This window comes from Microtus pennsylvanicus, chromosome 14 (genome assembly GCF_037038515.1).
Source record: "Microtus pennsylvanicus isolate mMicPen1 chromosome 14, mMicPen1.hap1, whole genome shotgun sequence".
NCBI lineage: Eukaryota > Metazoa > Chordata > Mammalia > Rodentia > Cricetidae > Microtus > Microtus pennsylvanicus.
The window spans coordinates 18,018,454-18,306,811 of record NC_134592.1 but is presented as its reverse complement, the minus strand read 5'-3'; the positions used below and the strand labels follow the sequence as shown (position 1 = coordinate 18,306,811).

The 288,358-nt window shown below is 43.8% G+C and overlaps 2 protein-coding genes across 7 annotated transcripts; one reads left to right on the top strand and one right to left on the bottom strand.

Moving 5' to 3' along the window:
* Nucleotides 1-48,419: 48,419 nt before the first annotated feature.
* On the bottom strand, nucleotides 48,420-212,092 carry Efcab11 (EF-hand calcium binding domain 11). Of its 2 annotated transcripts, none has more exons than XM_075947607.1 (6): nucleotides 211,958-212,092; nucleotides 211,411-211,506; nucleotides 207,162-207,207; nucleotides 186,283-186,384; nucleotides 185,375-185,465; nucleotides 48,420-49,725 (listed from the first exon to the last, which is right to left on the bottom strand). In XM_075947607.1, exons 1-6 carry the CDS (start codon nucleotides 212,030-212,032, stop codon nucleotides 49,647-49,649), a joined length of 489 nt encoding a protein of 162 aa, XP_075803722.1. In that variant the 5' UTR covers nucleotides 212,033-212,092; the 3' UTR covers nucleotides 48,420-49,646. The 2 variants fall into 2 exon arrangements, with proteins under 2 accessions (XP_075803722.1, XP_075803723.1); XM_075947608.1 differs by lacking the exon at nucleotides 48,420-49,725 and adding an exon at nucleotides 149,810-149,915.
* Nucleotides 212,093-213,252: 1,160 nt separating this feature from the next.
* On the top strand, nucleotides 213,253-285,036 carry Tdp1 (tyrosyl-DNA phosphodiesterase 1). 5 transcript variants are annotated; one of them, XM_075948706.1, is made up of 16 exons: nucleotides 213,253-213,287; nucleotides 220,330-220,895; nucleotides 223,090-223,133; nucleotides 224,194-224,249; nucleotides 227,350-227,446; nucleotides 232,036-232,070; nucleotides 235,379-235,471; nucleotides 238,828-238,995; nucleotides 239,379-239,457; nucleotides 241,146-241,331; nucleotides 241,865-241,913; nucleotides 243,680-243,746; nucleotides 245,135-245,242; nucleotides 266,009-266,111; nucleotides 275,669-275,777; nucleotides 284,727-285,036. In XM_075948706.1, the coding sequence occupies exons 2-16, from the start codon at nucleotides 220,337-220,339 to the stop codon at nucleotides 284,798-284,800; spliced, it is 1,827 nt and encodes a 608-aa protein (XP_075804821.1). In that variant the 5' UTR covers nucleotides 213,253-213,287; nucleotides 220,330-220,336; the 3' UTR covers nucleotides 284,801-285,036. The 5 variants fall into 5 exon arrangements, with proteins under 5 accessions (XP_075804821.1, XP_075804825.1, XP_075804820.1 ...); XM_075948710.1 differs by lacking the exons at nucleotides 213,253-213,287; nucleotides 284,727-285,036 and adding exons at nucleotides 215,232-215,777; nucleotides 284,580-284,702; XM_075948705.1 differs by lacking the exon at nucleotides 213,253-213,287 and adding an exon at nucleotides 215,234-215,777.
* Nucleotides 285,037-288,358: the final 3,322 nt, after the last annotated feature.

The following is a 288,358-nucleotide window of genomic DNA, read 5'->3' as shown; positions in this document are numbered from 1 at the left end:
CTTATACATTATCTCTGTGTATTTTAATTAATTTGGATAAGAACTTGTCAATCTTACTGTTTTTTCTCAAGAACCAAATCTGTTTGATTTCTATATCGTTTGTTTGTATTTTATTGACTTCAGCCCTCATTTTGACTTTTTCCTGCCATCTTCTCCTCTTGGGTGTGATTTCTTCTTTTTGTTCTAGAGCTTTCAGATGTGCTGTTAAGTTGCTAGTATTTGATTTCTCTAGTTTTTTGTGTGTGTGTGTGGGGGGGCACTTAGTACTGTGAACTTGCCTCTTAGCACAGCTTTCATTGTGCCCCCTAAGTTTGGATACGATGTGTATTCATTTTCATTCAATTCTAGAAAGTCTTTCTTTCCTGACCCAGTTTATATTCAGTAGTGAATTGTTCAGTTTCCATGATTTGTAAGCTTTCTTTTGTTTCTGATATCCAATTTTAATCCATGGTGGCCAGATAGAATGCAGGGTAATTTTTCAATTTCTTTGTGTCTGTTGAGACTTGCTTTGTGTCTAAATATATGGTCAATTTTGGAGAGAGTTCCATGAGGTGCTGGAAAGAAGGTATATTCTGGTTTTGGGTAAAATGTTCTGTAAATATCTGTTAGGTTCATTCAGTTTTTAATGTCAGTTAGCTCCAGCATTCCTCTGTTTGACTTTTTTCTAGATGACTTGTCTGTTGAAGAGAGTTGAGTATTAAAGTCATTTCGTGAGGGTCAACATGTAATCTGAGCTGCTGTAGTGTTTCTTTTATAAACTTGGGTGCTCTTGGATTTGGTGCATAGATGTTAAGAACTGCAGAGTGATGGATCTTTTCCTTTGGAGGGTATATAGTGTACTCTATCTCTTCTGATTCATTTTGGTTTGAAGTCTATTTTGTCAGATCTTAAAATGTCTTGTTTCTTAGGTCTATTTTCTTGGAGTATATTTCCCATCCTTTTATCCTTAGGTGATGTCTGTCCTTAATGTTAAGGTGTCTTTCTTGGGTGCAACAGAAGGATGGACCCTGTTTTTGCATTCATTCTGCTCATCTGTGTCTTTTTGTTGAGGAATTGAGATTGTTGATATTGAGAGATATCGATGAGCTGTGTTTGTTGATCCCTGTTATTTAGTAGTAGTAGGAGTAGTTGTTGTTGTTGTTGGTGGTGGTGGTGTGTGTGTATGTTTTCTTTTATTCTGAATTGCTGGTCTAGGATTATTTGTTCCTACTATTTTCTTGTGTGGGGGTAATTTCTTTGGGTTGGAGTTTTCCTTCCCAAACCTTCTGTAGGTTGGATTTGGTGATTGATGCTGCTTACATTTTATTTTAGTATGGAATGCCTTATTTTCTCCATCTATTGTGATTGAATTTTAGTATGGAATGCCTTATTTTCTCCATCTATTGTGATTGAATTTTTGTCTGTTATAGTAGTCTGGAATGGCATCTGCAGTCTTGTAGATTCTGTAGAACATCCAGGTCCTCTAGCATTTAAGGTCTCCTTGATGGATGACCCTAATAATAATAGTTTTGCTTTTTATGTTGCTTTTCCCCTGGAAGATTTTAATCTAAATTTGTTCTGTATGTTTGGTGTTTTCACTATTATGATCTGGATGGAATTTCTTTTTTGGTACATCCCATATGGTGTTCTGTAAGCTTTTTGTACCTTCATAGGCATCTCCTTCTTTAGGTTAGGGAAATTTTCTTTTATGAATTTTTTGAAAATATTTTCTGCGCCTTTGACTTAGGTTTCTCCTACCTCCTATATTTCTATTATTCTTAGATTTGATCTTTTCAGAGCGGTCCAGATTTTCTGGATGTTATGTGCTATGATTTTTAAAAAATTAACATTTCACTGATTGAGATATCCATGTCGTCTATCATGTCTTCAATGCCTGAGATTCTCTCTTACATCTCTCATATTCTGTTAGTGAGGGTTGCTACTAAAGTTTCTGTTCTAATTTTTAATTTTTTCATTTCCAGATTTACATCACTTTGGGTTTTCTTTATTGATTCTATTTCTACGTTCAGGTCTCGAACTGTTTCATTCATTTCCTTCCATTGTTTATTAATGTTTCCATAGTTTTTTAAGGGGATTTATTAATTTCTTTCTTAGGGATATGTATCATATTCACAGAGGCTATTTTAAGGTCTTTGTCTTGTGTGTCAGCCATGATACAATTCCCAGGGCCTGCTGCGGTAGCTTTGCTGGGCTCTAGTGAACACATATTGTCCTGGCTGTTGTTTATCTTGTTTCTGTGCTGGTGTTTAAGCATCTGGGTTTGTGAATACTGTAGTTCTAGATGGTGATGTCCAGTCTTCTCTTTGTTGACTGTCTGCTTTGTTGCTTGGTTTCTGCTGCCCTGTCCAGTTCTTAGGAGGGTGTAGTGGTTGTATGTTGCCTGGTAGGGAATTCTTTGGGGAACTTGCTTGGTATGGTCACTGGGGTTCTAGGTAAAATATGTTTCTAAGTACTGGGAGATACTTATATATATATATATATATATATATATATATATATTAAGAGCAGGGAAAGGCTGGGAGTGATGCCGAAGGGGTCCACAGGTTGGAAGAAAGTGTTTGCTTAGTTCCCTGGGAGAGGGAGCAGAGAGTGAGGAGAGGCCACAACTGGTGGTCTGCGGCAGAGCTGTGATGAGCCTGGGGATTCTGTTTGGCAAGGGAGAGGGAAAGGTCTACAGTTTGCCTTCCTGCTTCCCCGGCTGGAGTGTCTGCGGGTTACCAGGGAATGTCTGATGGGCTTGAGAGCTGCGGTACAGCGATGCATGAGGGGAAGGAAGATTGGAGGGGAGATCTGAGTGATGCACTAGAGGGAGGGGCAGAGAGGGATGGTCCACCACAGTGCTGGAGAAGAGACTGGGGCACTGAATCTGGAGGAGAGGAGGTGGGGAGAGGTGGGGAGAGGTGGGGAGAGGTGGGGAGAGGTGGGGAGAGGTGGAGCTCTGCAGTCAGCTTCTCTGATCCCCTGGTCAGAGTCTCTCTCTCTCTCTCTCTCTCTCTCTCTCTCTCTCTCTCTCTCTCTCTCTCTCTCAACAACTCAATCCTTTCATCATTGGGAATTGACCCTCACCATCCCTGCTGCTAGTCTTGGTTAAAAAGTCCCCTTTGGTATAAACCAGCCTCTTCAATTTTCTTGTCATTATTAATATTGGGACACTCCTTCTCCCATTTCCTCATTTTAACCTGCTCATTATATTGAATTTCTTGTCAACAAGATCTAGTTGAATCTTGCTTTTTTATGCAGACAATCTCTCTGGCGCTTAATGAAAGTGTTTTTACAGCGTGTGGTTACTGCCGTGGTGGCATGGTGGGACTGGGGTCTACCATCTTGCTCTTCTGTTTTCTACTCGGTCGTCCGTTATTACCTTCCTTCACTTTTCTTTTTTTTCTGGTGTGTATGTGTGTATGTATGCACACATGTGCATGTATGTGCGTGTGCATGCACATATGTAGAGATCATAGGACATCTCCTGCGTCCTTCTTTTTTTTTTTTTTGAAGCAGAGTCTCGTGCAGCCCAGGCTGGCCTCAAACTCACCGTGTATCCAATAATGCACCTGGTTTCTGTGGTGCTGGGATCGAGCCTAGGGTTGTTGTGGTGCTGGGATCGAGCCTAGGGTTGTTGTGGTGCTGGGATCAAGGCTAGGGCTGCTGTGGTGCTGGGATCGAGCCTAGGGCTGTTGTGGTGCTGGGATCGAGCCTAGGGCTGCTGTGGTGCTGGGATCGAGCCTAGGGCTGCTGTGGTGCTGGGATCAAGGCTAGGGCTGTTGCAGTGCTGGGATCAAGGCTAGGGCTGCTGTGGTGCTGGGATCGAGCCTAGGGCTGTTGTGGTGCTGGGATCGAGCCTAGGGTTGTTGTGGTGCTGGGATCGAGCCTAGGGCTGCTGTGGTGCTGGGATCAAGGCTAGGGTTGTTGTGGTGCTGGGATCAAGGCTAGGGCTGTTGTGGTGCTGGGATCGAGCCTAGGGTTGTTGTGGTGCTGGGATCGAGCCTAGGGCTGTTGTGGTGCTGGGATCAAGGCTAGGGCTGTTGTGGTGCTGGGATCAAGCCTAGGGCTGCTGTGGTGCTGGGATCGAGCCTAGGGCTGTTGTGGTGCTGGGATCAAGGCTAGGGCTGCTGTGGTGCTGGGATCGAGCCTAGGGCTGTTGTGGTGCTGGGATCGAGCCTAGGGCTGCTGTGGTGCTGGGATCAAGGCTAGGGCTGTTGTGGTGCTGGGATCAAGGCTAGGGCTGCTGTGGTGCTGGGATCAAGGCTAGGGCTGTTGTGGTGCTGGGATCGAGCCTAGGGCTGCTGTGGTGCTGGGATCGAGCCTAGGGCTGCTGTGGTGCTGGGATCGAGCCTAGGGCTGCTGTGGTGCTGGGATCGAGCCTAGGGCTGCTGTGGTGCTGGGATCGAGCCTAGGGCTGTTGTGGTGCTGGGATCGAGCCTAGGGCTGTTGTGGTGCTGGGATCGAGCCTAGGGCTGTTGTGGTGCTGGGATCGAGCCTAGGGCTGCTGTGGTGCTGGGATCGAGCCTAGGGCTGTTGTGGTGCTGGGATTGAGCCTAGGGCTGTTGTGGTGCTGGGATCGAGCCTAGGGCCAATGTGTGTTGGGCAAGCACTCCACCGACTGAGCTGTATCTCTAGTCATAACTTAATTTTATAATAGTGTCTTTTCCTTGCTCCTCATGAGCCCTTTATGCAATTGTCATACTTTTTATTTCTTCATATATAACACACTCATACTACACGATCATCTTTTCTATAAATAATCAATGATTCATTAAATAGTTTTGCTTGTCTGTTTTCTTGAGATGGGGTATCATGTAGCCCAAGATGTCCTCTGATCTGCTATGTAGCCAAGGATGGCTTTGACTTTCTGATCCTCCTGTCTCCACCTTACTAAATAAAAAGTTTAGTTTAGTAAGTATTTTAATATTTTTATATTTTAACTCATCGTTTCCAGTGTTATCCTTCCTTTGTGTAGATCCAGGTTTCAACCTGCTGTCATTTCTCTTTAAGAAAACATTCTTCCAGCAGAAATTTCTGAATGAATGTGGCGTTGTTGTCCATTTTTGAAGGTTCCTTTTTGCTGTCTACGTATTAGTCCATTTTTCATTACTATGATGAAAACCCAAGATGGCTGAACTTGAGATAGAAAGGAGCTTTATTTAGTTCAAGGATTTTGAGCCTGATGTCCCCCACACACTAAGTGGCCTCTCGTGAGGATCTAATGAAAAGAGGGGTCATGGGGAGACAGAGACCACATAGGAGACTAGAGAGTAATCAGAGGTCACAACCAATGCTATATAACAAATGCTCACCCAAAACTTACTTTGAGTCACAGAAGCTTCTGAGGGAATGTGCCCCAGAGCTTAAGGTTCTCGCGACTAGGTCAGGCCTATTACACATCCAAACCACCTCTCAACACTCCCACACTAAAGACTAAGTATTCAGTATGTGAACTTGAGGGACACTCTCTAATGTATCCAAACCATAGCAATAGAAATCAAATTCAACAAACTTTGTTTTAATGTGTATGTATATATGTATGTAAGTTTGCCATGCGTATATAGGTGCTTATATATACCCAGAAACATGTTGGGATTCCTTGGAACTGGCGTGTCTTAGTTAGGGTTTCTATTGCTATGAAGAGACACCATGATTTTGTCAACTTTTATAAAGGAAAACATTTAATTGGGGTGGCTTAGAGGTTCAGTCCATTATCATCATGACGGGACACAGCAACATGCAGGCAGATGTGGTGCTGAGAATTTTACATCTTTAATATGCAGGGAACTGGAAGTGAACTGAGACATTGGGTGTGTCTTGATCATATGAGACCTCAAAGCCTGCCTCCAAAAAGGCCATACCTATTCCAACAAGCCACACCTTCAAATAGTGCCACGCCTAATGAGTTTATTGGGGCAATTACATTCAAGCTACCACATGAAATTACAGGCTTCTATCAAAGCTGTTAATCCATAGCTCTTCAATTTAGCCTCGAGCAGAATTTTTGGACAAGGGTGAAAAACAGCTACATTCTTTGCCAAAATATCGCAAGAACAAGATCTCTAGGCCACATATTAATGTTCTCCTGTGAAACCTTTTGAGCCAGGCACCCACAATTTAAAACTTCCTCAACAGCACTGTCTGTCATGCTTCTACATACCTGAACACACACACACACCTGAACACATAATCATACACACACAACAGAACACATAACACCTGAACACATACACAAAACTGAGCCTATAGATATAATATATATGGTATATATATATATATATACATGAAAACATCACACACGCTTATATATATATGAACCTCTGAAAACATACATATATACATACATACATACATATACACACATCTGAATACACAGACACACATCTGAATGCATACACACACAGAAAAGCAAAGCAAAGCAAAACAAGACTGAATGAAAATTCCAGTAATAAAATATCAAATGGAAATAAGGATAATTCCATGAGAAAAGGACATTGAAGACAAGATGCATACTCCTGTATAGAAATTATGTTAAAAAAGAATGAAACAAAACTAAAGATTGTCCCCAAATAAACTGTAATTTCTATTCTGTTATGCTGGTGTTGTGGGAACTCAAGACAAAAGTCAATAAAGAAATGAACTTCTTGCCCCTCAAAAATCAATACTCATGGGGGATTGTCTTGACTGCGTAGTAATGCATGAGGGCTCAACTCACCGTGGGTGGTACCACTCCCTAGGCAAGTGGTCCTGAACTACATAAAGGCATGAGTTGAGTATAAGCCAGCTGTGGACCAAGTAGCAAGCAGCCAACCTCAATGGTGTCTGCTGTTCTTCTTTGGCTGTGAGGTGAGTTCCTTCATTAGAAGTGGTGCTATGGGGGCGAGCATGCAGGCCTGCCTTCTGCCTTGAGTTCCTGCCTCGGTGATGAGTGCCATCTCTCAAGGATGGGCTGCCATACGGAACAGTGAGTTGAAATTAACCATTTCCTTCCTTTAGCTGCTTTTGGTCAGAACATTTTTATCATAGCCACAGAAACAAAACCGGAACAGCAATTTTGCAGCTCCCTCCTCAGCCATGTGTCCCACTTTACAGATCCACTGACTTCTTGCCCTCTTTTTCTTCTCAGATGGCCCACATCTTGCAAGTCTGTGTTTGGGCTTGGTTTTCTTTGCATAATCCAAAGCCATGCCAAATCCAGTTGTCCTGCTACCACCAAAGACAGTTCTGAAACCAAATACAAGGTGGTATCTGGTGTGGTCTTATACAACACCCCCTCCACACACACACCAAATTCCTGTCTTAGGCGCTGTTGTCTTTCTCTGGTGAAAGGCATTGCCAACCATCTGTTTCTTCTGAAGTAAGCAGTTGTGTGTGAACTCTCTGGTCCAGGTTGTTACTGTGTCATTCATGATGGTAGCAGATGCTCAAGCAGCTAAGGAGCTGGCCAGGTTCTTAATCACTCGACTCTACGTCAGCCGCTTGATTTATGCTGAGGTTATATTCCCGAGAAGTGCCAGTTAATTCAAAAACATGTACAGCGAAATGATTTTTATCACGAGGAATGGAGAGAAAGCAAAGCAAAAGAAATGCTCTCGTCGGTTGCAGAGGACTCCAGTCATGTAAATGGTTTTGCCATATCGTATTAATGTGAGCAGTAAATAAACAGTTTATGGGGAAAATGGAATATATTAAAATTTATTCACGGAATAACAAGGCAAAAATAGCCACAAACTGATGGAGTGTTGGCCAGCGTGGTCTGCAAGCACTGGTACATGGGTCTCCATTTGCTGCATTTAGAATTCTAATGTATGAGGTTTTACATCAGATTAGTGGCATTCCAAACCAAACAGCCATTATTCCTCGTGGTCCTGATTGAACTTGTCCATAGCACTTTCACAAGGGCCAAACATAGAGCCAATCCTGCGATAATAATAATAAAGAACAAATACTGGCAGTTATGTGCTGACTTTGCCCTACACACATGAACTTATCCGCTCGACATGTTCTCGTATTTTCTCCATCTTTAAGGGTCAGGACCAACGTGCTAGGGGACGGAATAACTTCATGTGATGGGCACTGACATCATGTGATGTCAGCTGGGTTGGCCCAACTCTCAGATATTTCCGAGGATGTTTTTGAACATTTGGATGTTCCTGCAAAGGGGTGTGTGTGTGTGTGTGTGTGTGTGTGTGTGTGTGTGTGTGTGTGTGTGTGATTGTTCACATTGACATACATGTGCAGAGGCCTGAGGAGAATTCCAAGTTCCCTGCTTTATCCCTTCAGCTTAAAATCTTGTAGAGTGGTGCAGGAATTCATACTTCTGATGTGTGCCATCCTGGTCTTTATGAGGGTAGTAGGTTGTGTCCAGTCGGAGACCGGCAGCTTTTCCCAGTTCTTTATAGCAGCTGACCGTATTGGCTAAGGTAGACAGTATAATGGATCTAAAGACTCAGTTTCTCTAGCAAGCGAATCCCAAAGGTCAAAGCCTAACTGCGTGGGAAATTTAGTGACGGAACAATCCTGTTTACCAGGCAACAACATCCTCCATACCATTCAGGAACTGAGGCTGCTGGAGTCCCTGCCGTCACACACAGCTTCCGACCGCCCAGGGACTTGACCACAGTGTAGCCAGCCAGAAGGCAAAGGGGCGTTGTGTATCGCGCACAAGACACTGTGGTACAATTCTGTGTGTATGTATCTATGCTGGTGTGGGTGACGGCTGCACACGCACTGTAGGTGCATGCCAGAGGAAGCCAAGGGATGTTGGTGCCTTCCTCAACGTTCTCCACTTTACACTTTTTGAGGTGGGGTCGCTTACTGTACTTGGAGCCTGCTGAGTCAGCGAGACTAGACAATGAGCCCGGGCCTGTGCCCTGTGACCTGCTTTTTATATAGCTGCTGGGGATAAACTCAACTCGTTGCAAGTACTCTCCCAACCAAGCCATGCCCCCGGCCCTACTGGAAGCCTTTGTACTCAGCTGAGGGACTGGTTCAGGAGCGGGGGCCTGGGAGGAATACTCTGAAATTACTCATGGGTGTTTATGTGAAAAGTTTCCCATTTTTCTTTCATTTTCTTTCAAATTTCTTAAGTTAACTAGGTCTAAACTGAGAAAGAAGCAGGTGGCTTTGTTGTTGTTGGCTGAGCTGTTCCCACCGTAGCTACCAAGAGAGGAGTTTGGAGACAAACCTGGAGTCAGATTGTAGAAGGCCTTGGATGTTAGGACAGAGCTTGGACCTGCGAGATATCTCATCTTCTTCCTCTTTCTTTAACCTAACATGGAGATTCTGCAGCCTGCCCTTAAGTCCACCTGGCACGCCGTTAAATCAGGGGGCTCACTGTTGTGGGCATGATGCCCGGTGGTCTGCCTCCAGACCCCTCTTCAGTTACTACAGGGCCCTTCCGTGTGAATTAGTTATTAAATAGTTATAACTAGTTAAAGGAGCTCATTCTCCTCCCTGTCCACGGGGTTTTGATCCTACTTTATGTTCTGGCTTTGTGGGAGCCTAGCCAGTTTGGATGTTCACCTTCCTAGACATGAACGGAGTGGGGAGGACCTTGGACTTTCCACAGGGCAGGGAACCCTGACTGCTCTTTGGACTGGAGAGGGAGGGGGAGAGGAGTGGGGGGAGGGGAAGAAGTGTGGGAGGAGGCTGAAACTTTTTTTCCCTTTTCTCAATAAAATAAAAAAAATAAAAATTAAAAAAAAAAAGACACCAAGACACGCCCCTCTCCTGACCCTGCTGGGATCCAGCTTCTGAGTGCACAGGGCTGCAGGGCAGACCCTGATGCTGGGTGATGTGAGCAGGTCTTGCGGTTCCTAAGAACTCAGAGCTCACACCTTCAAGTCACGATAAGAAAGGTGCCGTGGTGCTTCTCGGAACACCACCCTGCGGGAAATACAAGGCTAGGACCAATGGGCGGGGCTCGGCGGAAAATAACTGGAAGAAAGCTCCCGAGACTTCGACTTGGAAAGGACCCCGCGGCAGCCGATTTTCTCCACCATAATGGGCTGAAAAACTACATCTCTGTAAAAATCAAGAAAAGCCTAACTGAGCGCAGCTGCCGTCCCCCCATAATTAGATCTGGAGGATTACGACCGAGATGGATGGAAGATATCAGATGGCCACGGCTAGACACACTCGCCGTCCTTGTCTGACTACACCACTAGATACTGGAGTTCTTAGCAGACCCACATATGTTTGTTTTTAATTAAAATGTGCTGAATGAACCGTTAGCTGCTCGGAAATAATGAAGAAAAGCAACACAAGACAAATCGGCTAATTGACAGCTCCAAACACTCCATTTTATACCCCTCAGTTATGTTAATGGAGCTTTCCAATATGTTCTGCTTGAAATAATAATTACACAAACACAGTTACATAATAATCTGAGAGGTAGATAAAAAAATATATAAATAACAACAGCAGCAAAACCCACAAGTGGGTCAAAGGATTACAAATTCATTCTCTCAGGCTTTAGCCCAGTGAGTATTTGTGGAGGGCTTGTTGCTTATTAAGGCCCAGGCTGTCGTGGACTAACGCCTGGGATGAGGTCACCCCAGGGTTTTCAGATACACGTTGTTGCGCAAGGTCACATGTTCTGTCTGTGTGGAGGAGCCACGCGGAACACATCTCCGACCGAGCGGTGGCACAGACTAGCAACGGCCTCTTCAGAGGGAGACAATGTCGTTCTAAGCCATTTGAAAAGCGAGCTTATGTGAAGGCAGAGAACCCGGCCAAGCATTCAACACACCACATTTCAGTGCAGAGAAAACTAGCACAGTTGCCTGAAGGATGATGTGTCCTGGCACTGTGGACACGACGCAAGGTCACGCAAGGTCAAAGGGCAGTCATACTCCGAGTGCACCGTAAACACGGGGCTTACTGGGAGTCTGCCGAGGACCATGGCAGAGTTTCAGCCACGAGATATACAGAATTCTGGCCAAAAATGGGAATGATGGTCACTGTCAAATGTCTTTGGATGTTTTGTGGAGATTAATTCCTTGGCTGAGTGGAATGGTGGGGGATAATTCAGTCATTGAGCAGCCCTGCCCTTCGCTGGCGGCCCAGGCTATATCAATGGGGTAAATGAACTCCCATGCTTTCGGGGTTTATTTACAACCAAACGGCAAAGCCTCCATCTCATCCATATTCAATCAGCGAAAACTGTGGCTCATCCAAGACAAGACGGGAGCCAAATTTGGGGTAAGGCAAGGGGTGACATCATCTGAAAGGGCTGGAAATGTGTAAATTTGAATATCATCTGTATATAAGTGATAATTAAAGCCATGAGACTCAATACGTGCCAAGAGAGAAAGTCAATAAAAACGCAGAACAGCAGTGTCCCTGGCCACATGTTACTTCTGAAAGAGAATTTTTTTTTTTAAGTTGTGGAGGCAAGATTTTTTTCCCTCTGCTGAATGATTTCAAAACCGTCTAGACCATAAACCATTTTCAAGGAGCTTCAAACCCTCCGCAGACACTCCGAATTGTCAGAATGTTGAGCAAGATAGATGGCTTCTCAGTAAGATTTGTATCCCAAGGATGTGGGAAGCCAATCCTTTTAGTTTGGAGAAGACCTCTTCCCTGCAGAGAGATCGCTGCAGCAAATAATTTTAAGAGAATCACCACTTCAAGCTGACACTGGCTTCTCCTTTCCAAGGCTGGAGTCAAATTTGGGAGGAAGCCCAGGAGGCTCTCACCTGGATACCGCGAGCCTCCAATGGCGCCATAAAGAAACCAGCTGGATTCTAAGCTCTGAGTGAAGGCATTCTCAGTGGGATAAAACAAGGTGAAACCCGAGTCCCCTGAAATGAAGACTAGCTTATGAAGAATTCTTCACGGTGGAAAGGTAGTTTTCTCCTTCTCCCTCCTCTAGAGCCGAGGTCACAACGTCTTCGGGGTCACATATCAGATATTCTGTATATCAGATGTCTGCGTTATGATTCATAACAGAAGGAAAATTGCAGCTATAAATAATGGTATGGGTCACCACCACACACGAACATCGTTAGGAAGCTTGAGAACCATAGCTAGGGACCGATTTGGGATTCGTTTGGGGTTTGACCTTTCTTGTCCATAGAAGACTCATAAAAACAGGCAAGGTCCTCAGGAGCAGGCTGAGCACAGAGGATCTTACCCATGATGGTTATATTATAAACCTAACCTTCCCATGCCTTAGAATGTAGCTGATTTTGGAAATGGGATGTTTGAAGAGGTGAGAATGGGGTCTCTAGGATGGGCTCTAAATGCAGATAGGGCTCTTATTGGAAGAGAAAACTGAGACACAGCTACAGGTAGAGAAAGGCCACATGAAAGACACAAGAGAAAGTGGTCATCTACAAGCAGAGGGCAAGAGGCTCCAGAGGAATCAATCCTGTTGGCTACAGACACACATGTTTAATTCTCCTGGGCTTTGCTCTCCATATTTCTAAACTGAAATTTAGAAACCATGACATTGCTGCACTGAAAGTGGATTCTGAGCTAAATCCCTATAACTTTGCTCTTTCCTTCTCTGCATAGTTATAAAAGCCAATGGCTTCCCAAGTATTTTCTTCCTCCAATGTTTTATGCTAGCTTGAAGTTAGTTCAGCTTGATCTATATAACTTTGAAAGAGTAACTTAGATTCTATATAACCTGTCTTCTGAGAATTAAAACTCAAGTGGCAGCTGTGTTGACCCTGACAGAGGACCCACACACTAGTGGTCACAACAAGTTGTTTTTAGCCTTCTAACATAGGGTCCTGCTACATGCTTGCAGAAAAACGTTGATTTCGTTGGGTGCTATGTCCCTTCATGTATTTATACTTCCTCTTCTTCTAAAAGGATTCTAGAAAGCTCATAAAAATATCCCCAGAAGAAACTAGTGCTGGCATGGAAGAAAGGGTATGAGTAGTAGAAACAGACACCAACTGCTTATTTACAACAAATGCAAAAGTGTTCCCAGGTCAAGGCACTGGGAAGCAGCGGCAGCTGGATCTCTGGTAGTCTACAGCCAGCTGATCTAAATATTGATTCTAGGCCAGCCATGGCTACATGGTAAGATCTCATCTCAAAAAATGCTCATAGGGTTGATCCCAATGAGCATCCTATAGCTGCACAAACCCAAAGTTCAGCCAGAAGTGGTATCATTCTAGCAAGGTCAAGATGAAATGAGATCCTCTGCAGTTCTTTTATGCTTTAACTTCACTGCAACAAAAATGTAAAGTTTCCTTACATATGGATGAGTTGTCCGTCCTTTAAACTCTTTAAACTTCTTTCAAAATCAGAGACATATAGAAAATACAAAGACTATTACTGTTACTGAGAAACCATTTATATCTCACTATACTTGTTTCAAGTATTTTTTCCTTTTATTGAAAATAGATTTTTTTCTCCCATAATATATTCTGCTTATGGTTTCCTCTCCTTCTATTCCTCTATTTCTTCCCTTAGGCTTCTCAGAGTTGATGATAAGATATAATAAAACATAATAAGCCAAAACAAAAACTAACAAATTGGAATAGGACAAACCAAACAAACAGAAGGAAAAGAACCCAAGAGAAGGCACAAGAAACAGAGATCTACTTGTTCGCACACACACTCAGGAACCCAATACAAACAGTAAACTGGAAGCCATAATATACACAAAAGACCTATAGGGTAAAGGAAAGAAGAAAAATATAGATACATAAAATAAAAATAAACTATAGTAAGATAATTATTTTCTTAAAAAGGGAAAAGATCTGACATAACATTATGAGACAAGGAACCTTTACAGAGGCATTGAGTTTATTTTCTGTGGACCATCTACTGCTGGGCAAGCAACATATCCTTAAAAGTAGTTTGTTTCCCCGGTGACATTCCCTTGGAGAAAATTAATTTTTCATTTACAAGTGGTTATCAATTGGAGATAGTGTCTGTGTTAGAGATGGGGGCATGTGTTCACCTCTTTCAGCTCTAGGACCCCATCTGGTGCATGCATGCATCTGTGAGTTCACATGTGCATCGACCATGTTGATTTAAAAAGCCTTGTTTTCTTGGTGTTCTCCATCTCCTCTGGCTCTTACACTCTCTCTGCCTCTCTTCTGTGTAGTTTCCCGGGCTGAGGGGAGGGATTTGATAGAGACGTCCTAGTTAGGGTTGGGTGTTCCAAGTTCTCTCTTTTACTCTTTGCACATTTGTAGTAAAATCCAGAGAAAGACATTGGGGTTCAAGCTGAAGATCAGAAAAGCAAAGCAGCCAGTCACCAGCTTTTACCTCTACCCCAGACTAAAACAGGCAAGATCTTGTCTCCACAAATCCTTAGACTGAAGACTGAGTCTGAGACCTGTCTCCTCCTATCTTACATTTCTCTCTAGTGCTGGGATTAAAGGTGTGCACCACCCTGACCAACCTCTATGGCTAACTAGTGTAGCTGCTGGGATTAAAGGGTGTGTGCCACTGCTGCCCAGCCTGCATGACTGACTAGTGTGGCTACTTTGTCCTCATCTTTAGGTAAGCTTTATTTATTAAAATACAGATGATATACCACTATACATAGTGTCTGGGTCTCTATATTTGTTTGCATCTGCTGCAGGAGGAATCTTCTCTGGTGATGGCTGAGCAAGGCACTGATCTTTGAGTATTGCAGAATGTCACCAGGAGTCATTTTAGTGCTATGTTTTTGTTGTTGTTTTAGATATTAGTATTTAGTTTTACCCCAGGTCCCTGAACTATCTAGTCTCAGGTTCTTGGCCACCCAAGAAGTGTTAGGTATTTGTTCCATCCTATGGAGTGGGCCTTAAGTCAAATCAGGTGTTGGTTGGTTACACCCACGCACTCTGTGCCACTATTGCACCAGTATGTCTTGCAGACAGGACAAATCAAAGGGTTTGTGGCTGGATTAGGATTATTCTTCTCCCTTAATGTCCACATATAAGTGAATACTAGTAACATTTGTCTTTCTGGGTCTGGGTTACCTCACTCAGGATGATTTTTTTCCTAGTTCCATTTATTTACCTGGGAATTTTTATGGTCTCATTATTTTTAACAGCAGAGTAACACTCCATTGTGTAGATGTGCCTCATTTCTTTATCCACTCTACTGTTGTTGAGGAACATCTAGGTCATTTCCCGCTTCTGGTTATTATGAATGGAGCAGCAATGAACATGGCTGAATAAGTGTCTCTGTGGTAGGATGAAGCATCCTTTGGGAATATGCCCTATGGTGGTGTAGCTGGATCTGAAGGTAGATCAATTCCCATCTTTCTGGTGAACCACTACATTATTTCCGAAGTGACTATAGAAGCTTGCACTTCTACCAGCAATGGGGGGGGGCATTCCCCTTGCTCCACATCCTTGGCAACAGGAGCTGTCACTTGTTTTATTGATCTTAGCCATTCTGATAGGTGTAAGATAAAATCTCAAAGCAGTTTGATTTTCATTTCCCTGATGACTAAGGATGTAGAACATTTCTTTAAGCGTTTCTCAGTCATTTGAATTTCCTCTATGGAGAATTCTTTGTTTAGATCTGAACCCTATTTTTTAAATTGGGTTCTCTTGAAGTCTACTTTTTTGAGTTATGTATTTTGGATATTAGACCTCTATTGGATGTATAGTTGGTAAAAATCCTTTCCCATTCTATAGGCTGCTGCTTTTTCAGAACAATGATGTCCCTTGCTCTACAGAAGCTTTTCAGTTTCATGAGGTCCTATTAAGTCATTCTTAGTGCTAATGGTGTCCTGTTCAGAAAGTCTTTTCCTGTGCCAACAATTTCAAAGCTATCCCCCACTTTCTCCTCTATCAGGTTCAGCATATCTAGTTATGTTGAGGTCGTTGATCCATTTGAAGTTGAGTTTTTTTTTGCAGGATGACAAGTATGGATCAATTTGCATTCTTCATGCAGTGATCCAGTTTGACCTGCACCTTTTGTTGAAGAGTGTCTGTTTTCCAGGGTGTATTTCTGGCATCTTTATAAAAAGTGGGGTGTCTATAGGTGTGTGAATTTGATTCTGGCTCTTCAGTTTTATTCTACTGGTCAACATGTCTGTTTTTGTGCCAATATCATGCTGGTTTTTATTACTATAACTCTGTGGTACAATGTGAAGTCAAGGATGTGGACACCTACAGCAGTTCTTTTCTTATTCAGGATTGGTTTCTTTTTCTTTTCTTTTTTTTGCCATCCTATTTTTTTATATGAAACTGAAAATTGTCCTTTCAAGATCTGTAAAGAATTATGTTGGCATTTCGATGGGGATGGCATTGCATATGTAGAGTGCTTTTAGGAGAATAACCATTTTTACTGTATTAATCCTACTGATCCCATCAGCATGGGAAAACCTTCCCTCTTCTGATCTCTTCTTTCTTCAACATCTTAAAGATTTTATCAGACAAGTCTTTCACTTGCTTGGTTACAACTAAACCAAGATATTTTATATTATTTGAGGCTATTGTGAAAGGTGTTTTTCCCCCTGATTTCTTTCTCAGCCCATTTGTCATTTATATATAGGAGGACTACTGATTTTTGAGATTTAATTTTGTATCCAGCTACTTTGATGAAAGTGTTTGTCAGCTTTAGGAGTTTCTCCATGACATTTTTAGGGTCACTTACGCATACTTATCATATCATCTGCAAATAAAGACACTTTGACGTCTTCGTTTCCAATTTTATCCCCTTGATCTCCTTGATCTTATTGATCTAGCAAAGATTTCAAGGGCTACATTGACTAGGCATGGAGAAAATGGACAGTCTTGTCTTGTTCCTGATTTTAGTGGAATAGCTTTAAGTTTCTCTCCATGAAGCTGGTGTTGGCTATGGTCTTGCTGTAAACTACCTGCATTGAGTTGAGGCATGTCCCTTGTATTCCTATTCTCTCCAGGACTTTTAACATAAATGGGTGTTGGATTTCATCAACAGCCTTTTCAGCATCCAATGAGACTCTCACATGGTGTTAGTCTTTTAGTTTGCTTATATAGTAGATTGCACTGACTGATTTGATTAGGTTGAACCATCCCTGCATCTCTGGGAAGAACCCTACTTGATCATGATAGATGATATTTTTGATGTGTTCTTAGGTTTAGACTGAAAATTTTTTATTGAGAACTTTTGCATATATGCTCATATGGGAAACTGGTCCATAATTCTCTTTCTTTGTTGGGTCTTTATGGTTTGGGTATTAAGGTTTCAGAACCAAGTTGGTAAGTATTGAATCCCTGGTTATTGGGTTCCTCTGCTGGAACAATAAGCCAAATCAAACAGAATTAATAAATCTAGATTTAATAAACAGAGCAGACTGAAGCAACTCCCAGAGGACTCAGCAGGAAGGCAGGAGGGAGAGTATGAGGCAGGTCTGGCGACCAGGTCTTAAAAAGCCTGTAGGTAGTCTTGAGCAGCTCCCTTGGAGGAGCTGACGATGGGAGGCTTTCTGAGGGGCGGGGTCTGGAATGGGAGGGGAAACTGGAGTAGAACTTTCCAACACATTATCAAGAAAATTATCTGTGTCGTTTAGATTTTCTAATTTTGTGGAGACAGGTTTTTAAACTATGCCTTTGTGATTCTTTGCAATTCCTTGGTGTTTGTTTCTAATGTCCTTCTTTTCAGTTTTAATTTTGTTAATTTGGATATTCTTCTCTGCCTTTTAGTTAATTTGAACAAGGGTTTGTCAATCTTATTAATTTTTCTCAAAGAATCAAATCTGTTTCTTTGTTTCTTTGTATGTTTTTTTAAATTGTTGTTTCTATTTTATTGATTTCAGCCCCAAGTGTGATTATTTTTTCACATCTTCTCTATTTGGGTGTGATTTCCTTTTTGTTCTAGAGCTTTTAGGTATGCTGTTAAGTTACTAGTGTGAAATCTCTCCAATTTTTTAAGAATATACTTAGTGCTATGAATTCGCTTTTAGAACGGCCTTCATTGTGTCCCAGAAGTTTGGGTATGCTGTGTGTTCATTTTTATTCAAGTCTAGGAATTTTTTCCATTCTTTCATAATTTCTGTCTTAACATGCTTTCATCCAGTAGTGAGTCGTTCAATTTTCATGAATTTGTAAGATTTCTGTTTTGTTTGTATCCTATTTTAATCCATGGCAGTCAGATAGAATGCAGGGTGATTTTTCATTTTTTTTCGTACATATTGAGACTCGCTTTGTATCCAAGTATGTGGTCAGTTTTGGAGAAAGTTCCAGGAGGTGCCATTTCCAATATTTTAATATTGAGTACTGAGGATGGAACCTTGGGCTTCAGACATTCTAGTCAAGTAAAACCACTCATATATACAATGCTAGATCTTCAATATTTTTAAAAATAAATAAAACTAAGTTAGTCATGTTGACCTAGCTTACAAAGAGGCATGTGCTAACCAGTTTTAACTGATCCTTCTAGAACATTTATGTTTTCATACATATATAAAATATCCATGTGGGTCTGAATGTGTGCTTCATGACCATTCGCAGTAAGTGATATCACATGGCAGGAAGGTTTTTCACTTACAGTCCCTTTTTGTATAAGAAAATTGTGTGGGACCCCTGGCACACCAAGATGAGACATAGGTGTGCAACCAAACATTTACTGCATATGAATCATAGAGAAATTTATTTTAAAATTTATCTCTAAAATAAATCCCCTGGGGAGCTGAAGAGATAGCTCAGAGGTTCCAAATGCCTGCTGTTCTTTCAGAGGACCCAAGTTTGGTCCCCAACACTCACTTTGGGTGGCTCACATCTGCTTGTACCTCCAGTTCCACAGGACCCAAGTTCCCCTTCTTACCTCTGCAGGCACCTCATATCACATACACACAGAGATAAAAATAATAAAATATTAGGAAATAATAGTTCATATATGTATGATTTTTACCATTTACTAATGGTAAAATCAAATTTGTACACTAATGAGATAGACATTTCCATTTATTTTCACACAAAGAATTTAAATCTTGGCTGAATATCTGATACTACATGTCAAAGAGCACTTTCAGGATTTTTCAGGGAGAAGTGATATTTTGATTTTATAATCATCATGCTGAAAATGCTATTTTTCATAAACATCCAGCTCAAAATGGCAGAACTCTAACTAGTACCATTGCAAAGTGACTAGAGATTCTGGTCTCATTCAAACACAAGCCCATCCAACGACTTAGTGAAACTCAAGTCAGTAACTCATTTAGAGATTTTTAAAAATCAAACATTCTAATGCAATCCAAAAAAATCTATCAATTTGATACTTATGCTCTATGGCATGATGTCTTTGTTTTAAATGTCTTTGTTTTTCATGATTAAACCATTATGTTTCAATAAGAGTAGAAACCTTTGTCTTACAGTATAAATGTTACAATTTATCACACACAGTAGCCTCAAGTCTGAGCTAAAGTGTTTCCGGCAGTGTTGGCTGGTGTGTGGCAGGATGGTATTCACAATACAAAGTGTGCACACTTGTACATCCGGAACAGAAGCTGCAATGATATCCCGTGATCCCATATAAGCAAACACTTCAGACTCTTCAGATTCACTATGTTCTATTTTAAATTAATTTTTAGTCATTTTACACTCACACACTTTTTACCATTTTTTTCTGACCCTGTCTCCACCTTTAGTGGCACGATGCCATATGGGGTTATAACCAGGTTGAGAAGCTGGGTATAAACCTTTGTGTGTCATGCCCACCCAACACGGCTTTGCTTTCCAAGATGGAGACCATGGTTTCTCATGGAGTCTACTCACTTGAAGAGGAGTGTTAGGAGATAAGTGGCCCCTACCAAATTTGCATATTTAAGCCTTGACCCCAGTACAATGGTTCTCAACCTCCCCAATGCTGTGACCCTTCAATACAGTTCCTCATCTTGTGGTGATGCCCAACTATAAAATTATTTTCATTGCTACTTCACAACTGTAACTTTGCTACTCTTATGAATTGTAATGTAAATAATTTTGGAGATAGAGGTTTACCAAAGGCTTTGGGTCCCACAGGTTGAAAACTACTGCCCTAATACCTCACAATTTGGAGATAGGGTTTTGTTGTTGTTGTTGTTTTAGGAGGTGGTTTGGTTCAAAGGTTACCAGGAAAGGCCCTAAGCTAGCTGGCATATATATAAGAATGAGACATTAGGACACAGCAGGCACAGAGAAAGACTCGTGAACGCACAGGGTGGCTATTGACAAGCCCCCATGGCCTCAGAAGAATCTACCCTGCTAACCCTTGGCCTAGGATTCTAGACTCTAGAATGGTGAGGAAAGTGACTCTTGTTCTTTAAACCTCTTGGGTCATGGCAACTTGTTACAGCGAACCCCAGAAAACTACCATAGGCAGCTATTCATTCCACAGACGTCAAATACCAGAGTGTTAGTGAGCATTTAGACGAGAACCAGGCATACAAATGCATCTGTACACGTGTAGATGAGCCCTGGGGTAATACTCACACAAGAAACTGCTGTGTCATTGGGACGCTGTGCAGTGTGGGAGACGAGCCCTGGGGTAATGCACACACAAGAAACTGCTGTGTCATTGGGACGCTGTGCAGTGTGGGAGACGAGCCCTGGGGTAATACTCACATAAGAAATTGCTGTGTCATTGGGACGCTGTGCAGTGTGAGAGACGAGCCCTGGAGTAATACACACACAAGAAACTGCTGTGTCATTGGGATGCACATTTTCAAATTTACAAGATGCTGCCAAATGTTTCCAAACATCTCCATACTGAGTCCCATCCTCAAAAGCAGGGAATGAAGTAGCAGTTTCCTCATAACCTTGCCAACATTGGATATTTTCAAACTTAAAAATTTCTGCCGGTATGATTGGAAACAAAAAGCCCTTATTGTTTTAACTGCACTTCCCTAATTATGTATGAAGTCAAATATTTGAATACATTTGTCTATTCATATTTGCTTTCTATAAATTTTTGGTTCATAGCCTTTGCCTATTTTTCTTTTGTGTTGAAGAGCTTTTTCCTACCTGATCTGTAGCGATTCCATACTTGCTTGGTAATAATCCTGCCTGCTAGACATTCTGTGAATACCTTTGCCCGGGCTACAGCTTGTCTCTTAATCTTGTTCATTTAACAAAGGGTTTTAATTAGGTATAATCAGACACGGCTCTATTAATAGTTTGCTTTTTTTAATGCTGTCTTAAAGCAAATGTTTTTTTTTTCTCCCCCAAAAATTCACAAAGGTGTTGTCTTATCATTTCCTCTAATAGCTTTAGAATATTTTTTTTTCTCATAATAGATCTTCATTTCTATGATGGAAAACGGTAGTTGTTTTCTTTCTTCTCTTTTCTGTGTGAAGGCAAATTGGCCCAATATTTACTGAAATATTGAATATTCACTTCAGTCATTAAAAGAAAAATTCAGTGTCCCCCTTCCCCTCCCAAGACCATCTCATTTTAAGTAATGTGTTTTCTGAGGTGAAATTAGGAGAGAAATATACTGCCAGTAAGTAAGCAAGTTGACCTTAATGGATATTTAGAAAGGAGCCAGAAAATTCTGGGGGTGTCTGCCAAGACCTGGTTTTGATATTGGAAGAGTTGTCCTTAAGACATTTTCCCTGACAGTCACTAGATAGCAGAGTCTGGAGTCTTCTGAGGTCTCTGCACTGACTTCTTCTTTGTCTCCAGAGCAGTAGTCCCTATATAAAAATGTCTGGAATCACGTGCTAAAGCCAGCTGCTGAGTCATTCCCTACAGGATGGGGACAGGGTGCTCGCGGAGAGGCCACAGTCAGCCTTCTCTAGAGGATGGGGACAGGTGTTTGTGGAGAGGGGACAGGGTGCTCATGGAGAGGTCACAGAATCATTCTCATCTAGAGGATGAGGACAGGGTGCTCACGGAGAGGCCACAGCCAGCCTTCTCTAGAGGATGGGACTCGGGCTCATGGATAGGCTATATGATCAATTTCCTCAGCATCTCTTAACTTCTTCTTACCCTGGGTTTTATTACTCACCCGAAGTAATAATTTCTTAAAAGAAAAATGCAGGCAAGTGGGGTGGGGAACAAGCAAGTAAAAACCCCAAACTAACAAACAAGCTTGCTGTTTGGATAAAAAAATCGGTGGTGGTGGAGGGGAGGTCCCCTAATTTGTCCAAGAGAAGACAAATGGAGACTTGCGTTGTTCTGGGAGGTCTGTTCAGGTATGTACTTACCTTAGTCATTTGAACACTTTAGATAATTAGTTCTCAAATATTTCCTAGCCACAAAACACCCTACTTAAACAAGATCTTCAGGACAGCATCACATACAGGTGAAATAAGAACACTCTGTTTGAAATAGATAAGAGGCCTCCGTGCAACTCCCCAGGGGAAGCCTCCCCTTAAAGTGCACGCATTTGAGAGCTAGAAATGAGTTGAAATTCTCTTTTGCACTTTCTTCCCATGGCAGTGGTAAACCCTGCTCCACACTTCGTGGCACTATTGATTCACGCACGCCACGGACGCTCGTTGTTTTTTAGGTTCCGGAGTAGGCACTGAGGAGGCGCAGGGGGACTGGCGAGGGTAAACTCTGAGCATGAGTTTGAATTGTGAATGGCAGGCAGGCAGTCGACAGGAAGGCAGGAGGATGCAGGCTGGTGGGGGCAATGTGGAGAGACTCACAGGACATCTGTTGGCTGTAGCAGGTGCTGAAACTGGAGAGGCAGGGAAGGCTGAGTTATGGCCTGGTGAACCTTTCTAAGTTTAGACGTGGGAGTCCATGGGAAGGGCGTGAGGGTTGGAAGCAGTAGGTTGATGTGGTCATATCTGTGCATCAAAATGATCCCTTTGGTCAAAGCATGTATTGAAACAGGACATGGTTAAGCCAGGAAGACTGCAGGAGACCGTTACAGCGATCCTGGGGGAGATGATTGAGGACCTCTGACAATAAGTTGTCAGAGAGTGGCCTGACTGTGACGGAGTGGCTGTTGGAGGAAGGAGGGAAATGGAAGTGACAGATTCCTGGCCTTCTAAACTGTGTGACTGAGTGACTGAGCAGGAATGTGTAACTATTGCCATTCAATAAAGCGAGGGAGATGGGATAAAGGGCCGGGGCAAGAGAAGACTCCCTCTACTTGGGTAACAGGGCGGAACTGTCCAGTCATCAATGGGATATTGGGCTTTGGGGCTCAGAAGAGGGATGTGAGATGGAGCTACAGACATGGAAGCCAGCCTCAGTGAAGAGGGTTGTGACCAAGAAGCCCTCAGGAGAACAGAGAGAAGGCAGAGAAAGGGTTCCACGGAACAGGCCGAGATGGCTCAGTGAAGAGGAGGGCATAGAGTGTGGGAAGTGGGGGGTGGGGTGACACACAAGCAAAGGAGGGGGTGTGTGAAAAGGAGGAATTATCAAGAGGAACACGTGCAGTGCAGACCACAGAAGGGCAAGGCCCGTAAGGTCCACAGGACACACGCCCAGGGCTCACCGGGATGGATCAACAGGGCTGACGGTGCTGCATGCCACGACTGAGCACAAGAATGAGCAGTGATGGCCTGGCCACTCCCTAAGGCCTGTGACAGTGGAGGAGGTGTGGGCACCTAGAGAAAAACCCGCTTCCATGCTGTAAGGAATGACAGACATGGGGCAGCAAGGCCCGCAACTGCCAGTCCCACTGTCCCATAAACACTTCTAGAGATTTTTCCTTTTAATAGCAAAACCTGAACTACAGATTCAACAGATACATGGCAGAGTACAGGCAAGGATACATATTTAAAACTCCACAAAAGAACCTAACATATATCCATGGTAAAGCGTGCATTATCCCCCTTATCCTCTCGCCCACTTTGTGTTTGCTTGTTTTTGGTGATGCCCCACACTGAATTATACCCTTAACCAAGTTATTCCCTATACTGAGCAAGAAAAGACGGAGGTAGGTGGCTATGGTGGTTTAAATAAGAAATGTCTTCCATTGGCTCATGTATTTAAAAACTAGATCCCCAGTGGGTGATGCTGTTTGGGGAGACTGTGGAGGCTCTAGGATGTGCAGCCTTGCTGGAAGAAGTTCATCAAGGTGGGCTTTGGGAGTTTATAGCCTTGCATCACTTCCTGTTCCCTCTCTCTGCGTCTCCTGTGTGCATAAAATGTGACCAGCTAACTTCCTTCTCTGACTGCCTAGTGGCAAGCTTTCTAGCCATTATGGCTCTCCCTTTGGAGCTGAGGCCAGAATAACCTGTTTCTTCCATAGCTGATTTTGGTTATGATGTTTATCATAACAGCAGAAAAGTGAGCAATCCGTGGGTTTGGGGTCAGATGAGTCCCACCCTGGTCCAGCTTGTTGAGATATAAAGAAAATCTTAGCAAAGGGAACAGAGGCCAGGAAATTCTCATGTGTCTCTGCAGATCCCATTCTTTAGGGAGCTACCTTGACCTTGAAATTGAGGAAAGGACAAAACTGTTCTCCATTGACAGATAAGAAAATAACATTGAGTCTCTGTCTGCTTTCATCGCCCGATGAAAGTTAATCTCCAGGAGAATGACTATATGTCTTTCTTTGGGTTCACCTTCTTATTTAGCTTCTCTAGGATCACAAATTATAGGCTCAATGTCCTTTATTTATGGCTAGAAACGGGGGGACTTGATTGGGGGAGGGATATGGGAGGCGGTGGAGGGGAGGAGGCAGAAATCTTTAATAAATAAATAAAAGAAAATAATATTGAGCTTTCCAAGAACTTTTTATTTGTTTGTTTGTTTGTTTTTTGAGACAGCGTTTCTCTGTGTATCTCTGGCTGTTGTGAAACTCACTCTGTAGACCAGGCTGGCCTTGAACTCACAGAGATCTGCTTGCCTCTGCCTCCCTAAGTACTGGGATTATAGGCATACACCACCGCTGCCTGACTGCTTTCCCAGAATATTAGGACACTGTCCCCAAGTCATTCTGAGGGGCTGCTACTTGGAAACCTGTGTCTCCATGCTAGGAGCTGGACATCTAACTCAGTCTCCCCTCAACATACCCTATCATGATGTCTCAGACTGCTTAGGTCTCCTCTCAGAAGTCTTCTCCCCTCCCTTCCCACGCCCCTCATTCTGCTCCTGCACCCCTCCAGCCATAATTCCCTCAATCTCTCAGACACTGCCAGGAGATGAGTCATGATGCCAGACCTAAGGGCTTTTAGGATTACTTCCTGACTGCTTTTGCAGTAGTTCTCCCTGCCTGCCCCTAAATGCGCTCAAACTACATCTGAATTTGACATGTTTATCAGTGTCCCACCAACGAGGAAGGTGAGCAAAATCTTTTCTTCCCTCCCCACAAGGACTAATTCCCAAATACCAAGTAGTAGGTGCTATCTTTTTTTGATTTATTTGAAACAAAAACTTGAATCCTATTTGAAAATGTGTTCTTTCCTAGTGTAGACCACTAGTTTTGAGAAGTGTTTAAGCTCCCAAGTCAGTGTGGACCCTGGGCTTAGTTCTCTTTTTTAAGCAAGTGTTTGTGGTTGAGAAGAAAATGTTCCCAGAACGCTCCCATGTTAGAACCATGGTCTGAAGCTGGTAGCGCCCTTGAGAAGTGACTGGACCGCAAAGAAGCTGCTGAATTCATGGGCGGGTTGACCAGTCATAGCCGAACCATCATTTAGAAAGTACACTCTAGTGTGAGGGAGTCGAAGTCCGTCTGTCTTGCTCTCTCTCCTTCCCAACAAGCATGGGGTGAGAAATTTAGCCTCCCCACCATAATGCTCTGCCATCCCACAGTCTGAGAGGAATAGAGTTTTCCTACCTAGGACTGAGTACCTTCAAACCGTGAGCCAAATAGCCTTTGCTCCTGTGGGTCGTTTTCTTAGGTATTTTGTCACAACATTGAAGAGTGGACCGATACAGCACATAGCTCACAATTCCTCATCCTGGGCTCCCACAGCTACAAAACTGTCCCTCACATGCTGCTTACCTTTCAGAAACTGTGCAGGGTTAAATCATACAACGCCCCCAGCATACTGACCAGCACATGATAAGGACAGGCCAGTGATACTTACAAAAATAATTATTTATCATTAATATGACTATATTGATAATTATGCATTGTATGTAATTATATGTTGAATATAATTATAACATACTATTATTGTTGCTATTATTGCTTCTTAATTGCTAGAATCCTTTGTGGGCTTTTGTGTGAAGTTGTGTGAAGACAATTTTCACCTTGTTTGCTTTGAAATTTTGTGTCACTCCTTGTTCCCTCATTTCTTCTACCCACTGAAGGTGTGTCAGTCCCAAAAGATCCTACCACATGGGTAGAAGGACTTATGGGTAAACCAAAAATGAATGAAAAAAGGGGCCACGGATTTTAAAGAGAGCAATGAAGGGCATATGGAGGAGTTTAGGGGAAGTAAAGGGGAGGGGAAGGATGTAATTGTAGTATAATCTTAAAAATAAAAGAAATCTTTTAAAGTCTCTTGCTTTTGATGAGTACTGAAGCAATACTAGGCATGAGCCTGTCTATTACAGAACAGCAGATGCAAGGTTCCAAACCCATTCACTCTGAGAGTTTAACCACCCACCAATAGTATCTTCTTGTGACACACCATCATGGGTGACACGGGCTTTGAACAAGTGTACTTGTCCCTGGGCAGCTGTCTTCTTCTGTCTTCTGTTATCTCTGTTTATCTCTGTCCATTGACTTTTTTCCTTACATGATTCTTTGTGTGAAAATAAATGATTAATATGTAACATGTACTTAATCCAGAAAAATGTAGAAAAATAAAGACATGGCAAAAAGAACATGCTATCCTCAATCTTAGTATTCTTCCTTCCAGAATATTTTTCCGTTCTCCCCTCCCTCCCTCCCTCCCTCCCTCCCTCCCTCCCTCTGCTTTTTATGGAAGTAAAATTATATAAGCTAATAGCAATGGTTATCAGTCAGAGCAGTTGTGTTCCCAGGAGGGCATTTAACAATGTCTGCAGATATTGTGGCGTACCAAAGCGGTAATCATCCTACTACGTGCAGGTTAGTCCCACCCCCACTCTGCAACCCTACCCCCACCCCTGTAACATGTTCCATTTATCTACAGACTGTGGTTGGTTGTCTTTGCCTTACAAAGCCATTGAGTAATTGTCAGAGATCCTATGTTGCCACAAAGTCCAAAATAAATTAGTGCCATAGATGAAATTTTAATTATTCACTTATCCACATTTTTAAAAGCATAAAGGAGCAGGGGACATTCATTTTTAACATGTCTAAAGTATCATTTCTACCTTGCAATCAATGAAGATTATTAATGAGGCACTTCACATTCCTTTGTCTTTGCTAAGTTAGGCTGTCATTTAGGCACATCTCAATTTGGCCTAACCATATGTTGAGTTCTCCTGTGGCTAGTGGTTGTAGTAGTGGACAAAGATATGTTGTGAGTTCTCTCTCTCTCTCTCTCTCTCTCTCTCTCTATATATATATATATATATATATATATATATATATATATATATATATATAATTATATCTTTATTATTGAAAACAACTTAAATTTATTTTATCATATTCTTCCCCTCCCCAAGTCCTTCCAGATCCCTTCACCCTCCCTACATACCCAACTTTGTTCTTTCTCAGAAAACAAAAACCCATTACAACAACAAAACTTCCCACACCAAGAAAAAAGTAAAACAACAGCCCCCCCCCAAAAAAATCCCAGAAACACTAATAATGACAACAAAACCAAACTGTAACCAAATAGAAGCACACCAAAATCTGTGGAGTTCATTATATGTTGACCAACTACTCCTGGACATGAGGCCTCCCCTGGAGCTGATATACCCAGTGCTACTCCATTGGAGAAAACTGATTTTCCCTCTCCCAACAAGTACAAATGACAGTTCAGTTGTTAATGTAAGCTGTTTTTCACCTAATGTGACTAAATCTCTTCATGTCCACTGTATATTTGTATATCACATTTAAATGGCTTTATTTATTTAAAAGATCCTTACTTTCTGGACATTTCCATTGCTTCTGAGTTCTTCAATTATGAGTCATACTGCTATAAACAACCTTAGATAAAACTTCATACCTTATTGTTTATGTGGCTGTGATAAACACTGTAGCCAACATGGCCAACAGCAACTTGAGAAGGAGCAGATGCATTCTTCTTATAGCTATGGTCCATCATCCAGAGAAGTCAGGGCAGAAAATCAAGGCAGGAACCTAGAGACAGGAGCTGATGCAGAGGCCATGGAGGAGTGATACATAGTGGTTTTCTCCATGGCTTGCTTAACTGATGGTCTTATAGCTTCCAAGACCATCAGTCCAGGGGTAGCACTGACCATAGTGACCTAGGTTTCCTTACATCAATCATCAAACAAAAACCAAAAAAAAAAAAAAAAGAAAATCGACTACAAGTTTGCCCACAGGTCAATCTGGTAGGGACATTTCCTAATTCAAACTGGGGTTTTATTACTGTTGGTACAATCAGACTGAAGAACATAATTTTCTTATATATAGGATTAGTTTCTGTTTTTACTTTTTAATTTTGAAATTAAAATATAAATACATCATTTCCTGCCTCCTTTTCCTCCTTCCAACCCTCCCCTAATACCCCCATCTTAATTTCATACCAACTCAATCAACATCCACATATGCTAGAGTTGGGCCATTTTTCACCTGTTCATGACAATTAGCAACCATTTGTATCAGTCAGTGGTAACAGATGAGCCGAACTTCTCAGTGGCAAACAAAGCAGTACATATTTCTCACACCCAGGTGACAGCCGAAGGTGAGAGCCTTCGGGAAATGGCATTCTTGTAGCAGATAGAAAGGAATGAGCAAGAGTAAGGGAGGCTTTCTGTAGCCTCCACTCAGCTACGTCTCTTCAGCTCACATCTCATTGGCCAGGTTATGTTGCCAGGTCCAGTAGTGGCGGGGTCAATGGATATTCTTCCCAGAAGAGAGCCTGTAGGTCACAAGTCCTACCTACTGATGGACAGGAATTGGAACGGAAATGGATCATGCACCACGTGAGCTTCTCTGCCAGGTTAAGTCAGCCCAGTTGAGAAGAGCAGGCTGTGCATATCCAGCCAGCAGAAGTCAGGATCCCCGCAGCATGATTCTGTGGTCATAGAGGGATGTGATCTCTCCCGATTCCCCAGAGAACCGGCGACACAGGGTGGACTGAATGTCGTCCCATGTGCCCTAAGAACCACGGAGGGCAGACACTCTGCTTAAAGCAAACGTGGGTTGATCTCACCCCACTTGCTTCGATGGGCTGCTTGCAGGTTAAGAAAAAGCTCTGTGCTCCAAATAGACAACGAGAAAAAAAAGGAAGTCCCAAATGCTCTTCCAGTAATCAAGCAACACACACACACACACACACACACTCACTCATGCACACTACACACACACACACACACACTCACTCATGCACACTACACACACACACATACACTCCCGTACACTACACACACACACACACACTACACACACATACACACACGCACACTACACACACACATACACACACACTCACGCACACTACACACTGGTTTGGGGGGAGGGCTAGGGTTTGAATCCCGGGCTACATGCATTATAGGCAAGTGCTCTATTGCTAAATCACAGCCCATAAGTCCAAACCTTAAGTCTTTTGGTAAGTGTATTGACTCCTTAGAACAAGGTGTGTTTTCTGTCTCATCTATGTTGCCTGTGAGACGAGTAGGTGCTATGATCATTGTAGTCATCATTGTCATCATCATCATCACCATCTTCATCATCATCATCATCATCATCATCATCATCAGCAGCAGCAGCAGCAGCAGCAGAAACAGCATGGTTTCCACCGTTACCTCCACCACTTCCAAAGGCCAAGGCAGCAGCCATCCTCCTAGGCCTGGCCAATAGCCCCCTGGCTGGCCAAAGGGACACTGTCCTACAGAAAGTCTCTGTCCTGGATTGTGAGCTTCAGGCTCTAGGAGTCTGACTGGCTGCAAAATCATGAGACATTTTGAATGCTCATAAAAAATGCAGTCCTAAAATTCAACACTAGACAACTTCAGGATTAATGGAAACATATTAAAATTACAAGCCACCCTACCCCCACCGTGAAAGAAACAATTCCAGGAACATAAAAATGAAAAGGAGTATCGCACGCTTGCTAAGGTATGTCGCTTCCTATTTGAATCATTTACTTACATAACAGGCCTTTCTGGACTGATTAGAGGAACTGCCATTCACTCTCGCCAGCCTTTCAGGTAGGGGAGAAATGCCATGGGTCTTTCTTGCCCAGTTGGAGATTTTGGTCCTCTTGGTCACATCTCTCTGCATCTGTCATTCTCATGAAAGATTTGGTGCCCAGAGAAACACTTGTCATCCTGGAGCAATGGCACCGGGAAGAAAAACTGCATGATCTTTACATCCCCTGGGCTGCTGAGCCTGCTGCAGCCTCCGAAAGAATGAAACTCGAATGTTTTCTTCTTTAGTTGTTCTTATACTCTGCTTCCTACATTGCCTGAGCTCAAATCCCACCTCCATGCGAAATGTTTCCGTAGTTTTCCCAGTTGAGAGCTGTTTTCCTACCTCTGAACCCCGATTCAACCTTCCTGGCTTCTCCATCTTTTTTAATGTCCTCCCGTAGAGTTGGTTACTTCCTAGATAGATCAGAATGGCCACCGATGGTCCAGGTACCTTCCCATTTGGTCCTGGGTTAAGCCTACGGTCCCACCGGGACCATGGGGAATCAGAAGCTATTGTCTGCCTGTGGCCCGAGAGATAGAGAAGCCACTGACACATCCCTCAGTTCAGCTACACCTGCAGTTCTTACCCCAGTCCTCTCAATTGTGTTAGCGAATCCATTCTGTTTTCTGATGATTGGTTTTCATCATCTCAGCCTCAGGGATCACTAAGCTCCCATGGGAAATCCTTAAGAAAAAAGTGCACCCCGGGAAGGTTTCTTATGGAAACACCGCTAAGATCTTTCAGGCTTGGGACTCCGCTGTTGTCATTGTGTGTCAAAGCTTGGATGCCTCGTGTTTGGGTTTCGGTTGGTAGAAGCTGAGGAGTGGGCATGAGGAGCTGCCATCCTGGCTCGTACTCGTGTGTGGGGGAGACAGTCAGTGACACAGCATATCTAACGCACAGCACGCCAGGCCTTGTATGCGGTCTATCCGGGCAGCTGTACACCCTGGATGCACACTAGGTAGCCTGAGTCACACTAGGTGTTTCTAGCTTGAAATATTAAAATATTGTATTAGCCACCATTCCATCATTGCGAGACAATACCTGGCCTAGTCAAGTTGTAAAGGGGGAAGGACATTTTGGTTTACGATTTCAGAATCTCAGTCCATAGCTGCTTGCCCTGTTGCCTCTAGATCTGTGGTGAGGAAGAACATCATGCTGGAAGCATGTGACAGAAGCTGCTCTCTTGTGGCTGTCAGGAGAGAGAAGGGGTCCGATATCTCCTTTAAGGACATGATACCTCCAACGACCTAACTTCCGTAGGCTCCACATACTAAAGGCTCCATGATCTCCCACCTATGCTACAGGCTGGTGACATCTGGGCCTTTTGGGGTCACTTATCCAAACTAGTAAAGGCCAGATACAATTGAAATACATGCAAGGCTGTAAGGGAGGTGAAGAAAATTCTACTTCATGGGTAGAAAACCTGTACGAAGCAGAGCAACACACAGCCCAGAGAGATAGCCTACTCCAAAGTCACCTCGCCAAGGTGAAATTGTGATTTTTTTTTTAGAATCCCTTTCTCTGCTAGGTTCTCAGGTAGGATTGATCACAGGAGAAATTAGCTTGAGATAGAAGACAGAAATGAAGAAGTGGCCTTAACTCTCTGCACAGGGTGTGAACTGCACGTTACTGCCCTTGGGCACTGCAGCCAATCCACTGGCTCCCCTGATTGCATGGGTAGCACCCAGGCCTACCGCTCCTTGGCATCTGCCCCGTACCCTCTCTCAGATCTTCCCAGGAGCAGGTGTAGCTCCATAGCAAAGGGCGCCAGTTCTTCTTTAGATCACCTCCATCCCAGATGATGGAGATGTTGGGGGACAGGTGTGGCCTCCCAGATGGCCTCACAGTCTACAGCTATTTACCACATGAGCATTTCTTTGTTTTTTTTTTTCAGTTCGCATTCTAACCCTAGGTTCGTTCAACAGTCATTTCATTCTACACAAGTGCAAACACAACCTTATCTAAAATGCTACGAAGTTATAAAGCTCAAAACAAATTTTATAGTTCTAACTGAACAATAAAAGCAAAAAGAGGCACTGTTTACATGGCCAAGGTTAACCTGCAGCATCCCTATGAATGGCAGGGGATAATGGGGGTAGGGATAGGTTCCATGAGCACCCTGGTTCATTGAGGGTTTCTTATTTTCAGCACTATTGGTACTTTGGGCCGGATGAATCTGCGTGTGTCGTGGGTTTTCCTGTGCAAGACAGGATACTCAGCAGTATCTGTGAATCATCAACTCATCAACTCATGAGACACGAGGAGCAGCCTCATCCAAATCTCCATGAACCCAAATCCAATCCAATAGGGCTCCAGGTCGACAAGATGGCTCCAAGAATCGACACTCTTGGAAGGGAACAAAACTGCTTGTGGTTCAGACAGTGTTTTTCCTCTGCTTCCTTGCTGTCTGGCTTTCTGCAGCTTCACATGGCTGGGCAGAGCAGCCTTGTGGAGGCTTTTCTTCAGCTTCCATGACCGCAGCAGTCTAATCCAACCTTACTCCACGTGACCCACAGTAGATCAGCTCAGGAGGAATTATGACTTCTGTGGGCCAAGATACTTTACCTTCATGGACTTTCCTAACACTAAAAATTTTTAAATTGCAATTTATAACTGTTGGTATCAAAATAAATATTATCTAAGTTGGATTATTGTGTCCATTATTGCACTCACTGAAGCCTCTGGGAGCTTGAATACCATGAATATTGTGTGCCTTGTGCATAAAATGGCCTTTTACCAAAACCAAATGACAGGCGTATCCATATCATATCATTTGTGTTGGTTTTTGTTTTGTTTTTATCATGTTTGTCCTGAGTTTTTGCTTTTGTTTCTGGTTTTGGTATTTTTTGAAATACGAGTGGTCTCATTATGTAGCCTTGGCTGGCCTGGACTGTGACATCCTCCTGCCTCTGCTTCTTGAAGTGTGTACCACCATGCTGGACAATTACTTTCTTTATAAGCAGAATAAATGTAAACAGTCATTCTTGGCTCTTTAAGATTGCATTTCTAGGAAGCACACCAAGAGTTTGGTGTGATGCGCAGCCGCTGCAGAGCCAAGCTGAGTGACGACTTCCCTTGAGTGGAGCCCTCCCTTGTGAGAGTCTGCTCTCAGCCTAGCAGCTGGGAATGAAGGCTGCTGCCATGACTTGACTGCCCCTTCCAAAATCCACACTGAAGTTTAATTGCATGACAATAGAGAGACACCTTTAATAGGTAGTTAGGTCATGAGTGTTCTGCCCTTGTGAATAAATCAACGCTGTTATCGTGGTAGATTATTATCAGAGGAGTGGGCTCTGATCAAAGGGTATTTGTTTCCCCCTCCCCCTCCCTTCCCAGCCATGCCATAATTCAGCAAGAAGGCCTACACCAGATGCAGTCTCCTCGATCTTGTACTTCTCAAGAGAGCCAAATAAACTGCTGTAGTTTATGACTCTCCCCGTCTGGGCTATTCTGTCACAGTGATAGAAAATGAACAAAGACAGTTGCTGTATAGAGAATCCAGAGGAAAAGGTGAGTGTGGAAGAAAACTCCCCCTGAAAAACACATCAAAGAAAAAGCGCGTCCCTAAATGAAATTGTAGCCATGTGGTTTCTATGTATTTTCCATTAGATTGTTGATGATGGGATGTAAATCACCTGTGGAATCAGACGGATCCAGTCCAGGCACCAGTGCCTACTGGCGCCAGCTGTTTCAGATTAGCCAGGAGTCTGGTGTCCTGAAGAACAACCTCCACTTCTTGGGGTGTGTGAGGGACAGGAAATTAGCCATCGGCCATCTTGCCTTCATTTCTGCACTTTCCTCAAGCTGTACGTCCAACAGAGATGTGTGAGACAAACGGGTCAAAATAGAGGGGGAGTCAGATACGGGGCTTCCTGCACATGACCCCAGCAAGTCTCGCCATGGGCAGAGTCTATTCTCTCCAGAACTACAACGTCTGTTCTAGCTGAGCCATCTGACAGGTATCATCGTGGATGGTCAAAAGTGTGCAGAAAAGCAAAAATTAGCCCTTAGGCAAGGACTGTGCTTTTTTTTTAAAAAAAAAAAAAAACAAAGAAACATCAGGAACGCATTTTGCAGCTGAACAACCCAACCAAAGGCAGTGGAGTTTAAGACAAATGTTATGAAAATTGCATAAAACATCATATCAAAAACCCCTGGCAGTGTCAAAAAGCAAGATTCCTGAATCCAGTGTGTAGCCAAAGAAGAAAATTCAATTTCAGTTTTTCACTTTGTCTGCCAATTTTTATAGCACTTCATTTAAAACGAAATCTCTGAAGGATCAATTCAAATTAGCTTTACTGTTTCCCCCAAAGAATCCACTTTAAAATAAATTGAATCGGAGCATGTGACATAAGTGAGCATAAAATTCACGTTAACTAGTCTGAAGGAAAAACTTCTCATCGTCGGGAAACAATCTCACATGACCAAGCTAAAAATAGTTGTCCGACTGTCAGTCTCCAAACTGAACGAAGACATGGGGACTTGTTAGAACAATGACACGGAGCATTCCCTCCAATGGAATGGCCTGGAATTCTGTAATAATTTACAGGGGGAAAAAATCCTTTGGGCAAAATGGAAATGCCAACGCGAGTTGCTTTCATAAGCAGAGTGGCAGCCATGCAGATATCTCTAGCAGAACTGGCAGCTTCTGTCTGCCATTGACAGTAGGCAGGGCCAGGGGTGGAATGGAGACGTAGATGGTGGCCTAGACTTAGCCTCTCTGTTTTGTGTTGATGACGCAGACCTATCATAAGTATTCATCGGATTTAGATTCTTAAGGTCCTTGATGACAGTGACGGTATTTTAGTTGGCTTTGTAACCACCCACTGTCCATCCCTCACACAGGAGAAGTTTCATGTGTTTTGGTGGGGAGGGGCACACAGAATGATTGAATGAACTTATTGTTTAAATTGGATCAAACTTATTGTTTTTGATTGCATCTTTCTTCCCAGGAGCTGGGCTGGAGGGTGTCTTGTCCGTGTGATTGAGGAGGGGACGCTGGGTGGTTGTGAGCTTACGGTTTTCTCTATTGAAGTTGAGAAACAAGTAACTTGGATAATCATTGAAGTCTTTCTGAATATTTTCACATGTTCTGCCTGAAAGAAACCATACAGATGTTAATTTTAAAGGGACTCATTGACACGAACTATATGGTCCAAGCCTTTTTTTTTCATACTCCTATTTGGGTGGGTTTGCTTTCCAGTCCACCGTATTCACTCTGGAAAGCTGCATGGAGATTCCATTTCGTTTTCCATTACTTTTACTTCTGCTCCTGTTTCTTCAATCCATTCATTCATCGTGAATCTGTTCATGTGATCATCTTCTCTCAAGTAGTCATCAGAGGCACAGTGATAAACAGAAATCATAGCTACTGTGAGCCTTACACGTATTATATGCCTTACACTGTTTTATGTTATGCTAATTCAATAGTCTCCAAAGTCTATGAAACATTGCTATAATTCAAGTGTTATATGCAAGGCAATTGAGGTATAGAAAGACTAAACACATGTCCAAAATGACAGCTCTTTCAAGTCGGGAAATCAAGGTTTGAATCCAGCAAGTCTGGCTCCAGAGCCACAGGTATATTATACTGTAGTCTGCTGTAGTCTTAACTTAACTTTCATCACTTTTATATTCTAGTTGAAAGGATGGAATTTCAACAATTATATCATAACTTATGTATTTTATACTGATTTATTTTTATTTTCTCTCTACAGATGTTTGCCTATGTGTAAGCCTGTGTACCATGTGTGTAGTGCCCATGAAGGCCAGAGGAGGACATTGGATTCCCTGGAACTGGAGTTAGAAGATTGCAAGCTACTATATAGGTACTGGGATTGAACCTGGATCCTCTGGAAGAGTAGTCAGTGGTCTTCACTGCTGATCCATCTCTCTAGCCCCCAAATCATGTCATTTTAACCATAACAGGGTAGCGACTTTAGTAACTTCCAATGTGATCAAGTCACACACGAGTCAGTGCTGCTGTGGTTGGCTCACTGACTAGGCCTTCATTTGCTCAGTTACAGAAGCCAAAAATCCAAATAATTTGTCATTTCCTTCCTCAACCAGTGCCCAACACACATTAAATACATCCCTAGCTCTCATAGCCAATCCATCTCTAACTCTTGTGTCTCAGTGCCGGGCTCTAGTTCGATCAGTTGCTGGCACAGATCTTGCAAGCCTGCTCTTTTCTCTCCCGCCCTCAGGCTCTCTGCAGCACGCTCCAGCGCCACCACATTGTAGATGCGCACTCGCCTGCTGACACTTTGGGAAGAGGACCCCCTGCAAGTCAACAGAAGAGCTCCAGAGGAAGAGAAGACCGCTGCCCTTCTAACATGGGTTTCCTGCTTCCCAGGACTGTAGGAAATACATCTTAACTGTGTGAGGCAGTGCCAGTGCCTCACCTAAGACTCTCCTCCACAGAAGCCCATGGCCATCACAGTCTCCTCCATTCTAGCGGCTAGATCCGTGAGAGGGCAGCAGCTGTCTGGAACCGCTTTCACCCAGCCAGGTGTCCCCAGAGTGTGGTATGAGTGCCTAATACCAAGGAAGTTGGCGCTCTGTAAATATCCCTCCAGTGGATATGCAGACAGGTAAAACCATTTGAGGAAACGGATGAGCACTTACGGGTTTTTCCCTCTGAGCAGACTCACTGTAGGCCTGAGTTGCATCCAGAAGCTAGGGCACTCTGTACCGGCTGGTGCAGGCATCCGTGGGAATTTGTGTCATTCACTAAATACTACAAATGTCTAGAAGTCCAAGTTTCTAGTTCCTCAGAGAAATGCTATTCGCTGAAATTTAATCTCACAGATTTTATTTTTAAAGAGTCAAGTATGTATCTCTAGGGCTAAGAAAAAAAGTTATTCCTAGACCTATAAATCCAACATTACTGCAGTTGGAAGAGAACACAAGCAGGAGAACTGTCTTCATCTGATTAACCGCGTTCTTGATGTCAGGCTGGAAGACGTCCTTGCTGGTTACCGTGGGTGCAGACATATCGAGAGCGCTGGAGACATGCGTCCCGGAAGGGAGCCGGAGGACCTGGGAGGGTTCCTGCCGCAGTCTTCAGAGGACGCCTCCTTTCCGAGGAGCTCATTGTTCACTTAATTATTCATTCTGTGTATTTACTGTATAGTTATTACACATAAATATGGTGTAACTCCCCAGAATCCTCAAACACCAGATGCCAGGTCCCTCCGCATTCCCCAAAGACAGAGTGGAGCCATCGCCGTGAGAATTCAGACAGCAACTAAAACCCAATTAAAGCCGTGCCAGCATGTTCATTTCCAAAAGAAAAACCCTGGAATGAATCAGCTTTGAGTCACCCTCTTGACTGCTGCTGCAGAGACAAACAAACAAAGAATCCCTGAAAACTAAGGCTGGAGATAACGTTGGCATTTGAATCACGGCTCTGTTGAACTCTGGCTTAGGTTAAGGCTACATTGTATCGTTTCTGGCTAATTCAACTCAGTATCATTTCTTCCATTTTCTGAATGAAAAGAGATGAGAAAATGGTGTTGCACTTTTTAAGTTTCTCACGTGTCTGGCTCCTGGAGCCCAGGTGACATATCCGTGTTGGAGCTGGGTACCCCTGGGTTGCAAGACTCTTCTTCCTGGACCTCTTGCCTATCCTACAGGTTGGACTGGCACCCCGAGGGGGTAAACATGACACCCAGGCTCTTTGAAAGGACAATGGCTGAGGACAGAGGCGGCCAGCTTCCTATGGCAGTTCAGAGAGACACTCTGTCACTGAGGGTAGTACAAGCTGGCCACTGGGTTGGGGGACGCATGTCAGAGGGTGGATAGGAAAGGGACTTGACTGTTCACAGGCCCCATTTCCCTGGTGGCACTTACCTTATGAAGAACAAAGTGACCTTTTAGATCAATGTGTGACTATAGCCAACTCTGCTTGAGAGGCTTGGTGTCACAGAGAGGCATGTCCACACCATTATTCCCATGTCCCATCTGTCATGACCGACATCTTCCTAGGAAACCAGCACCCCAGAGAGGTCCCTATCTTCAATACAAGAAGTAGTCAAAGCTCTCCAGGATCAGCCAGAGACTTTAGTGTTTCCCCAAGCCCAGTCCGGGAAAGGCCAGGGGTCTCCACTAGTGGGGTGGGCTCAGGGTCAGCCTGCTTCTTGCCAGTAACAGCCCTATTCCTTCTCCAGAGACATTGTTTGTGCATCTTCTTCCCGAGGCCCCCAGAGTAAAATGCAACAGAGTCTGGGAAGGGCTGGGACTTTAACATCAATGCTAGTGGCTTCAATGCATGTGCTAATTCACAGCATCCCAGAAGTCAGCCGGGAAGGATGCTGGGACCTCTTCCTTTTTTTATTCCAAAGCAGCAACTAGCAAGATTGGTTTTTCTCTTTATAGCGAGAACATTGCTATTCCTGGTACTTCAGATTAAAATATGTTTACCGCCTCTTCCCTCACAAGGCCTCACGGCTGTTTTTGTTACCTGTTGCAAATATTTTCTCCTCACGCACCCTGATCTGGAGGCTTTCTGCTGAGAAGGCAAAAGCATTTTCCAATCTCTTCGGCAACTGCATCGCAGCGTCAGACCCACCAAAACACAATAGGCCTTCATTAATAATGTATGGAATAAGAACTCTGTGTAACATCTCATGATTGGTTCCTTATTAACATAGCATTAATAATCTGCTGCCGCTTTAAGAATCCTTGTGTGTAAAAGCCTGGTACATTGTTATGGCTCCAGTGAGCTATATTAAACAACGACGACACCCGTGATATCATGAAAGAAACATAGAAGAGCTGGAAAAAAAATCAATTTCGAATTAAAGTAAAAAGAATTCTTTTGTACGTTTTGATTTTCAAAGCAGCGGCTCTTTAGATTGGCAGTGATGTAACTTCATTATTGGAGGGCAAAGGTAAATGCGCCTGGACCCTGTCCCTGTGAGCAGCATTTTAAGCAGAATTGTTCCAGGTTTCTTCTTGTGGGTAGGGCGGGAGTAGAAGAAAGTGAGGGAGTGTCAAGTGTGTGGTTCTGCGAGCTCAGTTACGCCATAGCCCATGTCAGGAATACTGCATCCAAATCATTAAAACATGGACTGGACGATCCTGTAGGCAGCGGACTGGCCAGTGCTCAAGGTTGAGTCGTCATCCCGTCCCCCCCATTCCTGGGTCCTGGCGCTTCAGGTAAGTCCTACAAGCTCTGTATATTTTACTCCCGTTTTCGGAGTGCCATAATAGATTTGATCATTTTAAAATTCTATGAATTCCTAAGTTAAAATGCCATTTATTATCTTTGGCCAATGTCTTGGTCACTGTTCTATTGCTATGAAGAGACACCATGACCAAGGCAACTCCTAAAAGAAAGCATTTAATTTGGAGTTTGCTTACAGTTTCAGAGGCTTAGTCCATTATGATATCTAATGTTTACCATTTGGTGGTGCTGAGATTACTGGCGTGGAGCCCTCACAAATGGGGCTGGCTAGTCCCCATGCAGACCCATGAGCTAGCTCTCTTGCCCCTTCTACAAAGACATAGTTAGAAATTCACCTATGAGCTGAAGAGCAGGAACACTGATTTTACACTCTCTAGTCTCCCGTAACTTTAAGAAATGGATGCTATTTAAACCCACAGTACAGCCATTTTGTTATAGCAGTTTGAGGGGAGTCAGACAAAAAGCCAAGAGCCAGTCTTCTTCCTTGAATTGATGAAGAAGAGGAAACTGAGGCACAAGGAAAGGGGTGGTCTTGCTGAAGAACACAAGAAATTGGGACCAGTTCTGAGCTCCAAATGACATGGCCCACCAACAGTTTCCCTCCGCGTCATCTGTACCCCAAGGCTCGAGCCTAGATCAGCTGTGGTGCAGGTGTATACTTCCCGGCCTTCAGCTGACAGACAGGCAGTGTACCAATCACACAAGACAAAGAGAATGCTGAAGTTCTGAGGCAGTGACTGCCCTCTAAAGCAGTTAGGAAGTTGTCTTATGAAAGGAGGTGTGGTCATGGGGCCTGGAAGGGAGCTATGACTTTAACGCCTGTTACCTGCAGAATTAATGTTGAAATTTAAGTGCCACTGTGACACCCTTTAAGAGTCACCTTTAAGAGGTGAGCGGTCCATGATGGCTCTGTTCTCACAAGCGGACTAATGGAAAGGAAAGTGGGCTCGTGAGCAGACTTGATCATTTGCTCTCCTCCTCTTGCCCACTCAGATGAAACAACACAGCAATAAAGCCAGTCTCTGACCTTGGACTCCACACCTTTAGATCTATTGCAAGTAAGTCTCCATTCTGTGTGAAAGAGCCAGGCTCAGGGGTCTGTTGTAGCAGAATGAGAGGAAGAAGAGCGACCAGGAAGTCTGCTGCAGGTGGTCACCCCTCTCTGTCCCCTTCTAAGGAGTTCACACAGTGTCTTGGGATGGGGTAACATTTGCATGGTTCATCATACTGGGGAAAGAGCTGTGGGGGATGACTGAACCAGGATGGGCAGAGGATCCCAGAGCAGCCAGATGAAAGATTAGCTGTCCGCACGCTATGGAACTGTCCAGGATAGGGTGGTGGACAAAGCTTGCAGCAACAATGATGATGTTCTGTTCTACACGGTTCCATATGGAAGCTACGAGCCACAGCGGCTCCAACTGGACACTTGAAATGATAGTCATGGTATATAGCTATACAATAAGGAACTGATATTTATGTTTTGAATATATTTTATTATTTCTTTGAGAATTTCATACATACATACAATATGTGTTTTGATCATATCGACCCCAACTCTTCCACCCAACTCCCCTCAGATCCCGTCTTCATCTCCTACCCCTTCCCAAGTTCACATCTTTTTAAACAAAGATATAACCCATTGAGTCTAGTATACTCTACCCATATACTCATAGGGGTGGAGTCACCCACTGGAGTATGGTGGACACAAAAGGGGCTTTCTCTAAAGTCATCAAATGTCAATAGCTCCTCAGCTATGAATGGGTGCTGTAAGCCCCTCCATGTGGAAATGCTGGCTGGAGGGTGTAGGAGCAGGGCTGGTGCTCTGGGTTTATGAGCAAGGCTAGGCCTAGCAAGTCCAGAAGCCACTATTCCATTCACGTCCTCCTGTATCCCCGCCCTTACCGTCTTTCTGCCCCTTGCTCTATGATGGTCCCTGAGCCTCTGGGGATGGGCTGTGAGACAGATGCCCCGTTTGTGGCTGAGCAATCTGCCAATACTGATTACTTTGCTTGCAGTACAAGGACATAAGCTCCATCCCCAGCATCCATGAACAAGCTGGACTGGTGCATGCTTGCGATCCCAGTGCTCAGAAGGAAGAGACGAAAGGCCTGGGGCTCACTGGCAGTCAGTCTAGCTGAACAGGCAAGCTTCAGGAGCAGCTAGAGCCCTGACTCAAAAACTAAGGTGAAGAGAGACAGGGGAAGACACCCAACTGATCTCTGACTTGCAAACACACACAAGTGCATGTATGCCTGCACAGGAAAAAAAAAACAACACATTTATACCACACACCCATAACCCCCATCTCACCCCCCACTTTCCATGAAAGACAAATTAGCTCTGTGAGACAACTTGTTCTATAGCTATCTTCCATGGCTATGCTGGGTTTCGAGGCTGTAACTCTGGCACAAGCTAAGGTGTTACTAGGTGCGCAGGCAGAACAGTGGTAAGCTGGGGTGGTCTATTGTGAACGTGCCTTTCTGACCTGCCCCCAAGGCTATCTAGGAATTATGTCATATGGGTGTCTTGCTCCTTATGGCTTTCTCAACACTGTCCTTGAAATGTATGTTGGAAGTATAAGATAGAGTGGCGGGGACTTTCTGTTTCTTCAGTAATCTGCAACTGTAATCCGAAGTAGGTACTTTAAAATACACACAGTCTCTTCTTTGTCAGAGACCAATCGAAATCACACAACAGGCTGAGAACATACTTCTCTACACCAAAGATCTGAGCCCACAAGTTTGGCCTTAGCAAGTCCCACACAGAGGCCTATAAAATTGCCATGGTGGTTGTCTAACGTTTTTATTATTATTATCACGTATGTGTATGATGTAGGGTGTAGGGGTGTGTGTGCGCGTGTGCATATGTGCATGTGTGTTATGGTACTCATGTAGAGGTCAGAAGACAACTTTTGGAGACTCAGTTCTTTCCTTCCATTTTGTATGGCAAGTGCTTTTGCCTACTGAGCCATCTCATCAGCCCCTGCCAATTTTGATTGGTTTTGCTAATATATCCTTTAATGTTATTTTAAGTTGTTATATACCATCTTTACATACTTTATTAATATTCTTAGTGTAAAGTTAAATAGTAGCAAGGGATCTGATGCCTACCACATATCAAGATCTGAGCTGTTAACAAATTTACTTACTTTGAGAACAGCTTTATACTTACAGAAAAACTACGAAGACAGTATGGGCAGTTCCTGTGTCCCTGACACTGTGCTTCTGGCTTTGGAACAGGTGCTTGCTGCAATCAGTGAACCCTGACAGGTACATTCTGACTAACTAAAGCCCATACTTTGTTCAGCTTCCCTGTGTTTTCATCTCATGGCCCCTTTCTGTCCCAGAATTCCATTCATCCTGTCATATTTGGTCACCACGGCTTCTTATGCAGCTCTAGGGGTTTCTTAGACAACGCTGGAGTTTTCGCAGGCTTCCTTACTTTGGATGACCTTGACAGTTTTGAAGAGATTGGTACAGGTACTTACAGACTACCCACTCAGTTCTTAGAAGGCCCATCTTGGTTATTTCTGTTTTTTTTTAAAGAATTATGAATAAAGCTGCTATAAATATTCTGTATGGGCATGCGTTCTCAAATCAGCTGGTAAACTATCTGGGAGCTTGATCTCTGGGTCATGTGATAAGCCCATGTTCAGCTTTCTGAGACTGTCTTCCAAAAGGGCTATAACATTTTGCATTCACTCTTGGCATTGAATGGACTAGATAGTAATCAACTAAAATAAAGAGAGAAGGGGGGAAAGAACATGCACAAGAAGAGGAGAGAATAGAGAACAAGAGACATGTTAGATAAGCCACTCACATAGAGCTTGTGCAACTGGAGCCTGATAGGACACTGTCTTTAAGACTGGGCAGTGAAAGAAACTTTTGCAGAGATAATGGTCAAGAGGTTTCCATGTGATGAAAAGCATAAAGAGTCCCGTTTTCTGTTGGTACAAAGAAGAAATTCTGCTGATATATGTCTGGGTATTAGCTAAGACATGGTCAGGCTGAATCTTAAGTGGCCCAATGAATGCAATTCTATTTATGGCTGTGATAGAACAGGAAGGAAGAGAAAGGGAGGGAGGGAAGGAGGGAGGGAGGGAGGGAAAGAAATAGAGAGAGGAAGGGAGGAGTCCAATACCAGTCAGTGGCAATAGGGAAAGCTTGTTAAAAAAATTGACTCAAGTACCATCTCTAAGACATCTGACCTTAGAAAAGTCATTTGAAATCAAGCTTGCCTTTCTTATTCAAAATAAGAAAGATGCCCAGACCCAACTTCTGCCTCTCAATGACTGTTGCTATGACAATATGTTTAATATATTTCCAGTCTCTTGGTCATTTTTTTCTATAAATTCAATATTATTGGAATGGCTTCTTTTGAAGTGATATATTTTAGAAAGCTTAACTGTTTTGCTCTCAGTTGAGTCTTTAAGAATTGGTAAATCATAAAGTAGGAGCTATATTTCAATTTTAGCCCATGTTTTCATACAGACTAATCTGTACTTTTCTCCGAAGTTAGAACAATGTTCTCTTTTATTCATGTTTCTAACTACTTTATCAATTTAACAAGAGAATTCAGATTAGATACTATATTTTATTGTGTTAGATTGTTTATGGGCTATTTTCAATCCTCATAGCCAACCCAAGCTAAATTTGTTTTACAAAAGAAAAGTCACTATGAGCTACTTAATGACAATGGATTTCTTTTTAAAGAAATTATCATTTTTCCTTATTTATTTTGTGCATGTGTTCATGTCCATATGTGTGGTTACATGTATGTGCAGGGTGTGTGTGTGTGTGTGTGTGTGTGTGTGTGTGTGTGTGTGTGTGTGTGTAGAGGCCAGAGGTAGACATCAGGTGCTTTCTCAATTGCTCCGCACCTTATTTTTTGAGGCAGTATCTCTTACTGAACCCAGTGCTCACAACCGACCTTGCTGGAGTAGCTGGCCAGCAAGCCCTGGGATGTTCTTGACTCCCTCTCCACAGTGTTGAGGTTACAGGTACACATCACCACACTGGCTTTTCACACAGGTCCTAGGGACTGAACTCAGGGCTTCATGCTTTCATGGAAAGCATTCTACTCACTGATCACTTTCACTAAGCTCTGAATTTCAATCTGCGTGTGTGCATTAAGAGATTGTCTAATTCCATATTGTCAAATTTTTCAAAAGTTAGAAGTCAAGAAAAGTAACAAAGCTCATTTTTATTAATCTTAGATGTATGGATTATACTATGAATACCAAGTACAATGACTGGGGATATGTATTATTTATACTTTACACGCCAGAGAAGTGTTGCTTAGTGGGAATGCATACCCATGCGAAAATGCTTCTGTTGTACAGAGCATTTCTAGAACTTTCCTTTTTGAATAATGGCTCCAGGGTCTAGAGTACCTTCCATCTTTGGTCTCTATAGCTGAGTTTGGTTATTAATCGATTGTAACTCTGGCTACTTCTTTGGTGGTACATAAGATGGGAACTGATTCTGAACACCTTCCATGTGAAACCCTTGAATGGACTGAATGAACCTGGGTCACCTCATTTGGGTTGCAAACGAAGTGTTTCTATAGACTATGGGCTTCTGTTACGGCCAAGTGAGATAGTTTGTCTGTTGTAAGCTGATCAGCTGGAATACTTACCTTACCTTTACTCTCTCCACATACCCCTATAACTTGGTCTGAGCTGCTTCCTGAGACTGCTTCCTCATTTACTAAAGGGAGCAGCCGGGAGGAGGGCTGTTATTTATTTCAACAATTTTAGTAATAAAATAAAATACCCAGCATTAGTCTCTTATAAAAAGACAACTAAAGAAAAAAATGTTTGTTAGGATGTAGGTGAACCAATAGTTAGTGTTTATTTTTCCTTTTTTTTTTTAAACAGGATCTCATATAGCCTTGTTTAGCTTTAGCTCAGCTATGTAACTGGTCTTGAACCCGTGGTCCTCCTGACTGTACCTCTCAAGTGTTGAGATTACAAGTATGGACCACCACACTCAACTTTTCAATGTTTTTTAAAAATAAAATTTATTTATTTATTCATTTATTTATTGAGACAGAATCTCCCTAAGTAACCCAGACTGGCCTGGAATTTAGTATGCTGACTAAAGCAATTCTGCTTTTCTTCCCAAATGTTGCATTAAAGACTTGTGCCACCATACCTGGGCTGTTTTCTTTTCTTTCTTACTTTTTGGGGGGTACATATAAGTGCATTTGTGAGCGTGTGTTCATATAGGTATGTGTGGGGGCCATAGAAGCCAGAGGTCAACCTCTAGTCTTGTTCCTCAGGAAACATCCATTGTTTTCTGAGACAGGCTCTATCTTTCCTTGAGTTCAGTGGTTAGGCTAGATTGGCTGGCCAGTAAGCTCTGGAGATCATCCTGTCTCTTTGGTGCTGGGATTATATACCAGCACACTTGGTTTTCTAGGGTACGTTCCGGGGATTGAACTTGGGTCCTCATGCTTGTGGGCACACACCGAGCTATCTTCCAAGACCCTAAGTTTTTTTTTTTCATTGTTTCACTTTCTTATTATCTCATCAGTTATTAATCCTGAGATTATTACTTTTCTACTTTGAGTAAAGATTTGCTGCAATTTTTGTATTTTTAGGTGACGGGACTGTGCTTGTGTCTCTGTGATTGCTGGGTGACATGGCAGGGGGACTCATGGACAGCAATACTGAAAACATAAAGTGCTACCCAATATAGAAGGCTTTGAGTGGGCATTTTCAAAGGGGTTAGGCACTGTCCAACAGAACAGAGAGCCTGAATAGACGAAAGTCATTTTGTTTGTGCTTTAGGAATGTCCCTGACATGCCAGACGAAAATTCCTTGACAGCAGTATTTGTGTACCTTGCGCTCATCTTTATATGAAGAAACAAAAGAACATGTCATTGGATGGAAGAACTGGCCAGGATTAAGGACCTGGGCAGAAAGATCAGGATGGAATGGAAAAAAAAATCAGGAAGAATTTACAAGGACATGCTCCAAAGGATCTGGTGACTGACTGTCAGAGCCAAGCAAGATGGGGAGAAGGGGAGACTCGGAGGCAGCTGGCTTGGATGACAGCTTGAGTGGGGGATGGGCAGGGAGGCTGTCATCAACAGAAATAGAAAACACAGGCTAGGAGAACAATTTTGAAAATTGGGGGAACAATGCATCTGATTTTAGTTCAGCGAGTCTGCACCGAGATGGGGAACGTCTGACAAGGGAGGGAAACCAGGCTTGGAGTTGAGCAGAGGTCACGATCAAAGATAAAGCCTTGTTTATGGAGTCGTATCAATCAAGGCGATAACTGGGCTCCTGGCAGTGGATGAAATCATCCTCGGGGAATGTTGATGAAGAACGATTGGCCAGCTAAGGACTTGGGAAAATCCTCTCCCTTATAGACTGGTTCTGGGACAGGCAACTGGAAAAAACAGTACAGAAATACCACAATGAACCTGTCCAAAGGCTGTGCCACCACCTCAGACCCAAGAGAAGGGACCTGAGCTGAGGTCTGAGAGGAACTGGTGCTGTCATGGTTCCTGGGCAACTGCTCTGAAAGCCGCAGTAGCAGGGAAACCTGGCACTGGGCCAGTGAGGGGCTCAAAGGAAAGCTGGGATGGGAATGACGGGACTATCCATCCCACCTTCAATTGCTGCTTTTTGTTTTTGCTGCCCTACAAATGCTAATGTCACTCAGGACTCTGTCCTTGGCTGGAAGCTCACAAAAGTGAAGGCTCACTGGGTTTCAAATAACAGAAAGTCACTCCAGCTGGCTTGAGCGGAAAGATTTATTGGAAGGATGCAGTTACCTCACAGGACCCAAGGGCTGTGACTGAGTCTTGCACATAAGCGCTAACCAGAAACCAAGCACCGCAGGGCTGCTCCTCTCTTACTGCTCCCTCTGCTGTCTATTTTTAAGCCCCTCTCTGCTCATTGCAAACCAGCTGCTTGGATTTTCCAGGCCACGTGACTGAACACATGGCTGCTCCCCGCTCTTGAGTCATGTCCCTTGCTCAGGCACACAGAGGAACATAACTGCAGTTTTAGTCTCGATGTCCTCCGAGAGCTGAGACTGAGTTTGTCAGCTTGAACAGATGCCTACGTTAGGTCACCCAGCTGGAATCAGACCAGCAAGGTCACACTGCACAGGCAGTAGTGTCGGGGCTGGGATCTGGAAGTGAGAGGATGGGGAAAGCTCCTCCCAAACAAGGAAGAGGATGAATCCTAAAAGCGAAGGGTAAGGGCAGCTTGTCTGTCACCCTTTCTTTGTTCTTTCCTCAGAGAGCCTCGATGCTCCCGAGTAGCAAACTCAGGGATGTGGATCGTCTTAGAAGAGGTCCCGACCAGAAAGGCTGCCTAGGTCGTTATCTTCCTCAATGGCCAGCCCTGGCCACATGCACTTGAGTACCCACAGGGGACTTGCCCATACCCTCTGGACAAACCAGAGTTGAGTGTGGCCAACCAGAGCCTATCTGTAGATGCTCTGAGCTTGGATCTGGATGGATCATGGACCAGTTCTTTGTGAGGATGGTGAAATGCTGTTGGTAACTACAGGAAGAAGGGGGGAATCTGGAGGTGCTAGTGTAGGTCCTGAGGCCTAGCCGCACCCCTACCTCCTTCTCTTAGGTCTCAGAAAGTTAATTCAGTGATTTCTTTTCTTTTTCCTTTTTCAAAGTAAATTCTCATTGGGTAGTTTTCTGTCATTGAGATAAAATGTCTTGGCTAATCTAGAGTCATGGGAGTTGCTGAGTAGACATTCCCACATTCATGGAAGTGACTCCTTCTTTTCCCTTGTCATCTTTCTCAGGACAGACAGATGACAGATAGGAGTGCCAAACAGAAGTTTTGGGACTCTGGCCATTACTGAAAGAATGGCTCTGTCAATAAATACTATTAGTGGGTTTTTTTGTTTGTTTATTTTATAGTTAAGAAATCTAAAATCTCTCTTTTATGCTTTGAGACCAGGATCAATGACTCAGTCTGTCTACTGTGATGGGAACACTTGCTGAGCAAAGTCAAACTGGAACACTGTGAACAAAATCATACACACATCTCAATGATACCAGCAACCATTTCCGTCTTTGAAGTAATATTTCATTCGTGTTGAGAAATGATTTTCATTGCTTCTTCATTTAGTTTATGAATGTTTGAACAAGCCTTTAATTTTTAACAAACTCGATTTTGGGATCATTTTAGATTTACAGAAGAATCATGGAAACGGTGGTGCTCCTGTTTGCCCCTCACCTAGGTGGTGCTCCTGTTTGCCCCTCACCTAGGTGGTGCTCCTGTTTGCCCCTCACCTAGTCTCCACACTGTTAGAAGCAGCAGAGAAAGCCCGAGCTCTGCTTAGCTCTACTGTATGTTCCTAGGAGCCCATCTAGGGGAATAAACCACATTTAGTCATCCCATATTTTTAGATTTCTCTGGTTTATCACAGCTAAATCTTTATTTCTCTTAAGGCTATCTGCTAATAATTTATATGAACATGAAGCTTGTTTAATGCTTGCTACACAAATTTATAATTTTACTTTATCTTTTAATGTTTAGCACTTTAAAAACAAATTACATTAATTTCTTTTACAAATGTTAATGTTGTGAAATCTGAACACTTACAATGGCAAGATCAGTATTTAAGAATTATTTTTAATAGATGCTATGCTATATGCTCAGTGTCTCAATTTGCTCCAGGAAAGTAGTCACTGGATCCCAGGGATGTGGTAGGGTATGGAGACTCCTAACTTTGGGATGGTTGAACTTCAAGTGCACAGCCAAACTTCCTTGAACCAGAATGCAGCAGAGGGCTGTTGGCCAGCTCAGGCGAGTGTCTCCAAAGCAGGAAGCCCAGGTTCAGGTTATTCAAAGGAACACCCAAATCACACCCCTTTGTCCATTAAGACCCCAAATGCATTCTGGTTTTCCTGTATAAAGAATGGCTGGCTGCCTGGTCTGAGCCGATTCCTGTGTTCTGTACACCCAGTGAGTGCTCCGCCACTGATTTGTGCTCCAGGGACTTTATATAAGAGAAGCCTTTGTTTTCCTAGTGTCTGCGCATTGCTTGGATGGCAGTAAGCTTGACATTCAACCAAAGTTGAGCAAATGAAGAACAATGACAGCACTAGCAAATCAAAGCTAACCCTCCCCAGAACTGATAAGAGCTAGGGACCCAAGTAGGCAAGGAGTGGAATTCACAGAATGAAGAATGGAGAGCTCACAGGAGTGGAAAGGATAAAAACCACTGGGTGGATGGCCAGCCTGACTCAGGGCTCTTAGACACATGGAAAGAGATTCCTACCTCTAGGTCCAATATCAGCATTCAAAAACTGCGATGAAGAGTTTACTCATAAGCAGACCGCACGGCAAAAGAGTGAGGTCTGTGTGGCCTTCACCTAGATTACAATTCACTGGTCTGTCCAGCATTGCCCAAGGTAGTCCACAAGTGTCCGGCTTCATTTTGCCTGCCCATAGTTCATGGCATACTCAAAGTCTCGGAAGCTGACGTGACCGTCTGAGTCTTGATCTGCTTCCCTGGAAAATGAGATGGAAAGTAATTCACACATTATTCCTGTCAGCACCTCTGTATCAAGAGCATTCTGGAACCTTCCCTTCTCTACATGTCAGCATGAGGAAGGAGCCAACGCTATCAGAAGACCCAGGCTGATGCCTGTGCTTCCCTTTCCTGCACTGCTAACACCTAAAGGATGGAGGAAAGATGGTGTATTTATGAAAATCCACAGAAGCACAATGGAATGCTTCTGGGGGATGGATCTAAATGCATAAGTTACTCAAGAGAGGGAGGGATAAGCTACAGCTGGGGCGACAGAGTTTGAAGAGCACGTGCAGAGCTCTGAGTTTCACCCTTGCTCTGCAGAAAACTGGGAACAGAAGTGCAACACCTATAATCCCATCACTAGGGAGGTGGAGGCAGGAGGATCAAAGGATCAGGGTCTTCTTCATCTACATAGTGAGTTTGAGGCTAGCGTGGGCTATATGAGAACCTGTCTCAAACAAAAGTAGGAAAAAATGATTGTTCTAGTGATCTCTTACATATGAAATTTATATACATAATATATACACATACATATACACTGTAACAAAAATGTGACATGAATAAATAAGAGAAAACTGTTATAGCAGCAAACGGTGATGGTGACAAAGTTTGATGTCTTGCCCACCTCTATTTTTATACCCCAAGACTGCAGAATCTTAACACCAATTCTGGGGTTACATACACAGCTACTGAGCCTTAAGGAGGCTGAAAGTTTTCTACAGATCACACTGATAGACAGCAGCTAAAATCCAACTCAAACGAGGCCCGTGAAACTCTGAAGGCAGGACTCCACCATCTCCTGCCAATGCCACCCTATATAACCAACACCACACAGGCAGTTCCTGCATGGCTAAGCACAATTCCGTGGTTCCTTCCTGGCTTCACTCGCATTTGTGGGATCCCTGTTAAATCCCCACAACACGCATATTAAGCTTTGCAAATTCCTATGAGGAGTGATGGAGATGTGAGCCTTTGATTAAGGGTGTGGGAAGCCTCTGAGGGGGTGTCCTCTGTCCTCAGAACCTCTGAGATGTGGTTCTGTTCCCTGAACGGCAGCAGAGAGGGACACACTTTCTAGATGGTTAAGGTAAGGCACACAACCCAAAACCCAGCCAGCAGGAAAAGAGGAGTCTACTGAAGAGCACATCTGCATGAGCGTGGTCCCAGGTCCCCTTGGGGACCTCCTGAAACAAGGGGAACGCATGAGCGTGGTCCCAGGTCCCCTTGGGGACATCCTGAAACAAGGGGAACGCATGAGCGTGGTCCCAGGTCCCCTTGGGGACCTCCTGAAACAAGGGGAACGCATGAGCGTGGTCCCAGGTCCCCTTGGGGACCTCCTGAAACAAGGGGAACGCATGAGCGTGGTCCCAGGTCCCCTTGGGGACATCCTGAAACAAGGGGAACGCATGAGCGTGGTCCCAGGTCCCCTTGGGGACCTCCTGAAACAAGGCAGGGTACGGCTTCTTCGGAGCATGAGCGGTTGATGCAAATGACATTCTACAGAAAACAATGGTATCAACCACAACACAGGGCTTTTAAAAGCAAAGACTGGCCTAAGCAAGAAAGCCACTAATCACTGTAATAGTTTTAAAGCAGGCTTTTAAAATATTGAATTCTAAAATAAACTTTCTGAATATTTCATGCCAAAGTCTCTGAAGTCTATAATGGTCTGGATAGAGTGATGATAATTTTTCTTTCTTTTGAAGTAGAGAAAAAAAAATCCTACTTCTCTGCCCCAGAGCAAAAACCATGTTGCAGCGTATTGGGATAAAATGACTGCGTACCGCGGAGGCTATTCTTCTTGTTATATCTCTTGGTGAAATATACATGGTGATTTCATGCTGTACAGCATGCAGAGCATAATGTCAGATCTCTTCTAAGGGATTTAAAACAATCACAGGATTGCACATCACTGGCTACGGGATATAAACCATCCCTTCAATAAAATTAGATAATTGAAGATTCTTCACATTGCCTAAGTATTTGATTAGAGAAACAGCCTTCTTTCCCTTTCTATTCTGAGCTGGTATGTCTGAACTAAAATCTCATAGGGCGAATAACGCAGGAGAGAACTAGCAGGATCAACTGCTTCTGGTGATATTTTGAGTGTGTTTTCACTCATTTATTGGGACACTAGAAGGCTGTAGAAAGCAAATCTCTCTGCCCATTTTTCTCCTGTAAACAACCTGTTGTTATTATATTAACGTTGAATTATTCTTGTCTTTGCCACACAGGGGGTGGGTCCACTGTCACCACAGATGTGGAAGGGGAAAGTCCATCCACATGGCTTAGAGAGGGACATCTGATATCTCCTGTTTATGTTTAGAACGAGGCACAGTACACTAGCTGATACTTGCTCACGTTTCAAACACATGAACGGGCTGGTCCTTTCAACTTGAGCAAAGAGGAAACCGAAGTTTAAGGGTTCAAAGTTTAAAAGCCATGGCATACAGTTTTTTAGTACCAACACAAGCATTCTGTGGAAGACTGGAATACCCACACTCAATCACAGTGTGGCAGGAACAGGCGGGCTGGTGGGGAGAGCTGGAGATGTGGAGAGGGGAGGACTTGCATTAGGTAAAAAGAAACCTTATTTCTGTTTGCGGGAAAGAAAGCCTTCAACCCTGGTTCTGAAACTGGAACACACTGCTTTAGTGTCACCTGAAAATGCTCAGCCCCAAAATATCTCAGTACCTCTCACTCCTACTAGAAACAATCTCCAGGAGCGCAAGAACCTTTGCCCACAGCTGTCCCCACCTCTTAGCTCATAGCAGGCAATGACTCTGTACTGAATAGATGAATTTGTGGAGGAAATGGAGCCGAGGAAACCGGTGACAATATTATGGACAATGTATTACCTCCCAGGAGGTGTTGGGATCGAATAAAGAGACTGTCTTATTCCTGTCAACAGATGCAAGAGCAGCCAGTGAAATAAAACATGGGGGGAAAGCCACCTCCAAATACCACCCAGAGATTCACAAGTGAGTCCATTATGGTCTCTGTGCTCAGCCGCATTCGGCAAACACGGGGTGAGCATGGGAAGAAACACAGGGGAGATGGGCTTCGGAAAACGAGGCTGCTGAGCATGGTGATGGATAAAGGAATCCCTGGAACACCGGGCAGGACAGGTAGATGTATCCAACCCAAGGCTCACATGCAGCCAAGGGCAGCTGTGAATGTGGCTCAACATAAAATCATAAGACTTGCTTAGAGAGAGAGAGACAGACAAACAGACGGACAGATTTTGTGTGTGTGTGTGTGTGTATGTGTGTGTGTGTGTGTGTGAGAGAGAGAGAGAGAGAGAGAGAGAGAGAGAGAGAGAGAGAGAGAGAGAGAGAGAGACTTGATTATGTTGGCCTCAAGGATGACCTTCGTAAATGACAATGCTATCACAGTATCAAAAGGTTGGGCACTGTACCAAAGCTGAACCCTGGACATGCGCAAGTCTACTTTGCCATGGTGAAGCCAGTGAGGAAACTGCTCTCTGGTTTGACACACAGACAGAGATGTTGTCACCTATCTAAGCTCGAGGCTTAGAATGGACTGTTGAAAGGAATTGAGCTTACAGAGATGCATGAGAGGAAAATAAGTTGCTATTAACAATAACAAGTGTTTTCTAAAAATGTAAGTCCAATGACATTAAAGGTCCTTTTGATTTGTTTTTAAGATGCATAATAGAGACCTGCCTGGAATTGCTTTTGGCAGCAGGGACTCCAGAGAGCTGGCTGCTCTGTATGGCTTCTGATGAACAATTGAGGACCTTTTGGGAGAGAAAAATGAGAAGCAAGAAAAGAGAGGTACAGAAAGAGAGGAACAGGAAGATGGGTGCAGGGAGAGAGGAACAGGAAAAGGGGTGCAGGGAGAGAGGTGCAGAAAGAGAGATGCAGGAAGAGGGGTGCAGGAAGAGGGGTGCAGGAAGAGAGGTGCAGGAAGAGGGGTGCAGGAAGAGGGGTGCAGAAAAAGAGGTGCAGGAAGAGAGGAGCAGGAAGAGGGGTGCAGGAAGAGAGGTACAGAAAGAGAGGAACAGGAAGATGGGTGCAGGGAGAGAGGAACAGGAAGAGGGGTGCAGGGAGAGAGGTGCAGAAAGAGAGGTGCAGGAAGAGGGGTGCAGGAAGAGGGGTGCATGAAGAGGGGTGCAGGAAGAGGAGTGCAGGAAGAGGGGTGCAGAAAAAGGGGTGCAGGAAGAGAGGAGCAGGAAGAGGGGTGCAGAAAGGTGCAGTAAGAGAGGTGCAGGAAGAGAGGAACAGGGAGAGGGTTGCAGCAAGAAGGTTACAGGAAGAGGGGTTCAGGAAGAGGGATGCAGGAAGAGGGGTGTAGGAAGATAGTTGCAGGAATAGAGGTGCAGGAAGAAGCACGGAAGAGGGGTGCAGGAAGAGGGGTGCTGGAAGAGAGGTACAAGAAGAGGGGTGCAGGAAGAGGGGTGCTGGAAGAGATTGCAGGAATAGAGGTGCAGGAAGAGAGGTACAGGAAGAGGGGTGCAGGAAGAGGGGTGCAGGAAGAGAGGTACAGGAAGAGGGGTGCAGGAAGGGGGGTGCAGGAAGAGATTGCAGGAATAGAGGTGCAGGAAGAGAGGTACAGGAAGAGAGGTACAGGAAGAGGGGTGCAGGAAGAGATTGCAGGACAAAGGGTGCAGACCACACAAGGGTATGGAGCAGTGTTTAAAAGCGCTCCAGTGAGCTGCTTTGCTCACAAGGAGCATCTATGGTGTTTAGTATAACCTCTTCCATATCACCATCCAAGGCTGTGATAGAGGCACACACTATGAGGAGCTTGAGTCTGGAGCCAGGGGCTGAGAGGACCAAGGAGAGAGCTGTCTGAGCAGAAGCAGAAGGGAGGAGGAAGGCAAATGGGCTGTGGTAATGTGGTCCATCAACTCAACTAATTCCCAGATGGGAGAGCTGAGGGCCAGATGCTCTCTGGAAATTTGCAGGAATCCTGAGAAGTGTTTAGGTTCCTACAGGGTATGGGATGGGGTTCTGTGCAGCCTTCTCTAGAGTCAGGAGTGCAGGAAGACCTTCAGGAGGACTGGACAGACCACCCGCTGAACTCCAAGGTTTTCACTTTTCTAAAGCAAACATTCTTCCATACACTGTATTACAGTAGGAAGTGCTGTGCAGTTACTTTCATGAACACAAGACTCACTCTTTTTTCCCGTGCACATCCTAATTGGTTAATCAAAGCTGTCTCGTGGTGATGCTCTGTGGACTTTGGTAACCAGAACTGGTACTTTCCTACTTCCTCATAACCAGAGGCTATGAGGTCTGAGCCTTGGGGAGCCAGGGTTTCCCACTGTGATCTCTCACAAGACAGGCCACAGTTTTGCCTACTGATTTCTGAGGGGACACATAAGGTTGTTTGTTTGTGTGTGTGTGTGTGTGTGTATTCACATATGTGTGAGTGTACATGTGTGTGCAGGTGCATGTGGAGTCCAGCGGATAGCCTTGGGTGTTGTTTCTCAGGTGCCGCCCACCTTTCTCTTTGAGGCAGAGGGGCTCACTGACCTGGAAACTGACACTTGAGCTAGGCTAGCTGACTATCCAGGCAGCATGGACCCACCTGTCTCCTTCTCCCCGGTGCCTGCATTACAAACGTGTGTCATCATACCCAGTTAGGTTTTGTTTTGAAATTTTTTATGTGGGTTCCGGGGATCGAACTCAGGTCCTCGTGCTTGTAAGGTTAGCACCCAATTAACTGAGCTGTCTACCAAACCCCAAGAGTTCTTACTTTACTAAAAAAAATGTAAATAGTGGGTATTTCTCTAAAGTAGTAGCTGTTTCTTATACAAAACATTTCTAACACAACTTCTTAGAATGCCCTGAAAACACTTGTTTCTTGAAAAGTTGTTTTTGTTGTAAAATCATTTCAGAGTAGCTCTTGGCAGGTTTCCAAAGGCAGATTTCAGACGGGAATACTGGTGTTTCCAAAGCTACTTAAGGGAAAAAGAAAAATGAAACCAAGACAGAAAGGCTTATAGATGGTACTACATTAAAATAATGCAATGTTCTTTATTAAAAATGACATAAAGACTATGAAAATGACATTTCAAAGGGTGAACAAGAGTGCAAGCTAGTATCTTTGTTACAATTGCAACTCTATAAATATCTATATTCATTTGAGTGGAAGCTAGAGGGTAACGATGATGGAGTGATGACCAATTCCACCTTAAAGTATTATTTAAGGGAGTTGAGGAGATGGTTCAGTGGGGAACCACCTGCTGTGCAAGCATGAAGGCCAGAGTTCAGATTCCCAGGACCCGCATGACGCCAGACACAGCAGCACACATCTGTAACCACAGTGTTCTTACAGGAGAGCCACAGGGATCTCGTGGGTCGGCAGCAAATGACAAAAAGATCCTGTCTCAAACAAGGTAGAAGGTGAGGACTGACACCTAAGACTTCCAGCTTCCATGCGCATGCCTGCATACACTAAAAGGGAAAGAACTAAAGTGTTCCTTAGTATTACATATTCTCTCTTTAGTCTGAGTGTCCTAGTGTGCAAATCCTTAGCAGCTAGAGCGGGGTTTTTCGACCTCAGCAGACAAAGTTTTATTACAGCAGAGCATGACTATACAGTGTGGGTGCTTAGCAGGATCCACAGTTAAAAATGACCCCCCAAACTGCAAGTGTTCCTGGGTGACCAAGTCCTCCTTGACTGAGAACTACTGAGCTAAAGGAACCATAGTTTTGAGGCAACCACTGGGAATAGTCTTGCTAAATCAACATGTACTAAAATAATGGCTTTGGTTGGGGGACGGCCCAGTGGATAAAACCCTTGACACAGGAGCACAGGGACCTGAGTTTGAATCCCCAGAACCCATGTATAGCCAGCTAAGAGAATCCCTGGAAACTTGCAGGCCAGCTCGCCTGGTACGTGCACTGATGAACAGCAACAGAAAGGAAAGCCTCTCTCAAACAAGGTGAAGTGAAGACACACACTGGACGCGGTCCTCTGACCTACACGTGTGTACTACAGCATACATGTGCTCACAGGCACACACATACTACATACACACATACACATACAATATACATCATACATACAGGCACACACACACATACACACAGAGGTTAAAAAAGCAAGTGTCTTAAAGACCTTTCTTCAACAAGTACTCTGAGTGTCACCTGAGGCACTTGCTTTCTGAGTGGAGGAGGCAGACAATGGCCCGATTCTGTGTCTGGCCACTGCTAGGCTTCAGAGGAAAAGCAGCCCAGTGCAGACCCGCACTGAGGGGCTCCTGCTGGTGAAGCAGGGCTGCCAGACATCCCTGTGTTCCCAGCAAACACTGACAGTCGGTAATTATGGGAGTCACTGCCACCATCAAGCACGGCCTTTGAAAGCTGACACCGTATTTGATTTCCTTGAAACATGAATGAGAAATTCAGCGTGGAAGCAAAAATTTAAATGAGAAAAGTTTTTTTTATGGAGGGCACTTTTGGAAAAGAGGAAATGGGGGAGAGAGAGCGCATTTCTTTCTTTTTGGTTCTATATGGAATAATTTCAATGAAAGTCAAAACTGCCATTCTATTAGGGACAAAACTGTCATATTGACAGAATAGGAAGAGTAAAAATTATCCACCAAGCAAGGAGCCCCCGCTGGGGAAGAGAGGACCCGCCAATTGAGGATGCAGTAATGACAGCTTCCCCCACAGCAGCCTTCTCTTGTGAGGACCCTGCCGCTTCTCTCCACTGGCGAGCTCGACTCTTTGTTGATGAGAGTCCTGCAGGGCTCTGCAGCAATTGCGCTGGTAATGTGTTGATTAATTTTACCTTTTAAAGACACACGTTAAGGAAAGTCACTCAGATGCGCAGGGAAGATGAAGGAGAAATGGGGTGATTTCTGGTCTTTCCTGGGCTTCTCTGTGACTGGCGACCTCTTCACCCACTTTACTCACACTGTTGGGGGACACTGCCTCGGTCATGCCCTGTCAGTATTTAGCCGTTTGCCTGGGACTGCGCAGACAGCTGACATGTGTGCACATGTGCACACACAAGCATAAGACACAGGAAGAGAAGGCTTTATGGCCCTACGGTAGATAAAGTGCTTTAACTCTGAGGTCTTTCCTTCGGTTTGTGTCGCTCACTGTGGTACTGAACTCAATAACAGACCCTGGTGTCGGTTCCCTTCTCATTCTGTTTCACACTAATGGGCACTTGAATCTTCCTGGCAGGCTATGTTTTCAGCAGGAATCCAGGCTCAGACAGCAGAAGGTTTCTTGTGGGAGATGCAGTCCATTTGAACGGCGCATTTAAATTGCCGTCAGCCAGAGCATGTCACTTCAGTCTCATTTAGTTGAAAGGGATCTCAGGGCTCGCAACAGATCCATCTTCAGCTATTTTCAAAATGCTTTTTAGACCAGATTAAATATGCCTTACAAAGACAGATGAAGTCTGAAGTTGTGGACAATTGAAATGACAGTTCTAGGAAACCGTACAGCAGACTGCTCGCCACTCTTGCATGCATATCTGTTCAATAATATTTAGTCTGTCAACAACAAGTAGCGATATTAAGCCTTTAAGTAGCCCTTCATTGTACAGACAACACACATCTGAATACAAGGTCCTTACCGGATGACTGGGAAGGTAGAGGCGCAGGTGAGCGTGACTGAACGGGCTTACACAGGTCTGTTAGATGAGCTATGAATGATAAAAGGTGCCCAGACTAGGCCAAGAATAAAGACTTTCAGAAGCCATGGAGCCCTGGGCCTCGGTAGCACCAAGTACAGTTAGGAATAATAACAACGTGGTTGCCATTAGTTGCCCATATCCGAGCTACCCACTCTGCTAGATAACAGCTATTACCTAAGAGGGACAGATCCCAAACGCAAGTTCTTGACATAGGATGCACTGGCCTAAGTCAATCATAGTAATCTTACCTCCCCCTTAGCACGGTGCTTGTCAAGAATTGATTGGCTTAGGTCAGCTGATATCTGGCATTCCTTCCCTGTCACCAGTGATTGATAAAGAGTTGATCCACATGTGATAACATCTGGAGAGTCTGCAAGCTGAAGAGGTTCTTCCAGATTGGACATCTGGGATGTGAAAGGGTGCTCCCGTCTTAGGACAGCATTTTCCTTCCATACGGGTGCGCGTCTCCACACAGCCCTGGCATCCGGTGGCACACAGATCTGATGGTTTGTGCACAGGCACCCAGTGGTGATTAACAGCCGGAAAGAGAGCTATCTACACGGATGGGAGAGCTCAGAAGAGCTAAGGGTGCTAGAGTTTTATCAAAACCTACCTGAAGCTTGTCCTGTGTGAAGATTCTTAGTCACTGACTGAATAAATCCCCTGGTATTTCGGGCCTTTTGTAAAAGGCTCCTTGCCATTTGCAAGAGAACCCCCGCTAATGTGCCCACTATCCTGCTTTCAATCCTTTCTAAACCCAGGTAGACGAGACAAGAAATACACAGTAGCCTCCCCTTTGTTTGGAGTGGATATTTTCTCAGGTTCCCAGTGGATGCCTGAAACCATGGACAGCATCTAGCCCTCTGTCTACCATGTTTTTGCTACATATGAGTATCTGTGGCCACGTCTAATTAGACACTGTAAGAGAATTAACAACAGCAATATACAGCACAATAGCACATTGATAACCATACATCATGATGAATCTGCTACCACTATGACTACCACACGATGGGGCCACTGTTAATTTGCTCCACAAATTCATATATTCAACACAGTTACTGCCTTCTATGAGCTAAGAGGTGGAGACAGGTGTGAACGAAAGCAAAGAAGGCCCCACAAACGAGAAGGATAGTGAGCAACTACAGGCAGCTAGAGAAGAAAGCAACTCCGTGCCACGGGTGAGTAAGATGCCACGTTGGTAGAGGCATGTGCCATATAAAGCCTGTGAAGTATTTATTTCTCGAGTTTCCACTTAATATTTCTGGGCTGAGGTTCTGAATAATTGTATCTAAGGAAAGTAAAACCAAGGATAAGAGGACTACCATAATTTGTGGGGAAACTAGTTTCTCATTCTAATTTCTCCTCAGATGTTGTCACAAGATTCTTGACTATTTCCTTTAGTTCTATAATTTAAAGAACCAACTTTCTGGTTGCCCCTATTATAATTTCTGTTTATGAATCTATTTAGAGACAGAGTCTTATATAGTCCAGGCTGGCCTTCAATTCAGTGTGCAGCCAAGGACAACCTTGAACCTCTTAGTTTCCTGTATCTGCTTCCCAAGTTCTGGAACTATAGTCATGGGCTACCAGGCCTGGACTTCTTCATGGTGCTGATGGCCATGGAACTCAGGGCATTGTGCATACTAAATAGGCAGTCTACTAACTAGACTATCTACTCAGCTGTATGCAGACTTTATCTTCTGTGGTGTCTGTCTGCAATATGTGTGTGTGTGTGTGTGTGTGTGTGTGTGTAGTATGCACACACATGTGCGTGTCTGGGCACAGAGATGAGAGGGGGACATTGGATCTATTTTGTTCTATCACTCTCTACTTTATTCTCTTGAGTACTGAGTCTCTTGATGAACCTGGAACTAGGCTGGCAGACAGCAAGCCCCACTGGTTCTTTTTCCTCTGCATCTCCACCCTCAACAGTGCTGAGATTATCCCTGGCTTTTTACGTAGGTTCTGGGGACTTGAACTCAGGACCTCATGATTGCCCAAGTATTCTTACTTAATGAGCCATTTCCCCAGACCCTAAGTATTGTTCTTAATATGCAGCTCTGCCTCCTAGAGAATGACAGAGTAGACCAGGCCAAGCAAAGAGAAAAGGGAAATACAAGCACGGTTGGGAGAGTGATTTATCCTAAAAGACTCACTTTCTCCCCGTTACGATGTTTTGAGAATAAGGAATCAGAAAGTTAGACATTTTAAAAGGAGAAAAGAATGTAAGTTTAGATGTCTAATTATTGACCACTTGTAGGCTGGGGGATAAATGCAATCAATCTGTGGCCCCAACTCCCACGTCTGGCAGTCTGATATTTCTTCTGTAGCAACTGTTTTAGCAGAGTCACTAACAAACATTGATGCTATCTTGTTCTTTCAGTTCCGTTCTCTGGAAGAGAAACAGTGATGGAAAAAACCAGCAGAGACCAGGCAGCCCTAAGGATGGGGGGAAGAGTAGACACAACATCTTGAACTAATCATTAAAAAAAAAAAAGGCGTCTTGTACTTATGGGTCACTAGCTCTCTCTGTTCTCAGTGCTGCAGTAGAAACTGCCCAGACAGGAGCTTCAGTCTCAGCTGGGCTGCCCCAGGACTTTGTAACTGTGGGGAAGGCTTTGTGTCCATTGGAAAATCTCTTAGCAGTTCAAATTCCTAGCTGTTCACTTGTCAATCTGAACAACTGCACTAGACGAGAAAGTCTGAGTTAGCTCTAAAATGTGAGGAGCTCTGTTGTACAACGAGTGTCTTTGAATACAGAAAATTTAAAAAGCAGCCTGACTTCAGTTAGTCATTTAAAAACAGGAGCTAGAGTCTTTGACCCTGGCCATGGCCCCAAGGTACCAAACACAAACAAAAATGCAAATGAAAAGAGAAAAGACCGGCATTCAACAGCAGGAAGTACGAAGGGGATAGAGCCATTGCTATTTCAAATAATCACTTCGGCTGAGATATCCAGTGTCATCTTGAACTTGATTATGAGATAAAAGAAATGGGACAGAGATGGCAATCATTTAATCTCTTAAGAACAGCTATTCTGGAGAGCTTTTCACTCCACGTTCAATAGATTTCTAGCAGGTTGTGATCTGGCTAGGAAGAAAGCATAATGATGAGGAAAATTATGTTTTCAATAACACATGCTCTTACAGTACAAGTCTGTCCACAAAGGAGGCAATCAAATGAACTCTGACCACTTTAACAGATGGCGTAATGGCTCAGTGCACAGATGCGGCCTCCCTGAAAGCAACAAGTTCACATCCTTGACTGGAGGTTTCGGAATGAGCTGAACTTTCAAGTGTAATGCAGGAAAGATTACACAGTGCCAGACGAGAGTGCCAAGTGTGAGTGGGTTCAGGGGCTCGCAGAGACGGGCTCAGAGAATGCGGCTTAATGAGCTTGATTCTGCTAATGCAACCCATAGAGCTGAAGTTGAAATGTGAACTGTAAACACTGAGCCATTTGTAGGTGCCCTGCTAATAACACTGTTGGCTGCTGTTTGGTGGTAGGCTTGCCTTGGAGTCAAAAAAAAACCTAATTGTCAAACAATGCTTATTTTCCCTGATACGGATGTTTTGGAGTAGAATATATTTTTAATAAGATGCAACAGAAGAATAGTAGAAATTTGTTTACTTGTTCTTTTTAAAAGAAATTCAATGAATCAAATCTAAAATTCATCTAAAAAATGATGTTGGACCAAAAATATGAGTCCTCAGTAATTAAAACAGTCTAATCATTCTGAATCAGCAAGCACTAAGCAAATTCTGAAATATGATACATAGATTTAGCAAAGATCACATGAGACACTTGGAGGCAGCAGGATGAAAATGGCTGTAAGGGCAGAAGCTTCGGGAACCGGCTGCATAGTGGGAGGCTCACACCAGCCTCCTTGCCAGCAAAATCCTCCTTTCCTCTCTACAGAATGGCAGTGGGGCTGCATTTCCAGCCCCCAGAATCCCAGCAACCAGCAGACCCGGCAATGGGACATGACTAGAATAGCATGTTTCAAAGGGTCTAGGACATCGTCAACCCCAGGGACTGTGGCCTGGCCAGATTCTGAAAGGCACTCTGATCCAGGGTCAGCAAAGACTCGCCAGGAGTCCAAGTGATTTGCTCCATATAGCTTGATGATAGATTTATTGTAAAACTATGAGAAATTAGGTTTTATCTGCTCCCCCCCCCCCCACTAAGTAAAGGAGAATATAAAAATCTTTAGTTTTAAATAATCCACTTGGGAAAGTAGATTTTCCACTTCGGCCCATTTCTCAAGGATGTGCATCAGTGGGCTGGTAGGAGGTCTGGCTTTAGTTTCGCATAATTATAATGCATTATTTATGTTTCATTTATAGCATGCTCCTAGCACTTAGAAATCCTGGGCCTGCCGACAATAATAAACAACATGAAATGGAATCATATTTCATAATGAAATAATTCCCTCAAATTATCACAAGTATTCTATTAATGAAGGCTCCCGGTCACCAAGAAGTCACATCAAATGGGGGGACCACAGGTTTGAACATGACTTCGATCCAGAGAGGCAAGAGTTCAGAAGGCATGACAGGCATTTAGAAAATTATGACACACATAGGGAATGTGATATGGTCCAACACATTCCATGACAAAATCGAGGGGGCCTGGTCAAAGCGCAAGAGGGGACATTCAAAGACTGGTCCCTGGACATGCTTCTGTACTGAATAGCTAGAGAAGCTCTTCCTCCCCTCCGGCTGAACTAGGGCCAGGAACTGCTAAGCTAGTGCCCCCCCCCCAAGCCGTGGCACAAGCCCTCTGTTTATCTTGACACCAGGTTGGTCTTGAACGCAGGCTCTTTTCCCTGTAACCTCCTAAATGCTGAGATCCCAGGCACAGGCGTGTTTTCTACTCCTGCAGTAATTCTCAGTCAGTGTTGTGGGGGAGAGAAGGAACTACAGGGAGGGCAGTCCCACAGATGCAGATGACTTCCACGCACCCCATCTAGACAGGCCTCTCCCCTGCAGCCTAGCACTGAGCTTCCTGCTGAGGCTGGCAGAGCACTTGCCTTAGAGAGAGAGGAGGAGATGGCTCTCTGAGGCTTTGGGCTGAGAACAGACACCGGCTCACCAGGGGTTTCAATAATGTGTAAATCACGAAGGGACATTAGAGATGTTGGGGGGCTCTTCCTAGCCTTGGGAAGAAACTGCTCTCCCATAAATTGCCACACTAATACCGATTTCAGGGATTCAAATTACTGGCCTGATCCAGCATGACATTTTCTGCCCATTATCTAGTTTCTCCTGCCTCCAGGCAGGGCCACATCATTGATTACGGAGCGTTTCAGCCACTAAAAAAGATCACGCTCATCATTAAGGACATTAAGTGTTGATCTGTGCTGGCTAAGTGACTTAAAAGGTTCGTGCCCTTCTAGTAACAACTCCAAGAGGCCATTTCAGGATATTTATTAAACAAATTAAGTATTTACATTATGCTCAAGCACAGAGGCACAGCCATTGAGTATGAGGGTATCAGAAAACAAAACCAGGAGACTGTGAGAGAAAAGCCCACTTGCTTGCTTTCTAGACAAGGAGGCAGGGGACCCTCCAAATGTTTAGGGAAGAGTCTGAATTGGGTAGGTCCTAGAAGTCACCTGCCTCCTAGTGTGCCCTGTCTCCAGACATTTTCCTTCTGGAGACAATGTGTTAACTAGTGATACGGTGAGGAAGACTGGGAGGGTTTCAGGAAATCTTCAAAACCGAAGGAATACAGGAAATGAAAATGCCTCTCTGTTTCCCCACTCCATATTATTAGTGCCAGAATCATTAGGAAAGTGCTCTGCAGAGCGGTTTGCTCATCCTATGGTATGCAGACAAAGAAACCCAGGCTTCTTCCATAAGTGGCAGTCCATGAGTGCTGGCCCATCTCTGTGGTTGGTAGTGCTCTTCCCTGACGCCTATGGAACACGCAATGGGCAGGAGCACAGAAGCCTTGCTCACTGTGCTGTGCCCAGGACTCAGCCCAGTGTCTGGTCTCAGCATCTGGTCCACAGTGCTGTTTAATTGAATATGTGTTGACCACATGAATGGATGCATAGGAGAGTCTATGCAGTCTATGTAGATGGGATAAAAGCATAACCTTCCATGCATGTTGCCACGGCTAACCCTTACAGTGGCCATTCAAAGAATGGTTATTAGGGCTCAGAGTTTGAGGGGAGTGGGACAGGCGTGGTGTCAGGAGCCTGAGGCAGCTGGTCAGATGGCACCCACAGTAGAGATGCAGAGAGATGAATGCTGCAGCTCAGCTCCCTTTCTCCTCTGGACCCCACAGAACAGTGACTGTTACATTCCGGGCAGGCCTTCTGAGGAGGGTACAGAGCAGGCTGGGCCTTGCCCTGAGTGACTCCATCCTGGATAACATTGTCAAGATGGAAGGACTCCGTACTTTGTACAAATAACAACCCCCAGACATTGGGAGTGAGTTAATGCCTGGACTTTTCCACAGTTATCAAGACACATAGCTAATGTGCAAAAGGAGGTCTGGGATAAAGTCAGGTTTATTTAATACAGTGCACACACGATACAGAAACAAAATCAGTGATGACCCTGCTGATCCAGGTGTTACTGCCTCTTCGTTTCCAGTCACCAAGCCGTGGCTTCAGTAAGCCCTCCACAGTCCAACAGAGTGTGTGACCCTTCCCCCCTGGTTTTATAGGTCATATATCTTCAGAGAAGACTATGCCCATTGGGCCAAGCCATTCCATACAATTGACTATTGGACCAAATCCCCACAACACACAGCAGAACATGGTAAAATGAGACACTATTAACACCATATGTTAGACACGTTGAACTTCAATAACTTAACAAACCAGACCTAAGACACACAGGATGTATTCACATCAGCCCACAGTGTGGAACACTTAACTCTTCCTTTGTCATAGGCTACTCTGGTGTACGAGCCATGGCTTTTGCTCAGGAGATGACCAACAGTAAAACCTCAGCAGACCCCAGATTCAGACTCAGTGTGCTCCGGCTAACACTGCCCACTTCATGTTCTCCAAACAGTTCATCTGAACACCTCCGCCGCTGACTGGAAAGCCAGGATCTGACATTCTACACGGCTGTATCTCTCTGCCCTTCCCCACCTTGTTGCAATCCTGGGAAGTGTGATGTGTCACTGGAGGTCAGAGTATTAGGAACGGAACTTGGAACAGGACAAAGAGCTTGCGCTTGTTGTGGACAGAAAGTCAAGACAAGTCAGAAATATGTGGTGAAGTGGAGCCCGTGGAACCGGCTGAGTGACAGCAGCTTGGGGGTCTACCGGTGCCATCACTCATTCACAACATGACAATCGGCATTGTTCCAAGCCTTCAAGTCTGTGGTAATTTATTATAACCACACAGCAAACTAACACAAGGAAGAGAATGGATATAGTTCTGGGTAATTTTACGTTTGTCAAGACACTGATGCAAAGATTACAGACATTTGGGAATATTCAACTATAGTCAATCACCTAACATGTTAGATTATCCTTAAACATCACTTTACCTTTCATGACCTCAGTTTATTATCTATAAAAAGAAAAAAAAAACATTTGAGCTTGGTTCGTTTTAAAGCTCAGCACATATGAGCTGGGAAGGAAGAAATGCTTTTCTGTTTCATACCTGCCAGGACTTGGCAAACACCGAGGACAAAGTGATATTAAAAATAGTGATCTGTACAAAAGAAGAAAAGGTTCCATTTTTTTCGAAAGAATTCAAAATAAAAGAATCTGGGAATGCCTTAATAAGAAACGTGTTGAACCTGCAGAAAGAAAACTACAGAATTCCGTGGAGACACATAAAGGGGTATTTGAGAATGTGGAGGGACGTGCAGCATGTGTACCTGGACGGGAGGACTTAACCCTGGAAAGACGCCAGCATCTTCCCAGGTAATTTGTAGGCTGAATGTAATTTTCATCAAAACCCCAAAGGAGCTCGGAACTTCACAAAAAAGTGATTCTACCATTCATCTGGAAAACAAACAAGCAGGTAAGCAGAGCCAAAGGCGACTTGAAAACAATAAAGAATTAGGTTTTAGAATATGTTCTAAGAAATGGGCTGGGAAGGTGTGTGTTTCTGGAGCAGGAATAAGGTGCAAGGGGCAAAAAGCCTGGGCAGGTCCCCGCGCCTGAAGAAGAACTGAATGCAAAACACAGGCTGGCCCTGCTTTGGACAACAACCCAAAACCAAAACACAGAGATAAAAACCAAAGCCAACTCAATATAGCACATAAGACACACACACACACACACACACACACACACACACACACACACACACACAGCTTTTTCCTCCCAAATATAGGCTACCCAGTGCCGTGGGAAACCTCCTTTAAAGTTGGACAGGGAAGCCCAAGGGGTCCTACAGTTTAGGCTACTGTTGTTGCTCTTGTTGCCTTCCAGACAAGAAGGCAAGAGCCTGTGTCTGGCAACACCACAGACTTGGGCTGTGTGACTTGGAAGAACCGGTGTGAATCTGAGCTGGTTCTGAGGACTAGGCCTCATAGCACTGGAAGGAGCTGTGCAACCTCCCAGCAAACTACCAGCAAAACTGGTAGCCCTACTCAGCTGTAACAGCTATAAACTACAATGACCGGCACGGAGAGATCGTCCTAACGGTGCAATAGCAGCACGTATAGACTGGGGATAAGCAAGAGCCCCCTAACTGGACTTAAACCCCACTCAGAGAGAGGAAGGCTATGCCTAGGGCTGTAAATTAGTGTGGCTGGTGAGCCAGGGAACCTAGAGGAGAACCTATTCTTGCCCCTTTCCTACCGGTATAATCTCTAACTGCATTCTTAATACTTTTCCTTCTATCTAGAGATACGTAGAGTTCTCACCCCTCACCAAAGGAGCTTCCTTTTGTACAGAGACTACTCCAGAGGTCTCTGGCTGCTCAGAATGCAGAGGACATCTGACTGCAGCGTTGCAGTTAAGGCTCGGGGTTGGAAAGACTGTCAGTGCTGGAGGATCATGATATCCACTGTAAGAGAGTCTCTCTAAAATAAAATAAAAAGGAATGCAAAGTGGGGGGTGCGGTGGAGTGTGGATCTGGGAGGGCGTGGATACAATCAAGACATATTGTATGAAGTTCTCAATGAATAAAAATTTAAAAATATAAATGTAAACATTCTACTAAGGGAGATAAATGGGCAGAAGATGCAAATAGAGAATTTAGAGAAAAGGGAAAGGAAGGAGCTAGTAGGCATGCGGAGACTTTTAATATCACCCATAATCAGTAAAATAAAACACAAAATTGAAATAATGTTTTCCCATTGAGTTAGGAAAGAGCTGAAAAATAAATCGGGCTGACGATTGGTAAGAGCATGGTGAGAGGCACACACTGTGTGTCTAGGGCAGTGGGATCCATTAGTCAGGGCACTGAGCAAAAAGCGTCAGAACCAGACCAGTGAGAAAGTAAGCCCAGCTCTCTAATGCTGTATGTCAACACCAAGAAACTTCTGTGAAAACAATCAGAAAATATAGAAACATATGTTTATTGCAGGGCTATTTGTAGAGCAAAGCCGACATAGGATTGAAAGGCACAGTGCCCAGAACTCTAGCGTATTTAACAATAGAGAACTTGGACACGAAAAAGAAGAAAGAACCAGAATGTGAACAATCATCACCTTCGGTTGGGCAAGGAGATTTTTTCTTCTTCTTCAGGCTCTTCCCTAGTTCCAGAATATTCCCCAAGGAGCACTTGTTATCATGGCATACACACATTTTGTGAGCTCAGTGTCTCCAGGGGACAGCCGAGTGTCTACAGGTGACATTCATATTTGATAAAAGTCATCCTGAGAGCTATGGACTGCAAAGGGAATGCAGTTAGCACTCAGTGGCCTTACATGGGACGAGTTTATAAAGATGGGATGGAAGGACAGACTCTCCGGATACAACTGTGACAGGAACATTTGACAGGGAAGGAACGTGGTCTGTGTTCATCCTTCTGCACCAGTTTACTCCATAGACCGCGTGGCCTGACTATGTGACTCACCGGGAGTCCTTACTAACAAGAGGGGAGGGCACAAATGCCCTGAGATAAGACTGTCTCTGGTGCTGCCTTGTGCCCACCTCCTACTACCCAAAAGGAGGCTGTGCCAGGGCTTCACACCTGCTAGCACCCCAAGGTCTGCTATAGGGGGAGAAAGGCCCCTCCTAATGTGCCTATTCTGCTTTCAAATTCCTGCCCTCTCCCAGGACAAAGATTCACCGTCATTTTCTTCAAGGGACCTGAGAGAATAGCCCAGCCCACTCTTCAGTTTACAAACGAAGCTGGTCTCAGAAGCACAAAGCTACTTTCCCCACTAGGACAGGAAACCAGGTCCCAGCATTTTTCCCAGATACTAAATTATGACCTTTCAGAGATCTTAAGACCCACGTCAAAAATCCATCTTGGTCCCACTTTACATAGACAGACAAGCCACACTGTAGAATAGTGCTGCCATTTGACAGCTGTGAACATGTCTGCCTGTGGTGCTAGAAATGAAGGAGGGCCCTCACATCCCCATTCTGAGCTGAAGTGGGGACAGAGTGCAAATCTGCAGTTAGGGTCATTTTATTGAGCAACCATCCCAGAGCTTTTTCCATAGCCACGCAGAATTCTGGGCTGAGTGAGTCACAATGATCTTGGCCCTGAACTTGGCAATCCCTACATCACATGACATGTCCTCCCCAGAGCACCACGGAACAGCACAGGGAAGCATCCTCATAACCCGGGGGAGGGAAAAGAAAGCACAAAACATTTCAAAACAGTGCTTGAAAACTACGTTGCAAGTGTGCATTTGAAAACTTTCCATTAGAGGTCTTAATTATGTTTTTCCCTCGCAGATGCAGGATCGTGCTTAAGAAAAGAGCCCTTAGCAAGACTCGAGTTTACAAGGAGCGCTGATATCATAATGAGAGGAATTTCATTATGAAATCTGTCTTAATTAATACTACACAGACAGCTATAAATCAGAGTTGGGAGCAAGGGTGAGGAAATGAACTATGTTCTTGCAACCTTCTGAAGATTACAGTTCTGACTGATTTGGTGGTTTAATTAGAAAAACAGAATCCAAGAAAAGGCAGAACAAAGGCAAAAGGAGAATGAGCAGGTTTGAGATGGAGCGGATAGGAGAGAACACAAAGTCTGCAAGAGCTTGGGGCCATGGGTATGACCATCTACTCCAATGGGAAATCTTTTAAAGTTTGGGACAAAAGATAAAAAAGTGTGTGTCAAAGTGGAAAGTAACCAAAGAAGAAACACAGTCTTCACGTGAGGTAGTTTGCTCCTAGTATGCTTCATGAGTGCTTGCAATAATTCTTGCCATGATAAAAGGATTCAGAGGAAGTTCTGGGCTGGAGAGATGGCCCAGCAGGTAAAGTGATTGTTGAAAGCTTGAGTTCAGATTTTAGCACCCATGTTAAAAAGCCACATGTGGAGTCCCCACCAGCTGGCAAGCAGGTGAGAGAACTGCTCCAGGCTGCACCTGCTACCCCTGCCACCCACTGGACTCTGTCCCTCCAAGACCCACTCTGCCACCCAATCCCACAACCTGAACATTCTCCCTGTGGCCAGCCTTTTCCTGCAACCCCAGCAGACTACATAGGCACAAGGGTAAGGTTGTATGGAGTGGTGGGCTGCGTTCCTGCCCAGCTCCGCCACTCTGTAGTAGGAGTGGTGAGCCGCTTCCTGCCACCTGGCTCCACATGGCTAGCTTTACCCGAAATAATTACATGGAAACTGTATTCTTTTAAACACTGCTTGGCCCATTAGCTCTAGCCTCTTATTGTCTAACTCTCACATCTCGATTAACCAATTTTTAATAATCTGTGTAGCCCCACGAGGTGTGGCTTACCAGGAAAGATCTTAACCTGCGTCTGTGTCAGGTGGGAGAATCATGGCGACTGCCTGACTCGGCTTCTTTCTCCCAGCATTCTGTTCTGTCTACTCCGCCTACCTAATTTTCTGTCCCATCAGGGCCAAGGCAGTTTCTTTATTAATTAACCAATGAAAGCAACACATAGAAAGCAACACCTACATCAGGGTAAACCACACCAGCTGGAAAAACAGATGAATGATCCGCCCCTCAGTTGGACTGCCCCAAAGTCCAGACCCTAACTAAACCCCAGGGCACACCATGTACTCTTCCCTCTCCTATCCCAGAACCAGCAAAGTTCCTCTTGTGGAACTCCACTGTTCTGGTGCAGTCCCCAGAAGCTGGCAAGAAGGCACCTGAACACCCTCTCTATGGTCAGTCCTCCCTTGCAACTCCAGTAGACTACATAGGCACAGGTGCAAACCACATTACATGGAAGAACAGACACTGGCACAAGGCATACCAGTTGGAAGAATAGATGAGTAAATGTTGGTGTAAGAATATATTCAACAACCAAAAAAAGAAATATGGCACCACCAGAACCCAGTAGTACTACAACAGCAAAGTCTGAATATTCCAATGCAGCTGAAATGCAAGAAAACAAACTTAAAAATTACTTTATGAAGATGATAGAGGCTCTTAAAGAGAAAATGAAAAATTCTCATCAAAAATTGAGGAAAAGACAAACAAAAATGGAAGAAATCAATAAATCTGTTAAAGAAAGCAAAGAAAAGAAAAAATAAACCAAAAGAAGGTAAAGGAAATGGCTCAAGACTTGCAAATTGAAACAGAAACAAGAAAGAAAACACAAACCAAGAGAATTTTGGAAATGGAAAATCTGGGTAAGTGAACAGAAACTACACATGCAAGGATCACCAACAGAATACAAGAGATGGAAGAGAGAAGCTTAGGTATTAAAGATACAATAGGGGGAATAGATTTATTAATCAAAGAAAAATGTTAAATCCAATAAATTCCTAACACAAAACATCTAGGAAAATCTGGGAAACCATGAAAAGACAAAACATAAGAATAATAGAGATAGAGCATTTACAAAGGGTTTGTAAGCAGCATGTTACAAACTGCTTAATGGCTCAACATAGAGCCGCTGCATACTTGGAACTGGGGCAATGTGCACAGCTTGCAGAGGTAGTGAGCAAACTTCCACCATGTTGGACTGTGTAAAGCAAGCAGGTAGGGCTGTATATACCCTAGTAATGCTGCACCTTAAGTTTTTAAGAAGTGCTTCACATTTAAAGAAGTACTGCTGGATAGTAAAGAATACACAACAGAACAGATTCATACATAAAAGACCTCTAAATGAGACACAGTGTGTTTAAAAAATATACATAGGCTTGGGACAGAGGAAAAAAAAGAGTATGGAGAGCTATAAAAGAAAGTAAATGATTTATAAAAAATAAAACAAAGTCTTTAAAGGAACAGAGTACAGACAGTAATAGATTAAAGAAGTAAAGATAATAAAGTAAATATTAAAAAGTAATAGAGTAAAAATAAGCCACATAAAGATGAAATATGCATGGAGAGTCTGGATTATGTATATTATTGTGTTTTCTTTGAATTTTTTGACTGTGAAGAAGCTAAGTAACCAACATATATACGTTAAAGGTATCTTGACTTCAGAATTTGAGTCTAAAAGAGGTTCTTCTTTTGTTTCCACAGAGGGTGAGAACCTGTGGATTCATTATAGGCTAATGTGGTTTGATGCACCAAGACTCCTGAAAAGTTGCTTTGAACACCCCTCAAAAAATTACTTCACCCAATAAACAGCAGGAAGAAGTTTGGAGAAGAACTATTGATATAAATTTTAGGTCAAATTATTATATTCATATTTCTGCTCTTGATTAAAGTATTGTTTGTGCAGCTCATTTAAAAATATAATGTATAATTAAGAAATAAATGTTAAAAGAGTCATCTATAATAGTGAAGCTTGTAGTCATGTTAGTTAGATTTTTCTAGATGTACAGGGATGTATATCAGATGGATAGGCATTCTTCAAACCTTTCAAAAACTACAGAATATGGCATTTAAAATGTTTTAAGAACTTAAGACTTTTCATGACAATGACATCTGCTCCTGGCAGCACCATTTACTTCAAGAGGAAGATGGGCAACAAAGAGAGTCCTTATGGAGTTTGCTAGCCATTTGGGCAAGAAACTGCTCTTGCCTGGACTGCTTTATGGTATGCTGTGTGAACTGGATATGCAAGACCCACAAAGAGATGACTGCTGAAATTGCCTAAGGAAGGTGAGACAGTCCTTCAGACTTCCTGCTTCATGAAAGAGTCTGCTAGAAATTCTGCAGGATACAGAAGGAAGTGACTGACAAACTGCCAATATAGGCAGAACTGTCTTTGAAATTCTTTGCTTCATGGAAAAGTCTGCTAGAAACTATGGGCCTGTGGGCTGAAGATGGATACACAGCTCAATGGTACAGAACTTTGGGTGACTGACCAGGCAACAAGATGTCTCTGTAAATTCTAGAGCTTTGGAGGTTGCTCACAATGCACTTCCAGTTTACTTAGGTAATATTATATCCTTCTGGAGTCTTTGATGGGGTTGAAGAATATGTATTTATAGTGAAGTTTTCCTTAGTTATGATAAAAGATAAAGTAGATATAAATATTGTAACTGTAATTCTTGTTTGAAACCTGTTTGGTTATATGTAATTTAACTATGTTTTTTACTATGTTAAAGTTAAAAACCTTCCTTTTTATTTAAACTGAAAGGGGGAAGTGATGTGGGATTCCCCTCTGTATGCTTTGGATATCATTGGTTAATAAAGGGACTGCTTTGGGCCAATAGCAGAGCTATTAGGGAACAGAGCTATGCAGGGAAAACTAAACTGAATGCTGGGAGAAAGGAGGCAGAGTCAGGGAGAAGCCATGGAGCCACTGCTGGAGACAGACATGCTGAAGCTTTGCTGGTAGGCCATGACCTTGTGATGATGCACAGATTAATAGAGATGGGTTAAATTAAAATGTGTTAGCCAATAAGAAGCTAAAGCTAATGGGCCAAGCAGTGGTTTAAATAATATAATTTCTGTGCGATTATTTTGGGGCTGAGCATCTGGGAACTAACAAGTGTCCTTCTTACAACAGGGAATCCCACATCAACTGGTCAATAATATCCAAGTGGGTCAAAGACCTCAACATCAGTCCAATCATACTGAAACTGATAGAAAAGAAAGTGGGAAGCCTTTAATGCCTTGGCACTGGAGAGAACTTCCTAAATATAACTCCAGTACCACAGACACTGAGAGCAACATTTAATAAATGGGACCTCTTGAAACTGAAAAGCTTCTGTAAGGCAAAGGACACTGTCAATAAGACAAACGACAGCCTACAGAATGGGAAATATACTTCAGTAACCTCCCATCTACAGAGGTCTGATATCCAAAATATATAAAGAACTCAAGAAACTAGACATCAAAATACCAAATAATCCCATTTTAAAAAGGGGATACAGATTTAAATAGAGAATTCTCAACAGAAGACTCTCAAATAGCTACAATACACTTAAAGAACTGTTCAAGGTTCTTAGCTGTCAGGGAAATACAAATCAAAACAACTCTAGATACCATCTTAAACCTGTCAGAATGGCTAAGATCAAAATTGATAATGACAGCCTATGTTGGAGAGGATGTGGAGTAAGAGAACCACTCCTCCACTACTGGTGGGAGTAAAAACTTGTACAGATACTGATGTATGGTAGTTTCTCAGAAAAATGGGAATCAATCACCTCAAGACCCAGCAATACTACTCTTAGGCATATACCCAAAGGATGCTCAGTCATACCAAAAGGACACTTGCTCAACTATGCTCATAGCAGCATTATTCATAATTGCCAGAACCTGGGAACAACCTAGATGCCCCTCAACTGAAAGACAGATAAAGAAAATGTGGTACATTTACACAGTGGGATATTCCTCAGTGGAAAAAAAAAACAATGACATCATGAAATTTGCAAGCAAATGGATGGAACTAGAAAAAATCATCCTGAGTGAGGTAACTCAGACCCAGAAAGACAAACACGTTATGTACTCACTCATAAGTGGATATTAGATGTAAAGCAAAGGATAACCAGCCTGCAATCCACAGCCCCAGAGAAACTAGGTAATAAAGAGGACCCTAAGAAGGACATATGGCTCTCCCTGAGAAGTGGAAATAGATGAGATGTCTTGGGTAAACTGGAGGTATGGGGTAGAGAGGAAGGAAGAATATGAGGGTTCAGGATGGTCAAATTGGGGGTAGGATAGAAGGGGAAAGTAATGAAAGAGATTTTTTATAGTGAGAGCCATTAAGAGGTTAGGAAGAAACTTGGTGCCAGGGATACTCCCAGGAACCCACAAGGATGACCACAAGTAAGACTCCTAGCAATAGTGGAGAGGGTGCCCGAACTGACCTTCCCCTGTAATAAGATTGGAGACTACCATCATAGACCTTTAATCCACTAACTAATGGAAACAAATGCTGAGATCAATAGCCCAGCACTCAGGTGAGCTCCAGGAGTCCAGGTGAAGAGGAAGGAGGTATTATATGAGCAAAGGGCATCAAGGTTATGATGGGGAAGCCCACAGAAACATCTGACCTGAGTTTGTGGGAGCTCACAGACTCTCTGGGCCTACAGCTAGGGAGCCAGCATGGAACTGACCTACGCCCTCTGCATCTGGCTAACAGCTGTGTAGCTTAGCCCCCTAGCAGCGGGACCAGGACCTGTCCCTGATGCATGGACTGGCTCTTTGGAACATATTCCCTATGGTGGGATGCCTTGCCCAGTCTTGATGCAAGGGGGAGGCGCTTGGTCCTGCCTCAACTTGATATGCCATGCTTTATTGACTCCTATGGGAGGCCTTATCACTTCTGAATAGACATGGAGGAGAAGTGGATGGGGGAGGAGAAAAACTGGGGGAAGGGGATGGGAGGAGAGGAGTACCACAGCTCTCGCTGACCTTGAACTTGTTTTGAAGCCCAGGGAGGACATGAACTTTTGATTTTCCTACTTCGGCCTCCTAAGTGTCTGGGATGGAAGATACTCTTATCCCGAGCTTTCTTTGACGAACTGTTAGGAGATCTTGCCATTGTGATCAGCAGGAACTGATTAAGAAAAATCAGCACAATCAAAGATCATTGATGATGTTGGCTGTGAAATGCAGTCCCAAGTGACTGCCTAGACTGATCTACATAGAATTTTAGGAACCTCAGAATTCAGAAATAGAAAACATATTATAAAAGTAAAAAAAAATGTGTTTCTGTAAGAACTGTTAAAATTTTCATTTTGAAGCTAGAGAATGAACTATAAGTGCATTAACACATTTCTATTGACTATCCACTTGGTAACCGAGCATGAGCCCAAGATAAACGACACTCTATTTTTATGGAAAAATAAAATATTGCAAACAACATAATTTTTCAAGTTAATTTCCATATTTAATAAATTTAAGTAACTTAACATCATATTTTATTACATATAAAACTCTGGAATCCATATCAGCGATTAATGCAGAGAACAAGAAAGAACTTGTCATAGAAGATGCCAGAATTAGTCACAAAGCAACCCACATGAAAAGCATGTGGAGGCTTCAAAACTCTATGGATGGGACAAAGCAGATAATTTAGAAACAGATCCATGAGTAATATAAAGGTTTAATACATGAAACCCTCAGTGTGAAAAGAACTGTTGAGTTTTTGCAGCCCAGGATGGCCTTGAATTCACCATCCTCTTGCCTCAAGTCTTCGAGAGCTGGGATTATGGGCATGTGCTATTATGTATAATATGCTACCTAAACAATGTTCAGAAACAGAAACTTCACTTATTTTTACATCACAAAATAAATATAGAAATCAGAGCCAAAAATTTTAACATAAGAGTTCTCAAAATTAGAAGAAAAATACACTTGTATGAAGTGGGCATTTAGACTTGCTATTTATAACCCAGAAAACACTGCAAGTGTATTGCAGATGTGGGAAGGGGCTGAACCCCGGTTCTGTACATGCGAGGCAAATAACACCCTCAGCCCTCCACAAGGTACTTCACAGCAACCTGGGTCAAAGAAGAAACACGTAGAGAAGTATAAAGTCTCCTGAATTAAATGACAATGAAAATACAATATACGAAAATCTGTGGCATGTGGGTAAAACAGCACTTGGGTCTGAAATGTCCCTCAAAGACTCGAGCTGAAGAAGGCCTGGGGCTCAGTGCAGCAACATTTATGGCCAGGCTTTGGGGAAGTGGCGGCATCATCAGGCTCTGATGTCAGCTATGGATTGCTCTATGCTTGCAACTGGATGGCTCTGAGGTGGCGGGAACCAGGAGGTGAGCCACCTGGAGAAGCAGCTGGGGGAGGAGCATGCTTGGGAATGGTGCGTCCTGTCTCATGAACCTCACCCTGCTTCCTCTCCATGCTGAGGTTAAAGCGTTTGGTTTGCCATGCTCCCTGACATGCTGTTCTGATTCTTCATGACCACATGGCCACGGATGGAAGGCTCAAACTGTGAGACAATACATAGCTTTCCTCCCTTAAGCCAATTTTTTTTCTTAAGGTACCCTTGTCAACTGATGAAAAGCCAACTAACAGATTATATATATATATGTGTGTGTGTGTGTGTGTGTGTGTGTGTGTGTATGTATGTATGTATGTATATTGAATAGTTCTGAAAGAAATAGAGAAAAATGAAAATATTAAAGTCAGTAAGTAAAACAGCCATTAGAAGACAAAAATAGCATGTGAACTAGTAAATAAAAATAAGTACAAAGGAATAATAGACAAATCAATGAAATAGAAAGTAGAAAACTAACAGAGAAAGTAAATGAAACAGGATGACGGTCCTCCTAAAGGATCAGAGAAATGGATAAATCACTAGCTACACCAGGGGAGAGAATAACACATCTGTACTAAGACTGAAAGCAACTCAGGGGCTGGAGATGCAGCTCGGCTGCAGAGTGCCTGCCTAGCATGCATGCAGCCCTGTGTTCAACCCAGCACCATACAAGACAGGAGTGGTGGGACAGGCCCAGAAGGTGGAGGCAGGAAGACCAGACAGATCCTAGAGTCATTAAAAATGTCAGGAGGAGGCCAAAAAATTACTTCCGAGGCTAAGAGCACCTGCTGCTATTGCAGATGACCAGGGTTTGATTCCCAGCACCCACATGGTGGCTCACAACCATCTGTAACTCCAGTCCCGAGGGGATCTGGGGTCCTCTTCTGAACTCCGCAGGCACCAGGCCTATGCATAGTGCACATCCATCCATCCAGACAAAATACTCATGTACATAAAATAATAAAATAAATGTTTAAAACTTATTAAAACACTAGGAAGGAAAGTATATAATTTATACTAATAATTCTGAACTTAGGTGAAGTGGAAAATTCTATTTTATATTTTATTTCTTAAGAAAGTGCAGTATGACTTAAGTAGGGTAAAATGTCAAAATATGTTAAAAGAGGTTGGCCAGGTGTCTATGTATTTTACCTTCTGCGTGCTTACAGTGCTCATAACTGAAACTGAAAGCTAATGAAAGGAAAATTATTTCCCAGGATTATTCATTCAATATTACTGATTGCTATAGTTTGTTTTCCTGTTGCTGTGATAAATGGTCTGACCAAAAGCATCTTGGGAAGGAAGGCATTCGAGACAGGGCCTTGAGGCAGAGACCTTGGAGAAACTCTGCTAGAGTCCAGGCCCATCTGCCTAGGGGTGGCACGGCCACAGTGGGATGTACCCTCCTACACCAATTAGCAGCTAAGAAAACACTCCCCAAACATAGCCATGGGCCAATCTGATCTGGGCAGTCCTTCAGTTGAGTCTCTCTTCCCAAGCGACACAGGTCTGCATCAGGATGTTAGCTGAAGCCAAATATGATGCCAGTCATGAACTAAGGTGACAGGAAATGGTACAGGGGCCTGAAAATATAGTAGCTAAGAGAAAAACATGTGTCTTAACAGAGTGCAGTTCAGTGAAGATAGACAAGTAAGTATACAGATAATATATACATATATATGCATGTATATATATTCATACATATATATATAAGAATGGCAAGAAGCAGTCAAACACAGAAGAGAAAGCAAGTCCTAAGAAAAGAGATTTCTATTAGAAGGGAGCCCCAGGGCAGAGACAGCTAGACAGACGAGTCTATAGAGAGGAGGGAAACCACTTGAGACGAGGTCAAAGGTGTTAATTTTACTGGAAATGCAGTAGGCCCTCACTGGAGGTTTGGGGCACAGGCGCTGGCTTTAAGGTTCATTGGTCACTGTATAAAAATGGATTATAAGCTGGGCAAACTGGACCTGGGAAGCTGCTATAAAATTACATGTGAGAGCAGGCAGATCTCTGTGAGTTCAAGGCCAGCCTGGTCTACAAGAGCTAGCTCCAGGACAGGCTCCAAAGCTATAGACAAACCCTGTCTTGCATGTGAGAGAAGAGGACGGGAGCAGTGGAGATGAAGAGTGGTGGCATTTGAGACTTGTCACATCCGACCTCTACTGTGTGCTCAGATTTGAGCTTATCATAGTTTTTCTGTAGTACGTGAACAGAGTTAGAACGAGCCATCTCATGCCCTTCCCTTGGACATCACTATTACTATTGCAACAGTTAACTGCTGCAGCCACCTGGCCCAGCGAGTTACTTGCTCCAGGCACTTCATCACGATCAACCACAGGGGATGGTGTGATTAATCATGATGTCACTGCGTGACACAGATTACTAACATTCCATCTTGGGCGGGTGAACGGCTGCTGAGCGTGGCATTTGGGACATCATTCCCAGACCACCTGGGACCCCCATGGTGCCACTGATTTTATCAGTTGGGAATCACAGCTAATTTAAGAGAAGAAATTTTATGTAAGAAATGGGCTAGATAGATAGGCATCAGGGGGATAAAAAGGCAAAGAGTGAATTCTGCAGTTAGGTTTTCAAGAAAGTAGTAACTTGATTCACAAAGCCTCCATCATCTTTAGGACCAAAGAAACAAAGGGAAGTGAATGAGGCTACGAGGACACGTAAGACTGCAAGGGATCCTGCGAGGCTGGGGCTGAGCTTTGGGCAAAGGGTTGGAAGCTGGAGCTGTTTACCACCAAGGAATACAATATACTGGAGAAAAATGAGAAACTAAAAGCCAGAGGCAGAGGAGTGGAGAGAAGGATGGCTGAATCGTGGGGATCCTCAGAGAAGGGCAAGAGGACTAGAAGGGTCAACTGTGTCTCCCTCCTCCCATTTCCTGGAGCTGCACCTCAGGGAGAGGGAACCTAACGAGAAGGCTCTAGCAGAGGAGAGATGTGTTTCTGAGAACATGCTCCAGACTCACGGAGTACAAGGTGGTCTGGAGCTGAAAGGTGACAATAACCCACCCAGCTGCTTTCTCCATGCCCTTGTTTCCTGAAGCCGCCGAACGGACTCTTGGCACAAACTGTCATTAAATGCTCACGTAAGAACTGGAGCTGCTTTCTGACACGCGGACTCGTTTCCAGAGTACATCTTCACGTGTGGATTGAAACGAGCATTTGTTTGTTTATTTGCCAAAAGCCATTTCTGTGGCTTGCATGTGGTATGTTCCCCAAATAGAGAAGTGCAGTTCTCGTTATCATAGTATTATTATTCTTTAATTGACAATATTATACACTTAATGCAGTGTGATAACATTCACCCCAGCCCCAGGGACCTTTTTCCTTCTCATTCCCACCGGTCTACTTCTTTCCAATGGGCCCTTTCCTACCTCATATCCTCTTCTCCTTCTGTCCGTCCCTCCTCCCTTCCCTTTCTCCCTCATTCACTCCCTCCCATCCTCTGTCTTCTCTCCCTCCCTCCTTCTTCAGGCCTCGTATAGGCAATCATAGCTGCTATGTGTTCGTGGTTACACCAGTCACTTCCTGCCCTGAAGATGGTGCTCCTACCATGCTCCTCCCCAGTTTTGGTTTCCACAGTCCGAGTCCCTCTCCTGCATAGTTTCTTGGACCTTGGAAGGGGTGACACAGATGTCTCTTTTGGAGCTGAGTGCTCAATCCGTCACTTATTCCCAGTACACTGGTGAGTTATGGGTCCCCAAGGCTTCTCTAGTTATGCCTGAGAGCTGTGCTAGTCTATGGCATAAACATAAGATTCAAAAGGTAGCTTAATTACAAAACAGCAGTAGAGGCTTCCTGTGACCTCTGGAGTCAAAGAAGTTTGACCAGCTCTCTAGCCTGAGGCATGTAACTTGCAGCTCTGATTACATTCACACTGCCTGAGTCCCCTGACAGATCTGGCTGCCCAAGATTGCCCTTTACAAGTTCCAAACCACAAGCCCAAACAAAATGTTCTTCCATGGCACCCCAGTATCCACTGTCTTGGTATAGCAAAGCAAAAGGAATTTAAGCCAGTTCAGAGCTATGTGTATAATAGAACAGTGTTTTTTGCTTTGTTTTTTTTTTTTTTTAAAAAACTTCCACTCAAGGACCTGAGGATGTAGCTCCATTGATAGGGTGGTCGCCCAGTATGCACAAGGCCCTACCTAAGTTTGATGCCCAGCATTTCGTAAACTGGAAATGGTAGTGTGCACCTGTAATCCCAGAACTCGGATGGTAGGAGCTGAAGAATCACTAATCCGAGGCCATATTCAGCTAGGGGCTGGCCTGTGCTAAATGAGACCACTCTTCTAAAGAAATAAATTTCAACTTGAGGTGTCTATTTGTGATCTTTGGTGTATAACCAGCCCTTGTGATGTGCTTTCAAAGAAAAATTTGCAATGGTGAACTTCTAAAACTAAGTACAAGAGGAAGGTGTATGTTAAGTCTTACGTGGGGCTCATTTTATCAGGGGATACACTTGAACATTCAGATTTCTTGACTGAGGCTGCTTCAGGCTCACTGACTATTTTCCTGTTTGAAACGAAGTTATTGGATCATGTCAGATCCTTGGAAGACAGATGTGTTTGAGGAAAAGCCTCAGTTGACACTGAGTCCTATGAGGCAACGCTCTTTAAACACTGTGGAAGAGGATCCCTTTCTAGACATTTCCAATCCATGGCTGATACTGCAAAAAAATTAATATAAATGAACCACTAAGAAAAAAAATGAAGTGAAGATGAAAAATACATTAAGAGTTGTGATTTTATAGTATTAGTTTAATAACCAGGGAATTGTATTGCCATAAATGTGGTAAGGGGAATAAACAAATACTTTAATAATGTAGGGAAAATATAAATATGGAACTACATATTATTTTGCCCACTTAGGCAATAATATATGGACTTTTTATTATACTTTTCAGGTATTTCCATCTTAAAAGGGTTTTGAAAAGCCAGTCCTCATATTAAATGCCTATATGGCTTTGAACAAACACAGTAAGATTTAAAGTTTTTAATATGACAAATTGACTTGCTTTCTGCTCAATGATTTACTGAGTCTAGCTAAGACTGCCAATAAGATTCCTCGTGAGGGATAGTACATATCTAAATGGTTTCCATGCTTTGCTTTAATAACAATATGAAATAAATGAGTCTCACAGAACACAAGGGAGTTTAGAGCCAAAACGATTTTAGAGCAATTTCAGTCAGTTTTTTTTAATTACCTAAAATAGAACAAGTGCACTTCCTGAGTCTAAGACCTCAGTAGGATCCGAACCCAGCAATCCACCCTACAAATTAACAGTTAGGGTAAATTACCTTCCCAAGAAAATAATGCATTCCGAATGCCCTTGGATGTTAAAAGCATAAATTTCATTTAATGAAAGAGGAATTTGGGGAGCTTTCTCAAACCTAAAGTGTTCAGGACTGGCTGTATCAGATCATCCCAAGCACCACTGGTGATCGGCAGGTTTTAGAGTATGCATCAGAAAAAGCAGTACGAACGGTCCTTACAAGCACCCACTTATGCTTGTCCTTCCATCTCGACTGCCCTTGAAAAAGTCTGCCGCTCTTCTTCATTACATGGCAGTATAAAGGCCATCACGGTGACATGGCTTGGGGTAGGGGTGCTTGTCACCAAGTCTGACCACCAGAGGTCAATCCCCAGGACCCATATGGTGCAAAGAAAGGAGTCCCAAAAGCTGTCCTCTGACCTCCACATATGCTCAATGTTATGTACATGCACATATGCGCATGTATACACACACTCTCTCTCTATATATATATATGCATAACAATATTTTAATAAATACTAGCTATCAAATGACCCCCAAAGGGAACGGCACTATTAGGAGGTGTGGTTTTGTTGGAGTAGGTGTGACCTTGTTGGAGGAAGTGTGTCACTGTGGAGGCGGCTTTGAGGTCTCATATATGCTCAAGCCACACCCAGAGTCTCAGTTCACTTCCTCTCACCTATGAGTCAGGATGTAAGAACTCTCGGCTCCTTTTCCAGCACCATGTCTGTCTTTTTCCCCACCATGATGATAATGAACTAAACCCCTAAGCTGCAAGCAGGTCACCACAATTAACTGTTTGCCTTTACGAGTGTTGCTGTGATCATGGTGTCTCTTCACAGCAATCATAATCCTAAGACACCAAGCAATCCTGCTTGCCCAGTTTGTATAGCCAAGAAATTGGGGCCACACCATTTTCAGAAAGGCTTTTACTTTTTAACTTCTGAAGCAATGGGGTCTTGAACTAGGGCTCTGCACACACAAGCCAAGGCTCTGTCATTGTGTGGTACCTCAAGCCCCCACACTGTGGTCTCCTTAGGCAGAAACACTGAGAACTGTTCTGAACTTGCAACATCTTCAACACTCTGCTCCCTGATTCTCATCAGACCTCAGCATTCAACAACAGCTGTTTATGATCTGCTGCTGTCGGAGCATACGACACCAGAGAATAATCTAGAACTGAACACATGAGCCTTTACCTAACTCTCAGTCTTCGGGAGAACACTAAGCCCACTGTTTACTTCTGCTAACGTTCTTTATCCTAGCGGGACTTCCTTACGAGAGACAGCGTGCTGACTTATATCCTAGTCTGAGCTCCTCTGGGTGACTGCTCCGGCATGTTTTCTGCACAGCCAGAACTGCCTCCCACACAGTGCTTCAACTCCAAATGCACGGCTGACAGCAGCATCCTTCATGGTGATGTTTGTCACTAAACTGAAAGCTCTACCTTCTCATCCCGGCCGGATGGCACACGAACAGGGACATGAGTGGAGTTATCACGTTGGAAGGAAAAAGACGCTGCCAGCTTTAACTGCTGTCCGAGTCAGTCTTCCGCTTCATTATCTGGCCCGAGAATATGTTGAGTGATGGAGGCCGTGGAGACGAGGCCTCAAGCTCCCTCCTCTGCTGTTAAAGCCTTCAGCAGAGTCTTAATGTCTCTACTGTGCGTGGACCCCAGTCTTGGCAGGCTGGAATGGTACACAGAAAGACGCATGCAAAGCCTTCGTGTTTATTCGTGGGATATAAAACATCTGCTGCTATCAGTTTTCTAACCCAATCTTCTTTCTTCTCCGAAATATTTTGTGGTTTTAAACTTAATGTTTGTAAGTAAATAGCGCGTGTTTTTTTTTGATGGTTATACTGCTTTGTGGCCACCACAAATGTCTCCATAAATTATTAAACACTGATTTTAGGATATCAACATCCATTACAGCTATAAACTGAACCCAGCATGTCAGGGACCACAGTGCTGAGGAAACCACACGAATTCTTTGACTCTTGGTTCTTAGGATGATTTCCACCATGCCCATTCTGCCACACCTCTGCTTCTGCGTCTGTAGCAATGCAGCCCATCACGGTGAGCAGCAAGTTAGCAACGCTACTGTCTTTGTCAGTGCAATGGAAGGAAGGAACAGAAGAGAGGCCAGAGCCCTGCAGCATCTTCTGAAGACACACCTTCCATGACCTAAGTCTTCCCACTAGTCTTGAGTTCTTAGTGTTTTCCTCATCCCCCAAAAGTCTTAAGCTGGGGAATAAGCCTTTTATACAATGGCTTGAGGTGTGGGCATTCCAGATCCAAGCCACAGCAGGGAGAATAAAGGAAACAGGTGACAAGGAAGAGCTTAGGGCAGTTTTTAGCTTGCACAGTGGTGGATGGTGGCACCACTTGCTGATAAAGAGCAGAGCACTCATGGGTAAGTTGAGTTCTGCACACTTATGTGGTGTGTGTGCATGGATCTGGAGCATAGGGAGTGGCCTGAGACGAAGACATACTGTAAATAGCAGCATCTTCATACTATTTGCTAGAAGTTTTAAACAAAGAACCCGTATTGCATGTACCCTGCAAACCCTGACAAGGATGGAGAACTTTTTAAGCCTTTGAAATGATATTGGGTTTATATACAAACTCTCAAGAACTAGTGTGTTTGATAATGTGTTTCTCTAAAATGAAGCAGCAGTTTTTACTGAAGCTTTGCAGCATGTATGTGTGTGTGTGTGTGTGTCTCTGTGTGTGTGTGTGTGTGTGTGTGTGTGTGTGTGTGTGTTACGGGGAGTTGGCAATGAGGAGAGGAGAGGAGAGGGTACAGGGTGCACAGAAAAGGAAACAAGGCAAAGTCAGGCATACCTTGGAGCCCTGAGACTTAGTCTCAGGGCAGCACTGCATCTCTAGCCAGGTTGTGTTTGGCTAGTTCAATGTTTTTAAAACTTTAAACATGGAAGCTTTCAGGAAACCCAGAAGCTCATTGTTATGACTTTTTTTTTCCTTTCAGGAAGGCCTTCACTGTGTATCTGGGCTGGCCTTGAACTTGCTATGTTGCCCAGGTTGACCTCAGACTCATGATCCTCCTGCCTAAATCTCTCCAGTGTTGGGATTACAGGTATGCAACACCATGCTTGGCTGTCAGCAGTGACTTTCACAGCCCCCACTGTACTGAATACCCATTCTGGCTTAGGCTCTGTTGCTGTGATATACCCTGACAAACGCAACTTAAGGGAGGGAGGGCTTACATTGCTCACAGTAGGAGGGTATAGCCCATCATGGTGGGTGCTTTGCAGATGCTCACATTTCATCCAGTGGGGAAGTAGACAGACCAGTTCTTGTATTCAGCCTGCTTTCTTGCTAGACCGAAGCCCAGGGACTAGCACAGCCCACTATTAGGGTGAGCCTTCCCACTTTACGTAATCTAGTCATGACAATGCCTCACAGATGCACACAGAAGCTAAGATAATCTAAACAACAGCTCAAGGTGTGCCCAGAGGTTTGTCTACTCGCTAAGTCCCCATCTGTCATGTTGACAATCTCAGCCAGCTAGGGCATTGGGGCTGACTCTCCATAGACTGTCTAGGGTGCACAGGTCACAAAAGAAGGTTAAGATAAGCAGACTTTTCTTCATGCAATCTACATATGTCGTGTGTTTGCCCTTCATGTCCATTTTACTGGTGACTAGTAAAAGCAAACGTGGCTGTAAGATGACTCTTAAGTTCTGTTGTTAAAAACAGGAATGCTACAGATGGATTACAGATGGGTGGCGGTGGGGCTTGGCTTGACTCAACTGTGATGAGCCTTCCAGACTCCGCTTGAGGGTGCAGTGGCTCCTGAAGGCAACCGGATGAAAACGGCTGGTAAGGTGGCTGTGTCGGGGACAGATGTGATCACAACAATGCTCATTGAAACCCATGACTGAGTAAAGTGGGGACTTTTGATTGACAGAGTCTGAAGGTTAGGAAAAGAAACCTTAGCAGGTCAAGACTAAATAAAGTAACATGTAATTTCTGTTGCTCTTTGGGCAGGAGTCTATCCGCACAGCAAACAGTGTCTACTCTAAAGTGATGGCTTGGCTTGTTGGGAGGACGAGGGGACTAAACAATGAATGGACCACGAGGGCACCTTTTTATCTCAATGGAAAGAGCCTTAAATAGTTCTCTTTTGAATTCTTTTTCTTTTCCCCAAAGTGGGCTTTAAAATCTGACCTAGCTGGGGCTTGGTGCTGCCATTCACCGTGTGGTTACATGGAGCTAAAGGGGGCTTTACTATGTGATGTAAAAGGGGAAAGGCCATGATACTTAATCAGAAACCTTCAGGAGAAAAACCTTTGAGAATGTTCTATTTTCAACAGTCATGGAGCACACGCGGCCTCTTAAGATTTGTTTCTCGGAACAGCAGACATCATTTAGTCTAGGGGAACAGTGTGGTTTAATTATTATTATGTTTTTCTTTTCCAGATTCTCTGCCAAGAACTACAGAGTGAAATGAAACGAGAGTGTGGGGAGACAGCTGCTAAGTAATCTCTCTATTGTATTTCTCATAAGATGGCTACATCGGTTCTGTGGCTAACACAGAGCAACATTAGTTCTCAAATAAGCTCTTATGGCTCCCACCCCCAGTGGGCTCCAGTTGCAACAAGCAATTTATCACGTGTAATGGGAAATGTGTAGCCCTCAAAAAAGTTGGCTCCTTCTTGCTTAAACTTTTAAAGACTTCGGAGTCCATTGCTTGAACTGGAAACCGACAGCTGGATTTGCATGCTTAATTTGATATTGATTGAGTGTCGTCCACGGGCAAGGCACTGGGAATTTAATGAGTAAGACGAGAAGCAGCCTAGGGTAGAACTGCGAGAAAACAACATGGAGAGGAAGGAGAATGTGCAGGCAGGCCAGGAGAGCAGGAAGGGCAGAGGTGTCAAGGGTACCAACCACATTCAGATGGCAGGCTCAACAATGGGGAGGATGAGAGAGAAGGGCTGAAGAGCCCATTGGCTTTAGCAGAAAGAAGTCACAGTCAAACCAGGCCAGAGTGGTTTCCACAGAGTTTACCAGAAAAGCAATACGATCAGAGTGGATTGAAAGGGATTTGGATCTAAGCAGTGGAGTGACTGCTGCTTAGATGCTCAGCTTTAGACAAAGAAGATAATTGACGTGGTTAGGTCCAGAGGCGGCAGAAAGGGGCAGAACAAAGCTATGGAGGGAAGATTTGTCTGAGACTGGGAGTCAGTGTGGAAGACTGTTGCCATGGTGACTGGAGGGACGTGGCAGGTCAGTGGTCAGTGCTGCTGAAAACCTCTATCACTCTCGACCATACTGAGCAACAGACAGTACATCCATGGGGTGACCCAAGAGGGGGAAGCAGGCAGTGAAAGACACTGGCTGTTTCCATATAGGCAAGGTCATTTGCTGGGAGCAGGAGAGAAGACAGTGCCACAGGAGCCTGAGAACAGTGGCCAAGGTTTGAAAGTGTTTTGGGGAAAATGCTGCCTGAGAGAACACAGAATGAGTCCTGGCAATACGCAGATCCAGCTGGGATGATGTGTTTTACACTATTTATACTGCAGGCACTCAGAAACCAATTGTACAGTAAGAAAATGGGGACCAGAAGTCAAAAGCAAGAAGATGGGGAGCCAGGCTGCTACAGTGATGGAAGCGTCCAATGCCAGGAAGCTGAGGTTATTGCTATAAGTATGATGATCCTAGCACAGGTCTATACAGAAAAAGGGAACCCCACAGAGGTTTACAGGCCAAGAAAAGCAGAGCAGGGACAAAGGACTGGAGGCTGTGGTAAAATTCGTGAAGCTGAAGATAAGTATTATAGGATAAGCATTAGTTTATGGGAACCATGCCTGGGGCTTGCATTTTTGAATTCACTCTAGGACTTTGGCTACAGTACCCCTCTCTATAGAGCAAAGAGTCTAGGATCAGGGCCTATGGTCATCTACATCTTGTACAGCCTACCTTTTGGGGACATTCTGAACCTTGGAACTCCAGAATTACTTTCTTAAACAGCTCTGCATTCATTCTTTTACTGCCTGTACTTACTCTTCCTGAGGGGCATCTGCACTTGCACACATTAAATTTTCTGTCTGTCTGTCTGTCTGTCTGTCTGTCTGTCTCTCTCTCTCTCTCTCTCTCTCTCTCTCTCTCTCTCTCTCTCACACACACACACACAGTAGCACTAATATCAGTAACAATAATTAATACCATAAAATTTCAAAAGAAATGAAGATGAGATGCCTTGTATATTTATGTGAACAGAAAGTATTTCTCCATAGTAAGGCTGCCAAGCCTTTCTTTTTGAAGATTTATATTTACATATATGTGTGTGTGTGTGTGTGTCTGTGTGTATATGTCATATGCATGTGGGTACTCATGGGGGCCAGAAAAAGGTATCAGAGTCTCTGAAACTAGAATTACAGGTGACTGGGAACCAAACTTGAACCCTCTGAAGAATAGCAAGTGCTCATAGAGGCTGAGCAATCTTTCCAGTTCCATTTTTTTAAATGTATGGGCAGGTGTTGTTGAGGCATGGTTTTACTATTTAGCTCTGGATAGCTTGAACTTTCCTATGTAGACCAGGCTGGCCTCAAGCTCAGAGAGATCCTTCTCTTTCTGATTTCCAAGTAAATCCTGAGTGGGATTAAAGGTGTACACCACCACGCTCCACGCCAGGTGCTTTTTAACTTATGACTTATTTCAAAGCTAAGAAATTCCTGAGACAACACGTAAACTCTTCAAGGAGAATTCTTCTTTTTTAATTATTTTTATTGAGTTATATATTTTTCTCCACTCCACTCCCTTTATCCCCTCTCCCCATCTACCCTCTCCCATTATCCCCAACCTCCCAATTTGCTCAGGAGATCCTGTCTTTTTCTACTTCCCATATAGATTAGATTCATGTATGCCTCTTTTATGGTCTTCTTTGCTGCCTAGGTTCTCTAGGGTTGTGAACTGCAGGCTGGTTTTCCTTTGCTTTATGTCTAAAATCCACTTACAAGTGAGTAAAATAACAAATATAATATGAAGTGAGTACATATTATATTTGTCTTTTAGGTCTGTGTTACCTTACTCAATATGTTGTTTTCTAGATCCATCCATTTGCCCGCAAATTTCAAGATGCCATTATTTTTTTTCCCTCAGTGTAGTACTCTGTTATGTAAATGTACCACATCTTCTTTATCCATTCTTCGGTTGAGGGGCATTTAGGTTGTGTCCAGGTTCTGGCTATTACAGATAATGCTGCTATGAACATAATTTAGCACATGCCCTTGTGGTATGATTGAGCATCCTTAGGGTATATACACAAAAGTGGTATTGCTGGGTCTTGAGGAAGGTTGTTTTCTAATTTTCTGAGAAATTGCCATACTGATTTCCAAAGAGGCTGTACCAGTTTGCACTCCCACCAGCAATGCAGGAGTGTTCCCTTTACCCCACAACCTTTCCAGTACAAGCTGTCATCAGTGTTTTTTATCTTGGCCATTCTGAAAGGTGTAAGACAGAATTTCAGAGTTGTTTTCATTTGCATTTCTATGATGACTAAGGATGTTGAGCATTTCCTTAAATGTTAAAGGAAAATTCTTTTTTTTTTTTTTTTGATTGTCGAGACAGGGTTTCTCCATAGCTTTTTTGGTTCCTGTCCTGAAACTAGCTCTTGTAGACCAGGCTGGCCTCGAACTCACAGAGATCTGCTTGCCTCTGCCTCCCGAGTGCTGGGATTTAAGGCGTGCGCCACCACCGCCCGGCACAAGAAGAATTCTTATGGAGCAAAAATCCACAGTGAAGTTAAATTTTTGATTAAAAAAATTAGAAAATATATGCAGCATGATTAGACATGAACACAGTCTAATAAATGGGACCATCATTCATATCTGAGGACATGCATAGAACACTTCTGAAAAGACTATAACAATCTCCCAGGTCACAAATGAGGGGTCTTTAGCCATCAACAAAAATATAAAGCCAAAAGTTATCAAAAGGTAAAAATGAAAAGGAACCAATTACAATCTTGAAATGAAAAAAACAGAATCCGTAGGCCTGACAGTGCTGAAAGGAAGTTTAATGATCTGGAAAACAGAACTGAGGAAATATCTCAAGTTACACTACACACAGACAAAATACAGGAAAAGCCACTTGTTTTTTTCATGTTACCACGTTAGCTTTTTTACTACTACAAGTAAGCAAGAAAAGATGGTTTGCTCAGCATGCTTTCATAAACAACCTAGAGCACCTATCCAAGAATGACCATACCCATAACAAGGGTTAGATCCTTGCTCATAAATCATTAATCAAGAAGATACCCCAGACTTGCCTTCAGGCCAGTCTGATGGAGGCATTTTCTCAACAGAGGTTCCATCTTCTCAGATGACTCTAGCTTGTGTCTAGTTGACAAGAACAAAACAAAAACAAACAAACAAACAAACAAAACCTAACCAGTGCAGATAGCCATCACCATGCCTAGTCCTCAATATTGTATTAGAGGTCCTGACTCATTGGGAAGAATTATGTGAACACAGTAATTCCCAGACGACATATTTCCTAAGAATGGCTTGTAGTTTAAGAGAACAGATTATAAGAAGAAAAGGTAAAAATTACTAGAATTGAGAAAGATTAAGAACTGAAAATCCAGAATAGCAGGAAACTTTGGTGGAGGCAGATAGTTTTGAAGGAGGCAGTAAGTAAGACAGATGACCAGGAGTTCAGAGGATGACAAGAGAATAAAGGGCCAGATCTTTCAGATGGAGAAAGATCTAGGAGCAGAGTCTACGAGAGTGGTGGGGTATGGAGATGACAGTGCTCAACACCATTGTGCTTGCTGAGCCTGGTTTTCTCATGAGCCCAGCTGGGAAAAGCTTTCAAGGACATGCCGAATCCAACTGAAGAAAGACGGCGGGGGTAACATTCTGCTATCCAGGTCCAGGTGTAGAAGAGTTACTTTAACATAGAACAGGGATTCCAGAGGTGAGATCCCTGAGAGAACAGTGGTTATCCCACCAAAGTGGAATGAGGAACAGATAACCAGAGAATGCACAGGTTTCTGCTTTCTTGTTGTTTGTTCGAACAGAGACAATACAGCTATGAGCCTGACGGCATTTGTTGCACTGAGGACAAGTCTCAAAGTGTCTAGAAGAATCTATCATATATATGTCAAGAAATAGAGTTCAAAGTAGATCTGAGAGAAGTTGGAGGGAGGAGTAGGGGGTAAATACATCAAAATACATTGTATGCATGCATGACATTCTCAACTAGTTAGTAAAAATGATACATTAAAAAAAAAGAAATGGAACAGAGTCCTCCTTGATATCATAAAGAGAAGAGTAAAGACAAGAGCTAAGAGACTGGAATGAGGAGAAAAATGTGAGATTCCAAGGTAGCTTACAGGGCCTCAAAAGGCAAAGTCACGTCTACTACTAGCTTAGATCCATGACCTAACACCTGTAGGCCGACCCAGCACCTGTAGGCTAACCCACCACCTGTAGGCTAACCCAGCACCTGTAGGCTGACTCAGCACCTGTAGGCTGACTCAGCACCTGTAGGCTGACCTACCACCTGTAGGTTGACCCACCACCTATATACTCCTCCTTTAATCATTAGCACAATGTACTGTACTGTGGTCTACACCTGTATGTAGTCACCACAGGAATATTAAAACTGATCAGAGTTAGGTATCTAGGGAAATACTTACATGGCATTAAAGGATGTGTCTGAAACAAATGCCAAAGTCTTAGATACAGTAAGTATTTATTAAAGGCTATGAATTCAAATCCAGAATTCCCTAATGGATTAGCCTTGCAACAAAGCTACTTGAGAATTTTACAAGAACTTGTTTTATTACCTGTTTAATTTACCCTCACAGTAATAGATTTTGGAGGACAGTTATCTGCTTCCCTAAAGCAATCCATTGTGTCTGCCTTGTTGCCTCTGTTATGGAACTGCAGAACACAGCATGCTGAATCTCAGGAGACATCCCTTCCAATATTGACCACTGAGGAACAAGTGTCAAACAAGCAGAGACTGAATCTGCTAGCCTTTGCGAGTGGACTGTCAGCTCTGTGAGACAAATACTCAAGAAGATAGTGCTCATTCCTCTGCCTTTTTTTAAAATGGAAAAGCACTACATTTAATTTGTAGTTCTTTGCATTTTAAACAGGCAGGTCAATGAAGCAATAAATGTGTTCATAATGAATAGATTTTTCTACATAGAAAACTTAATGGGGGTAGCATAACAGAAGACTTAACCTGCTGAACAGAAAAGGAAACAATAGAAACACTTAAGGATAATTTTCACTGGTCAGAAAATGATGCTTTTGTTGAAAGAAAAAAAAAGAATTACTGTTGTTGAGGATGAATTTTAGTTCATGATGGAAACGCATCATTCTGTAAAGAGATTGGATCATTGTAATTATATCATCAATATCTAAAGATACAGTTCTATATACATACCAGTGTCTCCCCGTACACCATGGTGTTTGGTCCCTCTGATGAATCACAGGTCAGAGGACAACCTTCTGGATGTGGGTTCCAGGGATCAAACTTGGGTCAACAGACTGTCTTGGCGAAAGTTTTCCTGGCTGAGTCATCTCACTAACAAGATGCTTTCTTTTCTAGTTAAAACTCTAGTATACCTCAACTTCTGCTAAAACTACTTTCTCCTCATGTCTTCCTTGACTAAAACTTGGTTGAAGGCATGGCCTCCTTCTCCTCCCCCAAGTTCCCTCTTATCTGACTTTTCTGGGACAACTTACTCTAAGGTTCCCATTCTCTCTCTCTCTCTCTCTCTCTCTCTCTCTCTCTCTCTCTCTCTCTCTCTCTCTCTCTCTCTCTCTCTCTCCTACTGGTCCTTTCTACAGAACTATAGGTCTCTCAAACCAGCCTCCTTATCTCTCTTTGCTGACTCTCTCTTGTCATTTCCCCCCCTCCCTGCGTCACTCTTTCAGCTGTTGGATCTGATCACTCCACTCCACTATGTGGAGACAATTACTGATTCAACAATTGCCTTCTTCTGGATCTTCATTGTATTGACTCAACAGCTCCCTCCATCACTGATCTCTTCCCTTCTGGACACTGTTACTATTGTTCAATAACCACATGGTATGATTTGGGATATAAAGGAAAGTTTGGCTTCCCACTGTTAGGGAGGTGAAAAAGAGAGGAACAATTTCAACAGTCATGTCAGCTAACCAAAGTCATTCCTTCTAAAATTACTGTACACTAGAACTGAGCAGGTGGCCGAGTGGATGAAATGTTTGCCATGCAAGCATAAAATATGAGTTCAAGATCCCTAGCACCCAAGTAAATAGCTGAGCATGGCCAAGCACACCAGTGGTGGAGGGAGGGTGTGGAGACAGGAAGATCGCTGGGGCTGGCTCCGTGGTCACTGAAAGACCCTGTCTCAAAGGAATAAGGTGGAGAGTGACTGACAGAGCAGCATACCTGACATCCTTCTTTGTCATCTAAACATGTGTGCACAGACATGTTCATCCCCATGTGCACACATGCATATACACACAGACACACACACAGGTTTATAGTACACTATAACTCAATTAGTGCTATTTTCTTAAAAGCCAGCCACAATGTAGCATTTTGATCAGAATGAATTAATCAATGTTTTTAGTGCAGTAAAACGCACTGGTGTATCTAAGGCTCTCAATGACTCCTTCATCTAAGCATGCAACATTGGCCATCAAAAATATTAATTCACTGACATATAGCTCTTGGAAATGTTAACACATTCCATTATACAATATAAAAATCCTATCTGTTAATAGCAGCACTGAACTCATCACAAAAGTCTATGGTGAAACTGTCAAACTCTCAAGGGTGTGCACAAAGTTCCCAAATTCTCATTTTCACTTGAAGGCTCAAATTCCGTCATTGGTAACAAACACCGCCAGTTGTTTGTGTTGAAATGACAGGTCTGCTTCAATCATTTTTGAGAAAATGCCGACCAAATACCACACTCAGAATAACAGTAGTTTGTCTGTCAGTCATTCTTTCAAATAAAACCAATGTCCCATTAAAATAGTGGCCAGCTCCGAACTCACACAGCCCACTCTACAAACGACCAGGTTTTGTATGGATGGAAATGGCTCATGGACATTTCCCAGAATATTGGAAAGATGTGCAGAGAGGACTGAGATTTAATAAAATAATTTGTGTTGCTTCATCAGCACATTTTATGTGAAGCAAACCGCCAGCAAAGACGGTGAGAATGTGATGGTCCACTATGCCCGGTGCTGCTTCTCAGGCGTTCATGCACCTGCTGCTGCACTTGCGACATCAGTGTAAATGTCAACAGGGGGAGCAAGGCAGACAGTGCCCTAGACTGTGCAGACAGCTCTCATCTCACATCCTGTTGGGGCTCCAGGAGACCACATAGAGAAGTTCTAGGGAGATGAATGGATACAAGGCCAATACAACTGAGCTCGGGTGTCTGTGATAACACTGCCTGAGATACAAGCCTTCTAGATTAAAACCCGTGCCGATTCCCGGGCCCCATTTGCATTCAATTCTCCTCTCCCTCCCTCACCCAACACTTGGTTTTGGCTCAACCTAGGTGCTAACACCTAGACCTCAGCAAAAAATGTGGTCAGAAAACAACTTCCTGGCTCCATTTAAGTTACTTTTGGGACCTGTGCTTGGCTGTCAGCCCTGTGGCCTCAAGCCACCTCTTTCTCAAGAGTAAGGTAAACTCTTTCCAGTATTTTGATTGGCCACTGCAAGGTAACTTGTCAGGTGAGCTTCCTATCAGCATCCTGCATTGTGTGGGGGTATGGGGGTGTTGGGAGCAAGCAGTGAAGAAGGAGGGCTAAAGGCTAGGGACTTGATATAAATGGATACTGTTCAGGAATATATAACATATGGCATAGCCACAACTGTTTTGTTGTCTTAATCTTGCAAGAAAAGGTGCAACAGTCTTTCACTGTTGCAAAAAAGGCTAAAAATTAGTTTTCATTTGGTCCATAAACAGAACGAAATTCCCACCATGCATTTGTTAAACCTCTGCACATCTGTTTCCTTTCTGAGCATCTTCTGCATATGCAGCAGGCCACCAGGAATGGAACCTCAGCTCACATGCTGCTGTTTAATGACGGGAGGTGGAGCGGGGCAAGCACAAGGTAAGTGAAGAACATCGCTTCCTGAAAACAGCTTCCAGCAAATAAGTTAATTTAGAACCAAAGTAACATGATTTTCAAGCTCCTTACTGGGTAACTCATTTTTACCATTCAAAAGAAATGCTGCTTTTCCCTTATGCACAAATCCTACACTACTTTCCTGGACATCTAGAATGAAGATTTGCCCATCAGCCCACCTCCCTCACACATGGCCTGAAAGCTCCACCATAGGACTGTGTGTGACTGACCTCTTAAGGCCCAAGGGCCAGGGAAGGAACGAAATGCCTGTGTGCCTTCCTCAGCTCTGTTTCAAGAACAGTGCAGTGCTCACTTTTGGGAAGAAGGGCACTGTCCTGGGAACATAGCACCGTAAAAAGTGACAGCGTGCTCGGGATCACTTGGACTCTGCTTGGGAGGTGCAGGCCGATGGTGAGCAATGGGAAGATGAAAGCCCCGTTCTAGTGGTAAGTCTCTGGCAAGGGATCGGGAGAGAAGCTACTCTTTTGTTCACTAACACGAACACACTGGTCTCTGACATGATGCAGTTTTTCACAGTTAGCATCTTGTGTTCTAGAGGCATGCTGCATGGGTTTCAATATTGGTTCCATCACGTAAAGGCTGAGTGACCTTGGGCAAGGGACCTGATGTCTCAAATCTTCAGACTTCCCATCTATAAAACAGAGACAGGAAATGGGACTAATCTATATAAAATACATAACACAGTGGCTGAGAGGTGGCAAGTCTTAACAAGTGGCAGCAACTATGATTAACATACTTCTCTAGATGTAAGCTGTCCAGCCCAAGGAAGGTGAAGAAATGAACCTTTTATATGTTTCCTCCACCAATCTTAAAAAGAGAATCATGTGGGAAAGGTAATCAGGACAGCAAAGTGGCTCACACCTTTAATCCCAGCACTCAAGAGGCAGAGGCTGTGGGTCTTGGTCAGCTCCAGGACAGCCTGGTCTACATAGCAAGTTCTAGGCCAGCCAGGGCTACATCGTAAGACCTGTCTCAAAAAAGAAAAAAATAAATAAAGAAGAATAGATTTCTGAGATACTAACTAAAAAATCTGAAAGCCAGGTATCGTGGCACAAGTTTGTAATATCAATGATGGGGAGACAGACAGGCACATCTCTGGGGCTCATCAAGCCAGCCTGGCCTAATTGGTGAACTCTAGAACAGTAAGAGGTTCTGTCTCAATAGGCAAGGTACACAGCACCTGTGGAATGGCACCCAAAGTTGACTTCCGGCTACACATGCATACATGGGAAGCGAGCAGACACAAGTCATTAGGCAAGGATGTTTCTGCAATAATTGGCAGAGAACTCTTCAGACATAAATTATTAACCAGCTGTTATAAAATAGATCTAGTCTTGTTAGAAGCAAAGTAAAAAAGATGTCTGTGTGAGGTCTCAGCACAAGTTCTATGCTTTGAATCCCTTGACGGCCTGGTGATGATAATTTTCACTTCTAATCTGCTTCAAAACCAGACCTTCAGTCGCGGCACCAAGGCTTTTGCCAGGTACCCAGGATTCCCTGTGTCTGAACTATTTAATGTGGAGACTCCAGCAACTTCCTACTCCCACAACCCTATTCACTTAGTCACCACTTCCCTCAACCCCCTTGAGACCCCCGGCATCCTGCCCACTCTGCACCCTCTCAGTCTGTGAACGGCCTCCTGGTTTATCTATCTTCTACATATCTAGAGCCTAGAGTGCTTTGGCTTTAGTCCTACTAAGTTGTCATGCTGAGTAGTCGAAGTCTTGGGTGTGCTGGGGTTACACTCTATGGAGTGAGCTCAGGGGAGGGAAGGGTACAACCTCAGTCCTGCAGTTCTCTGCTGCCTGGCCTCCACACAACCCGAGAGCCAGCTGGTTCTCATTCTACCAGGCTTTGATCCCACCCCTCCTCCCTCCTTAAGGACTTGGTTCCTTCAGTCATTCCTGTACCATCAGCTTTAACTATTTTGTCCCAATACACACATACTATATATATAAATATCTCCCCAGATTTCAAGCTACTTCTCTCCTTTTATATAACAGCTCATACCAGTTAATTTCTACTTCCTTATCAATTTTCCTTAGTTTATTCAATCTGACCTCTGCCTCCATTATTTTATCCAAACTGTTTCTCTTAAGCCTACTAATGCTTTTCACATCATCAAATTCAAGAAGTCTTTCATGAGCGACCTAGGCCAGAGCAGACCTGAGGCAGCGAACTCCACAAAAGTAGGACTGAGCCAGTGAGCTGGGCCTGAGCGGGCCTGTGCCAGTGAACACCATGGGGGCGGGAGCAGATCCAGACCATGGACATTAATGGAAGCAGGACTGGGCTAGCCTATGCTGGAGTAGTCTTAAGACAGTGAACTCCACACGAGTGAGTGGGATGGAGTCAGCAACCTAGGCCAGAAAGGGCCTAAAAAGGTGAGCTCCGTGGGAAAGGGAACAGATCCAGGCCAAAGACATTTATGGAAACAGGACTAAGCCTGTGACCTTGGCCGGAGCAAACCTGAGACAACGAACTCCACAGGAGCAGGTACAGGGGAGCAACCACTGAGGGAGTGGCCTGGAGCCAGAGACCTCTGTAGGTTCAGGCATGAGTCTGGGACCTATGAGGATGAAGGCAGGAACCAGAGACCTCTGAGGGTTCAGGCATGAGTCTGGGACCTCTGAGGATGAAGGCAGGAACCAGAGACCTCTGCAGGTCCAGGTATGAGTATGAGACTTCCAAAGGGTTAGGCATGAGTCAGGACCTCTGCGGGTCCAGGCGCATCCGAGACTGAGACCTCTGAGAGAATATATAGGAGCCAGAGACCTTTGAGGGACCAAACCCAAGCCACATACTTCCACAGGAACAGATCCAGACCAGGGACATTTACAGAAACAGGTCTGAGCTAGCAATCTATGCCAGAGCAGGCCTGAGTCAGCAAAACCCATGGTAGTGGAGCAAATCCCAGGAGTGCTGAGTGACCTCCAGGAACATGGAGTGACCAATTGAGTAACTGGAACCGTGGCACTGACTGCACCAAGAGGAGCAACCATAAGAACCTTAGACCTACTGGCACCTGGAAGATTGATCACCAAAGTAACAGACAGCCCCAACTACAGCAATTAGAGGAAAAGATGGGTAGACAAGGTAAGAACACACGCAATACCACAATGAGCAACATGACACCAGTAAAATCTAGCGACCCTACACTAGCAAGACTTGAATGACCAAGTATAGATGAAGCAGAAGAAAATGACCTAAAAATAACTTCAGGAGAATGTTTGAGGCCCTTAAATAAGAAATGAGAAATTCCCTCAAAGAAATGGAGGAAAAGACAAACAAAAAATTGAAAAACACCAACAAATCCCCTAAAGAAAACTAAGAAAAAGCAATCAAACATATGAAACTATTCAAGATTTCAAAATGTAAACAGAGACAATAAAGAAAACAAAAGCCCAGGGAATCATAGAAACAGAAATCATGAGAAAATGATCAGGAACCACAAATGCAAGAATAAACATCAGAATACATGGGATGGAAGAGAGAATCTCAAAAGGTGAAGATACCATAGAAGAAATAGACTCATCAGTCAAAGAAAACATTAAATCTAACAAAAACTTAACACAAAATATCCAGGAAATATGGGGTACCATGAAAATATCAAACATAAGAATAATAGGTATAGAATAAGGAGAATAAATTCAACTCAAAAGCACAGAAAATATATTTAACAAAATCATAGAAGAAAAATTTCTCAAACTAAAGAAAGATATACCTATGAAAATACAAGAAGCTTACAAAACACCAAATAGACTGAATTAAAAAGAAAAAATGTCCCCTCACCACATAATAATCAAAACATTAAACATACAGAATAAAGAAAGAATATTAAGAGCTGCGAAGGAAAAGGGTCAAGTAACATATAAAGGTAGACATATCAGAATTACATCTGACTTCTCAATGGAGACAATGACAGCCAGAAGGTCCTGGTGAAGTGTTATGCAGACATTAAGAGACCACAGATGCCAGCTCAGACTATAATATCCAGCAAAACTTTCAATCACCATAGAAGGACAAGATATTCCATGACAAAACCAGATTTAACCAATACCTAGCCACAAACCCAGCACTACACAAAGTACTAGAAGAAAAGCTCCAACCCAAGGAAGTTGGCTACATCAACAAAAACACAGACAATAGATGATCTCACAGCAGGAAATCCCAAAGAAGGGGGAAACACACAAATTCACATCACCAACAACGAAAACTAAATTAACAGAAGATAGCAATCATTGGTCATTAATATCCCTTAATATAAATGGACTTAACTCACCTATAAAAAGACACAGACTAACAGATTAGACACAAAAACAGAATCCACCCTTCTCCTGCATACAAAAAACACACCTCAACCTCAAAGACAGACATCACCTCAGAGTAAAGGGTTGGGAAAAAATTTCCAATCAAATGGACCTAAGAAACAAGCCGGAGTAGCTATCTTAATATCTAACAAAATAGATTTCAAACAAAAATCAATAAAAAGAGACGAAGAAGACATTTCATATTAGTCACAGGAAAAATCCATCAAGAGGAAATCTCAATACTAAACATCTATGCCCCTAATACAAAGGCACCTATATGTAAAAGAAACATTTCTAAAGCTTAAATCATACATTAAACCCCACACACTAATAGTGGGAGACTTCAAGACTCCACTCTCACCACTGGATAGGTCACTCAGACAAAAAATTAACGGAGAAATAAGGGAACTAACAGATGTTATTACTCAAATGGACTTAACAGATATCTATAGAATATTCCATCCAAACATAAAAGAATATACCTTCTTTTCAGAACCTCATGGAAACTTCTCAAAAATTGACCACATACTCAGTAACAAGACATACCTAAACAGAAACAAAAAAGTTGGGATAACCTAATGTACCTTATCAGATCACCATGGCTTTAAACTAGAATTCAACAGCAATACTAATTCCAGAAAGCCCACAAACACATGGAAATTAAACAATGCTCACCTGAATCATCAATGGGTCAAGAAAGAAATAAATGGAGAAATTAAAGACTTCCTAAAATTCAATGAAAATGACCATACAACATACACAAATTTATGGGACACAATGAAAGAAGTGTTAAAAGGAAAGTTCATAGCACTAAATGCCTACATAAAGAAGCTGAAAAAAAATCCTACACTAGTGAATTAACAGAATATATGAAAACTTTAGAACAAAAAGAAGCAAACTCACCCAAGAGAACTAGACGGTAGGAAATAATCAAATTGAGAGCTGAAATCAACAAAATAGAAACAAAGAAAACAATACCAAAAAAATCAATGAGACAAAGAGTTGGTTCTTCGAGAAAATCAACAAAATAGACAAACCTTTATCCAAAGTAATCAAAAGGCAGAAAGAGACTATCCAAATTAACAAAATCAGAAATGAAAAGGGGGACATAACAACAGACTCAGAGGAAATCCAGAGAATCATTAAGTTATATTTTGAAAACCTGTACTCCACAAAATTGGAAAACTTAAAGGTAATGGACAACTTTCTGGATAAATATCACTTACCAAAATTAAAACAAGACCAGATAAGCAAATTAAATAGACCTATAATTGCTAAAGAAATAGAAACAGTCATCAAAAGTCTCCCAACCAAGAAAAGCCCAGAACCAGATGGTTTCAGCTCAGAATTGTACAAGATTTTCAAAGAAGAATTAATACCAATACTCCTCAAATTGTATTCTATTCCACACAATAGAAACAGAAGAAACACTGCCAAACTCTTTTTATGAGGCTACAAGTATCCTGATACCCAAAACACAGAAAGACATTACTAAGAAAGAGAATCAAGAGATTAACCCAAGAGGTGTCTCGTTTCTTCAGTTCTAGTCATTTTTGTACAACACATGATGAGTTACTTCTGAAATATTACCTGTGTCATTATTTTTTTAAAAAGATTTATTTATTTATTATATGTGCAACATTCTGCCTCCATGTATGCCCGCACGCCAGAGGAGGGCGCCAGATCTCATTACAGATGGTTGTGAACCACCATGTGGTTGCTGGGAATTGAACTCAGGACCTCTGGAAGAGCAGCCAGTGCTCTTAACCACTGAGCCATCTCTCCAGCCCCCTGTGTCATTATTTTTCAGGTTCTCTTTTGCTCCCAGTGAATAGTCAGCTAGTCATCCTAGTCCAAAGTTGATTACAATGATAAACCATCGTGATATAAAGATATTAACAATAATTAACAGTCTGGAACGTACATGAATTCCAAGTCTTCTTTCTTTTCCTATATGTACTCAGGGCAATTCTTCACTCAGCAAAGACATTGGAGCTGATAGGATTCATTTGAATTCACTGAGTGGCTCAAGTCTTGGATGTATTGGGGTCACACTAAAGGATCTGTTGAGCAGACAGAGTACAGACAAGGATACAACTCTGGACAGTACAGATGATTATAAGGCCAGGTAAAAGAGGTATCCCAAAGGGTAAGAATTGATTTTTAGCTTACATTTTTCTCTGCTCCCCTCTCTGCCTCTCCCCTCCCCTTCAACCCTCTCCCATGGTCCCCATGCTCCCAATTTACTCAGATGATCTTGTCTTTTTCTATTTCCCATGTAGGTTAGATCCATGTATATCTCTCCTAGGGTCCTCATTGTTGTCTAGGTTCTCTGGGATTGTGATTTGTAGGCTGGCTTTCTTTGCTTTATGTTTTAAAACCAAGTATGAGTGAGTACATATTATATTTGTCTTTCTGGGTCTGGGTTACCTCATCCAATATGATGTTTTCTAGCTCCATCCTTTTGCCAGAAATTTCAAGATGTTATTTTTTTCTGCTGTGTAGTACTCCATTGTGTAAATGTTCCAGATTTTCCTTATCTACTCATCAGTCAAGGGACATTTAGGTTGTTTCCAGGTTCTGGCTATAACAAACAATGCTGCTATGAATATAGCTGAGCACATGTCCTTGTGGCATGGTTGAGCATCCTTTGGATATATACACAAAAGTGATATTTCTGGGTCTTGAGGAAGGTTGTTTCCTAATTTTCTGAGAAATCACCACACTGACATCAAAAGGGATGTACTAGCTCGCATTCCCACCAGCAATGCAGGAGTGTTCCCTTTACCCCACATCCTCTCCACCATAATTTTCAACTAGTGTTACTTCAATCAGATTATTTGGCAGACTACATTATATTTGGCAAAATACTATGTGAGTACTGACTCTCCTTCAGCTACCTTGTGAGTAATTCCCTTTCCATTCTCTTTGTCACCAGGGTCAGGAGAACGATTACATCCCTTAGCATATGCAGGGCCTTTACTTATCATAATTCCTTATTTGGTTCCCAGAGACTCTCCTGGCACAGGCTCCCTTCTTCCTAATACCGCTAGTTCCTTCCTCTCCCTGCCATCAACTTGGGGACCCTGCAGGAATCTCCTGTTGGGGTTTCCCATGCATTTGTACGTGCTGTGCTCTCTGAGATGTCTTATGACATATACATGTGCATGCACACTCACAGTACTATGGTGTGATCATAGCATCACATTGTGCCACAGTAATGAGCCAGAGGAGGGAGCCCCACCAGTTGGGCACATGGGACCAGTGTTAAAGCATGGTCAATGTCTGTTCAAGTGAGTGTTAGAGATGAGTTCTCTAAATTCTTCATGCAAGCACTCCTACTGATGTTCACCTTCTTGTAAACAAGAAAGGATATTGGGGGATTGTGGTGTCCTGGCTGCTCTGAATAAAACAAATGTCACCTGGAGCCCAGGAAGCAGATTATTCAGTAGAGTGCTTAAGCCATGATGACTAGAGTTCAATCCCTGGGACCCATGGAGATAGAGACAGGCATACTCTTGAAACTCCTGGCCAGCTAGTCTATCCTAATCAGTGAGCTCCAGACCAATAAGACCCTGTCTCAAAAAACAGACCGCTCCTAAGAAATGATACCTGGGGCTGTCCTCTGGCTTGTATATACATGTATAAACATGCATGAGCACACATACACTTCCATAAGAATATGCATACACACACACACACACACACACACAAAGACTCTCAAATAGCCAGCTGAACTACCCTCTTGACAATACCAGCAATTTTAAATGTTCCAAGGACACTGAGAAAACCATAGAAGGATTAAGGCTGATTCTGCTCATTTCTCAAAAAAGCCAACACGGGGCTTTTTCAACTAGTTTGTTTCAGACTTTTTGTTTTCATCAGTCTCAATTAAGTCAAGATCAGGGCTTCTTAAACTTTTGCATCCACAACCCTGTAATGACTAGATCATGGAGTCCCCCTAAAACCAACCAGAAGATCGAGTCATGTATAGAAAAGCAAAGAACCTTTATATTTAGACAAGTTAGCAAACTCAATTATCTCCACGTGTCCAACATATTGAAGTGATCAAAGAGAACCGAGCTCAGTTGGGGCTGGGTTTTTATAGCAGAAAAAGTAGGGGTAGGGGATTTCTAAGGTTTGGGACCCCTGATTGGCTGACATTTGTCTAGGGGTGTCCTGTTGAAAAGCGATGGGTGTATGCTGGCAGATGGTCCTATCTACAATGGTTGAAATGCTAGGAATTTTTGATGTTTTGATGGTCTGTTCCTGGAACCCGGTGCTGCCTGCTATGGCAGCTGTGTGGCCTGGGCCCCATGTGTGGCCAGGCTGCCCTGGGATCCACAACCCCTTTCCATTATAGAAATTTTTTACACAACTTTAGGCATAGGGTGTATACCATAGATATACAAATCAAATATTACTGACAATAAATCATAAAGAGAAGATATAAGCAATTATTTGGTATCCCTTGAATGTTATTATTAAAGATGAAAGCAAAATTGCACACTAGTAAGAGGAATGTATATATTTATTTGTATATAAATAATTGAAAAAAGGCTGGAGGGATTGTTTAGCAGTTAAGAGTACTGGCTGTTCTTCCAGAAGACCTAGGTTTGATTCTAAGTACTTACAAGGTGCCTCACAACAACCTGTAAGTCTGGACATGGAGGATCTACTACCCTCTTTTTTGGTCTTCATGGGCCCTGCATGTACATAGTGCACAGACATACATAGAGGCAAAGCTTCATAAAACACATAAGATAAATCAATAAAATGTTTAAAAAGAATTAAAACGTGGCTGAATATTTAATACTATAGAATACATGGCATCTTCATCTTCAATATTTTTCAGAGTTGGCTGACATTTTGATCTTATTATCATCAATGCCAAGAATACCTTTGCATAAATATGTATTGCAAAATGAAAAAAAGTACTTTTACAATCACTAAAAAATTGTTGGAAATTCTGTCCTAATCATAATCATTCAATGATTTTTTTAATGAAATTCAAGCAACTCAAATAGTAATTTTAATGTCAAACATTCTTACAGTACAATCCAAAGGTACATTAATTTGATACATGCTGAGAAAAGACCAGCCAGAAAATATTAGAAGTCTATGTTTTCCATAATTAAATTATTATATTTCTATACAAGCAGAAAACTTTGTATGCACAGTAAGAACATTGCAGTTCACAACATACGATGGTTGTGGATCTGAACTGAAATGTTTCAGGTGGCATTTGTTGGCTGGCATGGCATGATAGCAGACGCAGTGCCAAGTACACACGTTGTGAGTTCAGAACCAGGGCTGCTATGAAGTCGTGCAATGTGACATGAGCAAGCACTGTCAGGAACACCTTAGACTCATTACACATTTGATTTTTGAGTTAATTTCTGGTCATTGCTCACCCAGAATCATTTCACTATTGCCAACATTTTCACAGCCCTCGTGCTCAGTCATGTGATCCCCATATAGGGGTCATAAACCACTGGGCTGGAGATGACCTGAAATCATGCCTACCTAGGCCAAAAAGGGAGCACTTCTGTTGGTGGCTTAGTAGAGGAAGTACCGTGGCTAGTGTTACAAAGGCAGGGCTGTGGTTTATATGGTGTACTGTGACTGATTGGATGCCCCTTCTCAGGCTATGTAAGTTCACTATGAGGCTGAGCTGGTTGAGAGGCAGTGCAGATAGCAGCAGTAGCAGCAGCAGTCAAGGAGCCTGTAGGCTGGGCTGTAAAAGGGCTAGGAGGCCAGCTGCTGGAGAGCGAGGGAAGAGGCAGCTGAATAGTTCAACAGAGTGGCTAGGGGAGGTACGGTGGGGTGGGACAGCAGGAGTTCAGAGGAGGGAGAGCTGAGACTGAGGGCAGATCCAAAAGAAAGTCAGAGAAACTTCTGTCCCTGGTTGCTAGAAGAGTTCAGGAGAGCAGTTGAGCCTTGAGGGCCAAGGATCTCAGAAATCTGAGCCAAGGGAGGGAGCTGTATTAGTGCTTGGTACTAGAGGCCGAGAAATCTCAATACCTAAGGCTGCTGAGAAGCTGCAATGTGAGTTGTAGCCAAGAGGTGAAGACTCCTGACTCCTAGACCTACAGAATAGAAATGAGGAACACCGAGGCCTGCCTGGAAACTATACCCACTGCTGCCAAAGGGCAAAGGACCACAACGTCCCAGACCTACCCCAGAGGAACTCTTGTAGAGGCCAGGCTGCCAATACCCAAGGCCTGAACAACACTGGAACATTAGGTGGGTCCTGCTGCTATCAAACAGCACAAAGGAACAGAAAGGCTGCCAAAATCCAGTCCTTGAATGGCTTCTCCCTGCCTACTCATCATTTTGATCTTGGTAGAGCAAAGATCCCAGCTAGTTGATTGGTGATATTAACATTAAGCCTGCCTCCCTGGCGGACATGATTTCTTATGTTCTAAGAGTCTCAGACTGTGCTATCTATTGTGTTTTGCAACCAGACTTAGTTTTCAGGCCCCACCACAATACCTACAAAAGTAATGCTCCCAGAGATGGGGCCCAGGAAGGATAATTTTAAAACCCTCTAGCTGTCTCTTAGGCACCTTCATTTTAAATAGCATCATTCCAGACAACTGCTAGTAGGGTGTCAATGGAGCGACAAATCATTAGAGACCCAAGACACAATGTTTTAAAACATCCAGCTCCACTCTAAACTGTGCTTTAAATGTGTAAATACAAATAACAACATAAATTGGCAAAGAATAAGCAATCTTTCCTGTCTTATCTCTGGACATTGATTTAAAAAAAAAGGTTTCACGGGACAGGACTCTGTTATTATTAGGTAGTTGTCTTGGGTATTCTTAAACTGAATTCGCATCATAACTCTTAATTGGGGATTAAAAAAAACAGGCCTTACCAAGTGCAAGGCTCCCTAGCTTCTCGTCTAAGCCCTCAGAACAGCTTAGTGGGAGACCCAGCTTTGGCTTGAATGACCTCAGGATGTCAATCTGTTGCTTAGTCTGCTGAGCCACCATGCCATAACCTGCAGTTACAGAATGGAGATAAACTTGGAGTAGAGACCTAGAAGGGCACAGTGAACACTTTATCTGGTGCTCTGACAATTAAATGTGCAAAAGTCTCTACTCTCTGATCCTTGCCTGAAGGACATGCCTCTTTGGCCAGGAATGATTTGTCGGCCCTATGATAGAGGCAGCCTTTTACACCTCCCTGTATGGCTGCTGAAATCTTGGCTCACACTCAAATGCCCCACTTGGGTTTTATTCAGGAAATGTTTCTTCCAGCTGCTTTATTTGTTCCATGATTGAATGTATAAGCTTCCAGAAAGTGTAAGATCACAAGTCAAATGAAAGGCTTCAGTTCCAAGTTCACATAAAGAGATAAAATTTGAAACCAAGGAAACAACAGAACTTGGCTAAATGAAGGACTAGGTATAAATGAGGCAATAACATTCCTACCAAAAGGTCACCACATGCTAAAATGTTCCAGAAAAAACACACTAGAACAACTGTGGTTACTGTAGTGTTGTAGTTATGGACAGACTTGCAAAAGGATTCAGGGTTCTCTTTAGCATTTAAAATCTAATGCAAAACAATCTGATAGAAATAAAAATGCATTTGCATTTCACAATGAAGAAATGCAACTATATAAGCAGGGCTCTTGTTTTAAGACTTGGAATGGACCTAAAGATGAAATTTAGGTGTCCTGGAGATTGGCTGTGGAGAGCCTGGGCATCAGGATCAAGAGCTATGGAAATAAGGCAAAGGCCAGTCTAAGAGGTTTAAGGGTAAGCAGTAGTAACTTGTGGCAGAAGAGGGAGTGAAGAACCTGCAGACAGAGAGCTACAGGCATAGGGCACAAGAAAAAGAGGACCTTTAGCACAAAAGTGGAGAGTTTACCAAAGTATATTTCCAAAGGTTTTTGGCAGTTAAAGAAGCAAAACACAGGGGTTATTCCCATGATTCTCCAAATAGATACTGGGAAGTATTTAGAGTAGGCAAATGCCATCTATTATGTGGGCTCCAGACACATAGCCACATTTAGTGGCTAATTAAGTTGTATGACAGGTAAGGACAGTCTTAAGTATCACAAGTGGGGGCCAACTGTTGTATGCAAAGATTAAACACAATGGTACCTTTAGAAGACTGTGCATAAACACTGATGATGCTCTGTCAGAAGCTATCTGGACCATGAGTCAACTGTCAGTTTTTAAAAGTCTGTTAATAAGGGGGAAATACACCAAAAGTTGTCACGTAGTTATAGAGTTTGTGCTGTGTCCCTCAGGTCCCCCAGCAGCTGGAAAAATTATCTGCTGCTGGTTTACAGTTGAGGCCCTCCTTAGCCAAAGGCTGCGGCTTTGCTCCCGATAGTTAAGCCCTCTTCCTTGGAGGGTAGTTGACATGCAATATCCGAGCAATAGGAGAACAACTGGAAATGGGTCCCGCTCTATCTATTAGTACCCCCCCCAGGCTGAACACTTGCGCAAGGTTAAGTAATTAATTGGAAACTTAAAACAAATTAGACATTTATTCTCTGTTATTTTGATCTGTGCCAAAGCCCTTGTCTCTGTAAACCAGTTCAAGATCAATATGTGTATTATTTATCATGCATAAATGATGTAAGAAACCAATCGTAAGGCTGGAAAGATGGCTCAGTGGTTAAGAGCACTGGCTGATCTTCCAAAGGACCAAGGTTTGGTTCCCAGCACCCATATGGCACCTCACAGCGGCCTATAGCTCCAGTTCAAGGAGAACCATTCAATACTCTCTTCTGACTTCTATGGACACACACACCAAATAATAAATATTTTTTAAAAATAAACCAGTTGCAAGTATTCAATATGCTATGGGTACCTTCTGTACAATTGGGCAAGCTTCTTTTAATCTAATGAATTGGTTAAGAAAGTTTCTTCTAGCATAAAATTATTAGCATTTAATGAGCACTTACTAAGCTACCATGTTATATAATTAACATACGCTATATGTTAATCATATAATTTGCATAATGCCCACACTACCATGAGGCAAATGTTACCATCATCTTCTTAAAAACATGAAGTCTAGCTACATTGTGCAGGCTCATCTCAAGCTCTTGGGCTCAAGCAATCTACTTCCAGCCTTCTGAGCAGTTGAGAGGACAGACAGGAGCTATTGCTCCCATCCTGTCATCTTCATTTTATTATGCAGGGACCTTGGGGAAGGAAAAGGATTTAGACAGTTTATCTGAAGTCACACCATGAAGAAGGAGGCAGGCTGAGATTTTCAATCAATGTGACTCCAAAACTTGTCCTCCTGCCACATTGGATTCTAAAGTGAATTTAAACAAAAGGTGTAATGAGAATGAAAATACAAAAGTGAGTCTTTGTTTTCTAATGGCATCATACGACATGACAAAATATGTCACGTCTAGTTTTTCTCTCAAAAGATGAACCCAACAAACCAGAGATGCACTTAAATTCTCAGAAGAAATGAGTGCAAGCAGTGTAGTCTGCAACTGTTATTTGTTTATACAAGAATTATTTCAGCTAATTAAAGACAGAGGCGTGGGACAATATTTGTAAGGAACAACTGAAGTCAGACATCTTAATTATGCTCTCAGATGAGCACAAAAGAGGAAGCTACAAAAAACTAACAACCTAATAAAAGCTAACTGTTACATATCAGGATATGGGTAGCAGAGAGAGACCCCATTTAGAGCAATTCAGATCAGACAGCAAGGACTAATCAGAGAGGTTTCACGACAACCATCTGTGGCAACACATATGTAAATGTCAAGTCACAGCTTTATTAGAGGTATTTTCCCTAGAAAATAAAGGACACATTTGTGGTTATCTATTAAAGATGAATAGTATCTAAAAGAGATGTCTATAACACTTTTTAAAAGCAAGTATCAAGACTGCCAAATCATTAGGCAAATAGAATCAACTTCCATGGAAGAGCCTGAAGGAGCCACAGAGAGAAGGGCCCTCATCCTACAGGACTACAGACTACATAGTAGCTTCCTTCCCCCCCACCCCATTATTAGGACCACTGCTTTCTTTTCATCTAGCTCTTGGAGATAAAAAACAGCAGGAGAGAATCCCAACAGAGCATCCTGGCACTACATCATCCAGCCCTCTCTCTACCAACAAGCTGTGAACTGACCTCATCAGACACAGGCTGTGCTAGTCAGACTTTTCATTAGTGTAATAAATACCTGACATACACACAAAAAGGAAGAAAAATACTTATTTCTGGCTCAGAGTTACAGCCCATGGCTGGCTGGTTCCACTTCTAGGTCAGAGTGGGGAACAGCATCATGGAAGGGAAGGCATGGTGGTACAAATTGCTCAGCTCATGGTGGCCAGCAATCAGAAGGAAGAACACAGACAAGTTACCCTTCAAAGTCGCAGCCACAGTGACCTATTCCTTAAACCAGGCACTATTTTCCAAAAGTCCATTCAATTCTGAGCTCAGCAATGAATAATTCATTCATTAAATCAGAGATTCTGCCATCCAGTGACCTCCCAATGGCTGGATCTACCAGCTGTGGTATAAGCCTCAAAACATAAACCTTTTGGGAAGGCACAGGCCTGGGATCCAGTTATCTCCTAGAGAGAGCTCTTCTTTTTTGGAAACTTCTGACCTCAGCATCTATTTCTAGAAAGAATACCTTCCCTGGCTTCTCCACTCATGCTCTACATACTTAAAAACACACCTCTATTTGATGTCTCCTGTCACACTGAATGGGCGCCATGAACTTGTCTGAGTTTTCTGCCAAGTTCCTGCAGTCGTTAAGTCCCAAAGAAATCACACAGAGGTCTACATTAACTATAAACTGATTGGCCCATTCGCTCAGGCTTCTTATTAACTCTTATAACTTATATTAGCCCATTATTCTTGTCTTTGTTAGCCACGTGGCTTGGTACCTTTTTAGGTGAGGCAGTTACATCTTGCTTGCTCTGTGGCCGGGTCAGGACTGCAGACTAGGACTTCCTTCTTCCCAGAATTCTCCTGTTCTCATTGACCGGCCTCTACTTCCTGTCTTGTTGTCCCACCTATACTTCCTGCCTGGCTACCAGTCAATAGGCATTTATTTAAGATATAATTGACAGAATACAGACCATTGTCCCACACCATGAACTCACCAGCCATAGGTCTAGAAGCTCACTCATTCCCTCCATGTCTTTCCACCACACTTCCTGTCACCACAGTCCAGTGGATTAGGACATGAGGCCTCCTTTGAGTAGCTCTGATCTTACAACATGAGCTTTGTGTGTAACAGGACCTCTCTGAGGTGACTGTGGTATCGGCAGTCTGGTCGTAAGGACCACTGTTATTTATTAAGCTTCTACTTCCTCTGCTAATACTACACTCGGGCCTACATCTATCAGCATAGAGACCTCAGACAGATGAAACAGTAGGGTTTTTCCTTAGCATTTTCTGTGTGAGAAATTTTTAGCATGCTTTTTAGAGAATGAAGACCATCAGATAATACCAGAAATTCTTCTGTAGCTGAAAACACAGGCCCATTGTTTTTTGTTTTGTTTTGTTTTTTGCTTTAAATAACACACACACACACATGCATGCACACATGCATGTATACCATGAAGCAGAGACTTAACTGGCAGACAAAGGTAAAAACTATACCAAATGCCAAGATCTGGGCTATGACCACACTCACACAGTAACAGGCTGACTAGGCTGTAGGCAACAGAGAAGAGTCAACTGAACCAGTTTAGAATGAGAAAAAAAATGTAAAAACTCAATGCCTGCTTTTTGGCTCACCTAAAAAACTTGCCTCCAGATTGGTATTGTGTCTGTTTGTTGTGTGTGTGTGTGTGTGTGTGTGTGTGTGTGTGTGTGTGTATTCCTTCCTATGTAGGCTCATAGCTATTAGTGATCTTGTTTTCCTCATGTGTTCCTAAAAGTTCATATTTTACAACAAAATCCCCTGGTTCCACTTTGCAGGAAGCTCCAGTCTCACTAGACCAGCAGTTCTCAACCCATGGGTGATAATTCCTTTGGGGGGATTGAATGGCCCTTTCACAGGGGCCCATATCAGATATTCTGCACATCAGATATTTACATTATGGTTCATAACAGTAGCAAAATTACACTTATGATGCAGCAACAAAATAATTTTATGGTTGGGGTCGTACCACAGCATGAAGAACTGTGTTAAAGGGTCACAGTGTTAGGAATGGTGAGAACTTTAAAGGTTCCATCTTCCGGGCAGCTGCTCTAGGAATTGTACACGAATGCCACACAGTCCCGGCTGTAGCCTCATCTAGAAGTAAGCAAGTTTCTCAAGTTTTCCCTCTCATCTCCAATAAGCCTTCTCAGGAAGGTAAGTCCTGAATTGAATTTTGTTTTTCTGGACAGAAAAAGTTTGTATTCTGGAATGCAGGCAGAAAAATAACATATTTTTAAAAATTTTACCCTTAATTTTTTTGTAAACAAGAAGAAAAATAACATTTAAAAAAATTTATACTTTTTATATTTTTTGTAAACAAGAAGGAACAAAATGAAAACAAGGAACTTGGCCATATGCCTTCTTTTTTTTAAAGATCACATCTTCTTTTTTTAATATATTTAATTTTATTCTATGTGCATTGGTTTTCAGATCCCCTGGAACTGGAGTTATAGACAGCTGTGAGCTTCCATGTAGGTGCTGGGAATTGAACCTGGGTCCTCCGGAGGAGCAGCCAGTGCTCTCAATTACTGAGCCATCAATCCAGCCCCCATATGCCTTCTTTTCATGGAAAGAAACCAAGGCAGTGACTCAGTACATCCATACTTTCAGATCCCGCCTTAGCCCAAGCAGCTCAATTGGTGGTGGTGGACACTGAGGTGGTGGACGCTGAGGTGGTGGACGCTGAGGTGGGGGTGGACGCTGAGGTGGTGGACGCTGAGGTGGTGGACGCTGAGGTGGTGGACAGTGAGGTGGTGGACGCTGAGGTGGGGGTGGACGCTGAGGTGGTGGACGCTGAGATGGTCGACGCTGAGGTGGTGGACAGTGAGGTGGTGGACAGTGAGGTGGTGGACAGTGAGGTGGTGGACACTGAGGTGGTGGACAGTGAGGTGGTGGACACTGAGGTGGTGGACGCTGAGGTGGTGGACGCTCAGGTGGTGGACACTGAGGTGGTGGACAGTGAGGTGGTGGACACTGAGGTGGTGGACAGTGAGGTGGTGGACAGTGAGGTGGTGGACAGTGAGGTGGTGGACACTGAGGTGGTGGACAGTGAGGTGGTGGACAGTGAGGTGGTGGACAGTGAGGTGGTGGACACTGAGGTGGTGGACAGTGAGGTGGTGGACACTGAGGTGGTGGACAGTGAGGTGGTGGACAGTGAGGTGGTGGACAGTGAGGTGGTGGACACTGAGGTGGTGGACACTGAGGTGGTGGACAGTGAGGTGGTGGACACTGAGGTGGTGGACGCTGAGGTGGTGGTGGACGCTGAGGTGGTGGACACTGAGGTGGTGGATGCTGAGGTGGTGGACACTGAGGTGGTGGACAGTGAGGTGGTGGACAGTGAGGTGGTGGACGCTGAGGTGGTGGACACTGAGGTGGTGGACGCTGAGGTGGTGGACAGTGAGGTGGGGGTGGACAGTGAGGTGGTGGACGCTGAGGTGGTGGACGCTGAGGTGGTGGACAGTGAGGTGGTGGACACTGAGGTGGTGGACGCTGAGGTGGTGGACGCTCAGGTGGTGGACGCTGAGGTGGTGGACAGTGAGGTGGTGGTAGACATTAAGGTGGTAGTCAACACTGAGGGGGTAGAAGCTCAACCTCTTCAAACTCTTTAAGGTGGAGCCTAATCACCATCTCTCAAATGGGGTGGGGGCGGGAGGAGGGCGGACAGGACACACACTTGGGAGCTTTCTTCCAGCTTCCACCTCTCTGGATCACTTGCTTTTCTGGAGTCACTCACCGGGTCTTGAAGACCTTGAAGACACTCAAGCAACCCACTGAGGAGGTCACATGGTAAACAATCAACTTAGCTACCTGAATGAGCTATTGTGGGAGCCAGCAGCCTAGCCTCCAGGAACCCCTTAAATGCCCAGTGTCTTAAAGGGCAGCCTCACGTGCATGCATGCATGCGTGTGTGCGTGCATGCGCCAGGACGGCCCAGCTTAGTGCTCTCAGGGCCCTTTTCCCCAGAGACCAAAAATACATGAAAATTCTATTTATTTATTTATTTATTTATTTATTTATTTATTTATTTATTTATGGTAAGTGTCAGGGTGTCTTGTTACTCAGCAATAGACAAGAAGCAGGCCTGGATGATGTCAAGGCTAAGGTCTTTGTATTGTGGGGAGCAGATTTTCTCAATTAAAAGCAGTTCTCCTAATTCTGTCCTCGTAGCACAAAAGTGCAATGTGCAGATCATGGGTGGGAGACAACACGGAGGTGATGCTCAGTCCTCTTTCCCTCCCCCACCTTCAGGATAATACTAGAATTAGAGGAGGGAAACAACACAGTGGCTTGTGATTTCTTAAGAAACAGTTTAAAATATGGCCAACAGCAAGATGGCAATAACAAAAGCAAGTAACAGCTGAAAAACTGTAACAGTTAGGTAAAATCGTAAGGCAGTGCTAGCCATAATTATTAAGCAACGATGAGTTTTAAGTTTAACCAGAACTAGTTGTATGGTTTATATGTACTAGTTTATTTAACTTATTTCATTTATGTAAATAAAATTTTATATGGATAAAATGGATTTGTCTTTCAAGTCTGAGGTGTTATATCTTCAAATAGAAGGGCATTTTATTCTCATTTATTATTTATTGTTTTGCTCAAAAGTTATATTCATTTATTTATAAACACTTCAAGTACATCTAATTTCTGCCAGAAATGGCCTAGAGGCTAAGAATAAGATGACAGAAACTGCATTTGGGGTTGTTTAGAGGGTAGCCAAAGCTTCTCACATAAGCATGGCCTGTGGGTACATTTAAAATAAATATGGAAAGACCTTTTCTAGAAATTCAGATATCAAGGGAGGTGGGGTGGGTCTTGGCTCTCCATGAGCCTGCTGCTCAGTTGGCATGGAGACCCACCAAGGCAGACAACAATATAGCCGGTAATAAGGACGCCATCTGAATGTTTACCTGGTCCCCAGGGAAGAGCTGGGTGCTGAAGAGGATACCACTCCACATCCAAAATAAGGTAATGAGGTTCGAAGGATGAGAGTCAGCTGAAGGTAGAGAGAGGAGAGGCTGTTCTGGCTGCACAGTTACTTCGCCCCCTCTAGGGAAAAGGGAGAGGCGCCATGTGAAAGACACCCGAATTGCAACTCTAACCATGGAGCCTTGTGATATGACAGGCTTTATCAGTAAACAAGAGAATGAAGGATGGAGTTATGGAGTCTGAGCTTTGGGATGTATTTGAGATAGACCCAGCTGACCCCTCATGCAATCTTCTCAGCTCAGACTCTCGGGTTGACCTCCCACAAGGCCGTGCAATAAAGAAGGGGAGAGAACCAAGGTCCTGAGCATCTTGCTCTAATGTACATTTTTTTTTTCTCCCTTGGATGGCTCCTCTTAGGATTAAAAGATGTCTCCAAGAAGGAGGACAAGGCCAGAGCATATTTCTCAATCAACTCTAAAAAGCAATGTTGTTAGTACAGGCTACTACTCAGGCACCATCAGTCTGAGGCTTTTTGAAAAGATATAATCAACCGAGAAAAAGTGAGGTAGAGGTGAAAAATGAAAAATGGCTTTGAAGCTATTTCACTTGCTACTGCTGGAAAATGTTTGAGTTTAAACTCTAGTAGGCATAAAATCAGCTTGCAGAAAACACCAGCTTTGGAATCTGAATCAATGACCTAGAAATAAATCCCAGAGAGGGATAAGTGAAATTTTGAAAGAGTGAAATCAGAGAACATCAAAATATTATTTCCAAATGGTTTGTAAAAATAATGTTTCGGGGCTGCAGGATAGAAATAAGTACATTTTAAACCTACAGGTATTAATAATACACTGGCATTTTGTTACATAATGCTAGTCAATCTAGGAGTGAATTTCCTTTAGCGGGGCTTATTGAGGTGACTGGGGATTTAGTGTTACAATCCTACAATACCACATTCTCCCATCTGCCCATGGCTTCCGAAATTCCTCAAAGGTCAACATTTTGTCCATCTCTTATGCAACACTAAGTTCAGATGTCATCATTTTTTTAATTATCCCTGTCATTCTGGAATACCATCTTCAATATTTCTGTAAACTTGGAGGTTCATGGCGCTCCTATGGCAATACTCTGTCTACCTCCCTCCTCACACTGGCATCATGTAAAGGCACTGCCTCTTATCCTTCTCTTTCTACCCACGCATTTACACTAACATGGCAGCCAGACTCTCTGGCTGGTCTAGGATACCATTCCGGACAGCTCTCATCACATTGTTTTCCATCAACCTCAGAGAATTTCTGACTCTTCTGCGTTAACAAGTCTAAGACTGGATCCTTCCTGTCACATGTTTTTAACCTTACCCTGGCAACAAGACCTCATCCATGGACCAGTCTCTTCATTCCCTGCTACATCCTGCAGCCTGCAACCTGGTGGAGACCTTCCTGGTTGCTCAGAGTCTAACCCCAGCTACTCCTGCCTGGAATGACATTTTACAAGCCAAGTTAATACTCCAAGATTCAACATGGGTCACTCTTGGTTAATGCCTTCCTGGTCTGCTCCCTTTACACAGTGACTCCTTGAAGTCTTGTCTGGACCACACCATCTCTAACAGAGGCTGCGATGATGGAGGACTGGCAGGAGGATCTCCATGAACATCTGCCAAATAGAACTGAATTATCCGGCTTCTCGGCCCAAGTTTAATTTTAACTATATAGAGAGCGCGGGGAAAATGGAATGCACATCTCATTTCCACTGCAATAGTTATTACTTTGATTTCTCCAACAGTAATAACAGAAACGGATACTAAAAGCATTTTTCCTTGAATTAGAAAAATCACAGAATGAAATCGCTTGAATATTCTTGTTAGTTTTCTGTCCTTCAGTGGTTTGGATAGATCTTATCGCTCTGAATATAAACAGGTTTTTTTGGCATCTGAGGAGCTAAGGATTGATGACAATGGGAAGGCTCAAATATGTGAAGGATGAATTGTGTCCAGAAAACTGTGGGTCAGAGAGGTATTTTCTAAATGGGAAATGAATCCTGACAGGAAGCTGCCTGCTGGGAAATGAAGGGAGCCTTTGAAAAGCTAGTAATCATGATCAAATTGTGGTGATGTGGACTTGTGGAAATACACCCGTGGAATCTACAATATGAAAGTGGTTCTGGGAAGAACTTAATTACACAGAAAAGGAACGAGCACAAATCTTTTAGGGTTTGCAATTTTGCATCTTGGGACTGTGCTAGGGTGTCACAGACAGTCTGCCTGTCTCAGGCGGCAGCTGCTGTTTGAGAGCACTCTCCTGGATTATCAGTCTTTCTTCCCCATACCAAGGTTGGCTAGGTAGGTAAAGTTAGCAGGGCGTTGCTATCTGAAATACTGTTCAATCTTTTTTTTTTAATTTTTTTTTTTTGAGACAGGGTTTCTCTGTAGCTTTGGTGCCTGTCCTGGAACTAGCTCTTGTAGATCAGGCTGGCCTCGAACTCACAAAGATTCACCTGCCTCTGCCTCCCGAGTGCTGGGATTAAAGGCGTGCGCCACCACCGCCCGACAGATACTGTGCAATCTTGCATGTGAAACTTAACTTGCCCATGGGCACCTGTATCTAATTCCCTCTCCTTGTGGCTTTCTTTTGAACTGGGAAGTGCTTCCATTCCTCTGTGAGCCTCTGTGGACCTTCTCCATGCGTCTAAAGATCTGGAGATTAAGTGAGTCCTGTCCAGAAGAACTGCACAGCCTTGGAGGAGAAAGGAAGAGCCAAAGACAGGAAATGACAAAGGGAAGGGACAACACAAGATGGAAAGCTGTGGGCTTGATCCAAAATGTGCTTAAGGGGATGAAAACCCAACAAGTCAATGTAAAAGAAAGCCTGCTAATCTGTTAGTTTCAAAGATTACTCCATACATACAGTGACAAACAGTTTGTTAATTACTAGCTCCAAATAATGTGTAGAGAGTTTCTGTCCTTGCATCCTGCCCTCCTTCCACCTAGACAATCTTAAGTGTCCTGGACTCCCAGCTTCCACGGTCCTCACCATGACACAAGAGACCGCCAGAAGAAAAATATCGAAGAATGTCAAGGCCAAGACCGACGGTAGGGACCACGTTTTGGAGATGGCTAAGTGGTACCACTGTTCATCCCAAAACAACAAGTTCCCTCTCTGCCTGGAACTAGGTCAGAATTTAATGCTTTATTCAGACTAGACTAGCACTCTGCTGCTGAGCCATATACCCAGTCTTCTTTGACTTTGAGACAGAATGTCTCTAAACTGTCCAGGCTGACCTTGAACCCACTCACCAGTCATGGCTGACCTTGAACTTCTGATCTTATTACCCGAGCCTCCCAAGTGGCTGGAACTTGGGCCTGCGCCAGCTGATGCTCATTTTCTTTAGCTTTAGACAAGGAGTCACATGGCTGAGACTCTGAAGTCTGGAGAAGCCTTAGAACCCCGGGGGCCTTGCCCTATTCTTGCCTCCAGGATTTCTGTGATTCTGGAGGTAGACTGTACCCAAAGCTCCAGGGCCAAGCTCTGCCACTCAGCAAAGATGCCATGTGCCATACTGGGGACCACTGTCCAGATGGTCAGGCACCCCAGTCCCAAGCATTGACTTGGGGGTGACTCAGAGAGAACTCAGAACTTCTGGCCCTCAAGCTGAGCAACACTCTTAGCTTGGGTTGGTGAGGTTTCAAGTGGAGGCCCAGAGCTACGGCAGGCACTGTGACAGCCTCAGAAGAGTTAGGCCAAAATCACAGCTGACACACACTGAGGCTAAGGCTGAAAGAAAGAAGCCCCGTGGTATTACAGCCAAAGCTAGTCCTGCCTCCAGATGGCTCAGAAGACAGAGGCAACAAACTCCTTTCCTCACTTAAGGCAAGGAAGGTTAAATTGGCCACATGTTATATTCAGAAAGGTGACAGACTGGCTCAAAATTACATCAGGTTTATGTAGGTCATACTGGACAGAGCCTTCCTTGAAATTGGGTGCTGTTAGAGAATAACAGATGAGCCATCTAGTATTCTCACTGGAGACCAAGGCATGAAGAAAGGGAAGGGGTGCTTCATTTGAAAAGGAAGGCTTTTCGAAATGTTACTGAGGTTGCAGTCTTGACAGGCTGTTAGAAGGCATGGGTTTTTAAAGAAGATGGAGTTTTTAATCATAGAAGTTCACTCACGGTGTCAGTGATGACCAGAAATCTATTTGAAGTGGGGCACACCCCAAATGACACTGCCTCATTCAGATCTTAATCACCCCCACGAAGAGATTTCCAGCTCTAAACCCCAGTTACTCCAGTGGTCAGGGCAACACGGTCGAATCTGTCTCTCTCCAGTATAAGATTCGTAAATTCAAATCCCAGCTTTGGGGATAAACCCCTGTAGAGGCCTATGAGGACTTCTGGACAGTGGTCTGTCTTCTCTAGGTATCCCACCTGTATATACAGGTCTCTTCTTCAAGCCTTATTAGCAATTCCCTGAAGGCAGAGGAAAGGTGGTTCTGCCCCAGGGTCTCACAGGATTCATGTGTCTTGAGAAGACCCCACCAGGCCCAGTTCAGTGTGGAACTATGGTTCCCTCAGCGAAGGTACACCAACACAGCCCTCCTGGTTTGCTCATCGTGACATTGGATGTTTTGTGAGGGCTGGCAGAGTAGAGAGGTTTGTAATGATTCGTTTTAGTGACCCTACTTATTCCCGGTCAATTTCCCACCCAGGCTGTGAAGCGGGGATCGGCTCTACTTGCTTTTATCACCAATTTATGGGGCTTGAATTGCTGAATGATCCCTAGATTTCTGTTCCACTTGGTGCCTTGCCTCGGCTTTCTCCTTGAGGCCAGTTTGTGCCTTCAACAGACAGCATTCACCTTTGTTTCTCTCTGACTTACACAGAGCTCAGAGCAATACCCAGTCCCCTGGAGACTGGGCTCCCATCAGGAGCCGGACTGCTGCCAGTGTGGTGCTGGTACGATGCTGAACGATGGCCTCTCTGGAACATACAGGTTTATAAAGAGCACAAAGACAGAGCTGGCTGAGGACTCTCAAGGGAGCAGGCTCACAGGCAGTGCTTTTGGCCAACAGTTACTCCATGGCTCTAAGAGGACTTCCCTTGCCTGGCCTGTTTTCTTTGAGATGGGGGTCTCACTATCTAGCCCAAGCTGGTTTCAAACTTGTGATCCTCTTGTCTCTGTTGCCTGAGTGCTGGGACCAGGGGAATCTGTGCTCAGTTTCCCTTCTTTGATTTCACTCTTGCTGTGATTAAGAATTTTATTTCGGGAATGCACATGTGTCTGGTAGGACTGAGGAACTGTTTGTTTATGTGGTAGGAAAGATAAATCCAAATACTAACACTGAGAGCAGCTACACTGAGGAATGACAGCCTTGACAGGTTGGAGAAAGGGGAAGAATGGCCAGTAACTTTGCAGTAATGCTCTGCAAAGATACTAGAAACATCTGGAGGAGGACTCCCCATTCCCCCAAAGATACTAGAAACATCTGGGGAAGAACTCCCCATTCCCCCCGCAAAGGCTGATCTTGGTCCAGACAGAAGGAGAAAAGTACCCCTCCCTTTCTCTCTTTACTTTAACACTAATAGAAGCCATAGCTTAGAAGTGAGGCACACAAAAGCTTAACGTTGCCTCGTGTGCTAGCCTGGGAAGTTAAGATACCATTTATGGCATTGTTGGGTGCTGCCTTCAGATTTTAGAGTCAACCTCCCAAACATTTGGAAAGCAATCTATCCTTCATTAGAGATTATACTTCCTCTGTTTCTACCAAATGGCAGACATTTGAACCAGCCCATGAGTAAGTGTGCCACAGCATTTACAAGTTCAAACAAGTTACAGCAAGATCAAACGTCCTTGCAGCTACAGCAGCAGATGATCCTCTGGAAGCCACTCTCTTCAACAGTGGTGGCCCCAGCTCTCCCCAGCACTGAGTGCACTGCCAGCCTGGGCATCCTGGGGGGGGGGGGGCTCCTGCTGCTTTTCACTGCATTCCCTTATTCTGAGTGCTCTGGAACCCAGGTTAAATTTTTTCTGTAGTTTATTTATTTATTTTTTCTGTAGTCAAATAAAGACAAAACTGCAAGCTAGGGCTAAATACTCTTCATCCCTTTGAAGCCCATTTCACATGAAGTAATTGACTTCCCTCATAGGGACCAATTATAAACCAGGAGAAAAATGGCATTCATACCCTTCATGAGCCTCTCAGAGACCAAAGCCCTGGACAGACCCTGCCTGCTTCTTACAGAAATAAATATGAGTGAGTGCATCAGGTCTCACTCCAATCATATGCTAAAGAAATGTAACTATGACAGGCAACATTAAGTTATCTCTGATATCCTGTTCCCTCCTCACTTGTTGAGAAGTATGACCCATCAGACACAGAGATTCCATCTCGCTGGGAGACAGTCTTCAAGAGACAAGATCTAAGTGACTTCAAGAACTCCCTGTTCTTTTTACTCTGTAACTTCTGATCACGATTGTGTGGTACCCTGATTTCCATGAAGCTAAAGAAAGACAATTCTACAAGCTTGCATTTATCCTACTAGAATTAAAAGGCTAAATGGCCTGGGCCTGGCAGGGTTAAAAGCATGAATTTTAGAATCTGAGTCTGCGTGCTGTCCAAGAGACCATGAAAAGTCACTCCAACACTCTCCGAGTCAGTCCCTGCTTCTTAAACGCACAAGGGGGTGGTGGTAACAGCGTGGGGTGGTGGTAGCAGCATAGGGGAATGGTAATAGCATGGAGGTGGGTGGGAACAGCATGAGTAGATAATGCATGGAAAACAGCTTAGCTAGTATTATATATGACAATGACGTGCCTAGTGTCTTACTTGCAGGGCTTGCAGAGCAACAAGCCATCACACCTCCTGTGGTGGTTTGAACAAAAATGGCCCCTATAGGCCCACAGGGAGTGGCACTATTAGGATGCATGGTGAACTTTGAGGTCTTAGATGCTCAAGTCACACTCAGTGTGGCAGTATCTTTTTTTTTTTTGGTCTGAGCATCAAGATGTAGAACTCTCAGCTCCTCCTCCAGCACCATGTCTGCTGCCATGTCCCACCATGATGATAATGAACCTGTGAGCTGGCCCCAGTTAAATGTTTTCCTTTATAAGAGTTGCCGTAGTTGCGGTGTCTCTGCACAGCAATAGAAACCCCCACAGTAATGATGGTGAAAAGTTCCAGAAGACCTTCTTTTTTAATTCATTAATTAATTTGGGTTTTTTTGTTGCTGTTGTTGTTTTACAACCCAATGCAGTTTCCCCTCCCTCTTCTCCCAGTTCACACCTCTGCCCCCCCATCCTGCACCTCCGCCCTCCCGTTTTCTCCCCTTCCATCTCTCTTTAGAAGAGGGCAGGCTTCCCGTCAGTATCAACCAGTCACGGCACAGCAAGTCCGCAGGCCTTCTTTTAAGCTAAGCTGTCATCAAGCTTTAATCATTCTCAAGGGCCACAAGAAGCTCCAAATCTTCAAGAGTTTTGAAGAGCCGTTCTCTTCCAGATTAGATAGCAGATAAGACTTGGGAGTCAGTGTCCCCGCACTGTGCCCCAATACCTGTGATAACTGACCTACAAGGGGCAGATTCAGACTGGCTTGCAGCTCAAGACATCTTAGTCCATTGCTTGGGGTAGCCCAGCTGTGGGTCTGGGGTAGCCAGTGCATCATGGCTAGAGTGTGGTGAGAGGAGGCTGCCTACCTCAGGGCAGCTGAGAAGCCAAGATAAAAGGATGGAGGGCAGGAAGAAGAGAAGGAAACAGCACAGGCCAACAACTGTCAGTAAATGTACTGCAACCACTGCCCCCCTTCATCTACATTCACAAGGAGCACACACATGACCCATATGGCCTAATTAGACATTAGTGTAGTCAACGTGTTTGCTAATTCCATGAACTTTCGTTAAGTCCTATTAAGGACCCTGCTTTCCTTATTTTTCTTCAAGAAAGCCTTGTTTCTTTTAAAAAAAACTTAAAAGGATTTGAAGGACCTGAGAACTCAGTCTCCTTGCAGGACACCATATACCATAGGCTCACACATGGGAGCAGAGGACCAGGACCAGCAGAGGTCAGCTACAGAGGGCCATGCTATTGAGCAAAGCAACATGAGTGTGAACACATTTATGTGGGTTCTCGTTGGCCCTGAATTCTATGTGGTAATGCGGATGGGCTCAGAGAAATGATTGTAGGTTCTCATTAGCTCTGAATTCCATGCAGTGATGCAGATGGTGTAATGATATTTTGTTTGTGATCTAACAAATAAAGCTTGCCTGAAGAATAGAGTGCAGACCTAAGCCACTTGTTAGCCATCAAGGTCAGACAGTGGTGGCGTACACCTTTAATCTCAGTACTCGGGAGACAGAGGCAGATGGATCTCTGTTAGTTCAAGGCCACCCTGGGCTACATGAAATTGATCCAGTCTAAAAGAGAAACAGAGGTCGCACAAAGGTGATCCTAGCACTTGGGATCACACGTGTTTAATCCCAATACTCAGGAGGTGGAGACAGGAGTGATGTCGCTGGGCCGAGAGAGGAATATAAGGCGGGAGGAGACAGGAGCTCAGTGCAGTCTGAAGCAGTCAGTTGGGGGAACAGTCTGAGCAAGTAGTCTGAGCAACAGTCAATCTGAGGTTGCATTTATCAGTCTGAGGATGCAGTCTGAAGAAGCAGTCTGAGGACAGGATCTCCCCTTTGGTCTGAGCATTGGAGAGGGAAGTGACTAGCCACTCTGCTTCTCTGATCCTTTAGCCTTCACTCCCTGATAGCTGACTCTGGGATTTTATTATTAAGACCAATTAGAATCCATGCCACAGATGGATCCAGATAAATGACTCCACATGTAAAGAGCAGCATCACAGAAGAACCTTCTGGCTAAGACCCAAAAAGAGGAACATGGGATGTACTCACTCATATTTGGTTTCTAGCCATAAATAAAGGACATTGAGCCTATAATTCGTGATCCTAGAGAAGCTAAATAAGAAGGTGAACCCAAAGAAAAACATATAGTCATCCTCCTGGATATTAACCTTCATCAGGCGATGAAAGGAGACAGAGACCCACATTGGAGTACCGGACTGAAATCCCAAGGTCCAAATCAGGAGCAGAAGGAGAGAGAGCACGAGCAAGGAACTCAGGACCGCGAGGGGTGCACCCACACACTGAGACAATGGGGATGTTCTATCGGGAACTCACCAAGGCCAGCTGGCCTGGGTCTGAAAAAGCATGGGATAAAACCGGACTCTCTGAACATGGCGGACAATGAGGACTACTGAGAACTCAAGAACAATGGCACTGGGTTTTGATCCTACTGCATGTACTGGCTTTGTGGGAGCCTAGGCAGTTTGGATGCTCACCTAACTAGACCTGGAAGGAGGTAGGTGGTCCTTGGACTTCCCACAGGGCAGGGAACCCTGATTGCTCTTCAGGCTGATGAGGGAGGGGGACTTGGTTGGGGGAGGGGGAGGGAAATGGGAGGCGGTAGTGGGGAGGAGGCAGAAATCTTTAATAAATAAATTAATTAATTAAAAAATAATAAAAAACCCTTCTGGCTAGAAGGTTCTAGAGAAGCTAGAGACTTTTAAGTAATCAGTACATTACTGTTATGCTTTATGTCACTATAACAAAATATTGTGGGCCCCCTAACTTATTTTTTAAAAAATAGGTTTAAGCCAGTGGTTCAGTGAGTTGAAGCATTTGCAGCGCAGACCTGGTGACCTAAGTTCGGTACCAGAAAGTCAGGAAGAGGTGGAAGGAAAGAAGCAACTCCATAAAACTGTCCTCTGACCTTCACGTGGGTGCTGTGGGAGGTGCCCCACCCCTACCATGCATATATATACCGAATGATACTAGTAAACATTATTGTGAAGTCATGTATTTATTATTAATTAATACTATAAATAAATTAACTTACTCTTATTTGTGGAGGCTACCAACTCTGGCAAGAGAGCTCTGCTGAATAATGGCAGACGCATAAATGGAAGGGAGAGATGCATGAGGTAGCAAGCGAATCAGACTGGAGGGCAGGGCTGGCACCCATCTCACACGAGGCTCACCTTTTTTAAAAAAATTCATTTAATTTTATGTGTTATATGACTGTTCCACCTGCAAGTATCTCTGTGCGTGCCTGGTGCCTGTGGAGTCCAGAAGAAGGTACTGGATTCCTTGGAACTGGAGTTACAAACCCTGTGAGTACCAAGTGGATGCTGGGAATTGAACCCAGGTTTTTTGGAAAGGCAGCCAGTGTTCTTAAGTGCTAAACCATCTTTCTTTAAAATTTTTATTTATTTATTTTATAACTCGACCAGTTTCCCTTCCCTTCTCTCCTCCCATTCCCTTCCTTCTCCTCCATGCCTACCCCTCAATCCACTGCTCCTCTGTTTCTGTTCAGAAGGGGGCAGGTCTCCCAAGGGTATTGACAAAGCATGACTTATCAAGCTGTGGGAAGATTAAGCAACTCCCCTTGTATTAAGTCTGGGCAAGGCAATTCAATATGAGGGATAGGATCTCAGAAGGCAGCCAGAGAATTAGGGACAGCCCCTGCTCCTACTGCTAGGAGTCCCACAAGTCGATCAAGCTACAAAACTGTCACGTATAGAGCCTAGGTCAGTCCAATGCAGTTTGCCTGGTTGTTGGTTCAGACTCCGTGAGTTCTTATGCTTAACTCACCTTTTGATATCATTTTTCTAGGGACTAAGTCTCCAATGCATGAATCTTTGAGAAAGAAACAACAGCACCTTTGGGAGAGGTGCATACCACCTCCATGTCCCAAGGCTGTATGTATATATATATATATATATATATATATATATATATATATATATATATCCATCACTGAGAAGAAATCCCATGTGCAGTCACTGCCTGATGCCCACAGCAGCCACACAAAAGAGCCCCGTGCAGCCTAGTCCCCTAGTACGTTATGCTTAAAAGGATTCATTTTAAAAAATAGCATGACTATTTAAAATTCTTTCTTCAACAAGGAAATAGCGGCCATCTTTCCAGAGGCTGTGAGAGGAATGTCTACCTGTGTGCAACACAGGTTTCCCCAGCAGATTCCTGCTGATCAGCCCACACACGAGGCTCATAGTGCAAGTGGTAAGAGCGGTTCAGGGAATCTTCCTGCCTTAGAGCATGGTTCCTTTAAGCAAGCGCAGTAACTTTCCCCTGTAACAGTAGTTTGAAATTTAATTAACAGTTGTAAAAGACAAAGGCCGGCTGTGAGAAAACTACAGAAACACTGACAGTTGTAGCCAGTGTCCGTAGGGCAAGCAAGCCTTCCCGGTGGGTGTGTGGGAGGCTCGGGACAATGAAGCCCCTACTTTACATTATCCTACAGTTTGCACCTTTCCCTATATGGCCAGTTTCCCTATGTTGCTAATGCACTGGCCCCCCCCCTTCCATTACCCTGTAATTCAGACCCTTTCTTTACGTCCATCATATTCCCTGCATTACTAACACGCTGACCTCCCCTGGATATTATCCTGCAATTTATACCTTTCCCCCTACTTCCTTACATTTCCCATGTCAGTACGAATGTACCAGTGCTCACAATTTGCACACACTTATGACAATTTGCATTCATTCTTTTCCCTTAAGGCAAGCTGGGGAAAGTTGCACTGATACTGTGCGTCTAGCGTGAGAGAGCAGAGACTAAGAGCTCCGGAGGTAGGGCGTGGCCATGCAGCAGGCTGTAAGGAGGACCATGGACAAGTTCTTGGTGTGGGAAGAAGCACTCAGTGAGATGTGATGGGCTCTGGCTGACCTGATGGCAAAACAAAGGAATAATTTTTTTCTCTTTAACACTTGTGTGTGTGTGTGTGTGAGAGAGAGAGTACATTCCAGAGTGGAGGTCAGATGACAACTTTTGAGAATCCCTTCTATCTTCCCACCATACGAGCCATGGTGGAAGGAGTCAGACCTAAGTTAGGACACAGACACATCCAGAGGGAAGATCACAAGAATCACATGAAGACACACAGAGAAGAGGGTCATCTACAAGGCAAGGGCAGTGGCTTCAGAGGAGTAACCCTGACTGCCACTTTATCTCAGACTTCTAGACTCAAGATCTCTGAGAAAATCAACACTAATGCTCAAACCACGCAGTCTGTGAGCCAGTGTATCGTGGGCAGAGAGATCAGACGCAGCTCAGTGACCAAGTGTGGCTACCAGTGGTCAAGAGAAGAAGCTAATTTCTAAAGGTTCCCAGAGCTGATAAATGGTAGACAGTGATATCATGAACACTGTAGGGCAGTGGTTCTAACCTTCCTCACGCTGAGACCCTTGACTAAAGTGCCCCATGCTGTGGTGACCCCCAAGCATATTATTTTCCTTGTTACTTCATAACTGGAATTTCGCTACTGTTATGAATAATAATGTAAATGTCGATATTTTCCCATAGGGGCCGTAGGTAACCCCTAAGGGGTCATAGACCACAGGTTGGGAGCCAATGTTAGAAAAGAAAAGACCTGAGGTAAAGACAATACAGGGTATCCAGAGCTGAGGTTTGCAGGGGCGATAGATAGCATGTACTCCCCTTTCAGCAGGGGCTGAAGACAGCTCAGATTCTAGAGATGCTCCTACCTTCCGCTCTCTCCTCCTTAGGAACAGACACCTGTGTTACCATTTCTGGCTTTATGTGGATCCTGGGGATTTGAACTCAGATCCTCTCACTTGCACAGCCAGTGCTTGACCACTAAGACATCTCTCCAGCCAGTAATGACATTTAAGCCTAAAGAGTCGGCATGGAGGGTCTGATTATTACCACTGTCACCAAACTGTTTCTGTATTTGTCACTGAGTCTATGCCTCTTCTCTACCACTACAGAATGCTGCTCATGTCCCGAAACAAGTGGGAGTTGGGCCTCTAGTATTTTAAAACATTTACCAAGAAACATTCTACTCTGCAAACAGAGCATACAAAAAGATGGTTCTGAGGAATGTTTAAGACAGCAATCCTTTTATTAGAGGAACCCTGTGGTAGCAGTGGAATGTGGGGTTTGTACTGCTTTCAGTTTTTACAAGGTCAAATCTAAGTTCGTACATTGGAAATGCATTCTGTCTTAACTGATGCATAAGGGATGAATTAATTTACTTATTTTTAAATGCATCTACTGGCCTTTAGAAGCTTTTATTTATATAAAGGTACTTTTGAACTTTACAAGCAGGTTGCGTACTAACCACTGTCCAAATATTTAAAATTAGGCAAAGCAACAATTCCTATCCAAAATATGGGATAAAAATCAACACCAAATGTCACCCTAAACCATTTTTTAGTAATTTCAACATTTTTCATATATTGTATTGAAATACACATGTATTTAAAAACATCAGATCACATAACTATATAAGTATATTTCTACTGTTTTATGAAAAGAAGATGAAGTATATTTTACATACCAATCAATAACTTTACTTTGGGTAGTAATTTTAATGATGATTATAATTCAGTGTCTAACTTTTAAAGGAACCTGCCTAGGTGGCAATAATAAATGTCATCATTTATCTTAACTCCTCTGTGATCTCAATTCATCTTCCATCCTAGCTTTTCTTATTTTTACATGGCATCAGATGGCTTTACAGGCATGTGTCTCTTCCTCCTTTGTCTTTTGTACTTCCCTTTTCATTTTTTTAAAAGTTTTTTTTGTTGCTAAGCAATGTGCACAACATTGTGATATACATTCTCCATTTTCCAACATCGTCGATTGGGCATTATTTCTTTCTACTTCTTTGCCCAGATTTGAACTGATCTAAACTGCAATTTCTGGCTTCTTTTGACCTTGTTTTAGCTAAAACATACTCTCCCATCTTTTGGTCCTGGATGAGGAGCTATTGTATATAACCCAAATTCTTCTATTCTTTACTGTTTTTGTTAAGCTCTGGTGAACAGATTCATATCACATGACCACTTTCTCTTTGGCCTCTTTTCTGTGTCTTCATTCAATTATATCTAAACACATTAGACAGAGACCCCTTGCTGTGACCTTAGGCTACTTCCTATTCATTTCCTTTGATCACTTGCTGATCCAGATGTCGGCTCCTTGCATAGCTCAGGGCTCACTCTCCTCCTGATACCTCTTATTTATGTAGCAACACCAACTATGGTAGCCTCCTATAAAACAGCATTCTTTGGTCAATTAAAATGCTTCAACGAGCTACAGTGTGGGTACTTTTCACTGTCACAAGGCATTTAACTTGTTAAACTATGATAAGTCATTCCAAAGTGTCCCAAGAAGTCAGCCATAAGGCAGAACCCAAACAGCTCAATGGCTCACAAACATAGGCTGTTGTTGTCTTTCATATATGTCCAGATAAATATTTCTGAAGAATACCGAGGTCATGCTTGGCTTTTGTCAAAGTGAATTCATTTGTAAGCTAACTAGCACAGCAGGTGCACACAGACTTGTGTTTCCATTTTTTATCAGTGGAGAAAAAGATTTCCAAGAAGAAAGGAGCAGAAGGATCTAAGCTTTAGGACTCTGACAGCTTCTATCACTCTGCAATAACCTTCTAAGGTCCTGGATTTTTTTCTAGTTATACAGAGAGAAAGTGGCGCTTTCTTTCCTATTATAACACAAGATGTTACAGACTCACAGAAAACTCCAGGCAAAATTCATTCTGTCTAAACTCTGTAAGACAAAATTGTTCTATCAGAAATGTCAGCTACGTGCACAGCTGTCAGTGCTAATAGTATATCTTCTTCTCCAATTTAGACTATTAAACTTTAGCTCAATATAAATTTATTTAATATATTTTCATTTATTTTTAATGTTGCATGTAAACCTTCCTTATTATAAGAATCTGCTGTTTCAAATATTCATGCACCCTTCATTCATATTTGAAATCTAAACACCCATGTGGTGGTGATGGAATTAGGAGATGAGGCTTCATGTAGACAGTCTCTGTGACAGGATTGGTGGCCTTGTAACTGAGGCCCAGGGAGCTGCTTTGCCATGTTAGCAAACAGCAAGAACCAAAACTGTAGGCCCTCACCAGACTGGATCTCCAGTGCCCTGACCTTCAACTTCCTAGCTTCCAGAACTGTGAGACCTCAGTTTCTATCGCACCAGTCTATGGTGTTTCCATCCAGCAGCTGGAACTGCCTACGGTGGAGTCCTTTCTCTTGAGAACTGGACTGCATGGCCAGACAAAGGAAGACAAATGAACTGATGCTCATTAAAGTATTTTAAATCATCTTTCAAACTGATCCTAATTGATTCCAATTGGAGGTGGTTTTTAATTAGTTGGAAAATAATGAAAACTAAATACCAAAATGGAAAAAATGAATTACTTAAGTAGAAAACAAATGGTACAAACGGGCCAGCTACCACGCTCACAAACTCTTCAGTGCAGGGGAAGATCAGCTGGTGAGAGCTCAGTCTTTGGAGTAGGTCTATTTCTTCCCATAGGCAGTTCATTAAAAAGAAAGCTGGTGTGGCTTGCAGGACAGTGGAGCACGGCAGTGAGGGAAGTTCTCGAGTTAGACACCTGGGTTTGATCCTTACTTGACTGCTTCCACAGCAAGCTACACATGGCTGGAGCATCCACACCTCAGTTACCTCCTTTGCAAACAGGCAAAATAGATTTTATTCACGGGGAAGGGAAGGAACTATTCCAGAACCTCTCTTGCTCCTTGGCCCATAGGTACCTTCTTCTGAGTATGTAATGCCTTTCATGACATTTGCTCAAGGTCAGTCCCACGGTCCATGAGAACTATTGCCAGTGTCTCCATAGACCCCACAGCACACACACCATTCTTTCCTGTGTCTCCACCAGAGTCCTGTATAAAGTCACTACACATCACTGCTTTTGGGAGGGTGATCCTTTTATTTTATTCAAGTATTTTATAATAACAGTTATGAAATTAAAAAACATATAAATACAAATATCACAGTAATTAAAGGTGCAAAATCTAGAAGCCAAAGGAAACATACACTCTGAATGTGATGGATACTTTTAAATATCAACTTGCTACAACTTAGAATGACCTGGAAGAAAGATAATGTCATTTCAGTACCTGTTTTTATCAGATTAATAAAGGGGCATGTCTGTGGAAGGTTGTCTTGATTGTTGGTTGACATGGGACGATCTAGCCCATGGTGGGCAGCACCATTCCCTAAGCAAGGACCTTGATATTTAGACAGAAGAAGCTTAGTTCAGCACAAGAACACAGGGCCATCAGTCCATTCATTCCTCTCTGCTCTTGACTGTGGATGTGATGTGACTAGCGGCTTAAGTTCCTGCTGTGGTTTTCCTAAAGTGGCAGGCTAGAACTTGGGATCTTAAAGTGAAATAAACCCTTTCTTCCCTAATTGCTTCTAGTCATGGTATTTTATCACATCAGGAAATATGAAATGAGGACATTAAGAGATATGCAAAACCAAACACAACAAAGAATCCCAAGAAACACAAGAACATACCCCATTCAAACACCCCCATAAGCTGATAGTTTCTCAAAACCAGAAAGCAAATTATTTCAACTTGAAACATTTGAAATAGATTTCTGAGTTTTGTTTTTTAAAAGGATCAGCAACCAAACATAAGATTCTAAAAAACAGCCAGTCACCAGAACTTCAACTCGTATTCATGTTCTAAAAGAACGGTGCGTTTAAGAACACACTTGTGAGGCCCACACTGGTCTCTTGACCTCATAACCCCTCTCACACCTTTCTTCAACTCTACAGAGAAATGCACATTTCTTTTCCCAGATTCATTTTGTATGTATGTGTTTCCTGGGTGTCTAACAAATTTCTGGGTGCCCGGGGAACAATAAAAACATGGCGTTCACGAAGTAGTGTACTATAAACTGCTCACTGACAGTTTGAAGCAACCCCCACTTTACTGTCTTGTTTTGTTTGTTTTTCTGTTAAGGGAGAAGAGTCTGGGGGGGCACATGGTGAGATGTTCTGCATTCACCGATGCTGAGGAAGGTAGTGATTTTTTTTAACCTTTATTTTTATTTTATGTATATGGATGTTTTGTCTTCATTTGTGTTTGTGTAGTGCACACATGAAGTGACCCCAGGCCAGAAGAGGGCGTCAGATCCCCTGGAGCCAGAGTAACAGACAGTTGTGAGCTAGAGAGTGGGTGCTGGGAATCAAGCCTGGGTTTTCTGGAAGAGCAGCCAGTGCTCTTAACTGCTGAGTCATCTTTCTAGCCCCAGATGGTGACTTTTTTCTAATTGGAAACAATTTTTACCACACAATATATTCTGGTTAATTTCCACTCCCCACAACTCCTTCCAGATCCTTCAAGCTCTCCACCCACCCAAATCCACACCGCTTTTCTCTTCTTCATTACAGAACAAACAGGCATCTAGAAAAAAAATAAGAAAACAAACAAACCAGAATAGAATTTTTTTAAAAAAAGAACTAAACTAAAAGCACAAGATACACATCTAGGCACAGTTGCACACACAGAAATCCCAGAAAAGCACAACACCAGAAACCACAATATAGAGGCAAAAGATCTGTAAGGTCTAAAACAAACAAACAAAATGCTACCCAGACAAGGCACATGAGATGAGACAAAACGCTCCAAGATGATGGTAATTTTTATGTGGTAACCTTGAAAGAATGCGTGGCGCTGAGAGAAAGAACCACGAAAGCAAGCAGTCAAAGAGACTACAGTAAGAGATCTTCTGTGGTGGCTCATCAGGGGTGATGTGTGCTTTCTCCACTGACCCATCCATCTGCCCACCCAACTATGCATCCATCCATATCACCTTAAAAAGTGGGCTGATGGGAAATACCAGAGTGGCTCGGAATGCGGCCTCTGTGCCTTTCCACTCTTCTTCGGAATGAGACAGGTGGTAAATGGTCTCATCCTCACCTCTCTCAGGCTCAGTTACATCTAACATGTGACTGCGAGGAGGTGGAGGAAAATGTTCAATAGTTGCCTTAATGAAATCAGGGCGCAGCTCAGAACACCTTTGAATAAAAGGAGCTCCTATCACACAAACGTTTTACAATTTCCTCAAAATCTGTTCAGACACGAGAGAAACATTTTCATTAACCTTTGTCAAGGGAAGAGTGGAGAGTGGATGGTTTAATTGGTGAAGCCTCTGCTGAGCAAGCATGAGCACCTGGATCTACATGCAGCATGCATGTCAAAGCAGAGTCAGGTTGGGAAGAGAAGTGGGTCCTGGGGGTGCTGGGGGCTCAGGGGGTCACTAGCTAGACACTCTAGGACACAGAGAGCTCAGGCTCAGGAAAGGGACCCTGCCTCAAAAACAAGGTGGTGAATAATTGAGGAAGACATGTAAGAATTGACCTCTGACCTCCACCTGCATGTACATAAACTACACTACACTATACACACGGGGGAAGGGAGAGAGAGACACAGAGAGAAACATGCTTATTTTCCAAACTACCTGTCACTTTAAAACTACTTCTCCAAGCCCTGATTTATTCCTGCTGAGTACCTGTTACATATTAACAGAGACATTCAAGAGGGTTACACTGTGTATTCTACTATAAGCAATCCCCTTAGCAAAAACCCATTAAACAATTACAAATTTTCTGAGCTTTACATTGGCTAATGGTACAATACCTTTTCTATTCTTGACATTAACACCTACTACATTCACCACAGCAATAAAAGGGGGAACCATATGATCATCCCAGCATGAGCAGAAGGGGCGTCCATGACATCAGCACCAGCATGAGCAGAAGGGGCGTCCCACCACCATCAGCACCAGCATGAGCAGAAGGGGCGTCCTATCCCATCAGCACCAGCATGAGCAGAAGGGGCGTCCCATCCCATCAGCACCAGCATGAGCAGAAGGGGCGTCCATCCCATCAGCACCAGCATGAGCAGAAGGGGCGTCCCACCACCATCAGCACCAGCATGAGCAGAAGGGGCGTCCCATCCCATCAGCACCAGCATGAGCAGAAGGGGCGTCCATCCCATCAGCACCAGCATGAGCAGAAGGGGCGTCCCATCCCATCAGCACCAGCATGAGCAGAAGGGGCGTCCCATCCCATCAGCACCAGCATGAGCAGAAGGGGCGTCCATGACATCAGCACCAGCATGAGCAGAAGGGGCGTCCATGACATCAGCACCAGCATGAGCAGAAGGGGCGTCCATGACATCAGCACCAGCATGAGCAGAAGGGGCGTCCCATCCCATCAGCACCAGCATGAGCAGAAGGGGCGTCCATCCCATCAGCACCAGCATGAGCAGAAGGGGCGTCCCACCACCATCAGCACCAGCATGAGCAGAAGGGGCGTCCCATCCCATCAGCACCAGCATGAGCAGAAGGGGCGTCCATGACATCAGCACCAGCATGAGCAGAAGGGGCGTCCATGACATCAGCACCAGCATGAGCAGAAGGGGCGTCCATGACATCAGCACCAGCATGAGCAGAAGGGGCGTCCCATCCCATCAGCACCAGCATGAGCAGAAGGGGCGTCCTATCCCATCAGCACCAGCATGAGCAGAAGGGGCGTCCCATCCCATCAGCACCAGCATGAGCAGAAGGGGCGTCCCATCCCATCAGCACCAGCATGAGCAGAAGGGGCGTCCATGACATCAGCACCAGCATGAGCAGAAGGGGCGTCCCATCCCATCAGCACCAGCATGAGCAGAAGGGGCGTCCATCCCATCAGCACCAGCATGAACAGAAGGGGCGTCCTATCCCATCAGCACCAGCATGAGCAGAAGGGGCGTCCCATCCCATCAGCACCAGCATGAGCAGAAGGGGCGTCCATGACATCAGCACCAGCATGAGCAGAAGGGGCGTCCATGACATCAGCACCAGCATGAGCAGAAGGGGCGTCCCATCCCATCAGCACCAGCATGAGCAGAAGGGGCGTCCATCCCATCAGCACCAGCATGAGCAGAAGGGGCGTCCCACCACCATCAGCACCAGCATGAGCAGAAGGGGCGTCCCATCCCATCAGCACCAGCATGAGCAGAAGGGGCGTCCATGACATCAGCACCAGCATGAGCAGAAGGGGCGTCCCATCCCATCAGCACCAGCATGAGCAGAAGGGGCGTCCCACCACCATCAGCACCAGCATGAGCAGAAGGGGCGTCCCATCCCATCAGCACCAGCATGAGCAGAAGGGGCGTCCATGACATCAGCACCAGCATGAGCAGAAGGGGCGTCCCATCCCATCAGCACCAGCATGAGCAGAAGGGGCGTCCATCCCATCAGCACCAGCATGAGCAGAAGGGGCGTCCCACCACCATCAGCACCAGCATGAGCAGAAGGGGCGTCCCATCCCATCAGCACCAGCATGAGCAGAAGGGGCGTCCATGACATCAGCACCAGCATGAGCAGAAGGGGCGTCCCATCCCATCAGCACCAGCATGAGCAGAAGGGGCGTCCATCCCATCAGCACCAGCATGAGCAGAAGGGGCGTCCCACCACCATCAGCACCAGCATGAGCAGAAGGGGCGTCCCATCCCATCAGCACCAGCATGAGCAGAAGGGGCGTCTATGACATCAGCACCAGCATGAGCAGAAGGGGCGTCCCATCCCATCAGCACCAGCATGAGCAGAAGGGGCTCCCTTAATCTGATGAAGATTATCTATCTGCCCCTCCCTTCCCTGAAGAAACGAAACAAAGCACAGACCACAACTATAAACATCACATCAATCTGAAATAGTAACTGCTCCGCCCCTGCCAAGACAGGAAAGAAACAAGATGTCTGAAGCACATATACTAATCCCGGCATAGGAGGCTCTAGCCAGTGCACCGAGAAAAGCAGCTCAATGACGTGAGGACTGGTGAAGACAAAAGCTACTGTTTAAAGAGGACATCACTATATGTCTAGAAATCACAAACCGTCACAATTACTAAGATAAAATTAGAATTGGTAAACCAATTTAGCATTATGCACTAAATGTCTCCTCCATCTCTATGTGGATACTCCCAGGCTGTGTGAGAGCATCTGGAGCAAGGCCTTTGGGAAGTGATTAGGTAATGATGGTGCGGCCTCCAGGGATGAAAGGGATCCTCTCCCCATGAGCACATACATACCAGGGATATAAACATCATAACAATATAAACATTACTATATAGTTGTGTGACAAACCATGCAAAAAAACTTACATTAAAACAACAAGAACAATAAAGAAAACCTTTCAAGTAGAAGCACAAACCTCGTCATCAGGAATACTCAAAATTTAAGTTGGTGTACGTTAGTGGTTAAATATAAATTCAACAAAACCACAGAAAATTTTGTTTTGAGTTCCATCTTTTTTTGGTGGAAACTGACAATAAAAAAGTATAATGGGTTAAAACGCTGCTAAGTTATAAGATATCAAGATCTACTTGTGTAATTAAGAATATGGTGTTAACACATCAATTAATTATAACAGAGTCCATAAAAGAGCTGGTGCTGTGGGCTCTAACCTGGAGACAGTGTGGAGGCAGAAGTCCTTCTTCTTGAGAGATGGCTTTTCTCTTAAAGCATCCAACAGTTAGAGGAGCCCAATTTCACCCCCATGAGAGGAGTCCCACATCACCCCCATGAGAGGACCCATGTCACTCCAATGAGAGGAGCCCCACATCACCCCATGAGAGGACCCACATCACCCCATGAGAGAAGCCCCATGTCACCCCACAAGAGGAGCCCCATATCACCCCATGAGAGGAGCCCCACATCACCCCATTACAGAAGGCACTCTGTGTCACCAGAGTCTACTGATTTAAATGTTAATAATGCCTTTAAAATATCTTCGCAACAAGGTCTACACCAGTTTTTAACCAAAAATTGAGACCACATGGCCTAGCCAAGCTGATATGTAAGGTTAAAAGCCATCATGTTTATGTTAGGTAAAGACTTCTAACATAAAACTAAAAAAAGTACTAATCATATAAAAAACCCTGAGTTGGATTTTATTGTAAAAGTCCCTTTGTCTTTAAAATAAAGTAAAAAAAATAAAAATAAAAGAAAGCACTAAAAAATGAAACAAACAATAGATTAGGTGTCCTATCTGGTTTACATGAAAATCTTTTGTAATTCAGGACTAAAAAAAAAAATCACGTATTGGGCAAGACTTAAATAAATACAGATATGGGCCAGGACAAAATCAACTGGTGAACTCTGAAGTCGTTTATGGAGCACACATTGAAAAGTACAGGAGCTATCACCACCTGCCTGTTAGAGAACTGAAAACCCAGCACTACCGAATGGAGTGTTAGTGGGAGTACAGTGGGACAGTCACTGCAGAGGAGGTGACCAGGAAAGAAGGCCCGAAGGTCACAACACAAATGTACACAAAATGGAAGTGTATGAGGTGTGTTTATTGATTAGATCAATTCAGCAATTGGGCAATGTACATCCATTCCAAAACACTTACATTAAATGTTACATAGTACATACAATTGTATGCATTCAATTAAAATAAGAAGTGGTTTGCCAGTTTCTGATATATTTTAAACACATACCTCACTCAACGCAATAGAAATGAAAATGAATATCAACACAAAAACCTGAACAAGTTATTGATAGCGCCTTATTTACAACTGACCCAAACTGATAATGATTTGAATGTTCATCAGCTAGTTATTGTGAAAACTGTGATTGTCTATCCATCTCGTAAAAAACACTGCTCAGTAACGGGAAGGAAGTACCCACATGCACTGGCAGAAGCCTGATTCAAAGGATGACTACTGTGTCATGTGACTCAGGACATTCGGACAACACTGAGCAGTGATGCCAGAAGCTGGGCGAGCAGGTGGAGGTGCAGAGGGACAGCACACTCCACACAGTGACCCTGGTACACAGCTGGATACATCTCTCAACCCCCACAGTATTTGACACCTGCCAGTGGAGTCTCCCATCACATGCAGATTATACCTCATAAACTTAGTTCCAAAACAATGGCGCTAAAAGCCTAAAATTGCTTTAAAAATTATGGTAGAATAATAGAAATGCGAGTTCAACTAAGAATGTAAAATTTCATATTGTTTAAGCATTGTTCTTACAGCTTTCCCCCATTTCTCAAGAAAATGAGTATTAAATCACTATGGTGTTTGGATTCTACTAGATAAACATACAACTAGATATTTCATTTTAAAGGTCAGTTGATGTGGGAGTGTGATATATCAATCTGTTGATTTCATTGGTTAAGTAATAAAGAAACTGCTTGGCTGGCCCTCATAGGTAAAAACATAGGTAGGCGAAGTAAACAGAACAGAATGCTGGGAGAAAGAAATTGAGTCAAGGAGTCACCATGATTCTCCCACTCCAGGCAGATGCAGGTTAAGATCATTCCTGGTAAGCCAGCTAGTGGGCTACAGCAGATTATTAGAAATGGGCTAATCCAGGTGAGAGAGCTAGCCTAGAAGAGGCTAGATAGAAATGGGCCTAGCAGTGTTTAAAAGAATACAGTTTCCGTGTGATTATTTTGGGTAAAGCTAGCCGTGGGGGCGGCCGGGTGCCGGGGACGCAGCCCCGCCGCTCTTATTACTACAGTCAGTATTTATACTATACTGAAAGTATATTTAAACCTCCTTTGAAAAGTTTTAGTTATTCATGTAAAAACACCTGTGGAAGTAGAGTGTATAAGACTCCTTCCCAGGGAATACAAAGACCACTATTCCCAGGCACAGTGTCCAGACCTGAGCCAGTGCTGGCTTACAGTATGGCTGGACTCTCTCCACTCCAGTATCTGAGTCAGGCAGACTAACAGTCATGCAGACAGGCTAGGTCCCTTCAGCTAAGAGCAATCTGCCTACCACATAAATGTGCTTTTATAAATAATTTCAACTGTCTGTGAGTGTCCCGAGGTGGAAGGCTGTGAAATACCATGCAAGCTGAAGGAAATATTACTGCGTCAGGAGCACTCTGTCGAATGATGGAATCCACCTCCCCAGGAGACTGAATAAATTTGGAATTACCTTCCAGTGACGCTGTGTATAGCAGAAAAAAGGAACGGACTATAAGGGCGACATGCACACGGAGGGAAGAACCTCAAAATGCAATGCTGAGTGAGAAAAGCCAAGCTTCGTGATATACAAGGCACTACCACATACGTCACCCAGGGACACACTCCAAGGACGACAATGGGCTTTGTGAATAAATACCAGTTCAGGAATACTAAAACATTCACACGATTGATAAATATGACAGTATGAACCAAATGTTTTCTGTACAAAGGGGAAAAGCAGTCAAAAAGAAAAAGAAGGATTTATAAACTTGTGTGTACTGTTTTATTTCCCTAAGACTGCAGTGTTAATGCAACAAATGCCAGACTAAGGTGGAAGGCAGAGTGCAGTGTCACAATGGGCGTTTTTCTGTTTAAAGGATTTACAACAGAAATGAAAGACCCAGGTCTACTGAAATTTAGCAGGACCTGTGATTTGCTACAGTTTTGATCATTTACGGCAATATACAACAGGTAGAACATCTAAAGAATCAGAAAGTATAAGCCTAGAAATTGAGTAGACCCACGGTTAACTTTTTAGTTAGTTGACTGGAGGCAAAGTGAAGGTACGTTTACTCCCTTCTAGTCTCAATCTGAGGAAAATCTCCACACAAATGAATAAACATCAAATCTTCTTTCTAACGTCAGCGGCCTCTTTTTCTGCAACTTAGTGCATTAACTCAACAATAACTAAATGACCATGTATTTTTGCTAACCCGGGCACTCAGAGGCCATCACTAGAAGGTAGGCAAGTCTGCTCCTCTCATGCATCTTTATAGTCAACAACGAGAGGCAGACAACAAAGAGTCTCTGTAGGATTCGCTAAGTGTTTGCCAATAACAGAAAACTGCAGCAGAGAACTGCGGGGGCGGGGGCGGGGGCGGGGGCGGGAGTCAGGGTGAAGACACTGGATGGGGAAGGTGATAAGTGTAGAAATCTGAAGGAAATAAAAGGCAGCAAGTGTCTCACCTAGACGCACTCAATATGTACATCACAAGTACACAATATGTACCCAAGCTCTCAAAGCCTACACAGATAGGGGACATTCACTACCTTGTGCTAGTCTGACATCTGAGAATTAGTTTTTAAAAGTTAAAAAAGAGAAGCAACTTTTTCTACTTAACGTCACATACTATGGGGTAGCTAAGGAAAATTGGTACCAAGGTATTTTACTGAAGTGAAAGAACAAAGAAAGGAAACAATACAATAGCAAGGAATCCTTAAGGAATCTGCTGAAAGACATCAGGAAAAAAAAAGCAGTCTTTCCTAACATATGTATCAACCATTTAGAAAAGACAACAGACTGTAAATATATCCGTGGGAACAGGTGTTAGGGAATAAAGAAAGCAAACAGGCAGGGATCAAAAAAGCAGGTGACTATGAGCGGCAAAATATTATTACGACAAGACATTAAACATCTGTATCATATTTCAGCACATGTGTTAAAGCTCCAACTTTTCTTGAAGCTGTAATGTATTTTCTTGGGAATGGATACACTACCTAGTGGATCCTTTCATTTCAATGGGGAAAAAAGACCCACACTCACAGAGCAGGTGAGCTCCTCCTTAGAAGTTACATCCCAGATGCTGTGGGAGCACAGAAACACTATACTCCCTGAGATCACCATCCTATACAGCGGGGTGGATGACTTAACCAATGCAACGATTAGGATTACAAGGAAGGAAATGAAACAGAAAATGCTCCAGCTGGGGACTAAATGTTTCTCTCTCTCAGAAAGTCTTACGTGGAAAGCAGACCACTGGAGCCACAGTACTGAATGAAGGCAGACCTTTGAGAAGCCAGCAGGTCAATGGGCATCTGAGTGCCCAGAAGGAGCTGCAGACAGCAGAGTTCTCACCTTCATCCAAGTAAGGACACATTCGGGACCTATGCAGAAAGGTTGTCCTTCTGTAGGTCCAGGAATTGCAGACTTTTGCTCTGATCTACAGCCTTCCAAGGGTGAGATAGCAACCTCTGTTGTTGCTATACCACTCACTTTATGGCAAATGTTGGCGGGGAGGTTATTTTTGAGACCTGGTCTCATATTCACTGTGTGGCCAAGGATGACCTTGAACTCCTGATCTTTCTGTTTCCATCTCCCTAGTGGTGGGAGTATGGCAATGAGTCACCGTGCCCACCTTACATGGTGCTGAGGCTCAAACTCAGGGCTTTATGCATGCAGAGCAGGCATTCTATCAACCGAGCTACAGCCTTATCCAAGTTTACGACACTTTTTTATTTCAGTAGCCTACATATATAGAGATAGCAGATCTTATCTCCTTGTGATAAACCATGGTGCCAGGAGACCTTCTAGGTGCAGCTATAATGGCTACATTTCAGAGAAAAACCAAAAGGAAGTGCAGAGCAGACAACTGTTCTGCAGGAAAACAATGCTGACTCTAACCTAGAAACACCAAGGCTGAGGAAAGCCTCTGAGATCAGGCAGGGTTTGCATAGGATAATGTGGATGATTTTCCAAATCTGAAAATTAATAGCCATGAAACAACACCGAAGATTAAAAGAGGCTGAAGGAAGTCAATTTTCTCTAATCATTTTTTTGTACAAATGTATAAAGCATATTATCCACGAGGTAAGACAACATGAAAATAATTCTTTACAAAACCAATAAAGCATTTGATAAAATAATGGATTCTGAAGGCAGACTGAGTTTTAATCCTGTTTTACTTTTTGTTAGTTGTCAAACCTTGGCTGAGTTTTCTAGTGTCTCTGGGGCTGATTTCATGTGTGAACTCGCTGTCTTGAAGACTAGTAAAGAGCTTGAGCATGTCGTACATGCATTGAAAACTTTAACCCTCTTTCTAGTTTTTATTTTTTATTATTATTATTACTATTATATTTTAGATACCAATTTGTTTTCTATGAAAGAAAAAAAGAAAGGATTTGGGTGGATGGGGAAGGGAGAAAATCTGGGAGGAGATGGGGATGGGAATCATACTCAGACTATATTGTATGAAGAAAATCTATCTTCAGTTAACAAAAGTTTAGCCCTCATCCATGTGTACAAGAGCATCTCTAGGCCCTTCTAGCACCCTGCTCACAAGACTTTGAAGGCATCTGAGAATTTGGCTTTTCGGGAGGTTTTCCACCACTCACTCACAAGAGTGGGTCACCAGGCTCTTTCCTGTCTGTGCTGAACTTGTTTTCCTTCTGGGAGGCTAGAATGGTGGTGCATGCTATATTTACAATTCCTTCAGGGTGGCCCATAATACAAACCCTGGGCACTGAGTCTCCAGTGGGCTGCTCTTAGCAACATCCCAGTGTGTTGTCATAACTTGATGCTAAGTAACTAAACGGCCTCTACCCCATGAGCCCTTCCCTCTGCTGACCATGGGTGGTATCCTTGGACTGCAGTAAATCATGAGGACAATCATGTGCTGGGTCCTGGGAGTCCTCCCAATAAATCATCAAGCAGTGGTGGTTTGGGGAACCCATCAATCCACTTGGACAGACAATCGGCTACTTTGCATTGGATACAACTGTAGTTATGTAAAGTGTTACCTAAGTTACACAAGGAGGTTCTTATGTATAATAACTTGATGACACAAACATTTCATGATGGCACATGTTGTTTATAAGAAAAAGCAATGAAGCTGTAGTTCAATAACACATTCACTAAATTATATCATTATTTCCTGGGATTCTGCTTTTATTTTATAAAGATTAATATTTAGCTTATATCTTCTAAATAATATGCAGCATAAGCATACTAAGTGGCTAAAACTATTTGTTTTTCTTCAGATACTTCAAATAGCAATAAAAAGTACAACTCAAGTAAAAGTCAGAATTACTCAACTTTATTGATTTTATATATTTTCTACATCTCTTAAATATTAAGTGACTATTAGACATATTAAAAATTGGAAAATACTAGTCTACCAAAATAAATCAATATTTGAAAATTAGAATTTTTGGAAGGAAAAAAGTGTGAATGAAAAATTAATAATTGTGTGACTTTCTAGTTTTGGATATTCAGATAAATTCTTTCACTCAATCAAAGCCAATTCAAAACCCCTAAACCCCTAGAAGTCAAAAAGACAGTGGGCATGACCAGGCCAAATTCTCAGAGCAGACAGAGTGCAAAGGGGTTAGCACGTTGATGCTAGCCCACTTCTGTACTGGAAGCCCTGGCCTGTGGCATGTGTGCACTGGCCTATAGCATGTGTCTGAGCTTTCATCTGGCCAATAGCTCAGATCCAGGGCTTGTCTAGATGGCCTATTTTGTAGGACAGTATTTCCCACATTAAACTGAACCCTAAAGGGTTACATGAAAGTTTTCCTGTTGCTAAGAAAAACAGGAAAACCATAAACCAAGATGGTTTCCCTCAGAAGAGGCAAGTGTTGTGTGACCTTGTGAGACAGGTCCTCAGGATCTAAGCAGACCTAAGAGGACCAACACTGGATCTGTGCGCCTGCTTCAGCAAGGTACCTTTCTGACAGTGTTCCTGCTGGTCGTGTGAAAAATGGTCACCCTGAGGGGGAAATCCTTTACCCTGGGACCTTGGGAGTCTCCATAAGTGACTGCTCAAGGCTAGGGAGTGGTAACTGTAGAATAAAGTCTACAGGGAGACAGGTCGCCATGAGCAAAAGTCAGAAAAAACAGACCAAAGTAGACTTCAAGTAGAATTTCCATGTTTAAAAACAAATAGCAAAAAAATAAATAAATAAAAACAAATATCTTCAAATGCCTTAAGGATGAAGAAACCATAAAATGTGACTTTAGTAAAAACCATTGTACTTTTAATTCTTAAAACACTGCACAGTCTGATGGTGCAGCAGACCTATAGTCTCAGTGCTTGGAATGCAGGGGCAGAGGACACCAAGTTTAAATTCAGCCGAGGCCACACACACACACACACACACACACACACACACACACACACACAGACAGATACACATAAAAATAAAGAAATCTGTATTGTCATTTATTTTATTAAAATGATCCAAAAATTAAAAAAAGGTTTCAGCTAGTCTAGCAAGAGAAGGCATTAAATTTTATCATATGCTTTTCTATAGCTGTTGAAATATCTTTTCTTTAATCTCAATTATTAACATCAATTCTTTAATATAAACTCACCTTTTATGTTTTGTAGGAACCTAGTTGGTCACACTATTAACTTTTCATATTTGGTAATATTTATTCTGTTACTGTGTGCTTAGGCTACTTGTGTGGATGTTGTGTACATGTGCACGCATGTGCATGTCATTTCAGTCAAGAAGATGGAGCGATACTTTTCTTTCTTCTTTGTTCTTTCATTGTTCTTGTCTGTTTCTGTAAAAAGGACTATAATGGCCTCACATAAAGTGAATTCCCTTTATTTTATGAAACTTTATTTTAATTTAAAATGTTACCATGAAAATTCTATAACTTTATATATATATTATATATAAAATAATATAAAGTGAACTTCCTTTATTTTATGAAACTTTTATTTTAATTTAAAATATTACCTTGAAAATTATATAATTTTTGAATTGTAAGCACATAAAACCAGAAATGGTTTGCTTTTAAAATGCACAATATACTGCTGTTTTAGAAAACATTAAATTCTTCATAGCATTTCAAACTCATTGTACATGTGTGCTTGTGGCACCACATGTGTGTGGAGGTCAGATTGGTTCTCTTCTCCCAAATGGGTCCTGGGGATTGAACTCAAGTCAGACTTGGTAGAAATTGTCTTTACCCCTAAGTAAAGACATGATATCTTCTGGCCGCAGAGAACAATTTCTTTGATATACCTAGCTATGATAAAATTACGTGACAAGATGTTTAAATCTTTCCCCACATTTTAAAACAAGACACTACTCTCACTGTTAGGTTTGGACCAGTGATTCTCAACCTTCTTAATGTTGCAACCCTTTAATACAGTTCCTCACATTGTGGTTGCTATGCAATAAATGCAATTTTGCTATCATTACTAATCATAATGTAAATATCCTATATGCAGGATATCTGTTATGTGACTCCCACAGGTTAAGAACCACACTGGTCTGGACTGTGCAATAAGTCAAGAAAAAGAAATCTAAAACATAGGAATGGGAATGAAGAACAAAAAGTTACTACTGGAGCTGGAGAGGTGGCTCGGCAGTAAAGAGCACTAGCTGCTCTTCCAGAGGATCCAGGTTCCATTCTGGAACCCACATGGCAGCTTGCAATACTCTGTAACTCCAGTTCCAGGATATGACTCCTTCCTCTGGCCTCCAAGGGCACTAATGGCATGTGGTGCACAGACATCCACACAGACAAAATTCCACATACAAAAAATAAAATAATATTTTTAAAAAAGAAAATGGTTACTATTTATACTGACATTATCTTTGCAGAAATAATTTTAGCTATCTACAGATAAAATAGCAAGGCTGTTAGATAAGAAATCAATATACAAAATCAATTTTACTTTTATGTAAAATTACAAGTAATTTTAAAAGCATTAATTTCTAAATGCTACCATTTTACAACAACTAAGATATAACATGTAGGAATTAAAACCAACAAAAGATGTGCAGGTGAGCATCCAAACTGCCTAGGCTCCCACAAAGCCAGTACGTGCAGTAGGATCAAAAACCCATTGCCATTGTTCTTGGGTTCTCAGTAGTCCTCATTGTCCGCTATGTTCAGCGAGTCCGGTTTTATCCCAGGCTTTTTTGGAGGTGGGTGGTCCTTGGACTTCCCACAGGGCAGGGAACCCTGATTGCTCTTTGAGCTGACGAGGGAGGGGGACTTGGTTGGGGGAGGGGGAGGGAAATGGGAGGCAGAAATCTTTAATAAATAAACAAATGAATTTAAAAAAAAAGATGTGCAGGGGTGGGGGCTGAGGATCCTGTCTTGAATATGGAGGTACTCAATCCCTAGGTTCCTTGGGTTAAAATCCTGCCTCTGCTGCTTGCTAATTGTTTGACTTTCAGCGTGTCAATTAGCCTTTCCGTACCTCAGTTTCCCCTATGTGGTGTGTAATAATAAGGGATCCTCCCAACTAGCTTGCTGCAATGACTGGGTGTAAAAGAGGAGAGTGTGGCCTGGAGGATAGAGAAAATGATGGAGACGCCACAGGGCCTGCAAAGGTGACAGAGCTTGGGGGAGGGCGGGGCCCACTCTAGGAGCATCTCAGAGGGATTTACAACACCAGCTTAAATGAATACCATGGCAACGGGTGAGAGAGGAAGACAGCATCGCTAAGATGTCAATTCTCTAAACAGTGAGTAGAGATGCAACAGTAATCAAAGTGAATGAAATTTCAGGTTCTGTCCCTGCCCAGTGCTAGGACTGAAGGGACTCCCTTGTCCTTTGAGTTCTTAACAAGCTATCTAGTGTTTATGTGGAAATGCAAAGAGCTGGAAGGAGGCAACCAGCCAACTGATTAAGAAGAAAACTAAGGATGGAGACTTGCCATGTTGACAAGAAAATTCTACTGGGACAGTGACACTAATGACAAATGGAACAGAATAGAAAACACGGAACAGAGGCAAAATGACCGGATAGCAGACAAAAGACAGACTGCCTGCTTTCTCAAAAAAAAAAAAAAAAAAAAAACAACTAAAAATATTGGTCATTCATATGAGAAAACATAAAGTCAGATTCCTACGCATCATCCCATAATCAAAAAATAATCCTAGAAGAGTTAAGTGTAAAATTTTAAATTTTATTAAAGATAAAGGTAACATCTCCCTGACCTCTACCAAGACAAATCACTCCAACCATGGGATGGATTCCTACATTCAGCCTCAGCCATACTTTTGCTTATGTCTCAAAGGATATCTGAAGAAAGTGAAAAATAAGGCAGGAACTAGGAGAAGGTATCTGTTAAGTTAAAGCAATCAGCAGCACAGATGTATGTAAGTAACACGTTCATATCCACAGAAAGCCAATGAGTAAGAGCTACGGCTAGGTTCCTTCCCAGAAGAGATGGGCAAGTATGAGGAGACTCGATAGGGAATGCCATTGCTCAGGGAAAGCACACCAAATCCACCTGAGGCCGGACATTAACAGGGAGTTCTGATGACAGTAACAGTTAGAGAGAATGTGGGTCGGCGGAATCTTTAGAGCTACTGGTTGCTGTACCCACTGTATGTCAATAACTAAAAATGGCATTTGCCGTTGTAACACTCTGGCATTACCTAAGTAAGCATTTACATAACTTATAATACAACAATTTTACTCCTAAGTATACATCTAAGAGTGATGTTTGCAGGCATGTACCAAGATGATATATTCATATAGTATCATTGGTTCTTGCACAAAGCAAACCAAATTGGAAGAAAATACTAAACACCGATCAACACAAGATAAGACAAATGGGGATACATTTATATGTTGAGGTGCTATATACATATAAAATGGTTAAATTATATATAAAACAAATATAAATACTGGGAACATCAACTAGAAAAAAGGCTTCTGACAAGACTACATACATTTGATTTCTTTTTTATCAAGTTTTAAAACCAGGAAGGTTAACCACTAGGAACATATACAGGTATATATTACAATCATGTAGACAAGGTTGCCCTCACAGGATAGCAAATATTCAGTTCAGGGGAGCGGTTCCTATGCAGGGAGGTAGGAGAGTGGATGGAGGAGTGTGTGGGTGTATGTGAGTTAATGGTCTTCTTATTTTAGTTCCTGGGTTAAAGATGCTAATTTTATTGTTAACTTCACTAACTTAAATACAAACAGCCATGCGTGGAACATTATATTTAAAAATTAACCACACACATTTACAAATTTACATTTAGTTGCAATCTGATTCAAAGTGTTGCACCATAGTTTTAATTTATGCAAACTGTTAGTGTGCCACTTTGGAATAATTTATCATAACATTTAACTTATTTATACAACCTGTTGGAAAGACTAGCATGTAAATACAGTCGAATGTAAAGAAGGAAAGCAGTATACATTATTTCCATAATGCTAATTTAGGAAAGTATCATAAACAGTTGCGTTAGTACTAAGAACAAAATCATTCCATAAACCAAAAGCTAAATGCACTCAATGCTTCCAGTAAAAAATAACCTAAGTGCAGTAATTTACCCCAACTCCAAGGAGACAGAATTAAGCTAGCTTCTGCAATCTATTACAGTGAAAAACACATTGTATTGCTGAGGCTGAGCAACATTGTGTCCTAGTCCTAATCCTAGTCCTAGTCTTGTGGTTAGTTTCTGCCAATTTGACACAAACCTAGACACATCTGGGAAAAGGGTTCTCAACTGAAGAATTTCCTCCATCAGATTGCCTGTGGGTATGTATGGGGACATTTTCTTGATTAATGGTTGATGTGAAAGCATCATCTACTCTGGTCATGGGTGTTATAAGAAAACAAACTGAGCAAGCCATGGAGAGCAGATCAGCCAGTATCATTCCCCCCACCCCTCTCTGTGTGTGTGGTGGTGGTGGTGGTGGTGTTTTTTGGTTCATGGACTGTAGTCAGGATGCGTAAAGCAAATAAGTCCTTTCTTCCCAAGTATTTTTGGTCATAGTCTTTGTCACAAGCAAACTAGAATGCATGTGATCTCCAATGGACCATTTAATCTCACACATATAAAATAAGAGGTATATATAGTTCTTTAAGGGTCTTTTTATTGGTGGAGGTCTATGAACCTGAAAGAAAGCCTTAAGAAGCAGTACAATTGTGGTACAGTCTCCTCCTACAAGCACCAGCTTAGGCAGTTCTGAACTGACATGGACTTAGAGATGATAATGCTACAAGCTCTGAGGAGGGACTGAAGTGTCCATACAGCATGCCCTACTTCACTTAGAGTTGCTGTAACAAAATATGTTGGCTAGGGAACTTATTAAGAGGGTTATCTGGTTGGTGATTCAAGTGCGCATGGGGTTCAAACAGCACTGACATCCTAGTGAGGGATGTCTGCTGCGTTATATCGTGACAAATCAGGAAGGGAAATAGCTACAGAAGAACCAGCCTGTCAGATGGCCTTGCTTTAAAACAACCTGCTCCTTCAAGAATGAATTTACATCTGTGAGACCCAATCCAATTTAAAAGAACAGCACCAATTCATTCATGAAAGTGATGCCACCACAGTTTGATCAGCTTTCATTAGGCCCCATGTCTTAACAGTCCCACCACCTTAACAACCCCGCACTGAAGAACATTTCATGAACCTGTATTGGTCAATCCATATCCCGACAAGTCACAGCACAATACTGCCACAGGATTGGTTAACTGGGAAAAGGTATGTTGTATGGTACCCAAAAAGTAGACAGATTTGCTTTTTGGTTGAAAGTATTCTCTGAATCAGTCTTTTCATGCAACAATATTAAGACAGAAATTATCACTTAAGTGCCAAGACTTAAATCCTATAATGGAAAAGCATAGGAACTTGATGTCAAGCCTGCAGAAGCATTGCTCAAATGGGCTAATGTAAGGGAAATGATCAGTAATTGTTCAAAGATAATGTAAGTGCTTCAATGTGCAGAAAATCCTGAGGTGGATACCATTGGTACATTCAAGAGGCACTACACACACTTCAGGTTATCCTGGAGTCTGAACATGTGAAATAGTCTTGTGCTTCCTCTCTTTTCCCCAGGTTCTATCTAATATGTTTAGAAAAATACATACCCTAGATAAATATCAAAAGGTATTCTCCTTCCCTCAAAATGTGAGTCAGGTCACCAATAACTGATAAGCTATGACTCTCATAAATTAAGAAAACACCACCCAGAACCCACTGAGAATCTCTAGAAACCAATATAAAATATACCTGTGCTGGCTGTGGTAGTCCATCTCATAATCTCAGTACGTGGGAGGCAGGAGGATCAGGACCCCAAGGTCATCCTGGGCAATAATAGTGACTTGAGGCCAGGCATAACAGTTAGGAGACATGATGAATTTTACTTGTAGTAAGGGAAATCAAAATTACATATTACAATAGGAATGTACCTTCACATACATGAGAGTGGTAAGAACATTCAGTAACACGTGCTGGTGAGGATGGGAGGAGAGTGCCAACTGCATTGTTGATGGGAATGTGCACTGGCACAGACACCCATGTGCACAAGCTATGACTCTGCCTTCCACTCCCAAGTATACAACCCACAGATTCTCTATCCTGTGAGGACAAGGAGAAACTTATCAGGACAGTTACTGCAGCAAGGCTTGTATTGTAGCAAGAAACAAGTTCTCTGATAGAAGGAAAAATATAAATTATGGTACAGCGGGCAAACTTTCCTTCCCTTGTTTTTATATGCCTGTGTAGAAGGATGTCTTCTGGAGACATTTCTGCCTACCTCTTCGCCTCTTTACTCACTCCTCCAAGGGACTTGCTTAATTGGCCTCCCTTCCTTTTCCCTAGAAGTATTGCCTTGGAGCAGGCAGAGGCACAGACAGGGCCAGCAGAGCAGGCCTTCCTGTAGGGAGCCCCAGATACACACAGCCAGCCACTGCAGAGGGAATCTCAATTGGAGGTGCACTTTTACAAACCCAGCCCTCTCTCTAACAAAGTGGAGGTTTCATCTGGTACTCGCCTGCACTTGGAGTCTATTTCTTATTTGATGGAGGATGATGGTAAAAGTAGCTGCTGGCTATTGTGCCCTCTTGATTCCCAATATAACAAACACTATTAATCAGAAGGAATAAGAGAAAGATGCATGTGTCGATGCAGATTCAAGTCCTAAAAATATAAGAGAAAAATCAATGTACACTTACTACGTTAAAACTAAGCGACACAACACCACAAATTATTTAAGATGCATACATTTTGTCATAAAACATAAGGACATAAGGGCACACACAGGTGACTGTAAGAAGTTCAAAGTGTGGCTCGGCTCTGAGACAGAGGAATGGAAATGCAATCTGGCAGGGCTACCCAGGGAGCCTCGGCCACAGAAGAAATGGGTGTTATGTTTCTAACCCAAGAGGACTATATGGGCTCTTCTGTGACTGAAATCGTTCATGTGTACTTGCAAGCCACATGGTCAGTGTGATAAATAGTTAGCGCGGTGGAAAGGCTCTGAGAGCTGCTCAAAGAACCCTGCCCTGCCAGAGTCAGGCTTTGTCAGCTCTTTCCTAGAACTGTCTGGAAAGCTGGGATTGGTCACGCCTGGAAAGAGATACTAAATGTGGGGACCAGTTCATACAATTTCATTCTAGACAGGAGGACAATCTACCAAATCAAAGAGCCGGGGAATCAGAAAGACAACAGCACAGCCAGAAGTGGTGGAATTACTATCAGCAAGATTAGACACCTGACCGTAGATCTGCCATAATAAAATCTAAACTACTGTGTTGTTTCTGTTTCAGCATGAAAGTCTCTGTTAATTATCTCTATAGGAAGATTCAATGTCTGTTCTTGGTAACGTGGCTCAATGACTTACAAGTCACAGGAAAGATAAATTCAGGGAAACTTCAGGTGACTATATTTTGACTCTACTTGTATGGTTTGAAGACATACCAAAGGAAACAGTCTATTATTTCCTGATTCTTTGTGTAAAAATCCAACCTCATTGAGTCACAAGAATCATAACAGTCCATTTAAAAGAATATGTATTTTTAGACTTTCATACATTTTGTTAAATTATTAATGTAAAAAAACTTCTCCTATTCTTTCCTCCCAAAAGGAATAATCAAATAATTCAATTTTTGACCTGATGCATGCGCAGGACTCAACTATTTCTCCATGTTCTACACTCAGAGAAAGAGATGAATATTATGCTAATATGAATCACTGACATCTGGATTAAGCATCTGGCCCTTAGTATCGTGTTGTGATTTACAATCTAGGGATAAATTAGCTGGCACAAGAGGTAGGTACTCTGTGACTGAAATTCCAGATAGAATCAAGGAAATCTGCTTTACACAAACACCTATCACATTTTCTGCTACCTGTAGAGAGGAGAAGCCCTGAGTGAATGTGTGCTGTTGACATGGGCACAACCACATTGAGAACACCCATGGGGGTGGCAAAGCTTTCCCCTGGGTGAGGTTCAAAGGTACAGTAAAGCTTTCTTTGGGAGCCCCAGTGGGAATAAGAGATCAGTGTGTGCAAAGACTAGCAACTGCAGCTTTCTGGTCCCAGATGTTTACAACCTGAGACTGCTCACTTACAGAGACCTCCTACTGGAACCAGATAACCCCTTCCCCTGTGCACAATAAATACACTGACACTTCTGCTTGCTGGCGGTAGCAGACCCCAACCTGATCCCAGCTCTCCAGGATGTGTCCCTGTCCTTTTCATTCCCCTGTTATCCCTAATTAGAGTTCCAGAACCCAAGTCCATAGCTGCCTTTGTCTACAGCAGCCCGGGGAATTCATGGGCTTCTCATGGCTAGTATGGACCCAGAGGGTATGTGTTGAACTGAACTTACACAGATGTGTGTGCATCTCTCACAATCCGTGTGTTGTGCGTATAAACTTGTAGATGTGGCTGACTATGTATGCACATGCATGTGGAGGCCGGGGTCCACACCAGCTGCTTCTCCAAACACTCTCTGCCTAATGTTCTGAGCTGGGGAATATCACGGAACCTGGAGTTCACTTATCTGGTTAGACCAGGCTGGCCAGCGAGCTCCAACGATCATCCTCCCCAGGGCTGGGATTACAGGTATAGATCGCCATACCTGAGTGTTTACATGGGTACTGTGGATCCGACCTCAGGCCTTCATGCTTTTGGCAAGTATGATGTCAACTGAGACATCTTTTTAGTGCTTTAAGAGATATTCAGAAAGAGCACTAGAAGGCACCCAGAAAGGCACCCGGCACACCACAGTGCTCAGGAACCATTTCCTGAGGGAATTTGTGAGTCTACATTGGCGCGACTTAAAACCTCTTCGTCTCAAGGCTTCTAAGACTAAAACAAATGCCCTTCTTCTGCTGAATCATCTTCAAATTTCTAAAAGAGAAACGGAGCAAAGCAGAACACCTGTGACTAGATGACTTTAAATACTTAGATTAGACCTGAGAGACCAGACGTCGCCAAGAACACCTGAGGTGAATGCTGCCATTTAGTCTGTATATTTTAATCATGCTGATCTGACCCATTAAAAATTAAAAGTAATTCCTTCCACTGTTTTTACGCTAGGCATTACTGTAATTATAGTCTATTACTAAAGCTATTACATTCTTTTCTACCCAAGTTAACTTGTACTTTTTAGCAATGATAGCAACCATCTATCTGAGAGATCCCTGGCACTCCTGTTGCAGGAGAGATAGCAATAAGTGAAGCATAGTGTGAGCATATTGCTGAATGAAATTCTTAGAAAATGAGTTTCCTTCCCTCAGCTGGAAGAAGAAAACACTGCACATGGGCCAGCCATTAGGAATCAAAAGCCCCGCCCACCACCACCAAAATGCCACAACTATGTTATGTGGAATCTGGCTCTTACACATGTCTACTGGAATTTGAATAACGGCTTTACTCAGTTAAAGTGGAAAGCTTTTCCTTCAAACATGAGCTCAAGATTCATTCAAATACAAATTTACTGGCACAGTTTCAAAACCTAACTATAGTGAGATATTTTGTCTAGGTTAAATTTAAACCTCCTCATTCTTCAGGCTTACCTGTTATAACTAATAGGTTTTAAGATAATGATCAGTCACAGACTATAAAAAAAATCCCACTCTTATAAAACCAAAGATCGTTTTGTGTGATATGTGGTTTCATTTTTAAAACTTCATGTACTTGAAAAAATTATATACTCCTGGAAGAAATGATCATTTTCCATGAAAGAAAATGTTCCTGGGATAAAGGCTCAGTGCAGAACTGTAGTGTACACCGTCAAGTAAAGGCTGTTTTGCCATTTAGCAAACACAGAGCTTTTTCCCACATAATGGTAGGAGGGAGGTGGTGGCCAGGGGAGGGTGGAGGGAAGCCTGGGTGCTCATACACCAAGTACACAAGAGTGCAAGGCTCTGAAAACGAAACTGTGAAATATCTGCAATCACGCAGCAGCTGATGGAAGCAGAAGCAGAGATCCACAGCTAGCACTGGGCTGAGCTCCCAAAGTCCAGTCAAAGAGAGGGAGGAGCAATAATATGAGCAAACCAGTCAAGACCATGATGGGGACAGCCACTGAAACAGCTGACCTGAGCGAGTGGGAGCTCACAGACTCAGGTCTGTCAGCAGGTGAACCTGCATAGGACCAGGTTAGGCCCTCTGAATGTGAGTGACAGTTGTGTGGCTAGGGCAGTCTGTGGAGCCACCGGCAGTGGGACCAGGATTTATCCCTAGTGCTTGAACTGGCTGTTTGGAACCCATTCTCCTTGGAGGGAAACCTTGCTCAGTCTAAACATAGTGGGAAGGACCTAGGTCCTGCCTCAGGGTAATGTGATAGACCTTGTTGACTCCCCTTGGGAAGCCTTATCCTCTCTGAGGAGTAGATGGGGTAGGTAGAGTTGGGGGAAGGTAGAGGGAAGCAGGAGAAGGGGAAGGAGTGGGAACTGGAATTGGTACTTAAAATGAGAAAAAAATTGTTTTAAAAAATAAATTTTAAAAAAAATCAATGTTAGCTTTAGATTATGCCCAAGAAATTATGAGATGAGAATAAGACTGTCTGATAGTAGGGTATGAAAAATAATCAGAATTTTTTTACTGTTAAATAAAAATAATTTATTTTTTCTGTGTATGTTTTTATTTTTATTTATTTATTTTGTGTGTGTTGGAGAGAGAGATACAGAAAGTCAGAGTCAGAGAGGGAATATTTGGGCACATGTATATCACCAAGTACTTGAAGAAATCAGAGGGCAAAATTGGGTGTTGGTCCATGAGTGTCATCTTGTTAGCGACAGGCTCTCTGTTGTTTTCCCCCTATCTGTGCCAAGCTGGCTGGGCCATGAGCCTCTGAGGGATGCTGTGTCTCCATCCCATAGCTCCCTGGAGGAGCACTGGACCACAGATGACTGTGCTTCACATTCAGCTTCTATGCAGGTCTTAGGGATTTGAACTCAGGTCCTCACAATTGTGGAGGGAGGTCGCTTAAGACTCAAACAGCAAATGAAGCTTACAAAACTCAGGCAATAGACCAAACATGAAATCTGAGGAAGCCCCTGAAAGAAGACTCACAAGGCTCTGCCCCAAGTCTCTCTAAGCAGTAACAGTCGCTGGAGGGAAGAGACATTCTGAGCAGCTGGGTTGCCTGTAAATGGTGCAGGGAGCTCCAGGGTGCAGCTCTTGTACGGTGTCACTCAAAGTCAGAATTTCTTCTTGACCTTCGAGATGACTTTATGGAAGTATAGAAATTTGAACTGCATTACAATCTTGGTTAAAGTAGCATCTCAAAGAATATCCACTACATGCACACAGTGGGCTAACACTCAAGGGCAGATGGGGCAAACAGCCTAACTTCAGATGGGATCCTCAGTGGGGTGGCTGTGGGGGCTTTCCCCAAACACTGCTGGATTTAATGACATGTTACTTTTTGTTATAGTTCTTGGTCCAAGTAGCTTCCAGGGAGTGGAGGTTCCATTCTACCTCTCCACGGAAGGAGAGATGTCACTGCAAAGTGGGATCTGGACCAGGATGGAAGAGTCACTGACGGGCAATAAGCTACTGCTGCAGCCTGTGGAGGTATGCAGTTCTTTCTTGTGAAAACAGGTCTCAGAAGGATGACTGGTGGATCCCTGGCATTTCCTAACCCAAGTAGCTCAAGCTATGAGATGAAGACAGCTAGCATTAAAATTCCCACCTCACACAGGCATGCGGAGGCATGACGACACACGGTCCAGGCAGCTGACAATGCTACAGATGGTGGGGGGAGATCTAGCCAACTCTGTCTACCACTGAGAGACAGATGGGATCCACAAAGAGTAACACAGAAATACCAGGCAAATGGCTTATGCTTTGTGTAAACTGACAGGAGGAAGACAGCCCAAACGTGTGTGACTGAGGAACACTAACTTCTCTGAGTTCAGTTTTACTTTTTTCTTTTGGTATTATTATTTTTTTTAAAGTAAGCATGACAAATTTGCTTAGCCAGACGTTTATGCGCTAAAATATTATTTAGAAAAGAAGGCCCAAAGGCCCAGCACAAATTACACATTTAAAAAAAATCAATTTCTGTTTCTTAATTTATTTCTTTATAATATTTATTCTTTGGCAATTTTATACATGCACACCAAGTATTTTGATCATACCCACTGTGGTGGCTTGAATGAAGATGCACACCCCCACCTACCCTGTAGGTTTATAGGGAGTGGCATTATTTGAAAAGATTAAGACATGTGGCCTTGTTAGAGTAGGTGTAGCTCCGTTGAAGGAAATGTGTCACTGAGGGTGGGCTTTGAGGTTTCAGAAGCTCAAGCCAGGCCCAGTGTCTCTGTCTTGCTGGTGCTGTGGATCTGGATGTAAAACTGTAAAACTCTCAGCTCACTTGCCAATAACATGTTTTCCTGCTTCCCACCATGATGACAAAGAAGTAAACCTCTGAAACCTATAGGAAAACCCCAATTAAATGTTTTCCTTTATAAGAGTTGCCATAGTCGTGGTATCTCTTCACAGCAATGAAAATTCTAAGACAGAAGTTAGTAACAGGTATTGGTATTGCTGTGATAGGCCTGGATGTGCTTTTGTTTGGAGAAATATGGACTTTGAGACTTTGGATTAGGAAAGAAGTTGAATACTTTAACTGGGGTTTAATGGGCCATACTAGTAGAAACCCAGAAGACAGTGGTGCTGAGGGTGTTTTTAACTGTGTGGGCCTGGCTCAGGAAATTTAAGAGAAGAATATTAGCACATGACCTACAGACTATTCTTGTGGGTTTTTTGGCAAAGAATGTGGCTGCCTTTTGCCCTTGTCCAAAAAATTCTTCCTGAGACTAAATTGAAGAGTTATGGACAAACAGCTTTTGGCAGAGAAAATTTCCAGACAGTCGAGTATTGATTGTGTTGTGTGGTTATCCATGGCCCCACTCATGCAGAGCTATAACAGAAGAAAGCAAAATATGCAAGGAAAAATACAAAATGTACAAGTTTGAGAAGAAAAAGAGCACCAGGAAGTATAAGGAGTCAAGTCCAGTGCTCACGAAGATAAAAAGTTTAAAGGACACCCTGACGCTAAATGGAATAAAGGGAGTGGTGACCTCAGGGTAAGACCCCACCCAGCTAAGCTTCCAGTTTGTGAAAAGGAATTAGAGAAAGTTTTAGGTCTTGTGTGGTGGCACAGGCCTTTAATCCCAGCACTCAGAAGGCAAAGGCAGGCAGATCTCTGAATTTAAGGCCAGCCTAGTCTACAGATCCAGTTACAGGACAGCCAAGCTCAGGCAGTGGAGGAAACCATCAAAAACAAAGGCTGTTGAAAATGTAGTTGAATGAGTGGTCGTGCTCCAGTCCCAGAAAACAGCAGAATGTGGCAGCTTCAGTCACATAGTTCTGGCTTCAGAGTCAAGGACAGAAGAAAAAGCTTATGGAGTCTCCCCTGCACCCCATGACTAAGGAAAGTCGCTGAGGCCAGGTATGTGTCAGGGGTGTGCCTGCATGGAGGCCTAGAGAGGCCATTGTGTGAAGCTGTGAGAAGCCTGGATTGCTTGGAGACCCCAAGATGTTGGAGATACCAGAGTAATCAGATACCCACCAAAGAAAGCTGCTTACGGGGAAAGAAACCAGCCAATGAGAAAGAAGTGTGTTGTAGTCAACAAAGCTGAAATGAGTTGGAGATCTGAAGAGCACTTTGGCATCAGACACGGAGATGCAGAGTTTGGAGTTTATTCAGCTGGTTTTTGGTCTTGCATTGGTCCAGTATTTGCTCACTATGATCCCCTTTCTCCCTTTTGGACTGGTAATGTATATATATTCTGTACCATTGGATGTTGAAAGTATATAATCTGCTTTTTAATTTTGATCTTATAGAGGATTACAGTTAAGAGATTGCCATGAACCTCAGAAGAGATTTTAGACTTTGAACTTTTAAACAGTGCAGATATTGAGATAGAATCTGGAGACCTTTGAAGTTGGCCTGAATGCTTTTTGCATTGTCATATGGCTACAAGCCTATAAATGCCAGGGAGTTTGAATGAAAATGGCTCCCATAGATTTACCTAGAGTGGCATTATTTGAAAGAATTAGGGCATGTGGCCTTGTTAGAGTAGGTGTGGCCTTGTTGGAGGAAGTGTGCCACTGGGGGTGGGCGTTGAAGTTTCAGAAGCTCACCAAGTCAGGCCCAACAGGCTCATTCTCTCTTCCTGCTGCCTGCAGATCCAGATGTAAAACTCTCAGCTCCTTCTCCAGCACCATGTCTGCCTGTGCACAGCCATGCTTCTTTCCCTGATAATGGACTAAACCTCTGCACTGTAAGCCAGGCACAATGAAATGTTTTCCTTTATAAGAGTTGCAGTGGTCATGGTGTCTCTTCACAGCAATAGAAACCCTAAGATACCGACCTTCCAAATCCTCCATGCCTTCAACTTTACTTCCCCCTTTCTTTTTTAGATTGAATATCCCATTATAAGCTCAGTGTTCTTATAAAACAGAAATAGTGTACAATCCACTAGACTATCATGAGAATTAAATGAAATAATGACAAAGCCTGGCATTCATTAAAGCCTTAAAAAACGGCAGGCAACTTTTGCCAACATCTTTACTGGGTTTATCATTTGACAAATAGCCTAATAATTCTTTTTCCATCATTTTGCCTTGTGACTACATGATATGCCTTTATCAGGTTTACTTTTAGCTCAATACAACTGAGATAATTGGAAATAGTCTATTGTAATGGCAGACCTTATAAATTTTCTACAGTATTTGAGTCTGGGAAATTTATAACCTGGGGAAGGCTCAGATTTTATGACAAATTCATTATTGCAACTCATTAAAACTAGCATGTCAGCTGACCCATCTGTATTAGAATTGAACATTTCATGGCTATGATTCCTTTTTTCCCTAAGAAGCATTACCTCGCATGGACTTCTGGACATTGAAAAATTAAAAGAGAATTATTGTGCACGATTTAATTTGCAACATGTTAAGAATTATGTTTGAGATGGGAGGACTTTGCTTGTGTAGAAAATCAGAAAGTAAGACTAAAGAACACAAAACTTTATGGTAAAACTGTAGCCAATAAATGGATATTATAAAGAAAGAGGCTGATCTAGGTGGTGGTGGGGCGCATCTTTAACCCCAGCATTTAGGAGGCAGAGGCACGTAGATCTCTGTGAGTTTTGGGCAGCCTGGTCTACAGAGGGAGTTCTAGGGAAGCTAGGGCTGTTACAAAGAGAAACCCTGTCTCAAAGCACACATACACAAAAGAACAAAGAAGGAAGGAAGAAGGAAGGAAGAAAAAAGGAAGTTTGAATAAAAGTAAACCTCAAGGAAGTCTTAGAATTTAACACTGCAATTGTTCATAATTCTGGGCAGTAAAACAAATTTTCACAGTGTACATAGTAGGTGCTTAATAAAGACTTCTTAAGGTGCTGAAATTGATGAAAACAAATCATTAGGGTTTTGTTGTATTTCTTGCTTTATTGAGTTTCACTTTACTTATGTGCTTCATACTTACTATATTTTTTGTTTCCATTATCGTGTGTGGGGGGGCAGATGTGTGGGCAGATGTGTGGGTATGCATGCGTGTGAAAGGCTAAAGTTGATGCTGGTAATCATCCTCCATCATTCCCCCATCTCTCTTCATTGTGACAGGGTTTCTTCATCAATCAAAGCTTGCCTATATGACAGTCTTGCTAGCTAGCTTGCTCTAGAATTAACTTCCAAGTCTAGAGTTACAGGCTGGCTTCCATGGTTACCAGACATCCAAGTGGGTTCTGGGAATCTGAACCCTCGCCCCCATTCTCGCATGGACAGTGGTTTACTATATTGTGTGTTTTGCAAATTGAATGTGGCAATCTTGAATGCAGCAAGTCTACTGGTGCTATTTTCCCAACAGCAAGTACTCAATGTCATGGTTTGGTAACTGTCATAATATTTCAAACTTTGTTATTATTTTTATACCTGTTATGTTGATTTAGGACCTTTCATCTTTGGAAGTGCTATTAAAATTGCACTTATAAAGGATGGCGACTTAATTTTGTGTGTTCTGATTGCTCCACTGACAAGCTGTTCCTCCATCTCTGTCCTTCTCCTCATGTCTTGAGACATGGCAATAATGGAATGAGGCAGATTAATAACCCTACAATAGCATCTAAGAAATAGGAAATGGGTCTTGCTCCTCACTTTAAATCAAAAGCTAGAAATGCTTAAGGTTAGTGATGAAGGATATGTCAAAAGCCAACCCCGGCCAGAAGACAGCAGCCTCTTGAGCTAGTTAGCCAAGCTGTGACTACAAAGGGGAGGCTCTTGAAAGGCATTAAAAGTGCAACTTCGGTAAAGACACGGATGGTAAGAAAGCAAGACAGCTTTGCTGCTGATACAGAGAAAGCAGGCCTGGACAGTGGAGCAAACCTGCCTCAGTACTCCCTCAAGCCAATATCGAATCCAGAGCAATGCTTGACCACCTCGATTCTGTGAAGGCCGAGAGAAGCGAGGCAGCGGCAGGAGAAAGGTTTGAGGGAGGGGTCTTTTAGTGGCCATCTCTGTATGAAAGCACAGGTGTCACAGCAGGTGCTGATGTGACGCTGCAGCAAAGCATCCAGTCCGCTCAGCAAAGCTCACGACGAAGGCAGTGCGCTGAATAACAGATTCCCAGTGTAGATGCTCATTTGCTGTTTGCAAAGTCCCAGGCCCTTCAGAACTACAGTAATTCAGCCAGGCGGTCATGGTGCACACCTTTAATCCCAGCACTTGGGAGGCAGAGGCAGATGGATCTCTGTGAGTTCAAGGGTAGCCTGGTCTACAGAGTAAGTTGCAGGATAATCAGGACTATACAGAGAAACCATTTCTCGGGGAGAAGAAAAAAAAAGAACTACAGTAATTCTGCTCCGCCTGGGCTCCATACGTGGAGTAGCGGTGGCTGGGTGGCAGCGCCTGTTTACAACATGCTTAGTCAATAGCTTACTGTTGAGACCTACTGCTTAGGAAAGAAGATTTCAAAATATTGCTGCCCTTTGCTAATGTACTTGATCACCCCAGAACTCGGATAGAGAGGTACAATAGATTAATGTTGTCACAAGTGCTAATACAACATCCACTATGCAGACCCTGGGGTCAGGGACAACTTTAATTTTCAAGTCTTATTATTTAAGAAACAGAGATTACAGCTGCCCCAGGTGGTGATTCCTCTGATGGACTTATACGACTCAAACTGAAAATCCTCTGGAAAAGACTTGCCATCCTAGATGTTATTGAAAATGTCTGTAAATCCTGGAAAGATGGCAAATACCAATACTGGAGTTTGGAAGGAGTGGTTTTCAAGCCTCATGGACGGTGCTGAGGGGTTCAAGACTTCAGCAGAAGAAGGAACTGTAGTTGTGGTGGAAAGAGAAGGAGCTAGAATTTGAGGCAGAGCCTAAAGATATGAATGAATAACTTTTGCAACCTTATGATAAAACTTTGAGTTTCATGTGTGAACAAAAAAAGTGGTTTCCAGAGACAGCTGACCTGAGCTCATGGGAGTTCATAGACTCTGGGAGCCTGCATGGAACTGACCTAGGCCCTCTGCATGTGTGTGACAGCTGTGTAGTGTAGTAATAAGGGCGGCGGGGCTGCATCCCCAGCACCCCGGCTGCCTGGCTAGCTTATGCCCGAAATAACAACACACAAACTGTATTCATTTAATCACTGCTTGGCCCATTTCTATCTAGCCTCTTCTAGGCTAATTCTCACATATTAATTTAGCCCATTTCTAATCATCTGTGTAGTGCCCCTAGGTGCGCTTACTGGGAAGATTCTAGCCTATGTCCATCCTGGGTCGGAGCTTCATCGCGTGTGTCTGCCTGGGAGCTGGGAGCATGGCGTCTCTCTGAGGCGTCTGCTCCCGAGAGGAGAGCTGTGGAGTCTGAGCTCACTTCCTCTTCCTCCCAGCGTTCTGTTCTGTTTACTCCTCCCACCTATCTTCTAACCAATGAGGGCCAAGCAGTTTCTTTTTATTTAACCAATAACCTTCCTCCATCAGTGTAGCTTGGTCTAACCACGAGGTTCCTAGTAGTGAGATCATCACCTGTCCCAGCATGCTTAGCTGGCTCGTTGGGAACCTGTTCCCCATGCTAGATTATCTTGGCCGACCTTGATGCAGGGGGAGGAGCTTGATCCTGCCTCAACTTGATGTGTCATGCCTTGTTCATACCCATGGGGGGTCTGCCACCCATGGAGACAACTTTGAAGGAGTATATAGGAAAGGGAGAAGAAGAGAGGTGAGGGAGGAGTGAGAATGGGAGGAGAGGAAGAAAGGAAAACTGTGGTTGGTATGTAAAATAAATGAAAACAATTTAATTAAGAAAAAGGGGGTTTCTGGAGATGGCATCTGCTGTCATAGATGCTGTGAATACTGCTAAGCTGACATCACAGCACTGTGGAACAACAGTCCCACCCTGTCACTTGTATTTTAAATAAACGCTGATGGCCAGTAGCCAGGCAGGAAGTAGAGGCGGGGCAATGAGAATTCTGGGAAGAGGGAAGTTTCAGTCTGCAGTTGTCACCCAGACAGAGAGGAAGCCAGACACAGGGCAAGCAAGATTTCAGCCTTGGTGAAAAAGGTACCGAGCCACGTGGCTAACATAGACAAGAAATATGGGCTAATGTAAGTTATAAGAGTTAATAAGAAGCCTGAGATACTAGGCCAATCAGTTTATAATTAATGTAGACCTCTGTATGATTTCTTTGGGACTTAGTGACTGAGGGAACTGGGCAGGACAGAAACCTCTGTCAACATCACACGGTTCAGACTATCACAGAATCTTAGGCAATCAGCAGCAGCCAGGTTTGAGAGGACTGACTTCACCTCTGAGGGAAGTTCTTCTATGGGTAGAATACTACCAAACAAAGAAACTGTCCATGTAAGGAAGAGACAGTTCACATAGTAAGCATCACAGTTCTCTTATTGTAAGGAATCGCTATAGCCATCCGACTTCCAGGTACCACTACCCTGATCCGTTGATAGCCATTGACATCAATGACAGCAAAACAATCAGGGCTTGTTGAAGACTCAGACCAAGTAATCAAATACGTTTAAATTAAGGATCTATGTGTTCTTCTTAGAGACACAAGGTACCACACGCCCAACAGATGACAGTGGTACAGTAGGAGGCCAGCTTCCCCATGTGCTAGCAAACATCTTGCTACTTGCTTTATGATAGTATTTGGTCTGAAACCGAACTCACAACATCCACAAAGCATGACTACAGCCAATTATACTATTCTTTACAATGTAAACAAAGGGCAGAGACACCAAACTAAGGTTCAGCTGTTTAAAGCTAGAAGTCCTTCAGAAGTGACAGAAAGTTGTAGGTGGGGTGACAGACCTGCCTATGTCAGTTCCCTGAATTTATGGGGCCCTAGCTTTTGAGACTTGACCAAAAGCCCTGCACATATCTCATCATGGAGAATAAAGTTACAGGAAACTCAAGGCAGTTGATTCTGTGATTTGTTTGAAGGGCTAACAAAGGTTGATTATCAGTAGATGGATTCTGAGAAATGTGGACTTCAATTATTTAAGACATAAATGTTTCCCCTTATGAGGTTTAAACAGATCATGACAAATCTGATACAGTTTTTTTGCCATCAATAGTTATATTTTATCTGTGATAGGAGGGTTTTGATATTTTTATCAAAAGATTTTATGACCAAATTGTCAGAAATTGGGGAGTTTTATAGAAAGAATGTACAATTCAGCGCATAGATTCATAACCTTAGTCTGTGAAAAGGGATATGGCTATAGATTATATAGCTCTAGTTTTTGCTAGGAAAATTTATATGCTGTCAAGATCTTTATTCTATTGAAATTGAACTGGAAAAGGCCCTTAAATCTGTGGACTGTAATAGAGCTGATTGATAAAAGAGATTCAAAATCCCTTTTCAAGGTTACACCTGGGGAAGGTGGTGAAGCCCTTCCCTTGCTGTTGGGCCCAAGACACTCCAGCAGCAAATGAGATCTTAGCCAGGCTACTCAGCCTCTCCATACCTAAGTTTCCCCACATGTAAAACAGAAGTAGTCACAGTACCACCTCACATCCTCTATTGTAAGGACAAAATGAATTGATACAAATAAAGTATTTTGAACAGGAATTGGTTTATAGTAAGCAATTGATATATGTCAGTATTTATTATTATTATTTTTCAGTAGCTTCTACAGCAAAAGTCCTCCAGCTGGGGAAAGCGTGATATTACCAGCACCTCTCCATTATTCAGCCTGGAGATGAACACTCATTTGACTATGGCCAGTCTTTGGACTTTCCTCTCCATCCTCTGGCAGCTGCTCTAGGATACAGTCTAGACACGTTGATGGAAACAAGGCTCAGTGAATGTCTACTGTAGACTAGGTATTGTGTTTATAGATGCAATTCACTCACACTTTTCCAATGACTCCCTCAGTATTACATTTTATAGACGAGGAAACTGAAGCATGGAGAGGTTACCTAACTTGCCTAAAATCTACAAACTGGTTGAACTCAGTTCACCTTCTCAAGCTTGCTCTATGTGGACATGCAATACAAATGGACTGTAAAGTATCTGGAATATTTCCAAATGTAGCAGAAAGAAGGGGACTAGGAAATTCCACCAGATTCAGGCCTAAGCAGGAGAAGCCAACCGTGTTAACTGTACTGAATGTCAAAGTCAAAAGAGATTAATTATTGAACTCTGCCTAGATCCAGGCTGGCACCAAAATCCTAATGGATCTAAGCTGGAAGGCAAGGCAAGGGATGGTTAAATGAAGATCCAGTGGGTGCTCTCGGCAATATCTTCATTTTAAAGCAAGCCCATAGCTTGGCCAGGGAGAGTTCTCATCTTCAAGACAAGAAACTAAGCAAGGGGAGCTAAAGTTTAGAACAGGTCTCAATCTAATCAAAAAAATGCCAGAAGTGGACAAACATCGCAAGTAAAAACAAAGAGTGAATCCAGAAAGGGGTTCCCTGAGATCCACCCGAGCAAGCTGTGGTCACCATGTCTGAAAACATTCTACACACACACACACACACACACACACACACACACACACACACACACACACACACCGTGGCCATCTCTAGTCTGATCATCTTATCTCACCACTTAGGACTTGCATATGGCTTCCTAGTGTCCTCAGATAAGGTCAATGTCTTGACAACTTTTAGAATGCCCTTCACGGTCTGGCCCTGCCTACCTGTCCAGTCTGCTTGCTCTACGTTCATCTTTCATCCCATCGATACAAGCAGAAACAAGTGTATACAAAATCCTGGTATTTATACATGCTATCTTGCTGACCTCTGCTCAGAACGCATGTCCACCCACCTCCAAATCAGGTAATTCCACCACCCTGCGGTTTCACACTGACCAGAACTTCCTCTGAAGCCAGCCTTGCTTTCATCTCCTGAAATTGACCTGCCTGCGAGGAAGGAGTATATTATGACAAGACATTTGCACTCCCCTCTTTGGCTACTGGACTATTAAAACATTGAGCCCCAAAAGAGTAGAATTTCTCCAAGATTCTTCTATTGAGAGGAGGAGAAGAAGAGGAGGAGGAAGAGGAGGAGGAGGAGGAGGAGGAGGAAGAGGAGGAAGAGGAAGAAGAAGAAGAAGAAGAAGAAGAAGAAGAAGAAGAAGAAGAAGAAGAAGAAGAAGAAGAAGAAGAAGAAGAAGCAGCAGCAGCAGCAGCAGCAGCAGCAGCAGCAGCTATTTTCTAGAGCAGGAATGTCTCCTGAAGGAAGGCGTATAATTTATTAGATGATCTTGCAGGAGATTCTTGGAGATGAGACAGTGGTGGGTGGAACCATACATCTAAAAGTTTCGTCAAAGAAGAAAGCACTGCGGGGTGGGGGTACAGAACCCTGGTTTGTTGGCACCTCTGCAACCAGTCTTCATTCTCCACCTTTTTTCTCAGTGGCTTTCAGTCCCCTTTCAGGATTACATACCCCATACACTAACCACCTCTGTCTCCTCAACTGAAAGTCTCCGGAGGGCAGGCCAGTAATCTGCCCTGTTTCCTTTCATATAGTCCCAGTGCCTACAGCCAAAGAGATGTAAAAAAAAAAAACACTTGTTTCCAAAACAAAGGAAAATAAAAGCCCGAGGTAGAGAAGCTCGTGGCAAAGACCTCTCACAGAAGACCAAGTACATGCTGGCCACATCACTGAGTGAAGAACACACAGACAATGAGGCTCTTAGGAGCATTTGGAAATGCCTCCAGAGGTTTACATTTCAGCCACTGACTTGTGTAGCCACAAAATAACAGGTGTCTGTAAAGTACCGGAGTTACTCAAAACATCTCAAACTATCAGGAGACATGCAAGTTGGGCTCATTCTTACCTTGTGGGACCAGTTGTGAAGTATCTGGGATACGAAGACAAAGTAAGTATGTTGACAGAGCAGGGGAAACAAAGGCTGCAGAGAATTCCGACTACCTCTGCTTAGAATTGGCATGGCCTACCAATTAAAAGGCAGGGAAAAGCAGGGGGCCAGCACTCTCCTTTAATCCAGATCTCAGGAGACACAGGCAGGCAGAGCTCTTGGAGTTCTACGACAGCCAGGACTATATACATGAGACTAATACACGAGACCCTCTTGGGGAGGGAGGGAGGGAGGGAGGGGGGGAGGGAGGGAGGAAGGGAAGGAGGGAGGAAAGGAAGGAGGGAGGGAGAACAAAAGACCTCTCTCAACAAAACTAGAAGCATAATATTAAAAAGTAAGGACAAACTAAAGTACAGGCTATTTTGTTTTAATCATCCACAAAGCTACATCTAGATCAGACTTGGGTGGGGGGAGACAAATTAATCCAAGACTTCTTATTTTGTTATAGCTTAAAGCAAACAGCTTTTTAGCAATACTGTGAAGCAAGCTGGTAAAATAAATGGAAACGAAGTCCAAGGGGTTTAAACACAAAAATTTGGGGAGAAAGAACTCCACAAAGCAAAACAGACAAAATACAAGCCAAACCAAACAAAAGCTAAATCAAATAAATAGGAATTGCCGTGTGCCCTGGAGGGCTGCCAAGGAGCGTGAGTTTCAACAAAGAATGCTCTGCCACCAGCTCAGAAAAGATGAAGCAGTGAGTCTTCCGCTGCTGCTGGAAAGGGGGTGGTGTAGCGAGAGAGGGCAGCGAAGCTATTTCCGACACCACAGACAGTGCTAGAACCTTCCCCAGGACCCACGAGGGCAAGCTACTGCTCCAGTGTTGTCTACCTGCAGCGCCTTAAAAGGATCAAATCCACGAGGCTGAGACGCAACTCAGTGGTGAAGACTCTGGCTGTCCTTGCAGAGGACCTGGATTTGTTTCCCAGCATCCACATAGCAGTTACAACTGCCTGCAGTTCTAGTTCCAGGGGACCTTAGGCCCTCTTCTCGACTCTACACGCATGGTTCACAGATTACAGGTTACACACAGGCAAAACCATACACATAAAATCGCAACTTTTTTAAAAAAGAGAATCAAATCCACATCATGACTGTGCAAAGTCCAGCTAGGCAAGATTTTAGCATGAAGAGGGATGCCTGATGGTCAGGAAGTTTCATCCTTAGCTGAGGAGTCATGGCAATTGCTGGCTGTTGAGTAAAGAGTCAGTCTGAGAACAGGTTTGTATCTTTGGGGTAGAGCTGAAGCAGACTGACTGAGTCTTACTCCTCAGGCTTTGGCTGTTGGGAGTCATAGCAATAGTAGCCACACCACCAAGACAACAGTCCCTGCCAACTGAGCACTTATCCTATGCTAGCCAAGAGCTGAGTCCTTTGCATGAATTATCTCCAACAATGTATTACTTAGTTTTACAGCTGCTCACTCTGTGCATGGGGAACCAAGGCAAGTTGAGGTTCTTTTTAAAAGATCTCATAGCTAAAACCCAATGGGCCAGGGATTTAGACCTAGTGACCTCAGATTCTTTCAAGCAACAAAATGTCCAAAGCCCCAACAAAAGGCAGAGGATAACCAACACATGTTTATTAGTAGGCACAGTATCTACCCTGAACTATATGAGATACAACTAGGGTAAATTTATTTTATATGAAAGAATTAGGAAGTCTGGGCATGGTGACACAACCGTACTCTCAGGACTTAGTGAGTAGTGGAAGGAGGAAAATCTTAGGAACCTCGGGCTAGCCTGAGCTATATAATGAGACCCTGTCTCATGCAAAAATGAAAAAGAGAAGGAAGAATGAGAATCCTTTTACTTGCGTTATGATGGATTCTTGAACTTTACGAGCCTTTAAAGAAAAGACCCCTACTCTTTCAGGTCTGCCGTATCTACCTAGCAAACAGTGAGGCTGTTCAGACAACTCAAGAGACTAGAGACAGAAGCTGCTTATCTGTTCTGCGGGAGCTTCTTATGGGGAGAGGAACATTACTCAAAATGTGAACTTATTTAGATGGGCACTCTGGGGGCCCCAGAATGTGACATCCCTTCAGCTTCCCCTGGCTTCTTCCTCAAAGGTTTGCGCTGCTCTCCTTATTGAAACGTCTGTACATTAATACAAGCTTTTCTTTTTTACATGACCTATTTTTCCAATGGGACTGAGAGGGGAAATTACAAATGCATGTTTAAAGCCACACGAATATTTAAATTCTCCCTATTTCTGTCATGCATTTTTTAGTACTTTCTATGTGCGATGAAAGATAAAAACTTGTATGCATGATTAATTGTAATGATGGAAGAACGCTAGGCAGTTGCTTAAGAAACGAGAACAACAAAGGAATAAACTACTGCAGACATCACCAGGACTGAAATGACACTACTCTGTGTACTCCATTTCCATGGCAACTAGCAACGGGAAGATGAATGTTTCCTAGTTACTCCGCTCTGCAGTTCACGTCTATAAATCAAACTTGCATAAAGAACATAAGATTTCTGCTTCAGACTGTACTCAGAGTGGGTTTATTTTCCTGTTACTGTATAATTATGGAAAAGCAGCAGAAAGCAATGAGGTCATTTTTAGTGGGGAACAAACTCAGAAATTACTAATATACCTGCGGCATATGATGCCATTCATCTAGCAAGAACAAGAAGCAAATGAAAGTCAGCAAATGAAAGCCTGTCTGCTTCATGGGGACAGCCCGTCGCTCCCTGGCTCTGGCTGAGAACTGCACATGCGGAGACTGGTGTGCCCTGCTTCCCCTAGCTGGACTTCTCCAACATAGGAGCTCCCTAATTACCTGCCTCAGGAGCAGTCCGAGTTTGCATTGTGGTAATTGCAGGAATGCACTCCATATTTAGTATAGAAGTTTACTGAGGTGGAACAATACACAGTTGTTTTTATTTACACAGAAAATGGCTTACGTGTGAAAGTCAGGATAGAAAAATAGCAGTGTTGTGGAACTGGAAGTCAGTTGATCCCAGTTAGGATGCAAGTCTGTTTGACCTTGGGTAGACGTAAATGTCAGTTCAGCTTCCATGTTCTGAGCTGTGAAGTAAGATGGTGTATGTGATTCTTAGGCATCTCCACCATCCAACTCCAAGGTGCCGCAAAGGCCAAATCTCAAAGATCTCAATCTATCACAACAAAGACATTAGTTGTGCTAGTCCTCAAAAGAGCGTGCCTAACTCTTGTGTTTTTAATGTCTCTATTGGCAAAAGCGCCAAGCTGGTGGTGTTTCATGATTATCATTCGATTTGTTTCAACTTTCCAAACCAAAACACAGAAGATTTACTAAAATTATTAATTCAATTAAAAGCCAAATAATCTTATAACCTATTTTTATAAATTTATAATAAATATTTCAATCTAGGCAACAGGACTACCTATTGATCTCCACATGGTGGAAGCATCCTGCAGCTTCTTTCCGTCTTTTGTGGTGACTGAGGTTTGAACCCAAGGCTTTGCGCCTGCCAGGCAAACACTCTACCACTGAACTACCCCACCAGTCATGCACCCTGTTTCTTTAAGCCCGCAAACTTAGATGTGTTCAGGTTCTTCTGGAGTTTATCTTTGTAAGACCAAGGCCCAGCAATGCTCAATAAAATTCTGTGGAACAAATAACTGGGTAGATGAACAAAGTCTTAGTGACCCCTCAGCTGTCCCTTGTAATAAATGGGCACTTCCTTCTCCAACCACATACAGCTTCACATAGACATACAGACATCCCTGTGGTGGACAGAAAAATGTCTGGAATCAAGATAAAACCATGTTAGTGTTTGGAGGGTAAATTTCTCTAACAGTTTTATGAAACTTTTTGACATTAAAATAAATCACTTCTCAGTGTAGAGCATGAGCGGTCCCTAACACGAGGAAGGCTTTCTGACCCGTGCTAAGTCCTCTGGGCTTGCTAGTGATATCAGAGGAATTGGGTCTCTGCATCCAGCCACATTAAAGTGGACAACAGCAAAGGTGCTCCCGGCCCGTATGCTCTTGATCTCAGGGAATGTTTATGCCACCTCTGGGGAAGGCAGGCTGTAAAGAAACTGAGGAACTGGCAGACAGTACAGGACCATGCAGGAAATTCAAAGCAGGGTCAGCCTGTGTGGCATGCTATTGCTCTATTTGGACCTCATCAGAGCTTTAAGCAAGGGCTTAAAGGGTTAAACAAACCTCACCCCTCAAAAAGCAATGTGCCTGCTGTCACAGGAATATATCCATAGAAGAAAAAAAGCCCTGGTAGTAACAGCACGAGTCAGCATTTGTAAATCTAAATTTGGCTCACACACATGACCAGGAATACCACTCCACTTCTCTAGCATCCATTACTGGCCACACCCCTCTCCTCCAGATGAGCAGGCTCAAAAGGCTATAGCAGGATGGAGTTAGATGTTACAAAACCCTGTAATTTCCCATGCGTGGGCATTAACATAGGCCAATTATATCCACACAGAAATTTACTACAAATGTACTCTGCTGGCCATCCAAGAAATTTGGTCCATTTATTAACCTTAGAAATACATAATTTGAGCATATACATTTTATGCTAAATTTTCAAAACCTAATAAAATAACATTTATTAAGAAAAGCTCCAGGTTTAACTGCTTCTCCTGAGTGTGTGTGTGTGTGTGTGTGTGTGTGTGTGTTTTCAATCAAGAGTACTTAGCACCACCAACTGGACAAAGAGATCTACTACATCTACTACACATGTGCTAAGCATTCAATTTGTTTTGTTCCTTGAGAACAGATCATACGTTTATTTCACATTTAATTTATGATAAACTAATTTACTTCACTCATCAAATAACATTAAAAATGCCTCTTTTGTCAGCCAAATTAAAGATTACTCACAATGGTTTTTTTTCACATAGGGAGGCATATCTTGGCTAGATGCAGTCATTAGAGTAAACCAAATCTACCTAATAGAGCTAATTTGATTTATTCCACTATAAACTCAGACTCAAAAACAAAAACTTAAGGCTGCAATAAAAATTAGAAACTAAAAAAGGAAAAGTTTGATGGAACCACATATCACGTTAGTCTACAGTCTTTACAGCAGACATCAGTTTAGCTGGAAGTAACAGCGACTGAGGACGTAATTCACATTTAAATATTTTTTTGAACTTGTCCAAGATTCTTGATTTCGCATGTGAATATTGCCACCATTGATCTTGCCTTCCTAGTTAAGGGAACGTGCCTGGCTATGGGTGTCAAACATAGAGAGTCAAGGTGAGCCCTTAGGGTGAAGATATGATCTCTACGTTATAAATCAACCTATGAAACAACCATCCCCAAAGAAGTTAAGTCCAGCTTATCCCCAAAACCAACAGATCTGTGGGCACTGGCCTTCTATAAAAAGCGCATCTAGTCATCTGTGGTAAGGACAAATTGTAGCCTGGAGTATGAGTAACAACAGCAATATGACAATCTAGTCACTGGAGACTTCTCTACTAGACAATGGGCAGACAGGAAAACAGAGGCTGCAAATGTGTGCTGAGTCCCTCTCTAGAAATTGACAATTGAAAGCCCAGTAAAGACGACGAGTGGGAGCTGGGTAGGAGCACTTGCTTGTGCAAGCATGGGACCCGACACCCATGTCAAAAAGCTGGGCATGGCTGCAAGTGCCCATAACCCCAGCATTTGGGGGTGGAAAAAAGTGGATCCTGGGAGATTGACAGCCAGCCAGACTAGCCAAAACAGAGAACTTTCTAGTTTCAAAAGAGAGCCTTTCTAAAGAGAATGAAATGGAGACTAATAAAGAAAGAAATCTGACATCCTTCTCTGCGCACACATTCATTCACTGCCCCACACCCACATCACACACACACACCCACATCACACACACACACCCACATCACACACACACACCCACATCACACACACACACCCACATCACACACACACACACACATCACACACACACACCCACATCACACACACACACCCACATCACACACACACACCCACATCACACACACACACCCACATCACACACACACACCCACATCACACACACACACCCACATCACACACACACACCCACATCACACACACACACACACACCCACATCACACACACACACCCACATCACACACACACACCCACATCACACACACACACCCACATCACACACACACACCCACATCACACACACACACCCACATCACACACACACACCCACATCACACACACACACCCACATCACACACACACACCCACATCACACATACACACTCACATTCTTGCAACACATACACACACACTCACGTTCTTATTCCCTACATACATCACACACACACATACTCACATTTATGCACCCCACATATCACACACACACACATACACACATCACACATATGATACTCTCCCTCCACACACAATCAAGGGAAATAAATGAATAAGACAATTGGTAATAGGAAAATATAAAATGAAAGGCCAATAGCTGCTCTCTCCAACTTAACAGGTGATTTTGTCATGCGAACACTGAACAAGTAGACTTACTCTTTTTCTTGTTTTTTTTTTTGTTTGTTTACTTCATTTATTCATTTAGTTACATATTCACTAGATGCTCTCTCCAGCGAGACCAGATAAATTCCTTGAGGGAGCATGAGTGAGCTGCTTCCTCTGCCCTTCCCTCTTCTTCAGTGGGTGCTGCTATGTCATCTCCGAGAGCAGGCATCTTAAGTAAGGTACTGAAGATACAAAAGCACTGTACCAACTCCCTCTCCTGGCCCCCCAGCCAGTCACACATGTGCTGCACAGACACATGCAGGCAATACACCCACATACATAAAATTTTAAAGAGTCATTACAGTTTTAAAAATCTTTTTTTAAAAAGAAAAGCATTTTGTAAGTTTTGTTTATGTTTCTATATATCCTGTGGTATGTCCCTGGAACAATACTTTAGTTTGCACTGATAGACTTTTTTCTGACATATAATCACAAAAATTGTATATTTACAGCATATAATATGCTGTATTGATGTATTCCTTGTGTAACAATTTCTACAATCAAGCTAGTAAATAGACTCATCTTCTGACAGAGTTGCTTTGTGTTTGTATATACTAAGAGTATTCAGGAACTATGGTAAAAAAATACAGTACCTTGAATTACAGTTATCATATAGCTCACTAGGATATAGTCACTGTAAAAGCACTTTTACAGTTGTCCTTTTAACCAGTCACCCCTCCCCATTGCTGGACTCTGGCAGCCACTGTTCTACCATTTCTGTCAATCGGATGATTTTTAGAGTCCACAGGAGTAATACCATGTAATATCTGTCCTTCTTTGCCAGTTATTTCCTTTAACATAAAATTCTGCAAACTGTGGCACATGCAGACTTCCTTTTCTCTTAAGGAACTTTGTGTGTGTGTGTGTGTGTGTGTGTGTGCGCGCGCGCGCCTATACGGCATAAAGAGAGGTATGTATGGTTACACACCATAATCATTTTTATCCATCTATCCACTGGTGGGCATGTAGGTTGTCTCATATCTTGGCTATTGTGAATAAGACTGCAGTGAACATTGGACCATAGATTTTTAAATGTTTAAAAAAATTTTAATTAAAATATTATTTTTCCTTTTCCCTTTTCCCCCTCCAACCCTTCCCATGCTCTCCTTCAAATTGATAGCCTCTTCTTGATTTTAATTGTTACACACACTTAAACACACACAAAAATACATAAATAAAACCTGCTGAATCTATTTAGTCTTGCGTGCGTGTGTGTGTGTATGATTCAGGCTGACCATTCTGTATTACATAACCAATTCTGGGGCTCATCCCTGGGAGAGACTAATTATCCCTCTCTCAGTAGTCATTAGTTGCCTGAACTCTTTGTCTAGTTGTGGACCTCATGAGATTTCCCCTTGTGTATTACCATGTCTATTAATGTTGATATTTTAACTGAGTTAAATCTAGTCCCCAATTATTATCAGAATTGTATTCCTAAATCAAGAAATAAATTTTGAGATATAACAAAAGTACTTGACCATAATTAGAATAGCAATATGCTATATAAAATTAAATTTCTGGATTGTTTATTAATTTCCTATGACTTTTATTTTCTTTGACCATATAAAGTAATTGAGAAGTAACTAGGGCTTGGCTTGAACTAGCAAGAAAGGAGTCCAGAAAACAGGCAGATTTTACAGTTGATGTGAAAGATGTCATGAGGACTCAGAAGTTAATATAGAGATGGTGCAGAATGAAAGAGAACCATGTCACTGCCCATGATGTAAAAAAGCTGGAGAAGCTGGACAGTGATGGCTCATGCCATTAATTCAGGAGGCAAAGGCAGGCGGATTTCTGTGAGTTCGAGACAAGCCAGGTCTACAAATCTAGTTCCAGAACAGGAGAAAGAAAGAGAGAGAGAGGAGAGAGAGAGAGAGAGAGAGAGGAAAGGAAGGAAGGAAGAAAGAAAGAAATCTAGAGAAGAAGAAGAAACAACACAGGGCTTCTAGGCTAAATGCCATGGGAAGATAACAATAAACTCAGAAAGGACAGAGAAAAGGAAAAGAGAAGGGGAAAGCAGTTTTCCAGGCTGGGGGAACTAGGTGGATCTTTAGCAGGGAAAGAAGTTATAACAATAGAGAGAATGGTTGCTGAAGAAACACATCTCCCTTTAGAATGGGTGGGGAATGAGGCCAGCACAGAGGAGAATTGGTGAAAACTGAAGAGATTGTAGTTGTCCTTTTCCCTTAAAAAACAACAGAAGAAATACAGAAAAGACTGGAAGTGAACACAGAAAAGACTGTTGGTGAGTATGGAAGACTAGAGGTGAACACGGAAGATTGGAGATGAACACGGAAGACTGGAGGGGAACACAGAAGACTGGAGGGGAACACAGAAAATATTGGAGGTGAGTATGGAAGACTGGAGGTGAACATGGAATACTGTTGGTGAACACAGAAGACTGAAGATGAACACGGAAGACTGGAGGTGAACACGGAAGACTGGAGGTGAACACGGAAGACTAGAGGTGAACAGGAGATAGCCATGGAACTTAAACAGAATCTGAGATACTCTCCACAAGGCTGAAGTCAGGACTACCTCTGTGTGGCGTAGTGGGAAAGAATTATAACCATCAGAGAATAAGCCATTACAGAGGGTTGACTTGGCATACAGTGTTACACCAAGAATACAGTGTCTTGGCAGAAGAGTATGGTCACAGGAACAGGAGGGGTCAACAATTTGCCAGAAAATTCCTGTAGCAGGGAATTGAAGACAGCTGAATTCAAGTTCTTCTGGGTAGCAATGGGATATGGCATGACCTGAGGTTCCAACATCAGGCCATGGTTGGAAAAAGAAAGTGTTCCAACTATCAAGGCCCAGATCAGTTAACTAAGTGCAGAAAAAGGCGTTGGCTAATCCATACTAGACTTTGGTGAAATAAAGATTATAATCTGTATATGAATGTGAATGTATCCCCTGCATGGGTTCACACAGGGATCAAGGCAAGCCTGGGGGGTTGTGTGTGCAAAATGATCCAGGAAGATGGTAGCAGAGTTCACACTGGATGAGACACACACACACAAATTAACTGACAACAGGATGGGTGCTGTGTCTTGGGAGAGAATGAAGGCAAGTGGACAGCAAACTCAGCCTGCAGACTGGCAAAAACCAAGTAGGTAGGTGTACCACTGCCCACTTAATAGCTTAGAACATGCAGCTGAGATCAGAACCAAAGGTGGGCCTAGGTGAACATAGGGAAGAGAAAGTAATAACAGTCCTGGGGATTGCTAGCTGCTGAGAAAAAAGAGATGGGGAGACAGAGGGATGAGGGGAAGCAAGAGGATGCATGTCTGGCCACCAGAAACCTGTTCTGAGACTGTACAATTCTAGGTTCCTCAGGTGAGGAGGACAAAAGTGAGTGATGAGGAGATAAGATGGGGGAGACAGTAACAGTAGCGAGATTACAATGTAACTGCTCTGTGTCTCAGGAGGTTGTCTTGGGGCCTGAGGTACTCAAATCTTCAAAGAGCCATTAGTAGGCTCAAGGGTCACACAGGCAGAAGCCAAGGGAAAGAGCATGCAAGGCAGGGCTTCACTTCAAGTCTACAGAGGATTTAATTACTAGTTCTGATTTTCTCCAGCAGCTGGTTTCAAACAAGAAGGGGAAAAGGACAGAGAATGCAAGCAAGGTAGAAATTAAAAGCCACAACATTAAACTCACTGCAACTGAGTAAAAAACTCTAATGAATCAAAGCACAACCCTGCCTTAATGAAGACAGAAAATAAACAGGTTAGCATATTCAAACCCAGTCAAAAATATACCTCCATTCACCAGATTTACATATTTTTTTTACAGTGTACTTGGCAGATATTTTGGTGTTGTGCTATAATTCCCCAGGAAAGATGTGTAACACACACTTTCCTATCAAAGCAACCTGAACTTGAGTGCTTGCAGGTTTTCGCTTGATAAAATGCTGTTTCAGCTTCCTTTGTGTGTATTTCTGTAAACAGTACCTTTTGTTTATATTGCAGATAATCAAATGATATCTCAACAATCAAAACCAAACCAAACCAATTCACAGGAACAGGAAAGAGCTACATAATTATGCAACCAGTTTATCAAGAATACTTTTTGGGCAACATGCCTGCCTTTCTCGTGTTGTGGAGATACAAAAGCATAGCCCTGCCTGCAGGATGCTGATAGTGCTGGAAAAAAAAAAAGAAGAAGTGATTGACTTGAGAGCATAAGTTGCAGAGTTAGCCTGTCTGAGTCCGAACCTCGGTTCTATTACTAACTATCTGGTGGTCTGGAGCAAATGCTTTGACCTCTCCAAGCCATTTCCTCATTTGTAAAGTGGGCATAGACAGTACAGCCCGTGAGCTTCCACAGTCACTGGCACAGAGCAAACCCTCAGGCAACAGCAGTTACAGTTACTGATTATGCTAACGCGGCATCATGCCTCAGCAGTTCTAGAGAACATGAAGGGTGTTTTGTGGGCTCGAGCAGCAAGGGGTACCACTTAGACAAGCAGGTAGGGATACAGGAGAGAAGAGCAGTGAACCCGGCATGAGCAGAAATGTGGGAAGACAGATGAGATAGGATCAACATGGTGAGAGGATTAGAATGGTGTTTAACCTGGGGAATGTACAAGAACGTCCAAAAAGGCATTCGAGTTTCTGTTTGTCTGTCAGGCTTGCATGTTAAGCTAAAGAATCTAGATTTTTCTATGAGAAGCAATGAGAAGCTATTGAAGTAAGAAAGTAACACTAAAATGTAATGATAATTTACTCTCATTAGTCTAAATTTAACTAGAAAGGTAGACAGTGATTTTCAAAGTTTAATATGAATATCAATCATGAAGGGATCATATTAAAGTAAATACAGGGAATTCAGTGGGGCTGAGATTAGCATTGCCAATAAGTCCCTGCACTAATACCTGTCTCTAGAGCTCACTGCAAAATAAGGATATAGTTATTCAATGTAGTTTAATGGAAAAGAATGGCTGGGTAAGAGGAAGGTAGACAAGATGTCAAAACTTCAGGGAGCAAACACATAGGCTTCCATGTCAGAGATAAAAATCTAGTCCTGGAAACCTTCAATCCGATTTTAGGATAACAATTTTGACATATTTCTTAATATTCTGAACCCATTTTCCATAATATTAAAACACAATTTTGAGGCAGAGAGAGAAAAATGGCTTCAAGTTCAAGTTCAGCTTGGCCTACATAGCATGTGACAGACCAATCTGGGCTGCAGAATAAGACTTTACCTTGAAAAAAAAAGAAGCAAAATAACGTTTTAAATATCTCATAAAATATAAAGTTCCTTTCACAAATGCATGCCTTTTTATCTGATAAATACAACATACAGTATGATTAAAATTCACACCCTAAAGTTCACTATCTACTACAAAGGGAAAAAACAAATAATTGATTCTTTTTGCTTTAAAGGAAAGAGGCATGAAGACATTCATGATGTGTGGCTATTAATAACACCAAGGATGACTGAACAGGTTAGCAACATTTGGTCACAGAAAGAAACCATGGCAGTAGTCACTGATATGACAGTTGAATTACAGACAGTTATATGACATACCTAAGTAGTTTCTTACATGACAGTTGTGCTAGTCAGCCACATATGTAGATGAGGAGCTAGAGACAGTGGCCAAAACACTTGCTACAGTGACATCTCCAAACTAAACCTAGGATTGGACGGCTGTCAAGCCGAGTAATTTCCTCTTGAGAACAGCCTTTGTTACACTGACAGACCACATCTGTATTCATACTGTGGAGGCTTCAGGATATCTGTGGTACACAGAGAAAATAAAAGTCTGCCACGCTACTCCCCATGATAAATAACTCCACAGTGCATTTCTGAGTTGGAAGAAGCCTGGCAGCCCCCCTTACTGTGGAAACAAAGAGAGTCCAAATGAAAAGGTTCAGAGACTGGTGGTAAGACTGGTCAGTGGGAGAGCTGGGACTAGAACTCACGACTGCTGATCCCTGACCAGAGGCTTCACTGACCTCCATGGCCCTTCCACGGCACCAGCATTGCACTTGAGAAATAAAGCAAGCAAGCAATAACAAAGTGCAGTGAGACCCTCATTCTCTGCACTGGCCGCTCATTTCCAACGTAGCCAATTGTCGTAAACAACTGAGCAGTGAGCCGTGTGGGGTGTGGTGATAAATATTCTACCATGCCGGCTCGTGCTAAGCACATGTTCTGATGCAGGGAAGAATGTATGTATACAAATGACTATGCAAGAGCACAAAGACAAAGATGTTCATGCAGGGCTAGCAGCTTAAAGCAGGAAGTTCAGACAATTTCCTTGTTAGGGGATGGAAAACATATGGGCAGAGTACAGGGTAAAAACCAGCTTTCAAGACTGGAAATACTTTACTCTCTGGGCCTTAAAAGATGATTGAAATTTGTGTCTGTATTGTTTTTAACATAAGAAAAATACAGAATCTAGGAATCCTAAATCAAATCATGTATCTTTGATGATGGGAAATTAGTTAGGTAAGCTAAAGAAATGAAAACAACAGACTCCAATTCAACCCTGTGTGATGAAGCCATCACTCTTCTCCATTCATCCCTGAACTTTAAATTCTGAGTGACCAGTTCTAAACTTTGTACTGGCAGAATGACGTTCTTCAAGTAGAAAGAAATGATTTATGTCAATGGGGCCTCTCAAAAAAGCTAGTAATAAAAATGACTAGCATAGAACTATTTATGTAGATGGGTTTTGTACTTTTCAATTCTGATTGATATATAATAATCATATTTTTTTCTGGGAAATGGCATGGTATTTCAGAAAACTACCTGTTTGGGCAGGACACAGAGATATAGCTAGTGACTTCTGTCTATGTATGGCTATGAATAATGAGAAATGATTTCAAGTCTTTAACATTTTTTTCCTATACAGAACCATGCAAATAATTACAGATAAACAACCACACTCACCAGAGTAGGCACTGACTATAAGAACTCTGATCTTATCCAGGTCATGTGACTATACTTGAGTCACATTCTGATATACAAAGTAAAACCGGGGAAGCAATTCTACTAGAGTTGGCTCAAGAAAACGATGCACAACAAACTGGCTGCTCCCTGAAGGGCACGGGGGCAGCCAAAGAACACAGTGAGGAATAACAGTTCAAGGGATGCAAATCCTCTGAAGAAACAAACGCCATCTTAAATCACTGTCCTTCAGGCCCGCTGACTCTGAAAAAAAAAATCCAAAAAACAGAGACATCTGTTGGCCCATTTTACCCCAGCTCAGGACGATCCTTCCATCTATTACAGCTGCGACACGAGGCATAGCTAATTTTTTTTTTGTCAAGAGAATATGCATCACCCCCTTTGAAAATTGCATTCCTAAACTTCAGCCTCCTACCAACACTCAGACATTGATCATGTAGTATTTAATGAGACATGATGTTCTTATTTACAAACAATTTTAATACCCCCTCCAAAGAGTTAGATGGTCTATGTACTTTGAACTTCCTCCAAGTAATATGAAGGGGATTCTGACATCAAAAATATCATTTATAACTTGAATGTCTGTCTCCATGCATGGCTGGAGGGCACTTTGGTGGCTCAGTGTTTCCACTGCACACTGGTCTGTTGCCGTCCGGCTGTGCACTCAGGCCTTTTGAAGACACACTTTTCATTTAATAGCTGGGAAGCAGAGGAGGCTTGCTGGAGCTTTTTACCAGTTGGCAGGTGGTGGGAATGTACAAAAACCAACAAATACCAGCACTTACAATAAGATGGAGAAGTAAACATACACACGCACAAGGAAAAAGGCCACTCCCTGATGACAACTGAGGTTAGAAGCAGTCAAGAGATTAATTCATAAAAATCACATGCAGGAAGAGAAGGTTGAAAACAAGCCTACATATGGCCATCAGGATCCAGCCTTAAGCTTAAAGTACTCTTCCCTAAATTGTGGGAAATAAGCCATGAAGAAAACTAGAAATGAGAATTTTTGCCAGCACTGGATGTTTCAAATTGTGACAAATAGACCAACAATCATTGATTAACCACAAGGCAACATGTCAGTGATCAAAATGATGGGAGATAAATCCATAAACTCAAGGAGCTTGAAGAACTTTATGGGGATAATCATAAACACTGCATGTTTATTTAGCGCATACTGATTAACATATAACAATAAATTCTATCCAAGTTTAAGAAAGGAGACACAATTGTCCAATGCAGGGATAAACAGGGTCTACTGAGCAGTGTTGCGAAAGATAGTTCAAATCGTGGCAGGCCAGGTCAGGGCAAGTCCATGCCAGGCAAGGGAAGGAGAATGAGCTGAGAATGCACACCACACAATCAACAGCACAAACAGCATGCCAGGAAATCAGAAATTCAAGACAAGTGAAAGCCAAGCCTGGAAAGGAACCAGATGTTGGAAAGGGGGCCAGATGCTGAAGAGCTAGGTTAAAGAGTTTTAACTGTACTCAGTAGACTCACTAAAGATCTTTTTGAACATAAAGAAGACAGTACTGTGAAGTTTCCAGTAGTTTCGATTAGTGTTTAAGAGGAAATGTGATGCTTGTTTTGATCCCCAAGTGTCTGAAGCAGCCTCGGAAGTGACTTTGACTCCACAGTAACACACGATGCTAGTCAACTCATCACAACTCTTGTCACTTTTTACTGTGTGTGAGAGATCAAGAAAAGAATTAACTGAGAACTTCTGAATACAGCATTATCCTGGATGCAGCCTTGGTGACTTTAATGCAAAAATACACAAAGCATAACCACCAGCACCAAGAGGAAAGAAAAGTTGCCAAGTTTCAAATATTGAAAGCAGTTTCCCAACCTCCACACACACATTTCTATTTGTTTTGAAACAGGGTCATCCAGGCTAGGCCAGGACTCATTATCTGGTTGAGGCAAGCGTTGAACTCTTGAACCTCCTGTGTTGGCCTCCCAAATGCTGAGATTATAGGTGAGTGTCACATATCCTGCCTAACAATAAAATCTCTAATTACTGTTGCCCCGGTAAAGCAATCATATCTCTACAACAAGACTGAAGATATACATAAACGGCATTGAGGAGATACTATAAAGTAACAGTACAGCAGAGTCACAAAGAGGACAACAGATACAGCGCAACAAAGAAAGAGAAGAAGAAAACTAATGAGAAAATAAAAGGTCACAATGGCCAGGTCACAGATGAAAACAGACATCACAGGAAACGTACGAGGAGACACAGTGAGAAGACTCAGCTGTCAAGAACACACACAGCTCTTGCAAAGGACCTGAATTCAGTACTCTGCACCAATGTCAGGCAGTTCGCAACTGTGTGAAACTCCAGCTCCGGGGAGCCTAATGCCTCTTCTGGCCTCTGTAGACAACTGCACTCACAGCACAAACCCTCACATAGACACACATGCCTACAAAAGATTAAAAATTAAAACAAAAAACTTTAAAAAGGACTTCCATCATAAGAATAAACTAGCGTTTCAAAGAAAAGGAAGTTGACTATAAAAATTTTAGCATTGACCCACTATAAAATTTTATTCAGTTACAATGTTCCAGGTAAGTATTTCTGAATATAAAAGGCAAGAGGAAATATGGTTCTTGCGATCCTTAAAAGCAAAAGCTACAGGACATGACTTAGAGATGAGCTTTGAATCCATCTAACTGTAGGACTAACAAGACTGTAAAGGAAGAGGTAATAGCTACAGAATAACCAGAATATGAATTTTAGAAATAAACACATCTATTGAAATCTACATGGCTTTTTACTTATGCTACAATCAACAGAATGGCCAACTATTCACCAACATTATAAAAATCCTGTTTTGTTCTTGCAGCACTCTGAATTTCCCATGAACATGCCAGTGTTCTTATCAAGTTAGAAACCAAAGTAACGCTTTGCTGCATCATGTCCAAGGAGGTTTGGCTTCTGTTATTTGCTTATTTGGCTTTATACTGTAGTCTGATTTGGTTTACAGAATGAGAGTATGAGAAGGGCAGCCACTTCTGAAAATGGCTACTCTTGGTCTCTAGAAATTTCTCCAGAAGGACCGGGTAGCCATTATATTGAAAGATTGATTCCCGCCCCTCAAGTCATTCAAACCACAAGGAACTCTTATCCTGTTGAAATTCCTCCAGCTTCTCCCTTGGAAATGTCACAGCATTGTACATTGTCAAGAGCCCAAGCAGCTCATTTTCATTTTTCTGTGCCGGAAAACCATTTGGAGCACTGACACGGGGATGCTTTTGTTTACGGTGTCTCAGACATCTCTATTTCTTTGGTCTATTTCAATCTGCACAGAGAGGAAATATTTTTCTTTCCCCTTTGAATCCAGTAATTATTTATATTCATATTCTTTTATTTTTAGTTTATAGATGATGGTGTTTATAATAAACTAATTTTTAAAAGAATTCACTTTTATGTGTATATACACATGTGTTGAGGCTCCCTTGGAACCAGGACAGTGGCAGATCCTCTGGAGCTGAAGCTACAGGTGTCTGTGAATCACCCAGTGTGTGTGCTGCCTCTGCAAGAACAGCAAACCACCGTAACTGCTGAGTCATTTTCCAGCCCAATATAATGGACTTCAACAAGTCAGGCTCAACCAGCTGGAATGCCTTGCTTTGGCTGTATACTATGGTGGTCTCCAAATTGGTTTGGGCATACAACACTAGTAAATAGCACACAATTTGATAGCACAAAATCTACAATAGAAGTATATGCATTTACAGCATGTGCTACTGTATTATTATGTTATCATAAAAATTTAATAGAAAATAGCTAAGTAATTTAATATGCAGATTTTATTATTAATGGCAAATATCTATGCTATCACTAGAAATTATTCATAGCATTTAATAATAATGTGATTTAATTTACTTTATTATTTTGGAACATCTTCACTTAATCCTTTCTGACTAAGTAATTTAAAGTTCAATTTGTTTCAAGACTTGGCTCTAAAAGCTGTCATGGATACCTCATTAAATTATACAGCTCTAAGTGAGACCAGGTGATCATGGCCCTGACACCTTCAGCTTGTAGTTCCATCTACTGATAATGAAAAGGTTAGCCAGTTTTGAATTTGTTAAATTAATATTGTTTTGCTACTGCTGACTGAAATCCAGAAATATATATCTACCTTCTCTGATATCACATGTAGGTTTTGAAAATGTATTAAGGTTTTGGTTTTACAAAAATGAACTTTAATTTATTCTCTGACAATTTTGTACATGTATATTCTGACTACATCCACTCCCCACCCCCTCCTCTATCCCTCTCTCATTCCCTCTGGAATCCTTCTGCTTCCCAGAACATCCCCTTCTTACTCTCATGACTTGTTTTTAATGACCCACTGAGTCTCAGAATGTGCATGAGATGGCTGTGGATGAATTACCAGTGCCACACTCCTGAAGGCAGACACTGCCCCTTTCCCCAGCCGCCAGTCATTACCAACAGCTGCTCCGGAAGCATGTAAGCCATACCTACTGTTACACTTGAAAAAATTAAAACTACAAAAACTGCAGGATGTTCTCTAGCCAGGTCAGGACATTTTATTTTTCAACTTACCAAAACACAGGTATAAAGAGGTTTAATAAGCAACACACGATTTTGTAAAAATAAAGTCTTATTTACAAACATATTTGCAAAAATGCTCTCTACAAGGTGGTAGAGCAGAGTTTGAACTGGAAGCTGTTAACTTTTTGGCTCATGGTTAAACATTGTCTCTGTCTCAATATAATAAAGTATTTTTCCCAAGCCTGGCCTGGTGGTTCAGACATGCAATCCCAGCTACTCGGGTGGCTGAGGCAGGATAACACAAATTTAAGACCTTGCCTGGGCTACACCCAGAATGAGTTTCAGGCCAGCATGGGCAACCTGTGAGGCCTGCCTATAATAAAAACAAACAGGGAGCTGGGCTTATAACTCAGGGATAGGGCACCTGTGTAGCACACAAGAGGCCTGGGTTTAAGGCTCAGTACCAGGAAAAAAAAAATCTATTTTTCTTCAATTCTCTACAAGGTAGCATCCACTATAACCATGTAACAAGCATTTAAAGGTAGCAAATTTGGACAGCTCATATATTTAATCCCTCTCAAAATCTACCACTGTAAGATAGAAATACATTGATATTCACTGTTCCCCTCATCACAAAGCACCTAAACAGATGCTAATATACTTTAAGAACCTGCTTTTACAAAATCACCTACATTCTCTGCGTTCACTTTGTATGCATCAGGATACATGTTCCCCTTCAATAGCCTCTCAATGGCTTGCCTGTGAGCGAGGCAGCAGATGAATTTCATATATGTCACTGTTAATGATAATGCGCACAATCCTTATTCAAATAACCTGCTTGATAATTTCTATTGAGCAGGGCTGGCTTCAGGCCAGATTCCATTCAATTACTTTTCTCCCAAAAGGGAGTATCTGCCAGATGTCCCCCAATATCCATTCCCTCTCTTTCTTCTTCAGTATCAGAACCTCTATGAAGTAGGCACAAGATTGTGCAAAGCCCCTCGCCCTCCCCTGCAGGTACAAGCAGTCTTGAACCTAAGTGTTGGTCACTGGAGTGTAGGGTTGGTATAGACCCTCAGAAGAAGAGTCAGGGCTTCTGTCCTGTCCTCTCAACTGCTGCCATCCAGATAAGGTGGCTGAAGTTTCAACAGCTACCCCAGGGCAAGTAGCAGCCAGGAGTTAAAGGCACCAGAGGAACAAGATGTGGAACCCAGGTCCACCGTAACTATGACACTACCATTCAGGCTAGGCTTGCCGACATTTTTTGGAAAGAAATGCAGGAATATCTCTTATGATCTTTCAGTATTCGGGTTTTCCTGGATGTTGTTAGTGACTAAACTATTTAACATACCTGGTGACAGTGGACGATGGGCTCAAGCGAGGCAGCTGGGCCCCTCTCTCGGGTCTGCACGCGCTGAAGCTAGTACCACTAACATTACAATCTGCAGGCTCCCAACACACACTGCTCGTTTTGAAGAGATGCACTTAAGGTGTAGACCGCAACCGAACGGACAGCGGCAGCTTGGGGAGCAAATGAATCAGAGGCCGCCACTGTGCCTTGCTGACCAACGCAGACTGTGTCAAGTACCAACTCACATGGTTCTCCTTCCCCTTTCCTTATAGGCCCCTGCCAAAGAAGTAGCTAGACTCACAGCTAACTACTTATTTCTCTCCTGGACCATAAAACTATGGTTGTAAGAAGAAATGTCCAAAAGTGAAAAGTCAGCATAAATGAGGGTTCTCTGTTAAAGTGAAAATACCTGTCAGCAGGTGGTAAATACAAGGGTAAACGGATGGATGCAGCAACCTTAGCGCCGTACCTGAACACCTCCAGCACTGTCCTCGCCGGTAGCTTGGGAGCCACTCGACTAAACGCCCTTTTGAAATCTTCTAGAGTTAAGAATCCACGATCTAGATGAAAACAAAATATTAAGCATTCACTTACTCCTATAAACCCTGTGAACTATGACTTCAGTCATAGTTGTTATGGGAAGTTAAAATTTAACATATTATTAAAATTTAAAAAAAGCAGTAATTTACAGTTATCTTACATAGGTCATTATACATCCAGTGAACACATCTCCCTGGAAGAATTTCAGAATAAGGTAGTGATACCCTGCCTGCCCTTTGGTGCAGTCCTACATAAACTGAAAGGCCACTGGCAGCTTTGCAGTTTCTGGGTCTCTAAGCCCTAGGGAAAGAGTTACTCAGACAGGACTGTAACGATGCACCGGGCTTCGCGTCTCTGTGATCGGCCAAAACATTTCAGGCTCCAAATTCATTGCTTTCCAGCTTGGCATGAGACCTATTATATATTAATATGTAGAGGAAATTACAACCGTCGCCAGTGCGTGAATCTTGGAAGTCACATCTAGCATGGAAAATGATTCTTTCAGTCAGGTATGGGTCAAAGTGAGAGTTGCAAAGTGTCTCCCACATGCCCATGGCAGGCTTGTGGCTTGGACCCCCATATGGCCAGTCCTTTGGTTATCACCCACTACAATACAGGTACAATAGGCAAGCACACAAATCCAGTTAATAATGGTAAGTATTTCATGTAGGGCCAGAAACTGAGCATCCTTACTTAGGAAAAGATCCCCACCAACAGCTGTGGCCACAGTCAGAGTGTGGTAGGGATGGCCCATGTTTACTGCACCACAGGGGATACATCCCCACTCCCGATTCCTCAGCAGCAACTCTTCCGGGAAAGCACTTTGCTGACACTTACAGTGCACATCGAAAGCCGTGAAGATGTGCCTTATCTCATTCCGATAGAGCTGTGCTTCCTTCTTTCTCTGTACGACATGCAGAAACCCCTCAAGTGATATGCCTAGGAGTTGTAGGGGAGAAAAACAGTTTGCCAAAGATGAGTACATTCCTCTTCAGGAAGAAATAAGCCAGACACGAACAGTGATAAATATCACAAAACGTTTCAGTTTTATCTTTCACAAAGGGCATTTACTCATAAATGCAGTCAGAAAGACATTATGTTGTTCTACACACTAAGCAAGTACAACCCTAGTAACCAATGGTGAAAACCAGAGACACGCAGGTTCACTGAGCTTCTCAGGGATGAGGAGCCATGACCTTGAAAAAGTTTAACACTCTCCCTCTGATGGGTCCAAAAGGCAGGCACAAATCGCTTATTAAAGAAACTCGCATAATTTGCCTTTCAGTACACTGCTCTAATACCTTTTCTCCCCTAGCCAGATGTCATTTCAGCAGGTTTTTTCCCCCAACTGAGAGATAGGGTCAGAGAAGTAGTTTCTCAAAAGTCAACACCAATTGTATGCCACAGATAAAGGTGGAGAGAATATTACATAAACAATAGAGCTGGCACCATCCCCAGCCTGGATACACCCCACAACGTGTTCAGCAGCCTCGGGCTCAGCTCCCTGCGACTCTCATAATAAAAGAACCCAGCGTGATGTTATGAGGTTGGGTACTGTGCTTACAGTGTCTATTAAAAAGAATTCTAATGTGATCTTTGTAGCAGGTTTAAGGAGCGGAGCCAAGAATTTAGACATTTTAGTGAACTGAGCCTGAAATATATAGAAAGAGCAGTTCATTTGCATAATGTAGGATTTCCATTAAAAAGTTATCATTTTGTTTTAAAAACATCCCCAAACTATATAATAAGTATGTGTAACTCTATCGTTTGGGCGGCATAACTAATAACATTGAACCATATGCCTTTCCCAAAACAGCTTCAAGAGTTTGCAATGCTAAAACAATTTTCTTGGGGCTGGAGAGATGGCTCAGTGGCTAAAAGCACAGACTGCTCTTCCAGAGGATCCAGGTTCAATACCCAACACCCACATGGAAGCTCACAACTGTTTGTAACTCCAGAGAATCCAATCCCAAGGCAAAAACACCAATACACATTAAAATAGATAAATAAGTTTAATTTTTATTTTTTATTTGAGATTAATGATTTATAAGCTTTAAAAAGCATGTAGTTTTATGTTTTTAAATGATTATTTTACAATTTTTAAAGACCCACCATGTGCCAGCCACTATAATAAATGCTGGAGGTAGAAGGTGCAAAAGAACATGATTTCAGTTCCCAAGGAAACAGAGTACTATGGGAGGTGGCCATTATGCAATTTGACTGCAAGTGCACACATCCCTGAAAACTGTGGCATGTGCAATGATGGGGAAGAGGGTGAAAGGTTGTACAAGGGGACCCAGGAGTCTTTGTGGCATAGACTCGAGGAGGAGGCTCTTAGTGGAGGAGATATTTAAGCAAAGACCCAAACCATGGAAATACAACAGTGGCTACAGAATGAGAAGAGGAGCAGGGGAACAGCATATGCCAAGGCCATGGGGTAGGAAATGAAAGAAAGACCACGCAATTAGAACAGCTTCAAAAAGAGAGGAAGAAATAATACACAGAGTTGGCGAGGGACACAGGGCCTGAACTCTCAGTCCTTGGGAACTGCAGGAAATAGCTGGGCGTTACTGAAGTTGCAATAGGAAGTCAGTAGAAGGTTTTCATTGCGAATTGATATGATCTGATTTAGACTTTGGAAAGGCATTTCATGTTCTTGTTTTTGTAAAAAAGGATTGGGAGTAAAAGCAATTATGGGAACGAGCAGTGAAAGGGACAGGGGTGGAAGGCCGTGCTTTAGAACTGCAATGGCACAACTTGATGATGAGTTAGATGTGACAGGTGAAAGGTCAAATATAACACAGAGGTTCTGTATTGAGTACCCAGTGGTGTGAGGTGTCAGTTAAAGGGATGAAAGGCCCAGGGGAAAAGCAGGACCAGGGGACAGATAAAGTGCTGTGGTTTAGATGTGTTTACTGTATGACACTTTGGAGACAGCTAAGAGGAAAAATAACCCAGGAAGCCTTACTCTTAAGGGAGCAGGCATTATCTCCCAGCTACATTGTCCAGCAGATATTCAATAAATACAGCCATCCAGATACACTGGTGTCCAAGGAGGATGCACATTCCAGGATTCTCCCAGAAGACATCAAAACTGGAGGATGCAAAACTCCTTTATACAAAATGATGTAGTGTTTGAGTATAATCCTACAGAACTCTCCTATAAACTTCAAGTCATCTCCAGATCACTTGTAGTTGCTTATGTAACTAACATAATCACTATGTAATTGGACTGCATTGTTTGGGCAACAATGATGAAGAAAAAGTACACAGGTGTTCAGTTCAGAGGAATTTTATTTCGAATACTTTCCATTGTAGTTGGTGGCAGTGCAGCAACTTTGGATGCAGAGGGTAGACTGTGCTGCACTTAATTAGCATATGCAGCATTTTTCCCTGTAGTTGCTAAGGACAGAGATTGATGCGGCTCCATTCCCATCTAATCACCCTGTGACCAGAGAACATATTTTAAAATGCTAGCTGAGGTTGAAATTAAGTCTAGCCATGCATGTTCCCAAAGATCATATCCATAACTTTAGTTTCATGAACTCCAAAAGCTAATAAATTAAATCACACCCAGAGTTGCTTAAACTCCTGAATAATTTATTCACGGGCGGTGCGCATTCTATAAGATCTATCAGCGTCCTACCTCAGCCCATGGTCCAGCCCCTCTAGCAAGCATCCTGGTGCTTCCTGCACCCACAGGTTCTTCGCATGTGCGAACACACTGCCTGAAAGCACCTTTTTCTTTACTTCTCCTAGTGAATTTTTATCACACATCTCCTTCCAGATGCTACTGAAGTATCACCTTCACTTTAAAGGTTCTCTGATGTTGCTCAGCTGAGTCCCTTTGCTGCAACCAGCAGTCTAGAGGTCACAACACACTAAAGGAATTGCTTGGGCTCTATGGCAGTGGCCTGACCACATGTTTAGCTGAGAGATGGTAGGGAAAAAGATCATGTGCTATTTAAAAATTCATTCCCAGTGTTCAGCATGAAACCTGTGTGCAACAGGCATTCATTACATGCTTGCCAGGTAAGTAACATGTACTGAATAAATAAGAATAATTATGGAGATATCATTTCTAATTCTCAGCAAAAAAAAAGAAACATTAAGATTATGTTTTGAACCATCTTTAACTCCAGAGAGTAATGGCAAACAGTGAGTCTTTTTTTTTTAAATTACATGGCCAGTAAAATAAACTATCACTTTAAGAAAAAAAATAGGATTCAGAGAGAAAAGAAATACATTCATGCCAAAGGTCTGCTCTGATCACTGCAGCTCACTCAGAGAAATGAGGGGCAGAGTATAGCTGCATAGGTCACTGTGTGATTCATAAGGAAAGAGAGCATATGAATGCTGTGGTCTTCTTTAATTACATATTCAGATAACACAGCCATATTTGGAGTTATAAAGTATATATGTCATCATTTCACAACTGTATAGTATAAAGAGCAAACGTCCTTTGGTTTTTAATAGGAAAAAGTATTTAAATTGTATGTTTACTACCACTTAAAATGAAAATCTAATAACACAAATAACACTATTCTGAATAATCATGTCTTTTCATACTGTTTTCCCCACAGTCATATACCTCCTATTTTAAACAGTGGGAGGTCTGTAAACACATGGTCCACAGCACGCTCTCGGGTTGCTTCCCAGGGCCACACACATCTCAACCAAGCCTCTTTTCTGAAGACTAAGTTTTCATTTAGCACAGCTTTCTTGCTGCAATACTACAATCGCTTTCCAAAGCTAACACTTAATAATTTACTATTCTAAAGCTTTGCAGCAGACACAGTGATGTAAGGCTTGTAGATCTTGCTGCCTTTTAAATGGCCCAGGAATAGAATTCCTACTACTAGCTCCACCTGCTGTCGCAATATTCAAACCGAAAATTACCACTTCAAAAAGACTCTCAATAACTCCATTTATGTCAGATTTCATACCAAATGCATTATCTGTGCCCCCCACCACCACAAAGAAAGAGAGTATGTTCTAGAAAATTCTAAATTCAGACACAATATCGAGTTCTCCGTGTACACTGTTCCACTTACAGTTATCTACACACACACCACCGGAGTTACAAATCAGGGTCACGACACTGGTGACACCAAGAATTGCAGGGTCTGGCTGTTTGTGCTCTCCAACAGGTCTACAGAGGTGTACAGAACCTGGATTCTAATGGTGTTTTGTAGACTTTTTTTTTTCTGTTAGCAAGATCTTTTCTAATGACAAGACAGTTCCCACATTTCCTTGTGTGGCAGTGTCACTGGGGGTGGTGGCCTCACAAGACGCCAAACTGAGGCTCACAGTTTAGGAACTGTTAGCTTCCTGCTGTGCTGGCAAATATAAGACAGATAATCCAAAGGAAACAGAGGTTTATTCTTGCCTCTGGTTTCAGAGAGTCCAGTCAACGACCCCTAGGTACTATTATCATGGTTGGAGTGCATAGTGGGAGAAACTGTCCTTTTGATGGTATCAGATATCTAGAAAGAAAGAGAGCCCCGATAGCCCCTTCAAGGGCACACCTAGTTTCCTGGGCTGGCCCCTGCTCCCTAAAGGCCCCACCACCACAAAGGATCATCACGGGTTAGTGACCCAGCCGTGAAGACACACAGCCTTTGAAGAACATCGTGAAGTTCAACACTTTCTACAAATCCTTCCTGATTCTCTAAGTCTAGGCATTTTCTACACATCTGGAAAATATGTCCTTCCGTCTTGTAACCTATCCTAGGCGAAATGAATGCTTTTCATGTTCTGTGATGACGATTCCTGGACTACTTAATATGTGTGATACAGATACCCATATAGCAAGAGACCACGAAGGTGAGTTTTTCCCTACTTTTTGAAAAGCTGTTTCCTACGAGGGTAATCAGCCTTCACCACAGGAGTGAATGTATTCAAAAATCGAATAAAACTATCAAATTCTTTTCTTTGAAAGTTCCATTATGTATATCTTTTTGTGGGTCACAGTTCTAAGCTTCAGGGTCAGTGCACGCAGAGAAATCCTCTTGAGAATGAAGCAGTCTGGTGTCTGGCTATCATAGGGAGCTCAAATTAGAAACTGCAATAAACCCAGGGAGAGTGAAGGAAAAAACAATAAAAATGCCAGGTGATTTGGCTGAGAGGCTGGTCCTAGGACTGGCGAAGAAGGCAAAGTTCATGCTCACTAGACCAAATATTAATTTCCCAAGAACTGAAATGCCTAAAACCAAGGCCTTCAAAGGAAGAAGTAGCATAATGTAAGGCTTTTCTAGTTTGAGGAATAAAATTCAGATTATTTGGAAGCCATGCACCGTGGGGCGGTGCACTGTGTCTGTATAAAAAGACTGTAAGGACGAAGACAAAAGTGACACCCACATGCTCAGTTGTCAGAGCAAGGGATAAGGAAAACCAGACGACCGATATTCTCTTCCAACCGCCTGCAGAAAAGCAGAATAAAGAGAATGGGATCTATACTGCTAGAAGAAATCAAGCTTCGTCTATCCCTGGGCGGAGGAGACGTGTTACAGCAGCTTAGAGATCTTATTCCTATGAACAGGAGTCGTTACATTTTCATTATGGTCCCCTGACCATAAAGCATCAAAGGTGCTCGGTGCTAAGAGTGCCAAGTCCTGCCTCATTCGGCAATTTAAAGTCTCAGCCTTCTCAGAGAACTGGCCCTTAACCTCCTTCCCGGCTCTCAGCTGCATGAGGCCAGTGAACGGGCAGAATGGGGGTCATTTCCACCCATGTGCTATATTCCTTGTGGGGCAGGAGGTGGCAGGACTCCAACCAACTCTGATTTGGGAAGGATGCTTTCTTAATAGCTTGAGACATGGCAGATCAGGGTGTCCAGACCTAAGAGGACAGTGTTGGGACAGCATTGCTACAAGAAGAAAAACAAAGACCTGAGAATAAACACCATGGGGGAAAGAATCGACGAGAGGTGTGAGGGAGGGGGCCTTCTCCACAGCCCAGCTGCAGAGTAGCAGTGACCAACACCCCAGCAAAGTCACTAAGATACTCGGGGCTTCTATGGGAGTGGGGTGGATGGGGAAGTCTGAATCTAGGCTGAGTTAGGATCCACGGGAGCTCGAGGAGAGCTGCTGGCAACTCTACATTCATTTTCTGCAGCCTCCTCTTGGCTCCACCCGTTACCCAAATCCTCTCCATCTTCAATCCAGGAAGGAAGTTCCCTTCTTCTCAGGTGTCTACAGTATTAGCACAACATCCAGTCACAGAAGAAAAGGCAATAATCTTTCCAGAACTTCCCTTAGGTCAGGGTCTGTCTCCTAATTCTTTCCTGTCCCTACAAGGAAGATATTTCCCATTCTCTAAAGGGAGAATGAAATAAACTTATGGATGTCTATATGCGGGCAACACATCTGGTCTTCAGATTATGATTTCAAGATGCAGCAACTCCAGTCTGTATGTGGCTTCCTACACAGAGAAAGAACTACGAAGTTCAATAAGATGTGGAAGGCTTCACTCCTGCTATCTCTTGACATTTGTTCTCAAACAGGAGTCTGATATCTCAAGATACACACAAGTACAGGACCTAAAAGACTAGAAATGGAAATTTAAATTTAGAAAAATATATTTACTCAGCTAACAAATCAGACAAGACAGTAATAGACAAGGCACACAAGCCAACTGACCATTAACCTAATCATCTACAAATTATTTTTCAATTGAACTTACACTGGATAGCATGACTGAGTCAAATAGCCCATAATTACCATGATGATGAATCAATCCCTTTGATTTTACCATCATTCAAATCTGAAGGTTAAAATTAACTTCCAGGAAAGACTTTGCTTGTGTAAGTATGAAAGTAAAAGATTATTTTTAAAGAGGCTATTATATAAGGAAACAAAAAAATTTGTAATGTAGCCTTCAAACAAAATCAAAATTCTGAGGTACTTTATCTGGGCTCTTCCCACCCCCAACTCTGCCCCCAGACCATATTCTATAAAGCATTGCGATAAAAATGAAGATAACTGTGTGAAGACTCCATTGAGCATGCTCACTAGGTTCTCATCTGTAGTGCTTGTTCGGCACACAGTGAGCAAGCAAAAGCACCATTAAATTTACATGCTGCTATTCAAACAATGCCCTATGGTTCACCCTACAATGGCAGCAGATCATCTGGGAGTCTCATATTCAGGGCACAAGGTCTTTGACTTTCATAGAGCCATGCTGACATGTCCTGGCATTAAACATGAACCTACCCTAAAGAAAACTTAAGGGACAGCTGCAAAAGTCACTACTGTATGTACTGAACTGTCTGTGGGCTTGGATATCCACTCAGTAGCCTCTTCCCATAACAGAGCATGGAAGAAATGCCCCAGGCCAGGGACTGGCTGTCTAGAAGGTGTTTCCTGTGTGGGCACTGACTGCTGTCCCTGCTTGTTTCTCTATTTGCTCTGGATGCTAGGATTCAGAAGGAAGTCTGAAACTGTGACTGCTGATATCGAACCTGCTGATTTGCCATTTGTAACCTGACAACATTCCTTATTTCAACTATCCTGTTCCTTCGGGGAGTGAATATCAGCCCTAGTCCTGCTGTGACCATAAACATGACCCATGACACTATTGAAAATCAAGGGAAGAGTTTATCAGGCGGCCATGACAGCAAGTTCCTAGTCAGTTGTAGCATTCTAGGCAAACGATTTAACTACTCTAAACTTCATATTTTTAATGTCTCAAAGGGGGGGAGCAATCGATAAAATCATAAAGTTGATTAAATAGCTACCACAATGTGCTCGTTACAGATCTGCACATATTGTCAAGAAATGACGCCTGTAATTATTGTCTATAAAATAATAAATGATGTAACACATGCAAAAGTCTTCTCTAAAGACTTGTACAAATGCCAGCTGTATGTTCTCTTGCCTCTTTTCTGTACCAGTCTCCTCATCTTAAAATAGGGCACAGGTGAGTGTTTCTAGGCTTCTTCTAGTTCCAGTTTCTTTCAATAATGTAAGACAAGCTGTAAGCAAAACCTTCTGAGTAAGGAAGCCTGTATACTGACATCGATCTCATTAGTCATCTGTCACTTCTTTAACTAGATGGCTTGACTTTTTTTTCTCAAGTCCTTTGTCTTGGCTACTCTAGTTGGTTGATATTCAAACCCACTTGCCCGTTGGGTGACAGAAGTAAAAATCCATACTACCTCTTCACTACTCATTTGGGAATCCCCCCAGATTCTCCCAGAAAATACTTTTGTTCCAGCTATCCTATACCTATTACTAACAGCGTTGATTCAACTTTGCGTTTTTCTTCATTTTCATAAGAGACTTCTAACAGACACGACCCATCTTCTAAGAGGACTACAAGTCCTTGTAAGTCAAGACCTGAGCACCCAGGTACTGTCCCAAACTGGAGTGAGGTGCATCTTAAGAACACTGCCCTTATTTAGGAACAAGTGAGTCAAGGTGAATCCAGAACATGTGTCTAGACCTCATCTAGGAAGCTCTAGTGTCAAAGAATCCTGCATAGACACCTGCTATGGCCTTGACTTGAAGAACAGCTGTGGAGCCATGTATGGTGATAAAGGTCTGTAATGTCAATACTTGGAAGGTGCAGGCATGAGTCCAGGGTCATCCTTGATTATGTAGAAAGACTGAAGCTAGCCTGGGCCTCATGAGATTCTGTCTTTAAAAAAAAATCCTTTGGGTAGCAGAAAGAGAATTCCCAATCACAAATACCCAGAAGAACTTTGAGGAAAGGATTATCAAAATAGGTACAAAAGCTATTTCAGAAAGCTAAAGGGCCAACACTTAACTCCTTCAATGTAAAATCACTATGGAGAGATTCTGAAGAGAGTTCAGAGGTTAACAGCCCTTGCTGTCCTTGCTCTCATCCACATGGTGGCTCACTACCACCAGGCACACACATACATGCAGAAAAAACACTCATAAACATGAAAATAAAATAAACGTGAAGAACACACTATGGAGAGAGACAACATACTTGAAGACATTTAATCTCTCCATAATCCACTTCTTTCAAGAGAAATGCCAGGTGGCAATGTGACCCTTGTGATCTACGGGGAAGAAAAAGAGTTGATGGTGTGAAATTGGTTTAGGATTGGCAGTTCTAATAGAAGGAATTCATGTTAGCAGCGGAGTTGGATGGTTACTTCTGGCGGAATAGCTATTTAACTGTTTCTCTTAGATGTCTGTGGCCTGGAGTCACAGCAGTCAAGTAAACACGAGCTAAAGCTGCATGGGGAGGGAGAATTGGTGCCCTAGTTATAAATCTATTCCTTTAATCCCGAAGAAAGAGATGCTCTGAGAAAGATAATTTGATATTGATCTCAAGACTGGGAGAAGGGAAAATGCTAGAAGCTTGGAGACGAAAGCAGGTCTTCACAGTCAATTTTGGAACAAGACACAAAGCACCTACATTTGATCTCAACCTTCCAAACTAATCCTTCTGCTGCTAGCCCCTGAATTTCTCTGATATCTAATTTACTTAGTGACCTTTTGAAATATTCTTTAACACTAAATTATGGAAAGAAGCATCCTAATGATTTGGTTGAGAAATGGTTGTGAGAGCCATTCTTTGATATCAAATGCAAGGATACACATACTGGAGTAAGTTCCCAAACCTATTATCAAAGTTAGAGACCCCTAAGTCTGTTTTCAGTTCTGGAAAACTCGAGGTGAAGCAACCCTTTGGCCATAATGAATCTGAGAAAATGGGTCAGAATAAGGCAGTCTTCATTACACACAGAAATCAGACACAGCAGACACCTTGCCAATGTACTGACTGTGGAATACTTGTGCCTGCACATTAAAGCTGTCCGAAGGAAGCTCCCCAACTGCTGCAACTGACAAGCACTCTGAATGAAGTCAGCATGCAACCACTAGAAAGTTAGCAAGGACGGTGACTTCATGACAAAAGTTATCTTCTACCACAAGTCAACCTCTCTGACATGAGACCTAAGCAAATGAAAAGAAGAGGGGAGTAGGGGCAGCATGTCATGAAGCAGCCATTAGCTTCACTGCAGAGCACACACACACAAAGGAAATGCTTCTGGAACGAAGGAAGGAAACCTTATGCCAGAATTCATGCTTCAATAACACCCCACTTTTTGCACTGGGGTGAAACCCTATGAATTCAACTTAAATGGAAACACTTTTTCATGTAGTCATGTTTACTAAATCTGAGAGAGAATTTACTAGGAGGAGCCCTAAGAAAATACTGAGCATAGAGAAAGTTACCCTGAAAATCAACATTTGTGCTGAACTCACGGCACAGTAAAGAACTGGGAAGTCCGTCTTTTAGAACCCACACTTCTCTGTATACCTCAGAGAAATGAAGAAAATCAAGCTATTATCCCAGTTCATCCCTTCAGTTAAGGAAAGAACTTCTTCAGTGTGGGGCTAGAGAAGTAGCTCAATTGGCAAAGTGCTTGCCAAGCATGCAGGAGGCCCTAAGTTCAAATCTCAACTCTGCATTAAACCAGGTATGGTAGACAATGCCTGACATTCCAGAACTGGGGAGATGGGGACATTGTCAGCTCCTTAGAGAGCTTCAGAACAGCTTGTGCTGCATGGAACTCTATCTCAAAGAAGGACAAACAACAACTAAAGTACAATCCAACAACAACTAAAAATTCTTCACGGAGTTAGAGCCTTAGTTCAGATCAGAAAACATATAAAAGACAGAGAGCTATGGAAAGGATGACTGTTAAGGTGTCTTCAGCCACAGTCAGACTTCACACAGCGGAAAAGTCAAAGGACAGAGATAAAGCACAAAAAATAATGAGCAAGGGGAAGACCCTTGTCCAGGCAGAATAGTCCATTGGCTATTGGGACTATTGCCTATCAGGGGACTCTTGGGACAGAGAAACCCAATCAGCACTAAAGAAGCAGAAAGGCCTCCTGCCAAAAGACAAAACTCTTTGTAGACTGGATTATAAACACAGAAACCTTAAGAGGAAAAAAATGCAGGAAAAGTTTCACCAAGACATTACAACTAACTGGAGCATCAAAGAAACAGTATTTTAAATATTTTGAAAGTGTGAAAATTTCAACAGGAAATTAAAAGCCTGGGAAAACTATATTAAGTTAGGGATTAGGTAAAACATCTGTTCTTCTGAAAATATTGTTCTAAAATCCATACTTTAAATAAGGTATCTAAGTAAGTACACACACGCACATACACGTGTGCGTGTGCGTGTGTGTGTGTGTGTGTGTGCATGAGTTGGAGAGTTAGTTCAGTGGTTAAGAACACTTGTTGCTTTTGCAGAGGACCTGGGTTTGGTTCCCATCACCCACAGTGGGCAGCTCACACATGACTGCTACTCCAGTTTCAGGGGTGGGCACCTATACATACATAGTGCATATAGAGAAAATCAGATACATATGCATCCAATAAAAACATGAATAAGTAAATGTGTTTTCCATCTAAGTATCATGAAGATATCTTACAATAGCACTGGAGAGGCTCTGCAGGTATGAGTGCTTGTTGCTCTTGCATAAGACCTGGGCTTGGCTCCCAGCAACCATATGGTGATGCACAACCATCTGTAATACTAGTTTCAGGGCATACGAACTCCTCTTCTGATCTCCACAGATCCCAGGCACTCATATGGCGTGCATACATACATGCAGGCAAAATACCCACACACATAAAATAAAATAAATCTTTAAAAGATATCTTACCATTTGATATAGTATATTAAAGTATAATTAATAATTAAAATTGTCATGACACTGTGCTTCCTGCAATATAAAAATGGTATTGGAAGGCTAGGGCTATAGCTCACTCTCAGGTCAGCAAGTGATGAGGGTGTACGAGGCCCTGGATTCAATCCCTAGTATCACTAACAGTAAAGAAGGTTTCGACTTGGTCAGTTGAAAGGTCAATGTGTGAAGAGACAAGCTTGGCCATGAGTTTTTAGTAGTCCTGATGGAGACATCAGGAATGGTGTCTGTGGAACTGATACTTACACAAGATTTGCAGCAATAAGACCTGCAATTGCAAACAAATCCAAGAGCCTGAGTAAGACTATTGAGTATTACTCATTAGCCACTACAAATGTGTACAGAAAAGATTTACTTGCTTTTCTTCACATTTTCTAAAATTTCAAATGTAAAATTTCACAGTGTGCAAAAGTAGAGAGGAAAAATACAGCACATGCCCAGAGAAACAAGACTATGATTTAATAAATGTTTGGAAGAAAGCGAGCATAGACTGTAAATTCTACTACTTAATATTCTTTCTTTGATATTTTGTAGACTTCAGCACTGGAACCATCCAGGCCTACCTAGACCTTTCTTTACAGGAAGGGTTTTTACTCAGAATTCAGTTTCTTTAACAGAACTGCTCCCATTATCTCCTTCTTCTGGGCTTTCTAGCAGGTTGTCTTTCAGGAAATCTAGTGTTTTCATCTAAGCTGCTAAACTGTTGATATAACCTTGTATATCCTAATTATCCTTTAAATAACTATGGGATCTGTCACTGTCATTCATGAGACTGGTGATTCGGATGCCCCACCTACGTGCTTTACGGTTTTATTGATTCACTAATAGAATAAATAAGTCAGCTCTTAATTCCTTTGTCTTTCTCTTCACAGTCTCACTGATTTCCACTTTAATCTTTGTCATTTCTTCCTTCCATTTACTTGGGGCCTCATCTGCATTATATGTATAAATACATGCACATATAGCCAGACTAGCTGTTCCTTTTGTAGTTAAAAGTCAAAGGTGAGGTCACCAATTTGAGGCTGGTTTTCTTTTTCATAAGACAGAAATTTAGCACTACTTCCTAAGTACTATTTCCAATACATCTCATAAAGATGTGGAATGTTTCCTTAAAGTAAAAATATTTTCTAACTCTTCCCTTTGACTTATGAGTTATTTATAAGCATGCTGCTTAGTTTCCAAACAGCTGGAACTTTTCCTGGACAGGCCCTGCTATTGATTATAATTCAACCACAAAGAGTAAATATACTGTAAGATGTAATCTGCTGTATGTATGTGCTGTGAAGACTTGGGAGGAACTTGCCTGGCAGTTCCTGAGGGGAGAACTCTCCAGACGACAACTGGGTCAAGCTGGTGGTTGATGGTGCTGCGGGTCTTCTTTAGCCTCACTGACTGGAGTCTACCTGCTCTATCATCCACAGGAATGAAGAAACGCCAACCACCATTGAAGACTTACTGTTTCTCTCCTCCGTCTCATCTGTCTTTCCTTTCGTGTACTCAGAGTTTTGAATGGTGATGTAAATGTTCAATACTGTTTAGTGTTCTTCATGGACTGGCTCCTGCGACTCTGGAATGCCCATGCTCATCCTTGATGGACTGGCTCCTGCGACTCTGGAACGCCCACGCTCACCCTGCGTCATTCCCTCTCCTTGTCTACTGTATTTACCTTAGCTAGTTTCCTCCCCATCTATATCAGTTCTATAGATTTTCATCCTCTTAACTGTCCTCTATAATTAAAGTGGACTGTTCAAAAATAAACCAAAAAGTGAGGAGAACTCTCTCTTCAGCGAAGTTACCAAACTGTTGCAGAGACATTCCAGATTATGGAGCTCTGACACCAAAAACCAGTTCTGTAGCAAAAGGGGGAGAAGCTATTAAGGACATTACTAGATCACCTGGTAAAATAGAATATAGATGGTAAATTAGATAAAAAGCAATGTATTGGGGGAGAAAGATATAGTATAAGAGAACAGATAAGGCAAATGGAAGCTATTAGCAATAAATGAATTTGGATAAAGGACATAAAGCTGTTTTCTTACTACTTTTGTTTTGTAGCTTTTGTACGTTTTAAATTATTTCCCAAAGAAAGGCACAGTTTTGAAAAATCAACCCATCGTGATCTGGATCCTAGCTCCTCAAACAAAACAGTGTTTGCCTACTCACTAGCTGGCTCGATCTGCCTCCCCCAATCCTTTCTCCTTCATCAGACCATTTTGTTAAGCACGGAAAGAGGTTCTTCCATCTTAAGGAAACAACAACAACAACAACAAAACAAAACAACAAAAAAAAAACAAGAGCCAGGCAGTGATGGCACACACTTTTAATCCCAGCATTCAGGAGGCAGAGGCAGATGGATCTCTGTGAGTTCAAGGCCAGTCTGGTCTACTAGAGCTAGTTCCAGGACAGGTCCAAAGATACAGAGAAATCCTGTCTCAAAAACAACAACAAACAAAACAAAACAAAACAAAAACCCAACAAACGAAGCATCCCCTCACCCAAGGCCACTCCAGACTTGCTGAATGCATCTGCGCATCTGCGCACACCATAAATTTGTTGCTTCACTTTTACACTTGTATCTCCACGCTGCTTTAGCAGGCTGGTGACTGCACCACACGCTCTAATCTGCTTGCCAGAGTCACACATACTTCCAGGCTGCCAGCTCCAGTGGCTACTCCTCACTCTGCTACCTGGCCTGTGAGCAGCATTTAGTAACGCTGGCCACTCTCTACTTCCTCTGGCTTTTCAAACAACATTTATGGTTTTCCTTCTGTCATTCCCAAGTCTCCTTTACCCTTTCCACATCCTTTACCCAACTCTATTAATTACAGTTCCTAAGTTATCCACTTATCTCTGTCCACATAGTTTCATCCCATGCATGATTTTTTTTAAAAAGTCATCTACAAGCTAATATTCCCAATTTTATTTCTTCACCCCAGAACTCCCCTGAGTTCCATATGCACTTAATTGAACTGACATATGGACTGAGACTTCTGAAATTCAACATCCTAAAAAAAGAACTCCCATTCTCCCCAGCCTCAAACAGTCATTTCCATTCCTCCTATTCCAGCAATACTCTTTGTCCTCCAGCTGCTCAGCTTAGAAAACAGCATCAAAGCCAGACACGGTGGGGTGGCGTATGCCTATGTTCCCAGCACACAGGAGGCTGAGACAGGAGATCAAAACTAGGTAGCCAGTGTTGGCTACATAACGAGAGTGGTCTGTGACAGTTAATCTGCATTGTTAACTCAGAGTCACCACAGAAACTCAGCTTGTCTGTGATGGAGCATCTCAGTTAGCTTAACTGAGGTGGAAGGCCCACCCTAAATGTGGGAAGTAACACTTCTTTGCTTGGGCTTGAGATAAACAAAGGGGAGAGGAAGTAGAGTGTAAATATTCGTTGATATTTCTGGCTGTGGAGGAAATGTGAGCAGCCACCTCAAACTCCCTCCACCATGACTTTCTGCTATGAAGGGCTGTACCACCCTGGAACTACCGGCCAAGATAAACCCGTGCCTCCATAACTTGCTTTTGTCAGGCATTTTAGCGCAATAACAGGACAAGTAACTGTGTCAACACACACACATACACACACACACACACACACAGTAAAACGAAATCATATTAAATTATAAGTGACATTTTCGTCTTCGTGCTTTTGAATAGCTTAAAATTTTCTACTAGAAACTCATCATGCTTGTAAATTAACTATATCAAAATTAAAAGAACTTCTTGATAGGACGGTGGATGTCTCAGTTTTATTTATGTTATCATAAGACACCCCCTGACAGTAAGCAATCTGGGGGAGACGAGGTCTATTATAGCTCACAGTTCCAGGCCACAGTCCATCACTGTGGGGAAGCTGCAGCGGCAAACTTGCACGTTCACTGTCTAGACCAGACAGAAGAGGCTGGAGAGATGGCTCAGAGGTTAAGAGCACTGGCTGCTCTTCCAAGGTCCTGAGTTCAATTCCCAGCAACCACAGGGTGGCTCACAGCCATCTAGAATGATATCAGGCGCCCTCTTCTGGTGTGTAGGCATACATACAGGCAGAACACAGTACAAATAATAAATAAATCTTAAAAAAAAAAAAAAACAGAAAGAAATGAATGCATTCCTGCTTGGTGCTCAGCTAGCTCGCTCTCCTCACACAGTTCAGAGCACAATGGTGCTGTCCATATTCAGGGTGCATCTTCCCATCTCCATTAACCCGATTAAGAAAGATGCCTCGCAGGCATGCCCCCAGGAGCCTCAGCAACTGTCACTGGGACCCTCTTTCCAAGTGGCTCTTGGTTGTGTCAAACTGACAATTAAAATTGACCACTGCTGCGAATGAGTGCAACCTGGTGTCATATTGCTAAAAGAAAAGGAGCCGAGCAAAAATAAATAAAAAGCTTAAGCCGATGTGAGATACTCACAGAGAAGCAGTCAAGAGTGGCATTAACAGGTGCACGGCTATACCATGACGCTCATAGGTGCTGGAGTCAGGGGTGGCTTGCAGGAGGGGCTTTCTTCTCCTGGCCGTGGGCACTATAGTTAGCAGTGAGTGAGCAGGAGGAAAACTGGCCCCGCAGAGATGCAACCAGGGCCTGGATATACCATAGAGGAAAAGATGGCGGGCGCTGGGAGGGCTCCATAAAGGAGGCAGGAGCATAAAGGAATATGCTCTTCTACACCTGTGCCGTGGAGAGACCAGCCTGGGAAGACGCCATCTCTACCACTGTCTCGGCCAGTATCAGAGAACATAAGAGTATACTCAACAGTCGCCCTGGCAGGCATGAGTAAATCTGGCAGCCAGGAAGAAACAGCTAGTCACAGAGGTAAATCCAACCAGCCAGGCCTTCAGAACCCCACACGGAAAGTGTGAGTCCCAATGCCGAGCCCCCGGTCTACGCTCTATGCGCTAGACCCAGTTCGCGAGCTTCGGGAAAGGGGGCTGGAGGTTGAGAATACTCACGCAGAGACAGACAGACAGACAGACAGACAGACAGACAGACAGACCTTCAATCACTGGTACCAAAAAGCCCTTCTTTAATAGCACCATAGAGGCTTAAAGACACTGCAGTCAATGGCCAACAGGTGAAAATCCCATCCTCTGATCCTCTAAGCTAGGCATAGCTTCTAGTAACTTCACTTAGAAGGTTCTAGCAGGGAAGAGCAGCTGAAGGCCAGGACTCATTAGTCCCAACATCCCAAAACACCAGAGATGAGTCAGTAACTGGCAGTGAGGGGTGTGGGGCTCAGATCAGGGAATTCTGGAAGGAACATGAGTCGCACACAATGACTTAAACCATGTGAACAACTGAAGTTAGCAGCCCTCCCCATACCAGCAGAGACTACCATGAGAAAACATTCAAGCGAGGAGGAGAAAGAAACCACATCCACCCAAGTTGGAAGACACACTAGCTGAGGTTAAAGTACCTCCTGCAATTTCTCTCTTTTACTTCTAGTTTTATTGATATTTTTCTACGTCACTTATTCTAGTTTCCTTTCTATTGCTGTGATAAAAAAAAATGTGCTGACAGACAGAACGCTAAGGGAAAAGGGGTAATTCAGCTTGCGAATCCAGGTCATGCTCCATCACTCTGGGAAAAGGCAAGAACTTGAAGCAGCAGCCACAGTCAAGAACGGAGAGAACGAAAGCCTGGGTTCCCTGGGCTCAGCTCACTCTCCACTTACACCTCAGGTCTTCTCTCCTCAGTACAGACAAGACAATGCTCTCAGACATGCCCACATGCTAATCTGATTTAAGCAGTCCCTCAGTGAGAGTCTCTTCCCTGGAGGTTCTAGACGGTGTCAGGTTGATAATTAAAACCATCATACTTGCTCCGTTTTGGCTTACACCTTGTCTGAACATAACTCATCATATAGTTTTCCTGAACACCCGTTCTCTGCCTGTACCTAGTCTATAGTTCCTGCTATTCCTCACGCTTCTACTCATACACTGACATTCTTCCAGCTCTAGACCATGGGTTAACACTTTCCCTCTACTCATGCTTTATTCATTCCCCCTTCTCCAACTCTCATTTTACCACTTATTGCTAATACTTTAGCTTTAAAAGAATTAAGCACTATTAACAATTAACCTATTTTCCAAACAGTTCCCCAGCATAGTCATTGCTGAACCACATTAACACGGAGTCCAGTCAAATCGTTACATGTGTTACTGCTTGCTCACATCCATACCTGAAGTAACTAACGTCTTAGCGCTCATAATGCTGCCTGGGATTCTTCACTCCCACTTTGCGTCTAGGGGTGATTTTTTAAATTGACTATTGCTGTATCTCTGGACTGGGCCTTTCCATCTCCATCAGTTGTAGCTGCTTCTGAAGACAGTATTCTACTCTTGAAACAGCACACAGATCATGTCTGGTGCCCTGAACACTTAGTGGTCTTAACTACTGAGCTGTACCTGCAGTCCAATGGAGATACTGAAATGGGTCTGCACTGAATGTGCTATTGCCATTGCTACTACCCCCTTTTCACTGTTGATTCTGCCAACCCATGAGTATGTCAGATGTTTCTGCCGTTTAGCTTCATCTTCAATTTCTTCAGGGTTTTAGAATTTGTACTGCAGAGATATTTTGTGTTCTTGGTCCAATTTACCCCTGGATATTTGGTTGGGGCTTTTTGTTTTGTTTTGTCTGGGTTTGGTTTTGAAGCTAATGTGAATGAGATTGCTTTCTTGAGTTCTTTCTGAACATTCATTATTTATATATAGAAAAGCTTCTGATTCTTGTTTTTTGATTTTAGATCCTACTGAATATTGTCATTTTTAAGGGTTTTCTGATGGAGTCTGTAAGGCCTCTTATCATCTACAAATTATCGTAAGTGGACTTCTTTCTTACTTGTATCCCTTCTAGTTCTTTGTCTTGTGTTAGTCCTCTAAGATTTAAAGGATCATGCTGAATAAGAGTAGAGGTTTATACCTAAAGGACTCTAAGGTAACATCCCTACACATGATGGCTACTCTTGGTCGTCAACTTGACTATATCTGGAGTTAACTAAAATTAAAAAAAAAAAAACAAAAAAAACCTGAAGGGCACACTTGTGAGGGAGTTCTGCTTAGCTGAAAGTAGGAGGATCCACTTCTAATCCAGACCTTAAGGAGGGTACACATGCCTTTAATCTGGTATTGAGGCAGGAAGACACACCTTTAATCTGGGCCACACCTTCTGCTATAGAAGTCTATAGAAGAACATGGAAGAAGGAAGCTTTTCCTCTTTGCCTGCTTGCCCTCCCTTTGCTAGCAAGTCCATTCCTTCACTGGCATTAGTGACTACTTCTTCAGGATTCCAGTATCTACTGAAAACCAGCTGAGACATCCTGCCCTGTGGACTGAGCAGCTTCTAGATTCTTAGACTTAGCCATTGTTGGACTAGCTGGACCACAGCCAGTAAATCATTCTAATAAACTATATACATATATATATATATAATATATATATATATATTACACCAAGCACAATGCTTCTTGCAGTACTATTTACAATAACATAGTTATGCCACTGTCCTATGTGTTCATCAAGAAAAGAATGGATAAAGAAAAGAAAAACATCTGTAGCATATATTACTGGTAAATACGCAATCCTTCCACAAAGTCTTAAGAGCTTTTGAAAGTCAAGGAATAAAAGACTACACACAGTCACACAAATTTAGGACAATGGGCAAAAGTCATGAAAAATGCTTCCTTAAAATATGATAAACAAATGTCTGGATGCAGGACTTGATGCTCAACTTCTACAATACAGTTTTATTCTGCTTTGAAAAGGATAAAATTATGTTGTTTGCTGGAAAATGGGTACAACTAGAGACCATCCATTACAGGAAATAAGTCAGACATAGGAAGACTGATTTTCTCTTATTTGAAGGACCTAGAATTCTTTATAGATATATAAACTCCCAACACACACACACACACACACAAACACACACACACACAGAGGGAGAGAGAGAGAGAGAGGGAGAGAGAGAGAGAGAGAGAGAGAGAGAGAGAGAGAGAGAGAGGAAGAAGAAGGAGAGGAGACGGGGAGGGGAGGGGAGGGAGGGAGACACAGAGAGAGGACAAGTGCATACTTGCACACAGCATAAAGGCAAAAAGAACACCGAGAAAAGGAAGGAGATTAAGGTGAGGCTGTCAGAAGCAGAGCTGCAGGAAAGGATTGGAAAGACAGTAAATATGGTCGAAACCCAGCATAATGCATGATGAATCTACACCAATAACTAAAAGGAAGACATAAAAAAGCACAACGGTAGCAAGGATGTGGGGAAAGAGGAACCCTTTGTCGCCACTGGTGAGAATGCAAACTGGTGCAGCCACCACAGAAAGAAGTATAGATTTCTTAAAACCCAAAACTAGAATTACCATATGACTGGGCTATATAGCTCCTGGATCCTCCCAGAGATGCATACACATCCACAATTACTGCTGCACTACTCATACTTAAGAAATGGAGCCAGCCTAGAAGTCCATCATAAGATAAATTCATAAAGAAAATTTAACACACAATGGAATTTTATTTAGCCAGAGAGAAAAATGAAATTGTGGCATTTGCAGGAATGAATGGACCTGCATGCTAAGTGAAATATGCCAAACTCAAAACAACAAATACTCTCAAATATGGGAATTGGGCTATTAATGTGGGGGTGGGGGCTACGCACAGGGCATAGAATCGGAAAGGGGAGATGAGAAGGAATGAAGAAATCTCAAGCACCGAGGAGAAGAAGAAAAAAGAGAGTTAAAGAACACATGTTACATAAAAGCGGATGGGGCTGCGCGGTGCAGAAAGAGGGGTGGGAAAAGATGAGGAGGAGGACAGAGTATGCCTGGAAATACCCACTAGAATGAAACCCATGACTTTGTGCATTAAATTAAAAAATTTTCTTAAAATCTAAAGCTTTTCTTTTGAATAATAAGAAGCAAAGACGTGTTTAAATACAATGCACAATCTGTCTTAATTACATTGTTCTTAATTTTAGTTCTGTGAATGTCTACTAAAAATACCAACTTTCACATTACCAGAAGTGTTGGGATTTACTGAAGACATCAGAGAGTCCGCTTCTATCTAGAAAAGAGGAAAGATTGAGAGGATGTGAAATTTTATCAGATGTTTCAAAGTACTAGTTCTGAGTTCCCAGGGTATGGGAAGACATGTATTTTATGTGAAACCAATTTTACGAGTAGACAATAACCTCACTCGACATTATGATGGTCATTTTTCTTGTTCATTAACATCCACAAGAGATACTAATCTACCATAATGCCCCCCAAAACGTCACTCCATTGGCCAATAGCTCAAATATATGAAATCAATTTGGCTGTCTTATATATATTACAACCTAAAATATAATCTTTCTGTTTTATTAAAAAAAAAAAGCAATTGTTACAATGGCTTTATTCTTCCATTTTCCGGAGACTAAAAGTACCCCAAGCCAGGTGTGGTAGTTTCCAGCACTGAGACTGTGGCAGGATGGGAGAGACTGAAGCCTGCATGAGCTACACAGTAAAACCCTACCAATAAAAGAAGGTACTATAATAAAACAATAATACATGATCAGTGCAGAAACAAGAAGAGCATAAATTACAAAGAAGACATTTTAAAATTGAGTGGGTACCACAGTCAACAGTCTGGTCTAGTCCAGCCTTCTGCTTGTTTTTGCCTAAGCAACACAAACCACTTGAGAACACACTATATGTGAAGTTCTGGGGCCTGCTTTAAGTAAATGTTAACACAGAAGCATTTCCCTCCCATTGCTGACAGGGGCTTTATTTGTAAACACTGATGAAAACGAGCCTTGATGGTAACTGACATTTTTTTTTTCTGGTGCCTGTCTTGCATCTTCCATAATCTTGAGTCTCCGCATTTCCCTGGCTTCCTCGTGTCCCTTCCCAGGGGTTCCTACTCCATCTTTGTCATGAATTCCCTGACTATCTCTAAATGCAGGCGTCCCCAAAGCTCTTTCCTTGGAATGGTGCCATTTACACCCTGCAGAAACTTCCTCCAGAATGCTATTCAGTCTTATAATTTGAGCTGCAGCTTATAAACTTATAGCCCCAAACCTATCTCTGGCCCCATCTCTCTACCCAAATGCAGTTCCCATATTTAAGAGGTAAAACCTCAAAACCCCACAGAGTATCTAACAAATGTACGGGGAACACATCAACCCAACTGACTCCTCTGAACCCACTTCCATCTGAATTCACTCCTGCTTGGCAATGCTACCACTCTTTCTAGAATATTCTATCCCAGCAAACACAAGGGCATAGTTTATCTCACTGCCACAAAGGGCTCCTGGATGCTTCGTAGAACATTAGTCGAGATTCTCTAGTCTAAATGACACCCATTATAGCTGCCCCCGACCTTGGCCCTCCTTCCTATTTATAAAATATCTATCTTGATGACTATCTGCTTTCTAAGCTCTATAAAAAAACAAACCTGCTTCAAAGGAGAAACTGTGTCTATTCATCTTTACATTCCCAGCAACTACCAGGTACTCCTCTGATTAAACAGACTTAATAAACTCATTCTGAGAGCATCAATGTATAAATGACTTACTATATAAGTCCTTTATGAAATGCTATTGTAGTGTGATGGTTGTCTAAAATAACAGTTCACAGTTAATTCTTCAAAATCACATTCTCTGTTAGAAATTTTTTTATATACCTCATTTAATTGGCTGTATTTTATTTAATCAAACAGCATTAAGAATTCAACTCTAGCACTTAATCTCATATAAAATTTAAAATACAAGAAGGTATACATTGGGAACTGGAAGGATTGTTCAGTGGTTAAGAGCCTGGGCTGCTCTTCCAGAGGACCTGGGTTCAATTCCCAGTACCCACATGGCAGCTCAACTGTCTGTAATTCCAGTTCCAGGGGATCTGACACCCTCATACAGACATACATGTAAGCAAAATACCAATGTATATAAAACAAAAGTAATTGAACATTTCCTTGCTGAAAAAGTTTATTGTATACATGACTGGCAGGTGTTAGGTGCTTTGCTATGATCTTGCTTGATTGCTGACTGACCTGTAACCAGCTATATATGTCATTTCCCTAAAAATAACATGTGAGGGCCAGTAAGGTGTCTCAGCATAAAAAAGAACTTTCTATTATGCCTGGTAACCTGAGTTACCCCTGGGACTCACATAGTCGAAGGAAAGAACAGACTCCCCTAAGTTGTTCTCTGACCTCCACAAACTACCCCACATACACCATCCACACAAACAATGTAAGTTTTTAACTTACAATATTTTTAACTCATCCCAGTATGCAAAGCAAAAGCTGTCAAATTTCGTCAAGTGTATGTACATGACCACACTGCTGTACCTGTCATTCAATCCTTCACCCAGTCAACAGCTAAAACAGACTCGAGGGCCATAAAAAGCAAAAGGAAATAAGCTATCTTTCCAGGTGAGCCGGGGCTAAGTACAGTGCTTTAAAACATTCAGTCTTTTCAGGTCATCTGCCTTGGGGCTCCAGTGTGAAATGATTGCAGGTTAGCAGGGCTGCTGCAATTTCAGAGCCAGTCCAGGCTAGCACTCTGAACTCTTAACTGGCCTCTCAGGAGCTGAGCATCTCCGACCTTTTGAATCCTGCAAGCTGTTTGCAAAACTTACGTGTGTGTGTGTGTGTGTGTGTGTGTGTGTGTGTGTGTGTGTGTGTCTGGAGGAGGTCAGAATATATGCGCTGTGCTGCACTCAAGCACACGGAAGGGTACAGGAATGGGATATCACAGAGTCCCAGCCTACAATGACTCGAGGAACAGGGGAGCCCTAGCTGTCAGGTCTGGGAAAGTGGAGGGCATTCTAGGCGGATGAGTGCTGCTTCTGCTTGATGGTTGTAGTTTACTCTTTTGAATTTGGTCAGTGTCTTAACTCTGCTTAGTTCCAGTTCAGCAGCTTAACGAGAATGGATCCCTCTCTAGACTGCTTCTAACAGGCAAGCAGAACAGCACAAAGACAGGGTAAGCAGGAAACTATCTACTGAAATAGAAGGTTCATTGGGGTTCCGCTATGGTCTAATGACTGAGAAGCGTGCCGTGCTTATGAGAAAGTAACAGCCACAATGTTTCAAATGTAGCCTCCACTGTGGAAAAAGCAGTGTAGAAAAAAGTAAGAACCAGACTGCAATGCTGATTTCTGGGCAAGACATGGCTTCTGCACTCTTGAATTGACAACACCTGTGATACCCCTGTACATGACTGGGTCTGTTAACACTCTGCAAGGGAAAGGAGAGAGGCTCATGAGAATGTGTGTGTGTGTGTGTGTGTGTGTGTGTGTGTGTGTGTGTGTGTGTGTGTATCCACAAAGACATAACCTGTGTATGTGTTTAGACATAAAAGGATGCTCAAGTCAACAATGCAACAATGCTTGCAGGAACTGAAATTAATTCAAACAACAAGCAAAGGAAAATGGACTAAAGAGAATACTATACATTATGACCTTAAAAAATATAAGGTCATAATGGTGTGTGTTTTGGAGTTGTTGCTAATGTGACATGTTAAATGAATGTTAAAATAAGAGTATGCAACTAATATTTTCAGAAGTCTATGACTACACATGTATGTGGAACAATACAGAAGAAACTGACTATCTCATGGTAAGTGGAACCCTAGTCTAGTGGAAAGAGAAGGGATTTTGTGCACTCTATGAATGTATTACTTTTATCAATTAAAGAAAGCCACCCAGAAATTCTATTATACATATCAGCTGTAGGCAAATTCTTCCTATTACAACACCACCCCGCCGCCTAGCATATTCTCTCTAACACTCTATATTTCTAGAAATTTTAGGGGATGTTTTGTTGGCTTCACTGGTATAGATACTTAATTCGTACCTGAGTTAGGCCTTTGTCGGGGAGGGTGACATTTTAGAATTGGCTTAAAAATCAGCTTATAAATTTGCTCTATAGATATCAGAAAGAAGTCCCGGCCTATTTTCTTTCCTTTTTTTTAATGTATTTATTTATTCATTATGTATACAATATTCTGTCTCCGTGTATGCCTTCAGGCCAGAAGAGGGCACTAGACCTCATTACAGATGGTTGTGAGCCACCATGTGGTTGCCGGGAATTGAACTCAGGACTTTTGGAAGAGCAGGCAATGCTCTTAACCACTGAGCCATCTCTCCAGCCCTCCCCCCCCCCCGGCCTATTTTTTATAACACATTTCTATAGCATTATCTATCCCATCCAAAGAAGGGAGAAAGAGAGGCAAGAAGACGAGAGAGCAGCAGCAGAAGGGAGGAGAAACTAAGGTCTAACCTTGGAGGGTTTGTATCCAAACAGCATTACAATCGCAATCTTAAAGTCCTCTCGGCTCAAGTAGCCTTTGTTGTCTTCATCACAAGCTTTAAATACCTAAGGAATATTAGACACCTACAATTAATCAGAAGCAAGAAACACAGACATGTAGAACCCAAGCTGGTTGTGGGGCTTTTTAAAATGCGGTTTAATTACCCTAGTTTTCATTCTCAAGCAATAGAAACGCTGAGTTAAGCTCGTCTCTCTGGCCCCCACCCCCCAAAGTTTAAGCGGCTGGATCTCTAGACTGACAAATCAACTAATCTAAGTCATTGAAATAAACCACACAAAAGGTCAAGTCCTGGGATTCGGAAGGTGATGCAAAGTGGAAGAGAGAGGCTAATGCAGATAGGGGTGTGGCGGGCAGGGAAATGATCAGAGTCCTGCCGCTGTAACTTGGTTTTAAGCAAAGTTCTTTTTAAGGCCTCGCTAAGGGAGGCCCAGGAGCAGTGACCGAAGTGGCCCTGGTCAAGCTGAATCCGAACTCGGGTCGCGTTCCTGCACCTACTTCCACCCATTTCCTGCGTTCCGAGGCACTGGCTTCGCATGCCCGCGGCCTGGCGCCTGCCTCTGACGAGAACATCGCCACGGACACCGACACCGACGCCGCCCAGGCAACCCGGCACCTCAACTTCTCCAGAGGGACCGCTAACTTCCCACCGCGGCCACGCCCACCTCCGCTGGGCCTCAACTTCGCCCGCGCAACTCCAACGTCTCCTCCCATTGGCCAGCCTCCGAGCCACTGGCGTTGATTTCGTAGTGTCATTGGTCAAAGGGGCAGTTTAACAACGGGGAGGGGCCTCCAAGGCACGCCCCCTGCTCTTAGTCCCGCCCCTTCTCGGCTTTCTTGACTCCTTGAAGGCCGCTGAGGGACACCTGGTGACTTTAGTTTTTTTTTGGTTTTTTTTTTTGACGTGTTTTGATTGCTTTCAGGTTTTCTACCAAACTTGCGATAAACTCCCTTTGATTAGTTTGACCCATGTCTTTTCTAGACTTTGTAGGAGACAAAAGAAGAATGTGAAGAAGGCACATACACACACACAAAAATTAACTCCAGGATTCATTTTTAAGCCAAACCACTGCACAGCGTTCTCAGGACAGCTACTATGTTTATTTTCGCCCTCTTGGTAACCTCAGCACTTAACACTGACTAGGACAATTAAACGAAATGACCCGTTAGAGTGTTTACACAGAATTAGTCAACCCCCCGGGAAGCAACAAGACTGACTCAAGGAATAAAATAAGAATCCCACAGCAGACGTCTTTATACAAGATGAGGAATAATGAATGCACTAGACCTGCGCTTCCCAGACCGGCTTATACTAGACGTATCAACCCTAGTGGCAGATCGGTGAGATCGACGGAAACACGCCCGTTTCAAAGGAGAGTCATTCGAGATTTTGTATTTTATGGGAACTCGTTTAACTTTTCATCCCGCAGTAGATGTTAAAGTCTGCAGCAGCTGCCTTTTACTTCAGCCCACCTATCTGCAAAAGCATGCCGCTGTCTCAGCCCTGGGAGCCAGAGGCTGCCTGAGAGCAATCCCAGAGAGAGAGCCGGGTGTAGTTTGCTAATTAACTAGGCGAGAAGCTAGCGGGCAGCTTTCTGTTTCTCCTTTCTTAAGGAGTCAACAGGAAACCAGCGTAGAGAGGGTGGGGGGAAACTAGGTTTCCCAAGGCGCCTGCAGCGAATACGGCGGGCTTTAGGACCCAGCGGTGAGCATCCGGAAGTGGAATCAGCCCCCTGGCAGGGCCGCGGCGCCGGCAGGTTTGAATCACGCGCATGCGCGGGCGCGCCGAGGGGGGCGGGGTCTCGGCAGCGGAGGACTGGCGGGTCAGGTAGGTGTCTGCGGCTGCGGGCGCCGGCTCGGGGCGGTCTCTGGCGGCGGCAGTAACTCTGCGCCCGCCCTCCTGATGGCGGCGCGCTGGCCGCTGCGATCCGAGGTGGTAGTTAGAAGGCCTGCAAGGCTTGGGTGGACCGTGAGGCCGCAGTCCTTGGGCACGGTTCCCTCCTCCCCGAGCCCGGGATCCTGCAGCCCTTGCCCCCTGGGGCGCTCTGCAAAGGCGAGGGGCACCCCACGGGATAGGCTCTGAGCCGCTCTGCCCTCAGTTTCCACATCGAGGGATGGCCGTGAAATAGGGATTGTCTTAAGGGTGAAATGAGACTGCACCCTTGGAATTGTGGGCAGAGCTGAGCGCCCGGGAAAGTTGACAGCCTCACGATTTGCTTAGCGTACCCTCAAATTACCCACTTCTCCATGGCCATCTTCTTAAGCACCCAGTACCCCCAGCTCCTGCAGAAGAAGCGTCTTTATTGCCACGTGTTCAAAGAGATGTACCGGATATACTCATTTTAAAAGGTTAAACGGGCCAAGGCACTCCGGTTAATTAAAACACGGAGTGGGCGTTCCATTGTTTTTAGAATGAAATTCGCCTTTTAACCTACCTCACTTCTCCCACCCCCTTCTTTCTGGGCCACTCCTATGTTACAGTTAGAGCCCTGTTACCACCTCCTGGCCATTGCAAGTCGGGTTCTGTCTGTCTGTAATGCTGTTCACCTGTCTTTAGCCTGCTGAATCCTTTTCCCTCCCGGGTCTCACATGCTGCTCCAGAAATGATTCCAAAGAAAGGTTATCCCTGTAAAATGTAATGAGCATCTAATCATCTTGACTTTTAGACTTCTTATGTGTTAATTTGTGCCTTTCGACCCAAAATTAAACTTCCCTAGATAGAAGCTGTACGTTGTTAACTCTTCATTCTCGGTTCTTAATTCTCCTAACTACTGGGGTCAGGGGAAGGACCGTCGATTGTGGGGGTTTGGTGCTGAGATCTCAAAGGTCTGTGTAGCAGTGTAAATGAAGCAGAAATACCCCGCTGGGTCTGCTTAGCTGTCGGTAGAGGAAGAAAAGTTCTAAATGGATGCTTTACTGCATCAACATGTGTTCGTGTGTGTGTGTGTGTCTCTCTCTGTGTGTGTGTGTGTGTGTGAATGGGTATGCAGTTGTGGAGTGTCTCCCTCTATTGCTCTCTTCCCTATTGTGTTGAGTCAGGGTCTCTCACTTGAAAGGAAGATGACAATTTCTACCCTGGCCATTGAATTCTGGCTGGATACCGGCTTGTCTCTACCACAATGTTGGGGTTACAGGTATAGGAATCATGCTGGGCTTTTAGGTGGGTGGTTGGGATGGGATAACGCGGATTGCAAACCCTCTTACCCACTGAGCCAAATCTCTAACCCTCCATGGACATTTTTTAAAAGATTTATTTATTTATTATGTATTCAGTGTTCTGTCTGTATGTATGCCTACTGACAAGAGGAGGGCACCAAATCTCCTTAGGGATGGTTGTGAGCCACCATGCGGTTGCTGGGAATTGAACTCAAGACTTGTGGAAGAGCAGCCAGTGCTCTTGACTGCTGAGCCACATCTCCAGCCCATCCATTCTGATTCGCTGTCCAGTGAAAGGATTTCATGATTTTTTTTTTCATCTTGGTGCAATGTTTGCCAAATTTCATTGCCTCAACTGGGCTCCTAGTTCTTATTTATTCTCTTTACACATATGCTGTTATTTGCCTGATATTTATTTGAATCCACTCCTGTGTAAATACTGTCTTTTACAAAGTAGATTTTCTTTGGCCGTTGTAGCTGTCATGGAAACACAAGCTTCTTTCTGCTGACAGGGAAACAGGGGTTACAGGTGTGTGTAGAAGAGTCCAGGGCCCACCACTGTAGTTCAGAAGCAAAATGCAAAGCATCTTTTCCCCCACTACAGCTCTCTCTCTCGTTGACTGAAGGAGAGACTGAAGTGGAGTGGAAAGGGAGGTGCTATCAGTGTGGTCAGTGAGTGCCAGGTCCCAGGTGCCCCCACTGCAGGAAACAACCGGGCTGGTACTTGGGTGGGGGCAGGGGGTGAACCTATATTCTAGTTCTCATTCTTTTGACATCACCTACCGCAGCTGCGACTTTGGACTTCGGTTGTACTGAGCACTGCCTGCTAAACCACTGGAAGAAAGTCGTTAGTAGTCTGTCCTTGTCAGGCTGGGCCTTGAGAGCCTTTTGAAAGGTTTCAAAAGGGAGCTGATCCAGCGGTAAAATGTGATGCTGACCAGATCCAGTCCTCCAAATTAGAAGTCGTTTCCTGCATGATCTTGACATTTGCATCCCGGCAGCCTCTCTTCAGCAGACCTTGTTTTGGTAATGAGGTTGGTGACCTGGTGGTCAGAATGACAAGGTACAATTTCATTAGTATGTCATAGAGTCTATTTGTCTTCCTAGTAATCAGCCCTTCTTCGGCCAAGTTCTGAATGTCAGCAATCTCCAAACTTCAACGGTATGTGGACCACACAAAGGGATTTGGTTTTTGAGAAATGTCTTTTCAAAGATTTGTTTGTTTGTTTCATTTTACCAACTTGTTCATGTTATTGGTAGGGATGCCCCCCTCCATGTGGTTCTAAAAACTGAGGTAATACTTGAGAAATTGTCTAAAGAGTTTGGTGTCCGTAGAGATGCTTTCCTCAGAGTGCTCAGGGTTCCAGGATTCCGATTTATTGATCCACCTGGGGCAGAGTTGATGAGCATGTCTTTGCAAACTGTGCCCTTGCAGCAGCCGACATGTGAATGATAGATCAGCATGGCATCTGTGCCAGGGTGACACAAATTGGTGAAATATTTCATATATTGGAGACGGGGGGCAGGGGAAGACTGGGTTTGGTGGTGCACACCTTTAATCCCAGCTCTGAAGAAGCAGGAGCAGGAAGAGTGGTGTTCACAGCAGATCTGGACGAGACTCAGGGGGTCAGAGACCTGCTCTTTGCTTTAAATGGAGAATAAATGGAGAGAGAAAGTCCCGGTACTTAATTTCCTTCATGGTTTTATTTTGAGCAGTCTGGGGATGGAGTCCGCAGCTCCTCCTGAGCACTTTGAAGGGTCTGTTTTGTTTTTAGTTGTGTGTGTGTGTGTGTGTGTTATTGTATGTATTCATGTGTCTGTGGGTGGTGCATTGTGCATGTGGAGGCCAAAAGACAACCTCATTATCCAGGCTGCCTTTATTTGTTTGGGGTTTTTGAATTTTAATTAAGAAATTTAAATTAGTGTACAAAGTATCATGTCATTTACGAAGTGTGTTTTTAGTAGATCTGCCCGCCCCATCCTTCCCTGTCCCTGTCTCTCTTTGATTTCAGGTGGCCTGTGTGGTTTTGCACCCCTCCCATGTTTCCTCAGCATCTTTTACCATCTCTTCATATCCTTTCTAGGTTTTTAGGTTCCACTGACATTTGCATCCATTTATACACACACACACACACAAACCTATATTCATATGAGAGAACACGTGCTTTTTATTTTTCAGAGTTTGAGTCACCTCATTTAATATAATATTTACCAGATCTATCCATTGTAGCACGCATAATAAAAACCCAGAGAAGGATATTGGGGTTCAACCTGAAGATCAGAAAATCAAAGCAGCCAAGCTGCTAGGCAGCTCTTACCTCTGTGAAATCTTCAGACTGAAAGAGAGTGAGTTTCTGTCTCATCCGCCCTATATTCCTCTCTAGTACTGGGATTAAAGGTGTGCACCACCACTGCCTGGCCTCTATGGCTGTTTTGCATTCTGGTCTTCAGGCAAGCTTTATTTATTAAAATACAAATGAAATATCACTACAGTCCATTGCCCTGAAATTTTCATAATTTTATTTTTCTTTACAGCTGAATAAAATTTCAGTGAGTATGTGTGCCACACTCTCATTAGCCGTTCACCTACGAATGGGTGTCTTGCTGTTGTTAATGAAGCGGCAGACACAGGTGGCTCGTGTTTGTGGTTTTAGGCTGGTTGGTTTCACTGGCTTGATACTCACCAGGAAGGCTAAACTGGCTAGCTGCTGACCCCCTTGGCTATCTGCTATGACTGTCCTTGCAATCTCCAGTCTCTGCCACTGAAATAGATGCATCTGACAACCCACTCAGATTAAAAGGGGGCAGGAGGGTTACTAGAGGAATGGCTTAGCAGTCAAGAGTACGTACTGCTTCTTAGAGACCTGACCTCAGTTCCCAGCATCCATGTCAGGGTAATTTACAACCACCTATAACCTTATAACTGACTCTAGAGGGATCCCAGGCCCTCTTCCAGCTGCCTGAGGGAACCTACACTCATTGTAGACACAGGCATTCACATAATTTTTTTTAAAAGAATTCTGTTGACTTAGTTTTGAAACAGTCTTTCTGTGTAGCTCTTGCTAGCCTCACAGTTGCTACATTGCCCAAGCTAGCCACACATTCAAGATCCTTTTGCCTCAGATTTGATATAGGGTTGCGCTACCACAACCATCCTGAGAACTCTTAATTGAAGATTCTCTTACTAAATTCCTTGCTGAAGGGACCTAGCAGGCCCTAGCAGGGCAAACTTGTCTCTGGCAGGCATTCCCCTTCCCCCATTCTCTGTTTTGCAAAGCCCTTAGATTACATTCCTAAAGCTAGCCACCAAGGTCTGTTCCTTTATTTGCCACTTCCATCTCCTGCACCTGACCACCAAGGTCTAGCTATCAAAGTATTGAAGTCCAGTAATCAAAAGCCCCCTTTTGGTTACCTTAATTAACATGCCCAATCAAAACAAACTAACTCATCTTTACAAGGGCTTTCCTTTTCTCCCTTTATAAACCATCATTTGTCTGTGGGCCACGGTCTGTCTCCTCCCTAGCCAGAGGCAGTACTTTGTCCCTCAAGGACAAATGAAATCTCCTTTGTGCTGTGAACTTGGTCTGGGAGTGACCAGAGCAAATTCCTTTCACTTGCTGCACTGTCTTAGAGTTCAAGGAAGCTAGAACTCTCACCCAGGGTTTTTCTCTATGTGGTCCTTTTAAATTCATAGGATTAAATAGTCCCTTCAGAGCAAATCAGTCTTCTTAAGGGGTTCTGTCCACCAACCTCTAGGGTCTAGAATAAGGGGAGTGAGATTTCAGTAAAGTATCGCCCTGGGCACAGTACACCTGCCACAGCTGGTTTTTTAACCCGCATAGATCAGAAACTGTTTAGGAAAAACCCTAACCTGGGTGCTCACGGTCTCTAGAAATGAGCTGGGTTCATTCTCATAGAAACTAGCATAGCTTTTAGAAAGCAGATTCGAGTTCAGAACACATGTGAGCCATCTGTTACTGCAGGGGCAGACACCCCACCCGTTCTGCAGCCCCCACACTTTGGCCGTGTGTGCTGTCCAGGACAGCTGGAGGTAAGTGTACTGGTGAGCTATGAAGGATGTCTTATGTTCTCTGTGTAAGAGCTCCTGGGAAAGTGTAACTCCAGAAGAAACCTTGTGTGAATCAACTGGGATTGATCGAAGCTGGGTAAGGGAGAAATTGGGAAACGTGATGGATACTTTAAAACTATTTTTGGTTTGTTTGTTTAGCTTGAAATGTGCATGTATGTCACTTGAAAACCTGCCAAAAGAGCATGCTTTTCTACCTCTGAGACTTTGTTGGATGTTTCTTTTTGTTGTTTTGTTTGGGAGAGGTGGGTTGGTTGGTTGGTTGGTTGGTTGGTTGGTTGGTTGGTTGGTTTGTTTGGTTGGTTGGTTTTGGTTTTTGTTTTTGGTGGGTAAGGGTTACAAGTCAAGTTCCTTGGAGTACTGCTTCCTTTTTGTCTTGGTTACCCCACCCATGAGGCATCCTCTTCAGCTGTGAAACAAGCCTTGCAGATGCCCAGGCCCCAGGAGCACGTATTTCTGAACATTTATGTAGTTTTCTCTGAGTTCTGGCATCACATGAGGGAACTGCAGGAAAGCCCACTTAACTCTTTGCTGCGTAGCTCGAATGCATTTTGTAGCCAACACCAAAAGTCCATCTATCCTATATTTTGCTCTTCTGAGAGCAAGAGGGTATAAATTAGACCAACTGTGCGGTTTGGAAACTGAAAGTGTTTGGCTTCAGTTCAAGTCCCGGCCTGCAGGTTACAGTCATTTCAGTCACGGCCCGGCCAGTAAGATAACGATCTGAAGTAAGCTGGTCCTCAGTGTGTATACGCTGTACACGCAGAAGTGGTCACTCGGCATTCCTCGTGGAGACTCGCCTAAGCTAATGTAGGCCCCTGGCTTTGGAAATGGAAGTCTGTGTGTACTTGTACACACATGAAGATAAATGTGTAAATTCCACTTTTACTTTAAAAATTGGAATGTGGGCCAGCGAGCTGGCACAGTATGCAAAGGTGCTGGCTGCCAGGCTTGACTTGGTGTGTTCAATCCTTGGGACCCACATGGAGAGAGATGAAGTTGTTTGCTGACCTCCATTTGCACTGCCTTCCCCCAATAAATCATATTCATATTTGAGCCAGTGGATTGGTTCAGTGGGTAAAGGTGCTTGCCACCAAGCCTGATTACCTGAATCTGATTCCTGGGTTCCGTGTGGCAGGAGAGAACAGATTCCTGCAAGTTGTTCTCTGACCTCCGCATCACAACACACTGTACCACTCCCCCAAACAGATAGCTGTTCCTATACACAATAGCAAATAGAGTGATTGTTTTAAATTAATGGTGAGCTTGCCTAGCAAGCACAAAGCCCTAAGTTTAGCACCCCCCCAAAAAAAAAAACGAAGTAAAATGAAAAATAAGCATAGTCAGAATTATTCTTAAAAGTTTCTTAAGATGGCCTTAACCTTAACTCCCTTCCCAGGGTTTCTAAGACCAAGGTCTAGCTAGACAGACAGCAGGAAGAAGGTGCCCAGGATGTGCCCGTTAGTCTGTCAGCCCCACGTAAGAGATCCAGGTACTAGAAAAAGAAGCTCAGCCTTGGGACAGAAGTCCTGCGTGTCTCTCATCTGACCGGGAATTTGAGAGCAATAAAGTTACATTGCCAGTTGACTATTGAATAGAAAATAATGTTTCCATCATTCCTTTTCAGAAGTATAATGACCCAGGAAAGCAGCTATGGGAGGTGGACAATATCCAGTAGTGATGAAAGTGAGGATGAAAAGCCCAGACCTGACAAGCCGTCAACATCGTCTGTTCCCCAGGCTGGGCAGGGAGCGGTACAGGGGCCTGTGTACACCTGCTCAGAGGCCCGCAAGGTTGCACACAAGAGAAAGCTTTCACCTGTGAAGTTCAGCAACGCGGACTCAACATTGCCCCCCAAAAGGCAGAAGAGTGAGGCCACAGAAGGTCTCGGCTGGTGTCTGTCCAGCAGCGATGACGAGCAGCAGCCAGAGACACAGCATGACCAGCCTAAGGACATGGTGGTCCAAGAGAAAAAACGTTCCTCCTCGCCCAACATGCCTACCGCTCAGCAAGTTGTCCATCACAGCCCTCCTGCCAGCCATGGTCCCCAGAGGGCAGGTGATGAGTACGAGACCTCAGGGGAAGGCCAGGACATCTGGGACATGCTGGATACAAGGAACCCCTTCCAATTTTACCTCACCAGAGTCTCAGGGATTAAGGCAAAGTACAACTCCAAAGCCCTCCACATCAAGGGTAAGGATGAAGGCTCTCAGGAACTGGTGAGCCATTTCCCTCTTGATAAAGCAAGGAAGCACAGCTGAGAATGGCCTCTAAGAACCCATCTTAACTACTGGCGGGGAGGGGTGTTCACCCTGAGTGCAGACAGGGTTCTTCTCGAGGCCCCCATAGCTCAGCCCCTAGTAATGCTAGGCACAGTGCTTAGAATTGTTTAACTTTCAAGTGAAGACTAAACTTGACTGGTGGCGCTACTAAGTGTCACAAGCTTCGTGGTGGTTCCATGTGGTCCCTGGGTCAGCAGGATCAGAATCACCTGGACCTTGGGAATGCCAGTTCTCAGCTCTATCTTAGATTCATCAAGTCAAACTCTCGGGGGTCTGGGCCTGCCACCTGTGCTTTCTCTAAGCCTCCAGGGACTCACAATGCCTGCTGGTGTTTGAGCCTTGAAAGTTGGTTTGGGTTCCCTAGGACAAAGAAGCAGAAATGAGTCCTGTCTTGTGCAGGTGGATGCTTCAGGTATGAGGCAGAGAATGGTCGCTAGTGATTTTCTGCATTCCATGGAGGAACAGCGGAAGGTGTGGACTCACAGGGCACAGGACCTCCCTCTTAGCCACTCATCCAAGCTACGGGTGAGACAGTGTGGGATGAGGGTCCAGAACAGAGTAGATACGTGACGTGAGCACCTCCCGTATTCGTATGGCAGATGGACACAATAAGCCTCCTGTCACATTAATGTTTCTCCTGGCTCATACTCACGGCATAGATTGTTTATTCTCAATGTAGATTTTCTTATCAAATGCATGCCAGTACCCTGTATTCTCCTGTATGGTGTGTACATGTTGGTGGGCTTAATTTTATAGTAGTGAGTCCAGCTCTACAGATTTTTGAGCATCTCTTCTGTGGGTACCCTGAGATATATAAGATAGTTGCCAGTGGTTTTTGTGCTTTGTCTGGGAGAGCCTGATAGGAAACAGTAGGGTAGTATGGAAAGACTGCTCTATGTAATACAATAGTAACAACTTGCTCTCAGCAGCAACATTTAAGGAGGGGGAGATGCCATCACGAGGGCTTTACATATATTCTAATTGTCAGAGCAGCCTAGTAAGATGATCAGATGTCCCTGGACATGTGACAGACCTGCAGTTCCGAAGAGTTAAATCACTTACCCAAGGTCACAGAGCTGCTAAATGGTAGAACTACACTTGAATCCAGTTCTTCTTGTATCTAAATCCATTCTGTTTGATGTATCCTGCTAACACTAGCCATAATTGTAGGTTCCCTTAAATCTCATGGAGGACAGGGGCCTTCGAGTGGATCCTGGAAATGGGCAAAGTTTAAAAAGCTGAGGTGCAAATGGGGGGCGGGGTGAGCTGGAAGACGGTTTTGCAACTTATTTCCTAACTCTGCTGGTCTTGAAATAAGGAGGAGCTTTCTTGCTAGTCATTTTGTTCTTTCAAACTCTTTGTACCCCCACATCTGGCCCAAAGTCTAGAGTACAGGAAGCACCCAATGACTGTCAAATAAGTGAACTAGTTCACTTCCTTCACAGAAGACACTCAGTAGGTACCAGCAACCTAGAACCAGACATCCTGGGTCAAACCTTAGCTCTCTGACCCTGAGATGCTCCTTTTCCACAAAGGAAGAGTAACACTTGACCTCAAAACTCCTGGGAGGATTGAGTTCATTTATTCAATGCTGAGAATGGTGTCTGTCTTATACAGGTGCAAGATGGTGGTGATCGTGGTGCAGTTAGTGAACAGCACCCTTCCTAATCTGTCCAGAGTCAGTTCTGAGGGGAACCACGTGGGGATGTTCCCCAGAGGTGACCTAGAGTCCCAAGAATGTGAGTGTCCTGTTTTGGGAAGCGAGTACTCTCTGACTACAAGGGAGCAGCATTGTGGGCGTAGCTGGTACGGAGGGAGGTAAAGAGTCAGAGGTCCAGGAAAAAGAATAGGAATCATCAATAGAGCCCAAAACTAGGCAGTCATCCAGGACTTAAGTTTTAGATTTTACTTTTACATTCTACTTTCTCAGAGAATGTAATAAATATTAAGTCATATAAAATATTTTTGTGAGTTTTTTGGAATATTACAACCTAGCCTTGTATTAGCTTTTCAGTTTACTCTTTTTCTTGATTGTCACTGGCTGCTGAACATGGTCGTTGTATAGAGGGTTTTTATCTGAGAATACATTTGTTTTGTCTTTGTAGATATTTTATCCCCTCTGTTTGGAACACTTGTCTCTTCAGCTCAGGTGAGTTTATGGTAAAGTGTCTTTTCTTTGAGTGGAGGAGAGCTATGTGACAGGAGATGGGCTTCTCTGTCCTGCACAGTGGCCCCTAAGCTGGCGTCTGCCGAGAGCCTGGAATCCATGTTGTGGAATCCGTGCATGGAATTTCTCACTTAAGCCCCATCAGCATAGAGCACAGAGGCCACTCAAAGGAAAATACCTGACTCTTGACCCAACCACACGGACTGTCCAAAAAGTCATTTCATATTCCTATCTGGAAGAGTTAGAGAAATATCTCCTCCCTCATGGTTTGCTGGTACAGCCCCCTGGGGTGACATGGTGAAGACCAAGTCGAGTTTGAGTTGCTTCAGAAAAATGGATGTTCTGTACTGACCAAGAAGGAGTCAGTAGAATTTGTGACTACTTCTGCATGTTCAGGGCTCTTGCCTCACTGAGCTGGTCCCTTGGTGCTGACAAGTCATCCTAACGGTCCAAAGGCTCAAGGTCTTATTCCTGAAGCAAGCAGAGGTGCCACCTTCCCGTATGACGTGGTCCTGATCTCTAGATAGAACCAAATGAGCTCTGTCCGTGCATTCTCTCTCAGCTAGACTTGAGGTCCTGGACCCAGGATTGGCCAGGCATAAAGAGGAGGCTTTCTCGTAAATAAAACGCTTATAGAGTTGTGCTCAGTGGGTACTAGTTACGAGCAAGCTAGAGTGTACCAGGTTAACTGATAAGTTGTGCTAGGAGGAAATGGCCTTCCTAAAAGCCCTGGGATCTTTGTCTCTGACACCTCAGGGGAACTTGGTGAGCCCTGGACTATAGAAATAATGTAGGACAAATAGAAATGTTGCCGAAGTACGCGCAGATAATATCCGTAGAACCTATTTTGGGCATTTGGCTCCATTTATGCAGATCCCTTTAACCAAGTGTTCTTCAAGGTGAAATTTGGGGTTACTCTTACATATTGCAGCATAACTGTCTAGATCTATAAACACTGTAGCATGTGGTTGCTTTAGAAACTGTTTGACAACAGTTCTTACAAACATACCTGTGCCTCACTTTTCTTTTTTGCCCCATCTAGTTTAACTACTGCTTTGACGTGGACTGGCTCATAAAGCAGTACCCACCAGAATTCAGGTGAGTCCCTTGATGCCAGAGTGCGTCGGTAGGATGCGAGCCTTGCAGCTCTCAGACTAGACACCTATCTCCCCATATTTCACTTGACATCGTGGCGAACATAAAACATTTATTTTGTGAGAACAGCATTTTATTCATTTAACTTTTGGAGGGGGAGAGAGAGAGAGAGTAGGCTTCAGAGAGAGAGAGAGAGAGAGTGTGTGTAGGCTTCAGTATTAATCTTCAGGAGTCACCTCCTCCTCTCTTCTTTTATATTTTAGTCTGTTTTTTGAGACAGGTTTTTTTGTTTGTTTTTTTCTGGTCCAGCCCCAGAGACCTATCTATATATCCACCTCCCCAGCTATAGATTACAAGTGTGTGCACCACTATGCCTGGCATTGTAGGTGGGGACTGCTTGTTCATTTCCCAGCTGCCCAGACCCAAAATAATCACACAGAAGCTCTATTAATTGCAACACTGCTTGACCTGTTAGCTTAGGCTTCTTATTAACTGACTATTACATCTTAAATTAACCCATTTCCTTTATTCTATGTATTGCCACAAGGCTTGTGGTTTACCAGTAAGGTTCTGGTGTCTGTCTCCTTAGGCAGCTACATGGTGTCTCCACCTTTTTCCTCCCAGCATTCAGTTTAGTTTTCCTGCCTTGTTTTATTTTGCCCTACCACAGGCCAAAATAGCTTCTTTATTAACCAGTGGTAATAAAACATATTCACAGCATATAAAGGGGAATCCCACATCATGGCATCTTTTACACAGGTTCTGGAAATCCAACTCCGATCTTCATGTTTACACTTATCAAATGAATTACTGCCTCTGCGTGAAAATGCTTTTTACGTATTTCATCACACACATTCTTTTCATAGACTTAGAATTTTCCACTTTGCTCTTTCCAGAAGTAGAAAAGGACAAATTCCAACTCAAGTAACAGGACTTCATGGGCAATGTTAATGTGAAGGAAACAGTTGTCTCTGTGTGGTATCTAGATATGTTCGTGTGCCCAGACATTGCCCACATGCCACGCTTAGCTCAGCACATCACAGCTGTTCTTTCTAACGATCTTTTTGTGCCAACCCAAATGATTCTTCCAGGACTGTATGTGGAGTTAAGAAAGGGGACCGTGACCATCTCTTACCCAGTGCTGCTAGGCTTTCATTGATGCCTCTGGCAATTCTTCAGCCTCCTGTGAAGCAATACAGACCAAGCAAATGTGGCCCTGCGTGTGACACACAGCCATTTGTGTCTGTAACACAGATTTGTGCAGAATCCCCTAGCAGTAAGTAGGATGGAGGAAGACACAACAAGAAGGAAAAAATGTCATCTTCAAGACCTTGGTGCATTTAGCACATCATTGTGGAAACCTCTGGTGTTAGTGTAAAATGTGGAAATTTCTCCATCAGCTTTGCCACTCAAGGGCTTGTATTTGGTTGGAGAAAAGAACATTTGCTGTGATTGCATATTAACAGAAAACAGTAGCTTAAATTAAAAAAATAAGATAAAATAAATTCTTTGCAGTCTAAACTCCAAATGGTGGCTGTCTGTGGTGTAGATAGAGAGTGCCAGGGTTTTTTCTGTGACTTAACTACCCATTTTCTGTCATTCTGTCCTTCCCTCCTGGGGTTTGACTTCAGTCTCTAGTCACCTGGTCCAGGATGACAACCTAAGATCCAGTCCACTTGTCTGTTTTCCAGGTAGCAGAGAGGAGGATAAAAAGAGGGAGTTTGTATTCCGTGTGTGCCACTCTGCACAGTTCTGGCTGCTCCCGAGTAGCTTCTGTTTTGTGGAACCGAGCTCAGTCACGTGACACAAGCCATGTCTAAGGCTGGATATGTAGTCTTCTAACTGAGTCCACCTTGAAATCAGTGTTTCGCTCAGAAAAGAGAGACTGGCTATCTGGGAGTAATTTGGTGCTTGCCTCTTGACAGCAGTCCCTGAACCTCACACTTCATCTCGCTGTGTCCAATGTTGACCTTTTTCAGGAGTCCATAGTTTACCCTTTTTAGCACATCTGAATGGGCATACCCTGTGGCTGTCAGTCAACACCTCTGAATGGGCGTACCCTGTCTTGCCTTCTGCAGTATAACATAAGCGTGACTGCAGTTGTTTACCTTGCTTGGGTGCTTGTTTGGAGAAAACTCCTATTTTTCTTGTTTGGGGAGGACTTGTAAAGATACATTGATGTCTAAGGATTAGCTAAAGAAGATGAAATGTCTCTTAAAAGCCCTTTTAAAGCCAGGCATGGTGGTTTGTATCTGTATTCCAGCCCTGGGGAGGCTAGAGAAGAGGATTACACAATTTGAGGCTAGTTTGGGTAGCACATCACGTTAAGGCCAGCCTGCACTACATTTCAAGACCCTGTCTCAAAATAACTAGACAGAAAAAGCCTTTTTAATGTGTTCCTAAAGAACATTTTATAGTCTTTAGAATTTGCCATAATTACTGGTTAGCAAGTTTGCACCTTGCTGGGGGGCTTGGGACTGTTCACTTTTGAGTCCTGGATCTTGCATGGTACATAGAGCATGTAATAAATGCTTGGTGAATAGGTGCAGGGAGAAATATAAAACTATTATTGGCTTATGACAAGGAGGAAAGGAGACATCAACATCACTATACAGGAAATTTTTTTTACTAACTCTCATTTGTTTATTTATGTATTTTGTGTGTGTGAGCATGTATTTGTGTGGATATTCACATGGTAAAATACACTGTGATTAGAGGACAAGCTGTAGAAGTTGGTTCTCTCCACCATGTGGGTTCCAGGGCATCAAGCTGAGGTCAGCAGCCTTGTCGGCAGCACCTTTGGCCTCTGACCCATCTCGCCAGTCCATGCCTTTGGTAGGCACCATCCGAAACAAAAGCACAGAACCTTCTCTGTGCTCTTTTGAACCAAGGAAGACTAATACTCAAGAATTTTGCAGAGCTGTAACTTGCCTGTATTACAGTTGGCCAGGCTTGGGAATCATGCATGAGCACTGGCAGTCACCTGATGTTAGCCCCAAAGGTCTGAAACAAACGGCAGGGACTAGGCAGCTTTTGTTCCTCAGTGAAGCAAGAAGCCAGCTTTGTGAACAATGCATTTTAAACATTTCCGATCTCTTTTCAGGAAGAAACCGATCCTGCTTGTGCACGGAGATAAGAGAGAAGCCAAGGCAGACTTGGAAGCCCAGGCAAAGCCCTATGCAAACATTTCCCTCTGCCAGGTAAGCTGCTCTTGCTTGACCTCAGGCTGAGTTAATTGAGTCCATCCTCCCACTGTGGGCAGCAAACCCTCCCCCCGTTAGCGTTACCAGCAAATCTTTGTCTGATTCCGACTTAAACACTCCTGAAGTGACTCCCTTCACGAGCAGGGACTCCCATGGTCAGAAAGGCCTTTTTCTTTACCTTGACTTGAAGTCTCCTAGTGATGCTACATGTTGGTCCAGATTTCCTGCCCTCTCTGGAACCACACAGAATAATGTATGTCTTCCTGGCTTGTGCATAGACTTTTTTTTTTTTTTTTTTTTTTGGTTTTTCAAGACAGGGTTTCTCTGTAGCTTTGGTGCCTGTCCTGGAACTAGCTCTTGTAGATCAGGCTGGCCTTGAACTTACAGAGATCTGCCTGTCTTTGCCTCCTGAGTGCTAGGATTAAAGATGTGTGCCACCACTGCCCGGCTTCGTGCAGAGATTTCTACATTTGAGGTCAGCTATCCTCTTCCCGTAGTCTGTCTCAGGGCTGAGCTCCCTCTTCTGTTGTCCGTGTTCAGTACAGCATGCTTCTCTTGCTCAGGTCAGCTAGCGCTTGGTTGTGCTTAGTTTGTCTTGTGCTTCTTGTAACCTGGATTTCAGCATGTGACCCGTCTCCCAGATGCAGCCAGTGGCTCTGGATCTCTTTGAATGCAGCTGATAACTTCTTCTGTGACACTTCCGCCTTCCGTTAGCCACCACTGATGCTTTAAGTTCTTTTCACATCAGCCAGAGAAATGGAGAGACCCATAGATTAACAGCCTGTTAGAAAACTGAAGGGAGCCCCACATGGCACAAGATCCCAGCGCAGTGAAGGGACATCGAGTGGTCACATACTGGAACCAAAGCAGAGAGGAAGATGGGACAACAGAAGCCGTTGTCCAGTTTCTCTGACTCTTCCATAATTTTGCCCTGTGCTCAGTAGTCAGCCTGCAGTGTGGCGATAAGCCTTGGGCTTTTGTTACAGCGGTTACTTTATACACTGCCTCTAGAAGGACCTATTTATTCCATATGTTATTTTTGAACAAGCAGGCAAAAAATGGGAAGAAGAGGAGTTCAGGGGATTTTTGTCGGAAAGCATTCCTTTCTGTGGAAATGGTAACTGTGAAGTAGCAGGAAGAACACCCACCATTTCCTGCCTCTGTCAGCATGGTTACCACCATCCCCGAGGAACCACAGTGAGCCACGGCTACAGTTTTCTCTCCTTGTCCTCACTGCAGTAAAGTGGGCTCAACGTTTCTGATCTTGGACTGAGGAGACGGCTCACTGGATAAAACACGCTTCCTGCACACATGTGTGTGTACACACCAGGGTTTTTTCTCTGAAAGTAGAGACATGATATCTGGGTCCCTTTCCTTGTCTCTTTTCTCTCTCACAGTGGGAGAGTTTTAGCTCATTTGATTGCACTTCTTCCAGCTCTAAATGACGCCGACGATTCTGTTTTAAACAGAAGACATTAGGTCACTTTATAACACCCCACAGCGTTCTTCTCTGATTTAACCCACTTCACATCATGTCTCTATGGCTTCAAATCGTGTCTTCTGCACTGTGGCTGTGGCTCAGTGCTAGAGCGCTTGCCTAGCGTCCACAAGGCCCTGGGTTCTAACCTCAGTATCAAGTGTTTGTGATTCATCTTATGCACAGAGATATCTTTATGCCTTTGTTCAGAAGTCGCCTAAAATTCTGTTGTTTGCTTTGATTTCCACCGACAGAAGAGGTGGAAAGTAAACTAAAAGTAAACTGACACAGGAACCCTGAAGGCCCCGATGATGTCTTCAGACAGCTTCTACCTAACACCAGGTTTAGGATGGCCACTAGAGGGCGCAGAGACACACCTCTCACAAGCCTGTGCAAGAAACCCTACTGTAAACGCCTCTGCTCAGAGTCTAGGGGGAGACCCGAGAATCATGGCCCTGTCCTGACATACTGAAGTGCCTCTCCATCTTGAATTTTTCTGGTAATAACATTCATCAAGGAATCAATTGGGCAGAGATTTAGTGCAAGGGGCTGGAAATTGAGGTGACGGTGGTAGCGAAGGGTCACTTTGCCTGAGTTCCGCCTCTTGGCTCTATGCCTGGGCAACTGTACAACATTCCTGGATGGAAAACACTTTTATTTTGATATTGGGCAGCTTAAATAACGGATATCTAGGAAGCTGAGAAGTTGAGTCCTAGTGCAGGTCACTCTGGCTCCTGATAAAGGTTCCTCCTGCCTTGTGGACGGCTGTATTCTCATGGTGTCCTCACACGGCAGGGAGAGGTGGGGGCGGACTAGCTCTCTGGTATCTACGAGGACACTGTATTGGATCCCTTCCTCCCTTCCCATGACTTCATTTGATTTTACTTACCACCATCAAGTCCCCCTCACTAACCCTGCCCCACTTGGGCTTCGGCTTTGACACGTGAGTTGGAGGATGGGCATGGCATGAACGTTCATTCCACGATGCTCATTCTGGCCTTGTCGCTTTCCATTTCTTTAAATCTAATTTGTCCGTGTATAAAATGGGTTGCTAATGGCATTCATTACAGCATTTGAAAGAGTTGATGCATTAGCCCAGAAAAGCCGGCATTGAAGAGCATCTATTGAAGTGACTTTCAGTCCGTTGTTTGTGCCTGAAAGCATGGAACGTGTGACCAAACTAAATTTAGAAGCCAGTTCTCTTAACCACTGCTTCTTCTCAGTTAAAAATCAGCTGATAAAGTGATTCTGTTATTGTAAAGACATGAAGTACAGTCTATAGCTTTCTTCTCTGGCCAAAAAGCACAGACACACGCTGGTCTACCCGTGTTCCCCAAGCTGCACGGACCTTCGGGAGCACCTGCAAACTGTGTTGAACCTGCTTGCATATAACAGTCTTCCATTTCTGTCCCTAGCAGCCAGCCCTGTCCTTCTGTCATGTGGTGGGGAGGGCTCCCTGAAAGTTCATATGTTTGTCTTGCTTACAGCAAACATGCCTCTTTCCTAAGCACTTGTATGTCCTTTCCCATCCTCTCCCAGCAACTCTGAGTCTCATAGCAATAGCCTGTTTTAAAGAGGAAAAAGCAAAGCAGAGAATGTTTTTCCCAAAGTTAGGCAAATATGAGGCAGGATTCGAGCCCAGGTAGTGTATTCCTAAACTGATCACTCAGCTGCTTGTGTATCCTATAACCTGTTCTTTCTGGCGTATTCTGTTGACCGACGTCTTGTTGTGCAAGATGGTAGATAAGATGGTAGATAAATGTTTATTCTCAACATGCCTACACCTACTTGTAAAGATGTCATTCCGGAGCACAAGGTGGGTTTGGCATCATTTACTTCCAGCTTGTGCTAGTTTGTATGAAACGTTCTCTTTTAATTTAGCATCATGATGTCTTTGTGTTGTCTTCACATTCAAAGCTGTTTTAGATATATCCTTAAAACTATTCACCTTAATTTTTCAATAGAAAAAAAAATCTCATTTAAAATTAAATCTATCCTTAAAACTATTCACCTTAATTTTTCAATAGAAGAAAAATATCTCATTTAAAATTTTGTTTAGAATCATAATTATTTTATTAGGTTTTTGGCAGCTAAAGAAATTAGGCTTGTCACTCATAATTACTGTAGTTAAAAAATGCAGTATGTATTAAATCATGTGGGATAACAAAAAAAAGTGTTTTAAATGAGCCTTATTGGGTGCTAAAATAAAAGCTGTCTTCTGCCAGATGGTGGTGCATGCCTTCAATCCCAGCATAGCAGAGGCAGGTGGGTCTCTGAGCCCAGGCCAACCTGATCTACAGCCAAGGCTACATAGAAAAAAACCCTGTCTCAAAACGCCACAAAAACAAAACAAGCAGTAGTCCTCATTGTCCGCTATGTTCAGCGAGTCCGGTTTTATCCCAAGTTTTTTCAGACCCGGGCCAGCTGGCCTTGGTGAGTTCCCAATAGAACATCCCATTGTCTCAGTGTGTGGGTGCACCCCTCGTGATCCTGAGTTCCTTGCTCGTGCTCGCTCTCCTTCTGCTCCTGATTTGGACCTTGAGATTTCTGTCCGGTGCTCCAATGTGGGTCTCTGTCTCTGTCTCCTTTCATCGCCTGATGAAAGTTAATATTCAGGAGGGTGCCTATATGTTTTTCTTTGGGTTTACCTTCTTATTTAGCTTCTCTAGGATCACAAATGGCAATGGGTTTTTGATCCTACTGCACTTACTGGCTTTGTGGGAGCCTAGGCAGTTTGAATGCTCACCTTAATAGACCTGGACGGAGGTGGGTGGTCCTTGGACTTCCCACAGGGCAGGGAACCCTGATTGCTCTTTGGGCTGACGAAGGAGGGGGACTTGATGGGGGAGGGGGAGAATGGGAGGCGGTGGCAGAGAGGAGGCAGAAATCTTTAATAAATAAATAAATTTAAAAAAAGATCAAGATTTAAAAAAACAAGCAAAAATAAACAAAAAAGCTGTCTTTTGTTTGTCCAACAGAGGGCAGTAAAACAGTTTTTTTTTTTTTTTAAGTTGTCTTGGTTCCCTTCTCTTTAATTTCCAGTAGCTAGGAATAGGAATAGTAAATATTAAGTGAGACTTTTAAAATAAATTGTTTCTTTCTGTCCTAGGCAAAGTTGGATATTGCATTTGGAACACACCACACGTAAGCAACTTTGACGAAATGGGGGAAGGTGTGATTTTAATTGGCCGCAGGATATGAGCAAGGAGCTTTGTGAGCTGATCCCAAGATTCAGCATAGAAGTGTGAATCTGTGACTCAGGGGTCTCTGCCTTTCACTCAGGACATCGGGTGTGGCTGCTCAGAAGCACAGAATTACGAGCATGGTCCTTGTGATCACAGATGATTCTGTGTACACAGTCAGTGCTTACGGCATCCCTGCTTCTCAAAAGTTCTGTGATTTAGCGAGAATGAGTTATATTGAATAGTCTGGTATTAGTTATTGATCTTTTAATATCATAGACCAGAAAACTCGGGCTTAGAATAAATGAGTTGATTTTCCTTGGGGATGAAAATAGGAATTGAACTCACTTTTAACTTTAGTTTTTAATTTGTTCTTTGTTTGCTCGCTGCTACAACTGACTTTGTATCTGCTCTGCCTCATTCATCCCTTGCTCCTCAGAGCAGCTCACACATGTGCATTTTGTAATCCAGCAGTTCTCGATTTGGAGAAGTTACTGGAGTAGGACCATTCCGAGCTAGGGAGTATCTATGGTTTACATCTGCTGAAATGTCAGTATCTTATAAAGGATGAACTCGTGTCTAGAGATCTGAATTGTTTGTTATTTTAAGAATTGCTCATCAATCCAGGGAAGATAGCACACATATGCCTGTAATCCTACCTTTTTGGAGGCTGAGACAAGGGATCAGTCTATATGAGATCCCCGTCTCACCAGAAAGTGACAAAAATTATTCAGCAATATCTATAATGTTTTTGAGTGTCAAGTCTGGAGGATGCCATTTTGTCCTTGCAGCTTTTCATCTTTGGTGAGATCACAAACCAGAGCATGTGAGGTAAAAACAGAGAAAGCCCCAGCTTGTGGCGATGAAGTAGACACTGTCTTCACAGCCTGGAGCTAACAACAGTGGCTGTGGCCCAGTTCCTGGGATGACACACGCCTGAGCAAGCATGCATTGACCAGGCCATGGGTACCCTGTGCAGAGCACATAGGGCGTACAGCAATCCCAGGCACAGTGTGTTACTTGGTACTTTAGAATGGGAAAGCTTTTTGGTTTCCCAGAGTTGGGGAACAAAGCCAAAGCAACTGAATGGACCATGTCCTCATCTAAGCAGGGCCCAGCCACAGCCTGCTGGGGCATATTTCTTCCCGCCAACTTCTCCAGCTGGCCATCTTCTCACCAAGACCTCTTCTCTCCTTCATTTTCTAGTAGCATAAAATGTTCACCGTCTCACCTCTGGCTGTGTGCCCTACACACAGTGCCCTGGTTTTCGGGCGTGGGTGAGTTCAACCATCTTCTACAGGCTCATTTGGTGACCTAGAGAATACTGTTTCCTCCAGCCGCAGATTCTGCAGTTGTAAAATGAGAATTGCTTCTTCTTGGCATTGTCTTGACACATGCTAGAGCATCCTAAAACAGTGCCTGGAATGGAGGTGCCTGGCATGCATATTCTCCCTTCTGCATAGCACACCTTCCCATTTAGGAAGCAGCCCTTTTGCCACCCCACTACTTAGGGACAGTACTGTGGGTCCACCTTTTTGGGGAGACTTCATTCCTTATCTCCCTATAGTTTTAACTATGACCTTACTAACACACATAATATTATCTATGAAAAGATTAATATGTCTCCCCTTAAATTAATTCTTAATTCTGTTTGATAGGATTCACTGACATTGATACATGATTTCCTCGTAATTGATGCCTTGATTAATGAAAATATTTGTAAAGCTTCTATCATGAGACCCTAGCTAGCTTATCCTTAATTATAAACAGCTGCTAATGTGGCAACTGTGTGTGTCAGTTTGTCCAGATTTCAGGGACTGCATTTCATAACTACAGAGCAGATAGCTCAGCAGCTGTCATTTCTTGAGCCTTGCATTAATTTATTGTCTGCCCACTTGAATTACTTCCTCCTTTTGCTAAGAACTAAATATCTCATTCTCTCTTCTGGTCCTGCCTTTCCTCTTATTTAGTTATCTTTTTCAAGAGGACCTTAGTCATAGCAGAGCACAGTCACACAAGGTCCCCTGAAACCTACCAGCCTAGCCTTGAACTCACAGGCACAATCCTGCCACAGCTTCCCAAGCTGCTAGAGTTACAGGCATGTGCCGCCATGCCCTGGTTCCCTTCACCTTTATATACCTCCTCCAGTGTAGCTTCAACTCGCGGAGTGGCTCATTTGGGGAGACAGAGCCTCGTTGTTGTCACATGTGTCTACTGAGATATATAAGCTAGTAAAAAGTAGCATTTGGCCTTAGAAGAAACCATAAAAAAAAAAAGCCAAGAGAAGCATTACAGCCTTGAGAATGAGACTGTAGTTCTGGAGAGAAGACTGAAGTCCCTTAATAACTGGACACTCTGGAGATAAAAGTCACCCAACACTTAGTTACAAAATAAAGCAGGGCACCGAACAGGAGTGAATGCCCAAGTGTTTATTTAACCTTTACATTGTGGACTTTGATTTCATCGTCATCTGTCCCAAGTCGGGGTTGATCCTTCATAATCCACATGAAAAGACGAGGCTCAGGCATACTGACTGGTTCACTAAAGCTCCTGTGGCTTCTAAAGAACAGGCTCCAGTCTTTAGACTTCACATTGAGAGCTCTTGTGGATATCTCCTGTCCTCTCTCACTGGAAGGAAAGTTAAGAAAAATATGTTAGTGATGCAAGACGCCCCACTAGAAAGAGAGGGCTCAGTCCAGTCTCCCTTGAGTTCATGGAGGAGGAAAGAGACTTGCTACAAGCCCAGGCACACAATGGTGACAAGTATGGCGAATGGAATACATGTCTGATGAGGACAGGGCATCTGGAGATCTTCCAGCTGCAACATTAGTAAGAGATACATTTTACATTCTTAGTACACTGCATGTGTGCACATAGCCACGGGCTGAAACAGGCTCCTGGACAGATACTTTAAACCTGTGCCATGTATGCGTCAGTTGTTGCAAGCAGGCTAGGCTGTTACACAGCAGGGGGTTTTGCTCCTACCTTGCTTGTAGGATGTCCTCCTGCACAGGGCATGGCCCTGTGGTCCACCGTAATGAAATGATAACCGCGGACTCTAAGGGACTGGTGAAGGGGTGGGAGTTCATGAACCTCAGATATTCTGGTCATTTTTAGAGGGTGGCTTTCTATAGAAGGGGGTTTAGAATAATTAAAATTTGGGTAATATAAAAGGTTAAGAATTCTTCCAGCTGTTTCTTGCGTTCTCATTAGAAACCTGTTTATTTGGAAAATTCTGTTCATGCTTTTGTTCACCTCCCCTTTTTGAAGGAAAATGATGCTCTTGCTCTACGAAGAAGGCCTCCGAGTTGTCATCCACACCTCCAACCTCATCCGGGAAGACTGGCACCAGAAAACCCAAGGGTCGGTAGGGCCCTGCACTGCACGGCAGGCCTTTATGCTGGGAAAGGGCAAAGGCAAATGCTGTTTGCATTCCTTTTTCTTTCTGCTTTTCTACCTGTGCAAGTGATAGGCATGTCCGTAGAAAGGGCATTCCAGCAACAGCCATGGGATTTTCTTTTGCAGGGCACTGTACATGCTCTACCTGAGCCACACCCCATCCCCTCAATCCTCTACTGCTCCCCGGCCTCCGCCCTCTCTCTTGAGGTAGCTAGTGTTAACAACTTGGCTCAGAATCGTCTGTGACCGTCACTGTGTACAGGAACATTAACATGCAAGTGGTCTGTGAAGTTTATTTACTATAGTCTCTTTTTTAGTTTGAGAATTTCTCCCATGCATATAATTTTTTAAACTTAATTCTACCCCTTAGTTCCTCCCATGTGTACTCCGGCCACTTTTCCCTCTCAACTTCGTGTGCTCTTTTTATTTTTTTTAAGCCTACTGAGTCCACTTAGTGCGACCCTGTATGTGGGACTGGGACCATCTACTGGTGTGGGAAGGCAGTGTAGAGAAGTGAGTTTTGTTCTGTTTGATCCCTGTGTGCATGTTTGTGTGTGAGCAGGGACACGTGTGTGCCACCGTGCACATGTGGAGGTCAGATGACAACCTAGAGTGTCAGTCCTCAACGTCAGCCTTGTTTGAGACTGGGCCTCTTGCTGCTATGTACACCAGGCTGGCTGGCCCAAGTTTCTGGGGGTTCTCCTGTCCCCACCTACCATCTTGCTGCAGGATCACTGGGATTATGTGTGTGAGTTACCGTGCCTGGTCTTACATGGTCTGTGATTATGTGTTACTCTCATTGGTTAATAAAGAAACTGCCTTGGCTTTTTGATAGGGCAGGATTTAGATAGGTGGAGTAGACAGAACAGAATGCTGGGAGAAAGAAAGCATAGTTGTCCAGACACCATGGAACCAGCCGCCAGGTCAGACATGCTGAGTCTTTCCCAGTAAGCCACCACTTCGTGGTGCTACACAGATTATTAGAAATGGGTTAAGCAAGATGTGAGAATTAGCCAATAAGAGGCTGTAACTAATGGGCCAGGCAGTGTTTAAATGAATACAATTTGTGTGTTGTTATTTCCGGGGCAAAGCTAGCCGTGCGGGAGCCGGGCGGGATGAAAAGCAGACCTGCTGGCCTCATCACTACAGCGGGCGTTTGTCTAGCTTCATTTCAGGACCCCAGGGTGCTCTGCTGCTCGCTTCCCCTGCTCACATCAGCAGTGTTGCTGCCTAGCCTGGGCTACAGCTACTTTGGAAAGTCTTCCCTCTGACGAGATTTCCTAAGCCTCAGAGAGCCCATGGGATGAGCTGAAATACGGAGCCTTCCAGCACGTCCTCTGGGCCTGCTGTGACCTCAGTGTGGCCTCAGAGTTTCTAGTGTTCCTAAAAGTAGGTTTATAGTTCACATAGGTCAGACTCAAAGCAAGAAGAAGTGAACTGTCCTCTGGCGTGCCTCCACAGCCACCCTAGTACAGGACCCTGTCGCTCTCTGCTTTGCCTGCTCTGGATTCTCTCTAATACTTTGCCATTTCCTGTTGCAATTAAGAAACAACAGCAAAGCTCAAGAGGCGGCTAGAGATTGCCATCCACTCTTCTTGCAGAGGACCTAGGTTTGGTTCCCAGCTCCCATGTGGTGGCTCAGAGCCATCTGGATTCTTTCTCCTGTTCCAGGGGATCCGACTCCCTCCTGGGACCTTTGTAGGCACTGCACACACATGGTGCACATACACAAACGCTCATGAAAATAAAATCTTTTAGAAAAGCAAAACCTGTAAGGCACCTTCCATGTGCAGTCTTCCCTGGTCAACGGTCTGCTCTTGGCCGAGCTTGGTCCCTACGATGCAGAAGTCCCAGCTGTCCTCAGCTGTTGCTTGAACACCTGTTCAGATCTCAGAACTCACATTGTTTACTGGGTTCAAGAATTGGCTCCATAGTTAAGAACACTTGCTGCCCTTGCAGGAGATTCAAGTTGATTCCTAGCAGCCGTATCAGGCAGCTCACAACTGCCTGTAACCCCCGTTTCAAGGGATCCGATGTCCTCTTCTGGCTTCTGTGAGCATCTGCATGCATGTGGTACCTACACCTGTACTCAGGCACATACACATATAAAGCAAATGATGAAAATTCCGAATTCTTGACCCAATGTACTGTTCTCATGTCACCTCGCAAAGTATTAAGAACGCTTCCTTTCTCAGTGCCCTAGTTTAGAAAGTTACCTCCTGTCCCGGTCCTATCTGGAACTTGTCTGTTAACGAACCTCTTGCTCTTAGGCTCAGCGGCATTGATGGGGGGCTACCTCACACATCTATCTAGCCTAGCTGGTCACTTTACACCCAGAGGAGTCATAGACCCTGCCCGCAATGGCAAAGCCAATGAGGAGCAGATGTGGTCCAGATGTGGGCACCAGCCTTAGGCATCCCTGCCCTTCCTGTACTAATTTCCCCCAAGGTAAGCAGGGAATGAGTGAAATGCCCCTCTGCTGAGAAGGCATGGACTTCAGACCCACAGTGAGGGGTTCTCGTCTAGCCTGTCGCGCATCCTGGTAGCCGGTAGCCCACCTGCTTCCTCGGGGAGCAGCTGTGTAGAAGAGGAATTGGGCCATTTTTGTCGGGCTTGGTGGGTAGAACTACAGGGGCAATGGCCACAGAAGGGAAAGATAGTGACAACAAATATGGTCTGGGGTCTGACCTAACCATTCATTGCTGCTTAGGGCTCCTCCTTTTGAGGGCAGAACTCTTAATCTCGTTTTGCATTGAAGAACATCTAATTCTAGAGGCGCAAAGCCATACTGGTTTTTGTAATCTACTTATATCATATTGTATTGTATCTTTTGGGTTTATGATTATTTCTGAGATGAAAGTTGTCTAATGTCTTATCACTGTTAAATGCTTAACAGTTGGAAGCTAATATTAAATGTGTTATATACTCATTCTAGGCACAGAATCTATAGGACATGAAAATATCTCAAATCACTATAGAATGTACATTATATTCTTTTAAAAAAAATTCTTACTGAAAAAAACTTGCATATACATTTTTCTTGGTATGGATAGCTTTTGATTCTTAGTTTGGCTAAAGATCTACACTGATAAGGACCTGGTTTTACATAAAGAGATAACATCCAGAAATAATTCTGTGAGGGGAGTCATTGGATCAATGTGATCCAATTTGTTTCCTCCTGCCAGATGTCCCTTAGTCTCCATGTAAAGACAGTGGCAGGGATTCACCTCTTGCTTTGAGTGAATGTATAGTCATCACAGAGGCATTGTTACAATGAAATCTCCTGATGGTAATTAAAGGCTATTTCTTTTCCATTCTAGAATATGGTTGAGCCCTTTGTACCCACGAGTTGACCCAGAAAAGCACACATCCGGAGAGTCAAGCACCCACTTTAAAGCTGACCTCATCAGTTATTTGAGGGCATACAATCTTCCCCCTCTCCAGGAGTGGATAGACGCCATCCAGGAGCACGATCTCTCTGAAACCAAGTATGTATCCCCTTACCAGTATGGGAAGCTGAAGTTGCAAGCCATAAAGGTCTGGAAGGCCGGGGCCTGGGGAAGGGGAGGAGTGGTATTTGACTGTGCTGCATGGGAGGGTGAGGGGATGAGAGCAGATCTGATCACTCCATGGCTCTGGTTCACGGCATTAAGGTGGCAGTGAGTCTATGCCTCCCTCTTGGGTACTGGTAGCATTTCTTGGTTTAGCCAAGAAGGACCTTCAGAGCAGCGGTTCCCACTGAGGAGGCATGGCCCTAGAGTGAACTGGCCCCTTGGACTCTTCCATTATGTTAGTTCTTATGTGTTTTCTGTGGGTTTGTGGTATCATAGCACAACTTGCACGTTACTTTATTGTATTTTACTTTATTTAGTGTTTACCTTGTCGGTTCAACCCCTGGACGCTTTCAAGGAAGTCACAAAGATAACTGGGGACATTTTAGGCTTAGGAAGGTAATAAAACTTTTCCTGTTTTAACATTTAAAATAATATAATGTGTATTCTTTCTCCCTTTTCATTTATGATGGTGGTTCAAATCCCAGCCAGTGCTATACAAGCCTTGTGATCTTAACTTCTTTCTCAGCCTGCCTCTTGTCGGCTGTGGAATGGACAGAACTGTGTCGAGTAGCAGGTGTAAAACAGAGTGTCCTGTAAGCAGGGGGCTTGGGGACTGGCACTTGGTGTCCAGCCTAGGTAACAGAATGCACTTGTGTGCTCACAAATCCTGCAGGTTGAGCAGCATCGGCAATGTTCAAGATACTTCTCCTCATAGCTCATGCTGTGCCATAGCTTAGTTCCAGAGCAAGCAAGCAAATCAGAATGTATGTGCTGAGACGGGAGGGAGTCTAACAGTGCTCTCCTTAGGATTGAAGTTTTTTAGGAGCTGAGCCCTGATGGATACTGGGTTTGAGAGTTGTCAGTTAGTTCTGTTTCTCACAGCATGCTGCAGTACATGGAAACTGAGAGGTGTGTGTGTGTGTGTGTGTGTGTGTGTGTGTGTGTGTGTGTGTGCAAATATTACTGCCTGAGCTATGGAAAGGAAGGTAATACAAAAAGGTAATACATATTAAATTCAACAAAACGTCAGTCAGAATATGAGTTCCACTGGGGCAGGAGCTGTCCACATTCTTCTTGCTGTCTGTGCCTCTAGGTAGTACATGTTTAAGTGGATAAAATTTCTAAATACTTGTTCACTTATTCCTTCAGGTTTGCATAAGTGTCAAGGCAGGAAATGCAGATCAGTCATCTACTGTGCTGTAGGTGGTTCATATCCATGTGTAAATATCCCTTTCATATTAGGCAGCCACACTGGAGGCCAAGGATTTGTCTGTGTTCCCACCCCTACACCCCTTAGGCTCTTGCATATGCTAGGCTAAGCCTGCCACTGCGCAGCTGCACCCCATCCCTGGAGCACAGTGCTCGGGCGAGAGAGCTAGAAAGGGAGCAGGCCGGAATGGACAGTGGTTAGTCATGTCGGTTCAGTTTAGGTATATTAGACAACTGTGATTTCAGAGTGTGTTTGTCTTCATATTTCTGCTAAGATGGGTCTTTGAAAATGTTTGTTCTGCTTTTGTTTTTAATGCAAATCAAAGAATTTTAAAGACTTCCTGTCCATATATGTCTTAGTTAGGGTTTCTATTGCTGTGAAGACACCACGGCCATGGCAACTCTTTTAAAGTAAAACATTTACTTGTGGTGGCTCGCTTGTAGTTTCAGAGGTTCAGTCCATCATCGTCATGGTGGGGAGCATGGCAGCGTGCAGAGTCCTACATCTTGCAGGCAACAGGACGTTGACTAACACACTGGGTGGTATCCTGAGCACAGGAAACCTCAAAGCCCGCCCACACAGTGACATACTTCTGCCAACAAGGCTACCCTCTCCAACAAAGCCACACCCCCTAACAGTCCCTATAAGATTTGGGGGCCAATTGTATTCAGACTACCACAGCATAGTGGGGTGTGGAGGGGACACATCCTTTTAGTATTTAAACATAGTTCCCAAAGAAGAAAGCATCTGTGAGCATGCTGCTGACTGCTAATGTCTTCAGGATTTCTTTGTAAACACGGGTCCGTGTGTTTAGGGCACTTCAGTTCCTATTGCTCCTGCCGTGACTGTTGCACTCATTTTTATTGTGGAGCAGGTTCTGCGAGCGCATGCCCCATCTGTACCTAAAGACGAGTGCTGGCCCATCGTGGGTCAGTTTTCAAGCATTGGTTCTCTGGGGCCTGATGAGTCCAAGTGGCTGTGCTCAGAGTTTAAAGAGAGCTTGCTGGCACAGAGAGAAGATGGCAGAACTCCAGGGAAAAGTGCAGCTCCTCTTCATCTGGTGAGCCCTCTGTGGTCCAAAAGAACTGAGAAGCAGCCTTCCTTATCACAGTGCGTTAATCTGTGGGGTGGGGAGGGAACACCATCTGTGGGCCTGGTGCCACCCAGGGCGAGGGCTTCTGGCGTGTTCAGGAGCCTCGGTGCAGACACGGACTCACTGTGTTTTCCTCATTCTTCTTTCAACTTGTCGAGCCAAGAAGAGAAATGCCAGGTTTACCACTGCAGAAGAATTATATGCTCTGTTCGTTGTGTAGAGACCTGTGAATTGATGATTAATTTTACATTCAATTCAATATTAATTTGTCATTTCAGGGAGAAAAACATTTAAATTAAAATATAATTTTTCATCAGTTAGATACATGCTTCCTGTAGATTAGTTATTACCCGTTTAGTTTTCTAGTAAGATGGGGATTTTCTTTTAATTTAAGATATAATTTCTTTCTAATTTTTAAAAAAGAACTATCAACATTCCTTTCTTTCAACCTGATTCATGCCCATGTTTCATTGTTTTTCTCTTTTCTTGCTTATTTTTAGATCTATCCTTCTGTGGAAAACGTGCGGACCAGCTTAGAAGGATATCCTGGTAACTCGGTTGTGGTTTCTCTGTATATTCTGAAATGCCTTGGGGCATGTTTTGTTTTGTTTATTTTTCATCAGAGTTGGTTAGCAATGTGGACGTGGTTTTCCCTTATCCAGATAAAGCTAGTAAGACAGGTGTTGTTGAGCCCAGCGTGTCCCAGAGCAGGGCAGTTTAGGCTTGCTGCAGCACTGTCACAGTGACTCCCCGCAGATGCTTTCCCTTGGTTTTACTAACGCTTATTTAGAAGTAATCCAACGTGTTGATTGTCCAGACAAGCATCCAGCCGAACTGAGCTCCCCTGCACTCCCTGCTGCCTTGACAGCTTGGCTAGCATCCTTCCCTCTGCCCGTGTCAGAGGTTCCACATAGCCCATCCAAATTTACTTTCCAAGATACAGATACATTTCAGGCCTAGAGCTAGTGATTATTATTACCTTTTGTATAACTTCGTTGATATGTCATTTTTCAGGGGCCTCACCTGCAAACGCCTAGTCTTATTTTCTTAGGGGGAAAAGAATCTCTCAACTTCATTCTTCTCTTTTTCCACTACTGAGCACTGAACTTTTAAACAGAAGCATCCTCTATAATGCCATCAGGTTATTAACAAAAGCCCCAGAGAGTATGCCTCTGAAAGAAACTAAGTCTGATTGGCATTCATGACTGGCTGGTAGCAGAATGCACTAAATTAAAACTAATTTTGCCCATTTATTGCTTATGAAATTAAATGTGACCTTGCCAAAAGAATCTTAAGAAGGTTCAGGGTATATTTGTCATTTGTTTCTTTTTAATGACAAAATAAAATTACTTCACTTTGACTCAAAGACATGGGTAGTTTTTCTTTCTGTGCTTCTAATAGCCTAGGTCTATTCGAAGTACAATTTTAATGGGGGAGAACGTGGCACTCTCAATGTAGCAATTTTATAAGTGATTTTGCAATGGAATATATTTTTAGCTATTTGCAGTAGGAGACAGGACATACCTTATTGAACCCTGGGATTGTCTAAGGCCCTCTCTGCACGTAGATTACTGTGGGGACATCCTGCGGTGTGTTTGGAAAATCTCTGGTGAATCTACAGTGGATTTTTCGTATCTTCCAGTTCTGAGAACCTCCCTGCCTGCCTGTTTGGAAATGGCAGTATAAAGGCCGTGCAGGCAGCACTGGATTTTGTCACTCACTACCTTCCCAGATGTCCTACCGAGGACAAAAACCTAGTGCTATGTTTCATACCTCCCTATGGTTGTAAAGCAGGCCCGGGTTCTCCCTGTTGTCTTTTCTAATACTTTCAGTCTGTGTAGCTAACTGGTACCTTTTCTTCTCGTACAGTAAGCTGTTTTTGTGTCTCCTCTTCCAGAGAAGGGAAGCCATAAAGAAAATGTCCCTAATTTGGGTTCTAGTAGTATAGACCTTTGATCCCAGCCACTCTGGAGGCTGAGGCAGGATCACAAATTCAAGGCCAACCTGGCCTACAGAGTGAGATCCAGGCGAGCCTAGGCAACTTTGTGAGACCGCAAAGAGCGCTGGGGATACAGCTCAGTAGCAGGGCCTTGCCTGGCCTGTGTGAGCACAAAGACAGAAACACAGACAGAGAGAGGTGACGTGTCTGGTGGAAGCGTGGACATTTTCTCTCAGTGAACTATGACCTGAGATGAAATAATGGAAGGCGCTTTGTCATTTACCTTCTCACTGTTTAGAGAGATCTTCTTCTTAATGAAGATGCCTCAAATTATATTTCATTATTTTTATTTGTTTTCTTTTTCTTCTATTAAAAGCTGGGGGCTCCCTTCCCTATAGCATCCAGACAGCTGAGAAGCAGAATTGGCTGCATTCCTACTTTCAGTAAGTGGTTGGTTCTCAGTGCTGCTCTCGCTTCGTCAGGACCAAGAGTGTTGTTGGTCTGTTCTTTTAAAAAGCACCTTATATAACACGGCTATTCTTTCATCTACATATGTTAGTGATAGAAATAATTTAAAACAAGGTTTTGAAAACTTTTGGAATAGGTTTTTAATACCAGGGTAAAATTTATATCTCTGTGAGGTTTCTATTTAAATATTGGCAGGCAAAGAAAAAGATAAATAAGAGATCCTGTAGTTTATAGTTTACATAAGCAGCGTCTCGTTCACTTTGCTGAAGCGTGAAGTATAACCTTCTAAACTATATATGTAGGCCGTGGGCCACACTGGCTGAGGGTGGAGTCCCTGGCTCTGTCTCCAGGAGAAAGACGGTGTTTGGTGAAATAGGTGATGGATGGGAAGGGAAGGAAAGGCTTGTCCTTCTCCTCTTCCAGCTACAGCACTTGCCTGCCCGAATGTTCTAGACCAAACCCAATGTCTTATTCACTTTAGTAGGGGCTTTTGCAGCTGGGCAGCCAGAAATGGGGGTGGGAGTCCATTTCCATAGCTTTCTGCCGACATTCCTATTGACCAGCTTCATTTCTGTCATGTTCTCCCCAAATGGAGAGTTGTCCTTCCAGAGCAGGCTAAAGTGTGCTCCTTTCAGTTTCAAACTCCTAGGTTCCCTCTGATGGGGAAAATGGGAGCCCTCATAGTCCTGATTCTATTGCTGGCAAACTGCCTGTTAGCTTGAGGGATTATCCTCTTCCAAGCCAGAATCACGGCCTCTTGATGAAGGCCATGATGCCTTGGAACCTTAGTCCTCAAATGTTGGAAACGTGGGAGTTATACTAAAGCCAAACTGAAGCATTTGTGAGTGATCCTCCTGCCTTTTTAGCTCTCCCCTGCGATATATTGTATTTCACTCACTTTGTTCCTTTGGGTAGCCTCTGTGGGAGCCACTACTCAGTAGTTTGCCTTATAGGGCACTATAGGCTTCCTGCTGCCAAGAGCTCACAGCCAAAGACCTGTGTGCACATGTGCAGAAAAGCACAGTGAAACCAGTGTAGGGCACATGTGCATGCTGGTGTCTACACATGTGTGCATTCATGCATGTGTGCTACTTAGCACGTGAAAGGACAAGAAACTCCATGTCCGGGGGTTTGATGCTTTTGTGACTCATGCAAAATTTCCTTTTTTGACATCCTTACTTTTCAGAATGATTGTATGTTCTTCTGTCATCTAAACAGTTCCATCAGCCACCACAAGTCATGGACCATGCTCCTACTGTCTCCTTAGATAGGATGTTGCTTTTTGTGCAGCTTGCTAGTATATAAGAATTTTGTCTGTCTTGAATTATTTTCTAATAGTGGTTTACGTCTCTCCTGTCACTAGCAAGTGGTCAGCAGAGACATCTGGCCGGAGCAACGCCATGCCACATATTAAGACGTACATGAGGCCTTCATCAGACTTCAGTAAACTGGCTTGGTTTCTTGTTACAAGGTAAAGGGACCTTAAATATCTCATGGGAGGTCTTGTAACTTCTGCTCTGAAATTGCTCTGAAATTTTTCCTGGAAAGTGTTCTGTGAAGTGTCGTTCGTTCTCAGCTGCTTCTGTCACTGAACCTTAAAGGAGGCCTGTGACTAATGTCTTATTGAATGTGTGACTGTTGCCTGGTTTTACACGTCTATCTGGATGTCTATAAGATTTGCATAAACTTCGGATTGACTTCCTTTTATATGCTGTAATAATAATAATAGTGATTAAGCAAACTGACATTTAGGGTAAATACAAAAAAAAACCAAAATGTTAAAATGATTCTATTTTTCTTCTATTAGTGTCTCTTTAGATAATTAAAACTTGAGCAATCAAACCTCTCATGTGCCATTTGAAAAACATCTTTATTATGATAGAATTCATATACCATAAAATCTGTGCATTAAAGTCTACAATTTAACAGTCTAACATGTTCACAGTCTAACATGTACAACCATCACCATAATCTAATTTTAGAATATTTTAATCACCCCTAAAAGGAACTCCCTACTCACTGACATTTTTGTTTCTTTTTTTTAAAAAAAAGATAAATTGCTTTGCCCTTTGGAAAACAGAGCTGTGACTAGAACATTAGTGCCTCGCTCCTAGTCAGAACCCAAGCACTGGGCATCTCTGGGATTCAGTAACCTAATTGGTGCCAATCACAACTAATTACACTGTCACCGAGTGGGCTCGATGCTTTAAGACTGAAATGGTACCAAGGACGTACTTGTAAACAAATAAACGTTGTCACTTTTTGTGGCTAACATTTGTGCCTGGCTCAGGTAAGAAATCCTGACTCAAAGAGATGGTTGATAAACACGATGACAGAGGGGCATCCTAAAGGCTTTCGCAGCCTCAGAGCATAATGGGAAAACATACTTTTGAGCTCTGAAAATAAACATTCAGGATGCTTTTCTGTCATTTGGTAGCTATATAAACTTGGGCACTTTATTTAATCTGTGTTTGTTTCCTAGTCTGTAAAAGGGAAGAGGTGATGGCTACAGTGGGACTACAGTGAGCAGTAAATGAGGTGTCAGAACCGGGTACCTGGAATAGAACATGTCCGCAGTGTGTGGTGGCAGTGGCTGTGCACAGTGAGCAGACATGCATTAGGTTGTTTTTCATTAAAGAATGTCTGATCTCCCTCCTAATAGCTGGCCATCATTAAGCAGCTTTCTACCCTTATAAGGGTATCCCCACCTTCAGTAACTCCTAAATCTGTGGAGAGGCCAAGTGTGTGTGTGTGTGTGTGTGTGTGTGTGTGTGTGTGTGTGTGTGTGTGTGCGCTTGCATGTGTGAGCAGTGCTAGACAAGATCTCACTGTGTACCTCTGGCTGACCTGTATCTAGCTATGTAAACCAGATTGGACTCACAGAGATTCACCTACCTCTCTCTTCTGGATGCTGGGATTAAAGGGGACAATCAAGCCCTGCTCAGCATGTATTCCAGTTGGTGGTAAGACACACCACATCATTTCTGCATTCAGGAAGTCTAGTGAGCTCTGCTCGTAGGATCTATGTGAGTGGCTTTGGTTGATAGTCAAATAAAGCATGGTCCTTGTTGTTCATAAAAGGCACTAAGTAATGCCCTGTTCTTTCTATATTTCCACTACCTGCTTGTAGAGAGGATGAATCATGTGCCCATCAAGATCTCATGGTCATCAGATTTCAGGGAAGGCAAAAAACAAAGTACTTACTCTAGTATGAGTTTTCATTTAAGGTATAATAGGGTAGGCAAGGCCAGTAGTCTATGAGAGATTGATCAGATCAGGCCTATAGCAAATGCAGAGATGTTTGGAGCGTGACTTAAGGGATCAGAGAAGCTGGCCCTAGGAGGCAATGTTTAAGCTGACGCTGATGAAGGAGAATGCTGCAGCCCAAGGGAAGAGCACACTGGGCAAAAGGCAGCTCAAAAACAGCTCTCAAGCTGGAGAAAGTGTGGAAGGTCGAGCTCTTCCTGTGCTGATATGCAGAGATGATCCAGATAACAGGGGCCCTGAATGGCAGTGGCATCATCTGCTAAGTGTGTTGAAAGCTAAGTTAGGCCGCTGCACGGAGAGTGGGAGGGAGAAACGTGGGCAGCAGAGGTTGGCAGCCACAGGGCCCGTGTTGTTGGTGGGGAAGAACAAGCTCCCCAGGATGGGGAAGGCTCTGTAGACTGTACTTCAAGACCTTCGTCAAGGGAGCGACTTGAAGTGGTCGGATACACACAGTGTAGAGCTAAGCAGAACCAAGCCCAGACTTTAGCTCCACCTCTGTGAGTGACTGAGCCTCGCCAGACACATTTCCTGAAACACAAAGGCAAGGCACAGGAGTACACAGGCCGTCTGGTGAAGAGACAAGTTCTGCAAGCACTTGCCACCGGCAACTCAGCAGAGGACACTTCCCTAAGGGAGCCAGAGTGAGCAGCAGCCATGGCTGTAGGTAACAGTGCTTACGATAAATATCTCACTGTAAGCATGTAAGCCAGCAGCTGCTGTTCGTCAGACTGGTAATCCCCCTTTACAGTAGCCACTCAGTCTGTAAATTCACGATGATGGCCAGAACTGGAGTAACTCAGATCTCTGGTCCAGCCCCTTGGTCACCTGGGTGGTCGCCATCAAAATGGCAAGCCCTAGCCAGCACGGAAGGAACAGCTGTGTTTCTGCTCTGCAGGTGTGTGAGGGAAGGGGCAGGAGAGAGAACTGACCCCCACTAAGTGGCCTCACTGGTCTCTTGTGGTCATCTCAGAGTTTTGTGAGATGGCATAGGCCCCGCCTAGACAAGAAGTAAGGCTGTGTGTAGAGTTGAGGCAACTCCCCCCGCCACTCAGCAAACACGCATTGCCTGCATGGTGCAGGGGGAATGGAGGAAAGCTAAGCTTCTTGCTCTTTGGAATTTACGGCTAAATGAAAGGTTGATGAAACCAGCTGTGTCACGTGTGTGTTTGATCCTGGGATGTTTTCCTGACTCTTGTGCACAGGTATATTCTGATTCCCTAGTAGAGCCTGAACTTGCAGTCATTCGGTGCTTGGCTTAAGCATGGCTTCCTCAGCCGGTTGGAGTCTGTAGTCTCCTAGACCTGTACAGTTGTTTATGGGATTACTGGCTCTCCCTGTAGACTCTGAGACCAAGCCTGTATCTCTCTTGTTCAGCATAGCCCAGGACCTGGCAGGGAGCCTGGCATGCAGGAGATGCTCAGTACAGATTTCTGATTTCTTAATGAAGGCAGAGTTGAGGTGGTAATGACGGAAGATCTTTCTAGACTTGATGTACAGTAGAAGAGGAGCAAAGCTTCCTCAGTGACCCCCGGAATATGGCTGGGAGGTAGATGGGGTTCGTTGTTGACATCAGTGTAGACACTGCAGAAATGAGGAGACAGGCGCAGGAGGATGGCGAATTTGATCACTGGCTTAGCTCACTGGAAAAGTTCTTGTAGAGCACACGTGAGGTCCTGGGCTCACCCTGAGCGCACACAGAAATGGCCCAAATTTCATGCTTATTGTGGTGAGACCTCCAAGCGGGACTGTTCTCCACAGAGGTTTGAGGTTTTTATTGTAGTTATTTTGGGCAAGGTTTTAGATTGGTTTCTTAGTTTCCCCTCATGCTCATCACTGATACTGTAAGTCTTCGTGACTTTTCTGGGAGCAAACAGAGCAGGCTGCTGCCTGGTTTTGAGGAACACCCAGGAAATACACATCAAGAGGACTTCTCATTGCCAGGCACACTGGCACATACTTCTAATTCAGTCCTCTGGGCCTGAAGCAGGAGGATCACTGAGATCAAGGCCAGCCTGGGCATTAAGGCAAGACCCAGTATCCAGCTAGAGGTGAGGTTTTTAATATGTTCCATTGCCAAGTAAACCATCTGTTCTGGTTGAAGGGCCACTGGCCATGTGTAATAATCTTCCTTCTACATTAAAAGGACTAATTATCCATTCATCTGGACATCATTCTTAGCAGTTATTCCATGTATCTGTTGCTATATTGAGCACTTACTAAATACCAGCACTTTGCTAAGTGCTGGGAATATAGTGATAAACAACCATTGGCCTGGTTCTGGCGGTGGGAGTTACATAAAAGCAAGCAGGTTGTGCACACAGTCAAATGGGGACGAGTACAACAGAGAAAGGCAAAGCAGAACCGTGATTTATATGCGCTGACCTTCATATGAAGCTCAGGAAGATCATAGTTCACATGCGGTCCCTTAATTGCCCTGACGGTACCTGGCCCAGTGTCCCATGGGAATTGTTTTTTGGAAGTGGCAACTTTTGAAGGAGACTCCCCCCCCCAACTATGTAGGCTTCCTTCAGGACTCCAGATCAGATACAGATCCCACCCGAACACCTTTTTTCACAGAGAGATCCTTTGTTATGCGGGAGGAACAGTTAAAATGGTTCTTTCTGACTCAGGCAGAAAACAACAGCAAATGACCTTGCAGGTGTCATTTTTAAGAGGAGGAAACGGAGAGTTCTGTGTTAGAACAGGCTAGGATGTGGTGGTGAAGGAGATAGGGGACAAGGGAGAAGTGGAAGGGACAAGGAAAGGGGAGAAGGGTTATTTGTCCCAGAGGTATAAAGTACCGCCTCTGGATAGAGGGGAGACAGACACGGCACATAGACAAATGGCTGTTTATGAAGGTAGAGGGGGAAACCGCATGTTGGGATGAGGTGTTTAATTCTGATTGGCCATGTTAATTAGGAGAATCAAAGGGGGCTTCTGATTGCTGGACTTTGGCAGTCAGCCTCAGGAGGAAGAAGTGGCCAATAAGGAAACAGACCTTGGTGGCTAGCTTCAGGAATGTCCTCTAATGGTTTTAGCAAGGCTGAGGGAGTGGAGGAGAAGGACAAGGCTCACTGTGCTCAGACTGGCCAATGCCCTTCAGTGTTTGCTGCTCAGTGAGTAAGAAGATCAAGCTTTGCTGTCAGATTAAATGAATCAAGAAAAGGCTTTTCTCACAAGTCAGCTTGCGCTGCTTATTTATTTAAGTTAATTTGTATTCCTTACAGCCTGACAGTCAGTAAGCACAGAGAAGTTAAGCAGGGTACACGGAAGGCCAAGCAGTGGGCTCCATCACCCATATTCTGAGCCTCTGCGTATAGCATGGTGTGGACCTAGGTGGGTGCTGCTGAGTCTTTTTCTGTGCAAGGGGCAGACTTGCCGGGGAAATCTAGAGTTCCTGAGGCTTTATTAGTCATGGGCCTGTAGGCAGATCTTTCTGTCCTGCCAGCCAGTTCCCAGATAACCACAGACCTAGTATTTACCATAAATGCTCATCCAATGGCTTAGGCTTGTTTTTAGCTAGCTCTTATAACTTAAATTAACCTATTTCCATTCATCCATGTGCTGCCCCGAGGCTTGCTTAGCTCACCTATGTACTTTCCATGTTGTGTCTTCTGAGTCTGGCTGGCGACTTCTCAGACTCCGCTCTTCTTCCCAGCATCCTCCCGGTCTGGCTCTCCACCCAGTCTCTTCCTGCCCAGCTAGAGACAGGTCAGCTCCTTATTAACCAATGAAAGTAATACATATTTACAGTGTACAAAGATTGTTCCACAGCACAGCGACAGTGAATCTTACCCTTTTTTACTTTTAGAAGGTTTATTCGAGGCTGCAGAGATGACTTGGTGGCTGACAGCATGTAGCTCTTGGCAGAAGACCCAAGTTTGGTTCTCAGCATCCGCATTGGGTGGCTCATAACCACCTGTAACTCTAGCTTCAGGGAATCAAATGCCCTCTTCTGGACTCTGTGGGTAATTGCACTTAAGTGCCCATAACTCACTCCCACCACACACACACAATTAAAACTAAAACTTTTGTTTTGGGTGGGGGGGGAGGACTTTGTTCAGGACTTTAGAATAAGATAGGGTTTTAATGTACTCAACTTGAGCTTATACAAAAATGGTGTGTTTCTCAACAGAGCACTATTGGTATTTATTCAGAGTATTTATTGAGGTATATAGAATTGATAAAAAATGATAGTCTTATAAAAGATTAACAGGAACTAAAAGATCTGAGTTTCTAATACACAAAAATCTATCCCCTTAGAGGTGTGCTTTGTGTGTGGTATTACTGCCCATTATTGTGAGTTAGCTCCCAACCACCTGTGAGGACATTGACTTCCTGGCCTTGAGGATTTTGTTTTCTATAAAACAAAGGGTTTTAAAATCAAGCTACACATTCCCTTCCCTTTAAAATATATTATTTTATGTAAATTATTTTATGCCTAGATGTAAGTTTGTGTGCCACATGCATGTAGTACCTCTGTAGACCAGATGAGGGCATCAGATTTCCCGGAACTGGAATTAGAGGATTGTGAGTTGCCCTGAGGATACCAGTTCCAGCCAGGGTTCTCTGGAAACAGCTAGTGCTCTTTACTGTTAAGCCATCTCCCCGGCTCCTTTTTAAAAATGTATTTTAGTTTGAGATAGGGCCTCACTAAGTTATCCAAGCTGGACTTGACTTTTCAGTGTTCTCATCTCAACCTTTGAATAGCTAGGAGTAAGAGCATGTACCACCATGCCCAGGCTACTGTGGCTTAACACAGCATATTCCTGTTTTTAAAGAGCAATATGCTCCATGGGTAAACTGTATAGTATAGTATTGTGTGTGTGTGTGTGTGTGTGTGTGTGTGTCACTTGTTACTGTTGTCAGTTATTATCCTCAGTATATCATTGTGTGTACTAGAAACTATATAGCTGGCAATATATTGGGTTCATTTACACCAGCATCACTGTCAACCTTCATGATTATACTAGCATTAGACAATAGGGATTTGAGGGCTCTGGTGTATTACTATGGGCCCCTCTCATGCAGGATGTCTCTGTTTACTGAAATGCCAGTGTTGAACAAGAACCCTTTAAAAACTGTCCTTTTTCAAGTTGGTAATATACGTACCCAGTAAAAAAAAAAAAAGAAAGGGGGTGGGCAGTACGTAGATTGCCCTGCATTCCTGTTCCTGCGCCCTAGCCACTACATTCTTCAGCTTGAAACCATCACCATTGGTTGGCCCAAGTGTTTAATAGCTTTAACAACTCCAAGATCCTGTCCAAGCCCTTGGGATGGGATGCTAACTCACCATATTATTTGAAGAGATAACCCGAAACAAGATCCGAGCCCCACCTTGGAGTATCGTTTACTAGCCTTGTCATTTAAAGTTTGAAAAAACCCATTCATAATGTGGGTTTTTCGTCTGATTCAATGGAATGTTCTGAAGCTAATGATAGAATATGAGAATCTTGCCCCATTAAGCCATATGATGTATTTAACACTAATCAGTTAGCTCTTTCGATTCATGGAATCAGTGTCTAAAACCTTTATCTGGTTTGTATATATCACACCCTAACACACAGTATGTGGCTGAGAGGCTCATCTGTGGGGGCTGGAGAGAGCTCAGTGGTAAAGACTGCTTGTTGTCCTTGCAGAGTACCAGAGCTCAGTTTCCAGCCTACTCAGGTGGCTCCCAGTTACCAGGAGCTCCAGTTCCAGGGGATCCAACACCCTCGTCTGGCCTCCCGTGGGTTTCTTTCTTTTTTTTTTCTTTTTTTTTCTAAGACAGGGTTTCTCTGTAGCTTTCATGCCTGCCCTGGAACTTACTCTGTAGGCCAGGCTGACTTCGAACTCACAGAGATCCACCTGTCTCTGCCTCTGGAGTGCTGGGATTAAAGGTGTACACCACCACCACTGAGCCTCCCTTGGACTTTTGCACACGCTTGGCATACACATGAGTATGTATGTGTGCATGCTCACACATACAAATACTTCTTTTTATTAAAGACTTGTCTGTAGATTACATTTTTAAAAAAAATCAATCTGAGGCTGATTGGATAATTGATGAGAATTATCCCAATTGAAGGTGAGCACTTCCTGAATGCCTTCAATGCAAGCATCCAGGAGGGAGAGGCAAGCAGATCTCGGAATCGAGTCCAGCCTGGTCTACAGAGTGAGTTCCAAGACAAGGCTATGCAGAGAAACCCTGTCTCAAAAAAAGAAACAAAAGACAGGTACTTCTAACCAGATGCCTGTATTTCAGGAACTTACAGCTGGCAGTTCAGCTAGTTTGACACGAGGTTGCCTATTTTCTCCTGTGTCTGGTTGTTTGCTTCTATGGCAAGTTCTTTATGGTTTTAATAAGGTTTTTCTTTCCATCTGTTTTGATTCTACCATGAAATTATCCCTTGTTTGATGAGCATCCTGTTGATACGGAAATTTCTAGTACATGACTACAAATACAATTGTCAGATTTTTACTGCAGCATCAAGTAAGCAAGAAACCGAGCTTTAGAACGGAACTTTGACTAAGAAGATTGGGCCTAGATGTAGCTGGCAAACCCGTTGAGAACAATTATGGAAGCTATGCATTGTGGGAGGCAAGAAATAAGATGGTTACTAACACTAGCTGGAGCACTGTTATGGTTGCCTAGCAACGGACAGGCACTGCTAGAGATGAGCAGAAATGCTGGTGCTGCCACTCAGAGAAAGAGAGACAAGTGCTTGACTACAAAATCGCTGTTGGCTTTTTGGAGGAATATAAAAGACATTTCCCTCCTCTGCATTGCTGTATCACTCTGTAATTCTGCCTCCCTGCTGTCTGCTCCTCTGAGTGTGAAACAGCAGGGGTTTTCCCCTTCCTTTGTCTGTAATTTTTGGAGGAAATCAAATCGGATCACACAAAAGAATACTTGGAGATGTTATTTAGTAGACTTGGTTGCCTGGCGCCCCCGAGATAACCAGGATTCTCTGGTACGCCTTGTACACTTTGTTACAAATAATGCTATCTGTCCTCCCCTACAGTCTGTAAATGATTTCTTTTGTACTTTAGAGATGATCTGAGGCCACTGACCACCTTCGCTTTCTTGCATTTTGGTACAAGCCGAGCAAAGACAGCATTTCTTTGTTCATGCCCATGTGAACCAGCCTCCAGAAACATTGTCCCTGGTGGGAAGCCCTTTGTGTGCTGGCTCTCACAGTCATAAGGTGTGCCTGTGGCTTGAGAAGAGATGCTGTATGTAGTCCCCGTCCACGGACTGGCCTCCAGAGGAGAACCATACATGTATTAGCCGTACCTTGTGTAGTGTTTACTATGTGCTGGATAAGCACCCCTCCTCTAGGAGCTGGGTACTAGTCTTATCCTCATTCTAGGGCTGTGTAAGAGAGCACAGAGAACTGAAATGGTGTGTGCCAAATGATCCAGTGTGTTTGGTGAGGAGCCAAACATTCAGCTCCTGATAGTGCATTGTAAATAGTTTGTACGTAAGCTTTGGTTATGGATTTAATAGTGTGGGTGTGGCCCCTGCACCCAGGGACTTGGGATCTAGTCAGTGCCATCCCTTTGACCTCTGCTTTGAGAATGGCACTGCTGACGGAGGCACTGGGGCGAGCACAACCCATAGGCTCCCACAGCCCCTTGCTTGCTGAGCCACAGGGGCCCAGTTTTCCTCCCGGCTGGTAGGCACTGCTCCTGGACCAGACCCCACTGACCTCTCTCCAGGCCCACTGTCCAGTGTTTCCTGGCTTCCTGCCTAGCTTGATTTTTATTTCTGGCCCAGCTAGATACAGGCCTCTCATCCTAGCTACTCAGGAGGCTGAAGCAGGAAGATCACAGGTTCAAGGATAATCTGGGCAACTTAGTGAAACCCTATCCCAAAATGAAAACTGAGAAGAAGGCTGAGGATATAGTTCTGTGCCGTATGTGTGTGTGGCCTTAGGTTCTGTCTCCAGTACCACCCCTGACCCCAAATGTTTCCACCATGGCTGTAGCTAATGGCCTTTGCTAAGTGAGCCAGACGGCAGTGCAGTGAAGTCTTTGGGCCTGTGGTAAAATAGCACAGGAGAATAGTGAGTGCTTAGAGCAGCCAAACCACTTCTGTCGTGTCCAGGAAGCAAAGCAAGGAAGAAGAGAATCTCCCCCAAGGGCCTGCATCCAGTGACCTGAAGATCCCATGTGACACCTACCTCCCAAATCCTTAGCACACTGACGTTTGGGGCACTCTTGCCAAATTGTACTACTTACCAAATCCTTTCTCTTCAACAAAAGATACCACTTCCTGAAGATGCATGCAGCTTTTCCCTGTGGGACTGGTCGCCCTCTCCCCTAAAGCATCCTCCCTGCTCCTGTCAGTCAGTACCCCAGGGAGGCCCCCAGCTGCTGTAGCATAAGCACACACCCTGAAACCCCCTCCAGCCTGATCTGATCATCAGTAGTCACAGATCAGCCATCAATATCCCATCCCAAGGCCCACACCCCCAGCGTGCCAGCCGGAGGAGGTTCGGAAAGTGTGCTCGCAAACGGCAGAGGAGATGAATAAGAGACGGAGCAGTCACAGGACAGGACGCAGTGTTGGACAGGAGAGCCAGCCGGATGACTCAGACCGTAGGTGGCATTTGCTTTTGTATGGGGTGGCTGACTTTGGTATGAACAGACTGGATGGGTAGAAGCCAAGGAACATGGATACCCAGGAAATTCTGTCAGCTTCCAGGATGTGACTGGAAAATGGGCATTGAGTGAGCGTGCTGAAGTGTTTCAAGAGAACTCTGAAGTTCTTGGCCTCATACCCCAGCAAAGCCTGGCACAGAACAGAGACAGCACACCCAAAACCTGAAGGGCAGTAGGTTTCTCTGTAAATTAGTGACCTGAATGTGACTAGTAACAGACCTCGGAATGCTTTAGGTGGAGGAAGTCATGAACCCAAGGGTCCTGGGCCGTGTGAGGAGGGGAGAGAACCGTGAGCTGGCATAGACTGTATCTATGCCGAGGGAAAGCAGCTAGGAAGCTGTGGTCAGCTTTGGGGTCTGGTGAGCGATTTTTAGATTTTCCGGTTATGAGTCGCTGAAGGCTTTGGGGCGAGGGAGCCAAGCTCTGTTAGTATCACTGAGAATGCCGGGTGTTCCGGTCTATTGAAACTGCAGACCATTCATGATCAATAAAACTGTCAGTTCTGTGAGATCTAAGTGGCCCAGGTGATGTCATAGCTCTCTGTGGCTATAGAAAAAGGTGCAAGGTTTAAGCTCCTCATCTTGTAAATGGTCGAACTGGATCTTGGGTCTGTCTTTGTTTCCTCTACATCCTGTCTGGAGTCTGTCTGTGGATAGACTAAGGAGAATAAAACATGGCGGCAGGAAGTTCTCGTGAGACACCGATACAGCCTGGTAAGCACGGGACCATATGTGACCGTGGAGAGCGGGAAAAGAGGAAGTCATTCAGCCAGACCAGGATGGACGGTCAGAATGGTAACAGGCTGAGAGCAGGAAGGAAGGAACACATTGCCCTTAAGGTGGGCACAGCTCCATGGCAGTTACAGATGTCAGGCTCTGTGAGCTGGTAACAAGCCCCAAGAAGGCTGTTCCTCCAGCTGTCTCAGTGGGTATCAGTGGTAACCTAGTATTCCCTGTAGAACAATAATTCTTGGTACTATTCATTGTAAAGCTCCAAAGGTATAAGAAAGGGTCCCAGCAGGCTGTGCCACTGTGGGACCAAGGAAATGACACAAAGTTGTCAGGCTTTGTAAACTCAGGGCCATCAAAGGACATTAGCCCTGTGAGGTAAATTAGCCTAGTGCTGACCATTCATTGGTTCTGTTGGTCTTTCCTGGCTAAATAAACACCTACCATCAGCCGCCAAGAGAAAGAATCCCTCCTGTTCTCTCTGCCTGTTTCCCTCTGTCCAACCAAGGGTTGGGCTCCATATCTTCTGCTCACTCTTCCGTGGAGTCCTGTAAGTTCAGAAAACTCCTTCCCAAGACCACTGCTGTGACAGTGGACAGGAGGAGGGGAGCCCAAGCACTTCCTGGATATGCTAGTCTTTCGTTTGTTGAAATGTTTCCTTCGAGCAAAGAATTCTCCTAGAAAGAAAGAAACTTGAAAAGTATGGTTAAAACATTTCATTTCTTAGGACCCGTCCTGCTACCATTTCGTCTTCTGCAGAGGGATGAAAGGGTTCCCAGGCTTCCCTCTGGGTCTGCTTTCCCGTTCCCAGTCTCCTCTGCCTAGGCCGTGTCACCCACCCACCATCTTCACCAGTGAGCAGATGGTGTTGAATCCGCATAGCTCGTTACAGCTTCTCATATTTGTGGCTTTTCCACCACAAGAGGTCCACCAAAACCAAGGGCCACTTCAGCGGAAGACAAAATACTAGGAAACATTTGGTTAGCACGTTGGTCATGAACCAGGGTCCATTAAAATTCTTGGATGTGATGCCATAATACCAGCTCTGACTAGAATTTGAAAAGCGGTTTTTAAAAGGAGGCCATGATATTCTGGAGAGGTCAGTTACGTTGTCTTTCTTACACTTACTTATGTGCGCACATGTGCGGCCAAAGGATGATCCAGGGGAGTCAGTTCTCTCCTTCTAACGTGTTGACCCCGGGGTCAAACTCAGCTTGTCAGGCTCCTTGGATGATCCAGGGGAGTCAGTTCTCTCCTTCTAACGTATTGATTCCGGGGTCAAACTCAGCTTGTCGGGCTCCTTGGATGACCCAGGAAAGTCAGTTCTCTCCTTCTAACGTGTTGATCCCGGGGTCAAACTCAGCTTGTCAGGCTCCTTGGATGATCCAGGGGAGTCAGTTCTCTCCTTCTAACGTATTGATTCCGGGGTCAAACTCAGCTTGTCAGGCTCCTTGGCAAGTGCCTTGACCCACTGAGCCATCTCTTCAGCCCCAATTGTGGGTTTTGGTTTTGGTTTTATTTTATTAATTTGATCTTTCGTTTTTAGCTTGGTTGGTTAACTGAGTTAAATCTAGGGTCCACACTTGCAAGGCAAGCATTGCAAGGCAAGCGTTCTCTCACTGAGCTATATCCTCGGCTAGGAGGAATTTTGACCATAATTCTTTTCATTTCAAATCCTTGATGCTGATATGATGGTGTCTGAAATCCTTAAAATTGCATCTGTGGAATCAAGGACAGGTGAGTCCACTTAAGGACAAGGATGTGCTGTGGAATGCCAGAGCCTCCACTTGGACTTCACTATGTATATGGGAGACTTTGCTAGGGGATCATGGTTTGCCTGTGACCGGGGATCAGGTAGATTGATGAGAATCTGCTTGGCAATTTGTGAGAATATAGACTTGCAAAGGCCCAGGCTGAGTGCAGTGTTCCTGCAGGACTCTGCTCAGACTGTCTGTCTGGAAACAGTGGTCTTCATTCTTCCTTTCCTGCTGGAATTTCCTTGTTCTCCATCAGATAGGCAATAGTACTTTCAAAGCGCGGCTGCCCCGCAGCTCCTCGTTAGCAGCCAATCTCATAAGATTGTTCAACATGTGCAAATTTGATCGCGTCTTCACCATGCTATTATGTTTCTGGCACCTTCTCACCTTCTGTAGTAACAACGGGGGACTTACATGTGTGTCCTGCCTTAGAACTTGGTTGTGTTTCTACCTTGGGAACTCATGCTGTGGTTGTGACATTGGTGATGCAGTCTGGTAAATGATGTTTAGACCTAGCTGTACCAAAACTGTCTGACTAGGAAGCCCGAGAAAATCTGCCTTCTGTAGCATCTGTAGTTAGTGAATCATGGGCAAAGCAGTGATGTTTGTAAGAGCAAGTGTCTATGAAGCACTATTCATGTGCTAGGGACTTTACACACTTGTGTGTTAAGAGACAGATGTCACTGTATTTGCTGTTAGTTAAGCTGATGACGGACAGGATAGCTAGCACTGGTGTGGTCAGGACTCACATGACCCGGGTTCTGAGTGTGCCAGTCCTGTCTTCCTCTGTGTTCTGCGCATCCCTCCCAGCAGTCTCTCCCTGCACCTTTCGACTTCAAATGTCATCATGCTATAACTGCAGTGTTTGTTTTCTGGCCACAAGTCCTAACCATTCGCATCTCCTGAGCCATATTAACCAACTGCCGTTCTTGAATAAAGCAGATGTTTCTAGCCTACCTGACATCTTCAGGACTCAGTGTTAGGAAAAGACTGGGGCCTGGAGTAGCAGCCAGCAGCATCTGAAAGACAAAGGGCTTATGGGGGAGGAGCGGGCTCTGGCTTCTAAGGAGTGGACAGAGTGGAAGATATCCTGGACAAAGGAAGGATGCTTGCCAATCTGTGGGGGTGAGAGCGTCATACAGTCAGAAGCAGTCGTGGAAGGCAGACAGGAAATAAGACTGAAGAGCATAGACCCATCCTTTCTTGGGTGTCTTAGATGCCAGGCTGTGGTATTTGTTTGAGGCTTTGGTTGAAAGGATGCTTTCTGAGAACCGTAGGAAATCAATATGGGATGAAAAGCCTAAGGCAGGTACAGCCATCTGGAGCTCTGTTCTAGGCAAAGGATCTGAACATGTTATTGAAACGTTATAGGCTACTTTAGGAAAGTATCAGTCCATGAAGCCGATAAGTCCTTAGTGTCTGAGATATTTGGGCCTGGACAAATGAGCCTGGACAGAAGGGAACTGGCCTTAAAGATGGAGGAACAGAGAGGCAACCAGCCTTTAAATACTGGGGGAGGCCAGGCATGCTGGTATAGGCCTTAATCCTAATACTTAGAAGGTAGAGGCAGGAGGATCTCTGTGAGTTCTAGGCCATCCAATACTACATAGTAAAACCCTGTCTTTTAAAAAAAAGGGGGGGGGGAGACAGACAGACAGACCTCCTAAACACTAAGGGAAATGTCAGAATTCTTTTATAGAACCTCCGGGGGTGGGTGTGGTTTAAGACCCTACCACTACCTAGATCGTAGTCCAGCATGACTGTTTCGAACTCCTCACCACCAGGAGCAGGATAGTAAATATGTTATTTGAAGGCATGGACCTTATGCCATGTTAGAGCAGTAATAAACAAAAGCGCACTACATGCATTAGCCGGACCTTCTGTTGCTGTGACAGGCATCTGAGAAAAGCAGCTCACAGGCGGGATCGTGTTTTGGTTCACCATAACAGGTGGTCCACTCCATGGCTCCAGGACCATGGTGGGGCAGAACATGTGGCTTCCTACCACGGGGGGCGGGGAGGACCAGGCAGAAAAAGAGACAGAGGAAACAAGGACCTGCTCCTAATGGCCTACTTCTTCCAGCGAGACCTCACCTCCAGAAGTTTCCATTGCCTCCGAAATAACATCATCAGCCCAGGAAATGGCTTCGTTGTAAAAGAAACTTCAAATTAAAGTAGTCGAAAGAAGAAAGGCATAATTTTAAAACACAATTTCAGAGAATTAAGCATAGATATGATTAGGAATGCCGAACACCACTTCTAATCAGAGCAATCATAGTTAAAGATGTATTGTGTCTATTAGAATGCAGAATTGTCCTAGATAGATACCCAGTGTTCTCAGTGGCCCAGGGAAAGGGTGCTATTGTATAGTTTGAGTGGTAATCTGTGTAGGGAAAGATCCTTTAGAGGGATCTGACAATCTCAGAATTCTAGTTTCTTATGTGTACCGAAATACAACATGAATCATTTACAGCATGAGATTTCCTTTTCTTTTACAGTAGGACTGTTTTTCCTCTTTTGTGACATGTTATTGCAGTCCATAGAAAGAAACAGAGCCCAAGGGCAGTACAGAGAAGCTAGAGCCAATGCAGAGGAAAGGCACCACCTACCCCTGTGTGTGTTTGCAGAAGGCATGATCCTGGGGGCATTCGGGAACAGGGGACGGCAGCAGTGGCTGTGGTCTGTCTCTCTCTCCTCACTGCAGCTGCTCGGTATGATCCTCCACATTCACTGTTAACACTGTGACATTTGTCTGTACCGATATCAATCCCCTACGTCTGACACTCCAGAGGTGCGGTGGCCCCAGCTTCGGTCTGTAAACCGTGTCTTCTCTCTGCGCATCTGCTGCTGCCTAGACTATTGAGTGGTTAGGAAGCAAAGAAACGTTTCATCAGCCAACATGTGTCCCTGTAATAGCAGTCGTCCTGGAGGACACGTCACCTTTAACAAAAACTCAGCAATGGACCAGGTCAGCAGCTCTAATAATGCTCCAGCCAGCGCTGGCCGTGACTGCTACCTCCGTCACCAGTGTTTAGATCCTGAAAGACCCATGGAGCAAGGTGTGACCATGAGGCCATCTTCATGGTCTCCTTTCTCTTGAGTAGCTGTTAGCAACAGAATACTATGGTCTTTCAAATAAGTGTACTTGATAGGAGGCACCCAGTGGAAACTAGAAATTTTTCTCTTTGGGGTGACAAGGCAGCCCCCAGGTAGACGTGCAGAGGGTGGTTTGGAGAATCTCATCTGGGAAAGTATTTTGTTCTGAAAGACCACCCCGCCCCACACATGTCCCCTCTAGAAACAAGCGCCTAAAGCAAAGGAGAATAGGAAGTGCTTAGGGAGTCACTGTTAGTAGGGATAAACAATCTGCTTTGGCATTGGGGTTCTTTTCTCAATGTCTGCCTTCCTTTGCTCTTCAGGCACCTGACATTGTGTAATCCATATGTACCTTACCTACAGTCTCCTGAGAATCCATTAGAATTCTTATGGTAGATGGTATAAATTTATTCTGAAAGAGTTGATGCAAATTTTTCATATTGTGGACGGAGATCAAGCCTATAGTGAGCAGCCGCACCTGAGAAGATGTGAGAGGATAATTGTCACTAGCCATGCTATTTGTAGATGCTGCCCTTGGTCACCTTAACAATGTTGACTTGGGGTGTTGTTCAGCTCAGGCCGCTGTGTAAGTACCATGTGTGGCTTCTAAACAACAGAATGTATTTCTCCAATTCCAGTTCCGGAGACGGGAATGTCAAGTAATGCTTAACGATGAGATCATGTCTTCTCTGAGGTTTCAGATAGCTAACTTCTCTGCGTACTTGGTGGAAAGAGGCCAAGGCAGTTCCTGGGGTCTCTTAGAGAGTCACTGTTGTCTCGTGAGGGTTATACATGTATCAGTTCCTGAGACTCTCAAATTGGGAGCTAGGATTTCAATGGAGTCATGCAAACAAAGCCATTAACACTTGGTAAATAGTCACCCTCGCTTGTCAGAACGCGGTTTTTCACAGTTCCTGACCCTGTATGTTTCTGATTAGGATAAACCCAGGAGAAATTCTTTGGAGTGTTTAGAAGGTGAATGAGAGACAACTGTCATTTTGACAACACACGGTCTGTTACCGTGTCACTGTGTACTGTCTCACTGTGTTGGCTTGAAGGACCATCGACTATGGTTCCCTGCTTATGTCCTCCAAAGCTCCTATGACCCTGGGCCTAACTACACGTATTTATTTAGTTCTGGGATATATGGTCTGCCTTCTTAAGACACTCACCGAGGCTGGAGGCCACAAAATCCGACCTGAGTTTCTTTGTTCATGGCTATTCATGCTCATGGTTGTAGCTCATGGCTCTTGCTTTGTCTGCCTTTCACCTGCTCTGTACAGACTCCCAGCTCCAGTGTCAGGGCAAAGATGAACAGTCTCACAAAGCTATGTTTACCAGCTGCCACAATTGCAAACGTCAGATTCCTGGGGGGAAAATGTACATACATTAGACACAATCTTCCAACTCTATAGCCCTAATTGAGCTTTAAGTGATACACCTCTGTCCCTCAAAAACTGCTTTTTTTAAAAAAAAAAAAACTATTATTTCATTCGTAGTTTGGGCAGTTTCTGGTGGACAGTTAAACTTAATACATCCTGAATCCCACCCTTGGCAACAGCCTCATCACCCTGAATGTCCCCAATCTCATCTAAATCCTACATTATAGAATTCCATCCCTCAAAGAATGAAGTAACCCTTCCCTTTTTAATACTCAAGCAGCACTTCAGGTATAGCAAAAGCAAGGAATTGCAGCTCGCACAGACGGGAGAGGGCTGCTCGGTCCAGAGGGAGGCAGGAGAAAGCGGGACTGATGAAGGCAGTGGACACTGGGTCTGAATGGAAAAGAACAGCTGGAACACCTTCGGGGTTCCAGGAACACAAGAACTTTGCATGAACCTCAGGGTATCACTTTGCCCTGTAGAAGACACTGGTGGCTTCTATGCCACCCACACCTAGAGCAGACAGCATGAGAGTTTGGAAATACATTCCCAGTCTTCCTGGCTGCCCTGGGTGCCAGTGATTCAAAGCATTACTCATAATGTAAGAAATTATTAAAGATGACATTTCAAGAAACGTTGATTTGTCACCCAGACAACCTACGTGTGTCTTTCAAGTCTCCCGGTGTTCAGGGTAGGATTCTGAAGGCTGCAGAGACTTCAAATTCTGTTAGAAGGCAAGTGCAAAAGCTGGGTAGGAGGAAGCCATCTGCAGGAGCGTCCCCATGGTCTCTGTTTATCATGGTCTCTGCTATGGCTGAGCCCTCAACTCACAGACTGTGAGGGAATGCAGTTAATGCGGGAGGAATGAGAAGTCTTTCCCAGGGCACATTTGGCTTGGGTATCGTGTTGCTGACATTCAAGGGGTTACCCAGAAAGTGGAGACCTTTGAGAAGACAGATTCCACCTCAGCCTGCTGGTTGATTTCACCATTAGACATTTGCCTTAGCACATGGAAGATGCCAGTAATCACACTGACAGGTGAGAAACATAAATCCTAGCTGTCTTTCAAAAAACTCTTCCCCTAAAGTGGTACCTCTCCTTCTACCTCCATCATGTTTCTCTGTGACCTTGTACATCACAGAAAGTCTCCCTCTCCCCAGTGTGGTCCATCTGCTTGGGAAGGCAGGTAGGTCTGTAAATGTTCTTTGAGGCCGGGTCTTATGTAGCCCAGACTGGTCTTGGACTCCTGATCTTCCCACCTCCGCCTTGGATTCTGTGACTGCGCACATGCACCATCACACCCAGCTCCTAATAGTCGCCTTTAAAGAGAAATAGAATTTGGGCAAACCTAGTAGATTTTTTTTAAGACTATGCAGTAGGTTTACTCTTATTAACAGCAATTTTCCTAAAGTTGCATACATCTATGGGAATACTGTATGCAATGTACATTGGTAATTCAAAATAAAAATCATTCCCTTCTCTGTCTTCATGTTTCTTCAATTCATATAATTTAGCCCTTTTTAAAGCTTGTGCAAAGCGCTCAGGGTCTACAGCTGGGCCGGGCCATTGATTGACAGCTTTTCACTTGGAGCTTGCACAGCACCTTCCGACACTGTAAGCACCGGTCCTCAGGGAGGAGACTTCCAGACCAGAACCAGATTGAGTCCTCCTCCTCCGACTTAAGTGTGTAGTCTTCAGCGATAGAGTTTTAATTTCTGGGAGGTAACCAAAGGCAGCAATAGACTATATTTTGGGGGGATTATCATGGACCCTTCTGACCAACAACATAAATGGAAATATCCCCTTCCTGGCACTGGAGTTTTTGTTAGATAATAGTCTATGGCTCCAGGGAGCATCCTTTTGTGTGAGATTACATAGCTTATAAAAGAAATGGTTTCCCTCCAGCTTTTCAAATACACTTAGTGTCATTTCTTCTTCTGTTTTACCCTCTCTCCTCCATCCCTTCTCCCCAGCTCGTCCCCTCTTCATAGCACCTGTGTCCTGCTAGCCTCAGATTACACACACATACACACACTACATCGCTCAATTTGGATTGGAAGGCAAGTCTCTGGGCATGTCTGTGAAGATGTTTCCAGAAGGTTTCGCTGAACATGGAATGTGGTCCACACTCTCCCATGGTTCAGCATTCATCCCTCTCTGCCTCTGAACTCTTGACACGGTATCCAGCTGCCATCTGGTCCTGCAGCCACAGCTATACCCATTGTCACTGCCGAGCCATAGCAGACTGGACCCTCAAACTGTGAGCCACAAGAAAGCCTGCCTGCCTGCCTTCCTAACCAAATAAATGTATAAGGAGCTATTTCCAGCTCTGGTCACTGAGTGTAGCACACTAGGACCCACTTTGACACCAGTTGTGTGGCCTTCCTCTGCTCTCCCTAAGCCCCGCCGCCTATGACAGACACACACACACACACACACACACACACACACACTCACACACTGCTGTGCTCCTCTCCACTTCTGTGATTTCAGCTTTTTGGCATCCGTGTATAAATGAGAACCAAAGTGATCTTGGCGCTTCCTTTGTGTCTATTCCAGGTCTCCTTCCTCCTGCTGTGCTGGAATTTTTTTTTTTTTTGAAAAGCCGTACCCACAAATCTTTGCCTATATTAAACACGATTCTAAATGAGCCATCTTCCAACTGTAAACACCAGGCTGGTGGCCCCAGAGCTGCTTTCTTCAAAGCGAAAGTAGCAATTAGCTTTCATTGTCCCTCCCCCAAAAGGACAGAAAGTAGCTACTTGTATGTGATACTATTAACGTTTCAAAGGTTTTTGGTTTTTATGATTCATTATTCTTAGTTAATGTGTCTGTGTATGGGTTTGTGCACACGGGTGCAGTGATCTTCGAGGCCAGCAGGGGGCACTGGATCCTGAGGTTACAGGCACTTGAGACCTACATGGGTGCTGGAAACTGAACTCTTGTCCTCTTGCAGATCCTCACTGACTCACACACCTAGCCACCAAGTCATGTCTTCAGCTCCACAGATTTTTCTTAAGTGCTGCTTTTACGTACAACACAACTAAAAGATACAGCAATACCAGGGTTATAAAAAGAAAGGGAGTTTGGACATGGAAAAAATACTTCTAAGGAAGATAATCATTTTAATAACTGCCCTTGGGGTGTTCAAACGAGGGTGAATTAGCAATTAGATAAATCCTGAGAATTGCAGCACAGTGGGGCTTAAATTTCCCTTTCAATATCACAGTTTTGCTCAAAACTGAATCCACATGATTGCGGCTATAAATTTTTTGACCCATGCTCTCGCAGCTGTGTACAGCTGACCCGCACAGAGACGCCACTCTGAAACAGCCCCTTCTCTGTCCTTGTCTCCACAGCGCGAATCTGTCCAAAGCCGCCTGGGGAGCACTGGAGAAGAATGGCACCCAGCTGATGATCCGTTCCTATGAGCTCGGCGTCCTCTTCCTTCCGGCGGCATTTGTGAGTCACACGTCACCTCCTCCTTGGTCACGCATGTTATGAATGGGTCTTCTGTGTGTTCTCTCCCTCTGGTCACACTGTGAGCCCAGCATTGTCTGGTTGCAGGGTCAGGGTTCTAATCCAAAACCCATGCTTTTAACGTGGGTTACCTACATGAATAGAGGTTGAAAGGCGAGGTTAATAACCACGTTCAAATAACTACTGTAAGCATGATGAAAAGGTGTCGGAGCCTGTAGGGCCCAACATAGAAACTATCTTTCCCCATCTCGACCTGTACGGAGGCGCGAGAAAATAACGAGACACGGTTCACACAATCATGACGGAAGGGCATCTCAGGCTTCCTCCATCCTGAAGAACTACCCGCGTTTATTCTCCAAAACACCTTTTAACCCCCAGGTAAACCAAGATGGATGCAGAGCTAGGGAAGCACCTGCAACTTAATTCACCAGCTTTGGAAAACACCTCTCCCCAGGTGATCTACATTTTAACAAAGGAGGAGGAGCAATACATCCTGGACTTTGTTAGGTGGCTGTCTTGCTTGTTTGGCAGGATTACAGCTGCCTAGTGGCCAGTGAGCCTGCCTGTATTATCTTACATGAAATATGGGCCCACAGAAAGGATAAGTTAGTTACCAAAGGAGTAGCCTAGCCAAGCATGGACTATGGGGGTGGGGGTTGAAGGGACAGTGTGGGGGGGGGGGAGAATGATGAGGGTTTAGAGTATGGGGAGAGGTTGGAAGACACACCTGGAAAGGAATTGGCAGTAGCAAAGCTGGGAGGAAAGAGTTCTGGGTTTAGCTGAGGACACATGGCAGGGAGCACCCAGAAATGCTCCATGTTGGAAGCAGTCTCTCAAGATGTCCAGTACATCAGCTCTGCGGCAGCTTTGAAATGGCTAACAGCTTTTATAGCCAAACACCAGATGAAGTCTCTTCTTTGCCTGTGAGGACCAGGTGGCCTGAGCTGTGTGTTTCACTACGCAGTAGATTCATACTTTCAGAGACTCATTTCCTAAGGCCCCAGGACCTGCATACACACGTACGCGTGCACACACACGCACACACACACACACTGGACACACTCTTGATCGTGGCATATGGTCAGGGTTGTCTACACAGGGAAGTGGCTAATTCCACTCTCCACTTCCTTTCTTACCGCTTGCCGTAGTTTTAGGATAGGTCCCTAGTGAACTGCTCTGGCAAGACTAGGTTTAACTAAGGGGGCACCATGAGCTTGGCCATAAACGTCAGTCAGCACATGAGCTGTAATGGATGCACAGTCTCACAGCGTGCTACAAAGCACCTCTTTCTTAGCACGTCCAGCAGGACCCTCTCTTTCTCCCCCACCCCTTACCCCCGGAGAGCAGCTCTTGCCCCCTCTCTCCTACGCTTACCAGTCTTTACTAGTCTTTCTCCACACCAGGAGCTTCAAGGGTGTAACTACCTGGCCACTCTAAGCTACTGCCATCCTAAACTGCTGTGATAAGGTTTTGGCTACTCTTTCCTCCTGAGTAAACACCCCCTGGAACAGCTGGATTCCAGCATCAGAGCCTCAGAAAGGACAAAGAGATGATGTTCCTGAGGTCCCACGGCTATCCTAGGGTCTAGCCCTGAGGTTGCTGTCTTCTGCCTGCAGTCTGTGACCTTTTACTTCTGTCACGTGTCTGGGCAATGGAAAGTTGGTGGTACTCGACTTCAGTGCTCAGATATTTGCTGTGGTGATGGGGACTGGAACATCCCTGTCCCAGCATCATCTCATCCAGTTAGTTTCATGTACCCTTCAGTGGATCATAAAAGGCTGGGCACATGTTAAAGGTCAGCATTGCCAGAAATACACAGAAGCATTTTGACCTTCATTCCCAGGGAGCTCAAGCTCAGTCAGACGCCCTGTACGTGGTCAGTAAGATACACGTCCCAGGTGTGAGCTGAGGGCCAGACCATGAGGGTAGCATGTAGCTGAGTAAGCAGAAACTCGGGCTATAGTGTTCTTTATAGTGTTGCGTTTTATAGAAATAAGGTTAATCCTACAAAAGGGAGGAATCGAAAAAGATGCCGAAGAAAACCATGGAATAAAAGGAGTGACTTATAATTCAGACTTGTCGGAAGGGAGGGGCCCTTCTCTCTGGCTGCTGCCGCCAGTGGACTCCCACTCAGTGAAGACCACTCTGCGAGACTTTCTGCTTCTCGGGCTTCTGTCTGCCTTTCTCATCTGGGCTCTTTTGGTGCATCCTCCAGTCATGGGCCTGTCTCCAGAGAAGGGTACTGTGAATTTAAAGCCAGAAATGGATTTCCAGAGCGCCTCACCCGACAGTTAGCTGCCCCAGGCCTCGTCGGTCTTTGGGATGTGGTGTTTGGCTTCTTAATAGAGGAAGAGCCTATATCCGGGTCCTGTGTGGCCTGCTGTAAAGGGAAGATTCTGAAAAGACAGCAGAAGTGCTGCCTGTGGTGTTGACTGAGGGAAGCCAGCAAGCACACAGACTCAGGAAATTCGCCCATCTTTGAAAGAGAGGTATGCCACGGAAGTGCTCAGTTCCCTCCTCGAAGCCCATTGCAGGCTTGGAGCTGAACATTCCATGCCCCAGGAGTGACCTCATCAATGCCAGCTCAGGTCCACAAGCACCCGAGGCCTCCCCTATGGTGGGCCCTGGGGAAAGAGTGAGAGCGGCTATGGCCCTCATTCTCAGGAACCTCAAGGGTACATCGAGATACACAGACACCAGCTCCAAAGCATGGGATAAGAAGCATGCTCCAGAATATTTCCAGATAGGAGTCCTGGCGGGTGGCAGTGTGGGCTCTGCTGGGGACCTGAGAAAGCTGTGAGGAGTTTCCTCCGTGTGGTCCTTGAGAAGCAAGTGCTCAGCCCAGTTTCGGGCAGAAGCTTACAGAGAAATATATTATAGTCAAGGAAAACTACTGTTTTCTGTGTGCTGGGGCTGCGAGGTGAGCATGGGAGCTAGGGGACTGGAATCCTGATCTAGGGTTGCAGGGCAGGACTTGCTGGGAGGGACTGTGTCCCTCCTGGACAGTGGAAAGACAATCTGTGTCACAAGCCAATTGTCTAAGCCTTTGAATCTTAGAAAGCGTAATTTTTAAATTATGGATTATCACTTATATTATTCAGAAGGTACTTGAGGATATGTGGCATTTGCAAATGTCATCAAAATCAGCTTAATCATTTAAAGGACACTAGCCAGACGGTCTGATTGCTAATGGCTTACTGTCACTGGTCGCCCCACTTGCCTGCTTTGAAGCAGGAGAAATGCCCATGGCAACCCTTTCTCCCCATAGCTTTTAATCACTGGCTTCTGTCGTTCCTAACTACTCAGTGCTGCTTATAATGTCACCTCTAGTCATCCCTGCGGCCACTGTGCCCACAGCACGCCAGCAGTTTACATCAGTCTGCTTCCTTCCCTGAGGCTTCCTTCAGGCTGCCCTCCCGGAGCCCGTCTGCAGGCTTCACCCCATCCTGCCGCCAGACGGTCTCCACCGACCACCAGCCTGCTGGCGCTGCCTCCTTAGCAGCTGCCCAAACCACACTTCCCTCTCCTTCTGGCACTTCTATTCATTTAGTTATTTGGTTATTTTATGTGTATGAATGTTTGCCTGAATATCTATCTGTGTACCACGTGTTTGCCTGGTGCCCATGGAGGCCAGAAGAGGGTGCCAGTTCCCCTGGAACTGGAATTGCAGACAGTTGTAAGCCTTCGTGCGGTTGCCAGAAATCAAACTGGGGTCCTCTGGAAGAGCAGCAAGTGCCCTTAACTTCTGAGCTCTCTTCTCTAGCCCCTCCTGGCACTTGTTTCTACCATGCAGAACCCATGAATCTTACTAGACTTTTCCCTCTAGCCAAGCTTAATCCATATCAGAAGGCAGCTTCATGTCTCCAACACTAGCTTTTGCAGCTGCCCCCTGTAGATGCTCTTTTCTCTGCATCCCACTGCTTCCTGGAGCCTGGGCTCCCTGCATATCCCACTCTCCCTTGCTAGACTGAGAGCTGCTCCTCCGTGGGCATGTGGAGACTCTGGGAAGGTGGTCATTAGTTGATGCTGATACCTTGGGCTTCTGGAGTTTGTGCTCTTCTCTGAGCAGCTAGAACAGAAGCATACACCACAGCGTCTGTGGAGACTAAGCTTAGTGTAGGGACACTGTGTATACTTCGGTCACCACAAACTTGGTAAGCAGTTCGAACTGTGGATGAGCTCACTTGGAGCATCTCGTCGAAGTTTGCATGCATGCACACACTTCCCTAAGTATATGTGTGTGCAACTTCAACAATAACAATTATCACTACAAAGGACAATACAGTATCGATCCCTGTGTATTCATTTAATAAATGTCCTAAGGATGTTTGTGTTGATACTAACTTTACAATGTTCACCAACAAGACCACAGCTTGTTGCGAAATGAGGTCAGAAGTTACATCTTAGTGTCCCCGATTTGGTGCTAGTGAGACACACACCTCAATGCAGTTCATCCTATGATTGCTGGAGATTTATCTCATCCAGAGTCCTCTAGTCAGCCTGCTGACTGGACGCCAGCCAGATCTGCCCTCCCCAACAGTGTCCTTTGTGCTCCTGGGCAAAGCTCCGTATCCATGCCCCCAGGTTTCTGAGTCATCAGCACCCAGAGGTGCTACTTTTGTCCTTCCCCAGTGAGCCATTGCAGTCCCTGTGGCCTGCTTGCTGACTTGAGACCAGCATTACAAACAGGAGTATATGGCGTCCAACAAGCGGAGGTTGTTGCTAGGGGTTCTCCACTTTCCCACAGCTGTGACAAGACCTGTCATCCAGTAATTAGTAACTGCCCATACCACCTAGCACTCCTAGGACCCCAAAACTATAGTGGGTGGAGGGCCAGCATGCCCTATGTGCAGTAAAAATACCATCGGCAGCTTTAAATTTATTTATTTTTATTTTATGTGTGTTGGTATTTTGCCTGCATGTACACCTGTGTGAGGGAGCCAGACGCCCTGGAACTAGAGTTACAGTTGTGAGCTGCCATGTGGTGTTGACAGAGGTTTCTGTCATACCCAGTCCTGCAGTCATTCAGTCCCAAAGAAATCACACAGAGGTCTGCATTAATTATAAGCTGATTGGTCTATTAGCTCAGGCTTCTTATTAACTCTTATAGCTTATATTGGCCCATAATTCTTGTGTGTGTTAGCCACGTGGCTTGGTACATTTTTCAGCGAGGCAGTCACATCTTGCATCCTCTGTGTCTGGGTGACGACTGCAGACTGAAACTTCCCTCTTCCCAGAATTCTTGTTGCCCTGCCTCCACTTCCTGCCTGGTTACTGGCCAATCAGCGTTTATTTAAAATACAAGTGACAGGGTACAGGCCATTGTCCCATAGCAATGTGGGTACTGGGAATTGAACCCAGGTCCTCTGGAAGAGCAGTCAGTGCTCCTAACCACTGAACCATCTCTCCAGCCCCACTGGTACCTTTAGAATTGATCTAGAACATGTGTTCTCAACTTGAGGGTCATAATCCATAATTCATAGCTATAGCAAAATTATAGTTACGAAGTCGCAATGAAATGATTTTATGGTTGGGGGTCGCCCCAACATGAGGAATTATATTAAAGGGTCACAACATTAAGAAGGTTGAGAACCACTGTTCTAGATGAAGATAACATGTTTTGCCCTTAGCTGAACAGAAAACCATCCTAGCCTCTTCTGAGCCCCAGGTTCATTTGCTTCTGAGGCAATAGGTTCCCACTTTTCTGTAGTAAGAATTGAAACAAAAAAAAAAAAAGAAGAAGAAGAATCAAATCAGAAAGTCTTAACTTTGATCGTCAAGGCTGCTTTCTCCCTTCTCTGATTTGGTTAAATTATTGTTGTTGCTGCTGCTGCTGTTCTCAAACATGGCACAAGCAAATGATCCCTTCTCAGACAATCTCACTGTCAGTCTGGTAGATGCCACCAAGACTGTGGTTGTTGGGCTGGAAGATAAATTTACAAGCACTGTGCTTGCGCCCTCCCCTTTGTCTCTCCACACATTGGCCCTGCCCACGTGGCTCTGTCCACAGAGCTTGGGCCCCCACAGTTTCCCAGGATGCCACGGCTGGGCACGCGCTCCACGTCGCATTTCTCAGATCCTCTTAAATCCTACCATACCAGTCACTCCCGCTGAAAGAATGAGGAAGGAAACAGACTGGAGCAATGCATTGTAGAAATGCCCGATAACCAAGAAAAGAACTCTCCAGGGCTTTCAGCCAGATCACCGTCTTGATGCCAACCCTCTGATGTTGCATGGATCCTCTTCGCCCCAAGCTGCTTTCACAGACAGCCCTTTAGCTACCGAAGCCCTGTTGGTATGCCCACTCCGAGAGCTTTCCCCAAGCCCTAGCTGCAAGCATCTGGGGATTGGGGTAGGAAAGGCCACTCCCTCTCTGTGATTTCCTTCCTTAACCAATTAGCCTACCTGATAAAGTAGACTTGCTCATGGCAAACTCAACTGCTATCCCAGGAAAACCCAGTACCTTGGCTCTCTGTGCGTTCAAGGCCAACCTTGTCTATATAAAAACTTCTGTCAGGCAGGACTACACAGTGACACCCTGTCTTAAGGAAACAAACAAAACAGTGTATCACGTAGTTTTGCACACAAGGTTGCTCTACAAGCACGTGCCCCTAACACAGTAAGCCCCATCTGCGACTGTGAGCTGAGCGGACTTCTTTCTGATTGAGTCAAGCCGCTGAGCCTAAATGATCCCAGCAGTAACTAGTGCTTTCACTCCCGGCTGAGGGGGTGGGGGAGCCCGCAATTTGTCATTTGTGATTCATGTCCACCCTCTCACCTGGTGTTTCACAGATGCATTGTCTTAGCTGTCGTAAGTATCTGCGCCTGGGAGGGTGCCTTCCTCTGTTTTATAAAATGCCAAGCAATACCACTGTGATATATAAATAATGATAATTAGAAGACAGCCTCAAATAATTTGACATGCAGATTGAAGGGAAAAGTGGTACTTTTTTCTTAATACCCTAGAATTTGAATCCGAGATGGCATTCAAGCAAAAAGCATATTGGTTCTTGTCAGACATAGATGGTTCAAACGTTCTTATGTCTGAGGTCAGACTTTGGAAGAGGCAAGCCAGGCTTGGAGCGCGTAGGGCATCAAAACTGGGTTGAGGCCATAAAGACTCTCCCACGGCTTTGTGGCTGACAAAGATGATGGTGAGTCTAGGAGATAAGGCTCTCACACTTGCAAGAGTTTCCATTTTTCTGGTTCTTGGTGGCAAATATAAGATCTAGTCTTTGGGTAGTGGAAAGAGCATAGGACCACAAATTCCAAAGACGGGCTGTGGACAGCTATGCAAGCTGGTCGCTGTCACGGAGCACACCAGCTGTCACAGTTAGACTCGCTTGTTCCTATGCCCTGCATCGTTCTCATGGAGTTCTGATACTGTGTCTCCCATCACCAAGTCCACCTCCTGTTTCTGTTGGGAGAACCCATGATCGCCTGGCTGAGCAATCTCCAGTCCATTACCTAAGCCGTTCCAGCTACCCCACCAATGAGGCATCTCCTTTACAGCCTCAGCAGCTCCTTACTGTCTGCTGATGAGAAAGTCAGACTCCAGCTGGACCCCCGAGGGACTATTGGGTGTGAGCGATGGGCAGTCAACTCAAACAAGAATAAGGAACAAGGTTGAGCATAGATGGTGAGCACTTTGCTTCGCGGCAGGGCTTGAAGTCAAGAGCTCAAGCCGTATCTTCAGTGTTCAGACATCTCCAGCTGATGGACACGAGGGCTGCCAGCAACAAGACATCTCCATCTTCCCCCAACACCTCCAGGCTGACTCATGCCTGAGTCACTAATAACAACATAACATACCTGGCTTAACAGGGACAAAGCACAGATGCCCACATCTCCCCTCATGTAGAGAAGTGTTCCTACACACACACACACACACACACACACACACACACACACGCACTCAGCACCTGAAATGTGCCATCTCTGAGCTCTTCCAACCCACGCTTGAATGTATTGCTGTCTCCCCTGATATTCTTCCTTGCCGTGGTTGTTTGTCAAAACCCAGCTCAAACAGTATTTTCTACAAAGCCTCTCGTTAGTCTGCCACAGAAGTGAGTCACTCTTCCTTTTCTGTGTAGCATCTCTGCCAGGTCTGTGTCGCACACTGCCTTTCACTATCAGCATCTCTGCCACTGCTAAAACCTCGTACCTGCCTGCAGGCCCTCATGGCTTCTGTTCCGGCGGTGCTGACGATCGAACCCAGGGCATTGGACATGTGAGGAAGCTTCTCTCCCACTGAGCTGCATCTCCAGCTCTCTTCTGCGGTTCTTAATGTGCACGAGACACTTTCCCGTGTGTTTCCACAGCTGCTGTTCTGCAGAAGCCAATAAAGCAGGCAGGGCAAGCACTCTAATCTCGTGCCTGCAGCTCAGTGTTTCTTGAATGCCCACTGTGCCGCAGGACTTGTTCTGGGGACTGAAGGTTGAAACGCTGCCCAGGTTGGTTGTCGTCAGCCTGACACAGGCTAGAGTCGTCTGGGAAGAGGGAACCTCAACTGAGAAAATGCCTCCACCAGTTTGGCCTAAAGGCAAGTCTGTGGAGCGTTTCCCTAACTAATGATTGCTGATGTAGGGTCCAGCCCACTGTGGGTGCTACAAACCCTAGGCAGGTGGTCCTTGGGTGTATAAGGAAACAGGCTAAGAAGCCACGGAAACAAGCCAGTGAGCAGCCTCCTCCTCATGGCCTCTACTTCAGTTCCTGCCTCTAAGTCCCTGACCTGATTTCCTGCCCTGACTCACCTCATGATAAACTGTGCGCTATTAGATGGAATAAATCCTTTCTTTTATATTCCTGTGCTTCTACTTCTTCCTCCAGAGCAGGCAGTCTATTACTATAGCAGTACTGGGATGTGGGAAGTCCTTCTGCATATGTGTTGCTTTTATTGGTTGATGAATAAAGCTGTTTCGGCCAATAGCTTAGCAGAGTAAAGCCAGGCAGAAATCAGAACAGAGATAGAGAGAGTAGGTGGAGTCAAAGAGATGCTATGTAGGAGAAAAATGCCAGAACCTTACCAGTAGGCCACAGCCTCATGGTGATACATAGATTAGTGGAAATGTGTTAATTTAAGATATAAGAGCTAGCTAAGAAGACACTCGAGCCGTTGGTCAATCAGTGTTGTAATTAATAGTTTCTGCATGATTATTTGGGTCTGGGCGGCAGGGAAATGAACAGGCAGTCTCCACTTACAATATTGAAAGTATTCTGGGATGTTTTCATCCAGGGAGTCCTGCAAACCCCCTGCCAACTATATGTGGTACTTGGTAGAAACTGGCCCACACCCGTTACTGTTTCTCTTGTTTCCTGTGTGCCTTGTTAAATGCACATGTTTTTAACTTCATTCTTACATGCAGAGAAAATAATTTAGGGGGAAGGGTTATAGAGCATCCTTGCCTAGCCAGTGTTGAAAATAGCTCTGAAATCACTTAATATCCTTGTGGGTATCATAAAGAGAAATTACTTCTTAGGATCTTCTAGCTGATGTAGAAAAAAAGATTCAGTCATATCCTCGCTCTGTGTGCCTGCAGGGCCTGGACACCTTCAATGTGAAGCAGAAATTCTTCTCCAGCAGCTGTGAGCCAGTGACCTCCTTTCCTGTGCCCTATGACCTGCCCCCGGAGCTCTATGGGAGTAAAGGTGAGATACGGATGAAGGGACACAGGCCAGTGTGCCACACTGGCAGAAAGTAAGCCAGGAGGTGCCCCTGGTCTCCGTGTGAGCCTGGCTCCTGGGAACCTCTGGAAGTTCAGACCTGAGAGGATTCTTACTTCCCTCTCTGGGGCCACTCGGGCCATGTGGTTCTTAAGCTACTCACTCTGAGAACCCATTTGCACTCAGTTATCAAGAATCCTAAAGAGCTTTATGTGAGCTTCGTGTGTGTGTGTGTGTGTGTGTGTGTGTGTGTGTGTGTGTGTGTGTGTATGCGCGCTTGCACGTGTGTTCACTATAATGGAAACAAAACTGGAAAATGGGTGGTAGTGATGCACGCCTTTAATCCCAGCATTCGGAAGGCAGAGGCAGGCGGATCTCTGTGAGTTCAAGGCCATCCTGCTCTACACCACAAAACTAGAAAGTGTTTAAATAGGTGTTGATTTATTAGTTTTAAAATAATAAGCCCTTGTGTTATGTTTCATGGCCAGCTCCAAAACCAAGGAAAAACTTAAGGAGGGGGGTGAGATCATCTCATGTTTTCAAAAGCATCTTTAGTGTGCAGCTTAACAGCTGACTGCTGAGCCCTCTCCGCTGCTGTCACTTGGTCTCTTGTGATGTCACTGCGTATGTAGCTCTACACACTAACATAAAAGTGAGGATAGCATGATGGTATTATGTCACTGTGAAGTAAATTTGATTCACAGCCACACCCCCAAGAGAGGTCACTAGGCCACACTTTGAAACCTGCCGCACTGGACTCTTAACTTTCCTAGAGGTTATGACCAGGTATACTTCCCAGTAGAAAAGCCATAGGACTGTCTACAGCAGCAGTTCTCAACCTGTGGGTCATGACTCCCTCGATACCCTGCATATCAGATATGTACATTACGATTCATAACAGTGACAAAATTACAGTTATGAAGTAGCAGTGAAATGATTTTATGGTTTGGGTCACCACAGCGCGAGGAATTAAAAGGGTCACAGCATTAGAAAGGTTGAGAACCACTGGTCTACGGGGTCAGACATCTTTCTCCAGGCAGGCGTCATCCCAGGCTGCTGAGCATCCATTATAGGCTGCTGAGCAGCTGTTGTCACCCCTGGAATGTTAGTGTTTGTGGTGGGTCCAGGGTGGTAGAGATGTACAGTTCCTAACTTCAAATGCAAGTGCTTACTATCCAGTCATAGCTTAGATCCTCTGGGAAACAGATGTCTCCGAGAGCGGCCAGGGATGTGCAGATGTGCGAAGTCTGAGCAGGGAATACTTTCTGATGGGAAGGTTTTAATGACATCACTCCATCAGCAGTTCCTCGATGGCGTCTAGGCAGCCTGTCTTCCCACAGCACTGCCAGCTGGGTCTGGCAAATTCTCCGCCCTCTATCTCCCTTTGGGACTTTCTTGGTAAACCGAAACTCCCCATCTAGTGGACCCCTTTCTCAGGATTGTGTCGACATATGCGGACAAAAGACCTGTGTCCTGCTGCCAGCATGCTGTCCTGCAGCCTGCAGGTGGCATTGCCTCTCTCTAGCTGTTTACAGTTACGAGGATGACTCGTCTGTTGAGCATGCAGAGTTTGTCATCCACATTCATCCTAACAGCAAGGTTACATAGATTTTAACCAGGATTTTACAGAGTGTGACCACCTTAGCCTCCACCGAAATAAAACTTAAAAGAGGAGGGCATGATTCAGAATAACTTACTTATGTGCCAACTGCCCAGCTTACTAGGTGGCCTTGGGCAGTTGACTTTTAGATCTGTGTCTAAAGGCAAAATGGGGAATGCCAGTGTCTCCTGCAGGGCTATTGAGAAAACTAACCAAGATGAAGTCTGTCCAGTGCTTAGCCAACAGTCAATAGACGTTGGCTGGGTTAATTGTAACCGTCCTTATTGCAAGGTTAGTCTAGTCCCGTGCACACCGGACAGTGAACTACTGTGACCCCCACCCCTGTCCTTCCTGAACAGCGGCTTTCATGCTACATTTCCGTCTTTCCTCTCTCTTTTCTTCATCTCCACTCTCTTTTCTCTTAAGTCATTGAGTTCTAGAGAAGAATGGCCTAGGACGGTGGCTTTGGGTCTTGCCTGCTAGAGTCTGACTCTGAGCCCTGCCTTCCCCAGCCGTGGCTGGATTCCAGCCCCATCCAGTAGTCCTTGTCTCCAGAGGAGCAGGAAAACAAGAACGGGAGAGATCATGAGCCAGAAAATGCCCTGCAGTCCCCTCCGCTCTGTTAGGAACAACTCCTAACAACTCACAAGTGTGCCCGTGGTAGGCATTATCCTAGACTGCAGGAAGTTAGGTCTCTATCATGACCAGTGAGTAGACCGCTTTATACAGTAATTTGTTGAATTTTTGTTTCTTAGGCTTTTTCTTTGAAAGATACTTTAAAAGAAATTGGAACATTGTGTTTTATCAGTATTATTTTATCTCCTGCATTCCTTCGGCAGTGTGTAGAATAATGCCGGTAATTCAGATATTACCTTTCAAATCCAGCCACTGTTCTATAGCCGTGACCCGTACAAAGGTGTTTCACTGAGGCAAGGGAAAATGGGTTGTTAAGACCATTTCAAAAGCACTTCATGTTTAAAAGTGATTTTTGAACCATGGCAACACACACAATGTCTGATGCCATTTTTTTAAAAAATCAGAGGTTCACACAAAGAGCTTACTTAGTGTAGGAGCATCCCACTGTGAAAACTTGGCCAGATATTATCTTGGAACAAAGGAAATGATCAGAGAAAAATGACAAAAGTTAACACTCGAGTTCCGGGGTTCCTTGCTTTGGGTGGCCGTTGGCAGTTCTCTACGGTTACATAACAACAGACCTACTGTGTGTGAGCACCACTACTTGAACTTTGGCTGAAAGGGCAGATGAGTCCTCACCCTCATCACATTTAGCTTACTCGTTTGAAAAGTGTGTTTAGAAAAATGCATTTTAATATTAGAAATGGTGTTTGTAAAAGTATTCCCTCCTTCCCGTGCCAGGGTTGGAACTCAGGGCTAGCATGTGTGGGGCAGGTTCTCTGCTACTGAGCCACACACCCAGCTCTGTAGGTTTTTTAATCTTTATACAATTGTACATTTTTGTTGAACTTCTCCTATTCCTTCCCCCTTCTAATTCCCCCAACTCCCATTAGTTCCTTTTGTGTCCCCAGACTGCTGCTTTTCTCCCTGGTATAAAGGGTGTGATATGTATATATAAAAATCTAGGAGCCAAATGAAAGAAAGTGTATTTGTCTTTCTGAGACTGGCTTGATTCTCTTGACATAATTCCCTTTTCCTTCAGCCAGCATAACCTCATTTGTGTTAGTGGCTGAAATGTTTCTAATATATGTGTGTGTGTGTGTGTGAAAGAGAGAGAGAGAGAGAGAGAGAGAGAGAGAGAGAGAGAGAGAGAGAGAGAGAGAGAGAGAGAGAGAGATTCTCTGTACCCATTCCTCTGTGGGTAGACGCCTGGTTGGCAGTGTCCTGGTGTACAGGAGTCTCTGCGATGTGTGGTGGAGTCCTTCGGGGAAACCAGCCAGGAGCGGTGTAGCTGGGTCATACGGTAGATCTCTTTGTGGGTTTGTGAGACACTTCTTTACATAGTATCTGGGCTAGTTTACATTCCCACCAGCAGTGTAACATACAAAGTGCTGGCAAGGATGTGTGTAAAGGGAACCCTTAGTCTCCTTGAGAACAAATCACCAGCCCCTTAAAACATGGCAGTGCTATCCCATTGCTGACCTTGAGTCTGAAGAGAACGCAAAACGGTCACCGTACCATCTCTGCTGTGATATTCTTTGTATCAATCATATATGAAAGAGCAAAGTGTGAGAAAGTTGGAGAAAAGCCTGTCTTGCTTTGACCTAACAGTGCTGAAAGCCAGAGATGTGCCTCAGTTTGATGTTAGGGTGTGTGTATGAGCCCCTGGGGCTGGGTCCTCAGTTCCATGTTAGGGTGTGTATGAGCCCCTGCGGCTGGGTCCTCAGTTTCATGTTAGGGTGTGTATGAGCCCCTGGGGCTGGGTCCTCAGCTCGATGTTAGGGTGTGTGTATGAGCCCCTGGGGCTGGGTCCTCAGTTCCATGTTAGGGTGTGTGTATGAGCCCCTGGGGCTGGGTCCTCAGTTCCATGTTAGGGTGTGTGTATGAGCCCCTGGGGCTGGGTCCTCAGTTCCATGTTAGGTGTGTGTATGAGCCCCTGCGGCTGGGTCCTCAGTTCCATGTTAGGGTGTATGTATGAGCCCCTGAGGCTGGGTCCTCAGCACTGGAAGGAACAAAGAAAAAGAAGAAAGAGAAGCATAGTGGTAAGGGGAGGCTCATGTTGCATTTAAGGAGTAGGTAGGTAAGCATGCAAAGCTTCTAAGACACTCATTGTAATAGTCGCTTTTTTGAGAAATTCATATATAAGAACACTTATTGAAACCATTTCCACCCCTCGATCTTCCTGCCCCTCTCCCACAACCCCTCTAAGTTCATGACCTCTTCTGTAATTATTAGTTACACAACTTGCTCACTACTGAGTTGAGTTAGCGTTGTCTGGATGTACATGATGTTTAAGGATTAGGAAATCTGTTAGGAGGGCTCATCCCTGGAGAAACCAATTCCCCTCCCTCCTCACTCCCTTGCCATTGCCTCGTTGTCATCAGTCATTGCCCAATTTGTTTTGGAGACCTCCTGGACCCCTCTGACGGCAACTCAATGGATGGTATCCCTTGCCTGGCACTGGGGTTGTTAGATAGCCTGTGGTTCCTGGAGGGAATGTTATCACCCTGTGCCAGGTAACTCGATTTAAACTGTATGTGTGCGTGTGTGTGTCCATGTCTATGTGTGTGTGTGTTGTATATAAATTGTATTATACACACATGCTTGTAATTTTAAGTAAGCTTATAAAATAATATGTCTCCTTACAGCTTTGTCAAACACCCTTGGATAATTATCCCTTCTTCCTCATTCTCCCCTTGCCCTGCCCTCCACGTCCCTTTCCTCCATCACACCTGTGCCCTCCACTCCCCTTTCCACCATCACACCTGTGCCCTCCACTCCCCTTTCCTCCATCACACCTGTGCCCTCCACTCCCCTTTCCTCCATCACACCTGTGCCCTCCACGTCCCCTTTCCTCCATCACACCTGTGCCCTCCACTCCCCTTTCCTCCATCACACCTGTGCCCTCCACGTCCCCTGTCCTCCATCACACCTGTGCCCTCCACTCCCCTTTCCTCCATCACACCTGTGCCCTCCACTCCCCTTTCCTCCATCACACCTGTGCCCTCCACTCCCCTTTCCTCCATCACACCTGTGCCCTCCACTCCCCTTTCCTCCATCACACCTGTGTCCTCCACGTCCCTTTCCTCCATCACACCTGTGCCCTCCACTCCCCTTTCCTCCATCACACCTGTGCCCCCCACGTCCCTTTCCTCCATCACACCTGTGCCCCCCACGTCCCCTTTCCTCCATCACACCTGTGCCCCCCACGCCCTCTTTCCACCATCACACCTGTGCCCTCCACTCCCCTTTCCTCCATCACACCTGTGCCCTCCACTCCCCTTTCCTCCATCACACCTGTGCCCTCCACGTCCCCTTTCCTCCATCACACCTGTGCCCTCCACTCCCCCTTTCCACCATCACACCTGTGTCCTCCACTCCCCTTTCCTCCATCACACCTGTGCCCCCCACGTCCCCTTTCCTCCATCACACCTGTGCCCTCCACTCCCCTTTCCACCATCACACCTGTGCCCTCCACTCCCCTTTCCACCATCACACCTGTGCCCTCCACGTCCCCTTTCCTCCATCACACCTGTGCCCTCCACGTCCCTTTCCCCCATCACACCTGTGCCCTCCACTCCCCTTTCCACCATCACACCTGTGCCCTCCACGTCCCCTTTCCTCCATCACACCTGTGCCCTCCACGTCCCCTTTCCTCCATCACACCTGTGTCCTCCACGTCCCTTTCCTCCATCACACCTATGTCCTCCTAGCCCTCTCTATTTAAAAGGTATCAAGGTTATCCATATGTAGTATTCTTTCAAGTTTTTGACGTCCTTATGGATTCCCAGAAAAGAACAAAAAGAGTACAGTACAAGACTTCCCTTGTGCCTCTCCCCCAGGAGATCAGCAAGTCGGTATTTTCTTCTGCTTGCATCCTTTCTCACAGTTTGAAATCTGAAGACATGTATCTTTTCCCTAAATATTTCAGTGTATAGTTCCTGGAGATAAAGGCGTTTTCTTCCACAAGCACAGTGTCATTATCAGGGTCAGCATTGCAGATGGAGTCTAGGCTTTTCCTGGGCAGAACACATTCACACTTCTCAGAGCGAAATGGAAAGCCCAGGTTACATGCTGTGTTCGTTTATCCTGCTTTTAGTCTCCATTAACAGGGGACCGATCCACAGTGGTGGGTGTTTCGTGGCATTTACACTTTGCAGAAGCATAGGCTTCCTCGTTCCTCACCTCCAGACCTGCCTTCTTATTCATCTTCCTGGTCTCTCCTCTAACCACATGCAGTTCTGTATCCCCTGCATGAAGACCCGCTATGTCCCTCTGCTGTTTCCATTATAGTCCAGGAAAAGAAAAAAAAAAGACCCTAAGCTCCAACTGGCTTGGGGTTAGCTTTGGAATTTAATCCAAGTACACATTGCTGGTCCCCAGTACAGACCCTCCAAGGTGAGCTTTCTGGGCTGGGGCCTGCAAGGATCTTACTCTAACAGGCTGTCAAGGGAGGCTCTTACCAACCAGGCTAGGGAACCAACCATAGACACAGTGACAACTACGTACAACCACCTGCTTTACTGTCTTCCACTTTGGGAGTAAGTTCCCCCATGGGGCTCACACATCTGGCTCACCTCCTTTCTGTCTGAGGCACCTAGTAAAGCCCTTGGCACTTAAGAACCTATTCCAAATGCACGTGTGAGTAGGTTACACGGCACATCTTCTGAGAGGTTTTTAGAGGATTTTAGAGGTTTGTTTAAAACAGGTTTCCTTAGTCAGTGAGTATCAGTGCGGAATTCTGGTAGTCACAGGTACAAAGATACAGTAATGTCCTGGCTACCCTCTTCTCCCTGTGACTGTTTTCTGTCTCTGCAGATGGTAGCAGACCTGTCAGCCAGCACAGGAAATGATCTACCCAAAGATTCCGAGTTCTGCACCAACAGGGAGCTGCCCAGGTCCTTGCCTATACTGTTTCCTGATGCTGAGGGAAGGGAGTAAGTTAGCTGGTGGGTTAGCAAGTCTGTATCATGCCAGGCCTCACTACCAAGTACTCATGGGGATGAAGCAGGGCCAGTGTCACCCCAGAGCGTGTGGAAGAGATGTGTGTATCGGATCCAGGCACAGGAGGTGATGTCTCCTGTTTCCAGTGAGAGAACAGTGCAGATAGAGTGGAAATCAGGTCCAAGGCCGTTGCCCCCCAGATCCTGGGGTTGCCACACTCCAACAAGCTTGGTGAACTAGCAAGAGAGGGTTTGGTGCTGGGCTTTCAATGCCAAAGACAACAAGGACGTTAGGATAACTTGTTGCCGTCTTCAGAACTCCTTCAGATCCTTCAGTGTGTGGCTCTTGGAGTGCTTGCTCGAGAAGGCTCAGCACAGACAGACTGTCCTCTGAGCTGCCGTCACTTCTGTCGAGAAGGGGGGAAGGTTCCCAAAGTCAGGTTTTCAGTGCTGGGTCACTGCTGGCAGTCCTTAGGATGGTGTCAATCTGTTTACAATACGCACTGTGGCCCTAAAAGTCCATAGGTTTGTATTACTTCCCGAGACAGTGATGGGGGCTTGCTTTTAAGATGGGATGCATCTATACCCTGCCCGTCTCCTGGTTCTTTTGAAATGGTTTGACTCTAGCCATAACATTATATTGTAAGAGTGGTTTGTTGAAGGTCTCAGTTTTGGTTTAGAACATCAATGAGACTGGCTTATCAGTGGTTAAAGCACTGGGCATACAAGTACGAGGACTGGAGTTGGAACCCCCAGAACCCACATAACCATCAGGTGACATGGTGACCCACTCTTGATTCTGGTGGTCAGAAGGTGGTGGGATTGCCACAGTAAGCTGGCCAGTCAGATAGCTGTATTGACAAGCTCCGGGTTCAACTGAGAGAGCCTGCCTCGGTGAATAAGATGGAGAATGACTGTGGAAGACTTCCAGTGTCAACCTCAGGTGTGTGCGTGCGTGCGTGCGTGCGTACGTGCGTGTGTGTGTGTGTGTGTGTGTGTGTGCGTATGTCAAGAGGAGCTCCATTTAGTGAGCCTCCTCATTGTGCTAGGAGGCTTCACAGGCATTCTTGCCAGAGTACAAATCCAGGCCTGTTGTTTCTGTGACATTGGTCTTCAGTCATCTATGCATCTATGCGTGTCACCCAAGAGCTTGGTTAAATGACCAGCTGAGGCAGACATGTACCAGCTGCTGTCTTCAGCGTCCTAAAAGAAGAAAAGGACAAAGAGATGGTTCAGTGGGTGAAGTGTTTGCTGTGGACACTTCATAAAAAATGAACATAGTGGCTTGTACCTGTATCCGCAGTGTGAGGGCGGGATCCCTGGGGTTTCTGGCTAGTCCTCCTCACCCAGTAGTGAGCTGAATTCCATAAGACCTTGTCTCAGAAAATGAGGTGGAAGGAACAATGAAGATGTCCAAAGTTAACCTTGGCCTCTGCACGTGGCGTGCACAGGTAAAGAGGGTGGAGTAGGTAACTGCTGTATATTACGTCTTTGTTATGCGCCAGGTGCTAGAGCGTGCATGCTACGTGGCTTCAGCCAGCTTTCTCCTGGTCTGTCCCCCTGGTCTGCTCATCTGACCTTCAGTTCTAACATGAGCCTTTCCCAAAGCCATTGTCTGCAGGTGACATCATCAGGGACTGAGTCAGAAAACTTTCTTCACAACTTGGAGATGTGAGCACCAAATGCTTTGATCCCAGCAGACAGGATTTTGTGGTACTGTCCAAACAAACGTCCTGTGATGTGCTCTCTCCCCAGATCGGCCGTGGATTTGGAACATTCCCTATGTCAAAGCACCCGATACACATGGCAACATGTGGGTGCCTTCTTGAGACAAGGTGCTGTGAAGTCTGAGTGTAAAACATTGAATGTTCTTGTTTGTACCGAATGTTCACCTGCCTTAAAATCTTCTTATTCGCACCCATACAAAACCCTTTGCAAAAGTCAGTTTTGGTTATGTGTCTGATAGTCATTGTCAACATTCTCACTAAGAAAGAGAAGTGTTATTTTCTTAATTCACTTTTGTATGTTCTTGGGATGGAGATATTAAACTTCATAGTGTTTAAAATGTGTGTGTGCCTGGAGTGAAATGACCAATCCCCAGCAAGCATGCAGAAAGCAGGCATGGTGGGGCTGGAGAGATGGCTCAGAGGTTAAGAGCATTGCCTACTCTTCCAAAGGTCCTGAGTTCAATTCCCAGCAACCACATGGTGGCTCACAACCATCTGTAATGAGGTCTGGTGCCCTCTTCTGGCCTGCAGGCATACACGCAGACAGAATATTGTATACATAGTAAATAAATAAATATTAAAAAAAAAAAGCAGGCATGGTGGCTGTGCACTCGGAGCCCAGTGTGGGTGATGGGATCCCTGAGTTTCGCTGGCCGGACAGCCTAGCCCGGATGGTGAGCTCGGGGTTTAGTGATGGTGCCAGCTTGACTTCGTGTTGGGTGTTTCCACCATCCATGGCCAGAGATGCTCTTCCTTCACCTACTCAGGGAAAGAACAGAAGCATTTGTTCTCTCCACCTTGACAATTTTCAATCTTCCTGGATCCCAGGAACCAACCTGCTATGGAAGAAAGCTAGGGAAACCTCTACACTGGCAGTAGAAGCCAGCATTCGCCAGCCCTGCTCCAAGATACCTAAGATCCCTGTCCATTGACCCTCCAGCTGCAAGACTAAAGCGATGATAGTTCTGCTGCAGGGAGTCCGCACCAGCACCTGGAAGGCAGACGTGACGCTTGGGATCACAAGTGCACAGCATGCACAGGCTGAAAAGGGTGTGAGGCTTTTCTGCCATGCCTGTAGCTAAGCATTATGGTGATCCTCAAGTCCCTGACTTGCTTTGTCTGCTTGCCATAGATAGGTCCTCTGGTCACACTGTTCTAGACCAGTGGAACCCTGAAGACCCACCCAATAGAGGCTCTATAGAGTGACCTGGGAGAAACCACAGTGGTAACATTGAAGACCATCTGTACCCAAGAGATTTGCTCTCCAAGTGTCTGCAGACCTGTGCCACTCACAGACACGGGCTCTGCAAAGAGCAAGTCTAAGCCCGGCCAGCCAGGTAGCATTGGCGCTGCCTGTTTTCTAGACACAGTTGCTAGCACACATAGGAAGTAATGCCCCGAGAACAACAGAACACGTGGTCACCTTTACTATATGGGCTTATTATTATTATTGTTGTTATTGTTATTATTATTATTAATGGAAGTAGCTAATTTACTTGAAGTGCTACAAAGCTGGACCACCGACCTTGCTGCTAAGTAAGGTTCCTGAGGAAATTGTGCCTCGTTATTCACAGGGTCTGCCTTGACTGCCCCAGCCGAAGAAGCCCTTTCTGCCTGTGTGGAGCATAGGGCCCCTTCTGCCCATTCTTCCTTCCTCCTCTCACTCTTTGAGACCTCTCAGAAGTACCATAGGTGACGTTGTTCTACCTGCCTTGTTCTACCTGCCGAGACCCCCCGCACGATGAGAAACAGCCAGCTTCTGCTTCTCTGTAACCGCCAGCACAGACTGCTCAGAGGAGTTTCCCACATGTGAATGAGCAAGAAACCACAGCTTGGGAGGCTGTGTTTTTCCACGTGACAGAAACAGGTCGTGCTTCCTGAGGTTCCCTCTATCTCCAGTGCTTACTCACTTTTACCCCTGTCAGCCCCCGTGCCACAGATGAGGAGCCTAGGCTTGAAGGAAGTCAGCAGCGGGATGCCCCTCATGAGGCAGTGGGCCTGAGACTCAGTTCTGCCCCATGGAAGCTCATCCATCCTGCACCGCACCGTGCCTGCCACACAGGGCAAGCTCTAGCTTCCTGTTCGGCAGTAGATGTTAGATCTGAACAGAAATTTAATGTTGTATGACTTTCAAGTAAACATGGTTTCTGCACAAGACTTGGTGTGCTTAGAATAAGAATCTGGGGCCGATTTTGTCATGTCTTTTTTCTTCACCAGAAGATGGGTTTCCAGACTAAAAAACACCCTTACTATGAAACCATTTCTGAATGATGTAGGTGTTTTTGTGATGTTTTATTCTTATGTATCTGTGTAAGTCAGAAGAGGACATTGGAGCACTTGGAGGTAGAGTTTCAGGTGGCTGGGAGCTGCCTGACATGGCTGCTGGGAGCTGAACGCCAGTCCTCTATAAGAACAGTCAGCTTCTCTTCCCAGGAACATCTCTCTAGATGGTTTTTAAGTCATTTCAGGAGGGCATTTGACTTTCTTTCATCACCAAAGAATTACCGCCACCATCCCGTTCTGAAGAATTGAAGAAAGAACTTGAGAACACACGCCTTTGATGGAAGAATACCTCAAAATGAAGGTTTATATAGGCACTCTTATTTATATTTATAGGTCAGCATTATATTGATGGATTGATAGGAATTACAAAATGATACAAGTCTACATAAAAGCTCACTGACAGGAATAATATAGCCTAACTGGACTATGAGGATGAATCTAGACTTTTATCGATTATATAATAAGAGCATGTTATGCATAGATCAGATCCACTCATACTGAAGTGTTTGGAAATTATCGTGCTAGCTTGCTTGTTTCAAGTAATAATCTCAGGTGCGAGAGTATTATGAACTGCCTGTTTTTCCTTTCAGACAAGGTCTTCCTGTGACTCACAGGAAGCTTACTTAACTACCGTTTCTTTTTATGTTTCTGTCAACTAGTACATTATGACTCACGTAAGAGTCACACACAAGCCATTTGCTCCTGGGAAATGCCTGTAGTGACCCAGCGTGGCTCAGATTGTCATCCTAGGAGCCCAGGCGTGCCCACTGGTCCCCTGAGCATTGCCATCCACTGAGCTGACTTCTAGGAACCGTTGTCTGTGTCATGTCCAATCTTCCTAATGACCCTATCAAAGAGGCTCTCTGAGTCTCGTTTGTAGGCGGAAAAACTAATCAGATTATTCATCCAAAACCACATAGCTGGGATTCGAACCCAGACATTGTAGGTCCCATGCTCCAGCCAGGAACAGGCTTTGTATACCTGTGATGTAACTACAGATACAAAACCTTGTGTCTTCATCCGCTGTAATAACAAATTATGGTTGGCATGGCAGAACCAGCTAGCAGCACATAAACCCAAACACTAAATGCCACATTAGTATGCAGGCCTGAGTCGCTGAATAATTTAAGGCAGCCCAGCTTCCTGCCGAGCAGGGCTCCGCTTGGGTTAGAGTGCAGAGGGCTGAAAACTGCACTGTTGAGTTTGTTTTGTTATATTCTCTGACTGACGCCTGCTGCTTCTCCCGACCTTCTAGACCAAAGTACAAGGTAGGAAAAATTGGTTCAGATGTCAGATGCTGGAGAGAGAGCAAGAGGCAGCCCAGGAAATTAGGTCTTGGGGTACTAACAAAGTCAGTGACATGCAAATGGTGGTGAA

What these genes read in the sequence shown, in the direction of transcription:
- Efcab11 (XM_075947607.1), bottom strand. Translation starts at nt 212,032, where the DNA reads ATGTTCTCGTCAGAGGCAGGCGCCAGGCCGCGGGCATGCGAAGCCAGT. An exon ending in TTGGATACAAACCCTCCAAG is followed by an intron (nt 207,208 to 211,410) that starts GTTAGACCTTAG and finishes CCTCTTTTCTAG; the next exon opens with ATAGAAGCGGACTCTCTGAT. An exon ending in ACAGTGCTGGAGGTGTTCAG is followed by an intron (nt 49,726 to 185,374) that starts GTACGGCGCTAA and finishes CTCATTTTCCAG; the next exon opens with GGAAGCAGATCAAGACTCAG.
- Tdp1 (XM_075948705.1), top strand. Translation starts at nt 215,752, where the DNA reads ATGTCAGCAATCTCCAAACTTCAACG. An exon ending in CACTTGTCTCTTCAGCTCAG is followed by an intron (nt 223,134 to 224,193) that starts GTGAGTTTATGG and finishes TGCCCCATCTAG; the next exon opens with TTTAACTACTGCTTTGACGT. An exon ending in CAGTACCCACCAGAATTCAG is followed by an intron (nt 224,250 to 227,349) that starts GTGAGTCCCTTG and finishes ATCTCTTTTCAG; the next exon opens with GAAGAAACCGATCCTGCTTG.